This window comes from Mesoplodon bidens (assembly GCF_964165515.1).
Source record: "Mesoplodon bidens genome assembly, chromosome: 6".
Lineage (NCBI taxonomy): Eukaryota > Metazoa > Chordata > Mammalia > Artiodactyla > Ziphiidae > Mesoplodon > Mesoplodon bidens.
The window spans coordinates 75,331,768-75,620,125 of NC_138162.1; the positions used below are offsets into that span (position 1 = coordinate 75,331,768).

The 288,358-nt window shown below is 41.9% G+C and overlaps 1 protein-coding gene across 14 annotated transcripts; it reads right to left on the bottom strand.

The window, feature by feature from the left end:
• Nucleotides 1-14,112: 14,112 nt before the first annotated feature.
• SMARCA2 (SWI/SNF related BAF chromatin remodeling complex subunit ATPase 2) lies at nucleotides 14,113-236,686 on the bottom strand. Of its 14 annotated transcripts, none has more exons than XM_081237554.1 (35): nucleotides 236,601-236,686; nucleotides 230,631-230,743; nucleotides 220,039-220,162; nucleotides 179,296-179,425; nucleotides 172,870-173,262; nucleotides 165,396-165,651; nucleotides 158,822-158,948; nucleotides 156,665-156,838; nucleotides 155,375-155,548; nucleotides 152,382-152,552; nucleotides 144,301-144,354; nucleotides 138,620-138,750; nucleotides 138,328-138,385; nucleotides 136,101-136,201; nucleotides 134,541-134,688; nucleotides 130,775-130,938; nucleotides 129,346-129,412; nucleotides 128,577-128,687; nucleotides 125,228-125,470; nucleotides 123,757-123,870; nucleotides 114,830-114,937; nucleotides 113,905-113,991; nucleotides 110,658-110,704; nucleotides 108,188-108,354; nucleotides 101,592-101,755; nucleotides 96,406-96,633; nucleotides 92,382-92,459; nucleotides 79,895-80,113; nucleotides 47,717-47,934; nucleotides 39,608-39,661; nucleotides 29,881-29,986; nucleotides 29,290-29,391; nucleotides 26,489-26,621; nucleotides 16,275-16,417; nucleotides 14,113-14,663 (listed from the first exon to the last, which is right to left on the bottom strand). In XM_081237554.1, exons 3-35 carry the CDS (start codon nucleotides 220,135-220,137, stop codon nucleotides 14,628-14,630), a joined length of 4,605 nt encoding a protein of 1,534 aa, XP_081093680.1. In that variant the 5' UTR covers nucleotides 220,138-220,162; nucleotides 230,631-230,743; nucleotides 236,601-236,686; the 3' UTR covers nucleotides 14,113-14,627. The 14 variants fall into 14 exon arrangements, with proteins under 14 accessions (XP_081093680.1, XP_081093681.1, XP_081093691.1 ...); XM_081237555.1 differs by having other exon boundaries at nucleotides 230,631-230,740; nucleotides 236,601-236,676; XM_081237565.1 differs by lacking the exons at nucleotides 220,039-220,162; nucleotides 230,631-230,743; nucleotides 236,601-236,686 and adding exons at nucleotides 183,084-183,344; nucleotides 196,754-196,875.
• Between the last annotated feature and the right edge of the window lie 51,672 nt (nucleotides 236,687-288,358).

Genomic DNA, 288,358 nt, shown 5'->3' on the forward strand with positions numbered 1-288,358 from the left:
TTAAAATTAAAATTTTTAATTTGCTTTTTTGTTGTTGCTGCCTCTAGAATTAGGAAGAAAGCTAAGATTCCATTGCAGCCATCTAGGAGAAAATCAAAGGTTGGGCAATATTATTTTAAAGCTGTTCTAGCTGTTTTATGTCTTTGTTCATTCATTTGGTCAACTAATATTTATTGAACACCAACCATGCACCAGTCCGATACTGGATTAGGCACTGTGGATACAGTGGTGAATAAGAAAGAAATTGTTCCCTTCTCTCAAGAAATTCGTAGAATGATGAGCAAGACAGGTAAGCTAGTGGAAAATTACAGTAGTGTCTGATAGCTTTGATGGGAGAAGCAAGGCTTCTATGAGAACACCCCGAAGAGGCACTTATACTCAGTCATGGGGAGAGCGGAGCAGGCTTTCTGGAGAGAGTAGCATCTCAGCTGAGGCCTGAAGGGTAAGGGGGAGTTAGCCAGGTTGGCGTGGTGGTGTTGGTAAGAATGTTCCAGACAGAGAGAACCACATGTACAAAGTCACAGAGGCAAGAGAGAGCTAGATGTATTTAGGTACTGGGAAGAATTTGGGAGGTCAGGGTTTGGAGACACCAACCCAGTTACAACGGGTGCCTCAGTGTTGTAAAAAGAGTGAAGTGGGCCTTCAAGACCTTTCCAGAGAGGGCCCTTGTGATTGGGCTTCTGCTGCTTATTGCCAGGCAGAAATACGGCCCTACATTATTATATTTATACATTTTTCAACAGAAGCATGGAGTCTAGCTTTTTATGCGAAATCTAGCTATTTTTAAATGTTGGTAATTACTTAATTAAAAAAAAACACTATGTGGTCCAAATGACATGGTCTTGCAGCTGGATGCAACCTGTGGCCACCAGTTTATAATCTCTGATCTAGAATAGTGGTTCTCTCAAAGTGTGGTCCAGAGGCCAGCATCAGCATCGCCTGTGAACTTGCCAGAATTGCAAATTCTCAGGCCCACCCCAGATTTAATGAATCAAAAACTGGGGGCAGAGCCAGTAAGCTGTGATTTAACAAGCCCTCCAGGTGATTCTGATGCAGCTAAAGTTTGAGAACTATAGTTTAGAGCTGCGCCATAAGATACGGTAGCCACATGTGACCAGCGAGCACTTGAAATGTGGCTAGCCTACACTGAAATGTGCTGTATGTAAAAATGCATACTGCTTTTCAAAGGTTTTGTATAAAAAAGTGAAATATCTCAAGTTTTTATATTGATTATATGTTGAAATAGTATTTTGTAGCATATTGGGTTAAGTCAAATGTCTCATGAAAATTAAATTCATCTGTCTCTCTTCACAGTTTAAAATACGGCAACTAGAATATTTAGTACCCATGTGTTATTTCCATTGCTCACTGCTAGTCTAGAGTATGGTTTCTGGGCCAGGGAGTGTGGGTTAGTGAGGCTGAAGCAGTGATGTGGAGATGAGCCTTACTGGACTTTGTCAGCTATGTTAAAGACTATGCTTTGCCCTTAGGAAACCTTGAAATGATCTAAGCTAATGAGAAGTATGATCAGATTGATGTTTCGGATGGACACTGACTGGAGAGTGACTTGTGCAGTAGAGGGTGCTGCCCTGTGCACACAGAGAGTGAATGGAGCAAGCCAGGGGGGAATTCTGGTCTGGCATGGACATTATATGCATTGTATTTAATATATTTATTCAGTGCCTATTGCTTAGCTGGGTGGAGGAGAAGGGCTCACCCAAAGATGAATAGCATCATCCGTGTCCTCTAAGGAGCGTACAGCCCAGTCCAGAGAAGAGCCACTGAGAGGCAGGTTGAGGTTCTAGTTGGAGTCCTAGTAAGGAGCAAGGACGGTGGGAGCTGGTTGGCCTGGAGATTGGATCCCAGCTCCACTACTTACTCGATGAGTCATCCTGGTCGGTCACCTCTCTAAGACTCTTTTCTAATTTGTAAAATAGGAATAATAATAGTGCCGACTTCATAAAATTGTTGTGAAGATTTAAATGAGCCTCCCTCTCTGCTTCCTTCCTTCCTATTCCTTCTTTCTGTCTGTCTGTCTGTCTATCTATCTATCTATCTAGGAGCTTACAGCAGTGCACTTTGTAAGCAGCTGCAATTGCTTTCACTGCTCAAGGGGGACTGGAATGGGGAAGAAGGAGCTGAGTTACGGAGTGAGGCAGCCTCCATTTGGAACTGGAATGCAGGTGTTAGGGTACTAATTTCAAATCCTGGTATTCTGAAGACTGAATACAGCAGAATAGGCTGGATAAAATGTTTTAAGCTTGGGGCCACTTTGATTTCACTTTCCTTGTTAGTTTCTTTCACCCTGGTCTACATTCTGGAGCATTCATGCTTTCACTTATCTCTAGGAACCCACTGCATGTTTCTCAGTCTTATCTAAATCATCATCATCATCAAATAGTTAAAGACCTTCAATATCTCCTCTTGCAGATCTATTTCCATGGGCCCTATGTCAGCCTGAAGAAGGCAATGAGTAATGACTATTTCCAATGTCCTTTTGAGACAGTGAAATGGGCATTAAACTTTGATCACTGAGTGAGCTCTGGGCAAGTAAAAGAAGCTCCAGGGCAGACATTTCTTGTAAATTGTTTGAAATCTGCACATTTTAGCACACTTCCAATGGAAGATGGTGAGTGGCTTTTCCACGGTGTACCCAGATTAAAATGCCAGGAGCAGTTTGACCTGTCCTGTGTCTCACCCTCCGTTCAGTCTCAAACCTGATTTCACATCCTCTACAAAACCTTCAAGTTTTCTCCATAGCGCTTGGCTCTCAGCCTTCTCATAGCATTCATTATTTTTGGCAACAATGAATAAACACAGACTAGAAACCACCAGAATGTTCCATTAATATGGAACTGCTTAGATAAGTTACGATAACAACATAATGGAATACGTGCAGTGGTTAGGAAGAATGAGGCAGCTCTTTATGCCCTGATATGAATGTTCCTCAAGATAAATTAAGTGAAAAACATGTAGAAGACTTTATATCACTTTGCTACATACAATGCGTGTTAAGAAAAAAATACACAATATTTGAATGACTCTAAGACACCATCCATTGTACATGTATTATTTTATTTATCATTAAGAAAAATTGTTGCCAATCAAAATTATGACAGCGTAGATTAAAAGACATTGTGTCTTTCAAAGATGAAAAAAATGTACGTTTTAGAATTGATAAAATATGACATATTTGTATTGACTTTGCATGTACATGGAATATCTCTCGTTATTATCACATCCTATAGAATTTTGGGGACTGGAGCTGCTCTGCTCAGTGGGCTCCTCTCTATCTAGGCTGTGTTGACCCTAGAACTTTGGATACATGCCCGTGAGCCACTGAAGGAGGCCATAGAGTGGTGTGTTCATGTGCTGGTATCTTTACCTGCTGTGTTGATTTACTTGTCTCTTTATCTGGTATACCTCCTTTGCACTGATTGCTTGCTGGTTTGGGAGTAAGCAGTGAAACAACTTAGAACCAAGTCCAAGGGTGGAAACAAGAAGAGATACTGTTTTTCACTTGCTCAGCCTTATTAAAAAGGCCAAAGAGTTTGGCACTCAGTGGGTGGTGAGACACCACTTGCTGGAGTGTTCAGCTGGATTGTCTCCTTTTAATAAGATCCCCTGGCGATGGAGGAAGGAGTAGGGGTGGTGGAGTGGACAGAGAAGGTGCCTGGTTCTAGGGCGGATGCAAACAGGTACTGGGCTTTACTCTCCTTGGTATTTTCCCTTGAAGTAAGCATACGACCCGGTGTGGAATACCCTCAGTATGTTGTGTATAAAATAAAATCATCAAAGGAGAGTTACAGGCTGAAAAGTGGGAATAGACTGAAAGCAATGGAAACTGGCGTTTGACTCCAGGGAAACTCTCCCTATTTTTGGCTGCTTATTAAGGACTCAGATCCTTAGGAAATGTTCCTAGGAAGTCTGGAGAAATTCTGTAGGGTCATATGGGATGATTGAAACTGAAGGAAACTGTGTTCAGAATTAGACATCTCAAGTACACCATGCCCTGCAAATATGGTACAATCCCTTGTGCCTTCTGATGTTCTACTAGGCTAGTCCTTTTCTGGAAGTACACATTTTCCTCAGCTTGCAATGGGGTTATGTCCTGATAAACCCATTGTAAGCTGAAAATATCATAAGTCGAAAATGCATTTAATACACCTATCCTACTGCACGTCATAGCTTAGCTTAGCCTACCTTAAATGTGCTCAGAACCCTTACATTAGCCTATAGTTAGGCAAAATCATCTAACTAAAGCCTATTTTATAATAAAGTGTTGAATAGCTCATGTAATCTATTAAGTACTATACCGAAGGTGGAAAAGAGACTGCTTGTATGGGTACAGAATAATTGTAAGTGTATCAGTTTTTTTGTTTTGTTTTGTTTTTTAGGGTTTTTTTTTAGTGTATCAGTTTTTACTCTCATGATCTCATGGCTGGCTGGGAGCTATGCTCGCTGCCACTGCCCAGCATCACGAGAGAATCATACCATTTATCACTAGCCTGGGAAAAGATCAAAATTCAAAATTCGAAGTATGGTTTTTACTGAATGCTGTAAAGATGAAAAATGTTTAAGTCGAACCATCCTAAGTTGGGACCATCTGTAGTATTTATTTATATATGGGGCCCATGCTTGAATCAGTGTGGTATTGAAAGCTCTTAAATGGAGTTCTATTGTTTCTCCAAATAAGCCAGCCTTAAAAATGCTAGAATAAATACAAATTCTCTGGAATTATTTAAATGTGAGTTATTACTATCAAGGTGTCCCTTTCTGGTGGCTTTTACCCTTGGGGTCACACTCACTCCCAGTGTTCCACATGACAAACCTGATCAACAAGAGTGAAACTGTGGTTTTTCTATTAAACCTCAGTAAACAATCAACTCATAACCTCATCACAGAGAGGCAGTTTATAGCTAGTATCACCTTTATGAGCCAACTTCCACAAGAGCTACCAGGCTTAGAAAATTCTTTAGGAGCCTGGGGTGGAGGATAGTCTTGTGTTGAGATTCTTGCCAGCTTAGGGCAAAGAACTAGGTCTCAGGGCCCTGCAATTCCCAAACTTTGCCTTCTTGGAACATCAAGAGCAATCCTGACTGTATTACAAAGTTCAGTGACAGGGAGAAATATGGGTACTTGGTTTTCTGAAGAAGCCCTTTTCACATGCAATTAAATTAAGGAGCATAAGCATCTCCTTTAAATTCAGAATCTCCTTTAAAAAGGGCTCAAGGGAAAAAAAGGGCAAGATAAAGTAATTTTGTAGGGCCCCCCCCTTTTTTTTTCGCTGTACGCGGGCCTCTCACCGTTGTGGCCTCTCCCGTTGCGGAGCACAGGCTCCGGACGCGCAGGCTCAGCGGCCATGGCTCACGGGCCCAGCCGCTCCGCGGCATGTGGGATCCTCCCGGACCGGGGCACGAACCCGTGTCCCCTGCATCGGCAGGCAGACTCTCAACCACTGTGCCACCAGGGAAGCCCTGCAGTGTTACGAAAATAAGTGCCTAGAAGGCTTAACTGATCAAGCATAAATATGACTGAGAAAGAAAAGCAATCACCTTGAGTTTTTTTAAATTAAAATCCAATATAAATGGAAGGGAAATGTTTTTAGCCGTGACGTAAAGGTAACTCTGCTAATTTGTTTTTAAAAACAGACAAAAAGTGTAAAGTGGGTTTAATGACTTTCTAGAATTATTTATAATGGCATAAAAATCCCAACTGGTATCAACTCAAATATCCATTAGAAGAGCAAATGCAATCTAAATTATGACACACACATACATGGAAACATCATATAGTTACTGGGACGAAGTGAGAGAGTGGCATGGACATATATACACTACCAAATGTAAAATAGCTAGCTAGTGGGAAGCAGCCGCATAGCACAGGGAGATCAGCTCTGGTGCTTTGTGACCACCTAGAGGGGTGGGATAGGGAGGGAGGGTGGGAGGGAGACGCAAGAGGGAGGGGATATGGGGATGTATGTATATGTATAGCTGATTCCCTTGGTTATACAGCAGAAACTAACACACCATTGTAAAGCAATTATACTCCAATAAAGATGGTAAAAAAAAAATGAGTTTCAAAGTGATTATACCATTTTGAATTCCCCCCAGCAAGGTGTGAGTTCTGGTTGCTCCATATCCTTGTTAACACTTCCCATTGTCAATTTTATAAAATTTTAGCTATTCTAGTGGGTGTGTAGTGGTATTTCATTGTAGTTTTATTTTGCTTTTCTTTGATGATGAAGAAAATTGAGCACTTTTCATGTGCTTATTGGCCATATATTTTCTTTTGTGGAGAGCCTGTTCAAATCTTTTGCCTAGTTTTTTATTGGACAGTGTCCTTTTAGTGAATTGCAAGAGATCTTTATATATATACTGGGAACAAGCTCTTTTTCAGATACCTGCTTGCAAATATTTTCTCCTACTCTGTGGCTTGCCTTGTCATTTTCTTAACTATGTTTTTCAAAGAGCAAAGGTTTTTAATTTTAAAGAAATCCATTTTATCAATATTTTCTTTTATGGTTCATGCTTTTTGTGCCCTAAGAAATCTTTGTCTAACCCAAGATCATAAAGATTTTCTCCTATGTTTTCTTTTAGAAATATATTTTAAGTTTGAGATCCATTTTGATTCATTTTGAGTTAACTTTTGTGTATGATATGAGGCAAGGGGTGAGGTTCTTTTTTTTCCTCACAAAGATATCCAGTTGCTATTATTTTCTAAAGTTAAATCCTTACCATATAACCCAGCAATTTCATTCCTCAATATTCAACTAAGAGGACTGAAAGCATATTCACACAAATTTGTACATCAGTGTTTATAGCAGGCTTATTTATAATACCCAAGAACTAAACAACTCAAATGTCCATCAATTAGTGAACAGATAAATAAACTGTGGGATAGCCATATTATGGACTACTACTCAGTAATGAAAAGTCACAGACTACATATGCAACATGAATAAACCTCAAAAATATTATAGTACTTGAAAGCAAGCAAACACAAAAGGCTACATAATGTATAATTCCATTTATATGAGATTCTAACAAAGGCAACACGATAGGGACAGAAAGCAGATCAATGGTTGTCCTGAAGCTGGCAGTCAGAGTAAGAAACTGACCGAAAAAGGGTGTGAGAAAACTGTTTAGGGTAAGGAAAATGCTCTATGTCTTGACTGTGGAGTTGTCTACATTACTGTATATAATTGCCAAAACTCTGTTTAAAGTGGGAAAATGTTACCGTGTGTTAATCAATCTATGAACAGGAGAAAATGGAAAGGAAGTAAGTTAAAATCTTAAGAGTGATTCTCTCTGGAGAATTGATATTTTTAGCATTCTGTAATGACCTTCTTTAAAAATATCACCTCAGATGCACAGTTCATTGAGCTGTATGACCCTGTTATTTACTGTACAGGAGACATTGATGTGGTGGTGAGCTCTTGGGGCAGGGGAACTGTTCTGCAGTCCTGTGATTTGGTTGCAGTGTTTTAGTGAGCCCCTGGGGCTATGACCTTCACGAGTGCTTCTCAGATTTGTTTTTTCCCCCCTTAGGAGAGACAGGAAGGCTAGTGGGTACTGGAGTTGGGTATTGCCCTTCTTCCACGTTGGGAAAATAGTTTCTATTAAGGGCAGGCCTTGTTAAGAAGGCATATTTAGGGGGCTTCCCTGGTGGCGCAGTGGTTGAGAGTCCGCCTGCCAATGCAGGGGACATGGGTTCGTGCCCCAGTCCCACATGCCGCGGGCCCGTGAGCCATGGCCTCTGAGCCTGTGTGTCCGGAGCCTGTGCTCTGCAATGGGGGAGGTCACGGCAGTGGGAGGCCCGCATATCGCAAAAAAAAAAAAAAGGCATATTTAAATATGACTACTTTTCCACTCCCTCCTCTCAAAAAGTGAGGGGGAATTTTTCTCCTGTCTGTACAGTGAGAACGTAATAGGGTTCCCGGAGGGAAATCTCATGAAAGTGTGGAGGCCCTCCTAAGACTGGACGCCTCTGGCATTTTTAATTCACAAACTTGTCCACACCGAGGCCTCTAGCAATTCGTTAATTGCAGACTAGGTTTTCCTAGCCTGGTGATGGTTACCAAGAGTTTTTTGCTGCTGGCCTTCTGCTCCAGTAGGTCGTGATTCTCTATATCTGCCTGCCTGTCTCTTCAGTTTGGGGGCAGCAGTTTACCCTGTGACCTCAGGTCTCTGGTGGATCTAGGAAGAGTTGTTCATTTTCAGTTTGTTCAGCTTTTTTCTTGTTGTGTTAATGGGAGAGCTGACTTCCAAGCTCCTTAAATGCTAGACAAGACATTGGAAATCTCAAGCGCTTCTTTCTGCGTGGTGATAGTATCAGTGGTTTTTTGTTTTTTGTTTTTTCTTTCTCTGTACTTTTTGTACCTTTGTACTTTTCTTACTTTCCACATTTTCTACAATGTGCCTATGTTCATTTTGTAAGAAAAATGAAAATAAATGTTCTCCTAACAGAAAAAAATTTAAATGAGTTTAATCTCTGTTGCCTTGGAGGAAAATAAGGCAAGTTGCAGAGAACAGTACAGTACTTAGAAAAGAAAAAAAAACAAACTTTCAACCCCTACACAGCTTACTATCTATTGTACGTTAACATGACTTTTCAATGCCATTGGCATCATTAGCACAACTTAAATATTACAGGAGAGTCTTGCCCAGGCAAATAACTATTTTTCATTACATGAGCTTCCTGTTCAGACACATCAGCTCTTCCATAGAAAGCAACACAATTGATAGTTATGCCCTAAGACTCTGATTTCCCCCTCAAAATCCTTTCCTTACTCCTTTCCTAAACTATTATATCATGATCATTACCCTGTCCTAATCAAATTCCCACACTGAAAGACACTTTAAATCTAATTTCAATAAAATCCAACCTTGACTTTCCCTCTCAAATAAACTACCAAAGCTCCATCAAGGTGGTGGTGGTCCCCCTTACCACAGTAAGCAATAAATTCAGCTTCATCTTATTACCAGGTTACACTGGGGGTAGCTGGGGAACTGACATTTGACAGTGTATATCATTCTATGTGAACAGGAAGAAACAGGCAGAAGTAACCACACCAGGCTTTTAAAGCCGATTGCCTGGTAGGGGTGAATTCTAAACTAATTTTTTGTGTGTTATTTCACTGGTTGTGGTGAATACATGTCTATTTTATAATCTTGGAAGAGGAATTTAATTAAGTTTTTACAAGAGAATTAAAAAATGCATATATATGCTGGGGGGACTATGAGTCCATTCTCTTTAAGGTTTATAATCCCACAGGGAGCCTTGCTTCATAACAGTTCTTGGGTTCACAAAGAGGCCTCTTTCAAATGGATAAACAACAGGTCCTACTGTATAGCACAGGGAACTATATTCACTATCCTGTGATAAACCATAATGGAAAAGGATTTGAAAAAGAATATGTGTGTGTGTGTGTGTGTGTGTGTGTATTACTGTACAGTAGAAACTAACACTACATTGTAAATCAACTATACTTCAATAAAATAAATTAAAACTAAAAAGACAAAGAGACCTCTTTCTCGTTTATATGTTAAAAAAGAAATCAGTGTTTATAAACAGGAAAGTGGTTTTCCCTTAGTCTTGACTTAGTTGTCTTGCTTTATTCAACTTGGAAAATCCTTACTGAAAATGATGCAGAATACAGATACTTTTTTTTTTTTAAAGAAGATGTTGGGGGTAGGAGTTTATTAACTTATTTATTTTTGCTGTGTTGGGTCTTCGTTTCTGTGCCAGGGCTTTCTCTAGTTGTGGCAAGTGGGGGCCACTCTTCATCGCGGTGCGCGGGCCTCTCACTATCGCGGCCTCTCGTTTGCGGAGCACAGGCTCCAAATGCACAAGCTCAGTAGTTGTGGCTCACAGGCCTAGCTGCTCCGTGGCATGTGGGATCCTCCCAGACCAGGGCTCGAACCCATGTCCCGTGCATTAGCAGGCAGATTCTCAACCACTGCGCCACCAGGGAAGCCCCTACAGATACCTTTTGCATAAAGGGCTTAGTCATTTTGAACATATCACTTCCACCCTCTATGAAGCTCAATGTCCTAAACCACACCAATGATGAATACAGCTCACCTGGACATAGATCTAGCAATTCTAGACCTATCGGTCACTGTTTCTCACCCTGCGCCTCATCATTTTTGCTGACCTCTCCCTAAGTACAACAGAGATTGAAACCCTGAGATTTGTAGGACAGTATAAATGAATAAGGACAGAAAATTTACTTTATCTGGTTTGACACAGCTCTTATTTAGTAAATTTTAAGAAGGGGAATATACTTGGCCATTCCTCCAAGATAGCTGTATAGTGAGATTGACTGTTACTATAAAATTTTCATGGGAACTACGTTTATTCATAAGGGGAGAATATGTCTCTACCCTTCTGCTAAGGAGACCAAAAATATTTCCCCCAACTATTATATACTTATCAGTCTGAATGAAGTTCAAGTTAAGCACAACTGAAGCTTCCTTCCTGGTAACATATATGACAGAAAAGCTGTCTCAGAGAGAAAAAATATTCATCCTTTTCAGTTATCCCCGTTTATGTTGGTTTCACTAGAGTGACAATTGTGTGATGGATGTATTTGCCTGTACCAGTGATCTAAATCAGGATTAGGATCACCATGGCCTCATACTGTTCCCCAGGAGTGAAATAATGGGGATTAAGAGTCTGATGGGTTTAGCAGGGCTCCTTCAATTTGATCACACATCAGAATCACCTGGAGGGCATTAGTGCTATTCAAGTCAGCTGGATCTCAGTAGCCTTTAGGGTCCAATGGCAGCTGAATATAAAGACAAGGTCTTGGTCTTTGTGGAGTGGCTTGTCACCAAGAAGAAAGAAGCAGGGTAGTGGAGGAGCCCAGCCAAGAAAACTGGGTCTTAAAGTTCCATTCTCAGCCCCAGAAACCAGAGACCTAAGCCAAGACTCGCTTGTAAGCCTGGCTGGGTCAGCAAGTGCCAAGCAAATGGGTGCCTGGGACTTATCAATAAGATCAGTTCCAGGCCTCACTCACTGGGGAGGTAGGGAGGCTGCATGGAATATGTTTTTTTTGTATATACGTATGTATGTATGTATGTATTTATGGCTGTGTTGGGTCTTCGTTGCTGCATGTGGGCTTTCTCTAGTTGCGGCGAGTGGGGGCTGCTCTTTGTTGAGGTGCGTGGGCTTCTCGTTGCGGTGGCTTCTCTTGTTGCAAGGCACGGGCTCTAGGCAAGCAGGCTCTAGAGCACAGGCTCCGTAGTTGTGGCTCACGGACTTAGCTGCTCCGTGGCATGTGGGATCTTCCCGGACCAGGGCTCGAACCCATGTCCCCTGAACTGGCAGGCGGATTTTTAACCACTGCGCCCAAGGGAAGCCCCAGAATATGGGTTTTAGAGGCAAAGAAATCTTACTTTCAAATTCTGCTTTGGTACACTGGCCACAGCTATTCAGTCTCTCATTTGCATCATCCTTATTTGTAAAAAGGGAATAAGAACTATACCTTCTTCCCAGGTTTCTTGTAATTAAATATCAGTACATCACCTGATACTCATAGCTTCCTTCCTCCGTTCCTAGAAAACTGTTGCTCTTGGAAAGGACTAAGCCTACCAGTGGGCTCAGCTACTGGAAATGGACAAGGCAGCTGCCATGACCAGGTTAAAAATAGGCAGATGTGCAGACGCAGGATGGCCTGCTTCTTGCTCACACATGATCACGCTCCCTGCCAGCTCACCACTGTTGTGCAAGCCACCTTCCTGCCTTTCCTTTCTACTAAGGCCAGGGAGAACAACATACCAAAGACAGAGGAAGAGAAATTAGAGAACATCCTTCACACAATAGACATCCTACACCATAAGGACAATGGTTTGGATGGCTTTAGAACAGCAATACCTCTAAGGCTGAGAAGAGATTCCAAGGAGTACATAAAGTATATACAAAATATACAAAAGTAAATACAAAATACAAAAATGGAAGCAGTGAAATAAGACTGTTTCTTTGAACTGATAGCAAGTTATCTCAGTAAGAAAAACTAATGTGGTTTATTCTTCATGGGAATCTAGAATCCTACTGTGGTCAGCAAACTGTAAACAAACAAGAAGGGAAACTCAACACATTCTGTAATGCTCAGACTAACTGGAAACTCAGACCTGAATTTTTAGGACAAAAGTTTCTCAGGAGGATTGCACACAAAAATTTGTATGGGTCAAATTTCCTTCAAGACTCAAAGAAAGATACATTGGCAATTCCTCTTATTATGAAAGTAAGAATCCCAGAGTTGTCCTTAGACAATTCTAAGAAATGAAGTTTTCACCAATCCATTAGAGATGAGTGAATACTCTTGCATTTTGGTCCATGTCGGCGTCGGGTCCATAAGAAAGAATGTGCCAAGCTTTGGCTAGGCTTCTTTGTAAACTTTTAAAAACAAATGCAAGACAATTTGGGGACAACTGAGGAAATGTGACTATGGATCGTACGTGAGATGCTAGGGAACTATTGTTAATTCCCTTTGGTATGAAAGTAGGACTGTGGTTAGCCAGGAGATGCGTTTATTCTTAGGAGATTTGTGCTGAAGTATTTAGGGGTAAAGCGTTAGGATGGTTGTGACTTACTTTCAGATGGTTTAGTTAAGAAACAAGCGGTGGTGCTTTGTGACCACCTAGAGGGGTGGGATAGGGAGGGTGGGAGGGAGAGAGACGCAAGAGGGAAGGGATATGGGAACAGATGTATATGTATAACTGACTCACTGTGTTATAAAGCAGAAACTGACACACCATTGGAAAGCAATTATACTCCAATAAAGATGTTAAAAAAGTGGGTGGGGTGGGAGGTAGGGAGATTAGTCGTTGTGAATCTTAGTAGGAGGGTATATGGGTATTTACGGAACCAGTCTTTCAACTGAGCACTTTTCAGATCTTTCTAAATCGATATGAACATAGATTTATTCCATGCTAAACAACAGTATAAATCTATATTACCATACATAGGCATACCTCATCTTACTGCGCTTTGCTTTACTGTGCTACTTTGTAGTTACTGTATTTTTCACAAATTGAAGGTCTGTGGCAACCCTGACTCCAGCAAGTATATTGGTGCCATTTTCCAATAGCAGTGGCTCACTTCATGCTTATCATGTTTTGGGTGATGACTGTGATACTTTTTCATTATTATATTTGTTTTGGTGATCTGTGATCTTTGATATTACTACCATGACTCACTGAAGGCTCAGACGATGGTCAGCATTTTTAGTGATAAGGTATATTTTAATGAAGGTATGTACATTGTTTTTTCAGACATAATGCTATTGCACATTTAATAGACTACAGTAGAGTGCAAACCTAACAACTTTACATGCACCGAGAAGCCAAAAAACTCGTGTGACTCACTCTGTTGTGACATTCACTTTGCGGGGCTAGAACTGACCCTGCAATATCTCTGAGGTATACCTGGAGATTTTCTGGCAAGTAAATAGAATTTAAGCCACTAGAAAAGGTTGAGCAGGGGCTTAGTGTGACTCGGTCCATGGCAGCATCTCTCCTGTTGTATAAGTTTAAAAGTCACAAAAGCAATAGACTCCTCTCCCTTGCGACACACCTGGTTCATCCCAGGGGATTCTCTCTGAGTCTTCTTAAATTTTTTTCCTACCACGTGCGCTGCAGCAAGAGCTTGCCCGGCTCTCGGCAGGAGACTGTGACTCAGGCACCAGGGTTTCAGTCCCTTAGAACTCAAAAACCAGAGGCAGTGTTTGTTGAGCTCAGCTGTTATCTCTTTATTAGGAAAGCACCAGCACCACATTCTTGGAAATTACTGGAATTTTATTTGCCTCAGGCTTATGACTTGCAACCAAAGACATTGTGCAAAGAAAGCAAAGATTAAGTACACTTGAGGGAGAAGGAGACAATACACATGGGTAACGCAGGAGATCAGGTTGACAAAGGAAGCCATCCATTACACTATATAGATTGCAATATTCAATAGCGATTTCAACAAAACTTTTCTTTTAAATCAATCAAGAGCAAAAAATTAAGCAATGTTTACAGTAGACATAAATCTTATACAATTCAAAAAGCGTTTTTTTTCAGATCATAGAGCATAAAATGGAAAAATGTCTATGTAGGTGAAGTCTAACTACTGTACATTTATCGCCTATTAAAGTTGCTTATATGTACCACAGTGTAAAAAAAAAAAAAACAATACCGAACAAATAAAAACCTTGAAAATTGCCTGATGAAAAATAAAATAACCAGTGGCTTTTAATGGCTTCTCCTGGTTATCAGTGCTACAAAAAGACAAAAATCTTCTCATCTGAACAGGTGATAAAACCAGGCACAATCAAACCGTTACCAAGACCCACCCATAGAAATATACTATCCACCCACATATTTTCCATCAAAAGCTTTTTTGTTTGTTTTAATCTTTGAGGCCCATTTGGTCACAATATGTTACAAAGATTTGTGTATGAGTGTGTGTTTCTTTACACCATGATATCATATGTTTGTCTGGCACTATCCTAAAGCTAGCTTATAGATGATAATGATATAGAAACAACCCAGTGCCCATATGACAAATGAACTCACTGAGTGGAGACGAGAGAGGGGAGAAGGAGTTCAGTTCTACCAAGAAAAAAATGTCCATACTGATCACTCATCATCAGTCCCACTTGCTTCTGACTGTTCCTAAAAGTAGAAAGATAAAAAAGACAATAAGCCATCAAGAGGTAATGTAGAAAAGAAATGACATTTTGGAAACAGTTAACCCTCCCAGTAAAGAGGCATCAACAGCCTCGATGCTGAAAAGGGGAGCTCCTACTTGGAAATCCCAAAGCCGTGCCCACTGTCTGTGCCAGTGTTTTGCTCTATTGCACTTGGGCGTGGAAAGTTCATGGCTATTGATTTCTAATTTTAGCACTACGTTTTTAGAAAATTCATGGGAGAAAAAAATTCCATGCATTTGCTGTCTACTTAAAGAAAACATAGGATTTTATTTTATTTATTTATTTTAGATGTTGGGGGGTAGGAGTTTGTTAATTAATTTATTTTGCTGTGTTGGGTCTTCGTTTCTGTGCAAGGGCTTTCTCTAGTTGTGGCAAGCGGGGACCACTCTTCATCGTGGTGCGCGGGCCTCTCACACTATCGCGGCCTCTCTTGTTGCAAAGCACAGGCTCCAGACGTGCAGGCTCAGTAGTTGTGGCTCACGGGCCTAGTTGCTCCGCGGCATGTGGGATCTTCCCAGACCAGGGTTCGAACCCGTGTCCCCTGCATTAGCAGGCAGATTCTCAACCACTGCGCCACCAGGGAAGCCCAAAACATAGGATTTTAAATGTATTTGAAGATGCTTGTGTCGAGGGTTAAAGGCTGGGTGGGATAAGAATGCTCAACCTTTTCAACAGACCCAGATAGCAGTATGTTGAAGGAAAATCAAAGTAGCATAAATGCTAACATGGAAAATTAACCTTCCAGAAAGAAAAAAGAAAGGGGTGTGTGGTAGGGAACCTGAGGTCCTCTAGAAAGTGAAAGAAATAGAGGGCCCTTTAAAAGGCACTGTATTAGAAGCTTGTGCCAGCACTGCTACCTTGTGGACCACAGAGTCAGGGACAGTGCACCAGACTGAGTTAATGCTCTCTGGGTCTGAATTCAGCCTCTGCTATTTACTTCCATGACCTGCAGCAAAACACACGTAACCTAAGCACTGATTTCTGTAATATGTTGAGAGTGACGTCTGTCTTAGGATGCTAATAGTAATAGGCACTGAACAGGGTACCATCTGGAAAGGTCCTTATGTCAGGGCCTGGCTCCATCAGGGCTCCCTGAATTTTTCAAATATTAAAAATAACACCTCTAAGTACTTAAAGATGCATCTGGGTTTTCCACACGGCACCTGAAATAGCAACTCAAACCCCAAACTAACTGACATCATCCCACTTTTTGTCAGTCTCCCATGGAATCATTATTTCCTCTATATATTGCTGTACCCTAGGCACTGTGCTGGGTGTTATGGATATAAAATATTAAGCAGCCATGGAGAAAACTCCACTGGGAAGGTAAGAAAGGGGAAAAGGAAACTTGATTGAGTAGTTTTTCACTTTTGGAGACTATTAAAAAGGCAATAAACAAAACCCCAAATTCTTTGTTTTAAATCATGCAGCTCAGTTCACATCCCTCAACACCAAATCTTTACATTTTCATTTCTGGGTAATAAAGCAGAGAGTTTGGAACGGACCTGGGAGTATGAGAGGGAAACGGAAGTGGGGAGAGCTTCCCGACTTCAGGCAAGGCAGCTGCACTTACATTTTCATCCTGCTCTTCATCACTGTCAAAATCGCTCACCACAGGTTTGGCTTTTCCTCGATTTGGCCTTTTCTTGCCTTTTCCTTTGTCCCGGCCTTTCTCATCTTTTTTATTGAGCTTGATTTTCACCTTAACAGATTTTGCTACAACAAAACCAAAACACACAGCCATGAGGAATCACAGGGAAATCTTTTTACAGGTAGGAAAATGATCACCTACCTGCAGACGACAAACCCAACATCCCGGAGTACCCAGAACATTCTCCACTGATTCAAGCCTGTTCTCCATTGTCCCATCTAGTTATAGGTAGCACCCCTTTCACTTGCAAACATGTCTAACTTTGCACGATAAGCTACACAGTCACCCTAAATGGGCAACAAGAAGGAATGAGGTCCCAGAGAGAAGCTGGGCTGGGTCCTTTCCGGGTCTCCTAATGGATGAACAGGGATCTTCCTAACCAGGACAGTGAGGGCAGCCTTACCTACTGCGTGGAGGGGTGTGGGCATTTAAAAATTTTCACTAAAAGAATATCTTTTTATAATTAATTTTTATTGGAATACAGTTGCTTTACAGTGTTATGTTAGTTTCTACTGTGCAAAGTGAATCAGCTATATGTATACATACACCACCTCTTTTCTGGATTTCCTTCCCATTTAGGTCACCACAGAGCACTGAGTAGAGTTCTCTGAGCTATACAGTATATACTTTATACATAGTATCAATAGTGTATATATGTATCAATCCCAATCTCCCAGTTCATCCCAGCCCCCCCTTCCCCACCTTGGTGTCCATACGTTTGTTCTCTACATCTGTGTCTCTATTTCTGTTTTGCAAATAGGATCATCTATACCATTTTTCTAGATTCCATATATGTGTTAATATATGATATTTGTTTTTCTCTTTCTGACTTACTTCACTCTGTATGACAGTCTCTAGGTCCATCCACATCTCTGCAAATGACCCAATTTCATTCCTTTTTATGACTGAGTAATATTCCATTGAATGGCCATCATTTAAAACATCTACAAACAATAAATCCTGGAGAGCATGTGGAGAAAAGGGAACCCTCTTGCACTGTTGGTGGGAATGTAAATTGATACAGCCACTATGGAGAACAGTATGGAGGTTCCTTCAAAAACTAAAAATAGAACTACCATATGACCCAGCAGTCCCACTGCTGGGCATATACCCAGAGAAAACCATAATTCCAAAAGACACATGCACCCCAATGTTCACTGCAGCACTATTTACAATAGCCAGGTCACAGAAGCAATGTAAATGTCCATCAACAGAGGAATGGGCATTTTTTTAAACAGAACTTTGACATTAAAAAGTATACGTAAGTGTAAAAGGTTTAAAAAAAAAGCCAATGATTTTACTGTGTAAATAACTTCAGTTGACTTGAAAATTCATAGGTGAATATTTTTAACAGTACAGAAAGGTACAAAATGGAAAGTAAAAACAAAACAAATGAATTTGAAAGGTTTCTTTCCCCATCTCTAGTCTCTCACCCTACTGTTCTCTTTCTGGTGATTATTTCCAGAAAAAGAAGTATACCTCCATATTTGAAAATATATGCATCCCTGTGTGTGTATGATTCTCTATTAATAGATGACATAAAATTCCATATATTTCTGTATAGAGAGACATAAAGAATTCAAGTATATACACATACAGAAAGATGGCACCCACTTCCACTCTCACAGGGCTATTCTGAGGATAGAAATAAAAACACATGGAAGAAAAAAGTCAAAGTGTTATACCATAGTTATAGGTGCACATCCCAAGGTTCACAGAAAATCTGTTCCCTGGCATTGTTCTGGGACAGGTGTCCACAGAACAGCATTTTTAGGGATGGATGATGAAGTGACTGAGAATGAAAGTCTCTCATTCCAACCAGTTTTGTTAGAATATTATGTTTGGTGGGTCTCAAGGAACCTAGAAATAGATATTGTCATGGAGAGAATCAGCTCCAGAAGGAATCTTAGAGATTAGAGATTTCCAGACTTCTTTTGTGAAGGGGAAGGACCCACAAAACGTTTCCAGAAATGAAGTCTTCCATGGAAGTACAGGCTAACAAAAAAGATGAGAGCAGAGATGTTCTGAACTGAAGTGCAGGGGGCAGCATATGCCCTTCCCCCATCCCAAACAGGGCAAAAGGCTGGCAAATCCTAGTGCTCCAAACAGTATTCCTAGTCCAGGCTTCCATATGTCATACCCAAATGTCTACTGCTTAATAAGCTATAAGGTGGGGACTTGGAGAAAAGACTGGGGATGCAAAAGTCTACCTATTAATGGAAATGCATGAAGGTGTGAAAACTTTAAAAATTTAAAAAGTAATTTGGAAAGAAAAAGTGAAATATCTTTATCTACACAGGTGTGGCTCTTCCTGACACGGGAGTACAGGAAATCCATGGGAGGTGCGAAAGGGCAGAAGGCTGTCAGTAAAGGTAAGAAAATACATCCTCAAGAACATAATCTAAATACTCACTGGAGTGTGAGACGCTCAAAAGCTATCAGGCTTTGTGAGTCAGTGGATATGTCCCTCCAAAAAACCCACCTGAAAGGCTGCCATGGGCAACTAGGCTAATAAACTGGACCATCAGATGGGCCCTTTAAACAGCATCCTAAGGCTTTATGACACCATTACACAGACCTTTGACAAGTTCCAGTTAACCAGGGTGGCAGGCAGAATAGTGATGGCACCCAGAGAAGTCCATGTCCTAATCCCCAGAACTTGTGAAAATGTTACTTTGCATGGCAAAAGGGATTCCACTGACCTTGAGATGGGGAGATTATCCTAGACTAACCAGGTAGGCTAGGCCCAATCTCATCACACGAGTCCTTCAAAGTGGAAGAAGATGAGGTTCTGATTTAAGAAGGTGACACAAGAAGACCCTGAACTTACCTCTTCCCACGGACACACCGAATCTAAGGTATGTATGGAACAACCTCTGAAAAAGACCTAAAAACTAGCTCAGTGACACCTACACATTGGACAAATGTGGAAAAACCCACACTGAAGCAAGTAAGAAAGGCAGAAAGGCTGATACATAATCTCATGATAAATGCCATCCTTGGTGCAGTGACCCACAACTGGAAAGGAACTGAAAACCGGAAGCTTTCTCTAGAAGGACTGAAGGTTTGAACCCCACATCAGGCACCCCAACTTTTAAGACTTGCACCTGAGGGATGCCCCCAAAACATCTAGCTTTGAAAACTAACAGGGCTTGTGTCCACAAGACCCACAGGGCTACAGCCAGTTCAGAAATGGCTCGTAAAACTCTCATGCGCAGGCTCTCCTGCCCCAGGACCCAGCTCAAAGTCAGCTGATTGAGAGGCACCCAGACTTTACATAAAAGAGGCTTATTTGCTTATCTTAAAGCATCGGCCTGGGCATCTAATTTAACCCATATCTAAGGGCTGACCGTCATCCCTTCCAGAGAACTTGGCAGAGGGGGGATGCTATCTTTGCACTCTCCCTCTGCCATACTCCAGAGCACTAGTGTCTCTTGGAGGGGAGCTTTTACACACGCCCGGTGCCCTGGTTTGTGCAAGGGCTGCCCAGGGGATACCTTCAGATTGCCTGGTTCTGGTGGTCAGTGGGACTTAGGCCTGTGGTCCCACTGGACTGTATATTTGCATACTTTAAAAAGCTGCTGCCTGAGGATCTGGCTTCCCATCAGCCTGAATTTAGGTGTTGAGATCCTCCCTTCTAAGACATGGACTGACAGGTCTTGGTACACCCTCAACTATTGGGAGCCACTCAATGTAGGCTGCTTGGACAATCACAAAGGTGTGAGAGACAAGGAAGAGTTAGGGTGTAGGTTGAATGATAAAGTTTTTGTCTCCTACCTGAGGCCACTCCTTCAAGACTGGGAGAGATGGCTGTTTTATCAAATGAGAGAGTCAAGGAAAATAAAGAGAGGAATATGTTCCAAATGAAAGAACAAGATAAAACCTCAGAAAAAAAGTCTTTAATAAGACCAAGATGAATGGCTTAGCTGATGGATAGAATTAAAAATAATGGTCATAAAGATGCTCACTGAACTTGGGAGAAGAATGAATGAAAACACTGAGAACTTCAAAGAGAAAACACAATTAACCCTTGAACAACATGGGGGTTAGGGGCGCCAACCCTCTGTGCAGTCAAAAATCTGTGTGTAACTTTACAGTTGGCCTTCCGTATCTGGGGTTCTGCATCCACAGATTCAACCAACTGCAGATTGTATAGTACTGCTGTATGTATTTATTGAAAAACAACCTTCCTCCAAGTGGACCCATGCAGTTCAAACCTGTGGTGTTCAATGGCCAACTTTATAAGCAAGTACCAAATAGAAGTCACAGAGCTGAAGAATATGATAACTGAACTGAAAAGTACACTAGAGGGGTACAACAACAGACAAGAGGAAGCAGAAGAAAGATCAGTAAAATCAAAGACAGGGCAGTGAAACTCATCCAATCAGAGCAGCAAAAGAAGGGACTTATGGGACGACATAAAGTGGATCAATATTCACACCGTAGGGCTCCCAGAGAGAGAGAAAGGGGCATAAGACTTATTTGAAGAAATAATGGCTGAAAACTTCCCTCATCTGCAGAAGGAAATACATCCAGATCCAGGAAGAGTCCCAAATAAGAGGGACCCAAAGAGACCCACACTTAGACATACTACAATTAAAATGTCAAAACTTAAGACACAAGAAGAGAACTGTAAAATCAGCAAAAGAAAAACAAACAACTTGTCACATACAAGGGCAACCCCCCAGAAGACTAGGGGTAGATTTTAAAGCAGAGACTTTGCAGTCCAGAAGTGAGTGGCACAAAACAGTCAAAATACTGAAAGAAGAAAACTTCCAACCAAGAATATTCTACCTGGCAAACATATCATTCAGAATTGAAGGAGACATAGAGAGTTTTCCAGATAACTAAAAGCTAAAGGAGTTCATCAAGAACTCCTGAATTTACAAGAAATGTTAAAGGGACTTACTTCAGTTAAAAAGAAAGGGTACTGATTAGCCGCAAGAAAACACATAAAAGTATAAACCTCACTGGTAAAGTAAATATATATCTAGTGGATTAGTCACTTCTAGAGCCAGACATAAGTAATATAGTTCTTTTTACTACTTTTATCTTTTACTTTAATAATTAGTTAGAGGATACACAAGTATATTCACAAGATAAAAAAATGTAAAATGTGTCATCAAAAACATAAAACAGAGGGAAGGAGTACCAACAAACATAGAGCTTTAGAATACATTCAAACTTAAGTTGTTATCAACTTGAAATAGACTCTTCTAAATATAAGTTATAACATGTAAGCCTCGTGGTAACCACAAACCTATAGTAGATACACAAAAAGAAGGGAGTCGAAGTAAACTACTAAAAGAAGGTCATCAAATGACGAAGATAACAAAAGAAGAAAAACAACTACAAAACAGCCAGAAAACAATGAACAAAATGGCAATAAGTACATATCTATCAATTATTACTTTAAATGTAAATGGACTGAATTCTCCAGTCAACAGACAAAGTGGCTGAATGGTTAAAAAAACAAGACTTATCTATATGCTGCCTACAAGAGACTCATTTCAGCTTTAAAGACACACACACTGCAAGCGAGCAGATGCAAAAAGGCAGTCCATGCAAACGGAAACCAAAAGAAAGCTGGGGCAGCTATACTTGCATCAGACAAAAGAGACTTTAAAGACTGTAATAAGAGACAAGGGCATTACATAATAGCAAAGAGTCAATACAAAAAGAGGACCTAACATTTATTAACAACATAGAGGGAGAAATAGACAGCAATACAATAATATTAGGGGACTTTAATACCTTTCTTTCATTAATGGACAGATCATCTAGACAGAAAATCCATATGAAAACACTGGCCTTAAATGACACACTAGACCAGAAGAACTTCATAGTTATATATGGAAGGTTCCATTCAAAAGCAACAGAATACACATTCTTCTCAAGTGCACATGAAACATTCTCCAGGATAGATCATATGTGATGCCTCAAAACCAGGCTTGATAAATTTAAGCAGATTGAACTATCAATAAGCCTTCTCAACCACAATGACATGAAACTAATCAATTACAGGAGGAAAACTGGAAAATTCACACTTAACGTGGAGATTAAACAACGTGCTACTGACCCACCAATGACTCAACAAGGAAACCAAAAGAGTAAATTAAAAGATACCTTCAGACAAATGAAAATGGAAATCAAACATGCCAAAATTTACAGGATGCAGAAAAGTAACCCTAGAAGTGAAGTTCAGTGATAAATGCCTACATCAAGAAACAAAAATCTCCAATAAAACACCCTAACTTTATACTTCAAGGAACTACAAAAAGAAGAACAAATGAAGTCCAAACTTAGTAGATGGAAGGAAACAGCAAAGATCAAACTGGAAACAAACACGCAACAACCACAAAAAAAAAGAGAGTAAAAAGACAATAGAAAAGATCAATGAAACTAAGGGCCGGTTCTTTGAAAATTTTAAAAAGTGGACAAATCTTTAGCTACACTCACCAAGAAGAAAAGAGAGGGGACTCAAATAAAATCACTAATGATAGAGGGGATGTTACAACTGTTATCAGAGAAATGCAAAGAATCACGAGAGACTACTATGAACGATTATGTGCCAACAAATCATACAACCTAGAAAAAAACGGATAAATTTGTAGAACCAGTCAACCTACCAGGACTGCATCACAAAGAAAATAGAAAAAGACCAATTACTAGTAAGGAAATTGAGTCCACAGTCAAAAACCTCCCATTAAACAAAAGTCCAAGACCAGATGGCATCACTGGTGAATTCTGCCAAACATTTAAAGATGAATTAGAATGAATACCTATCCTTTTCAAATTTTTGCCAAAAAAACCCCAAAACCAAACAAAACTGAAGAGGAGGGGACACTTCCAAACTCATTTTACGAGGCTAGCATTATGCTGGTACCAAAACTAGACCAGAAGGCTGCAAGCAAAGAAAATTATAGGCCAATATCCCTGATGAACGTAGATGCAAAAATCCGCAACAAAATATTAGCAAACTGAATCCAACAATACATTAAAAGAATCATATACCATGATTAAGTGGGATTTCTTCCAGGGATGCAAGTTGGTTCAACATCAATATATCAATCAATATGATACAACACATTAACAGAATGAAGGCTAAAACTTATAATGATCATCTAAAATGGAACATATGAACTTATTTACAAAACAGAAATAGAGTCACAGATGTAGAAAACAAACTTATGGTTACCAGCGGGGAAAGGGGGTGGAGGGATAAACTGGGAGACTGGGATTGACATATACATGCCATATGATCCAGCAATCCCACTCCTGGGCACATATCTGGAGAAAACCGTAATTATTTGAAAATACACATGTACCCCAATGTTCACTGCAGCACTATTTACAGTAGCCAGGACATGGAAGCAACCTAAATGTCCATCCACAGAGGAATGGATAAAGAAGATGGGGTACATATACACAATGGAATATTACTCAGCCATAAGAAGAACAGAATAATGCCATTTGCAGTGACATGGATGGACCTAGAGATTATCATACTAAGTGAAGTAAGTCAGACAAAGACAAATATCATGATATCGCTTATATGTGGAATCTAAAAAAGGGATACAAATGAACTTATTTACAAAACAGAAACAGACCCACAGACTTAGAAGACAAACTTACAGATACCAAAGAAGAAAAGTGGCAGGGCCGGGGGGGTGGGGGCAGTGGGTGGGAAATTAGGAGTTTGGGATTAACACATACACACTACTGTATATAAAACAGATAATCAACAAGGACCTACTGTACAGCACAGGCAGCTCTACTCAGTATTCTGTAATAACCTATATGGGAAAAGAATCTAAAACAATGGATACACTTATAACTGAATCACTTCACTTTACGCATGAAACGAACACAACACTGTAAATCGACTATACTCCAATACAAAATAAACATTTTTAAAAATTAAAAAAAGGACATTTGCGACAACGTGGATGGACCATGAGGGCTTTTATGCTAAGTGAAATAAGTCAGTGAAAGACAGATACTGTATGATCTCACTTATATGTGAAATTAAAAAAGAAAACCACTGAACTCACAGATACAGAAAACAGATAGGGTGGCTGCCAGAGGTGGGGTGGGAAATGGGTGCAGGGAATCCAAAGGTATAAATATCCAGTTATAAAATAAATAAGTCGTGGGGTTTAAGGTACAGCACGGTGAGTATAATTAATAACGCTGTAGTGCATATTTGAAAGTTGCCAAGAGAGTAGATCTTCAAAGTTCCCGTCACAGGAAAAAATTTTTTTCTGTGTGTGGTGATGGGTGTTAAGTAGATTGAGGTGTGATCATTTCACAATATAGACATATATCGCATCATTATGCTGTATAACCTAGTATATTATTATATGTCAATTATACCTCAACAACAGCAAAAAAATGTGGATGAAGTGGAGGCCGAAGAGAGGGTCAATGAGATGCAACATGAGAAAGAGACACAAGGAAATGGATTCTCCCCTGGAGCCCCGACAAAGGAAGGCAGGCTGGTGACACCTTGGTTTTGGCCCAGAGAGACCCACAGTAAACCCGTGACCTACAGGGCTGTGAGATAATAAATGTAAGTTGTATTGAGGCACTAAGTTTGTGGTAATTTGTTAGAGCGGCTACAGAAAGTTAACATACCAAGTCTCAGGAGAGATTAGAGCAAACGTATCTCAACCGATAGCTGGGATAAGAAGGTAGCTATTTGAAAACAGATTCGAAATCTCGCTCTAAACCAAGGCAACGTTTAGCTAAAATTGTTTTGTAGACTTAAACATCAAATGCTATGATATTAAAACTAGGGAGTAACCATATGAAACTGAAAAAGGTTAAATTAATACTTAAAAGGCAGAATCACTAAAAAGAATAATACTGAGAACAGATGAGGGTATGGGGAAACAGACACGTACGTACACCGCTGACAAAGAAATCAACTCCATTCTGTGCAGCAGTATGTATGCGTCAGATTTACAGTGTGTGCAGCAGTGGTTTATGGGTTAGAATTTTCAGGAGAGCATTATTTGGGCTGAGATTACTATGTTTTGGTACACTCATTTAATGGATGTTAATATATGTATTGCTGTATAGAAACAGTCATTGCTATGGGAAAATATTTGTAATAGAAGAACCACGCTACAAAACAGTGTGCTATACTTTTATAAACAAAATATTTATGTATATAAAAAGACTGGAAAACAACTGGAGTTAAATGTATATTGGGTGATGGAATTATACAATTTTCCTTTCTTAAAAATATTTTCCAAGCTGTCTGTACTAAGTATGTAATTAGAAACAAATCTAATAAAAAATGTTAAAGCATATCTAAACTGTTTTACATAAAAGACTACAAACTACTAGGATTTATTACTTTACGAGGAGGTATGGGGTGAAAACTTAATTAGGTAAGAAGAAATTTTAGACTTTTCAAGGCAGCCGTAACCTTTGATATGATACTTGCCTTGGGTGCAAAGTTTAAGAGGGCACCAAAACTCGGTAATCAAGATAAATACTATTCAGTGCAATGTTTTAAAAACTCAAAACTCACACCAAACAGAGCCATAATGAATAAAATACCAAGATAAAGACAGGATCAGTATCTGATCCATGATGGACAAAATGGACCACAGTTTGACAATTATCTTCCAAAGCAGTGATTCTCAAAGTGTGGGCCCGGGTCCAGTCACATCAGCATCCCCTGTGAACCTGTTAGAGAGGCTGACTCTCAGACCCTTCCGCAGGCTACTGAATCAGAAACTCAGTGGCGGAGGCCAGCAATCACCCAGGTTAGAGAACCACTGTGCTAGGTTAACAGATAGGTGGTATCAACAGCCATGCTGGTAGAAAATGTGTATTACACTGATTTCCAAAGGCAACGTTCCATATTTGCTGTGAGCCTGGCCATGTGCTAAGTAAGCTCTTCGCATGACTGGGGGCACATTTAGTACTTCAGTTTCACAGAGGAGGAGACTGAGCTCAAGCGGGGTTAAGTATATGACCTGGGGTTGCCCAGCTAGGACACGGAACACTGCAAGACCTGGAGTCCAGATGTGCCTGACTCCAACGTCTGCTCTGTTGGCATCTATGGAAACAGCGATGCAGGTGGCCAGGGCCAAACCAGTGGAGAAACCACATAGACTCACCCTCTGACTCTGACTCGTCTTCCTCTTCCTCTTCCTCCTCTTCGTTGCTCTCGTCCTCACTCTCTTCTTCTTTGGCGATTTTCTGCCGAGCACTCTTGAACACTGACTGTAAGACGATGGAGTCTTCGTAGATCTAAAGGGTCAAAGTGGCACCTATTAAAAAACCTCAAGCTGAGGGCCCGAGACTCACCGTCGCAGCATGCTCTTTTCTTCCCTGTGCCACACGCCAGCATTATCTTACATGAATGTTAGTAGAAACATCAACGTTATTGTCTATGCCTGCAGGAAAACACCAAACTCAAATCTACAGACATAGTCTTACAGGAAAAGTCCACATGCAGTTGAAATAATTTCAGAGACTGTGTGTGTGTGTGTTGTGTGTGCGCATGCTTGGGAGGGAAGGGAGGGCTTCAATACGATGCCCTCTCATTTTTGACAGCAAGACCGGTATTTAAAAAAACTATTTCTTATTTAAGTTGCTCCATCAAACAAACACTGTGGTAAAGCAACCTTTTTTAAAAAATGCAATTCTCCTAACAAAATGGAGGCTATTATTTGTTACTGAGTTTATCAGTACCAGCCACTACTTATTGCAATCAGTGCTTTCTCGCTAGTGTATGCACCTATCTGAGCATAGCCCTGTGTAGTCGCTGAGAGAGATAAAGTTAAAAAATGGTCCGTTTTCTCAAAACACTAAAAATAGAAGTACCACATGATCCAGCAATGCCAATTCTAGATATATACCCAAAGGAACTGAAAGCAGGGTCTTGAAGAGATACATGCACACCCATGTGTACAGCAGCGCTATTCACAGTAGCCAAGAGGTAGAAGCACACCCAGTGTCCATCGATAGAGGGATGAAGAAACAAAACGAGGTCTATCCAAACCATGAAGTATTATTCAGCCTTAAAAAGGAAAGAAATCCTGTCGCAGCCTACACTACATGGATGAAATTTGAGGACATGATGCTAGGTGAAATGATAAGCCATTCACAAAAAGACAAACACTGAGTGATTTGCTTCTGTGAGCTATCTAGGAGTCAAATTCGTACAAACAGAACGTAGAATGGTGTCTGGCAGAATGAGTACAGAGTTTTAGTTTTACAGGATGAAAGTGTTGTGGAGATCTGTTGCAGAATAATGAAAATATACTTCACACTACTGAGCTGTACACTTAAAAATGGTGAAGATGATACACTGGGACGAGGCCACTGGGGCAGAATCTGCCAGGGACACTAGAGTTGAGCTGGATCTTTAGGGTGAGGGGGATCGCACCAGGGATCATGAGAAAGGAGACGGCCTTTTTAGAAAAGGAGAGGAGGAGAAAGGTAGGGAGGCAAAAGTAAGAAAGATGCATCCGGGATGGTGCCATTGCCAATTTCCTGGTTATGACACGGGACGACGATGTTACTATCGTGTGACGACGTCAAGGCTCCCTCTGTATTCATGTTCTTTCCTACAACTCTATGTGTATCTGGGGAAGCCGGTGTTCATGGACCAAGAACCGTTACTGGACCATGAACTGTTTGGGTTGAGGAACAGCAAGAAATGAGGCCAAATAGTTAGTATATGACTTTAGAAAGCAAACTACAGTGACTAAGTTCATTCTAGAATTTAACAGTACATGGGGAAGCTCGAAGCTTGGTGGGCAGTAGATGGACAGGATAAAAAGGTGGTTACACACGCGCCAAAAAAAAAAAAAAAAAAGGTGGTTACAGAAAGATAGGCCAGCATCCAGGAGGGCCTTGGAGGGAAGCCAGTCAAGAGGCCATTTGTCACCCCAGTTCAGGGGTGTCGGCAGACAGGGAGGCTGTCTGGGACGGGGTGTATATCACAATGTTGCCACAGTCCTATAAAGAACCCCCAAATCTATCCACAAACTGTAAGTGGTCATTCATAAAAGACTTCCTTGTTGACGCTTATATTTACTCTCTGCATCCTAGTTTTCATCTTAAATTTCTTTGAAAAAGGCTTCTTTCACGACCTATTGTGTTTTGGTCAAAATAATATTTCTATTAACTCCCATTAACTGGAAAGGTATGGTCTGTTCAAGGCACATTCTGAGGAGTCCCATATTCTCCAATTTAGTGACTGGAATTGACATGAAGATAAAAACAAGTCCGATCCGGAAAGAGGCTTGACTCTGCACTGGCTGGGGGACACACTGACCTCTCTTCTTGTTCTTTCTGCCTCAGGGGTATGAGAGCATAGATAGATAGGAAAAGGGGAGTCCTACAAAAGGTGAGTGGAATTGACGTGTAATTAAAGTGAAATTGTCCTCTGCCAACTTAGTTATTTTAATAGTGTCACTTACTTAGACTCTTACACTTGTTAACTACAGAGGAGCAAAGAGAATTGCAATTGACCTGATGAAAAGCATTTTTGTAACAATTAGAGGCGATGGTTATTTCTTCTATATGTTTTTGGTTTTAAAACAAAACAGCAGTTTCGGTGCAAAGTTTACAATCAGAAAACCCAAGGTAAATAGAACCAAATACACCATCTCTGTAAAGGCAAAAACTGTACCCCTAGCTTTTAAGCATTACATTAAGTTATTAACTTAAATTCCTCCTCTGATTAAAAGCCAAGCCTTTAAGGGAAGCACAAGTAGGAACTAGCATAGCTATGGTACAAAGGAGCTGGCATTAATTTGAAAATACCAAAGCCTCAACTGCTTTACACAGGTAGCATGGAAATACAGGCTTTTATTTTTCCTTTTCTTCTGCAGGATAGTAGCGACGGTAGCAAATGAAAAAATTTACTTAAAAGAACAAAGCATGTTTAAGGTTAAACATGTCTCACCTGGGATCCTTCCAAGTTGTACGTCTGAGCATTGTGACAGAGAAGCATGACATCTTTCTCCAGGTCACCCAGGCTTCGGTACTTATGATTACGGATTCTTTCCTGATGCACATTTTGGATAAAACAGAGCAAAGTGGGGGAGGGTGGTGGTGGAAATACAACAATCATTACTTGGTTAACAAAGCCTGATTTTCCATGTGTCTTCCCAGTAGACAGTCCTGCCAGTGAGGTGGGACTACACAACTCCAGGGGGTGTCATAAACAGTGACCACCCTCCCACGCGTATTCCTTCTTTTAAGGGGGAGTAAGGAGCGTATGATGGGAACCAGGAAGAGCAGTGGGGTCGAGGAAGGAGTCTGAAACATTTCAAATAAAATGCAATACAATCAATACGAGCTCTCAGTATATTGATTTCATAACATACATTTAAAGGCACAAGAACATCCCGACCTTTTTAGTGCCAAGCCCTGGATGGGTGTCAGTGGCAGTCAGATAGGTTACCACTGTCAAGTCCTAACTGTAATCATTTCAGTGAATTTACACTTCTACTTTATTTACTTAAAAAATAAAGTTCGTAAACAAAAGATCTACCTTTATTTTTTTGAAATCCACCGGTTTCCTAATTAATTCATAGTATTCTGGTAATTCTTTTCTTGAAGGTAACTGAATGAAGACTTCACTGAGCTGTCGCCCTGAACTGTAGGGGGGCAGGGAAGAAACGAACAAAAACATAACAGATCATGCACTACAGAGAAGAACTTGTATTTTATTTCAGAAAAATGTCAAAAACGCAAATGACATCCCATGCATATAAACATGGGGCTCTTCAAATCAAAGAAAATCCTACAACTGTATGGGAGATTAATGCCCCCAGTGCTAACTTCAAAATGACATTAGAATACCAGTAGATCTCCACTTCTGTCATACATATGGGAAGGCCACTGTGGATTTCTCTTTCAGAGTGAACCTCTCTTCAGTTTGATACAAATGTTTAAAGTGTCCCATTCCACCCAAAATTCCATTTCTAAATGAGTAGTAATTGAGTTGGTTAAAAATATATACTGACTTTATTTCCATATCCCTTTGTTTTCAAATCCACTTTATATTCAGAAAATAACGTTAGAATATACTCTGGAAACTCAAATGAAAAGCTTTCGTATGTACCAGGGACTGTCTATCTTTTCAGTCTTACTCCTCTTGGGGCATTTTTCCACACTGTGAACTACACAAACCTTTATGATTATTTGCCAGTGGAACCCCTTCATCTTGCCTAACTTCATTTTGTGTGTATGGAGTCATTTGTGCTGAAAAGAACAAACGTATTTAGCAAGTGTGGCTGCCTCACGTTTCTGGGGTCAGTGCTATACCCTCCCCGCAAATTCATGGTAGCTTTACTTGAAAGCACATTTAACAGCAACGAACGCTTAGCATTTTGTAACCTTGAGAAACAGACTATAAAGCAATGTAAGCATTTAACATCACTTAATGTTAGAAGCAGACATGGTCAAAGGAACCAGATATTCATAATTTAGGTTCAGGACCCTAATATCTGACTCAGCCTATCCAGATCAATAAACAGCTCGGGAGATACAGTACAGTCATTTTTCACAAAAATCTCCTTCCCCTTATGATGTCACCTCTACTTCCTTTGTGAAGGCAGAAATATTAAAAACAAAACAAAACAAACCCCCCCCCATAAATCGCTGCCAGGTAAATTCTGGAAGGTGATTCTAGGAGTGTGTGAGAATGCTAGAAGCAGCGGCAGAGGATGAGTGACAATATGCTGTTTTAATCTGCAGTCCCAGTCATATAATTAAAAAATAATCATAATGACACTTATCATAAAAAAGGCATGCGCAGTAACTCAAATGGTTGCCTAGCAACCAGTGGGGAAAATGCTGAAGTGCAAAGGGGCCTGCATAAATTAACCGAAAACCCTGTCAAAGGGATGGGCCAGTTTTTCTGTGATGCTGGGTCAGTGTTTTGTTTTATTTTATTTTTTAATGCATATATGGGCCTCATGAATACTAAAACCAGGGGCCAACACAAGAGGCATAAGAAGACTGCAGTTTAATAGGAAACTGGATTTTAAGATTATCATGGCAAGAACCAAGGTGTTCTCTTACCCTCTGCCACCCCTACCCCCCCCACCCCTTCCAGGTTGAGAAATGCATTTATACTGCCATAAACTCTACCACACAGTAATGACAAAAACTGTTTCATCTGCTATCACCTTCAACATAGGGCCACAATCTCTGGTCTGTTTTTCTTTCTCCCATTCTGAGACTTAAATACACAAACATTTCACCAGTCTGTAAATGAATCTCTGAAAGGCCATAAGAGGAATTTATAGACATTCATTTTTCTATTTGTATCAGTGACTTCTTTATAATTAGCATTCTTTATACCCTAGCAACAGAGTCAGACCTCTTTGTGATTCTGGATTTAACACCTGACCCTCAATGACATCTTCAGTGTCATTTTCTGCATTGCCAACAGATGGTGTCATTTTTCTATTGACGGATCACAAGTACATCTTTGCTTTGTACACCTGTGATGGACCTACTCTTCATTTCATCTGTGCTACTGGTGAAATAAGAAATAAGCAGTTTGCACTGAGAATGTGATAGAGCTCTTTCCAACAGGGGCAAAATGGCTGAAACAGTCTTGGTCTGATGTCCTGTTCTTAGGACGTAGAAATTCTAGACCCTATAAGGAGACAAGTCCAGAGTTATCTGTGCTCACATAGGAGAGAGCTGAATGTTCTGAGACTCAGGGCCAATACTGTAAAATGACATAAATTTATTCGGTTTTAAAAATAAAGGCTCTGTGGCTTCATATTCCCATCTCACTTCCTTTATTCCCCCTGCTAAGAACCAATGGCCTGAGCTGAAGGAGGACTTGGATGCCACGTAAGGAAGTCTTCTCGTGGTTCCACTGGAACCATCTCCATTCAAACACCTCGGTCTGGATTTCGAAGCCTTCCTTGGCTCCTCCTCTCTAAACCCTGACTGTACTGCTGACTTGACTCTTCTGGTCGGAATAGTCTCTCGCCTGTGTACCCCCAAGTACCATGGCCAATCCCCCCTTTATCACAAATTCCAAGTCTCCAGGCTTGACCCACCTCTCACTCCACGGTTAGAATGTTCTCTATACTTTTCTCCCTTCAAATATTCCATTATCCACTCAGGATCAAGAACCCTTCCTCCAAAAAAAAAAAAAAAAAAAAAAAAAATGGAAGAAGTTTTCCTCAATATTAAACCAACTTTCCTCAATATTAAACAACTCCTGGTACCTGGCTGCTCAGAACTTAACTCTATGCATGCTGTTTTTTTTTTCTCTCCTCCACAGAGTGTGGGAACACTTTACATGCAGTCAAAACCCCTCCCCCATCTCTGTTAGAGGGGATAGTTCTGATACCCTGGGCAGGAAAAGTCAGGTGGTCCTGGAGGACATCCAGCTTTTATATAAGCTACAGAATGCGCTGAGGTAGCGGGACCACTTGCTAATGTTGCTACAGTAACTTATTTTTTCCCTAAATTAAAGGTTAAAAAAAAAAAGGTAAATAAGAAAAAGGAAGTGAAGCAGCCTGACAGAGATTTGAATTCTTGGCATTTCTTTCTCAAACTTAAGCTACACAAATGCTTTTTCATTATACCTTTTCAAATACTTGTTTTTCACTGCCAGGAAGTTTTTTTTTTTTTTTTTTTTTTTAAGTACAGAACAATGGACTAATTGTACAATGGTTTGCCAAAGGTGTTCCGTTTCTGTTGAAATGCTTATCCTTACCCCCAAGGTATTTTCCATTATGTCATTTTACACATTTAAGGCCTAAGTATAAATTGTTATTTCAAAGTGTGCTGTCTGCCATGACAAAAGTGATACCTGTCCCCCTCCTCCAAAATGGTCTGATTTCAGACCTATTTCATACAATGATCTATCACAATGAGAAACGTGACCCTGATAAGATGTAGGGTGTTGGGGCCTAGGAGAATAACCTACAATACAAATATACAGGAACCCACTGCACTTAATAGAGTTTACAGGTGCTGGTGGGCAAACACATTTCCTCTCCACAGAGACGAAAGGGCAAAGGGACACCTGGCTATGCTGTCATGGTGTATGTGATGGAAAAGCCCTACATGCCACTACGTTAATGGTGGTTTGCAAACCCTGCATGTAGAGCTTACACACACACACACACACACACACACACACACACACACACACACACACACACACACACACACACACACACACACACACACACACACGAAACCTGCTTTGCTATGCTTCATCTGGGAACCAATTTTTCTCCCATTACCTCCACAAACCGAATGGCAAGAATTTCACATCTATACTACTGTGACTTTAAACTGATGACTACAGACATTATAAATATCACATAAGTATCAGCTCTACCTTTGATTACAGTTCAGGTAAAGCTGGAAGAGTGCATAAAACTGTAATAGTAGCTTAGAAACCTATTCCTTTAAAATGCTGGCCAGTATGTCTTTCATAATATTGGTTGAGAGTCCTTTTTGTTTGTTTGTTTTTTGGCTGCTTTATGATTTGTCTTTTTTACCTGCCAAAGCTGATCTGTTGACAAGAACTCCTAATGGATACTCCTGGAAAAGTGATCTTAACTAAAGCTGACATGGGTTTTGTTTATGTTAGTTAATGAATATAAAAATGTGGTTATCTTGCCTCCTTAAGGAAATGACGTCATGATTTAGAACACCCATTTGTAGTTGGAAACGTTTTACAGAAAATTATTACAGTCCTAAAGGAATCAAACATAGGAAATCATTTTGGGAAAAAACCCCATAAAAATTGGGTCAGCACTGGAGGGCAGTAGGTGAATACGTGTCTTTTTTTCAGGGTCAGATTCCTATAGGGTTTAAAAAATACCATTTCAAAATGCACTTAGACCTGAGTAGCACCCTGCATATCTAGAAAGCCCCCAGAAACCTGAGCCAGTCACAGAATAGGTATCAGAGTACCCGCACTCTGCATTCTCTACTGAGGTCTCTCATCTGAGTCTTACTGAGTATTGACTGACAATACTGACAACTCCTAACAAGCTTGGAAATCTGACTTCCCAACTTCTTGAAGCATATAGGATGTAATAGCAAAACAGAATGGGATGTGGGTTGACTTGCTTTTGATATGGGATGGATAGCTGTAAAAATCACCCCAAGGGTTGTGTTAAGGACTAGGTATCTAATGTGCCTGAGTTATCAACCAAAATGAGGTTACATCAGGTTTATGCAAGGTAAATGCCCCCACGTTAGGAGGCTTAAAGGGCTTGCTCAGCTCAATAAGAAAAGCAGCAAGGCTTTAACAACAGTCTTGAATGTAATCACACTCTGATGTATGGTTTTGCTGTTGGTAATCTACTCTAGGCTGGAATATGGATAAAGATATATATATATATTTTATATGGACATGTAAAGATGTTCATCACAGCATTATTTAAAATAATTTAAGGCAGCCAAAATGTTAAACAATTGGGGGAAGAAAATAAGTAATGGAAGGCTAGAATCTAAAATTATGTATTTTTAAAGTATGTGCCTTAAAAAACAGAAAAAATGCTCATTATGACATTCAATGGGGGAAAAAAACCCCCCGCAGGATATCAAATTGTAAATGCAATACACATTCAACTAGGTTTTTAAAAGGGCAAGAACTAAGGACCAGGAGGAGAAATGCCAGAGAATAAACATTAATAATAAGGTACTCTTGTTCAACAAAATGAAGATTTACAATCTAATGTAATTTGGAACCATACTGTCATCCATAAATAAAGTAGGCCTCAAACACTCTTATGGGTTACCTTCTTTGAAAACATGCTATAAGTAAAAAATCTAATTTGATTTTTCCCAGAAAAATGTCGTCTGAGGGGCATATGACCGACCTTTATTTACATCACCATAAACAGCACAGTTCATCAACTGGCACCTTTTAACTCTCCCATATAAAGCCAAATAAATAGAATAATAGAACAATAATTCCACAAATTTTTTGTTTACTATATTACAACCAACAGAATCTACTGTATGAAGTTCCTATTTATTCCTTCAGAATTCTCTCACTGAACTTATGACTGCAAATCAGAGGTGATCACCTGGACATGAGATTCAGAGAGTACTGTTATTTACTTGTTTATTTAGACAAGCATTTTGAGGAGACGACTGAGAAGACATCACCTATCACCTGACTGTTTAGAAATACTGACTCGGGAAACCTAGATTCTTCTCTTTTTCTCACTCGACACTTCATCATAGCAGGTAGAGGTACAGAATCCTAACTGTCCACCTGTCTCAATGTGATAGACACATTGGTCACGCCGTTTCATCAGCTTTTGTCACCTCATCTTGGAGACCCGGAAGTGACTCAGAGGATGCCTTCCTTTCAAAAGGTAAGGACACACCTTCCCTTCCACTGAATGTTCTGTCCTTTGGTCTTTCCCTGGGTCTCTAACGTCGTAATGTTAAAAAAAGGCTTCAGAGCTTTTGGCTGAATCGTGATCAAACTCAAAATCACAAAGCTTTTGCAGGTAAACAAAATCAAATGTCTCTCCACCTGAGCTGCAAATCCCAAATGCCACTCTGTCAAAGGGGTGTGTGTGTCGTAGCAGGCACCCTGAGTGCTGCTTTTTCCTATAATGGCCGTTTTAGGAAATTCTTAAGGAAGACATATGAGGTGTGATTCTAAAGGAACAAGGCAGATATTTTCCCCATGAATACACAAGAACATTTATGCCCAAATAACTGCCCTCTTTCAGAGCAATCCATTTCTAAATCAAAAGACAGAGAGGTTATGAAGAGTTTTTATCAGCCCTGTAAGAAAATCAGTTTTGCTGTTTCCAGCTGGGACTGTTTCCCCTCCCTCAGAGAGAGGTCATTTATGCTGCTTGTCCTGAAGCTTTGAGAGGCAGAGACCTTGGGCTCCTGGGCCAGGCTGATGCTGGAAGCCTCGGGGAGGCTTTCTGGGCCTCAGAAAGCAGATGGACCACATTTATTTGTGGGCTGCCCACCTGCTGTATGTGGGTAAAATTGGCTGAGCATCATTAGTGTCAAGTCACTAGGAGTCAAAGCAGCTTATTCCAGTACACATCTGAAAGTATCAATACTTTTAAGAAGGACAAAATAAAGTTCTAGAATCCACACTTCCCTGAGCTGATTCTCTCTGGACTAAGTGCAACTTCTGAGCTCTAAGTCAGCATTTCCCAATATGTGCTCCAGGAAACATGAGCTTAATGGATTTTTTAATTAATAGTGTTCCCTGAAAAGGGGGCTTCACTGGTCAGATGAGTTTGGGGAATGCTGGGTTAGACGAAGTTCAGCAAGCTACTTTACACAAAACTTCCCAGAGCCTCTAACCACGCTGGGAATTCTCCAAGAAGCTCCAGGACGAGAGTTTGAGGACCACACTCTGGGGAAGCGTCACCCTGGACATCAATTGAGGTTCTGACTTCCCCACGCTGCTAGTACACAAGACAGACTGCCAACCCTGTCGCTGAGCCCTAAGTATCCAAACAGAATCAATGAAGAAAGGCTCTTCGCCTAGAACTAAGATTCTCTAAGTGTATCCACTTGGTCACACTTGTATTTCATGGCAATTTCTCTGTAATCTAATTAAATGGAAAGGGGCTTGAGCCTGAGATCTGGTCACGGCCTCCCTCCTCCACTTAAAGAAATGCCGATTGGGGGCTTCCCTGGTGGCGCAGTGGTTGAGAGTCTGCCTGCCGATGCAGGAGACACGGGTTCGTGCCCTGGTCCGGGAAGATCCCACATGCCGCAGAGCGGCTGGGCCCGTGAGCCATGGCCGCTGAGCCTGCGCGTCCGGAGCCTGTGCTCCGCAGCAGGAGAGGCCACAACAGTGAGAGGCCCACGTACCTCAAAAAAAAAAAAAAAAAAAAAGAAATGCCGAATGTCTGGTGCCGATGTTGCTAAAACTAAATTTTGACTATAAGAGCTTCTTAGCCGGTCCTGAAGGGACAGTCAATACTAACAACATAATCATGACATTAAGGGCTGTTAATAGCCATGGAGGGAATTTAGATTTCCTGGGATGGAGTATGTAGGGCTGGGTACCACATGCCCTTTCTTTTCAGCCATATTTCTGTAAATGTAAATTTCACTTACCACTCAGGACAGAGAACCAGGAGTTATCCTTCAAAAGTTCTCCTCCATCTCTCACATCTGGTCTGCCCTAAGTCCTGTCAGTCATACCTCTCTCTGAGTACGTGTTCTCTTGCCTTCACCCCCATCGCCATGTCCGATGCTATGCCCCTCTTCCCTTGCACCTGAGGACCCAGTCATACTGAGAGACGTGTGGTCTCTAGAAGGGGTGCTGCTTTTCCATACCTCCTCCCTGGCCGCCTACACACATGGGTCTCAGCACCTTGGCTGCCTCCGCCCACCCCCCCAGCTGCTTGGGGGATTTCTACTCCTCCCACAAGCCACCGACTGACTTTACTTTCCCCCTTCCTACCCTCCCACCTGGCACGTGCACTTGATTCATACCATAGATGCGCGTTATTGCTTTATGTAACTCTTTCCAACTACGCTTTAAGGCATGTTCCATTTTACTCATCCCCCCCACCCGCCCCCCATTCTCAATACTTACACAGAGACTGACACATAGAAAATCTCAGTGCTTTTGAACATATGGAGGGATTTTTTTTAAAGAATGTTTAAAAATTAATCATAAGGCAGGCTCTGAACAACGTGTCTTAAACTCGGGTTTCTGGGGAGAAGAAGCATATGTGACAGTATGGGACCAGACAGACTCCGCAGAGTCCTGAGGAAGCAAACATCAAGCCCCTTCTATGCCTCTGGAAATTGCAGTTTAAATGTGTCTTCGGTAAAAGGATTTATCTGGATCCTAACTACATATGGTCATATCGTCTCCTCAGAAAGCCGAGGCATGACACTGGGGGCTCTTAACACCCTTTAAAGTTATTAATCCACTTTTCATGGTCACATGATTATTTTGATGGAAGAGGGGATATGGGGTGAAGGAGCTTGTCCTTGTTCACTGCACTGGGCGTTTAGCCTGTATCATGCCTTTTAGACCATAAAGCCTCCTTTCTACATGGTTGAGTTGGAAAGATTTACCCTGTTAGTTCATTATTTCAAGCCCCCAAAAGTTAAGTGTTTCTTGTTTCAGTTCCGAAATTCGAATCCAGACTGAGTTCTTTCTTGTAATGGCAAAAACAGAACACCATTCCTGATGACTCTTAGTACACAGCATGGTTTGTGTGTCTGGCTTCCAGGATTGCTCACTGTTTACAATAAGAAATACCCAAAACTGACAGTCCTGCCCACCAGTTTCACCTCTGCACAGATAAGGGTGGGTACAAATCACCCCACGTTTAATCTCCCTATATAAAAGGGAAGGCCACAACTGGTGATGGTATTTATTCTGAAATACAGGACACAGCTTCAATTCTTTTGCCTCCTGGCCCTAGATTGGATCCTATACTAGTGGGGAAAGAAGTGCCATAAAGGACGTCATTAAGTCAATTGACAAAAGTGGAATATGGATGGCAAAGTACTGTATCGATATTTTTTTTAAAGTACAGGCTGACCAGAAGGGGGAAAGAAATGTTATTCTCAGTATACTAATAACAACGCCTAACCCTGACAAAGCACGCACATCCCTCTTTCCGTCTCAACTATCATCATCTCAGTGTCGCAAAATCTCTAGGAAAAAAACACTTCTGCTTCCCACTCGACAGAAGCAGAGGCACACAAAGGTTAAACAAGCTGCCCGAGGATGCTTAAGACTGTACAGGACAGGTAAGCCCAGAAGTCATGCCTTGAACCCCACCTGGTGCGCAGACCCTCCGCACCTGTGACTGACTCCACAACGTCAGACAGGGCAGGCACGCGCACGCGGCACCCCAGGTGCTTCTCAGTAAGCTTCAGAACCAAGACAGCACGGAGTTAAGTGGCCCGTGGGACGTAAGACAGAAGCTGCGCTGGAAGTGGCGGGGGAAAGCAACAGAAACCCATGGCTGAGTGATGCTGGGGGTACCGTCCTGCTCAGTGGCGGCTCCTGATGCCTTTGTAAGGAGTGCAGTTACAGGATGGACACGCCCAAATTAAAACACAGCACAAAAAACTTCAAAAGCCACGAGACAGGGGTTTGAGAATATCTGTGCCTCCATCTCCCACTCCAAGGAGGGGTGGTCAGGAGGCCACTGGAGAAGTTTGCTTCCAAAGGCCGAGTCTTTAGGAATCACTCTGTTTGGTGGACCAAGGGATACCTGTATTTAGAGACCCGGGAATACAAGACAGATCCTGACCTGTTTCCTTCTATTTCCAACTGAGAATTACTGGGCACCTTCTCCACGTTACACCTGTGGTAGAGTAGAAAGAACACTAGAGTCAGAAGACCTGGGTCCTCGTCCCAGCCCGGCTCCTTCCTCTTAGGCTGGTGACCTCGGGTAATTCATCTCACGCTCCAAGCTTCAAGTCTCCTCACCTACCTGCCTTGCCAACCTCGGGGGATTGTTGGGAAGATTACTGGGGACGTTTCCTGCTTCTCCTGAATGCGTAAATACCTGTTACTCTGGTCTCATTTCCCTCCACACGTTTCCACCCGTTGTTCTAGAAGCAGTGGAGGACAGGCAGCGTTTGCTTGCCGGGGGTAGGGGTTGACCTTAGGAATGGAGTAGCTTCAGCCTATGCGAGTCTAGCTTCTCACTTGTGAAATGGGAAAAGTGGTCCCATTCTGAGATGATACTTACCTCGGAAAATGGCTGTGAACCCTAAATGGGATACTGTACTTGGTTACAGCAGCCAGCACACAGAGGGTGCACCGAACCACAGCCTAACTTGGTTTCTGCACACCATCTAGGTAGTCAGCTCTCCTTCCCAGACCTCCATTCTTTTCCAACACATCACCAAGTTAATGATCTTCAACTGGAAATGACAACCGCCACGTGAGGTCTCTGGCCCTTCCTTCTCCAGGCCTCTAGGGAAGCCTCTTCCATTGAGGATTCTGCAACTGCACCGCTGGCGTTCCTTTGCGTGGTGGCAGAGAAGCGGTTGAGACGGGTGTCGCGCCCTGGGAAATCCCTCCACCCCCTCTAGGTCTTACTCCAGGCAAAGACGGTGCCATTGGCATACACAGCCCACGTCTGGCCACTTACACATTCCCCCTCAGAGACCTTACCCACTGTGCCCTGGGAGAGCGGGAGACACTACAGAAGGCGCAAAGCGTAAATCCAGGAGTGGCGAGGTGAAAAGTACAGGCGATATTGGAAAAGCAGAGAATCGGGTGGAACGTCTGACATACAAGGGAGAGTTGCACGTTGGAAGATGAAGTTGGGAAGGTTCTAGGGCCAGGTTGTGGAAGACTATCTTTCCCACGGTAAGAAGTCTGGTCGCTATCGGGTAGGCAATAAGAAGCTACTGAAAGTTCTTAAGCAACCACTGACAAGAGGGGATCCATGAATCAGAGGCAGGAGGAGGAGCAGACAGCATGCAGCCGTCCAAGCATGGCCGGCGATGATGGTAAAGGACCTGACGCAGACAGTAGGTGAGGACACTGAAGCGGTGGGGGGCCGGGGAGAAATGCTGAGGGAAACTCTGTATGTAAGGGTGTGTTAGGAATAAGGCACAGAATTGGGACCACTTTTCTCCCAACACACTGGGGACCCTGAGTTGATGACGGTGTTAACCAAAGGGATACCATAGCTGAAATAGACCGTGTTGTCTCAGAATGTGTAATTGTGAAGACCATTCTGTAGACACGTTACGGGACATACTGCAAATACTTTGGAGAGAGAGGTGGGCATGGTTCTATGATCTGACACTAACAGGGATTACACCTCATCGGGGAAGGAAGGCTCTGATCAAAGGAAATTCCGACAGAATGCTTTCCAACGATTCTGATAAGGAGTACGTGGGGACAGACCTACATGGGTCAGCAATCTGACTGAAAAAAAAAGTACAAACACAACAAAAAAGCATATTAAAGGATGGTATGGATTTGGCTTTCAAAACGTATGTTACTACAAATCAATTTTAAAAAGACAGTGTGAACACTGGTGTGATTAGTCCATCTTGGATGGAAGACTCAGGATGATGATAACTGAGGGAAAGCCTTCGACATCACAAATACCTAAATACGCTTCAGATACAGCACTTTGGGGAGATAATATTGGAATAAGAAAAGGCAGCTTTTTAAAGTAACAGCCCATCCCTTCTGGAATATGGGTTGACTATATGTGGGCCTTTAAGACAGTACCTCAGCCTTACTCGAAACGAGGGGAATGCTACAAATGACTTTCCATCTGTATATAGGAATTTGTGTACACGAATTAAACAAGTACACTTAGTGCTTAGGTTTGCAGTATTCCCAAGTCCTTAGAAAGGTACTATAATGTAACGGGGTAAAATGCCGGCTCACTTTTCCCAGGTAAATGCAGTGATAGTGATATATATATATATCGTATATATATAAATATATATATAAATATATCTATCATATATATAAATATATAATAAATAAATAAATAAATAAATATAGATTCCCCCCCCAAAAGAGACCATAAACTCAAGATAATGTTATTATATTCTTATATAAGGGGCTCAGGTGACCCCGCCTTCCCTGAATCTCCCAGGCCACCTGCCTGTTCAGTACTATCCGCGCTATCTCCTCTACCACGCGGCGAGCTAGTGGAGGTAAGTACCGTGAGTCTTTTTTTACCCTCTGGCCCTCAGGGCTGGAAAGAAGGGGGGAATCATGCAGTGAATATTTCCAGGATCAATGAATGATTTTCTACAATGTGGGGAGAGCTAAGATGCAGAAGAAGCTGAGACCTTCCAGCATTCCTAGGGAAGTCATCAGTGTCTCTTAAAATGAGGGGCAAGAAGAAGACAGTCTAGCCTCCGGGAAGACAGCAGAGCCTGCAAGGCATCAGGTATCAGGGAGGGAGGAGCCGTCTGGCCACCCCGGCCGCCCCACTGTGTGCCAGGGTCAGGCAGGTATCTCCCGCCTCCCCGCTGCTTCCCTTGTCCATCCTCAGAGCTGCACCTGAAGTCCAGACCCTCTGCAGACAGCGGGGCCCATCCGCGCAGGACACTCCTGCTGGTCTTCACACAGCTATCAGAGGGGGAGGAGGTGACGATAACCTCCTCATATTCTGTTTCCAGACACTTCGGGAACATGAACAGACGCTCAGATTTGAAAAGCAAGGCATAATAAATGTTGAACAAAAGCTACTGATAGGAGAGTCGATAGAGCATATCAAGAAGCTTCAGATGAGTTCAAGGGTCCAGTCGCAAACTAATTACATCCTGAAAGAGTGTGTAGATTGCTTTTGCTGATGATGTTTTAAGAAATCACAGAGAATAGAAATGGAATCAGAAGACTAAATGTCCCACTTTCAAAAGGAGAAGGGAAACTCGAGACGGCTGTGCTTGATGTGGACCCTTGGTCAAAATTTAGAGGCAATTATTCAGATGCCACAGGGCTACAGAGAGAAGATAAATAACACCATTAAGTACCGGTAGGGGGTCCCTTAGAAAAAGCCATGGCAAGCTAACCTCATTTCATCCTTTCGGCAGGGTTTCTAGGTTGATGGATGAGAGAGGCCACAAACACGGTATATCTTGGTTTTAGCTTTTTTTGATAACCTTGAGAAAGGATAGATGAATGTGGGTGACATGATACCATGGTCGTGTGAGTTCACAGACGGTTCACAACTTTAAAGATTACTGATTAATAAATGCACGTCAACCTTAAGTGATTTTCGGGGGCATGTTAGAGAAGACCTGTCCTTTGCCCTTTAGAAGTTTCTTTGCAATAGCTTATAGAAAATCTTCAGGTGACAACAACTTAGGAAAACAAGTAAACGTGGTTTCGTTTCGTCTTTTAAAAAAAGGCATAAAGTAATCAGTGTTACATCAATAGGCTAGAATGGTGGTACAAAAATCAGTAAGATGAAACTATGTAAGAGTAAGTCGATACAGGATAAAAAGAAATCAGAGGTTTAGCTGAAGGCTAACCTTGGCAGCATTCACGTGAGAAAAGAACTGTGTGTATGTTTTGCGGGAGAGGGAGTTCTTCAAGAAGTCGTGTTTTCTACGTGGGTTAACTCTGAGTCAAGGTTGGTGAAAAAAGTTAACACGCTCCTGAGTTATGGTAACAGAATTTTGGTGTCCAGAACAGGAGGCTAACCGTCCTGCAATCAGCCGCCATCAGAATACCTCTGGAGTTCTGGGTGCTATGTTTTCAGTGGGACACTAAGAAAGTAAAATGTGTCTAAGGGCGGGGCGGGGTTGGGGGGGACCGGGATGGCTGGAAGTCCAGGCATCACTCAGATAGCAAAGTGAGGTGTTACAACCCGAAGGAGAATGTCTTGAGGCAGATACGTTTATGAATATTTTAAAGGACATTTCTCGGAATGAGAACAGATTGACTCTGAAGTTCCAAGCAGAACAAAAGCTAGAAGTCAGAGGGCTGAGTCTGTTTTCATATAGGAAATGCCTGTCGTGTTTAGAGCTGTCCTTTGGTGTCACGAACAGCTTCCTGACACGGTGAGCTAACGCTGGGCATGTTCGCACAAGGTTACATGATGGTCTGCTAGAGGCGATGCAGGGGGACACATCTGGGAAGCTGGACCAGGTGGAGCTAAAACCCCTTCTAACACGAAGAATTCCCGCTAGGAATCTCCCTCCTTATCCAAGTAACTATATATAAGCCATGTCTCTAGACTTGGAATAGCTCCACCAAACCCAGACCCTGCTTTTTCACCATCACCATCTCTTCACAGGGGCAATTTTAAAGGGTACAGATGCAAATTAGGATGAATCCCTTTTCCAAGAAAAAAAAGATCTTAGGTTAAATATTATATAAAGGGAGAATATAATTTTAAAAGCCTTCTACATAAGCATGCTTAACAAATCAAAACAAAGCCTTCCAATAATACTTCACATCAAGTTTTCTATTTGGAGAAATAAAATGGTGGGAACAGTAACGACAGATCAGTGCTACCTCTAGTAGAGATGACCGCAGAAAAATTTTACATTTGTGAATCACACAGAATTATTGCCTCTAGGAGGGGAGAGGGGGTCACATTTTTTAAAAGCATCCCCCTAAAAAAAATTGAGACTGGCACTGAAAACAAAGGCAATAAATAGACACAAATTATCCTAGTTCTTTTTAAACAATAAAAATACATCTGTCCCAGAATCATGCAAGAACTTTGAGAAAAAAATAAAAACTGTCTCATAAGAGCTAATTAATTCTTATGTATCAGTTAAATATAGATGGCAGTTCTTATTTAATACACTGCTAATGTACATGACTGCCAGAGCTGTAACATTTGACTGAGGTGATGGGAAGGAGGTTAGTCCAGGTGGTACTTCTTTCACAGGTAGGTTGAGTTACTATATTAGTCACTGACTTTACTGGTGCAAAAATCTCAACACATGGCGAAGTACATTTCTCAGCAGCGATTTCTAAAACCAACCAAAAATATGATGTATCTAAATTAAGGCCCTCCTAATTTGAGTACCTCCTACTTGAGCACCAAATTTGGTAAGAGACATAAAAAACATAAACTGAGTAAGTGCTTTTTTTCTAGAGGATCACTAACACGAAATATACATGAAACATGTAGCAGTGGAGAATTCAGAACATACTTCCCAGAAGTACCTAAACGTGGGCAGTAATAGAATGGGCCTTACCAGGGTACTTTCAGGAAAAGTAAAACAAATAAATAAAACCAGAGAAAGGGGGAAAACAAACAAACGATTCAGTGTCTGCAGGTTGAAATATTTAAATAGCCTCTCCCTACAGTACAAGCAAAGACATGCTCAGTCATCATTCCCAGGGAAGCTGTGTTTTCTGGTTTTGGAAATAACAGTATGAAAGCCGTATGAGCAAGGACATTTTCTTTACAGTGCTCAGAGCTCCATTCACCTACCTGATTTGCTATAAATTGTCTGAAAGGCTGATTATTAATAATTAAACTGTTCAAAGAGCTGTATTAACTCATCAAATCTTCCTAACGCCTCTAGAGGCAGGTACAGTAATCATTCCATTCTGCGGACTAGGAAAACTGAGGATCAGGGAGTTTAAGTAAATTGCCCAGCTGCTCCACAGGTAGTAAATGGTAGAGATAGGATTCAAATGCAGGTAGTTAAACCAAGACAAGAGCTTCAACTACTGTGCTATGCTTAGCTGAGGTTAAAGAGACCTAACTTCATACTACTCTGTATTGGGGGGTGGGTTCTGGAAAAGTCATCAGCCCATAGCCCTGTGCGTCAGGAAATCACAAACCTAAAAGGCTACGGAGCCAGCAGGTGATATAAAGGAGTGAAGTGGGCCAGGTGCGAAAAACACAATGATAAATGGCAACTGACACTCCATATTGGAGGGACGGTAGTGAGCGATGGGGATGGTGGCCGCCTAGAGCAGACAGTCTGCAACGGGTTGGGGTGTGGGTTCCACTCCTACTGTTACTTTAGGGAAGGCTAGGTAGAGTGCTGCCAGATTTTTAGGCTTTTCCAAAAAAGGGGGAAGGGGGGAAACCCTGACGTTTTTATAAGAACTCTCTCCAGCTTTGATGTTTGCTTAAAAAAAAAAAAAAAAGGAAAAAAGAAAGAGAAACATGAAATAAAACCATCTGTTGGCAGTACGTGGTCCACTGGCTGGTGACTTCTTTTACACCATTAAAGGAGGAGACAGCCATCACCTGGCATAAAAGGCCTCGCTTCCAAATCTCCAAGGACTTTCTTGGCTCTTCTCAATGTTAACAGCAGCCCTAGGCCCACTCAGCAGGTAATGAACACAATGCCTGTTAGATATCAAGGCACACCTGGTCAAAGCCACAGGCATTTTCACTCTCCTGGGACAAAGGCAAAAAGTTAGAGGTATGTGCAGAGTGATACTCTCTGCTTATTTTTCTCTACACCAGGGGCTGATAAAATAAGGTGTTAACTGTCCAACCTGGCTTCCTGGAAACTACTCCTTCTTCCAGCCAATCTACCAGTACAGCTGGGGAGGAACAGAAACGTGACAGAGAGAATTACTGACTCCGGGTTTACAAGGAAGTTTGCGTGTTCACCTGGGCAAAGAATGATCTCGTGGCCAAATTTTCCTTCCTAGATTACTATCATTCCCCTGTGCCAATGAACAGCTTATCCAAACCTAATGTAATGGGGCTGCCCTTTGTGGCCACTATAGAATGCTCAAAAAGAATGACTTAAAAAAAAAAAAAGGAAAATAATAGTGAAAATAGTAAGCAGGGAACCTGAGAGACCTGGTAGGTAGAGAGGAGCAAGAAATTCTGACCCTTCCACACGCATCTGCTCCTATGTCCCTTTCACCATTTCTGAAAAGTCTTTATAGTTTCTCTAAGGAGCTATCAGTAAAACCCCATTAAAATTTTCTTGCTTTTTATACTACTTAATCTTCATGATGAGGTTTTCTTCCTCGTATGAAGACATGCAACTAAAATTACCATGGAGAACTAAAAGCACAACTTATCTGTAGTAAACAATTCCAGTTATATAGAGCAACACCAGTTAACGTCAAGAATTTTTGGTAACGAAAAATTGATTCATGCCACTATGTAACTTAGAGGAAAAAAAATTTCAATTTTTCAACTGAAATGAGATGTCATCTTCCTATTAAAACTGCATCACATGATTACTGAGTAGAATTCAAGTCAACCGACCAAAATGTAGCCTAACTAGTTTATCAACTATATAGGGCTGCCTGACACCCTAGAACATCTTTACTTTGGTTTTCAAATAATTGTGTATTGTTTAAAAATGGCCTGGGGATAGTGTCCAGTACAGATTTCTCAAAGTTCACATTGAAAAGTTCCATGAAAAAGAGGGAAATCCGCTGAAAAACCATCCTGTCTAGGTAGGGTTATGAGAAAGAGGGAGATGGCTCCAACAAGTGCTCAGAAATTCAAGTGTCTTGGAAGGAAAGAAGGAACGGTATTTTTGATGGAAGCATCGGTTTGGCTTAAAACAAAGTCCTAGCATGAACATTTACCTTAAATATGTGATACGACTCTTTTTCTCCTCTAACACCTCAGTCCAAAGGCATAATTTCACTCTCTTTCCAATCCTTCCACATCAGTGATGGTATTTTGGAAATCCTTAAGAACCCTTCTCCAGCTTAGGTTTTTTTTTTCTTTAATTTTGTCATCTAAATGCCTATTTCCAAATACCTTAAATAACACCTGGTAAAATATCACACAAAATATCAAGAGCAGCCTCTCTGAATAGAGTACAAGTTTACTGATACCTCTGGAGCAAAACCCATCAAACAGGAGGTAGAAAGGGCCCGGAACCCAGTGTACACCTTAATAATTCTTGCTCTGCCGGCAGCGTTACCTGTGGTCTTGATGAAGATGATGGAGGTGAAGGAATGAAACGCTCACCTGTCTTTGTAGTTTATCACAGTATCAATGATAGCGTTCATCTGCTTTGTCAGTTTAGGGGGATTTGGTGACAGTTTCTCAGCTGGAGGGCGACCTCTCCTCTTCTTGGCCTTTTCCACATCTTCTTTTGCAGGATCTTTATCCACATTTCTTCGTCTTTTTCGCTTCTTAAGCCGTACTTCCTCTTCCATTTCTTCCAAATTGCCGTCTTCAATGGCCTGTTAATAGGGAACGAAGGAGAAAAATTCAAGACAAGAGACTACGGAAAAGAAAACAATTTACATAAGTAGAATAAAATGAAACTAACAACAACAACAAAAAAGTAAAAGTTAACAGTAATCAGTGAAGTAAGAATTAAAAATAGAAGACCACCATATTGGATAAAGGCATCTTTAACCCAAGTCTGTTTCATGAGCAAAATATGTGAAGGCCCGAAACACTAATAGCAAAGAATGTGACAAATATGAAAAGATCTATATATTTAAGTGTTTGAAGATAACTAAAACCAAATGACATTTCAGCTCAATATAAGAAAAAGACCTTTATTGTCTCATTACTGTAGAAGGTAAAAGGTAAACCAAAAAAAGGGGAGTGAAGAAGAAATTTCCCTAAGACTACATCCTTACAACCATATAAGCTTTGATCTTCTCTTCTTTGAGGTTTAACATCAATTTATTTGTGATTCACAACATAAAATCAAAATTCCATCCAGATTTTCTTCTAAGGTAGCAATTAGTAAACAAGGAAACAGGAAGTACAAAGCCACATTCCTGGGTAAACGCACTTAAATCATCCAGATCAAGAACACACACACAAACAAAAAACACTTTTTTCCAATTACCTGCAAACGCTTGCTTTAAACCAGAGCCAGCAGCACTAATGCAGAGAGATAATAAAATAGCTATAAAAACAACCAGGTATAAAAGGAAACCTGTTCACAAATGGCTAAAAGATCCATGTGACAGACCCAGAAGTTTAAACTTTTTTCCCCCTAGTAAATCTCAAAACTTAAGAAGAATAAAGGGAAAAAAACCCAAAAACAAAAACTGCAAAGAAAAAAACAACAATAGATAAGAGAAAATTTGACCATGGAAAGGAAGATTTTTAAAAAGACCTTGAAATCACATTTTGAGATTGGTTTCTTACACAAAATAACTGATGTTATTTCTTCCTCCTGCCCCTCAATATTGCCTCCAGTCTGTCTCGTGGCTGAAAAGAGCTCTAATCATCAGGCAATTACCTTCATTTCTCCACAGCACCAAACATGGCTAATATTTATGATCATGTGAGTATAACAATCAATATAAAGAGTGATTACAGCTCAGACATAATTTCTTTCACTTAGGTACAATGCCTTCTGAAAAAGAAAGGTTTTGTGAAGAAAACCTGGTGCAGAACACAAAACAACCTGGCATGTTAAAAATGCCAGTGGGATTAAAAAAAAAAAAAAAAAAAAAAAAAAAAAGGTTTTCTATGCATCTTCCAACGTGCAACCCCAGAGAAGCAACATGCACACAGACAGAATCCTAAAGGGACAGTCTGAGCCTAGGCCTTAATAATCAAAAGACAATTTCCATCACGATCCTACAGTGTTCAGATGATAACCACTATGAAGGAGGCAAGGTCTGATGGGTTATGAGGCAAAAGAAAAAAGAAAAAGGAAAAAAAAAAGCTCCACGTTATTTCATTAATATTCATTTGCCTAAAAGCAGGACACCCACTATACAGCTAAACACACTGCAGCTAAAACGAAAATCAAGAAAAGGAAATTGTCCCGCAAATCTTGGAGGCTGAACATGCTAATAATAAATACAGCATGCAAGGCTGTCAACAGTTAATGGTACTGCTCTCCTCAAGCACCCAGTTACACACAGAAATACGGAGAACACCGGCTTTTGATGTGTTACACACCTACACATGCCTGGGATGTAGTTCTACTGAATCTTCAAGACGGCAACGAAAAAGGATATTTACCTTACCACTATCAGCAGGCCGGCTATCGGAAATCACAGTTAGTGGGGATAAAATTAACAAGCCAGCAAAGCAGCGAGCTGCTAGTCTCTTCATCAGCTGATCAGGAAAAAAAAGAGAGCTGGGGAAAGGCTATGTTTTCATATACAAGTAATTTTATTTTACTGAAAATTTAATACTGAAAGGATTGTGGATACTCAAATCTGCTGTTTCATTCTACCCACTACAAGGCCCGAAGCCTTCCTCCTTCAGCCTGTTTTAATATTGACAACTACTTATCATATTTTTTTCCCCCTTATTATTCCAGGCAGCAGAATTAGAGATTTCAGCTCAGGTGGTTTCGGATTCTTACTTGCATTTGAACAATTAAGCCAATAAGAAAACACAAATTAATATTCAAATTTATTTTTAAAAAATTTAAACCAGGTATGCTTTTATTTATTTTTTATTTTTGTATTTTAAGGCTCATTTTAGTGCCTCGAAAAAATAGGCTGCATGGTTTTGGAGCAGTCTAAGATGCATTTTTTTTTTTTTTTCTTGGATAAAAGACTTTTTCATTAAATGCATGTAAGTAAAAGCAATGTGCATGTTCTCAAATAGTTTAATACAGTATGTTATTCTCTTTAAAGAAAATCCCGAACAACTGTGACACTTCACTTTCAGTTTCATGCTGTAAAATTTCTCATTGTTTTTCTTTTCTGTGGGATAAATGATGAGGGGGAAGTTGTGAAAAGAATATTTCTACTTTACCTCCTCCCCCCCTTAATTTTGCAAAAAAGGAACAAAGCATAAGCTTGTGATATTTGGACTTTTCAATCTCTAAATCTGGGAGTAGCTAAGAAGCAAAAACAAATTAAACTGCAAAAAGAACCAGTGAAACGATTTTTATTACAATTGCTAATACGTGCAGATTCTTAGTAAATTTAGGTTTTGGAATCATAAGGAAACACACAAAGTACTGACCATTATTCCCCTTAAATTAAGGTTTTATGCAGGAATGCAGAGAACTACAAAACATCTTCCCTCCTCCCCAAAGACCCCAAACACATCCATATGCAGTGCTTTATGTTCAGGGATTTCTAAGGGTCTTTTTCTTATGGAAATCAATTCACTAAATATTTCCCCGTGCTTTTCGCACTTCGAGTGAAGTAAGATTACTCCTGCCTGTAAGTAAAATTATGCATGGAAAATTTTAAACTATTCTCCTCTTTAAAAAATTATTTATTCAACTGGCTTCACTGACACCACTCAGGGCTAGGGGCGAGTGACACACACACAAAACTTGCTACACAATGCTCAAGTACTACCCCACAAAGAATTCCCTTCCAAACCTTTTACCAGCACAATATTGAAATAAATCACAGAAGCAAACCCCCAGTTTCCGACTGGTGACGTGTTGCGCAAGAGTGCGAGCCCTAATTCAACATACAGACGGCTCCCATGCTGAACTGCCTCTAGATTTAATGAAGTGAATAGGAAGGAAGTCGGGGGGAAAAAAAGTGTACAAATAAGAAATTAACACTTTCCTTCCCTACCCAAACGGTGAGACACAACTACAGCGAAGTTTGGTGAGGCACTTCTTCCCTTAAAGGCACATGGCACCCATTTGGCTCCCGATGCCACTAAGGAAAAAACCCTTCTGGTGATAAAAATCCCCAGCCAAGTTAAAATAGTTAAGCATATTTCAGCCTGCGTTTTTTCCTGAATGAAGCTGGGAATTACTCCTTCTTCCACTGGATGGCAACCTTCTCCACCCCCACCCCCCTTTTTCTCTTTCTCTTTCATTTTTTTTTTTTTTTTTAAAGAATACATGATCATGACACAGGATGTGCAAGGATGAGATACAGAGTGGCTCTTTCCCCAATGAGTTAAGAAAGCAGCGTGTGTGTGTGTGTGTGTGTGTATAGGTTCTGATAACAAAATGCAGGAGACGGTCGTGCAGGATTAGCTGTTTTAAAGGAAACACTTTGCAGCTCACAGAGCACACAGCAGACCCGGGAATCAGCTGCACGTGGGTCCAGCCGTGCCCCTCTGTCATCCTGACACACACTACATCTTTTAGTGAAAGATGAACAGTCCAGAAAGTGTGCATTATCTTTGCTCTTCTCAACCTGTGGTATAGTGGGGTGCTATTGTATGTAACTCCACAATACCAGGCAGCAGCAGAACGGATCCATGACTATGAATAGGTAAACAGGGACAAGCAAACAAAAGCCACAAGCCAACTCCGGGCGCATTGTTTCACTGTGGTTGTCTTTTCCACTCAGCATCTCCAAATCCACCAAGCAGTGCGGCACAGCCTTTACAGTGGAACAGATCATCTTAAGAAAAAATGAAAGGAGCAATTCGAGAGCAATTCTAGACAATGCATGGGGTATCTCTTGGATATGAAGTGGGAAATTTAGTATTCTAAATTTAAATATCTGCCCCCCCCCCCCCCGACAAGGTCTCTCTTTCCCTCTCACCTCCCCCCGCCCCTCTGGGGGTCCTCCTCCCTTAGGACTCTAATTGGATTCCAGAAGAAGACTAGGATGCTGCTGGGGGTGAGGGTTACAGAACTGAGGGCTAAGCAGTAAAGACAGGATTGTTGCTAATTACATGTCAATTCCAGTGCTTCCTGCGGACCACTAAACTTGATTTCAGTATTCAGGGAGATTAAACCTCCCTCAAGCCCTGCTAAGACCTGGAAGCAAATAATACAGGTAATGAACCTCCAAACAATCAGGGCAATAGCAGCAGCAACAACAACCAATAAGTGGAATTTTTAAGAAAAATTTAAGATTTCTTGTATGAGAAACTTTCTTATAATAGGAATATTTAACAACAACAAAAAATTGAACGTGGAGCTCTTGATCAAAACGCCACATTATTTTAGTCACTCGGTTTAATAAAGACTGTAGCACTTCCGGGTGCAGAATTTCAGACCCACAGCTGAAACTGGACAATTGTTAAGTTTTTGATTATCATGTGAAAATAAAGGGAAGCCTCATGAAAATGGAGTCAGGAGGCCACAAGGGGGAGCCCTCACAAAGCCCCACTCCACAGTCAATTACAGGAAGAACTGTCAATTACAGAGCCCAAGAGAAGAATCATCAACAGGACAGAATCACCAGTTACAGGACCCAACCAGAACAGATGTATGGTTGACCCTTGAACAACATATGGGTTTGAACTGCACGGGTCCACTTACACACTGATTGTTTTCAATAGTAAATATTGTACTACAGCACTACATGATTTGCAGCTGGTTGAATCCCAAGTTGGGTGTAGAGGACCTGCAGGTGCAGAGGGCCGACTATAAATTATACACAGATTTTTTTTTTTTTTTGCGGTACGCGGGCCTCTCACCGCTGTGGCCTCTCCCGTTGCGGAGCACAGGCTCCGGACGCGCAGGCCCAGCGGCCATGGCTCACGGGCCCAGCTGCTCCGCGGCATGTGGGATCCTCCCAGACCGGGGCACGAACCCGCGTCCCCTGCATCAGCAGGCGAACTCTCAACCACTGCGCCACCAGGGAAGCCCTATACACAGATTTTTGACTGCTGGTATGGTCAGTGCTCCTAACCCCGGCGTTGCTCAAGGGTCAACTGTACATTGCATCTCCTATAAGGAATCTACTAACCCAGCAACACAGCCAGTGAGAAAACATTATCACTCTGAACTTTCCCTTTTCTCCATTGGAATTTTATTCAAAACAACCCCTCGCAACTTCCTCCTTTTTCTCCATAAAATAACGTTCCTCTCCTTTGTTTGTTGGACTTGCCTATGGTTTTCGGTACAGCATGCTTGTCCTGGATAACAATTCTCTGCTATTCCCGAACAAGCTCATTTTTGCTGGTAAAATAATTGTTTTATTTTTGAGGTCAACAATGATCACCCCTCAAAGCAATCTGTTAAACAAGTATGCATAAAATCAAATTTCCAGAGGTGAAATAAGCAGGACACAAAAAGACAAATATTGTACAATTCCACTTACATGAGAAAGGAGAACAGTGGTCCCCAGGGAACAAGTGAATAGGGGTACAAGGGAGTGGCTGATTTATGAGTACAGAACTTCAGTTTGAGATGATGAAAAAGTTCTGGAGTGGAGAATGGTGATGGGTGCACAACAATGAGCTTAAATATAAACTTAGAATGGTTAAAATAGTAAATTTTACGTTATGTGTTTTTTACCCCAATAAAAGAGTCCCCGAAAAAGAAACCAAATTCAATATTAAGGAAAAATCCCCAACAACTGCAGGTTCATACACATCCTAACACCTGAACACACAATGCTAGTGAAATCTTGCTAGCTTTCCTTCCAAACTCAAACCTTACAGTATTTCAACAAGAAGCACGTTTGGTCTTGTCCTGGCCAATAACTAGAAGCCTTTTCAAAAATCCTCAATTATTCACTCATTCAATGTTATTAACGAAATATCCATGATGTAAGGAAATACCTGTACACAGACTTTGTTGTTAACAAATGCCTCAAATACTCAAGAAATGAAACAGCTTAATCTGAAGGCTAAGGATTTTAGCATAGTTAAAAAAATTTTTTTTTTCTTCTGGGGTGCAATTAACTGATGATCATTTGAAAGACCCTCATTTCTTGTTTCACTCATTTGTCAGGCAACTGGGATACCAGCTCTCCCTGAGTTGGGGACTGAAATGTACGACGCTGGTCATTAAGGGAAAGCAGATGGAGCCTCAGTTTTACTGAATTTCTGGTACTGAGAGCTTTTCAGTTTCTTGTTTGACAACTTTAGATACTTTTGCAAAAATGACCCAAGGCTCTTTCTTTCCCCACTAATGACATAAGGAAGCCACATAAGGACACCTGGAGGAGGAGGGGAAAAGGGGAACCACACTTTATACAGATGAGACAAAGTAGATTAGCACATATTTCAGGTAAAAGAAATTTGGGGTTGGGAAGAGGAAAAAGTATAGGGACTATAAAAACTATTTCAGCCACAAGACCAACTATGGACCTTTGGGGCAGTATTAAACATAATACTCTATCCAGAGAATGACTTAGATTTAGTGGAGGGAGGCCCCCCAAAACCTTTGGTCCCGTAGACCCTACCACATTACAAACCTAACGTATTAACACCTTTGTTCTTGCGAGTTAGGCACGTGCTATGCTCCAGCCCCCTTGGTGGAATCAACCACAGAACCCAAGAGAGAACTTGGGAGCCTGCAAGAGGTTTAGAGCAACAATGGAGAATTAAAAGAAATACACTTCTGCTTTCTTACCCTGAGACCATACATCCAGTTACTATCAAGTCCTAAGAGCCAGAACTCCACCTGCTTGTTTCTAGATCAGGGCTTCTCTGGGGGGCCTGGGCCACCTGTGTACTTTGAGGTCCTCAGGATACTAAAAAAATGAAGACATGCCAAAAGAAGGTAACAGATTGCGGTATAATGTGAATGCTTACAAACAATAACTTAATGCTTCTGAGACAGATAGGTAAAACACAATGATTAGGAGTATAACCTCATTTAGAGATGATGACAAATGCCGAAGCACAAGTCCTGGAGCCAAATAAACAGTGCTCTTCTGGGCTTCCCCGTGACAGGCCGTCCAGGAGGAATGGAGCCCTCACCCAGGCTTACAGGCCACCAGCACAAGACCAATTCTCTCATCTGTAAACCCACCATGGTTAAAGCATTAAATTCAAATGAGACAGGGGTTAAGAGTAGGGTGCTTGTTCTGCTCGAGGCAGATGTCAAGAAGGCCTCCAAGAGCCAGGTTACAAGGGAGGAGGCCACGTAAGTAAAGCAACACAAGAAATCAAGAGCACAGTAGTTTGAGGCCATTTCGTAGAGGAAGGAAAGCACATCAATTTCAATACATGTTAAGATACATGGCATCCTGAATCCTTCTACTATTACCACCATCACCACTGACAGCAAGAGTAGCAGCTAGCACACTGTTCACCGCGTTGCCAGGCACTCCGTGCTCTATACACATTTGCTCATTCGATCCTCACAACACTATGAGATCCTGTTATCCTCCTCATTTTACAGAGGAGGAAACTGAGGCACAGAGAGACCAAGCGTACAGGATTCAGAGATACAAACTACTCTGTATAAAATAGGTAAGCAACAAGGATACACTACATACCACAGGGAATTACAGCCATTATCTTGTAGTAACTTTTAGTGGCGTACAATCTGTAAAAATACCGAATCACTATGCCGTACACCTGAAATTAATGTAAGATTGTAAATCAACTATACTTCAAATAAAAAATTAAATCAGTCACAGACCCAGGACGTGAAATCTGGAAGTTTGGCTGCATAAACCACTCTAACTTGGAGGTTATTCTACTTTACAGCACAAAGGATGACTCTGAATCATCAGGAAAAGGCTACATTATGCTTAGGCTTAGGTGAATAACACAAATAAAAACATAACATGGCACATCTCAGGAAGACTTCCAGCAAAGACAGACAGACACACATAACACGCACATGTGCGTGCACACACACACACACACACGTATGCAGTCCTTGTTTTGTGTGGAAGTGAGGGACCATACAAATGACCATGCAAGTAGAAACCCAACAAAGTCATTCCGATAATCAATGGGAAAATTATGATCATTCCATGACACTGACAAACTTGTATCAAAGCATTGAGAACTCTTGCTGTGGGTTATGCATGTACAGGGAAATGAAAAACAGTAAAATGAGTATTTAGAACACTAATTCAAAACATTAGAAATATGACAGTAAAATGGTAGAAAATGTATCAAGAATATCTGGATAGCACTTGGCTTCTTTTTCTTCTCATCAAATAGCTTAGGATACAGAGCAAGTCTTTTCTAAGCCTTGGCAAATTGCCAGGGATCAACTTTCACCATTTTATCCTTTGCCCTTTCAATGTCTTGAAATCTCTCAGGTTCCCATAATGTGAAGTTCTCTCTTTTTTTTGGCTGGTGTCACTTCCTCTGGGACATCTTCATCTTTTTCATCACAACCATTTTCTTCATTATGTCGGTAAGTTCGCCTTCACTAAGTTCTTCTGGCTGAATATCTAGATTCCACTCCAAAGGCCACTTTGTGATCCTACATCTTTCTTCACTTAAGCTCTTGATATGGCTGTCTTCCAAAAAGGATCTGTCTCATCAGCAGTAAACATTTGTGATCATCACAACCTCCTGCCTTAACTCATCTTTGGAACCTGGGTGCAGATTTCACAGTCATGCCCTTATGTGCCCTGGCAGCACCACCAAGCCCACTCAACAATCATCAATTCATGCCCATTTCTGAAATGATGAAACCAGCCTTTACCAGCAGTAGTATGTTCTTCTCCAGTTTCCTTGTAATTACCATTTTCTTTCAATGTGGCAACTAAATTCAACACTTCGGCCTGAGCACTAAGCAAACTGATAGGATTCTTTTATTATTATTGTTATAGTCTTCAATCCAAAGTAAATACTCAAATTCAACCATAAGTGGCTTCATGTTCCTAGTGCAATTTACACTAAAATACGTTAAGGTGACTTTAGCTTGCTTTTTATATTCATGGGGCTTTTCCAGTATGATTTGTATTGTAGTTTCATGAGGACTCCTATGTTCAGCTTGATGTTGCCCTTTTCAAATCTTCTACACACATCCAATTTCACTTCCTGTGTTGTTACTTTGTCTCTTTGCTCCACTTCCACATCTGGTGATCAGTTTCCTCTCCTGATTATTTTTGTGGGTTTATCACTGGGACATGAGGAGCCACCACAACCGCATGCTGTGCTGTCTGTAAATGGACTGAACAACAGATGCTCAGTGACCAATCACCAGCACGCTTTGGAAAAAGTGATGTGATTGGTCACTGAGCATGATATGCATCTGTTATTTATACAGTGATTTGTGGACTGAAGAGCTAGCAGCAAAGCTTATCATTTACACAGTTAGTATTCCACGGTGTTAGGGGCTGAACTGTGTCCCCCTGCAAAATTCTTATGTTGAGGTCCTAATCCCAAGTACCTCAGAATGTGACTGTATTTGCAGATGGGGCCTTTAAAGAGGTTAACTAAGGTAAAATGAAGTCATTAGGGCAGACCCTAATCCATTCTGACCGGTGTTCTTCTAAGAGGAGTTTAGGACACAGACACACAACCCTGACAATACCTTGATCTCAGACTTACTGCCTCCAGAACTACGAGAAGAGCAATTTCTGTTGTTTAAGCCAACCAGTCTGCGGTCCTCTGTTATGGTAGCCCAAGCAAACTAATACATATGATAACCGAAATTTGTTGTTGGGGGACTGATTTTCTTAACTCTATCACAGTAATGGAAATTTGTACGTGTTGCAATGGGGCAAAGAAAAGACTGCTTGTATGTATATAAAACATCCCTTTGAATAACTGATGGCAGCCTTTATCTTTCATGCCATCCTAGAGTGTAAGGGAAACTATCCTGCCCTCGGCACCTCCTGCCTGGCATTTACGTTCCAAATTAGGTAACTCCTCCCTGCCCTGGTCTCACCCTGTGGGACTGGGAATGGGCCCCTGTTCTCAGGATGGGCTGTCTTTAGGCTTGTGCAGGGCCTGGCTTGAGGGTCTCTGCATAAATGCAAGTGAGAGTGACTGGCTGAGTTAGTTCACTTCCCTTAGGAATTTGAACTACAAATGTGGAACAGCATTCCACATTGGTGTGAGAGTTGAAGCTGAATGAAGGTCATGAGGTAGCATGTAGGCCTGAGATGTTATTACTATAAACCATGAACAAACAGGAAACAAAAAAAGATAACAGGAAACAAACAGGATATGCAAAGAGTATACTGTGTGAAGGAGAAAGAGTAGCTGGTCCCAAAGAGGCCACAATTCCATAAACACAACATACACAAGTATCTGGTTAGGCTATATAGATACATGCATATGAACACACATACAGATATGTACACACACATACACATGCACACACACACACATTATGAGAGTGTCAGTAGAGGAATGTCTGGTTCCAGTTAAAGTTGAGAAGCCAACTGGGAGATGTACAATAATTTCAGATTTAGATTTGCTCACGTTGTATCTGTATGGTACTTCTAAGTATACACAAGGCTATTTGTCAAATATGACTGTCCTGCTTTGTTTAATGCCAAGTCAATAAAGCTAAAAATAAAGCTAAAACAGAATTTTGAGACCCAGTTAGCTAAGCAATATACATATGTTGCAAACACAATTGGCAATGCAATAAGCTTGAAAATGAATCTCTAGTTTTAAAGCACAAACAAACAAGGTCAGAGGTAAATATGACCAGGGTTTACTAGTAAGCACACTTAGCACTATTCTGGCCTTGCGCTGTTTCCATACCTTTGTGGTATCCTAAGCCAGGACTAGCAGTTTTGCTGGGAATCCCCAGCTGAAATCAACATGGGCACAATCAGAGATCCTGACAACAAACACATGGTCAGCAATTTCCATGGGGCAGACAAACACAGGGACGGGTTCTAATGCGCAGTGGCATTCCTATGTAAAAGACATGCCCTAAAATGCATTCCAGAAATAAAGCATCTAGAGAAATTTTACAGGGTGCACACCTGAGTAAATCTGAGGGAAGGGACTTCCCTGGTGGCACAGTGGTTAAGAATCCGCCTGCTAATGCAGGGGACAGGGGTTCGAGCCCTGGTCCGGGAAGATCCCACATGCCGTGGAGCAACTAAGCCCGTGTGCCACAACTACTGAGCTTGCGCTCTAGAGCCCGCGAGCCACAGCTCCTGAAGACCATGCGCCTACAGCCCGTGCTCTGCAACAGAGAAGCCACCGCAATGAGAAGCCCGCGCACCGCAATGAAGAGCAGCCCCCACTCGCTGCAACTAGAGAAAGCCGGCAAGCAGCAACGAAGACCCAACGCCGTCAAAAATAAATAAATAATTGTATAATTATATGTAACTACAATTTAAAAAAAAAGAAAATCTGGGCTTCCCAGGTGGCGCAGTGGTTGGGAGTCCGCCTGCCGATGCAGGGGATACGTGCCCCGGTCTCGGAGGATCCCACGTGCCGCGGAGCGGCTGGGCCCGTGAACCATGGCCACTGAGCCTGCGCGTCCGGAGCGCTCCGCGGCGGGAGAGGCCGCGGCGGTGAGAGGCCCGCGTACCGCAAAAAAACAGCAACAACAACAAAAACAGAAAATCTGAGGGAAGCCAGAAGGCCCCCTCAATGGACCTCCACTCAAGACTCTACCCACAGCATGGACCTCTGCTCTCTCCACCTGCCTCTGTACCAACACCCAACTGTGTTGCCCAGCATCTTGGTGCCAGTTATGCTTGTTATTGGAACTACATAATTCAATTAGATGTTACATAAAATTAAATATAGTTGTGAAAAGAAATAGGGTTCTTATTTCTATAAACAGTGAGTACAATCGAAGATATAAAAGACCAGTTGCTTAAAAACAAATCAAAATACTGCGGAATGTGGCAAGGACTAGACTCCTATAATTTGGGAAGAGCCTGCCCTCAGTTTGCTTTGTTAGTCCTCGGATTCTCCCTCAGGTGAAGGATGGGTTAATTAACTAAACGAGGGGCATCCTTCCACAATGCAAACATGTATCTAATCAGCACAACGTATAACTGACATCTTACAGTTTTGTCATGTATACTGCAATAAAGCTAAAAGTTCTTTTTTTAAAGATTCTCACTCTTGGGCTTCCCTGGTGGCGCAGTGGTTGAGAGTCCGCCTGCCGATACAGGGGACACGGGTTCATGCCCCGCTCCGGGAAGATCCCACATGCCGCGGAGCGGCTGGGCCCGTGAGCCATGGCCGCTGAGCCTGCGCGTCCGGAGCCTGTGCTCCGCAACAGGAGAGGCCACAACAGTGAGAGGTCCGCGTACCGCAAAAAAAAAAAAAAAAAAAAGATTCTCACTCTTAAAAACAGCAATACTGGAAATCCTAAGTGATACGTAATGCGTGGCACTTATGCAAGATAGACCACCGTATTCTAGTAAGCAGGCTCAGAGGAAACCCCAGCCTTACATAAAAAATGTGGCAAACAGATATACCTTACGTTTTTCATTAAAGTTTTCATCTACATACAAGTGATGTGTCATTTTCTCACCTTAACCAATATTTTCATTGACAGACCGGCTACTGGTTCCGATTATTTCAGTCAAGGCAGCTTCTGCTGTTTTTTTTTCCTTTTTGGAATACGGGTCACAAGGAATGTCCTATTAGCTTGCTTGTTCTTTTTCTGGTCATCCAGTCCTTTTCTCCCCTGCACTGAGACGCCACAGCTCCGTTCTGAGTACTTCCTACGTCGTTATGGGCTACACCCCATTGGTCAGATCTTAAATACCCCTTACATCACGTGACCGCCCTATTGGCGTTCTTAAGTTTTCCTCAGTGAATCAATTCAAGTCTCATGCCTAGAGCCTTGGGATCACCAGGCCCTGATCTTCCCCCTGCTGACCTGCCTTCTTTCCTGGTATGGGAACACACGCAGAACAAGGATCACAAGCCCGGTCCCTCCCCAGAGCATGCTACGCTTCTTCCCGTCTTTGTGATTTCTCACGCTCCGCACCTGGAGTGTCTTTCCCAAACCCTCGTATTCATGATTGTGGTCCCTGCTTCAGTGATCCACTCTCTACTCAGATCTTCTCCAGCTGTGAAAGGTCTTTTTTTTTTTCCCCCTTAGAGACTATGACTTATTTTTCTCAGTTCCTCTACAGTACTGGGAAGGAAAATTTAGGGAGTATAAGTACAGTCGAACACAAACTCAGTGTTTAGACAGGGTTCCCTGGGAAAACTGCTCCTAGGTATCTACCAGCTTAGTGAATACTACGATTGAGTTCAAGTGTTATTTGTTCTAGATGTTTCTCTGTTAACCCTCAAATACAAAGTTATCAACTCTAGCATCAAACCCTATCTTCCCTACATCCCTCTCTAGTCCTCATCCCACTTCTCACCTTCCCTTTACTATCAACTTCTACAGTCGTCGATACTGACGACTCTCCTTCCTGACCACACAGTAAAATTCCTTTGGCAACCAGGACACTGATATTTTTCAAAAGTTGCCCAAAGTTTCCTGCATTCCATATCCATTAATCTCCTCTAAAGCCTATTTTATTTCTCTTCCATTGCTCCTTACTTAAAATTAAAATCTCTTTTTCCTTTAAACGCTCCGGTCTTGGGATTTCCTACCTTTTTTCACCACATTTTCCTTCCCTTAAGTAAAGATTCCCCAAGTTTTCCTCAGGCCCTCTTTTTTTTTTTTTCATTCTCACTGATTGTAAATAGGCAGTCAGCTGTGGTCAGTCGCCCCTTCTGAGTACACAGCAGGCATCACTAATAGGTCTGATGTCCTCATCAGCAACAGGTGAGATGTCTCTTAACGAGCCTGGGAGGACTTGCTGCTGGGGAACTTCCAAACCGCTCTCCTAGAGGGGCTCTGAGACACACCCCGTGAAGGCTCCTAGACGGGGGTGCCTTCTGCCGAGCAGGCTGGACACAGACTCACAATTCTCCGTGTGCCGGGTGCTCTCTGAGCAGCCCCTCACTATTGATGGCCGGTACCTGTGAGGAGGCCAATCCCGTATTCTGGACGTAGAATCTTCCGTGGAGATCCAAACTGCCCCTGGCTTCGAGTGGGACCTCAAGGCACTCAGTTTCAAAAATTCTCTCTCTAGCCTGGCCTTCTCTTTGGAGTAGCCAGCCAGGATTTCCAATATCCTACCCAAAGTCCCAAATTAAATCCGTCACTTTTCTTCCAACAGAACGAATGTTTCATTTCTGGATCCTTCTATTTCATTGAAGAGCAGCAGCATTCCCTACCCCCACCCCCAATTATCCTGAATTTCTATTTAAAATCTTTAAAATCATCAGTTTCCCTTCTTATAGGCCACGTCCTGTCAGTCACCACAGTTACCTCTAAAATAGTTCATCAACAGTCATCTCCTTGCCCTTGGTCTCGTCTTCCCTTCACAGGGTCAAATATTGTATAACGGCCTCCCTTAAGGGATCTTCCTCATCCTCTCCCTTGGGCCCTTTAAATTCATCCTTTATAATGCAAATGGTTATCTGTTCTCCATTTAAATGGAGGGACACATCACTCATTCTCAGATTTCAGAAATGTTCAGGCTTGCCATCCTTTCTGTGGAAGACAATAAAGCCCAGATTCTTTGGTCATGCAGAGCCTCCACCCTAGTTTTTCTTTTCCACTCCAGTCTCTATAAAAACTCTCAGCTCCCGGGCTTCCCTGGTGGTGCAGTGGTTGAGAGTCCGCCTGCCGATGCAGGGGACACGGGCTCGTGCCCCGGTCCGGGAAGATCCCACATGCCGCGGAGCGGCTGGGCCCGTGAGCCATGGCCGCTGAGCCTGCGCATCCGGAGCCTGTGCTCCGCAATGGGAGAGGCCGCAGCGGTGAGAGGCCCGCGTACCGCAAACAAAAAACTCTCAGCTCCCAACACAGGGGCACAGTAGCATGAGTCACATTTCCATGTCTCTTTGCGGCTCCCTTAGCCTGGCACCCTGACCCTCCTGACCTCTCATTCCTATCCAAATCTTGCTCATCTCTTTTCAGAAATGGCTAAAATGCCATTTCATTCATAATACTGTACTTGATCTCTTTCCCCTGTAATTTCACAGTATATTACAGGTACTTTTATTCACTATTTATTTAAATCTGCTTGGTATGAGTTTTGGCTTTGTCTTAAAATATGTCTGAATCTCCTATCGGTCTGAAATCTCTTTTGGAATTTTTTAAAAAGTCATTTAAATAAAAATAGCCTCCCAAGGCATTTAGATTGACGCCTTGCTTACCAGTGGGACCCCAAAATCTTGCTGAAATAAAATTAAGTCTTTACTGTTTACTCTTTTTCCTTCTCAAAATGACAGGGTTTACCAGGGAAGTACATTCTAAGGTCTGGCTTAAAAGATCACCGTTCAGGGAAAGGCTACAGGATTATACAGCGAATTAAACTAAGCCAGATAAATGGGGCAAAATGAAGATTTTTGCGTTTTGTTTGCCCTGCTGCAGCTCACCTCTTTAAACTGCCTCTATTTTAACTGGTAATTATACAATCTTCTGCCTTGATCCAGCTTTGGGTGTTAAATGGTTTAAATAAGATATCCAACCCCACTGGCAGAAAGGACCCTCTAAGCGGGACAAGCCACGAAGATCAACACAACTCACTTAGCTCAGAGGCAGAGCTGTGTGGGCAACTCAAGTGAACAGGTAAAGAAGAGAAAGGGAGGGGCCCTGGGCCCCCTAGAAAAAGGCAACAAGAAGGGTAGAGAAACTGACCTGAGTCCCCAAAAGCCCCGAGCCCGCTGCTGGGTAGAAGGAAGCCCACAAAGGAGGCCTTTTCTCGAGGAGCGGTGGGGCTAACAGCCTTCACGAGGTGCATCTTACCTCCCGTCCTGGAGGCTGTCTCAACATTCTCCAGCAGCGGGCCCTCCCAGGGTCATCAAGAGATTCACCTGTTGCTGATCTGACTTGAGCTCCTGCACCTTTTCAAGCAGCGGCCGAAATAGCAGGCCAGGAGGAGGTAGATTGAGTGGGTAAAAGGGGCTGTGAACTGGGATGTGATTTGTCTTTTACCAAGCCCCATACTCCCACAGACTTGCCCTGATGTGCATTTTCAAAATCTAAAAGGCAATACATTCAACATTCAATATTTAAAAACAAACTAAATGCTAAATCCCAAAACCATCTTCCAGGCCTATGAGGCTTAGTGCCTCACCTGTAAAATGGGAGAAATAATACCCAGTCCAAGTCTGTAAGGGTATTAAGGTGCGATGTGTATTTACAGCACTCAGCCTAGCACTGTCTGGTACAGAGAAGGGAGAGGATGTACAGGAGCTGAGAGAGAAAGGGTCTGATTTGGCTCAAGAAAAGTCCTGAAAATTCTATGGGAATAAACTTGGATTAAGAACTCAGTCCTAGGGAGGGGTATGGTGTGATGTGAACTGACTTAATGACAGTAAAAAAAACAAAACAAAACAAAACACCAACTGTGTAACAGGAGAGAGGTGAAAAGTTATCTTTATTTCTTAAAAATTTTTTTTATTGAGGTACAGTTGACATATAACATTATATAGGTTTCAGGTGTACAACATGATGATCCAGCATCTTTATACCTTGCAAAAGGATCACCGCCAATAAGTCCCGTTACCATCCATCACCACACAATGTGAACTTTTAGGGTTTACTCTCTTGGCAACTTTCGAGTGTGCTCTACAGTATTACTGACTATAAGTCACCGTGCTGTATATTCCATCCCCATGACTTAGTTATTTTATAACTGGAAGTTTGTACCTCTTGACTCCCTTCACCCATTTTCACCTACTCCCTAACCTTCCTCCCCTCTGGCAAACATCATTCTGTTCTCGTTTGTTCATTTGTTTTGTTTTTAATTTCCACATATAAATGAAATCTATGGTATGTCTTTCTCTGTATGACTTCTTTCACTTAGCGTAATCCCCTCAAGGTCCATCCATGTTGCTGAAAATGGCAAGATTTCTTTGTTCTTTTTTACAGCTGAGTAGAATTCCATTGCATATACACACCACATTTTCTTTATCCATTCATCCACTGATGGACACTTGGGTTGTTCCCGTATCTTGTCTATTGTAAGTAATGCTGCAGTGAACATGGGGGTGCATATTATCTTTTCAAGGCAGTGATTTTGCTTCCTTTGGATAAATACCCAGAAGTGGAGTGGCTAGGTCATATGGTAGTTTTATTTTGAATTTCCTGAGGAACCTCCATACTGTTTTCCATAGTGGCTGCACCAGTTAACGTTCCCACCAGCAGGAAGGTCCCCTCTTCTCCAAATCCTTACCAACACTTGTTATTTCTTGTCTTTTTGAGAATAGCCATTCTAACAGGTAGAAGTGATGTCACTGTGGTTTTGATTTGCATTTCCTTTATGATGAGACATCTTTTCATATGCCTGTTGGCAATCTGTATGTCTTTTTTGGAAAAATGTCTATTCAGATCGTCTGCCCATTTCTTAATCAGATTTTCTTTTGCTATTTTTATAAGTTCTTTATATATTTTGGATATTGACCCCCTGTTGGGTATATAATTTGCAAATATTTTCTCCTATTTAGTAGGTCATCTTTTCATTCTGTTGATGGTTTCCTTTGCTGTGCAGAAGCTTCTTAGTTCGATGTAGTCCCACTTGTTTATTTTTGTTTTTACTGACTTTTCTTTTGGAGTCAGATACAAAATTCATCACCGATACTGATGTCAGGTAGCTTACTGCCTACGGTTTTTTCTAGGAGTTTTATTGTTTCAGATCTTACATTCAAGTCTTTGATCCATTTGGAGTTAATTTTTTGTGTATGGTATAAGACAGTGGTCTTGTTTTATCCTTCTGCTGTCCAGTTTTCACAACACCATTTATTGAAGAGACCTTCCTTTCTCCATTGTATATTCTTGCCTCCATAGTCATAAATTAATTGGCCATATATACATGGGTTTACTTCTGGACTCTTTATTCTGTTTCACCGATCTGTGTATCTGTTTTTATGCCAATACCATAACATTTTGATTACTACAGCTTTGTGATACAGTTTGAAATTAGGGAGAGTGATGCCTCCAGATTTGTTCTTCTTTCTCAAGATTACTTTGGCTATTCAGGGTCTTTTATGGTTCCATAAATATTTTAGGATCGTTTGTTCTATTTCTGTGAAAAATGTCATTGGGGGACTTCCCTGGCAGTCCAGTGGTTACGACTCCACGCTTCCAATGCTGGGGGTGCAGGTTCAATCCCTGGTCGGGGAACTAAGATCCCACATGTCGTGTGGCACAGCCAAAAAATAAACAACAACAATGTGATTAAACCAGCCAAGATAACTAAATATAATACCACAAAAACTCAAAAAAAAAGTCATTGGAATTAATAAGGATTGCACTGAATCTATATATTGCTTTCGGTAATATGGACATTTTAACATGACTAACTCTTCCAATCCATGAGCATGACATAGAAATTTCCATTTCTTTGTGTCTTCTTCAATTTATTTCACCAGTGACACAGTTTTCAGTGTACAGGTCTTTTACCTCTTTGGTTAAATTTATTCCTATGTATTTTATCATTTTTGATACAATTCTAAGGGGGACTGTTTTCTTAATTTTTCTCTCTGATAATTTGTTGTTGGTGTATAGAAACACAACTGACTTTTGCATACTGTTTTTTTGGTACCCTGTCACTTTACTGAATTCATTTATTACTGAGTTCTCACAGTTTTTTGGTGGAATCGGAAAGCTGTCTTTAAAAGAGAGGGGAAAACAGCCTGTGAAACTTGAAGTGGAGACATAAAAGCCCTGTTTATAAGAAGCAAAAATCGCTATTCTAGTGTGGGAAGGCAAGCCCCCACATGTGCTTTAATGGTCCTACAAAAAAAGTCAGTCCCTTGGCAGTGGGTGCCCAGGAAAACAGGGTGTTCTTAAGACCGAATGGAAGGACATGCAAATACTACCAACAACAGGCTGGGGCCTGATGGTCATCATGGCTTGGGATTTATTGAAACTCTACAGAAGAGCCAAGCCTCATAACAGGTTAAAAATAATCCTGAACGTAAGGGCACCAAAGTAATCCCTGTCTGTGATTTTACTTGGCTCCTTTTCCAACCTGGGTGTGAAGGTCAATGAGATCACAGGTGATTCTGTTTTCTTTCCCTCCATCTTCCATATTTCTCATTATGCTTTTATGATGGAGAAAATCCCTTCAAATAAACTTTATTTTAAACTTTACTTTTCTTAAAAAATATTATGCTCCAGGTGTTCTGGGTGCTGACTATAAAAACGCAGAAAGATACAATTCATAAAACTACTAATAAACAGTCATTCATTAGATTTATGTAACACGATAAAATGGTGGCAAATAAAACCCCTAAACTGGGTTTGTTAATTCTTTTGCAAAAACACATGTTCATGCCAGGGATTCCCGTGGAATGTTAACAGTGTAATCTGTTAGACGCCATAATATCCTTCCCAGACCTTCCAATAATGTCCCATGACATTAGTGTATTTTTTTTTAATTAAAGTAAACGCAAACAGATTTGGTCTTGATACTTGGGCGAGGAGAGTTGATGTGTTTCAATGAACAAAACAGATCCATTTTTAGCAGCTGTTTTGTACTCTGCTTGGTACAAGGGATTAAAAAAAAAGGCAAGGTGGGTAGTTTCTTACTGATGGCAAAGAACTAGAAAATTCTTGGTCTTGGTCTGTACAGAATTGCTGAAGCCCCCAGCTACCTGAGTAGAGAAAGCAGCCCCCGCTGGCAGGTAGGTATTCCCTTCACTGGCTCTACCACGCTGGTATCCTGTCCATCATATACTGTCAGCACACAGGACTCAGCTCAACTATCCAAACGTTACCAACAACCAGTTAGTCCTGTACACTAGATCAGGTACTGAGTCCACCAACATGCTACAGAACCCCTTGTCAGGCTGCATTTTTGAGAGAAAGCCTGGCTAAGAACAAGGAGAAAAATCTCACCCACACCCCTCTGAGTTTTAGTTCCTGGCAGTCGAGTGTCAGTTGGATCCAGACCAGGGCAAACCCACAGAGTCCTTTCTAGGGCCATCAAAGACAAAGCCAAAGGAAAGAAGGGCAGGCAGGAGAGACGGGCTGTGCTCTCTTCCTCACCCCCATCTCTTACTTCATGACTCCAATGTATTGACAAGAAAACAGGCCCAGGGAGGTGAACTGACTTATCCAAGATGTCACACAACCAAACAATAATACATCTGGAACCAGAGCCCTGATATCCTGATGCCCTGAGGCCTGGCATTCCACTAAGTTAGGAGAGGCAAACTATGGAAGAGAACAGAACCACTGGCAGCCTCGGTAGAGCTGAAGTTTTGAGGATATCATTTTAAATAATCTTTGGAAAATATTCTACAAGGCCCAAGGGAAAGATATTTTTAAAAAACGTTGTCGTGCATTAGGAATATACTTTTTACAATGGACTACGACCATAGAGATCTTAAATATTGGATTTCAGTAGGAGTGGCAGAACAAGAATCCAGCTTTGCCTGCAGCAAAGTTTCATGGTCCTGTCTACAATTTCTCATGATTCCGACAGTTCAACATTCTTTAATAGAAAATAAGAAAGGAAGCCACATAAAAGGTACATGGTCTTATACTTAAAATCAGCATTCTCCGTTGGAGGCTCTCTTGTACAAAAATAGAAATGAAAACCCAATTAATTTAGTACTTTCTTTTTCGCCTTTTCATTTTGAGTTAGATTAGATATATTAATCTGGTTTTTGTTGAAAAAGAAATGAGGGTTTAAGCTGGAAGACAGCTGTTGTAAAATCTAGGAGAATTTCCAAGGAATAGCTGGGTTGAAGCAATGGTTGTATTTTTTATGCGTACTTAAACGATCTTCATCAGTGTGTTCTGAAATTAGAACAGAGCCTTCAAACTCTTGAAAAGCTCAAGAGCACTTATGTCAAAACTGCATGCCTTTAGCATTCTTTTAGGTAGGAAATCTTTACATGAAGACACAGATTGTGAATCTAATGGGAAAGAATGCCAGTAATTTCTACCTTGATCCACACTGGTAAACAACAACAACACAGGATTCTACTGACTTAACCAAAAGGACATGGAGTGTAACCAAACCTTCTCTCCTAGCCCTCGTCTCTGGCTGGTACATTCACTTATTCACAACTATTTATGGAGTGCTTACTATGCATGAGGTACTGTCCCAGTGCTGGGATATGGCAGTGGACTAGACAGGAGAGGTCCCTGGCTTTCCTGGAGCTTAGTACCGATGGAAGAAGCCAATGAGATAACCTTTAGATGGTGGCGAGGGCGATAAAGAAATTAACATAGGTTATGTGACACTTACGGGCAGGGCCTGGCTCTTTCAGCTAGGGTAGTCAGGGAGGGTCTGTCTGGAAAGCGACCATTAGGACAAGGAGACAACCATGGACAATCTGGGAAGGAGCCTTCCTGGAAGCGCACAGGATCAGAAAGACAGCCCAGTGTGGCAGCCACCCAGAGAGCAAGAGAAGATGAGATTCGAGGGCCAGGCAGAGGCCAGATGGCCATGGCCTTGGAGACCGTGTTAAAGTGCTTGGATTCAGTTATACTTGAGGGAGGCTGCCGGAGGGGTTGATGTGGGGAGCGGTGCTGGGGGTAGGGGGTCATCAGAGATGCTCTGTGCTTTGGAAAGTGTCCTCTGACCTCTCTGAATAGCCACCTGAACTGTCCTGAACAAAGAGGAAAGTTATTCTCTAAAACACCAGCAATCTGCAAATGTCACATGCTTCATTCAACTCATTGTTTTGGTACCTAAATCCCCCAATCCCTTTTTCTTTTGTCAAGGTGGATGGGGGATACACTATGCCGTATTTCTCCTCCACTGGAGGCCAAGCAGGGTGGCGAGAAAGCCCGAGGAGTACACGTGTGGCTGTTAGGGAGGCTTGGGTCTCCCAGAAATAGCCAGGAGATGAACGCCATTGCCGACCGTGTTTGGAGGCCACACCATGTGCCAAAGAGCAGCAGCCCTTCCGTCCTCCAGAGTCTGAGGGTGGGAGGAGGGAAACTCATCAATAACATCCCTGGAGACGTGACACTAAAAGTCTAACATGAAGGAGGATGCATGTTGTTTAAACTCTGCTGATTCCTGAACAGTTAAAAGCCCTACCAAAGTTAGTTCATCTCACAATCTTTTAATCTCTATTAACTCCCATCTGCGTACACCTAGAGACCTGCTCTTGACAAGCTCTTTAAGGTGGCTAAGTGTGCCATGTTATCTCTAATAGCATTTCTCAAATCTGGCTCTTAATCGCACTAATAAGGCAGGCCAGCCACGGTGAGGAACACGAGCTTGACAACTAACACCACTCTCCCCACGCATGCACCGCAATGTTCAATAAATGGGCGTTGAATGGAATGTGCTTTTTAACAGCCTCCATCAATGGACCCACTGATCAGAAAGCAGGGGATGATCATTACTAAAAGCACAGTAAGAAGGAAAAAGAAACCAGCTTCATGTGATTTCAGAGGTTGTCTTTAGGTAGGTGGAGGAGACCCAGCACGTTAAAGAGAATGCACCTGCACCCCGGATCAAGAGGCCTGACTAAGATCACACACCTAGCTGGCAGAAGGGCAGGGACCCACATACCAGCTTCATGACCGCTAGCCCTGTGCTCTTCCGGCAGCCACGGAGGAGTAGAAAACCAGAATGCAAGGAGTTTATAGCTGAGTGAGTACAGGTTGGAGGGCTTGAGGTGAATAAGCCTGTGGGCATGTTCCATAACATACTCAGCAAAGAAACGTGTCACCCTCCTTAATCCCACTTATGAATGAGGATGGGGGCCTCTTTCTCCACCCCTTTTACTTTTCTTCTGTTGCCCCAAACCTTGCATTTGAGACACACAACAGAACTGTTTTATTTCTTCTTTTCTTATCACCTAGGTTTTTCTCTGAAATAATACTTTTCCCTTACTAGCTATTTTTTGGGTAATCTTTATATACCCAGTTCTGTGTTACACATTTAAACTTCAGAAAATTCTACGAGGAATGAGCTAGTATTTTCCCCATTCTACAAGGAAGCTACGAGAGGTTACACTAGGTACCCAAGGTCACAGGGCAAAATAGGTGGAGCTGGGATTTGAACCCTGGTTCATCAGATTCTAAGGTTTTAATCTCTTATCCACAATCCTAAACTCCCTTGAGAGATAGACATCAAAGACATAGTTCTGACACCCACCCAGACATGAGCACAGTAACAGTAAAGTCCCCTGCCCTGTCTCTAACTTCTTTAAAAAACTGTACATTCCCCAAGCCTCACTGGGAGAATGAAGTCATTTCACAGTGTAGACCTATATCATAACATCACATGATACACCTTATGTACATACACCTTTTATTTGTCAAAAATAAATAAATTTAAAAAAAAGATTTAATAGCTTTATTGATTAAAAAAAAAAATGGGCTTCTCTGGTGGCACAGTGGTTGAGAGTCCACCTGCCGATGCAGGGGACATGGGTTCGTGCCCCGGTCCGGGAGGATCCCACATGCCGTGGAGCAGCTGGGACCATGAGCCATGGCCGCTGAGCCTGTGCGTCTGGAGCCTGTGCTCCGCAACGGGAGAGGCCACAACAGTGAGAGGCCCGCGTACAGCAAAAAAAAAAAAAAAAAAGTAAAAAAGTAAAAAAGAACAGAACAGAAAACAAATCTTGATTCAGAAAAGAAGCCACATATATTTCTAAAACCATCTATTTCTATGCAGTGGTTAAAGATAACGTGAACTTATTTGGGCTCCTTAGAATCTGTAAGCCAGATCCATGGTTACTTTAAATGTCTGAGTTAGATTTCAGAGCTGAACCCCAATTTCAAATGGTTAAAAATTTGAGACTAGAATTTCCAGGCATCACTGTTTTAAAAATCAATTGAAACAGGTCTCTCTCCCTTCTCGCCTTTAATATATTTAGTATTTTAGTTGGCCCTCTGAGGATACTTTCTTCTATTCAACTGACCCTACTGAATTTTGACCAAAGGGAACATATCAGGTCCAATCACTGTGAAAACAATCTAGCCAATGGACTTAAGAATAAAATAAAAATTATAGAAAGTTATCAAAATTCTTCTACTACCATCAAATGTTTTTCCCCCAGACAATTCACAACTCTGACCACCGTTAATTAGTTCAATACTTCCTTCCTGAAGTGCTGAAGGACCTTGAATTTGGCAAAACCCAAATCCATTTTCTAGGGCCTTAGCTCTCCCTTGTGTATAAAAACGGAAATGCAGCTTGCTAGCCATTTTGCCCCAGTAAATCTGATGACCCAGGGTGAAAAGCTAAAAAATGCCATTTGGTAAAAGAAAAAGAAAATGAATTTTTATGTCTTTTAACAAAAAGCAAGGAAAGATGATATAAAGTGACAAAGCAAAATACTAAAGGTATTATGCACATTATACTTTAGATAAAGGATCCCCCAAACCCTTGCCCATATAAAGTGAGGTCTTTTGGGAGAAAAGGACATCTCGAAGAATCACTGATGCTCTCAGCTGTGATTACGGCTAGGAGATTCCAGCCCCTGTCTGGTTTCAGGCTGGATCATATCGTACTTAATCCAGCCCAAACAGAGGAGACATTATCCCGTTTCAAAGATTTCTAGAGAGAGAAAAATCCTCTTCGTATAGATGAGGAAATATTTTGTTATTTCTCATTGTGCATTTCAACAGAATTTCAAATATTTTGTTTGAAATCCCAACTTCTTTAAACTTTCTCGGTACTTTTTCCAGTTCTTTGTGACTACCTTTCCTTGGATTTCTCTGCCTTTTTCCCTGCGTAGGTTTTAGCACAGGCTGGTGGTAGTGGAAAGCTGACGACGGGACCTCATCCTGTATTTCCAACCTGGTATTAGGTAGCTTTTCAAGACACACAGGTAAACTCCTGCCTGTTACTCCTGTTACATGTTACTTTACTGATTCCCTCTATTATTATATGGTTCAGGAGTCTCTTACTCTGTTCTCTCCACTTTGAGCTGTGGGAAGGGGAAACCCCAAAAATCCGTTTAGGGGTCAGTAGACCTAACTATGGAGATGTCATTCAGGCACCGAGATTGTGGAAAACTCAGGCTCTTATCTGGTGACAGACTGGTTGAAGGGAAAAACGATGTTCTGTGCTGCCTTTCCTCAAGGTCCCTCTGGAAATCCTGGGGCTTCTAAAACTAGCTGTGTCTATCATGAGATTTAAAGATCTGAGGAAGTGAGTCTTACCCCCATCATTTACGTAACATGGTTTGGGACCCAACAGTACAGGGCACTGTAGAAACAGAGCTTATACCATCACCAGGGGCTTATAAAGTATACGAAAAGAAGCATCCTCACACTCATACATAAGGACCGCAGTGAGAGACACCAGCAAACAAGAACCTTTCCAAATTACAGTTCTGAGACATCAGATCGACTCTGAAACAAAAGCATATTCCAAAGTTGGTTCCCTCCGTCAGGCTGGCAGTTAAATATTGTACAGAGCACATAATTTAGATTGCATTCCAATTATCTTCAAGTGCTGAAGGGCACGAATCAATCACTTGGCAATTAAATGCTGGGATGTCACTACATGTTTAGGAAGGGAAGGATTCTGAAGTTGGCAGAAGGACCAAGGACAGGAAGAACAGAAAAACCAGGCATTCCGGAATTCACCCTCCCACTGTTTAGCCTTACAGACGCCCCAGTTTTCCAGAGCTCCTGCCCCAATCATGACTACAATACTAGCAACATCACAGCACACCTGGCTGAAGTTAAACCAAAAACACCTGACCCCTTGGGCTCATCAGATGCCTGCCAATTTAGCTCTACTAATGCTTGCCCTCACACATAAATAAAGATGTTTTTCCAAGAAATTATCAACATGAGCCAATTACTGGTTATGTGCAAATGCGCGCGCACACACACACACACACAATACGTAACAGAGCACTGTTACGACCTTGGGTATCCCATGGGAAAGCTATAAAATGGTAATGGACATAATACTTTTAAAACCACATTAGTATTCTCTTCCACACTTTCTAAAGGGACCATTCCCTGTTCAGGGGAGTCACCTATTGCCTTGAGGAGGATGAAGATAAAGTGGTAAACAAAGACGACCCCAAAAAGACAAAATGACAACACTGACTTCCAAAAGAGGATTTGCGAGTCTACCGTCAGACAGCAGTCTAAATCAGGCTTCCTTGATGGAGAGGAGTTCCCTCAATTCCAAAGGCTCCTTGGAATCAGGAGGTAAGCCAGGTGGACAGGGATCCCCAGAACTGCTCTAGAAGCCACAGTGAAGAGCACCATGGCTGGGCCACGTGTGTATGGGAAGTTGTTATAAGACAGGAAGGTGAGATAGAGAGCCTTCTGCCCTGGGAGAAAAGGCGTTGAGAGGGAGAGCGGTGAGAGATCAGCCCTGAGGATATTGCTACCTGCAGTATTTGTCAGCCATTGAGCCAGCCCCTCCCATGCAGATGAGACCCCAGTAATAACTCTGCTCAGTGGAGCTTCCTGGTTGGTGAGCAAACTGATGTGCCCGGGGGCAGGGTGCCCCCCAATTCCATGAGGAGATGGCAGGGAAACTGTGTCCCCTCCCAGAGATCATCCTATGTCCCTCTTCATTTGGCTGGTCCTCCTGATTTGTATCTTTCATAATAAAACTGTAACCACCAGCAGTGCTTTCCTGACCTTGTGATTCACTGTAGCAAATTCCTGAACCTGAGAGGGTCATGAGAACCCCTGAATTTAGAGCCCGTCAATCAGCAGTGCAGGTGGTGCAGGGACGCCCAAAGTGTGGCTGGCATCGGAAGTGAGCCCAGTCTTGTTGGGGAAACTGAGCCCTTTAACTTGTGGGGTCTAACTCTGGGTAGTTCATGCCAGGACTGAATTGCAGTACACCTAGCTGGGGCTGAAATGAATACTCACCCTTCAGGCTCCAAGTCTGGTATATTTGCGGGGGTTGGTGCAGGGAGCAAGAGGTATGAGGCTCTAAAAATATCCAGAGGCACATTTACTATGAAGGCATTAATGAAACATGAGCTTTAGGACTCTCACTTTACAAGCCCCTCCCGAGGCTCTGGGAGGGTCCCTCACTGTGCATTCATATGGTCAGATACTTTGACAGAACTTGCAAAAGTAAGATGTTTCTGTATTGCTTGTTTTAAAGAGCTCCCTGACCCATCCAACCATCAGATTCTAGAGGCTTCGGGCTTGACAACCCCCTGCTGGTGAGGCAGCGATTTTTGCAAAAAGGGGCTGAACTCTCTTGCCTATTCTAGCACAGTGGGTAGAAAGCAACCAAGAGTTTGAAGATTCCCAATGAGGGCACAAAAGAGCTGAGAGCGCTACAAGACCGGAGAGGCTGAGAGTCTTCATGGGACTTCAGACTGCAGGAAAGCTGACCACTAGGGACTCGGGCTGGGACCCCAGACCTTAACAGCACATGTCATCAAAGACGCCGAAAGAATAAGGTGGGACCAGCTGCACGTCAAGACCTCCAGGGACAGAACAGACCAGTAGTCCTGCATTGAGCCCATCAGAGATCCACAGGACAGGATGCCTGCCCCAATGCCATGATGAAACCCTAGCTTCTCCCTCTATCCATATGCCACCTTGGGGAGGAAGATGGGAAGGAGCTCCAAGGAGAGGAGAGAAGAAGCGCATACAAGGCATGGATGTTGAACTGACTATTCCCAAAAGATGAAGTTCAGGGCTTCCCTGGTGGCGCAGTGGTTGAGAGTCCACCTGCCGATGCAGGGGACACGGGTTCGTGCCCCGGTCCGGGAAGATCCCACATGCTGCGGAGCGGCTGGGCCCGTGAGCCATGGCCGCTGAGCCTGCGTGTCCGGAGCCTGTGCTCCGTAATGGGAGAGGCCACAACAGTGAGAGGCCCGCGTACCGCAAAAAAAAAAAAAAAAAAAAAAAAAGACGAAGTTCACTTGAGACTGGCGAACACCAAAGCAATTTAGGTTTCCTCAATGGAAACTGGGATTTCAAAACAATTTTTTAAAACCTTAAACAAACAAACAAACTGAGCTGTGTTTGAAATTGTGATCCTCTTCATTTAAAATAACATGAATACAGAACAATTTTTTAAAATCTTCCAACTAAACTGATTGTCTAAAGGACACTGTGGGAATTTTTAGCATACTATGATTATATAATAAAACCTGTTTGTGATGAAACCATAATAAAATTTTCACAGAAAGTGGCCATAGCACTTCAATTCAAGCTAAGTGTTCTGAGGCAGAGACTGCAGCCTCATCACCAAAATCTTACCTTCCTGGGCCCACAGACCACATCTCTCACTCCCCCTTATAGCTAATGTGGCCACATGCCTGAGCTCTAGCCAATGGGATGCGAGCGGAAGTGACAGCGATCCAGGCAGGCCTGGTCCTTAGAACTCAACACGCACCACTCCATGCTGTGCTCCCCACTTCCAGCTCACAGGCACAGGGATGACTAAGCTGGACAGAGACTCTTCAGCCTGGATCCCTGAATGGCCACGTGGAGAACAGTTGCCCCCGCCAACCAGAAACACCCACCTTGGACTTCTATGTGCGAAACAGAATTCTACTTTTTTGGACAGGCCCACGAATAGGGCGTGTTTAGGTCCATCTGTTGCAGAAGTGAACATTATCTGAGGCTATACTCTTATACATCAATCCAGGGCTATTTCAATCTGGCAGTCGATGGGCACTGACTATTTGCACACAGAAGTCCTAACAAGATCCAGCGTATCAACGCATCAGGAAAGCAAGTATGTCGGCAACTACCAAGAATGCTAGGAAGTTGGATTTGAGCTGCGACAGAAGAACAGGCCAAGAAATTCAAGAGCCCGGGGAAAATGCAATTAGTATTTACTTGTGAAGGCATCACAGAAGTGGGAGCATTTGAGTTGGGCCCTGAAGGATGAGGTGAGTTCCAAAGAAAGAGGAGGGGAGGGGACTTCATTTGAACTGCAAATGAGTCCTCGAACGTTTTATCCAGTGGGAGGTGACGCTAAAGACAGACAAAATATTGTTCTGTTCACCCCAGGGAACAGGATCAGGACCAGCGAGAAGCAGCTACCAGGAAAGAGGATTTGTTCACAGGGAGGAAGAACTAACAGCTGGGGCTGACCATGGAGGGGTCAAAATGCAGACAAAATGCAGTGTCTCCTCTACTGATGGCCAGCCTCTTGGCAGGGGTGCTGCAGAGAATGTGATCTAAGCACGGGGTGGGGAGCTGTTCCATTCAGCTGCCTCCAGCTCTGGGGTTCTATGGGTCTGCGATGCCTCTACCAAGCCAGCTTGGTACAACACTGCCAGGAGAAAGGAGAGAGACTGCAGCCCTGCTACAGCATTTCTCACAGAAGAGTCCGGGCCAACTTCCCTTTCAAGGCTGCATTGCCTAGGTTCACCCACTGTGTTCAGTCATCGGCCGGTGGAGACTATCTCTGCACATCCAGGCCCATGAGAAACCCTTGAATAAAATTTTATTACCACAAAAAGCTTAACAGGCTAGTATTAAACAGGATTTCTGCTGGTGAACAAGAAAGCAAACGACTGCAAGCATCTATTTTGAATGCTTAGGCCAGGAGCCATTCTGCATTAATTGCATGGCCTGGTTAACAGCAAGTTACCAGCTCATACCAAATATGGATGCACATTTTCCGGAAGATTGGATTACAAAAAGCTGTATTACAGTAAAGCTGTACTGAGAACAGTTTCGTCCTTCTTGGGTGACCTGGTATCTTGCAAGGCACCTTAAGGTGAAAACTATGAACATCAATTTCATGGTGTAGTTTTGTAAAACAAACTAGTTTTCCATTTTGATGTGCATGTTATAGACAAAAGGATGTGAATCCAGTGAAGAAACACCACATAGAAAAGAAAGGAAGTCTACTAGATGCACAGATACTATCCTAACATGACTGGTAAATTAGAAACTTTCCACTTTCCTCTTATATGGTTATCATTTCATCTTCACAAGCATTCACTGAGTTTCTACTGTGTGTTAGCCTGGTGCTAATCATCAGTGATATAAACTGAATGAAGAAGAGAAAAAATGAGGTATTCTAATCTTGAAAACTTCCGAAGATTCAAAACGTTATTTTTTGAAGAGCATTTGCCACTGATTATTGAAAAAATGATAAATTCAGCTACCTTCTTGCCCAATAAGCGAGATTATTTTGCTTGTAGTGTCTGGAGATTATACTTATATAAAGACTGACTTTAGAACGTTGGCCTAGGTTGTTGTCTCATCTCCTGTAATATTCCAGGTACTCAAATTACTGCTTACATAAAAGAGAAAGGGAAAAGAATTTTCCCAAGCTCATAAATGAATATTAAAGTAAATCTGTTCCCATTACAGAATGGATCTTAACGATACAACTACAACCGCACAACAGTGAAACAAAAGAAATCCATAAAACCAGATTCTGAGGCCACTGGAATATTTGGATGCGACAATAAAACAGTCACACAAAAGTTACATTTCATATTCCATTGCTCAACCGTAAGCATGAACAATGCTTTCTTAGTCTCTTTCTTTTCAGGATACCACAGGCTTCAATCTTTTCGAAATTTAGGTCATGCCTCTCTCATCATACAACATCCTGAGTAAGTCACATCTCAAATGGTGCCAAGACCTGTCCACCTTTGATATCCAATCTCAGGATACTTCCCCCATCGCTTTTTGACCCACCTACCTACTTACAGTCCAGGTCCTAAAATCCATGTTTTACAAAGCTTGCGAACTATATTCCCTTCCAATAAAATGAACAACTCACAAAAACAGCTTCTATTTTGTTTGGTTTTCACCCAACCACGCTTATTATTTCCAGCACGCATTTACCGGCGCTGCCTGGAGCGCACATCCCTGATTGTTCTGTCTATCTTGGTACTAAGTCTGCTCCCAATAACGGAAATTACGGCTAAACCTTCAAAGGGAAGATTCACACTGGCCTCAGCACTCACACACATGGCTCCTAGGAGCATTTTGATATTTCTGTGCTCGAACAGTAGGAGATAACATTCCTCAGTCAAAATGAGAAACTGACATTTTCCAAAGCAGAGAAAACAAAAAACAAAACCCCCAAACTACAGAACACTGTTTCCAAGTGTCAGTAATCCGAGTCCCAGGCCCTAGTCTGCGCTGGCGATGGTCAGATCAGATTGAGCTGACATCGAGCCCCCAAATGCATCAGCGCTCACCGATTCTGTTATTTCTAGCCAGCTGTGTGATCCTGCGGAATCACCTAACCTCTTGGGGCCTCGACTGCTTCGTCTGTAAAACCAAGAGAGTACAAGGGCACCTTCCAGCGCTAATGTTCTTCGGGTCTAGGAAATAACGCAGGTAGAAGAGGCCGCTGTCCTGAATGCTCTCTCTGCGAGACTTGCAAAAGTGAAATTCCGATTACAGACCATGAAATGAGGGGGGGCAATTCAAAAGTCCTCTAAGGCCCTCTTCCACATTTTGATTCTAACTCCGAGAGAGTGAGGCATGGCAAGGCAATCGGTCATAAAACATTAGTGGGTCTCATAGCTCTCATAACCCTGTGTTTCCAAAGGCCAATTCTGCTCTGGCAAAACAATTCTTCATTATCCTCCAAGGCCCTGCCTGGAAATGCAGAATGACTCCACTGCAAGAGCAGAATGACTTTATCTATGTTCAAGAGGCCCTTCCCCTTCTATGGGCAACTGGTCCCTCTCAAAGAGTTCCAGCCTCAGGCCCCTGATTTCTCTGAGCCAACAACACTCCACGTAGCAAGAATTTGAGAAAGCCACACCTACCCTCAGCCACTGCTTCTCTGTGAGGGCGTCGCTGTAGTCCACGTCCCGGCGCTGGCGAGACCCCCTCCCGAAGATCTTCTCCTCCTCTTCTTCACACGTCAGCCGTTCCACCTCGGCGTCATCTTTAATAATCCAGGAGGGCAGCTCATCTTCCTCCATCAAGCGGGGCTTGCGTTTTGGGTTCCGGGCATCCTCCCTCCGCCGGTCCATGTCCATGCGCTGGAGGGATGAACAGAAGTGTCACCAAAGGGAAAGGGGATTCGGTACAGTGTAGACTTGCAGCACATAAGTCTTCACAAGTCACCTCCTATGGCTGCAGGGTCCCTTCAGCTTCTCCCATGGAGCCTCTGTATCCTGGATGACTTGTTCTAGCTCATCCCTAAGGCCCAAATCTCTTCCCTTCCCCTGTACCCATCTTTGAAATTTACTTATGCATTTAAAAAAATACTCTTTAAAAAATTCCTTTTCTTAGTCTTATGTGCGTGCAAAAGCTTCCCCTTAAGTAATAGTGAGAAAATTCAAATTGGGAATGTATTTTAAAAATGATTACAGCAGGGCTTCCCTGGTGGCGCAGTGGTTGAGAGTCCGCCTGCCGATGCAGGGGACACTGGTTCGTGCCCCAGTTCGGGAAGATCCCACATGCCGCAGAGCGGCTGGGCCCGTGAGCCATGGCCACTGAGACTGCGCGTCCGGAGCCTGTGCTCCGCAATGGGAGAGGCCACAACAGTGAGAGGCCTGCGTACAGCAAAAATAAATAAATAAATAAATAAATAAATAAATAAATAAATAAATAAATAAATAAATAAATAAAAAAAAATAAAAATGATTACAGCAGAAATTGATAGAACACTGTAAATCAACTGTACCGCAATGAAAAAAAAATGAGTTAAAAAAAATGAGCCCTGGTGATACAACTCATTGCTGCACTGGCGTAGTATTCTTCAAGCATATAAAAGAGAAAGTTCATTAAGAAAATTTCCTGGGCTTCCCTGGTGGTGCAGTGGTTGAGAGTCCGCCTGCCGATGCAGGGGACATGGGATCGTGCCCCGGTCTGGGAAGATCCCACATGCCGTGGAGCGGCTGGGCCCGTGAGCCATGGCTGCTGAGCCTGCACGTCTGGAGCCTGTGCTCCGCAACGGGAGAGGCCACAACAGTGTGAGGCCCATGTACCGCAAAAAAAAAAAAAAAAAAAGAAAATTTCCTTTACCTCAATAGGGTTCATGCTTTTAATTAAAGAGCCAGGAAAAAAAAATCAGCCACCCATTGTCACTATAAAATAGCCACCCTCGGGTGGACTCAAGACATGTGGGCACATAACTGGTTTATTAATCAGTTGGCCATGAATGCAGTGAATTTTTAGTGCACCCTGGTCTCTGGGAGAGGAATGTCCCTCAATTCTTTAGCTTTCAAAAAGCTTAGCTCTTATGAAAGTATCATGCCACAGAGTGACAGACCTCAAAGGTAATCTCATCTCAACTGATATAAGTGAAATGGCTTCCTCTCAACAGCCTTCAAAGTGCCTATTTCCCCACCTCCTGCTTTCTTTTTTTTAAAATCCAGTGCGCTAGTAAATAAATTAAGTGCCACATATTTGCCTTTAACCTATAACTGAACAATTTGATGGTTAAAGAAAAACAAATAAAACCTCCACTGAATTGTTATATACATTAGTTATATGTATATATCACTGGCTAGACCATTTCTACAAGCGAAGGGACCATTAACCATCAAATGATTTACCTTTTCCCTCTTTCTTCCTTCAGTTCTACCGTACTGAAACAGGGATTCAACATTAATTTTTTCTTAAGAGCTGAGAGTGGTAACAAAATGTCAATGAAATTTCTATTTAAATCCAAATTCGACCTCTAGAATCTATTTAAAGTTCAAAGTTACTTAAACTATGCTTCAACATTTTTGGAAATCATTGTATTCCCAAGATGGGGTAGGCTTGGAGCATGGTGGAGTCCTATTGGTAGATAAATGTGGCCGCTCTGTTCTGTCATATGCTATAGTTAGCTGGAGAGGCTGCTCTTAATCTTGTCTTCTAATGCTCTGGATTCAGAAATGGGATCCACAAAACCGTCGTAATTAGCTCACAGAGGATGCCTTGTTAACAGCACAACCTAAAGAGGGGCTTCTCAAGGTAACCTCCTAATAGTTATTAGATAGCTATCAAGAAAAATCATTTTTTTGTTACGGCACTACACAGAGATGACAAAATATTGCCACTTCAATTTTTGGTTATACGATTACCATTTCCTATTCCGAGGACTTGTAAAATAACTTATGCCATGCATTAGTCCACAATTGAGAAAATAAATCTCTTCTAATACAAAAGAAAATAAATTGCACTTGCTTTTTGTTTTTTCTTTTAGAAAAGACCCCCCCAATTTTTTTGATGCAATTTTTAATAAGCTTAAAGTTCTCATGACTGTATCTCTTCCCAGAGATTGCTGCTTGCAGAAGACCAGTACAAAATTTGAAGTTGATATTCAACTAAGCCTAATTAATTATTCAGATACTACATGAATATGCTTGTCTTAAGACCCAATAACCTTATGCTAACAAGTACAATTACTTTTAAAAGTACTTGTTGCCTTTGTAGGGAGCAGAGCAGCTTGAAAGCTTCACGTTTGTACGTCAGCAAAATGTTTCAGGTATGTATCCTGACCTGTCAAAGACCTCTTTTAGGTAGAATTCATAGGTAATCAGTATCAGAGATAACTTTCTGAAGTCATTTTTTTTTTTTTTTTTTGTGGCATGCGGGCCTCTCACTGTTGTGGCCTCTCCCGTTGCGGAGCACAGGCTCCGGACGCGCAGGCCCAGTGGCCATGGCTCACGGGCCCAGCCGCTCCGCGGCATGTGGGATCCTCCCGGACCGGGGCACGAACCCGTGTCCCCCGCATGGGCAGGCAGACCCTCAACCACTGTGCCACCAGGGAAGCCCTGAAGTCACATTTTTTAAAAGGAGAAAACATGAAAAATGTTCGAAAGAAAGGTTTTATTTTAAAGAGACTATCTGCTTAATGTGTGTTATTTAACTACAGTGCCTATGATATAAAATCAAATAATACGTCTGTATTAATTTTATATAGGGAGCTAACTTTTTGTTTTTATAACAGTGGATAGAGAGTTTAAATGTTCAAACTCCAAATCTAGCCCACATTCCATTCTTGTTTCTCACTACAGTTTTTAATCTGAGTGAACTGGCAAGGATTCAATTTGATTTCCTGCCCCCTGGTGGAGGTGCTAATGAATAGTGAATTGGCCAAAGGCAGCCGGCTGATTAGAAGATTTTAAACAACTGACACAAAGCAAACCAAACCAAAGTGAACTGAAAATCTGTATTATCCAGAAATGAGAAGCCAACCTTTAAGAAACAAGCACAACACTCACAAAATCAAAACGCCTACAGAGAAGTATTCCCTAACCAGCTTCACCTGTTCCAAGCCTGATATTCCCAAATTAAAAGAAGGCTGTGCCTTGGCCAGACATCCAATTTTTTTCCCTGAGGCTTTCAATTTCTACAAATACCCAGCCGGAAAGGCAGAAAGGAGAAGTACTCTTTTTCTCTTATTTCAGGACTGCTGATGGAAATCTCCATCTCTGGGCCTAATCTAATTTGTATAATGGCAGACAGCTTATCCCTTCCAAGGGCCTCAAGAGTATCTGAGGCTACAGCAGTGCTGAATTCTTGCCAATCAGTGATCAGCCAAGGAAGCTGAGGGCCTCTTGCCTCGGTGTTCCCTAGTAATCTACATTTTAATAAGTTCCTCAAAGAGAGAAAAGATGTCTATTTCCTACATGTATCTCTAATCTCCCCAAACAGAGAATAATCTATAAAGGTGGTGACGGCGGTATGAGTTAAGAAATTTAGGTTTTATGAACACTCTATGTTGAACATGCTGGTAAAGTTGTTTTTCTGTCATTTCTCTTCAAAATGGCCTTAGCTGGGTAGGATGGTTCATTTAGGAGGGGAAAAAAGTGCACATCCCAGGGTAGGACTTATTCCCATGGCTACCTAAAAGTTTCCAGAGAAAGAATTAAATGTCCTTTATCTTGAATCACTGTGTGTGAGCACAATCATCGTTCCCAAAAGTCATAAAACCACAAAAATAACGTCAGCCTCCATGCAGCTGGGGTTCCCTTCTCAGACTGCCTAGGCTAAAGAGGTGGAAAATGCAAACCCTGTGGGTCCTATTTGGCCCAAAGTCGTATTTTATTTGGCTTGAAGTGTTAAATACTAATAAAAAACTGAATTTAGTTGCAAACATTTTGAAATCCGGAGACTGAATATAAAAACCTCACTTTCTAGCTTCTCTTGAAAATTTGGAATTTCTGGCTACATGGGGCTTGCAGCTCTGTCCCCCCCGAGACAAAGCAACTCCCATTCACCGTTCACCACCATCCACTCACCCCTGTCCACTTGCTTCGCTCGTGCAAATCACCTGTCTGAGTGAGACCTGGGGGCTTCAAATTTGGGACCTCTGATTTGGGGGCTCTGCAGCATTCGACCACCAGAGTTACAGTTCACATTTATTTACTCACACCACGGTCAGGCTAAATGTTCGAAAGATCAAAATGACTGAAGGTACTGGGGGGAGCCTTGCAACTTTATACATCCTGACCTATGCTGACATCCTCACAAGGCCCGAAATTTTGCAAATGCCACCATTCGTTCAATAAATATTTATTAAGCAACTACTACGTACCAGAAACTGTTCTGAGTGCTGCGCATACAGAGATAAATAAATAGCTATAGCAAATGCCTTAAGAACACAGTCAAATGTGACTTCTGAGGGCCTCCCTCACCAGCCAAGGGGGTTGCTCCCTTCCCTACTGACCTTGCGGCAGGCCACACACATAATCAAATTGGGGTTTCAGCAAAATTGCAGATGACTACGTATCTTGGAACGTCAAGGTAGAAACCATGGATGTTCAACGGTCAAATGTCAAGGTTTGGAGACTTCCGGGGAAGATGGCGGAAGAGTAAGACGCGGAGATCACCTTCCTCCCCACAGATACACCAGAAATACAGCTACACGTGGAACAACTCCTACAGAACACCCACTGAACGCTGGCAGAAAACCTCAGACCTCCCAAAAGACAAGAAACTCCCCACGTACCTGGGTAGGGCAAAAGAAAAAAGAATAAACAGAGACAAAAAGATAGGGACAGGACCTGCACCAGTGGGAGGGAACCGTGAAGGAGGAAATGTTTTCACACACTAGAAGCCCCTTCGCGGGCGGAGACTGCGGGTGGCGGATGGGGGGAAAGCTTCCGAGTCGCAGAGGAGAGCACAGCAACAGGGGTGCGGAGGGCAAAGCGGAGAGATTCCCGCACAGAGGATCGGTGCCGACCAACACTCACCAGGCCAAGAGGCTTGTCTGCTCGGCCCCTGGGGCGGGCGGGGCTGGCAGCTGAGGCTCGGGCTTCGGTCGAAGCGCAGTGAGAGGACTGGGGATGGCGGCGTGAACACAGCCTGAAGGGGCTAATGCGCCACAGCTAGCCGGAAGGGACTCCGGGAAAAAGTCTGGACCTGCCGAAGAGGCAAGAGACTTTTTCTTCCCTCTTTGTTTCCTGGTGCGCGAGGAGAGGGGATTAAGAACGCTGCTTAAAGGACCTCCGGAGATGGGCGCGAGTCGCGGCTGAAAGCGCGGACCCCAGAGACAGGCGTGGGACGCTGGGGCTGCTGCTGCCGCCACCAAGAAGCCTGTGTGCGAGCACAGGTCACTCTCCACACCTCCCCTCCCGGGAGCCTGTGCAGCCCGCCACTGCCGGGGTCCCGGGATCCAGGGATGGCTTCCCTGGGAGAACGCACAGCGCGCCTCAGGCTGGTGCAACGTCACGACGCCCTCTGCCGCCGCAGGCTCGCCCCGCACTCCGTGCCCCTCCCTCCACCCCGGCCTGAGTGAGCCAGAGTCCCCGAAGAGGCTGCTCCTTTAACCCTGTCCTGTCCGAGCGAAGAACAGACGCCCTCCGGCGACCTACACGCAGAGGCGGGGCCAAATCCGAAGCTGAGACCCGGGAACTGTAAGAACAAAGAAGAGAAAGGGAAACCTCTCCCAGCAGCCTCAGAAGCAGCGGATTAAAGCTCCACAATCAACTTGATGTACCCTGCATCTGTGGAATACATGAATAGACAACGAATCATCCCAAATTGAGGAGACGTGTGGATGAAAGGTTCTTGGTGCTGCAGCCAGGAGTCAGTGCTGTGCCTCTGAGGTGGGAGAGCCAACTTCAGGACACTGGTCCACAAGAGACCTCCCACCTCCACATAATATCAAACGGCAAAAATCTTCCAGAGATCTCCATCTCAACACCAGCACCCAGCTTCACTCAACGACCAGCAAGCTACAGTGCTGGACACCCTATGCCAAACAACTAGCAAGACAGGAACACAACACCGCCCATTAGCAGAGAGGCTGCCTAAAATCATAAAAAGTCCACAGACACCACAAAACACACCACCAGACGTGGACCTGCCCACAAGAAAGACAAGATCCAGCCACATCCACCAGAACCAGGCACTAGTCCCCTCCACCAGGAAGCCTACACAACCCACTGAACCAACCTTAAGCCACTGGGGACAGACACCCAAAACAACGGGAACTACGAACCTGCAGCCTGCAAAAAGGAGACCCCAAACACAGTAACATAAGCAAAATGAGAAGACAGAAAAACACACAGCAGGAGAAGGAGCAAGATAAAAACCCACCAGACCTAACAAATGAAGAGGAAATAGGCAGTCTACCTGAAAAAGAATTCAGAATAATGACAGTAAACATGATCCAAAATCTTGGAAATAGAATAGACAAAACGCAAGAAACAGTTAACAAGGACCTAGAAGAACGAAAGATGAATCAAGCAACGATTAGAAACACAATAAATGAAATTAAAAATACTCTAGATGGGATCAATAGCAGAATAACTGAGGCAGAAGAACGGATAAGTGACGTGGAAGATAAAATAGTGGAAATAACTACTGCAGAGCAGAAGAAAGAAAAAAGAATGAAAAGAACTGAGGACAGTCTCAGAGACCTCTGGGACAACATTAAACGCACCAACATTCAAATTACAGGGGCTCCAGAAGAAGCAGAGAAAAAGAAAGGGACTGAGAAAATATTTGAAGAGATTATAGTTGAAAACTTCCCTAATATGGGAAAGGAAATAGTTAAACAAGTCCAGGAGACACAGAGAGTCCCATACAGCATAAATCCAAGGAGAAATACACCAAGACACATATTAATCAAACTGTCAAAAATTAAATAGAAAACATATTAAAAGCAGCAAGGGAAAAACAACAAATAACACACAAGGGAATCCCCATAAGGTTGACAGCTGATCTTTCAGCAGAAACTCTGCAAGCCAGAAGGGACTGGCAGGACAAAATTAAAGTGATGAAGGAGAAAAACCTGCAACCAAGATTACTCTACCCAGCAAGGATCTCATTCAGATTTGATGGAGAAATTAAAACGTTTACAGACAAGCAAAAGCTGAGAGAGTTCAGCACCACCAAACCAGCTTTACAACAAATGCTAAAGGAACTTCTCTAGGCAAGAAACACAACAGAAGGAAAAGACCTACAATAACGAACCCAAAACAATTAAGAAAATGGGAATAGGAACATACATATCAATACTTACCTTAAATGTAAATGGACTAAATGCTCCCACCAAAAGACACAGATTGGCTGAATGGATACAAAAACAAGACCCATATATATGCTGTCTACAAGAGACCCACTTCAGACCTAGAGACACATACAGACGGAAAGTAAGGGGATGGAAAAAGATACTCCATGCAAACGGAAACCAAAAGAAAGCTGGAGTAGCAATTCTCATATCAGACAAAACAGACTTTAAAATAAAGACTACTAGAAGAGACAAAGAAGGACACTACATAATGATCAAGGGATCAATCCAAGAAGAAGATATAACAATTGTAAATATTTATGCACCCAACATAGGAGCACCTCAATACATAAGGCAAATACTAACAGCCATAAAAGGGGAAATCGACAGTAACACATTCATAGTAGGGGACTTTAACACCCCACTTTCACCAATGGACAGATCATCCAAAATGAAAATAAATAAGGAAACACAAGCTTTAAATGATACATTAAACAAGATGGACTTAATTGATACTTATAGGACATTCCATCCAAAAACAACAGAATACACATTTTTCTCAAGTGCTCATGGAACATTCTCCAGGATAGATCATATCTTGGGTCACAAATCAAGCCTTGATAAATTTAAGAGAATTGAAATTGTATCAAGTATCTTTTCCAACCACAATGCTATGAGACTAGATATCAATTACAGGAAAAGATCTGTAAAAAATACAAACACATGGAGGCTAAACAATACAGTACTTAATAACGAAGTGATCACTGAAGAAATCAAAGAGGAAATCAAAAAATACCTAGAAACAAATGACAATGGAGACACGACGACCCAAAACCTATGGGATGTAGCAAAAGCAGTTCTAAGAGGGAAGTTTATAGCAATACAATCCCACCTTAAGAAACAGGAAACATCTCGAATAAACAACCTAACCTTGCACCTAAAGCAATTAGAGAAAGAAGAACAAAAACACCCCAAAGTTAGCAGAAGGAAAGAAATCATAAAAATCAGATCAGGAATAAATGAAAAAGAAATGAAGGAAACAATAGCAAAGATCAATAAAACTAAAAGCTGGTTCTTTGAGAAGATAAACAAAATTGATAAACCATTAGCCAGACTCATCAAGAAAAAAAGGGAGAAGACTCAAATCAATAGAATTAGAAATGAAAAAGGAGAAGTAACAACTGACACTGCAGAAATACAAAGGATCATGAGAGATTACTACAAGCAACTCTATGCCAATAAAATGGACAACCTGGAAGAAATGGACAAATTCTTAGAAATGCACAACCTGCCAAGACTGAATCAGGAAGAAATAGAAAATATGAACAGACCAATCACAAGCACTGAAATTGAAACTGTGATAAAAAATCTTCCAACAAACAAAAGTGCAGGACCAGATAGCTTCACAGGCGAATTCTATCAAACATTTAGAGAACAGCTAACACCTATCCTTCTCAAACTCTTCCAAAATATAGCAGAGGGAGGAACACTCCCAAACTCATTCTACGAGGCCACCATCACCTTGATACCAAAACCAGACAAGGATGTGACAAAGAAAGAAAACTACAGGCCAATATCACTGATGAACATAGATGCAAAAATCCCCAACAAAATACTAGCAAACAGAATCCAACAGCACATTAGAAGGATCATACACCATGATCAAGTGGGGTTTCTTCCAGGAATGCAAGGATTCTTCAATATAAGCAAATCAATCAACGTGATACACCATATTAACAAATGAAGGAGAAAAACCATATGATCATCTCAATAGATGCAGAGAAAGCTTTTGACAAAATTCAACACCCATCTATGATAAAAACCCTGCAGGAAGTAGGCATAGAGGGAACTTCCCTCAACATAATAAAGGCCATATATGACAAACCCACAGCCAGCATCGTCCTCAATGGTGAAAAATTGAAACCATTTCCACTAAGATCAGGAACAAGACAAGGTTGCCCACTCTAGCCACTCTTATTCAACATAGTTTTGGAAGTTTTAGCCACAGCAATCAGAGAAGAAAAGGAAATAAAAGGAATCCAAATTGGAAAAGAAGAAGTAAAGCTGTCACTGTTTGCAGATGACATGATACTATACATAGAGAATCCTAAAGATGCTACCAGAAAACTACTAAAGCTAATCAATGAATTTGGTAAAGTAGCAGGATACAAAATTAATGCACAGAAATCTCTGGCATTCCTATACACTAATGATGAAAAATCTGAAAGTGAAATCAAGAAAATACTCTCATTTACCATTGCAACAAAAAGAATAAAATATCTAGGAATAAACCTACCTAAGGAGACAAAAGACCTGTATGCAGAAAACTATAAGACACTGATGAAAGAAATTAAAGATGATACAAATAGATGGAGAGATATACCATGTTTTTGGACTGGAAGAATCAACATTGTGAAAATGACTCTACTACCCAAAGCAATCTACAGATTCAATGCAATCCCTATCAAAGTACCACTGGCATTTTTCACAGAACTAGAACAAAAAATTTCACAATTTGTATGGAAACACAAAAGACCCCGAATAGCCAAAGCAATCTTGAGAACAAAAAATGGAGCTGGAGGAATCAGGCTCCCTGACTTCAGACTATACTACAAAGCTACAGTAATCAAGACAGCATGGTACTGGCACAAAAACAGAAAGATAGATCAATGGAACAGGATAGAAAGCCCAGAGTTAAACCCACGCACATATGGTCACCTTATCTTTGATAAAGGAGGCAGGAATGTACAGTGGAGAAAGGACAGCCTCTTCAATAAGTGGTGCTGGGAAAACTGGATAGGGACATGTAAAAGTATGAGATTAGATCACTCCCTAACACCATACACAAAAATAAGCTCAAAATGGATTAAAGACCTAAATGTAAGGACAGACACTATCAAACTCTTAGAGGAAAACATAGGCAGAACACTCTATGACATAAATCACAGCAAGATCCTTTTTGACCCACCTCCTAGAGAAATGGAAATAAAGACAAAAATAAACACATGGGACCTAATGAAACTTAAAAGCTTTTGCACAGCAAAGGAAACCATAAACACGACCAAAAGACAACCCTCAGAATGGGAGAAAATATTTGCAAATGAAGCAACTGACAAAGGATTAATCTCCAAAATTTATAAGCAGCTCATGCAGCTCAATAACAAAAAAACAAACAACCCAATCCAAAAATGGGCAGAAGACCTAAATAGACATTTCTCCACAGAAGATATACAGACTGCCAACAAACACATGAAAGAATGCTCAACATCTTTAATCATTAGAGAAATGCAAATCAAAAGTACAATGAGATATCATCTCACACCAGTCAGAATGGCCATCATCAAAAAATCTAGAAACAATAAATGCTGGAGAGGGTGTGGAAAAAAGGGAACACTCTTGCACTGCTGGTGGGAATGTGAATTGGTACAGCCAGTATGGAGAACAGTATGGAGGTTCCTTAAAAAACTACAAATAGAACTACCATATGACCCAGCAATCCCACTACTAGGCATATACCCTGAGAAAACCATAATTCAAAAAGAGTCATGTACCAAAATGTTCATTGCAGTCCTATTTACAATAGCCCAGAGATGGAAACAAGCTAAGTGTTCATCATTGGATGAATGGATAAAGAAGATGTGGCACATATATACAATGGAATATTACTCAGCCATAAAAAGAAACGAAATTGAGCTATTTTTAATGAGGTGGATAGACCTAGAGTCTGTCATACAGAGTGAAGTAAGTCAGAAAGAGAAAGACAAATACCGTATGCTAACACATATATATGGAATTTAAGAAGAAAAAAAAATGTCATGAAGAACCTAGGGGTAAAACAGGAATAAAGACACAGACCTACTTGAGAATGGACTTGAGGATATGGGGAGAGGGAAGGGTAAGCTGTGACAAAGCGAAAGAGGGGCATGGACATATATACACTACCAAACATAAGGTAGATAGCTAGTGGGAAGCAGCCACATAGCACAGGGAGAACAGCTCGGTGCTTTGTGACCACCTGGAGGGGTGGGATAGGGAGGGTGGGAGGGAGACGCAAGAGGGAGGGGATATGGGGATATAGGTATATGTATAGCTGATTCGCTTTGTTATACGGCAGACACTAACACACCATTGTAAAGCAATTATACTGCAATAAAGATGTAAAAAAAAAAAATGTAAAGGTTCTTTTGCATCTGCTTTGTACCAGTGAAATGCAACCAGTTTTGATCTTTCAGTGAAGTCTACAGCTTGATGCACATCTGGAAGGTTGCTTAAGCAGGCTCTCTTCAACAATAACAAAGGCAGGACTATGCCATTTTAGTTGCTCTCCGCTCCCCTGCCGCGCCCCCAGGGAGCATATTTGTTTTGATCCCTAAGGAGACAGCTAGGGAATAGCTGTGAACTCTACCTGGAGGAGCAGGGCAGGTTTCCTGAAGGATGCTGGCCAGGATCAGAAATGAGCTGGAAGTGGGGGGGGGGGAGGTGTCTGTGGTAGGCTGTAGACCACATGGTCTGTCCTGAGGACGCAGCTGCTGCAAAGCCCTAGCCAAACGCTTCCATAGAGAGATGTGGGCCTGCTATTACTGCCCATGTTCAGTTTTCACGAGAAGCCAGAAATCAGGATTCTTTTTGCGTTGGCAACAGATTCGAAATTTTTAAAAAAAGACATGGCATGGGCCAAACAAAATATGTCTGCAGGCTAAAGCCAGGCAATTTGCAGGCTCTGAACTGAAGGAAAGGCCCAGGCTTCACAAATGAAATTTGGCCAGGGCACACAGGCCCCAGACATCTTGTGTTCAACAGAAAAAGAGGGAGAGGAATGAGGCATTTGTTTCCACGATTTTCTGTAACGTTACCATAAAAAGATCAAATTCCTCCTCTCGTCGAGCGATCATTTGGTTCAGAGTCTCATCGTCGGGTACTTCATCTTCTTCCTGGGGTTAAGACCAGAACAGAACAATTTAACAGGCTTCCGGAGAGAGGCTGGACAACTGGGCTGAGGTACTGATAAGTAAGGTGAATCAGTCCTCCAGACCAGTGGGACCCCATTTCTCAAGCCAGAAAGAAAACAGAAGGGTCACTGGGTATAGTACTTGCCATTATTATTTTGCAAGTGATTCAAACCATCTTCCCAGAGCAAAATCTGTTTAGGGAGGAAAGGTGGTGCACTCTCTTAAGACATACTGGTTCTCTCGGGGCAGGGGTGTATCTTGATTCCCTTTTAGAACAAGTTACTTAATGTCTCCCCACCTCAATGACCTCATCTGTAAACTAGGCGTGACATTTCCTTCACAGGGAAGATGTAGGATTTAAATAAGGAAATCCCCATGAGAAAGGGCCTAATATTAATTCTTTTAATTCTGTTAACCTTATCCCCAACATAAATGCTTATTTTCAAAGCTTTACAAAGGACATGACTATATGAAACTTAGTGACAAGGCACAGAGCAAGACCATAAAAATCATATATATATATATGTGTGTGTGTGTGTCAAATACATAACCTTTAAAATATGTTTAATATGTATTTCAGTGGGCACTGTTACGCTAATGTTACAGCTGTGGTCATGACAACTCAAAAGGTAGCCATAACAAAACCTCCACAAAACTCTTCTTAATGAAAATAATTTAAATGAGGTAGAGAAAGCAACTACCTAAGGCCTCACATTTTCATTTGACAGTATGTTAGACCAAGGCACCTTATGGCTCTGAAAATTCCTCAGAAACCAACAGTTCGCAAATTTTTTAGAAATGTTATGCTATGATTTTCACACTTTAAAAAAAAGATTCTAAAAGTTGGGCAGATACTACAGAACTTGCCGCCCAAAATTATTTTTATCATATGTTGAGTGAGCTTGTTAAAAATCAAATGGGGAGTTTCAATGTATCAGCAGAGGGACGAAAGGGAAACCCAGAACTTCAAACATCCAATTTCCCAAATCATACGTTCAAAACAAGGCAACCTGTTCTAGAAAGAGTACAAATGGCCTAGCAGCTTAAATGAGATGACTCTGTCTGTTCTCAAGATAATGTCTTGCACACTGTGTCAGAAATTAATGCAATTCAATAAAGTAAAAATTGATGACTCAAGATAATAATTACCTGTGAAAAACTTTCTATGCTAGTTCATCTCTAGATGGAAGGCAATTTGTCTAAACACATTATTACATTTCATCTGACAAAGAAATAGACCAGCTCGGGGTGGGCTGAGACTTCAAGGTACAAAGAATTCGGTTAATGTATCCACTGGTGAAAAGATGTCCTGCTTTTACCCACCCTACTCCTAGGGCCACGTTATCCCCTCACCACCTATACAGTGTGGGGCTGGACTTCCCCCAAGCCCAAGATGAAAAGATGCTCTTGTAAACTGGCAAGAAGCCTGTCTACAGTGGCTTGGCCTTCACAGAGAACAAGTGGGCAATAAATCTTCCTGGATTCCTTGTGCCCGAGTGCTCCATGGTCCGTCAACCATGGTTATGGCTGCCGCTGATATTCAGGACCAGAGCCCTTGACTGCAGGCTATCAGTGACCCCAAACATTTTCACATCAGGACACATGCCATCCAGAAAATGATAACATTTGTCTGACACACGGATAGCCTGGAAGGGGTGTGGAGCCCCAGCCAGGCAGCTCACAGCTAGAAGCAACCGGCGCTGGACTGCACTGCAGGCCCCACCTGGTGGCCCGCAAGGTTAGCAGACATTCAGTCCTGTCCAAAATGTCCATAAGACATTTGGTTCACGCCGAAAGGTTCTTGAAATTTGGTCCCATCCAAAACATCCATGAGTATATTTGGTCCCTGACAAGTGGTTTTGGACAGGATCAAATATCGAGGACCCTTTGGTCTGGACCAAATGTCTTATGGATGCTTTGGACAGGACCAAATGTCCTGCAAGGGCCCTAAGGCCTGGGAGGGATCAACATCTCCCTGAGGCTTAGGAAGGTTGGAAAGCTTCAGGCAACCCTACACTCCACCTAAACCAGGTTGGGGACTATCTTCACAAGGCCTACACAAAACAAAATAAGCAAAAACATCGTGGAGACTCCTGGCTGAGTATCAGCTCTGCCCACACCTGCTTGGTGACAGTATATACCACTCACCCTAGTATTTTATTTTTTAAATTTCCATGTGTGTAAACCAACAAAAAAATCACCTGAAAATCTGATTCTAAATTTGTATCAAGTATTTCAATTTTGAGAATCATATCTGTATCAAATATTCAACTTCCAGAATCAGACGTGGTAAATTATTTGAGATCAAAATTTAAAAAATATGCGTGAATGTATGTGCATATGCATTTTTCATCATTTTAGTGAAATCTAATAACTAATCAAACATATAAGACTGACAAGTGAAGAGGTGTAACAGAAAAGTGCTCTTCAATTTGCAAAAAGATTCATTTCAGGATTACTTTAAATATCAAGAACTACTTCACATTTCCACTTATTTCAGAAAAAAAAACTACATGAGATTTTTGAAAGAATTTGGTTTATAATTTATAGAAGATTTCAAAAACATCCTACTTGAGGCAAAATCAAACTACAGTTGACACTTGAACATCTGGGGTTAATCCATGTATATCTTACATGTAAATCGTAAATCGGCCGTCCAATTCCACAGTTCCTCTGCACCCATGGACTCAACCAACTCTGGACCCATGTAGTGCTGTAGTACTTATTATAGAAAAGCATCCACATGAAAGTGGACCCACACAGTTCAAACTGTATTGTTTAAGGGTCAACTGTATATCTAATACATGCAATGAAAATAGTATTCCACATGACTAGATAAGACAAACCCATTCTTCCACTTATGAACATGGGCACACCAAACCAAATTTGTCCATCCCAAGCCAATTTTATGGTAAGGACTGGCACTGGTATTTTGTACAGTTTCTAGACTACATAAGAACTATGTCTTTTAATCTATTTCAAATCCATCTGGGGATGAAAATTTAGTATAGAATTACTAAGACTGGCAATCTAAAAAAATACAGCTACCCAAAGATCCCCTGAGAGAAACATAATCAATGCATTCTTCGAACAATGTTGGCAAGTAAAAAGAGATTTTGCTTTTTAGCCAATGATTTTCTCAGCCGTTGGTCAGCTCTTACAGGAGCATTTGGAGTGGAGGTTAAGGTCACTCTTTTCCAGTAAAAGTATGACTCAAAGAGCTAAAGACAGCTGTGAGGGCTTATCCTACAAACATACTGAAGTGCTGTGATCCCTGATAAAAAGGCAATAGAGACAAAGGGCTCTGAAGGATGGAGAAAGAAAAGGCAAGGAGTGACCCTTCCAGCTTTGTGCTGTCTCATCTAGCAATTTTGTTCCTGCAAGTGGCCTCTCTGCGGTTCTGCACCTGCCCTACAGAGGGCAGCACTTACAGTACAGTCAACCATGCAGGCTGCACCTCCCGGCAGAAACCAGGGAAGCATTGGATGGCCAAGCCTTCAGGTCCCTCTAGCAACTGCTTTTTAGACACTCGTTTGGATGTTTCACAGGCTTTTTGTGCTTGCGGTGTAACAAAGCAGCTAATTCATTCATTTTAATTCACGCCACCCCAAGAAATTCTTTTTTTTTTTTTTTTTTTTTTTTTTTTGCGGTAGGCGGGCCTCTCACTGCTGTGGCCTCTCCCCCTGCAGAGCACAGGCTCCGGATGCGCAGGCTCAGCAGCCATGGCTCACGGGCCCAGCCACTCTGCGGCATGTGGGATCTTCCCAGACCGGGGCACGAACCCGTGTCCCCTGCATCGGCAGGCGGACTCTCAACCACTGCGCCACCAGGGAAGCCCCCAAGAAATTCTTTAAAGAACAAAGAGGTTCTTCTCAATCTTTGCAAGACACAAGATCACTGATTTCACGGACTTCGCTTTCTGGGATACCTCATTTTCCTCTTCGTGCTCCAGTATGGCTTGCAGGAATGCCCTCCGCTCGTGGCTTGAAGACTTCTGATCAAACATGCCTGCCTGGATCACTTTCTGATCCACATTCAGCTTGTACTTTGCGGCTGCGAGGATCTTTTCCTCCACGCTGTTCACGGTGCAGAGTCTCAGCACGCGGACCTCGTTCTGCTGGCCGATGCGGTGAGCGCGGTCCTGTGCTTGCAGGTCCTGTTTGAGAAAACCACGTGTTTGAGGGCCACTGTGCCTGGATTAGCCTAGCAGACAGGTCACCCACCCAAGAGGGAACTATGGAAGCGTTATTTAACCCACCTTTACTAATGCAAGATTCTGCTTACATTTTCAAAATATACAAGCTACCTTCTTCGGAAAAATTCAAGGTCATTCCTACTTGAGGGAAACTGGGTTCAAATTAGCCAACTGAAATACATCTCAGGTTTTGAAATCCAGGTCTCAAGATGTGTTTGTGTGTGTGTGTTTAATCTGCCCCTAGATTCACCATCAGATTTGTCCCTAACTAAAAAAAAAAATTAAATAAATAAAAATAAATTTGGTGTCAGAATTATGACTTGGATATTAGCTAAAACTAACCCTAAGTTGCAAGGTTAAAGGAAGGTGTTAAAGATGATTTTTAAGACATCGCTGAATTATACACACATACATTATACACATAAACACACACTGTTCATACAATGATTACCCATGTAGCAAATTTCCTGGGATCTAATTCCATCAAAGACTCAATCTTTCATTTGGGGAATGAAAAGGATTGCTAGCAGAGTAGTAAACTGGACAACTTTGGGGGGATAGAAATTTAGCACTATGTATCAAAAGTGTTGAAACTGGGTATGGCCCCTGACTCAGAAATTTTGCTTCTTGGGAAGGTATCCTACGGGAATAATCATGGATATGCACAAAGACTTACAGTAAGGATGCACCTCTCAGCATTATATATCATTTATAATGGTTTTTAAAAAAGCAGAGTTAAGTAAACATTCAACAATAACAGATTGGTTAAATAAATTACAGTTTTTTACTCTATGTATATACAACATAGTACATTAAAAATTATACTCTCATTTAGAAAACTTAATGATACATCATAAGGCTATAATAAGTGAAAACTACAAGTTATATATGAGTATGTACATTATGATCTTATGTGCATAAATTTATCTATACCAAGAAAAGGCAGGAAGCACAAATACCAAGAAGCTAATAATGTTTATATCTTCAGGTATTAAGATTATAGGTGTTATTAAATTTTCTTCAGTTTACTTTCATGTGGTTTGGCAATTTTTTTCTGCTTTGAATGTATATTACTCTTATAATAAAAAAATAAGGTTTTAATGAAATCTTTAAATAAAAACCGTCATAAAGCTATGAAGCAGAGTTACCTAATCTTAAGACTATGCCATAAAAACTTCTTGGTACATCACTTTTGTTCATTCTGGTCCAGGTGATGATCTCTCCAATGCGAATTAGCTGTTTCCATGTGTCCCCCATTAGACCTGTGTACATCTTTAGGGCAAAGGTCTGTCCCCTGCATCCTGCATCCCTGGCACCCTCTTTTGCACAGAGCTGATACCTTGCTACAGCTGTAAGCCCATCGTCTTGACCAGATGAGTTTCTTGGTCACCTAGACAGCACAAGGAGACAACAGGCCGAAGTCTGCCCAGGAGACCTGTCTTTGCTGCAGGGACCTTTACAATTAAATGACAAATTAGGCAAAAGGTTTTCCTCAGAAGATATTTGAAGAAGTGACTATAAATATGGGAGAGCTGAACCATGAATACAGCTGGGACTCATCCAAATTAGATTATTTTCCAAAGAGGAGAAAGTGAGGTGGATCATTAAAATCCAAAAGGGGGGGGGCGGGGGCCGCATGGAAACCCTAAACTTCATTTTCTGTTCGAGCCCTGAGCTCAGTCATCTCTCTCCACACATCTTCCCCAGAATGGCTGAGCAGCAGCCACGCTGGCAAGTTCTGTGTCATCAACCTCCTGATTATTTCCTAGAAAAGGGGTCACACACTGCTTCCAGAATGGGCCCAGTGGTAAATAGTCCAGGCTATCTTGGCCAAGAGCAAACAGTGAGCAACTGTTCTCACCAAGAGGCTGATAATCATTTTTCTTTCTTTTTCAATTTACATTTTTATACTTTTAAATGTGAGAACCATTCTTTGCTTGTAGGTGGTCCAAACTCAGCTTGCGTGCCAGACTCAGCCCTGGGTGGCAGTTTGCTGACCCCTGTCCTAGAAGATGCTGATAACCCACAAAACACTAAGGTACAGGTGGCGGCAGAATATGCTAGGTGAGGAAGTAGACGGCATGGACCATCTACCAACAGGGTAACAAGTTCTTGAACCCTTGGGTGCTTACAGCAATTAGTTTTTTTGGGTTTTTTTGGTGGTGGTGGCAGCAGTGGTGTTTTTTTGGTATGTTTAAGATGATCTATCTAGGGACTTCTCTGGTGGTCCAGTGGTAAAGAGTCTGCCTTCCAATGCAGGGGACGCGGGTTCAATCCCTGGTTGGGAAAATAAGATCCCACGTGCCGCAGGGCAACTAAGCCTGCACACCACAACTACTGAGTTCGTGCGCCTCAATGAGAGAGCCTGCGTGCTGCAAACTACAGAGCCCGCGTGCTCTGGACCCCACGTGCCACAACTAGAGGGAGAAAACCTGCACGCCACAACTAGAGAGAAGCCCGTGACGGGCCACAACGAAAGATCTCGCATGCCTCAACAAAGGATCCCGCGGGCCGCAACTAAGACCCGACACGGCCAAAATAAACAAACAAGCAAACCCAAAAAACAAAACAAAAAGACCTTAATGTAGGATGATCTATCTATTTGAAAAATAGCAAAAATGACAATTTCTAGGCTGAAGAAGCTTACGCAAGGTAAGACTGTGGGCCCCTAAGCCAAAAATGGGGGGGAGGGATTACGACAAAGAAAGAAGCATTGTAATCACTGAATGGATTATTCACCAATTCTGAGGTCTCAGTGGTCTGAAAGCCCATCATACTGATTTAGGTGTGATTATAGCTGAAGACAAGGACACAGCCTGAGAAAAGGGCCTCCAAAGTAACTGTGTGGTTGACCATTCTGTGGTAACAACACAGCCCCAGCTTCATGGGTTAAAATGAATAAAATAAAGTGCCAACCCATGTTTCTCATAGCAGTTTGGGAATGAGCGTCCTGATAATCCTGAGGGGTTTTAGTGCTAATTCTACATTCGCATGTTCTATCTTTGACTTTAGCAGCGACCTCCAGTTAGCAACTTTAAGGCTTGCATCTTCAATCTGTCAACCTATGTCAAATAAACCCTATTTCATCCATGTGTGTTAATTTTGATTCAACATAATAAAGAATAATTACAGAAAAAGAAACTTTCAATGCATGCTGAAGCCAAGATGGTAAAAAGAACTCTACAACTTTTACTTGGGGGCAACATTTATGCAGGAGTACAGGGTAGAAAGAGCCCAAAGCCAGGGTTCAAACCCAAACCCAGACAGACATGGCTGTGAATCCTCGCTGTGTTTCTGGGTAAGTTAATACTGACGGGTTTCCTTATGTGTAAAATACTTTGAGGATTACCTGAAATGAGGTACGCAAAGTGCCTCATGGTATCTGGTAGAGTCGTCGCTTAATAAAAGTTAGTTCTCCTACCTTTTAAATGAAAAATCAGTGTTCATCTTTATCAGTCTAAGATCACTTATTTCCAAAAATGAAAAAAAAATTTGCCTAAACTAATGGCCACGTTTAAGTGACAGGCATGAAAAAATCTGGTCAGTCTAGTTGACCGTATCAGGTGGAAGTGAATCCACCTATGGCAGATATGTATATACCTGCAGAAATATATGGCCCAGTGTGAGGAATTTATGCTAAATTAGACCAGAGGAAATGTGGGGTTCAGAGTTTTATTGCCTAAATTTTAGGTAACATGCAGTGAAAAGTGAACTGTTGGGTATGCATGTAATTAACTTTGATTCTAGAGTTCTGCTTTCACCTACTGGTCATGGAAGTGTATGTGTATGAGAGAAAGAGAGACAGACAGAGAGACAGACAGAGACAGGGAAGCAGAGAGAGACAGAGAGAGACGCATAGATGTCCCAGCATCCTTTCTCATGGTAAACTAGCATTTCCAGAAGCAGCGGTTTCCTTGGTCTCTTAGCATTAGCACTGTACCAATGAAGGTGAACAACTGAGACACCACAGAAATGTTTACCTCAGAAGATAAAATCTAGTGAACTCACCATTCACCTATACACAGGTTACTGTTTCTCAGTGAAGATTTAGGCAGCAGCAAGGAGGGTAATCTAAACATCCAACCACACTGAGCATCCCGGAAGGAGGGGAATCACACATTCCTCCCCTAGATATCCAGCCTAGCTCAAGGCCTGTGGCATAACAACCCCTCAGTAAATGTTTGTTGAACAGACACTGAATCACCATGGCAAAAGGAAAACTGCAGGTCTCTCATAGGAATATGAATTCTACCTGGGCTTTGGAATGCAATGCGGGACATAAAAATATATAAGGTATGGGGCTTCCCTGGTGGCGCAGTGGTTGGGAGTCCGCCTGCCGATGCAGGGGACACGGGTTCGTGCCCTGGTCCGGGAGGATCCCACATGCCGCGGAGCGGCTGGGCCCGTGAGCCATGGCTGCTGAGCCTGTGCGTCCGGAGCCTGTGCTCCGCAACGGGAGAGGCCACAACAGTGAGAGGCCCGCGTAATGCAAAAAAAAAAAAAGAGGCTGGCATAGAGTGAGGATCTAATAAATGTTAGCTGTTTTTTGTTGTTTTTATCTTGGAACATTTTTGATTTATCCTTAACCAAATATGCTTTGCTCGGCAGCAAGCCCGAGAGATGGGGTAGGGGGGTGGGGGGATGGTTTAAAACTAGGCAGAAACTTGAGTCTTTGTCCCCCAAACTTGAACTCTTCAAAGGTCCACCAAAGGCGTGTGTAAGAGATCTCAATATCTATGTTCCAAGGGAGATAAGAAAACAGCCGTAATAATGTGCTGGGCTATTTTCCCTTGGAGGAAATGGTCCACTCGTTCAGAAATGTGCTCTGCCCCATAAATGTACGTGAGGGAGGGAACTGCTAGTGTTTCAGTTCCTCTCCAGAAGGAAGGCCTGGGCACCCAAGTCAGAGACATGCACACCTGATGAGGATTCCAGTCGCTGTCAAAGATGACCACGGTATCAGCTGCCTGGAGATTTAAGCCCAGGCCTCCAGCTCTTGTGCTCAGCAAGAAAATGAAATACTGGGACCCAGGTTCGTTGAATTTCTTCAGCAAAGCAGCACGATCTTCAGACTTGGTGGTGCCTGAGGGGATAAGAAAAATAAATTTGACAATTAACTCCTGTCTGAAAATGTCACAGAGCTAGACAAAAAGGCCTGCTTCCTTGAGAAACAGACTCAGATTCCTCTTAGTATTGGTGAGGAAATCCCCTAAGGTTTTTGCCCTTTTGAAAGGAACTTTGAACATCTTGCAATTAAAAAAAAAAAGAGAGAGATAGTAAGAGACTTTTCTCTAATTAAGAAGGAATACTCTTGTCTACTACTCATTGTTCCAAAATGTTGAAAAGAGTTGAAACATTCTGACTGGGCATCTGTGAAACTTACATATCCTATAACATTCTTATGTTAACCTAAAACTTGGTGGAAACATTTTCTGAATTTTTTTTTTTTTTTTTGTGGTACGCGGGCGTCTCACTGTTGTGGCCTCTCCCGCTGCGGAGCACAGGCTCCGGACGCGCAGGCTCAGCGGCCACGGCTCACGGGCCCAGCCGCTCCGCGGCATGTGGGATCCTCCCGGACCAGGGCACGAACCCGTGTCCCCTGCATCGGCAGGCGGACCCTCAACCACCGCGCCACCAGGGAAGCCCCCTCTGAATTTATTTTTATGCTTGAGAACACCAAATAATTTAACACACACACACACACACACACACACACACGTGCCTAAAAGATTGATTATAATGTCTTGAAACTACTTTGCCAATAGGCTTTAGAGTGAGGACTTGTTCATGCCCAAGAGAACAGAAACAAAAGTAAATCTATTTCTACTATATTTTACCATTCAGATGGCTACTGAGCATGATCCGGCTGGTAAAAACATAAAATGTGAATGGAATATTTTTATCCTTGTTAGCAAGACTTGAAGCCAAAATAAAATAACTCAAAAAAAAAAAAAAAGGAATCTCTCAGTTGGTTTCTCATGTTGACATTCTGCTCTGCTGAGTTATAAACTATAACCATACAAAGCAGCATGTAATACACCTGGCAATGGCTCACCCCATGGTGTCTGATGAGTCTCCAAAATAGTGAATAAGCAGAGAGTATGGAACCCCAGAGAATGGTACTCACTTTTAAGGCACCAAGTACCCAGACTTGCATCCCAAATCAGCCCCTCAATCACATACAATGTATTTGTAATGTATTTACCTGGCCATTTCATGAACTGCATTGTGGAAAGGAAAAAAAACCTACCATATTCCATCTGAATATATTTCACCAGAAAAGTGTAGCTGCAGAGTTCTGAAAAAGGTCTTAGGCTGTTGGGACATGTGTATGTATGTTACATGATAGTCCCTAACCATCTGCTGTACAAATATTATTTCTACATGGCGTTCTTTTTTTAACGATGAAAATATACTGGCAATTTATTTCAGAGGATTAAAACACCTAAGTGACTCCAGCTAATGGAATCGAGTTACTGTGGAGGTTCAAGTTCCCAAACATGGGGAGATCTGTTTTTCATATTAATAAAAATCGTAAGTACCCTCCTGAGGAGAGAAAAAGAACATTCCTGAATACAGCAAACGGGGATTAGAAACAAGGGGCTTTGGGAGTCCCCATTCAATGAAGCAATGTTCTTTAGAGCTCATTCTACTTTCCAAATCAGATTTCAAGTTTTGCAACCTGGTCACATCCTGCAATGATGAATTGTAAGAATTTAGATTTGGGGGGAGGAACATGAAATGTGTTTTGTTAAATGAGGTTTCAAACACATGGTGCCCTTTTTTCTCTTATTTTCAGAATTGGCTTTCTGAGATCACGATGAACTATCTCTGTTCATGATGCTAATGGAAGACGTGTCTGGTCTATCATGAAACCATTTTGCTACATCATCTGCCCAGGTGCAATGATTTTTTAAAAAAATTATTCACATAGATGACTGGTTCACATATTTACCCTCTGCCTTAAAGTGAAGGAAAAGCCAAAGAAACAAACAAAAAAAAGCAAACACTTCCAAAATGGGGAAAGAAGGAGTTCCCAGAGATAATGGTATAGTTGTCCCTTTGTACCTATGGATTGTGCATCATCCAGGGATTCAACCAACAGTGGATCAAAAGTATTCCAAATTAAAAAAATTTGAATCAAAAGTACTCCAAATTCCAGAAAGTTCCAAAAAAGCATAATTTGAATTTGCCAAGCACCAGCAACTATTTACATAGCCTTTACATTGTATTAGGTATCATAAGTAATCTAGAGATGATTTAAAGTATATGGGAAGGGGGCTTCCCTGGTGGCGCAGTGGTTGGGAGTCTGCCTGCTGATGCAGGGGACACGGGTCCGTGCCCTGGTCCGGGAAGATCCCACATGCTGCGGAGCGGCTGGGCCCATGAGCCATGGCCACTGGGCCTGCACATCCGGAGCCTGTGCTCCGCAACGGGAGAGGCCGCAGCAGTGAGAGGCCCGCGTACCGCAAAAAAAACCCAAAAAACAAAAAACAAGTATATGGGAGGATGTGCATAGATTGATTATATGCAAATACTACACTGTTTTTTTTGCTTGTTTGTTTGTTTGTTTTTTTAATTTTTGGCCATACTGCATGGCATGTGGAATCTTAGTTCCCCGACCAGGGATCAAACCTGCGCCCCCTGCATTGGAAGGCAGAGCCTTAATTACGGGACCGCCGGAGAAGTCCCACTACACTGTTTTATATTAGGGGCTTGAGCATCTGGAGATTCTGGTATTTGTGGGGTTCCTGGAACCAAGTCCCCACCTTGGATACTGAGGGATGAGGGACCAACTATCTATTTTCTGACATCAGGGTACAGAAACTGAGCATCTATATACTATGAGGGTAGAAGTTCACTTTTGATCCACTGAACTGAAAAATAATCAGTTAACAATTACATGCATTAAGATATAAATAAAACTAATTAGTGCATATGCCTACTTGGGATGAAATAACCCTAAATGAAAAACAAAGCACTGAAAAACAAAAGGGATATCAAAATTATCTGGTCAAAAGAGTTTTTAGGCCCTATGCCAGACACCTCAAGCAAACAGATGGACCATATTATCTGGTGTGTATTAAAATTGTATACGTAGCTTGGAACTTGACAAATTATAAAGCCAGGAAAAAATAGGATTGAATCACTTTTCATGCAAAGCTATGGCATTTCTTATTACAAGGTTCAGTGTTTGCTGGGTTACCATTTCCATTAGTCAAAGGTTCTCCAAGCCAAGATCTCTGCTGTTCATCAGCAATCATTGGGACACTGCTCAAGGAGAGTCAAACTACCATGTCAGGGTTTAGCCCCAGCCAAAGAAATGCTGTTTGTAGGTGGGTACAGGATTTAAAGTGTATCAAGTCCACGTTCTTATAGGCTTTAATGTAGAACATAACCAAGCATACAATTAATAATAAGGGAAACTGTGATGAAAACTGCAGATTTTGCCAGAAGGAACACACTGCCTGGCTTTCATGATTACTCACTTTAACTTAGTTTCAGCTGCTTTTGGAAAATGTTGTCCTCTGGGATGTAACTTCATCACTTGCTCTCACTCAAAAATCATTTCCAGTGAAAACAAAGACTATAATGGAATCGTAGTTAAATCTATTCATGCAACCATAATCTCTGCAGAAAAAAAATCTACTTAACTGTCATCAAATTTTTTTTCCCCCTGAGGTCAAAAATCTGGGACATCAAATTCAGCAATGAAAATCTGAAGTCATTTTAACAACTGGGTTAAGGGGGTGTAGTCAGAGGGTGGTACAGCTGGCAGTGTGTGTACCAATTTATCCATGTGTATGTCGACTGTTTGCCATCAATTCTCTCCAACCTCAGAACAAATGGCTGCTGTTTCTTCCAGGTAGAAGCCCATGCAGCCTTCTCAATGACATCTTTAACACTTAATGGAACTTGCTTACTTGCCTCCTCCAACCTAACGGTAAGGCCTTTGATGGTAGGATCAGTGAGTAGCACATTCTCTTGAAATGGCCTGGTCATTTTCAATCAACCAACTTACAGTTTTTGAATTCAGTTCAAAATCAGTCTTCAAATGTCTCTAGGAAAGCAACATTTTCAGAGATGGAATAAATCTTGCTGGATTTGCTAAAACTGATTCTAAACGAATTTTGAATCAGAGACATCTAAGTTAGAACTTGATTTCACCATTTGCTTCATGTGTAACCTATGGCAAGTTAACTCATCTCTCTAAACCTCTGTTTTCGCATCTGTTAAATGGGATCGTATTCGTACCTGGTAAGAAGGGGATAACAGAAGCTTGTTTGTTGAGAAAATTAAATTAATAATGCATATGAAGTGCTTAGCCTGGCATCCCACGTGTAGTAGGTCTTCCATAAATATTAGCTTTTATGACTATTATGATTAATAACAATAAGGACAGCAACCAGCAGAATATTAAAGATACTCTCTCGGGACTTCCCTGGTGGCACAGTGGTTAAGAATCAGCCCGCCAATGCAGGGGACACAGGGTCGAGCCCTGCTCCGGGAAGATCCCACATGCCTCGGAGCAACCAAGCCCGTGTACCACAACTACTGAGCCTGCGCTCTAGAGCCCACGAACCACAACTACTGAAGCCCAGGCGCCTAGAGTCTGAGCTCGGCAACAAGAGAAGCCACCGTAATGAGAGGCCCGTGCACCGCAACGAAGAGTAGTCCCCGCTCACCGCAACTACAGGAAGCCCGCGCACAGCAACGGAGACTCAACGCAGCCAAAACATTTTTAAAAATTAAATAAAAATAGACACTCTCTCAAGCTGGCAAGAACACATTAGAGGGATCTGTTTCAAGGAAATCACTTCTTGCCAGTTTCCCAGACTCGAACATTCCAAGGTCACAGTCCCAAGAGAGCTGAGATTCCAAACGAAATGCCACAGAGTAGTAAACAACAGTTCTACAGGACACCTGTGGGGGGCTGTACATCCAGGGAAAATAGAGCTGGCTGCTGCCCCCCTCACTCAAGCAGCAGTGAAGGAGGGCTTGCCTTTCAAAGGAAGAATGCTGACGGAAGGCTGAACTTACCCCTCACAGAGAGGGAGGAACCAATGCATCAGGTCAGAAGATGAGACACAAGGCAGATTTGCCAAAAGACAGACTGTGGTTGATGTAACTGTGTCATGAACTTAGAATTAACATTGACTTAACCATTCCTCTGTTTACAGTGACTTTAAGGAGGAGAGGCAAAAAGACTTAAAAAAAATCAAGTCTGTCAGAGGTATAATTAATTTAAAAGTTAAAAAGGCCCTAAGAGGTACACCATATAGAGAATTCACTTGAAAACTTAAGTCAGAGGGCTTCCCTGGTGGCACAGTGGTTGAGAGTCCACCTGCCAATGCAGGGGACGCGGGTTCGTGCCCAGGTCCGGGAAGATCCCACATGCCACGGAGTGGCTAGGCCCGTAAGCCATGGCCGCTGAGCCTGCGTGTCCAGAACCTGTGCTCTGCAACGGGAGAGGCCACAGCAGTGAGACCCCCGTGTACCGCAAAAAAACAAAAAAACCCCCAAAAAACCAAAAAAAACACCAAACCTCAAGTAAGAGAACATATGGCAGGTCCGAGGTTGGTAAATATCCAGTTATATCTAATTCATAACAAAAGGGGGAGAAAATGTTGGACTGAAAATAAAACAACACCTTTTAATGGAACATAAACTTTAAATTTCCCATTTGACAATAACCTGAATATTGCATTGGATAAAAGTTGGTATTAGTAACACCATGCAGGAATTCAACACCAGCCTGGCTGTAAATCAGCTCCTATCCCTACTTACTACTCTTTGAAAATGTTACTCCCTGCCATAGTATGAAAATTTTGATATCTTTAATCTCTGAAATGCTAGAGCTGCCACCCAAATCATATAGCAGTTTAGGAAGTATCACTAAATTCGTACTTTCTTCCATTCATATTTTCTGACTAATTTTTTAAGGACGTGGTATTTAAATTTCACTCTTAAAATCAGGCCAATATTCTACATAGTTTGTAAAATCCAGGAAACAGTGAAGCCCTATCTCTTAACGTAGCATGTAGATATGTTCTATTTAGAAAAAGAGAGAAGCTTTAACAATAGATATAATCTTAAATGAACTACAACAGTGTCACTGAAGAAAGGAGTCATAGCCTTTATCCCCTTAAAATATGCCTTCACAGAGAAAGCTAAAGGCTTATCAAAATATTCTGTATGGTGCACAGGTAACAGACAAGCAGAGTGTTTAAATTTTAGTTTAGTTTGGTTTATTTTAATTGTGGTACTTATAAGTGATTCTAAGTCCATTTGTATTGGTTTGGATGTGGGATAAACAGCAGCACAAATAATTTCAGCTTATTTTAAGCTGGAGCATATAAAGACTGCTGTCTAGAGAAGCTGCACCCCACCCTGCTAGTTAATTCTTCAAGAATTTTACCCCTCCTTTTGGCTGAGATGGGAATTGGATCTGAGTGCTCATTATCCCTGCACTCTGGGTTGTGTGGCTTCAGAGCCTCATTCCTTACACACTTACCATCAAGGCGCAGGTAAAGGAAGTTCCGAAAAGCAAAGTAATCCTCCATGATGGTCATGAGAGACGTCATCTGGCAGAAAAGCAGCACGCGGTGATTAGTCGCTCTCAATTTTGGCAGAATACGATCAAGTAGCTCAAACTTTCCTGAGGCCCGATACAGCTCAGCCCTGAACCCAAAAATGCAAAACAAGAAGACAGTATTACTGCTGTCTTCTTGAAGGATCCAGTAGAGCTTTGCTTTTCATATAGTGCCTTGTGCATAGTAAACATTTAATAAATAACTACAGAATGAATGAATGGATGAATGAATGAGGGAATGAGTATCCACTCCAAAGCAACTGAGACTACTGCATGGAAAAAATAAAATATATTTCTAGAAAACCCATAAAAAGTATATTATATACTCTAGGTATGATGACAGTTTCTAGAAAGAAAAGGAAACCTAATACTTTGACTCTCTCAACTCTCTCTCCCTCTGTCTTTCCTACACATGCATATATGTATATGTTGTCATTTCCTTAAATCCCTACTTATTAAGTATATAAAATTACTAATTTAGGGCACTTAAGATTCATTGAAATACTTAGTGAGCACCTACTATGTGCGAAGCATACTGCTGGGCATGTGTATAAGCAAAATAGAATCCCTGCCTTCCAAATGGGTAATTAACAACTTCTGGTAAGTCCTAAAAAGAAAAATAGCAAGTTGCTATGAGCGCTCATAGCAACATGTGATATCTTCTTTACATTAGAACAGTGCTTGGACAAACATCAGCCCCTGGACTGCTGTCTGTTTCTGTAAATAAAGTTTTATTGGAACACAGCCAGGCTCACTCATTTCTGTTTGCCTATGGAGTGCTTTCAAGCTACCATGGCAAAGCTGAGCAGGTGCAACAGAGACATTTTGGCCAGCAAAGGTGCAAACATTTGAGATTTGGCCCTTTGCAGAAAAGAATTTGGCAGCCACTGGTTTAGAGCATCAAAGGTGACCCGCTAAAGAGCTAACAGTTTAGCTAAAACCTGAAATAAAGAGCAAAAGGCAGCCAGGTGAAAAAGGTGGGCTTAGGAGTGGAGAGGAGGAGACTCCCGGAAGCGGAAAGAGTATGTGCAAAGGCCCTGAGGAGTAAAAGAGCCTGGTGAGTCTAAAGAATTGAAAAAATGGTGTGTGTGGCTTAAGCTTAAGTCGGGGGGCAGAGGGGGATGCTGGGAGATGAGAGCAGAGATGAAGAGGGTGGGAGGGGGGACAGATTCTGTAGGGCTCTATTAGTTTTAGTTTTAAGTGCAACAGAAAGCCAATGATGGGTTTTAAACAGGGGGGTGACGAGATATGACATCTTTTTAAAAGATCACCATGTACACTGTGAAGAATGGATTGGGGAGGGGACACAATCCTGGCTTACATAGAAATTCACGATGATAGAGTGCTGTCAGATAGAGAAGAATGTTAGTGAGTTAAAGTAGAGTTTTTCTCCTCCACAAGAAACCACTCTCCTCTTTATCAACAGGGATGTGTCATATTATTAAAACTTAGTTGTAGGGGTGATGTTGGTGGGAAAACTCCCCAGTGCATGTGCAGTCTAGTCTATAATACTGAAACGTATCATTGGTAGTTGATTTTATGACACACAGAACAGACATTTTCAAGTGTAAGTCTTCCCAACATCCATCCCCTTCTCTGAGACTGTCCTCCAAACACCCCCTGAGGCCATGTTTTCAATATGCAACCCTGGCCAACCTGATGGCACCAGGAGTGAACAAAGGACCAAGAGAAAAGGAGAAAAGGAGAAAAGGAAAGATAAAGGAGAGCCTGGTGGCATTGGTTTGGATGGCTTCCAATTCCTGGATCTTAGTCCAGCAACACAGACTGCACTTGGGATCCAAGAATTGACCCCTTTATCCTAATAATAAAAATTTCCCTGGTACCACACAAGCAAAACAGAGACTTTCTATTAATGCAACATTCTGTTTTGTTGTGTTGCAGGCATGCATCTCTTCAATGTCCACTGCGAATGAAAAATTATTTCTTATACAGACCATAGGCTAACAAATTACTGTCAAGGTGTATATATGCATAGCAGATGAGACATTTTCCTCTCATATACGTTCATGTTAAATATCGACTTGAGACTTCATATGGTAAATTTGCTTTGAGCTAAAGCTACACTATTGGTTATAAGAACCCTTTGAAGCTCTGACAACGTTTTTAGAACACTAGGGCACTGTTAAGTCTATTAAAGGAGATCTATGTCCTTTGAATAGCCACTTGCTCAAGGCATGTAGTAATTCATGCCAGTAAAGTAAAAGGGAATGCTGATATCATTTTGGTTAACAACTTCTGTACCCTCTGCTGAGGAGAGAGGAGGGCTGAGGAGGCTGGCAGTACGTATTTGCGTGATAGGAAACACTTCAGAGAGAAAAGTTAGGGAGGACCAACAAACTATGTTTTGGAAGAAAAAAAAATTAAGATTTACCCATTGATGACCCCATTTGAATAGCCCAGGTGTTCAGCAAATGATTCCTTTAAAAGAGAGAGAAGAAAATGATTCTAAAAAACGGATCTGTAATTATTAACTTAATGAGTATCCTATTAGTGAGGTCATTCTATCTATTTCTAGAGCACAGTTAAATAAAATAATGAATAAGTAAGAAAACACTTGTTATACAATGAACCAGAAACCCAAAGTCTTGGAATTCAGACTATAGTTCTGCCAGAAATATATCCCGTAAGTCTGCAAGTCTCTAGACTCTCATACTGAGATGACAGGGCTAGTTCACTCATCAAACAGTGATTAAGTGTTGACTGGCCCAGGGCTGTGGTAGGCAGGTACTGGGAATCTGGAAAAAAATGAAGTAGCTACCCCAAGGAGCTTAGAGCCTAGACTAGAGGAAGAGCTTCCTACAAGCAAATCAAGATTAATATATACACATAAATACACTGTTGGAAATATTTAACAGTAAAAGTAATGATTATTTATGTACTACATACTGTAAACCTTAGTTTGGTGGAATCCTAACATCCCTTCCATACTGTGTTTTTCTGTATTATAAATAAGGCTCTAAACGTATACCACCCCTCAGGTGACCGGCTTCCACTTTTAAAACACAAAACTTAATTACAGAATTCCCTCCTCACTGACTCCGTGGAAGAAATAAGTTGCTGCTCTCCATGTGATTTTCGCATTCCTTCTTTGTGGGAAGGGAGACCATCTGTGGGGAGGAGAGCACGTCACACCTTCACATCAACCACCAGCTGTCTCCCTTCTCTGCTCCCCTTCCTTCCCAGCTCACTGAAGCTTTCCTCCAAGGGGACCAGATCTTCCCTTTGGGCTTTGCTCCCATACATAATCATTTATGGTAGGCCCAGCCCCTCTGGATGCTGCCCTGCCGGCAAAGTTAACGCCAATGGACCTCAGCTAAAAACCCTACCCTGACTCCAAGCCTACCCTTTCGTCTCTACAGGTGCCACTCCTGACTAGAGATTTAGGCCTCATCCGTCTCTCAGATGGTATGTGTTGATAGATGGTGATAAAGTCAGGTAACAGCAGCATTTTAAAAACACTGCTTTCATTTCTCTGGTTTGAAGATCCCCAGGGAGGCAGTGAGCCCAATCCAGAGACCAGGTTTCTAGTATGAAGTAGTATGAACAAAGGGTGTGTAAGCAAACAAAATGAAGACAAAAGCAAAATGCACACACCATCTCTGGTTCACAACTGTGATACCTTTGTAAATAACTGTGGGTCTCATTTCCAGGAATGGGCTCCTGAAAGTTTTTTTTTTTTTTTTGCAGTACGCGGGCCTCTCACTGTTGTGGCCTCTCCCGTTGCGGAGCACAGGCTCCAGATGCGCAGGCTCAGCGGTCATGGCACACGGGCCCAGCCGCTCCGCGGCACGTGGGATCTTCCTGGACTGGGGCACGAACCCGTGTCCCCTGCATCGGCAGGCGGACTCTCAACCACTGCGCCACCAGGGAAGCCCACTGAAAGTTTTTTACATTAAAAAAATTGCAAATCAAAGTCTGTCTTTCTACTGACTGCTACTTAACATGTCAATGTGCAGGCAAAGGAGGACATGTTACTTAGACTTAGCTTCTTTGATTGCCCCCCCCTCCCCTCCCCAGGTGCTCCAGACAGAAGCTTGACATCCTCTCCCTTCCTGACATGGCCCAGTGTGTCTCAAAGGTTCATTTTGGTACGATAACCAAAATGAAGTTCAGATTGACATCTAATTTTCATAATTTCTAAGTCCTCAAACTCCTCTATACTTTTACACAGTAAATATCTTAAAATTATTTTTAGGAAAAATAAGATGGTGACTAACTCATGGATACCTTACAGCCCATTTATCACATTAGTGGTTTACCAGACACTTCATATGCTATTTTTTTTTAAGTTTATCCTCCTGCCAGTCCTATAATCTGTTACCATCTGATGACAAGTCAAGTAGCTATGAGTGACTTACACCAAGTCACGGTTAAAAGTGACCTGGGGTATAGACTTATTACCACACAGTGGATTCTCCTACTATGCGTCTAAATAGGCTTGTTGATGGGACCTTCCCCCCCCTCCCTCCCTCCCTTTCTTCCTTCTTTCTTTTCTTCCTTCCTTCCTTACATCCATCCTTCCTTCCTTTTACTGTTGTTGCTGTTGTCATTTTGCTTATATCGAGGACTTTTTACTCTATAAAGGAAGGGTTGCCTGTCCCTAAGGCAACAACAGTGTCAGGAGTTTTTCTAACTTCCCACCACAGGTGGGATAGGACTCCAGGACAGGGACAGAGGTGCAATATATACTGCTGCCTAACAAGCGCAATTACCAAAAACAAGGAAGAAAAAAATAATCTTCAAAGTCAAGAATATTTCAGTCTCATTTCCAGGAATATGCTCCTGAAAGTTAAATTCCTAGAACCTTCTATTTATTTATTTGTTAATAAGCTGGTGCCGACACGGAGCCTGCAGTGACTTGCCCCATGCCTCCTGCTCATCTGTAGTGGAAAGTAAGCAGTGCCCTGGCAAATAATTGCCGCCAGGACCATATACATTTGCGGCCACATTGAAAAGTGGAGGCTACAATTGTGGCTCCTTTTCCTTCCTGCTCAAGTCAATGGCTCCTACTGGGGTGAAATTGTCAATTTAGGAAACTCATTCACATGTAGCGAACAGGGCAGAATATGTCCTCTCCCCTAAAAATAGCTTCCTAGAGACCAGAGCCTCAGGATAAAAGCCTTTATCTACACTGTCATGCAAGAGGCCAGAAAGGAAAAAATACAAATCTAAGTAACAGACTAAAAAGTCAGTGACTTTTACAGAGAACATCTTTCTGTTCAATGAGTATAAATACATTATTTTAATATTTTTTCACAGAATCCTTCTGAGGAAGCTGGAGGTATTTATCATTATCTTCCATTTCGGAGCCCCCACTAGAACAAGGCAATTCACAGCACCTACCCAAACCCACGTAATGAGCCATAGCTTACAGCATTTTCTCACTACTTGAAACTCCTGGTTATAAAATTCCAGATGCTCAAGGGTCTGGTGCCAATGAGAATCCATAACCAGAAAATTCACGTTTGTTAATTCTGCTCTTCAAGCTATCAGACCGTGCTGTTTCAACTTCCAGGCGTTTTAACCCTCTTTTATTTTTTATTAAAAAAATTGTCTGTGTAGTATTAGTAGGAATAGCACAGGAAGGATCAGGGTCACGACAGAGAACGTAGGCTTACCTCAATGTGCTGAAACATATATGGGTGATTGCAGATTTTTCTCAACTGCATGATAGTGTTCATAAGTGTCTTAGCGCCTCCTTTCCCCTAAGAAAAGAGTAGAGAAGAGTGAAAATAGAAGTTATTAATTGATCAGGTATTTCCCATTAAAAAAAAAATAGGCTTGGGCTTCCCTGGTGGCGCAGTGGTTGAGAGTCCACCTGCCGATGCAGGGGACGCGGGTTCGTGCCCTGGTCTGGGAAGATCCCACATGCCGCGGAGCGGCTGGGCCCGTGAGCCATGGCCGCTGAGCCTGTGTGTCCGGAGCCTGTGCTCCGCAACGGGAGAGGCCATGGCAGTGAGAGGCCTGCGTACCACAAAAAAAAAAATAGGCTTCTATAGAAACAGCAAAGGGCCATAGGTCTTCTCGGTAACCTTCACCGCTTGTGGTCCAAAGTTCCTGTTACTATTACATAGTTGTTTCTGAATTAGATATAACATCTTCCTTGTGACTAACTTATCCTAGAGGAGGGAATTATGCCCCGTGGATGGCTTTGAGAAATAACTGTCTATTCACTAGGATTCACAGCTGTCTATTCCTTAGAAACATGGAACAGATGCCCAGGAAATGAAACTGGATTGTGAAACCTTCTATAATGCCACCACACCCTTAGGCAGATATATTCTGTGCAGAACTGACATGAGCATAGCTAACTATTTTGGTGATATGAACACCAAGATGGTGTTCGTTTCTGACTGCTCCTATGCAGTTTGCAGGTAAGAGGCTAAGAGATTTTCTTTGGCAGCAACAATAGCTCCAAAAAAAGCCCAGTAATTTGCTTCGACAAATCAGCATTAGCAGGGATGTTTCCTAGGAGTATCCAGTGTCACAGACCCAAGACGATACATGACAGCACCTTGAGTTGTAACATCTTCCCCAACGTACCTTCTTATCTTTCTCTGAACCGTCTGTGAGGAGGATCCCTTTGGCTTGCATATGGCGATACAGAATCTTCTGCAGAGCTGACATGTCACACTTGATCACATATTCAACCTGGGGAAAAAAGAACAGTAAGTAGAGCAGGAGAGAGAAGGTGCCTGTTCTAAGAAGATCGTTGAGACATGGCTGTTGGTGGCACTCCTGGAACCACAAAGGTATCTCTCTTCCCCCACTCTTGGATTCATGGAGGAGGTGGGGTGGGGTGGTGGTAGTGATGGAGAGGACCACAGTCGTCACTACTAAAGGTACCATTATACTGTAGGGACCTTCAAAAGGCTGTATGTCATTGACCATTGACACTAGGGTCATGTTTTTGGAAATTTCTTGACTTGTTCCATATTTGAGAGAGAGAGAGAGAGAGAGAGAGAGAGAGAGAGAGAGGCTGGCGAACTGTTCAAATTCAAAGATGTTCCACACAGAGTATTTTCTTTTCTTTTTTTTAATAGTATTTCCTCTGCTTCCCACCTATACCTCCTTTCCTATGAACAGAACAGTTTTAGGAAAAACAGTGCTTGGCCAATAACCTCACATTTTGTTTGGAAAACATTTTTAAATGGTCCTAGGTGGCTACCCCTAATACTGATCTGAAAAGGAGATTCATAAGAGCCCTAGGTTGACTATATGTAATTACCCTCTGCTTTGAAGGATGAAAGGATACTACCCTAGTGAGGATAACAAGCAAAGGAGAGAAATTAATCCACAATTGGATGCAACTTTAGGACCATATTCTTTAGAGGCAAGGCCGCATGCACTTCCATTTTGAAATAACAGAAAAATCCAATTTAAAACAGTGAAAGGGAATTCATGTGCTGGTGGTTTCATACACACCTGCAATACTTCTCGCACACTCCTAATGCACACAATCCGCCTTGGTTATTTCCTATTATTGTTTTTCTTTATTAAAAAAAATCCCCAGAATATAAATGTTAAATTTTCATAATAAACATCAGATTAATGCCTAGAAATCTGCAGAATGTGATTAAAAGCAAATCAGCAAGCTGCCTAATGTTTAACAAACTGATTAAAAATGATCAGGTTATTTTCAGCTCTGAGGGCCAGGGCTAAGAGGTCACAGATGAAGAGAAGGTGAATATTCATTCGATTGTTGCTTTAGAAGGAACCTGTCAGGCCAGCCAGAACCGCAATTAATAGCCTTTTGCTACTGGTTTTGATGCACCAAATCAGATTAGAGAAAGGTGGATTCTTCTGCAGAAAAGTTAAGAAAAGCAAGTGACCTGCCATCAACTTGTTTTAGTTTTTAATGACTTTCTTGGCCAGGGTGGAAAAAACATCTCCAAGCTTAATAAATAAGGATGCACTATTAGTACAGGCTTTGTGTTCCACAGACTTGATCCTGCATGTTTTTAAAGCACTTCGACTTGGTTTCAAGAGCTGTTAACTCTCCAGGATACTTGATCACGGTGTAGAGAAATGTTAAACAACTTCAGACTTTTAACAAGCATAATGATAAAAATGACACCAAGGGCTAGCATTATTGAGTTCTTTCTACGGACCAGGCCCCGTGCGAAAATGCTTTATTTATGTGCCTTCTCCCATTTCACTACACAAGAGCTGTAGGAGAGTTACATTTAGTGGTGTTTGAGTTTTATAGATAAGGAACCTGAGCATCAGAAAGGTTAAGTGACTGGGTTGAAACGATCCAGCTATTTAATGGTGCAGTTAGGATCGAACCAGACTCAACTTCCTTAAGCTCTATGCTAAGGATGACCACGGAGACTTTTAGGTTTCCCAGTTGTGCCCTGATGTTCCTCTTCACCTGGGCCTCCCTGCCAGCCAGCTTGTGCACACTTTCCTGAATGTGGAAAGGAGGGCCGAGGCTTGCTTGTAAGCGCGTTAGGAGATGGAAGAACAAGAATGAGGGACTGGACCCTCAACCTCCTTCCCGTCAGTTAGCTGCGGCTAAGAGCTGGAGGGGAGGGAGTTTGGGAAGCAGGGGACATGCAAGATGATGCCATGCAGACAGGGATGTCAAACACCCCCAGAGGGGCCAAGTCAGCAGAGAAGCGAGCTCAACCCTAGAACCTGACGGCTGCTGTAGGAAGGCGATGTTTCCCGCAACCCTCCTCCCAAGCACCATTAGGGGGTACCAGAAGCTAGTTTGATACACATCATCAAAATCACCATCCTAGGGCTTCCCTGGTGGCGCAGTGGTTGAGAGTCCGCCTGCCGATGCAGGGGACACGGGTTCGTGCCCCAGTCCGGGAGGATCCCACATGCCGTGGAGCAGCTGGGCCCGTGAGCCATGGCCGCTGAGCCTGCGCGTCTGGAGCCTGTGCTCCGCAACGGGAGAGGCCACAACAGTGAGAGGCTCTCGTGCCGCAAAAAAAAAAAAAAAAAAGAATCACCATCCTAAGTTTCATGACTATATTTTATGTTTGCTCCCTGTAACCTCCCAAACAAGCCCAAGCTATTTTGTTTGTCTTTGTACTTTCCCCCAGGCCTGGGGTGAGGGTCCTTAGTTTTAGGGCTTCCTTTCCAAATTTTACTCTCCCCAAGGGCTCTTTGGAAGATCTTCCCCAATCATATCTATCAGCCAAAGTCAATCTTCCTTTTCATTTCCCGCAAAGAAGTGGTCATTAAACTTTTTTGATGGCAGTTCCTTACCAGGAAGACACGCTAAAGCGCCTCTTCCCAATACATGCCCATATATTTAACTATGAATTATATGCACGCGTGGACATTAATGTCTCAAAACACAAGTTACCTTTAGGACAGGGGTCAGTGTTAAAGGCAGTTGATTTATATCTACATTTCAAGAGGCCAATTTGACGACATCTAAATTTTGGGTTATAATGGGGCTGGTGAAAACCCACACTAGGAACAGGAGAGGTGGCAGGTCTGCCCTTTTCCTACCGTCCATCTGTGCTTACGTTATCCATCTTGTTTTCAACCTGCAATCCTTTGCAGAATCTTCTAAAGCCCTTCATTCATTCTGAGGGCCAGGGGTGTCAGTTTAGTTAAAATGAGATCATCCTAAAATCCTTTTATCTGGATACACGGAAACCCGCAATGCTCCCAGTAGGCAGAAGGCGCAGGAACCAGACTATGAGCGTGAGCGGATATCTGATGCCCCAGGTGGAGGTGCTCCCCATCACACTCCCTCCTGGGATAACCGATACAGTCTAAGCAAGGTATCTTGACTTTCTGATGTGCATACATACCACACGGGTACCAGCGTCCATCTGTATGTTAAATTAATAAAGCTTATTTATTTATTTTTTTTGCGGTACGTGGGCTTCTCACTGTTGTGGCCTCTCCCACCGTGGAGCACAGGCTCCAGACGTGCAGGCGCAGCGGCCATGGCTCACGGGCCCAGCCGCTCTGCGGCATGTGGGATCTTCCCGGGCCCGGGCACGAACCCACGTCCCCTGCATCGGCAGGCAGACTCTCAACCACTGCGCCACCAGGGAAGCCCAATTTTTTTTTTTATTTTTAAGAGAAAAAGTAATATAAATGGAAGCTCTAAAATCTTCTTCCCACACCTCAATGGATTACTAGTAAGCACCCCCCCACATACTCACATGCACCCCCCGTGTGCTCTGGGGACCCCTGTCCTAAAGCACTTGAATGCCTGGATCCTTCCTCCTGATGGCGTGGATGATGCTGCCTTTCATTGTCATGCCATTGGTTCAGTGACATCTCACACCAGGCCTCCAATTTCTGGTACAGCTCCTGCACCTTCCAGCCCCGCCCGAGGGCAGTACAGCGCACAGAGCAAGCCATCAGAGCTACGCATTGAGAAAAGGGCAGACTGAAGAATTCTAAAGTAGACATGCAGCCTGACAGTGGCAAGGCGAGGAAAGTCTCTGTAATCATCACGCCATCTCAAACTCTGTTGGGTCTGGGTCACCTCCAAAAAACATGATGGTCCCTGATTAGAACATGAATTTGAAAGTTCCTCAAAATATGCTGGTGTTGCAGGAAATAAAATCTATGACTCTTTAACAGGGATGATTCTCCCAACAAGTTAGGCTTATGAGAGCCACTGGGACTATTATTTTCAAATTATATGTAAAATTGGAGTGTCAGCCTCAGGGACATGACAGTTATCTCCTAAGACTCCTTATGTTAGTAATGATCAAATTGGTCCCTTCGGGGAGCTAAATTGGGTGGTTATATTGGCCCAGACTCTCCTCCCATAAAACCCTGTAAAAGTTTTCAACCTTTATCCATAGTTTCTCCCTAAACACTATTCCTCACTTATCACTTCCCTTCCAAAAGGAGGTATTATTAGATCAATAAATCCAGACTACTGTGTGTGATATATTACCACTTTGTGAACTGAGATTTCCAAGATTAAATTTATGAAAGTCCCAGGTTTTAGAGTCTATGGCAAGAGAGGAACAAAGTGATGATTAATTACATCAAGCATTCTAAATTTTTATATAATGAATATAAAAGCTGCCCATCTAAACAATGCTTTTTTGTGGTTTTATACAGATTATATCAAAATCAGGGTCGATTTTAGGTAGGTCAACCTCTAGTTAATCTCAGACATTGTACACATATTTTAGCATATTTAGACCCAGACACACACACACACACACACACACACACACACACACATACAGCCAATAGCAAGTACAGCTGGTTCTTGATTATACAAAGGGGAAAGTCAGCGCAGACAACCTCAAATGGGAGCTAAATCGAAAAATCAATTTTTCTTTAGCTTAAGTTAGGTTTTATGTAATCCCTTTTCCATGAATTGCCCTTCTTCCGTGAGTATAAGGAATGGATCTTATGCCAGCAGCTTGGTGGTGGTGTTGGGAGGGGCCTGGAGACAGTATATTCTCTTGCTCATTAGGTGTTTCATTAGACTCATTAAGTCATTAAATACTCGTTGATTAAAACTAATTTTTATTAAATACTCATTCATTAAAACTAATTTTTCTGTGAAGTAGAACCACATTTATCAAACTGTGGCCCTTATATGCCTGCTTTGGTTTCATCTGAGGACATACAGACTCCTGAGGTCACTCCCACTATACGAAACAGAATTACTGGGGCTAGGGCTGGTACTTTGTATTTTTAAGAGTTTTTCTATCTGAAAACTCAACAATAAGAAAAGAAATAATTGGGAAAAAATAGGCAAAAGATTTAAGCACCACTTCATCAAAGAAGACACATGAATGCCAAATGAGCACATGAAGACGAGTCACAAGATATCAGCACACAATTATTGAAACAGCCAACAGTGTTAAAAACTGAAAATATCAAGTATTGAGGAGAATGTGGAGGAACTGGAATGCTCATACATTGCTGGTGGGACTAAAAAATGGTTCAGACTCCACAGAAAACCATTTGGAAGTTTCTTATAAAGTTATGTGTACACTTACCATATGACCAAGCAAGCCCACTCCTAGATATTTACTAAAATGAAATGAAAACCTATGTTCACACAAAAACCTATACACAAATGTTCATAGCAGACTTATTCATAACCATCAAAAACTAGAAACAACCCAAATTTCCTTCGGTTAAATGGATAAACAAACTCTGGTGCATCAATATAATAGAATATTATTCAACAATAAAAATGAACCAATTAATGATACATCCAACACCTTGGATGTATCTCAAATTTATTACACTAAATGAAAAACCAGATGCAAAAGGTCTGATGAGACACATTGTCTGATTCCTTTCATACAACATTCTGGAACAGGCAAAACTACAGGGATGGAGAACAAATTAGTGGTTGCATGAGGCTAAGGGTAGAGGGAGAGTTTGTCTAAAAAGTGAGAGCACTAGGAAATTTTTGGTCGGGGGGACTGGGAGACAGAATTGTTCTGTATTTTGACTGTGGGTAGAGTTAACATAGCTGTGTATTTGTCAAAACTCAGAACTATACACCAAAAAGAGTGAATTTTATTATACATAAATTAAAAAATAAAATGGAAATCCACTTCCCTGATTCTTTTTCATGAAAACATTTGAGCATCACTTCTATAAAATATTTAGCCTTTTCCTGCCATCAGCCACAATTCCTTTCTAGATTCCTTATACAGCCTGAGAAAGACATATATGTTGTTTGTGGCTACAAGCAGATGGTGGCAGAAGAAAGCTCCTTACCCCCAAGGATGACACTTAAATGGCCAATTTTCCCCAGATTAAAAAAATCCTAACAAGGTAGAAAGAGCAAAGAGTGAAAACTGGCCAAACCACACCAATAACAGCTACATACACATGCCAAGTCATTAGTTCCCCTACTCACCATGAAAAGGTTATGGGGACAGAGATGGGGCAGGAACACAGAAAGTGCCAGGACCAGAGAACAGTGAGAAAGAACTTGAAGTGAATAGGGAAGCAGAACCAGAAGTCAGCAATAGAAACGGCAGTGTGAGTAGAAAGTAAGGACTCTGGTGGTAGCAGTTGTCACCAGTTGAGCCCTTACCACGTGCCAGGCATAGTGTTATGAGTACTGCATCCATTCAATCCTCTTCTGTGAAGCAGGTATTGTCTATTTTCCAGTTCATTGATGAGAACACTGACACCCACTGGGTTAAGAGACTTGCCCAAGCTCACATAGCTAGTATGAGACGGAGAATGCAGTGGGGACCCAGGTCCACTCTGACGGGCAGAGCCCATGACTTCCAGTCCACCAAGTTGCCTCCAGGTAAAGGTAGCTTATCCACAGATAATTCAGTCATACCTCGGAGACAGTGCGGGTTCAGTTCCAGACCAGCAAAAGAAAGGGAATATGGTAATAAAGCTAGTCACAAGAATTTTTTGGTTTCCTAGCACATGTAAGTTATGTTTACACCATACTATAGTCTATTAAGTGTGCAAAGCACTATCTAAAAAAATTGGACATACCTTAATCAAAAATACTTTATTGCTAAAAAATGCTAACTATCATCTGAGCCTTCAGTGAGTCATAATCTTTTTGCAATGGTACATCAAAGATCACTGATCACAGATCACCATAACACATAAAACAATCATGAAAAGGCTTGAAATATTGCGAGAATTACCAAAACGTGACACAGAGACATGAAATTAGCATATGCCGAAAAATGGTGTTGACAGACTTGCTCAACGCAGGGTTGCCACAAACCTTCAATTTGGGGGAAAAAAACATGGTATCTATGAAGGGCAATGAAGCAAAGTGCAATAAAATGAGGTATGCCTGTGTATCACACACAGGGTGTTTAACATACCTCCAATATAAAAATCTGGATATTAAACAGTACGTGTGTACTTTATGTCGAAACATATGAGCTTGAAAATCTAATCTTAGTTTTTTTAAATTTATCAATACTCAGGAAGTTTTCTTGTGAAAAGAGCTGTGAAATAAATATTTTAGTAAAGCAAAGAATCCCTCTGTGATATAACCAATCACCCCATAATCCTTATGCTGCAAAAGTTTGGATTTTAATACAATGGATTTTCTTAAAACAGGGCATACTTTCAACTTGTAATGTGTTTTTTAACTATCTATCTATATTAGCCATTCAGGACTGGCTAATACAGAGTAATGAGTAACAAGATTAAGAAGTTTTAGGGAATGAATAAATGAAGAACTTCAGTTAATTGCCTTTTATTTTATAGCTCTTCTAAAGAAACAAAAGGAAGTATGGGACAAATTAAAATCTTTAACATTCCATCTCTATAACTTGCAGGATCTCAGTAATATTCAAGGCAGCCACATGACCACTGTACCCATTCCCCAGCTTATTCTGTAACTAAAGTCCATACTGAATAGAAAGGGGGTTACCCAAAGATGCCAAGACCACACGAAGTCAAAGAAATATCAACAGCATTCAATCCCCAAGATGCATTCACCAAAATAAAATACTTAGATATTTAGGTTTTTGCTGGGATAAGCATGGTATAAGAACCATGTTAATATTTAATTTTTTTCCAACTGCTAATGAATAGGGCCTTAGGGATCAAAATTCTCTCTTAGCAAAGTGATCAACTTTGGATACTATCTTGCCAATCCCACTTAAAACTGAGCAGGATGAACCAATCTGTTCAAAAAATAGAGTCATTACACAGAAAAACACAATGATGCAAAACACACATTTCACAACTGGCTCCCCTAAAGAGAAAACTCACATCAAGCTATCTCATGCAACAAACAGTGCACACTGCCAAACAATCTATCTTTAAGAGAATGAAACGTAGAACTCCAGTGTGTGCGGTTCCAAAACATGATCAAAAACGTATTAAACCAATACCCAAATCCAACCCCAAAATGTGGAGCTAAGGGCTTAAAAGACATCCTAAAGCACTGAAAAATCAGTGTCCAAAAAGTAATCTGAAAAATATTTCTTAAAATGCTCACAGGAACTTAAATTAGATGATGCGTCTGTAATTTGCAGGAACCCTATTTTTCACTTACTATCAGAACCGTGACATCCCAAGCATCCAATATTAAACACATTACTGGGAAACCTGGCAAATGCTTACCAGGTCCCTTGATAATGATACAAGCCCCAAACTCAAAGGCTTAGTTGGCTCAAAGCAGAACATTTCTACAGCACCCGCAAGAGCAAACTCGACGAGGTCAGTAAAAAGAAAAAATCTAAAGTTAAAACAGAATGTTAATTCATGTAATGTTAAGTGAATGTAAGTTAAAGCTAAAATGTAATGAGACTCAATGAATTTGGTTATTTTTTTAAATCTGCCCCCAAACTTTTGGAAACCAAGATGAAATGCTAAAATTTCCCTTCTCTCTCTACACTAAATCCCCTAGCTTCCATCTAACAAAAAAAATCCTTTAAGATATTTCCCAGTTACCTGGAACTAAAATACAAGCCTGCTGTTTCCGAAACACAATTTCAGGGGCAGGTACTCCAGATATATTGGCAGAGGAAGAAACCACAACTTCTGAATTTGCAACATACTTTTTCTGGAAGCTGGGATTCAACTTCTTTCTTCAGTCTCCTCAGTAAAAATGGTCTCAACACCTTATGCAGACGCCTGATGATCAATATAGTTTCTTCTTCATTTAAGTCCACCTATAAGAGAAACTTAGATGAATTTGATCTTTTTTTTTTTAAAAAAAAGATCTTTCATGCAATGACTCTTTGTTCCATTTATTATTGGTTTCAATATATGATTGAAATTTTATGTGCATTAAGGCTAGGTTTATATCCATCATGTACACCTCAGAATGCTGTTCCCATCTTCCTACCAGGTGGTAACAGAACAGCCTCTGAATGGGTATCTTGGTCTGAATGCTGAGTTTTGTAGAAAACGGCCCAGAGCCATCAGTTTTAGATCAGGAGTGTTAACAGCTCAGAATTTTATGGGATATGATTGCAGTAAAGGCTGACTAAAGGCTGAGGTAGAACACGAGTAAAAGGGCAATAGTTAATGTGTTCTTCCTTCAAACTGAAGCATTAAGTTAGGCTCTTAACTTTGATTGTCCCAGATGCAGAAACATACCAAGGGAACAGGGCCTGAACCTGAAAAGAAGAACAAGAGTGGATCCCGATTACGTCGGTCGGTGGGTTTCTAAGCCCCTCTACCTGCATCCTCCTTTGCTCAGCTCTGATCTTGTTCAAGTTCAGTCCTGTTTATATATAAATCCTTCGCTTTCTATTTCACCTTCCTCTATTCACCTCTAGGGGGCAGAGCTGATTGACGTTACCTTCTCCCAATGGGCAAGCCAATGAATTCCTAACAAAAGGTTATAATGTACCTGTAACATCTCAAAATTAAAGGGCCAAATAGTTCCAACATAAATTTCCCTAAAGCATTTTAAGTGGCTTTTCATTCCTATAGTGGAAGGAATGATAATAAGAAATTTGAAAATGGCTACTCCAGGGTTTGAGGAGTATTTATATACACACAAGACTGAGGCTTACACTAAAACCTGAAAACAATGTGTAAAGAAAATTAGTATAAACCAGTTCGGTTTTACATACAAACTCTTAATGTGGAAATGGTTTAAAGGGAAGCCCAAGTTTATGACAAGGAAATATTTCTTTTTAAGGTTTATATTCGGTTGGTTGAGTTGTGGTTCAATAGATTGAACAAATATCTCTGCATTTATCCTCCTTGTGGCCTGTAGCAGTTAAGCATTCCACCAGCCATGAACACCCTCTGTTGGCCGGGTTAACACACTGGCAAAAGACAATGGGATTAGGACACCCTAGATCCTAGATCTTACATCCATTATTAGATCCATTTTCTTTGGATGGAAAAATATCCCTGGAGTGAGAACATATACATCCACTGATTGGCTTCCTGATACTTTAGAACACTGTAAACCACCCTATGGGTTTTCTGTGGCTCTAGTGTTCTCAGCTTTAGGTCTTTTCATTTCATTTCATTGTCATGCAGTGGGAAAAATAAAAGTTAGGCCAGTACCCTTTCTCCAGTCATGGCAAACGGAGCATTAAACCACTGCTCAAATGTGCTGCAGCTCTTAAAAATTGTGGGAAGGAGGAAGTTGAGGAGGGCCCAGAGTTCCGGGAGCTTATTCTGCAGGGGGGTCCCGGTCAAGAGGATCCTTCTGGGGGCCACGTAGTGAGTGTTCAGGACCTGAGTCAGCTTGCAGTGGTGATTCTTCATTCGGTGGCCTTCGTCCACTATCATATATTTCCACCGAATCTATAACACAAGAGGAAGGACCAACATGCGGTGAACAAGGGAAAACACAACTACTTCCAAGAGGCAACTGGTGATGTGGAAAACCAAAGAACTCATGCTTGGTAAAAGCTATGACATGAGATTCCTTAGCAGAAAAGAATCTTAACAGTCTATTTCCCATACCTGACAGATCATCGTGTACTATGTAGTAATGGAATGGAATAACGGAATGTGATTCCAAATTACCCTTTCACAAAGACAGAAACTTGGGCCCAGAATGAAATGATTGGGCCAGGATTAGCTCCTGTGTCTCCCCATCCAATACTCCTTCTATTAATGTTATGTCATGACAGCTATGCCAGATTTAATGGCTCTGTTACCTCTGCTCATAGTAAGTACAGAATACAGCTCCTCAACTGAAGCAGAGGTTAATGACTGATTTCTCCAAGATGGCGTCAGCAGGCACCTGCAGAGGAAGTACTCTGGCTTCATGCCCTTTTTCTATTGCCTTGGCTGACTACTACCTTCAGAGTTTGGCTCATGTTTTTTTTTTTAATTTTTTTTTAATTTGAATTTACTTGCTAACATTTAAAAGTTGGAACATTTCACATAAAAATCTGGACATCCAGCTTCTTTTAAAACGTTAGAAGATCTGGCAACCCGGACTCTCTTAGTTCATACATACTCCTTACCTGCCAGGTCTAGGACCCCGATTTTCAAGATGTCTAAAATGAAAGGATAGACTTACTGGCAGAGAGGGCAGTGCTAAAATAGCATTCCTCTGTTTATGCCAAAACTTCAGAATTAAACACAATATATTCCACCAGCATAACTATCACTTCAAAAGTAAAAAATGTGACCATATGACACCATCTTCCTTCCTAAGTCTACACACAGTCCCCTTCCCCTCTCACAGTTGACCCTTCAGCCCTCTCCAAGGTCATTGTTTCTCAAAGTGAGAACAATGAGGAATATCCCACTAAGCCTATCCATTCCCCACAAAACAGTGGCAATGGCCAAGAAAAGCATCTGGTGCTCAGATGTCCCTGGATCCCGCTGCAAAGCTCTTAGAGAGGAGGGAGACGGCAAAGTGTTCTATAAAGTCCTTGCCTTCCTCATTAGAAGCACCAGTAAAGGAATAAAATCATCCGTCAGGCTGGGATGTTCGGGTAAAAGAAACTCCCAGAGTTTTTTTATTTTTATCCTTCCTCTGCTACCTCTAAGAAAACTGCTTAAGAATGATTAAAGTTGTACGATCAATTGTCCCAAAGTTACCAATAGCGTGAAAAGAGGCCAGGAGATAAAAATGTATTTGAATCAATATTCTAAATCTACTTCCCTGCCTAATTTAGCTTATGAAATAATAAACAAGGAATCAGAGGCCTATGATTTTGCTATCGGGTCTACTACTAATTAGGTCTTCCACTCAGAAGAAAAATTACTACCCCTTTCTAGAGCTTCATTTCTCCAGTGACAAACAAAAGCAATACACCTCGTTACCAGGTGTCTCCGATGAATTTTGAAATACATATGCAGAAGACATGATATGATTTTTCTTTAAAGGATCTCAAATGTACAAACACATTCCCACAGTTATGTTGAAAACAGGTCATTCCTGACACTGCCAAATTCATCTTGGAGGATGAGGAAGAGGAACACAGCATTGTGGCTGGTGCCATCTCAATGATTAAACAAACCTCCCCTGGGAGCCCATTTCCTTTATGTTATTTCCTAGGATGCCATGAACGGAACTCTCTGTTCCCAGAGCAAAGGTTTAATGCAGAGATAGAACAGACCCCAGAAATAGTGATTCTGTTCAATTCTGGCCATAACTTAGTTTCAGATTATAGTGCTTTCAAAACACCACAGGGTAAAAGAAATTACTAAAGCAAAAAAAATTAAGTTTTCATGCTTCCTCTATGACAGAAACTACTCCCATCATTCTACATGAATATATTAGGAGACAAGATGATATAAATGGAAAAAGAAATTCTATTTTTTGGCTAAAGGACAACTTAGGACATACAAATTAGCAGACATGTAGGTCACAGGTAGAAAACGACTCTTTCCCAGCTCCAAATAAATAGTCACAGAAAGAGCCCAGAGTAATTCAAACAATGATAGCCCATTATTTCACCAGGAAAAACATAAAACAGGAATAGCACAAAAACTGCAGCTTGGATAAACGCTCATATGGAGAAGACCATATGGAGAAATGCCTACTCATCTCTGCAGAGACAAAGACACAAGAGAAATGAAGTTACGCTGCTGACAATATCCCAGGGCAACAAAAACAATTATTTCTTCCATAAGCACGACGTTCAGGGCTGTTGGAGAGAAAAAAAGAGTTGAAGGAACCCAGGTGAATTCTTTTTTTTTTTTTTTTTTTTGCAGTACGCGGGCCTCTCACTGTTGTGGTCTCTCCCGTTGCGGAGCACAGGCTCCGGACGCGCGGGCTCAGCGGCCATGGCTCACGGGCCCAGCCGCTCCACGGCATGTGGGATCTTCCCGGACCGAGGCACGAATCCGTGTCCCCTGCATCGGCAGGCGGACCCTCAACCGCTGCGCCACCAGGGAAGCCCCCATGTGAATTCTTTTAAGAGATGTAAGCCCATAAACTATGATAGAATAGGGTAGGTAAGAGTCCCAGGATCAGTGACATACAACAACAACTAAAATAAAACACAAAAACCCCTAGCATACATAAAATGAAAAACGCATGATCAAAGTATATCTGACTGAAAAAGAGAGAGAGACCAGCCATCTAACGAGCAAATTATACTAGTGAGTATAATTTGGGGAATACTTTACACTCCAGTTGTGATGGTCCATAATTAGAAATAAGAGAATTTTTTTAAAATTTATTTTTATTATTTATTTATTTTTTTTATTAGTTTCTGCTTTATAACAAAGTGAATCAGTCATACATATACATCTGTTCCCACATCCCTTCCCTCCTGCGTCTCCCTCCCTCCCACCCTCCCCATCCCACCCCTCCAGGCGGTCACAAAGCACCGAGCTGATCTCCCTGTGCTCTGCGGCTGCTTCCCACTAGCTAGCTATTTTACGTTTGGTAGTATATATATGTCCATGCCTCTCAGAAATAAGAGAATTTTTTTAAACATACCTTTGCAAGAATGTGCTTGTCTTTTATAATGTACTCATAAGTAGTCAGGAGGACATTGAATTTGCCACTCCGTAACTGGGGGACGAGGGAGCGACGCATGGCAGGGGTGCCCTGAATGGGAAGAAAATACAGATGTATATTACCCGATGGAAGGAGGTGTGCGTTGTCTCTCACTACTCATAGCTTAATGGAGCCCAGGCACGTGACTAAGGACTGCACATACACGCAATTATCATATACAGATCCATTATCCAGGAAGAAAGTGCTTGGCAAAATTGCTCACACGTCTGGACACTTTTCAGACCTTTATGGAGAAGCTTTCCCACTGCAGACCGAGGGAAGGGGTGGGGGAAAGAAAAGGAAATTATGGTGACCCCAAGGTAGCAGAGAACCCGCTGCTCCGCTGAAAGGCTCCATTTCTACAGGAGCATCCAGCAGGCGCCTGGGCGCCCGGGTAATTGCCTAACTTTGCAGGAACAGTGGGCATGGCAGCAGCGCGCGGGATGCGTGGTATTTGTCATTTGTATTACTCGCATCAGAAACCTCGCAATATGATAATTAACAATTTTCTTCTGCATTTCACTATCTGAAAGTAATTATGGTGTATTACAGTAATCTTCTTGGGATGATTAACTCTCACTGTTTAGTACATGATGTACATGACAAAACTTTACAACCAGATACAGTTCACAGATGTGCATAGGGAATGAAGAAAACAGGGTCTATATATAAATGTGGAAAAGCAGAAAATAAATACAGGATTCCAAACCTTGTAAGAAATTTTCACCACGGAAGGAGCCCATTTGTCAAATTCATACGTCCAGTTAGAGAGAGTCCTACAGAACAAAAGAAAACAAAATACAGAGAGACATTTGTATAAAACTCTGTGATTAAAAAAATGTTCTTACTCACTTTTAGGCCTCACCTTGAAAAGGGCTAGAGAATATAAAATTTCTCAACTGCATATTCATTTTAAAGGTGTGGAAATAAGAGATAAGTTAGAAATAAGCTGCCACAAAGCATGACAAGTTTGTTGGTGGGTTCACACGAAATCTCATAAGAGAAAAAAAATTAAAGAATGCATGAACATAGAGGGCAAAAAACATCTTAATTTTAATACTGAAAAACAGCAATTACCAGAGTGATTTGGGGACTCTAGAAACAGCCATATAAAGTTCAGAGAAAAGCTGAGTCAGGAAAAAGAAATGACAAAAGCACATGAAAATACTAAATAAATCTGTCAAGAGGGGGCAGGGGAGAAATATTAAATGCCTTCAAAGGCAAAATCCCTGAAAGCATCAGTGTAATATATGAGTCAGAACATGCAAAACATAGATAAAAACCAAAATATATGTTCAAGATGTAGATAATACGGAAAGGGTGTCTAAGTTCCATGGATTCAAATAATATGGATTAAAGAGGTCTGCAAATAACTCTCATTTAAACAAAATTTGAAGGAAATACTAAAACAGAATATTTTTTCTCAAGGCCCAAGTCTGTAATTAGCACCGAGATCTAGAAAAGGATCTCAGTGAACAGAACTGCAACCTCCCACCCCCAGTCAGAGACACACTCCCATCCAAGGAGGGCGGTTTTGAACAGGTATCCCTTCCCTCAGGGGTATCCGCTAAAGACCCACAAGGAGCCATGCAGTGGGCGAGGCGCTGGGAATTTAACGGAGAACAGTGAAGACCCATCCTTACAAAGCGACAAAGTCACTGCAGATAAACTGCGAGTACTGAGGGCGGTTTAATGCAAAATTCATAGTTATGATTTTGATTTAGATTCTGCTTTAAGAGGGACACTAAAGGAAGATTTAAGAATATATAATTTTTGAATATATATAACCTTTTGGAAATGGAAAAAGAAAAAAATCAAAGAAATCTTAAAAAAAATCAAACCCTTTCAGCCTCATGAGCCACTTTAGGCGTGATGAAGAATGAGACCCACTGCACAGTGTGCAGGCTGTGTAGACCACAATGCTAAGGGCTGAAAAAAATCACTTCATCCTGTGCTTATGTAGCCAATCAAAGGGAGGGAAGTGGGGTGGGAAAAGAAAACCTAAATCTGGATTATATGCTCTTGATAATCCCACTACAGGCTACAATTCTGCCTTAAGGGAAAAACCAGGACAAACTATGAATAGGGCAAGCTCCAACATAAAGAAAGATAACTGCAGAATAAATGGCTTTACTTACGAAAGGGGAACAATGATGAGATAGGGGCCATTGAGTCTTTTGTGCTCCATCAGGTAAGTGATGAGTGCAATGGTCTGTATGGTCTTTCCCAGCCCCATTTCATCAGCTAAGATTCCGTTCAAATTGTTATTATACAGAGAAACCATCCACTCCAGGCCCTGGAGCTGAAATGAAGAGTAATTGCTTCAATTATCCAAGGTCTGCACAGGTAATTAATACTAATACAACGCAAGTGAGGCTGCGACTTCTTAACTCCTTGGTGCTGTACGTTGGATTTCCCACAGTAGGAAAGTAGGGGAAGCACCAACACAAAGAGAATTTCATATATGAGCCTGTAATCACCCCTGGAGCTTGGCAGGTGCTGAGTGCTAATCAGATTTAGAAATGATGGGCTGGAGCATACTGGGGGTACTTTAAGCAGCTTTGCTGTTCATCCCTACTTAGCATTTCGCAGTACATGACATTCTAGAATTATTATAAATGAAGAAAACCCAAACGAAAATCCATTCCAACCACTCCAAGAACAAAAAGCCACCATGAGGATTAAAGAAAAACAAACCAGAAGGCAGGTTTGGCACGAAGATCACGGGTCATTAGAAACAGCCTTCTCGGTGTTGGAGAGCCTCCCGGCCCCCCGGGGTGGGATCCCCTCAAGCGAGGAAGCAGAGTGACCAGGGAGCCAGGGGCACCTGCTGGGCCCACAGGAGGGCACTTCCTGGTGGAGAAAGCTCCCAGGCATCACATGGAAACTTTGCAATGTAAGGGCTCCCCAAGGGCAGCTGACTGCCTGGAAACATGTTCAACATATTTTTAAAGTACAAAAGCACAGCACCAGAGACACAGCTTTGGATTTCCATGTTAAACACAAGAAAGTCTGGGTGAAAATACAACATTGTTCAACTTCTCTCTCCAACCACTAATTCCCTTCCACCACCATATCACAGATTCTGGTTTAAGTGATAGGATCATCTCTCTCTCTCTCTCTCTCTCTCTCTCTCTCTCTCTATATATATATATATATATATATATATATATATATATACACATACACATGTTTACTATCTATCTATCTATTTATCTATATGTATATAATTGCTAAAGTCAATTTAGCTTGCTAATGAAGTTATGCTTAGGGAAATGTTCATTTTAATTTGGTTTATGTAAAAACAAAGCAAGTGATTCTTTTACTTTCAATATTTGTTAAATGGACCATGCAAGGAGCTATAGCAGATGGAAACCTAGGTATGTAATATGCATGCCTCCCTTCAGAAGCTTGCGGTCAAAGAGGAGCCGATAAGCCATTCACGCAAGATGTGGTTGGCAGTGCCAATGTCATACATATAAGATTGTATGGGCCAGAATTTTTCTTGGGAAGAGTACTGCAATGGTTTGAAGAAATACTTGGATAAGCCACTTAGGGTGCCTCATACCACGCAAGACTCCGAATCATCCTAAAGGTTTTTGCAAAAGAGCAGCAACACCAAGAAATGAGTGGAACAGAAAGAGGTCCCATGGGGATGCACAAAAGACATAGGGGCAAAAGGGGAATGCCAGGAACTCTTAGTGGCGGGTGGGAGGAGATGCACACCTGCAACATGATCCCGAGAGCACCAGACCTTTAGGAATAGTCAACTAAGTGCCAGAAACATCTGGACACTCAGTGGTAGTGGATTTTTTTTTTTTTTAATGAAAATCGGCAAAGGGGCTGAATTTTGCATCTGTCTTAATCCCAGATAAAACAGAAGCAGACACTGGCAGCAGAGGGGACTAGAAATTCACAAAAATAGTGGGACGTGATTTGGACTTTCCTAGACCGTGGAATTGGAGGGGTTGCGTACTGAGCCAAGCTTACGTGGCTTTCCAGGAAGCAGCAGGAAGGCCTCAGCTATGTCAAGGTTAAGTAACTATTTTCAATACAAAAACTTGTCAAGGAGCAAGACGATAGAAAGCTTACTCATGGATAGAGTGATCCAGGAAGGCTTTGAGCCACAATTTCAGTTGGTCTGTGAGAAATAAAAAAGATTTCATCAGATATGGATGGTCAGAGACCAGGAAGAAGAAACTCGGTGAAGCAAAAACCCGGAGGCGGGCAGAGTAAGGTATGTTCAGGAAACCTACAGCAGCCCAGTAGAGGAAGAAGGCCATACAATTCACATATGGAAGTAGGAGGAGGTAGGTTTGAGAAGACAGTGGTAAAGAATGCTTTCAAAGGTGCTGGATGGCAGGAGGAAATCAGTGTAGCGCTAAAAGGTATTCACGAATAATCTAACGATGCACCTGCCATATACAGACATACAAGAGTTCATTAGAACCAACTACAAGTTAACATCTATGTCAGGTAGGCCAAATCAGATGAAAACAACTTTTAACTTCATGAAAGTAGCATGGTCTTTGGAGAAAACATGACCTTACTACAGCCAGAGCAATGGTCCTCAAAGTGTGCTCCAGGGACTCCTGATCACCTTTTCAGGTGATCCACAAGGTCAAAATGATTTTCTTATTAACACTAAGGTATTATGTGCCTTTTATATTGTGTTGACATTTGCACGGATGATGCAAAAGCAGTAGTGGGTGTAAACTGCTGGCACTTTAACACAAATCAAGGCAGTACTGTAGTAGTAGCCTCTGTATCCTTCACCCTGATACAATGGCAGCCAACATAGTGTCACGTTTTAGGAGTTTAGTGGATCCAAGTTCAAAGAATTTGAGAACTGTTGGCCTAAAGCATATACTTCCTAAAGTATATTCCAAAGGTCCCTAATTTCACAGGATGTGAACAGGCATATGATATATGAAAAGAAAGTTTGGTAGTCAGAAATTTGGGAAATACAAAGGTAAAGATATTTCACTGCAGGATGCTGATATACAGTTATAGTTTACACATTTATTTTTGCAGAGCCCATGCGTGTGTTGACGCACACCATGGATTACCAAGAAGGGTCATTGCTAGAGTGCCCAGATGTCTGGTTGGCTCGGGAAGTCCTGGGTAACACCTATGATCAGTAATAAGGGCCACTGTTCGTTCTCATAAGTATACAAGTTTGGAATAGTAAATTATACCTTAATCCAAGTTCTAGCTGATAGTATTTCCCATATTTATTTAACCACAGAACCTATTTTTCCCTTTCTTTTGGAGGTCTGTCTCATGGGAGAAATGTTCCAAGGAATACACTTTGGGAAACACTGTGAAGTAGAAGGAGGTAAAAGACAGGAGCTGACCTCATTCCAGACAGGTCAAATGAAACACACGTTATGCTTAGTTTTCATCAAAGCAGGGATGCTCACCACTCTATTGTGTCTTAAAAAAAAAAAACACGTAAATGTAGTAGATAGCGACTCCTAGGTAGCTGAATCCATAGTGTTAAACTACAGACACCACTGACATTTTTAAAGAAATACATACTTCTTTGACTTCAAAACAGAGGCACAGATGTTCCCTACACTCATAGAATGTGGCTGGGTTTTCCATTCTGAAGAGATCCATGGTAAAGGGGTTCCAAAAGTTAACCCAGGATTTCTGAAAACACAATCCATCCCAAAGCCATAGAGGAGAAAACGGGTACGCTCTACAGAAGATGGTAAAATGGAACACTCTAAAACAAGAATTACGGGCACAGTGGAGAGAATCGCCGTATTAGAAGCAATGCGACCCCAAATGTTTGCCATGGTCAACTCTCTGCAGCAATGGGCATGCGCACAACGTACTCTAATCAAAATTAGGTAACAGACTGAGACCTGCCAAGAAAACACACACCATGCCAGTTACCTGATAATGCTTCAGGGTCCCATTGATGAGGAGGGCCGACTGCTTCTCCACCCTCTCCGAGATAGCGTGGGCCACCGTGTAGTAAGACTGGGAACCCCTGGCACTGTACTGCATGCTGTACTCATCGTCCACGTCTTGCTTGGCTGTCCTGGGCCAGAGAAAGTGGAGAGTCACACACAGAGAAGTTGGTGCATGAATGGAGAGCCGAAAACAGCTGCAGGAAGTAGAGCTTTATTCATCACCTACTTCATGCCTGGCAGCTAAAACATACTATCTGTAATCCTCGTGAAAAGCAAGCAGGGTAGATGTTGTTGTTACCATCCCCACTTCATGCCTGCGGAGAACTTCAGGTTGAGAGAGGTTCACGAATTTGCCCAGGTCACATGAAAGGTGGTGGCATCAGGATCTGAACGCAGGCCCGCTCGACCTCAAGTGACTGCTATGAGCATGAATCCTACACCTGCAGGTTCACACTTTGCCAGTGAAGCTGTCCTAGGCCCTTGAAGTACAAAGATAAATCCTATCCACAGAACACTGCCTAAAACTTGGAAGACAGGTGAGAGGGGGGCCAAAGGTGACATTAAAGAGACAGGAAAGAGGAGAGGTCGTCTTCCATTTTCTATGCCTTGTTAACCGACTACTGAGTTATTCTACAGGCAGTGAGGGGCCATTGAGGGGGGTCTGGAAAATCTTCAGTGAAGAAACTGGGGCAGATGAATAAAAGAAAGGTTCCTGAAGTGGGCACACAGCCCTGGAATAAAAGGAGAAAATATTAGAATGTCTATTTCTGCTTTTTTAAAAAAAATCTCATCACTTTAAAATGTTCTATTTTGCATAGTGTTTTGCCACAGTTTTCTTGTAACACTAGAGCTACACAGGCAAAGAGCTGGGTAGGGCTTCCCTGCTGGCGCAGTGGTTGAGAATCCGCCTGCCAATGCAGGGGACACGGGTTCGAGCCCTGGTCTGGGAAGATCCCACATGTCGCGGAGCAACTAGGCCCGTGAGCCACAACTACTGAGCCTGCGTGTCTGGAGCCTGTGCTCCGCAACAAGAGAGGCCGTGACAGTGAGAGGCCCGCGCACCGCGATGAAGAGTGGCCCCCGCTCGCCGCAACTAGAGAAAGCCCTTGCACAGAAACGAAGACCCAGCACAGTCAAAATAAATAAATTAATTAATTAATAAAAAGAAAAGAGCTGGGTAGGGGAGTCAGTAGCTGAGCAGCTACTGCAACGAGGGCGTTTCTCACTTGGGGTTCTGGGCGGGTGTTGGCGCCATTAAGGAAGGCGGGAAAGGCAGCCAGCTGGAGGGGCAGGTTCCACGACGGACGGAAGCGCGTGACACACCAAGAGCCCAGGAGCGAGGAAGTCATGAAGTGGGGGAGGGTGCAAGGGGGAAGCTGAGCAGTGGGACAGTCTGGTGGCCTCTGACGGCGGCGTTTCGGGTGGAGCACGGGCGTGAGGTCGGCTTCCTTCCTTAGACAAACTTCTCTAAAAGAAAATCCATAAAGCGCAACCCTCACGAAATGCATCTGCAAGAGACAAAACTCTGAGAGACACATACTCGATGATCTGCTTAGCGTCCTTCTCGGAAACCTCTTCGCTGTTTGGATCCAGAAGTATCTTCTCTTCAGTTTCCTGCCTACTGGACTCTTCCTCTTCATCCTGGGGAAGGAACGAAGATATGGGGGTGATTCCGTTTTAACGAGGGAATCCCTAGGCTTGGCGATTTCTGAGAAGAGAGTGAAGAGTATTCTACTTCACAAGTGAGGTGCACGCAACTGAGGGGGGACGTAAACTTAACCCTTACTTGCACCAGGCAATACCTACCTCTCCATCACTGTTTACACCACTGAATGAAAGAACACAAGGAACCCTCTGAGGATCCCCTGGAACCGTTGCTCCCAAGAATAAATGTGTAAAAATCATGCCGGAAAGATGGATATTTATCATTATTTGGTCATCGGAGAGTCCTGTAGACCGTATCTGCTCTGGCTAACTCAGTGACCTATACCCTTCCCTCCAAAGCCAACTGAAGGGATCTTAGTATTGTCCTTTTCTCTGATGATGCCAGCGGGCCTTGGATGGTCCCACATGTCTTCACAGTGGAGAGACTGGAGCTTGTAAGCACATGGCCTTCTGTGTGTGCTTTCTGTGGCCACTTCACAGCCCACAGTTCTGGCTATTTAGATGAAAACTGTCAATAACATGGCAAAGGATTCATCACCTCCCCACCTCTCCACTGTGTACTCCATTCTGCTGGCCTGTTGAAAAGCTTCACTAAATATTCATAATGCCCACTACTACCCACTGGTGTTGAAGGCTGAATCTTTCCAGATAATCCAGGAGAATTTCCTTTAAAACGAGGCTTGAAGAGAACCATGCTTTTCCATCAGGCTTGAATGAAACAATACAAACTGACATGATAGTAATGTTGACAGTCAGACCTATGACCGCAGATCACTGAGCCACAAGGGGTAAACCGAGGAGCTGGCACAGCTCTTTCACATCCAGGTGAGCACCGAGAGGGGGCATGACTCGCCATGAGATGGGGACCTGGTCTCCGGACCCCCAGGTCAGAGTTCACTCTAGTCCCAGCTCTCTGGAGCTGTCTGCAGTTGCCAGTCTCAGGAGGGCACCTGTGGGTTGAGCAGCCTTCTTTACCTCATCTCTGTCCCTCCCTGGCTCTCAGACTCAATGAGAAGATTCTTCCAACGGATCATTTATGGGCCCATTCATCCGAGTAAACAAGAGACATTTTAAAAATTGATTTTTTAAGTTTCAAGTAAGTCAGAGAAAGAGTAGCCTATTAAAAAAAAAAGAAAAAAAAAGCATGCCTCCAAAAGTATTTGCTTGTTAACAGCATACTTTTTTTCTAAAAAAAAAAAAAAAAAAGTTACTTCTATTATCTTTCCTCTTTGCAAAAGCAGTAAGTGTCCATGGTAGATTAATTTAGAAAACACAGGTCCACAAAACAGAAGAAAATAACAACGGTCTTAAAATTCTGGTGAGCTGCTATGGGTAAGGCTGCTCTGCCCTGGCCATGGCATTCTTTGAACCAAGATTCCCCTACGCTGGTAAACACCAGATTTAATGACTATACACTAACAATGCTCTAATAAAGGAGATAAACATCTTTTAATCCTTCTATTTGTAACTGTTAAGGATTTTAAAGTTGATCTGAAAGATACCTTTATTATTCCTTAATTTCTATTAAAAGTACCCAAGATTACCATTCTAGGTTCTGGATATATTGAGTATTCCTTCCAAAAGACTGAGAAATGTGGCTAACAAGTATATCCAAAGAATTCAAGCAAGAATCACGTTTAAAGAAAAAACCCAAGAGGATCAATAAACCCATTAAACCAAGTGCATGTTGCCCTTTTGGTCTAAGTTTCCAGACTTACAGCTTCAAACAGGCCCAAGGACTAAAGAACTTCAGACATTTTTAGGCTGTTAACCCTCAGCGTAAATGACTTAGAAGCATGGAATTGGCTTTCCCAAAGTAATCCATCTCCAATTTTCCTCAGAAGACCTTTCTACCATCTCCAATTTAATGCTAGCTTCTCTCTTCTTGGTTTCAAATGAATTTAGAATTCACCAAGCTTCCACATTCTCCAGGAGCCCCCGAGAAGTCACTGTGCTACTAGGCATGCACCAGCAAAGCTCTGTCAAACCCTCAGCCCCAGCTGTCACCCGATGGCCAAAACTGGAGGACGAAGACATGGAAGGACACAGGTGCTTCCCCGTGAACTTTCCAGCCGATGAACTCCAAACAGAGATATACGTACCTCCTCCTCATAATCAGAATCACTCTCTTCACTGTCCGATCTAGGGGCAACTTCGTAACTAAAAGAAAAGGAGTGGGGAGGAAGAGGAGGCTTAGCTTTTTAAATCATAAAACTGTGTGTGTGCGTGTGTGTGTGTTTATACACAAATATATGGCACATTCTATGTACAAATGCAGGTAATAACTTTAAGCAGTTCAGCAAAGGTCATGCTATTTTAGTTCCCAGATTCTACAAGGACCACGGAAACCTAAAAGAGTCAAAGAACACCAATAATTCTGCTTTAGTGCCATACCCAGGATTCATTTCCAACCAGGCATCCAGCTGACTTGCTTTGGGTGCTTCTGGGCCAAACAGGACCTTGCCGGTTTCTGTGTGAGTCACTTTGACAGGGAGGTCACTCATCTGGCTGCTCTCATCTATGGGCTAGAAAGGAGAAAAGACATAACACCGCTTCGTGTTAAGACATTCTCCCAATTCTGTGCTGGATGTTTCTCGGCCTTTTGGATGCCCAGCATTTGAAACCCTTTCCCGCGATTAGAAATTTCATCACCTGATGAGTCCTGGTGGGAAGTGGGAGGTCACCTCCTACCAAAGAAACTGAAAACACCGGCCTCCCTTGCAGCAAAGGAACTGGCACAAGACCTAAGCTCCACCAGCTGGGTGCATTCACCAAGGCTCTGAATTAGGACCTAGAAGGAAGCGGGGGCCAACAGGCACACTGGTAGGAGGGCAGACAACAGTGGCAGCAGTGCCAGTGCAGTGGTATTGGCTGTGCCCACCCCCGAGGCCGGCCATGTCCTCACTAAGCAGCTGTAGGGTACACTACGGTAACATATCACTGAAATAACAGTGCAGTCCTCAGTCAGCTTCTCCAGGCTTCCAGAGTTCCGATGACTCACCCGATATCCTATTAATATGTTCCCTTCTTACTTAAATCAGGCAGAGTTGATTTTTGTCATTTGCAGCTAAGAACCCCCAACCCCCAAATAATCCCCCCCAGATAAGGACTACTGCGAAGTCATGGTTTCAGAGAGAATAATGGAAAAAAGGAAAAAGTACTGTAACTTGTATCATCTCATTATGGCTGGTTTGGCTTCTGCAGAAACAACGTCATTTATCCAAAACCAAACCACCAGGTACCAAGCCCAACCATGGGGACCTGTGATAAAGCAAAAGGCTCTGCTCATTGGAAATCTGGCAAATTGACCAAGTCTGAGCTGAAGTTCGTTATTAGACTCTCAACGAAATATGGCTTGCTCAGAAAATTAAGAGAATAAGTGAAACTGCAGAGGCTGTGCTTAACCTACTTCAGAGAATGGTTTTAAAAAGGCCTAAAAATGGAGTAATCCTATGCAAATGAATGTTACTGATTCCAGGGTGACTGTACTTCTAGGAGCAGGCCCCCAGGTGAGACGTTTAGGCAACCCATTAATTCCAAAGAATTTTTTCTAAATTATTCTCATTTGGAGTTAAATTAAAATGATAGGAAAAGCAGTATACTGTAGGTTATCTTCTAATATCTTATAGGAAATGACCACCTCCTTCCCCCAAAATATTGGTTCTTTCCCCCTTCTCCCTTAACAAAGCACTGTCAGAATAAAAAACAATATATTAGCAATTATCCACAAAAACAACCTTAAAAAAAAGAATGCTTACTCCAGACATTTTTTCCTTTTATGTGTGCTGAAGCAATGGTTGTGAACACCGTTATGTTGCATGTCAAGACAACGCTTCTTCCTTATTAACGTAGAAGGTCATCTACATGCTCACGTGATAAAGTAGGAAATCTACCATTCACTACCATCTCCCTTGGAAAAATCATATCCCATTATCTTGAACTATTATAATACAGCTTGTTTTATTGTTTGTGTCATGCCTCAAAGAAAACTGGAAATCACTGTAGCTGGAATTAGAACTTTGGCAAAAACACTGAATGAGCACAGCAGAATGTAATCAGAACATTATTTCAAAACAAACCAGGTAAGACATCTACTTTGCCCACTTCAGCAAACAGAAAACACATGTGTTAAGATTAAAAAAAAAAAGTGTATGTCACAGGCCCAAGATCAGGAGCTTATTTCCCAGGAGATAATATGAGATAAGAGAGCTATCACACTAACACGTTAAATCTCTCCCTGTGTGCTTGTTAGTTACAGACTGATGTGAGGCATGCTTAAGTAAGGGTGGGTTTTTACAAATTAGCGTTGTTTCTAAGTGCTCTAATATATAGTATTCTTCCCCCATAACAGCCCACTGAATGTTTCTTACACGTTAGACATTTATCCTGATCTCTTCTTTCCTTGTGATGAATTATAGTGGTTAAGTAACATTTATTTTTCAAGAGATTTCTGCACAGAATAGTGCTTTCAACCTTTTTCCTGCCACCAGGCTGTTCACATTCATAATACTTCTCGTGTGCACTGCGATTCCAGAAGGGGAAGAGGCAACCCTCCACCCACCCCAATCCTCCAGGCAGATTAATCAGAATCTGTGAAAGGAGAAGGAAGTTTGAAACAAACGCCCTTCCCATCCCTCTCCGGGGGGGATGCCTGCTCGTGTGAACCACTGGCAGAGAACTTCTGAGTTTTCAGAGAAAAAAACATCCAATAAATCAATCATTGCATTCTTGTGATTCAGAATATTGGAAATACTAGGAAATATAATTTAGAAATACGCCGATGAATCTACAAAGAGAAGCTATAGGGTAAGCCTACAGAAAATGGCAAAAAATAAGCTACCAAATACACAAATTGTTTGGCTTACAGAGTTATGAAATTTCAAAGTAAATGAAGGAAACTGGGTCATATTTTCTGCTTCTGTATCATCGACGGGGAAAATGTAATTATAGAATCACTTAAGATTTTTACACATTCTGTATATTCATAAACACATGCTTATATGTGCACAGACAATTTCTGGAGTGGTACATAAGAAACTTAGTATCAGTTGATTGCCAGTCTGAGATGGAAGATTACTTTTCAGTGTACCCTTTCATACTATTCTAATTTTCTACCATGCTAATATACTACTATTTTTACTTAAAAATGAATAGCAGAGAGAAACCATATGATCATCTCAATAGATGCAGAAAAAGCTTTTGACAAAATTCAACACCCATTTATGATAAAAAACCTCCTGAAAGTAGGCATAGAGGGAACTTTCCTCAACATAATAAAGGCCATATATGACAAACCCACAGCCAACATCGTTCTCATTGGTGAGCAACTGAAACCATTTCCCCTAAGATCAGGAACAAGACAAGGTTGTCCACTCTCACCACTATTACTCAACATAGTTTTAGAAGTTTTAGCCACAGCAATCAGAGAAGAAAAAGAAATGAAAGGAATCCAAATCGGAAAAGAAGAGGTAAAGTTGTCACTGTTTGCACATAACATGATACTATACATAAAGAATCCTAAAGATGCTACCAGAAAACTACTAGAGCTAATCAATGAATTTGGTAAAGTAGCAGGATACAAAATTAATGCACAGAAATCTTTTGCATTCCTATACATTAATGATGAAAAATCTGAAAGAGAAATTAAGGAAACACTCCCACTCACCACTGAAACAAAAAGAATAAAACACTTAGGAATAAACCTACCTAAGGAGACAAAAGACCTGTATGCAGAAAACTATCAGACACTGATGAAAGAAATTAAAGATGATACAAACAGATGGAGAGATGTACCACATTCCTGGATTGGAAGAATCAACATTGTGAAAATGACTATACTTCCCAAAGCAATCTACAGATTCAATGCAATCCCTACCAAACTACCAATGGCATTTTTCACAGAACTAGAACAAAATATTTCACAATTTGTATGGAAACACAAAAGACCCCGAATAGCCAAAGCAATCTTGAGAAAGAAAAACAGAGCTGGAGGAATCAGGCTCCCTGACTTCAGACTATACTACAAAGCTACAGTAATCAAGACAGTATGGTACTGGCACAAAAACAGAAATATAGTCAATGGAACAGGATAGAAAGCCCAGAGATAAACCCATGCACATGTGGTCACCTTATTTTTGATAAAGGAGGCAAGAATATACAACGGAGAAAAGACAGCCTCTTCACTAAGTGGTGCTGGGAAAACTGGACAGCTACATATAAAAGAATGAAATTAGAATGCTCCCTAACACCATACACAAAAATAAGCTCAAAATGGATTAAAGACCTAAATGTAAGGTCAGACACTATCAAACTCTTAGAGGAAAACATAGGCAGAACACTCTATGACATAAATCACACCAAGATCCTTTTCGACCCACCTCCTAGAGAAATTGGAAATAAAACCAAAAATAAACAAATGGGACCTAATGAAACTGAAAAGCTTTTGCACAGCTAAGGAAACCATAAACAAGACCAAAAGACAACCCTCAGAATGGGAGAAAATAGTTGCAAATGAAGCAACTGACAAAGGATTAATCTCCAAAATTTACAAGCAGCTCATGCAGCTCAATATCAAAAAAACAAACAACCTAATCCAAAAATGGGCAGAAGACCTAAATAGACATTTCTCCAAAGAAGACAGACAGATGGCCAACAAACACATGAAAGAATGCTTAACATCACTAATCATTAGAGAAATGTAAATCAAAACTACAATGAGGTATCACCTCACACCGGTCAGAATGGTCATCATCAAAAAATCTACAAACGATAAATGCTGGAGAGGGTGTGGAGAAAAGGGAACCCTCTTGCACTGTTGGTGGGAATGTAAATTGATACAGCCACTATGGAGAACAGTATGGAGGTTACTTAAAAAACTACAAATAGAACTACCATACGACCCAGCAATCCCACTACTGGGCATATACCCTGAGGGAACCATAATTCAAAAAGAGTCATGTACCACAATGTTCACTGCAGCTCTATTTACAATAGCCAGGACATGGAAGCAACCTAAGTGTCCATCAACAGATGAATGGATAAAGAAGATGTGGCACATATATACAATGGAATATTACTCAGCCATAAAAAGAAATGAAATTGAGTTATTTGTAGTGAGGTGGATGGACCTAGAATCTGTCATACAGAGTGAAGTCATCAGAAAGAGATAAAGAAATACCGTATGCTAACACATATATATGCAATCTAAGAAAAAAAAATGGTCATGAAGAACCTAGGGGCAAGACACAGATCTACTCGAGAATGGACTTGAGGATATGGGGAGGGGGAAGGGTAAGCTGGGACAAAGTGAGAGAGTGGCATGGACATATATACGCTACCAAACGTAAAATAGATAGCTAGTGGGAAGCAGCCGCATAGCACAGGGAGATCAGCTCGGTACTTTGTGACCACCTAGAGGGGTGGGATAGGGAGGGTGGGAGGGAGGGGGATGAAGAGGGAAGATATATGGGAACATATGTATATGTATAACTGATTCACTTTGTTATAAAGCAGAAACTTACACACTATAGTAAAGCAATTATACTCCAATAAAGATGTTAAAAAAAAGAAAGAGATAAATACCGTATGCTAACAGATATATATGGAATAAAAAAAAAATGGTTCTGAAGAACCTAGGGGCAGGACAGGAATAAAGACGCAGATGTAGAGAATGGACCTGAGGACACGGGGAAGGGTAAGCTGGGACGAAGTGAGAGAGTGGCATGGACATATATACACTACCAAATGTAAAATAGATAGCTAGTGGGAAGCACCTGCAAAGCACAGGGAGATCAGCTCGGTGCTTTGTGACCACCTAGAGGGGTGGGATAGGGAGGGTGGGAGGGAGATGCAAGAGGGAGGAGATATGGGGATATTATGTATATGTATAGCTGATTCACTTTGTTGTAAAGCAGAAACTAATACACCATTGTAAAGCAATTATACTCCAATAAAGATGTTAAAAAAATGAATAGCAGAGTACAAAATAAAAGCAGTATACACAGAGAATGGTGCAGCAAGGTATGGCAGGGTATCATTCAACAGAACACAGCAGAAATGGATGCAAAATCCCTTACCTCTCCATCTGGTCCCAGGGCAGACTCCTCCCCCTCCGCATTCTCTTCAGCCTTCTGCAAAACAATGTCAAATGTTACGTGTAAACCAAGAAAGTGGGTACAGGAGGGACCTCATGGCTACCTGGTGGTATAAAACAGTAATTCATTACTGCTTATCATCATCCAACAAAGCTTAGGAATTAATGCCTTTTCTTTGTGTTTCTCTTCACTCTCTGAGACAACACAAACTGTGTACTTTATTGGCCACTTGCAGCGAGGCAGTGAAAGCCAGGTGTGACTCAGGCCTGGCCCACTAGAGATGGGTGGACGGGGTCTTCCCGGACCCCAACAGCTTACGATGCGGCAGCATCGGGACAGAGGTCAGAATCCCAAATGTCCTTGTGTCTGGCACTATGAAGACAAATCCTGACGTAATCAGCTCAAGTTTCCCATTCCCTTAGCAAGTTTTCTAAAAATGTCCCCTCAAGAATGAATTCTGAACCGTTCCTGGGTTATAAAAATACAAAATCATACAAAATTCTGAGAGTTCTCTGAATTTTTATCATTCTACCTAATTGGCTTTCATAATATACAGTATTTCCACAGTGGGTATATGGGGAAATTTGATGCAGATACTGTGATCTCATGAAAAATTCTGTCATCTTCCATTTCTTAAATATTCCAATATCTTAGCCCATTAACCTTTATGTGCCTCAAAGGCAGCCTAAATGAAAAGCTAGGATTATGTCACATTTTGTACATACCCGAGAGAGACAGAGAGAGCCTCATCTGCAAGACAAAATCGTCTAAAATCTCTCACATTTATAACGACCTCTTCGACAAGTGAAATCCTTAACATCACCTTTACAGAATCCTTATTTTAAAGGTATTCTGTGTGGTGTCATTAGAAGAAAAACAAACAAACTTTAGTCATTTCCTTTATCGAGACATTTAAGAAAATGAGCTTTCCTCCCCTGGGCTCTTTAGTTAATTAAAAATATACATAATGATACAGAATCAATATTAACTCCACTTTGTTTACTTAAGGCATTGACTGTGTAATACATTTTTGCTTCCCATGAAAACAACTCAGTTGTCTGTTGACAAAACAGCTTTTACAGAAAATGTTTAGTGGTGAAAATCCAGCCTTTTGTCCATACTGAGGAAGGGCAGTTCCCGTAAATGTCTGAAATTTTAAAGTTGCTTGATAATTTTCTTGCAAAAAATACACGTATATAAGTATGCCAAAGCACAAGGCATAAAAAAATGTAGCACTTCTACCAAAGAGTAGGAAATGAAATGCTCTCCTTGGTTATGATTTCCCAAGAATTTAATTTTCTATTTATGCCACCCCAAACTGAAAATATTTACAAGCTCAAAAGAAATGACCATCATGGAAAAGCATCCCTATGTCTGGGCTAGGGATCCAGAGAACAATGGCAGAAAGGCTCAGAAAAGGGACCATCCCTGCTACCAGCCTCCCTGAAGATCTCATTTTTGGAATTCTCAGGCGCTATATTCAGGCAACTCTTTTAATTAATGGGAGAAAGTCAATTAATCCCACCATTCTTTCCATACAAATCAGAAATTAGCTACAAATTTGGCCAACAAAGAAAATCAGATGAGACCATGAATAAGCCAATTTCCAATATCTAGCTAGTGGAACTGGATCACTGTTTCAATGAATAGTACATTAAAAAGCTTGAAGGACCATAAATAACAGAATCAAAACTATTCTAAAGAATACTCTTCTGTGAATATGCTGTAGACTAGATAGGGTGCTATCTAAAAACTGCCTCATAATCAGGCCTTTCCATTACTTAAATTCCTCTAAACTAATTTTTAAATTTCTATCTGGTATCAAATTTGAGAAGCAATGTACTATCAGACTTAAGAAAGTTGGCTCTGGAATTAGATGAACTGCGTTTAAGAGTACTTAGTTGTGTGATCTCGAGCAAGTCTCTGTGTCTTGGTTCCCTCTTCTGTAAAATAGGGACAGTAGTGGTCCCTACCTCATAGGGCTGCTGCAGGACTGGATCACTATTTCAATATGTACAATCCAATGTTACATGTAATATCCACTGAGAGTGTCAATTTCCACAATGTAAAAGAATCAATGATAGTCCGAGGGCTATTCTTTTATGTCTATATAAAACTGGCTATAGCACTGTCTGAAAACTGCTTCATAAGGTTACGAAGTCAGGGATTTCTGTCTGTTTTGTTCACTCATGTATTCCCAAATCTACAAGGGGTCCTGGCACTTAAAAGGCACTAAATAAATATTTGAAGGATGAATGAATGAATGCACCAAGATCAACACTTTCCACTTAGCATACATGCAATCAATTAACATTATTTTAATTAGGTGACAATATATGTGCAAGTCATAAAAGAGTTAAGTGCGCACACACACGTTCCTCACTGAACTGGTGCTCTATGAGACTTCCCTTGCGTGCCCTGTACTTATACCCAGTTCGGCTATGTTATTCTAGGAGGTGGAAGCCAGATGGCAGTCTACTCTACAGCAAGAGGTGTCAAGTTCTCCCATCATGCTTTGAATTCCTCCAGTTTGGGGACAATCTCTGGTTGGTATGCTTTCAGAAATCCATATTCTCACATCAAACTAGTGCTTAACCCTCAATTCTCTTCCCCTGCCAAAATTCCCTTTGTGTGCTGCTCAAGATCAACTCCAAACAGGCTGTGACCGGTACTACGATATTGGAGTAGCCTGGGACAGACTCTGAGCACCTGGTGGGATGGCCTGCAGCTGATGTGGCCACGGCTGCCTGAGAGAGTTTCATATACAGTGAATCTGTAGCACGTGACTGCAAACACATCCTATCAATGTTGCCGGCTGATGCCTGAGCTTATTTCCACTGATTAAAACAAACACAAAAAAACAAAACCGACTGCAGTTCATCCACTAATCAGGAATAAGGAACTCTGTACTGGCTTCTTCCTATCCACAAAAAGTTGAGAACTAATTACCCTCGTGGGGGGGAGGGAGGGAGGAATGTAATTATGGAATCGGATGTGAAGCAAATTACTTCTAACGAAAGACAATTTGGCTTCCCAGTTAAGGCCAACGTCAATTCATATCCTTCCTTTTGGAATGTTCATGAACAAAGCTATGTGCACAGCTATCCATTTTCCTTGCAGAGGCTGTATAAAATAATCAACAACACGGTGAGGAGGAAAAGGAACCCCCAAACATGAAAACACTGTGGAAGCTGAATTCAAGAAAATGGGCCTCACTGGGGTACTTTATGCAGAATACCACAACATAGGACACAAACAGCCTCACTCTGTAAAGAAAACAGCTTTGTACCAAATATTTTACAATCTATATGATAAAGTGAACACAGTTTATCCCCCAGCAGGTGTTGTCATAATATGCTGAAACTTCATTCAAATATGTTGGCATCTTAAAGACTCACTCTGCTTTGAGGGAAACCTAAGATTTTCAGAAACCACTTGGGTTATTTTTACTGTCACTTAAGAGGACCTGTGAGCATTAAGATAGGTGATCAGGCAATAAAAAAATACCCAAGAATATCAAATTAACAGGCAATTGCACATTACTTAAGTTGTGCCTTGCAGAGAAAACCAATTCCAACATTTTGACTCAGGTAACTGGTAAATCCAGTTAAGCTGGACTTTGATCCAAATTTCTGGTTTCACCCATTTTGACACTGAACTTATCAAATAAATCTAACCATCATGGCATTGTGCTCACCTACCTTTACAATAGTCACTACACTCAAATGCCCAGAATTGCCTTAGAACCTTTCTTTCACCTACAAAAATCTCCTTGTGGAGGAAAACTGCAATACGCTAATCATCTTTGGGGAAAAGAGATAAAAGAATTGAGAAGGACTGGAGAGTAACTCAAATTTAAAATAAATGCCTCAGTAACATTACTACTTTGCATTTGATGCTCTTTTCACTGAAAATTATACCAAGGGGATTTTCTCTAATTGTTGGCGATCTAAAAGAAAAAGAAAAACATATTTCCTATCACTATATTGATCAATACACTATGCCAGAAAGGTCCCCCCTCCAAAGCGTCACAGATTCACGAATAACAGTGCTTGATGAGACAAAAAGAGAATAGAGTAAGTTTCAGAAAGAAAGACCATGATGAAAAAGACATTTGACACAGCACTCCCCCATGGATGGATTCTCTATGTTCTCATTAGCATCATGGGTTTCCAAGAAATGTCACAATAAATACCAAGGGTGTAGTTCTGTTGGTATACACCCCAGTGAAAGATTTGGGGGAAGGGGATTAAATACTTTATACTTTATTTTTTGCCTGAAGTCAATAGCTGGGGAAGCTGAACCTCTTAAATGACCAGACTTTTCAGCAGTAGGTGTGTGGGCTAGGGGGCTGGCATGGGCTCCCAACCACAGCTTAAGGAAAGACATACCCTAAAACTCTGTAAGAAATACCTTATTGTTTGGATATTACAGGCCAAATAATTAGAAAATTCTCTTTGTAGGATCTGAGGAGGAAGAGGGAAGCAGAGTCTGCCAAAAGTAAGAAATCCTCATTTCCCACTGCAGGCCTCCACAGCCAAGGAGCCTGTCGTTGTCCTAAAAGACATTCTACCTGATAATATCTAATGGATCCTCACCTAGAAAAAAATGGTGGCCATTTATTTTCTCAACACCACAGAGAACATACAGTAAGGGGAAAAAGAAGATTTTACTTTCAGAAAAACCTATAACCACATTTCAACAATCATGATCCTACATCTATACCACAGAATTGATTGAGAAAATAACTAATATTTACTGAGCACTTACTATGTCCCAGGGAGCGTTCTAAGTGCTTTAGATAAACTTTCCTATGTGATTCTCACAACAAATCTAGGCTACAGGTCCTGTTCCTATCACCTTCTTACAGATCAAGAGACTGAAGCACTGGGTAATAGATCTCTTAATGAAATATCCTACAAGGGAATAACAGCAAATTAGTGTTCTATGTTTTCTTATGCAGTTATGAATGTAAGAGATTGCGTACCAATGTGCTTTAGACAGTAGTCCAATTTCGTAAGTTAGCACGTTCAATCCTATTTGTATACAATGCCATTTCAACCTGGAGTCCCCCAGTAGATATAAGAGAGCTCGCATGGCAGAGGACGGAGACCTCCAGGTCATGCTAAGTGCCCGTAACAGTGTATTCGCCTTGTCACACTGCAGGGACTGCCGTCACCTAATCAGATATTTCAATACTTGAAAAATTATTCCTCCTCTAACACTTAAGTAGATACATAGAGCTTATTTCTTTTTCTTCCACTTCAAGGACATTAATGGGAGGCCAGGTAGAGATCGAGAAGTTTCAGAATGATTTATAAATGTATACTTCATAGAAGCGGCTCTAATGGTGAGAGGAGAAAAACTAAGCAAGGTCCTGAGAGGTTAAAGGAAACCCACTCTATTATTCACTAACACCAAGTAAACCTGATCAACTCCCCAAGAAAGAAAAAGGCCTTCTCTGTTACACCACGGCAATTCCTTAAAAAAATGATACACTAGTTTAACACTGAGTAAAAAAGTAGCCCTTTTCCAATTAAACTGCAAGGTCCACCATACTTATCTTTGACGGCACAGTTCCTGAAGTTCCTTGTATCTTGTCCTACAAGTGTTGCCACCAGTTCAATGGTATTAGTTCACTGAGTAAAGAAGCTTTCTCAAAACAAAGATTTAGGAGTGCCTTACTTAATTAGAAAAAAAAGCAAAACAAAACGTGCAGATAGGTACAGCGTGATATTCACTTCTATGGGAAATGCTGAAACGGACAGCACAGAATTTTTCAGTGTCCACATGCAGGTTCCCTCCCTGACAGAGAAGCTGGAACAAACAATTCTCAATCATTCACTCTAATGGAGGGAAGAAGAACTCCAGGTAATCCAGAGTGTCAAATAATCAGCTTTTGAAAGCATCCATTTTCTTTGCACTTGAATTAAGGTACATCTAAAATTGGGTAACTCACTCTGAACTAAGTCCTAAAACCCCGTGAGACAGTTTTCAGGAAGGTCTAGGAAAGAGCCCAGTTTCTTTTTGTCCTTTCTTTATCCAAGGTCTCCCAGCAAGATGGCCCAGGAAGGAAATATGGCCTGATCTCCTTGGTCCTGCTGAGGGCAGGGGGAGCTCAGATGCGAGGCATCCTGAGAGCATGCCAGGGAAGAGGGAGAGGGCTGCTAATAAACGAATAATTCTGCACATGCCATCATGTGAGCTCATCAGAGGAAGATGCCCAGAGACAGCCACCAGGCAGACTGGAGTCGCTTGGGTACCTGTTATTCGTTTGCCAGGAAACCAGGCCCCAGTTTTACTCCCCGCCTTCCTTCACAGCATTCATTACAGTTTATAATTATATACCTGGGTGCACATTTGATTAATGTCTGTCTCTCTCTCTAATTAATTAAGAGGGCAAGAGTGCTTTTCCTCACCACTTGCACTCTCTCTCCCCCAGCATCTAGCATCCTGCCTAGATCATAGTAAGTGTTCAGTTAATATTTGCAGAGCAAATACATGAAACAGAAAGAATAAGTGCTATTAGCAAACCTGAAAGCAGGAGTTTGGAGGTAGAGAGTCAACCTACAGATGATGCAGTGTTGGCAGCATCATGAGAAATACTGACAGGTTCCTGCTCTGTACAGATTAACATAAAAACAAAGGCATAATCATTACAACTCAATTATGTATCTTTCTTTGCCTGTGATGATATAACAATCTAATACTATTGCAGCAGTCCATTAATTAAAAGCCAGAAGCTCATATCTGAGCCATTAGCTTTTAATCACAAAGAAACACAGACTACGAACGGTAGTACTAAAAACACTAACAGTGACCTTTTTGTGACAGTCTCTGCAAAATATGCCTCAGGATCGGGAAAAACTAAAATGGCCGTTTCATGGGGTCCACCTATGGAATATGACAATTGTTATCTGCTTGCCGTGTGCCAACTTTAAGTCAGAAATTGGGAGCTGGAATTTTGCAAAGTCTATAACGCGACCTTGACAAGAAAATGAGGTATTCCTCACCAAAGAAATGTCGAAATGCAAGCCCTGACTCATCCCTTGTTCACCTTCACAATTAAGGGAAGCTATCTTATACTAAAGAAATCAGGTGCAGAAGGCGCCTTTTCAATCACTTATTCCTCCTCCTTAATTATGAAACAGGTATGAGAATTCAGGAGCCATGAAATTAATTATTTTTTGAAAAACATTTTGTTCAATTATTCAGTGCAGAAAAGAAATGATTAAATGCTACCAATCCTCAATCTTCACAATTCTAACGAAGACTTCCTGTTGATGTTTATACCTCGGCCAATCAGAATTGACCGTGAAAACAAAATATCCACCAAGAACTATATTAGCAGACTACTTAAGCTTCAAAGAGGCTCTATATTTACAGGTCTTCAAAGGGAAGCAGGTTACCCTTGAATTGAGATATAGTATCTGCAGAGTAGAGATTCTAAATCTTATCCTTCGTTTCTCATGATAAATTGGATTATTTTACATAAGACTATCTACTGTTTTCTGTAATGACCGAAAACCCTGACTTGCACATTTACCTTAGTGTAAAACCGGGGCAGCTGAACTGAGCCAACAATCTTGGCATCGCTGTCTGTCCAAAGAAACAGGCTGAAATATGTTCTAAAAGTATCCCAAAGCTATCTCTGCCATCTTCCTCTGGCTCCTTTCAATCTGAACACAGCATTTTCGCCTTCATTTTCACTCCAGTTTCTTAACTCAGCAGTCCCCTGCCTCGCTGGCATGGCACTTGAGCAAACATTTCTTTGTGTCCATGGTTTTCCTTTTTCTACCGACCGTGTGTACTTAGTTTCCGAATGCTGTGTGAAACAGCGGAAATACGAACCAAATATACATCCTGTCCCTCGTGCCGCCATCTCCAAAATGTTGCCTAGTACACCTAGTACATCAACCCATGTATATCAGCAACGTTTGCAATATAATCATCTAAGTCTCCCACTAGTGTAGTAGGAAGTATTCATTAAAGGGCAAGATGTGCCTAAAACTGGTCGGCGACCACACGTTCCCCAGCTCAGCCACAGCCACTCAGGTGCTCACCTTCCTCTTCCTCCTCCTCTTCTTCTTCTCTTTGGCCGCCTGGGCTTGCTTGTGCTCCCACACCAGGTTAGTCAAGTTGGCCACATACTCATCGGTCTGCTGCAAAAGGTACGCTAAACGCCTATCTTTCTTTTGATCGATCAGTTTTCTATAGCCCTCTTCATCTTCAGCCTATTAAGGAAAGAAGAGCGTGATCAGAACATAATAAAAGTTTGCAGATGACACCTTTTCCCCTCCCCTTGGTGGTCTGAACTTCGGTGGTCCGCGCAGCAAACTGAATGATTCCAGCCGCCCGAGTTCTCGCACCCTGTCTGGGACTGGGGAACACACGGAGGTACGATGCCTACGTCCCGGGACACCAGAGTTCACGGCAAGGTCAACACACATAACTATTTATGTGGTGTGATCAAGCACTCTGATCCAACTTTTCATTCTTTTGTGTTTCTTTAACTACGCAAAAAGTGTTAAAATTTGAGGATTCACCATCTGAAACTTATTCTTAACTTTATATTTTGGAAAGTGTCAAATATAATCAAAAGTAGAGAAGGTAGTATAATCTCTCATATAACCAACACCAAGCAATAAAAATTAACTCCCCATGACTCCCGTTTGTTTCGCTGCAGCCCTTCCCCCACCTCCTCCCTGCAATCCCAAACTGGATTGTCCTGAAGCAAATTCCAGACGTAATTGCTTTTCATTCACAAATATTTCAATAAGTACTTCTAGAGGCAAGGAACTGAATTAGGTTTTGAACAAATAACTTCTATTTCTTTTTTTTTTCAAATAACTTCTTATACTTAAAAGCATTACAAGGACTTCCCTGGTGGCGCAGTGGTTAAGAATCCACCTGCCACCGCAGGGGACACTGGTTCGAGCCCTGGTCTGGGAAGATCCCACATGCCGCGGAGCAACTTAGCCCGTGTGCCTCAACTACTGAAGCCCCCGCGCCTAGAGCCCGTGCTCCACAACAAGAGAAGCCACCGCAATGAGAAGCCCGGGCACCGCAACGAAGAGTAGCCCCCACTCACCGCAACTAGAGAAAGCCCGCGCTCAGCCACGAAGACCCAATGCAGCCAAAAATAAATAAATAAATGAACTTATAAAAAATGTGGTTGATTGGGAGGGATTTTGGTCACAGGTCAGCACTGCATCATGGGCCCAGATGACTGGAGACAAGTCATTAGCACCTGAAGCCTGACAGGGCTGAGCCATAAAACAGACACAGTACTTCCCACTTCTACCTCCTGTTAAGCAATATTAGGAGGTTAAATGGAATAAAAACTGGTGCACTCTGGGTCATTTCCAGAGAAATCTTTTTATACATCCCAATAAAAGGACATCTCAAAAATATCTTCCTCACATGATGCAGGATAAAAGGAACACGCTGCAAAATCTTTAAGAGGCAGCTCCTTACAGAGAAGCTTAGGTTTTTCAGTCCAGGGGTGTCCCTCCAGCATTTGCCCGAGTAACAGCAGCCTCATCACTCCGTCTGGCTGCTGTCTTGCCCCATGGATGAGCATGAACCTCAAATGCTATTATAACTGTAATTGCTTTTGGTTATGGTTGATCTCACTTGAAGAAAGCATGATAAAAAAAAAAACTTCAGTGTCTCTGTTATCTGTATATTCCATCATTTAATTGCGAAAATTAATGATTTGCAAATGCCTAATCATTAGTGTCAAGCCAATCTGTTACTGAAGTTCTAATATAGTTTCACTTCAGTTGAATCAGACAAATTTGACTGCTCCCTGCTCAAATACTATAAAATGGTCTCCCCAGCTAGTTAGCCATCTCTTGGTCCCCTCCCTCCCAAAAAACGAGAGGGAGGCAGGAGAAGGTGGTAAGATTTAGTAGACCCCGGACACAGAGCCTTTTAAAATATGGTGTTCACTCTCCGAAATCCAAAAAAATTAATGACAAAAAAACGCAGACTGTAATACCAGCCAGGAAGACTATGTCACTTGGAATTTTCCAGGGACATAATTATGGGTTGAGGCTAATGATTTTATCTTCATCCAATACCCAGGCATTACATCCCAGATAGAATTTGCAGGTCTCCTATCAGTATACGTTACACACGCTTCTCTAAAATCCACGGTGTGCTCTGAGGTCCGATTCCAAAAGTAAATGGCCAATAAACTCAAATACGCAGGCCAGTGATATAAACCAATTCCTTCTGTGTTTATATATCCACTAAAAAGTAACAGTGGAAATGACCCATGAATAGCCTTTGACAATAACACGGCTATAATCAAAAAAGCAACATTTCAAAATTAACCTAAAAACCACTTTTTAAACTGCTAGAGAAAAATTTCTGCCAGAATTTTGAAGCACCAGCAGCTTCAAAAAAAGAGAATTTCTTAGATTCCAAGACACAACTTCATGAGATATTCATTCAAAACGACTTGTGTCATTAGTCTCAAAGAGGCAATGCTTTAAAAAGAACTGCCGTTTCCATCCTTCCAGGTCTGGTGATCAAAACTCCTGCAAAATATAGTACCTGCCTTTATGTAAAAAGCTATCATCTGGGGCTTCCCTGGTGGCGCAGTGGTTGAGAGTCCACCTGCCGATGCAGGGGACACGGGTCCGTGCCCCGGTCCGGGAAGATCCCACATGCCGCGCAGCGGCTGGGCCTGTGAGCCATGGCCGCTGGGCCTGCGCGTCCGGAGCCTGTGCTCCGCAGCGCGAGAGGCCATAACAGTGAGAGGCCCGCGCGCGCGCAAAAAAAAAAAAAAAGCTATCATCTGAATAACAGTCCCACCCTAGGACATGGAAACACTATACTCATCAGTGGTAGCCCTAGATTTGTGGCACTGCACTGTCTAGGAAAGGGACAATATTTTTACTCCATCCCTGTGAAGTTCAAAGGAATGGATTAGTATATTTGATAAGCAGCTTTTACTCTCTCCTTCTACCACAGCATGTTTAACATTCTCAGCGCAGATGGCTGTGAGGGGAGCATGTTCCTGGGTTCCTGTAGGCAGGCCCCTTACCATCAATCTCCGCATTCTCTCCTTTTCGATCCGCTCGGTCTCCTTCTTCTGCTCCCTTTCAGTGTTGGCGTGCCAAGTGGCCACTGCTTTGGAAAGCTTCTGGATCTTCCCGGCCACAGACCGATGGTACTCCTTAAAATCTTTTGCATGTTGCAAAATACTGTTCAGGTATTCCTAAGGGATCCAAAGCGGGGAGAAGAGAAGGCTTAAAATTCAGTTCCCAACGTCATTTGAGGTTTCATCATAGTCCAGGGAAACTCTGTGTATTGAACAGCCATGGGGGACTAGAACCTATTTTAGGACAGGTGCCCTGGTGTGTCTCCATAGCTGAGGTGTGGGCTATGCGGTGGTGGGAAAGATGACCTCTCAAAGTTTGTTTTGGTGCCAGCCGGTGGAAGAGAAGCCTCCCCGGCCTGGAGGGTGTGGCCACATGAAAATGGAAAGATCAAAGGTTGAGAGAGACCTACAAAACAGTGATGATAAAATTTAAAGCAAATCACTCCCAGATAAACCTCAGGGAGATGGGTGTTTCCACTGAGAAGCGTGTTACAAAAGTAGTGTTTCTTCTGCTCTCACTTAAATACCTTAGAATTGTCCCTCAAAAAAAGTTTTATAGGAAGCTAAAATTGCCATACATCTTTTGTATCCACTTTTTAAATAAAGAAGGGGAAACTTAGAACCTTATTTACACTTAAGTCCAACACTTTTCAAAACAAGACTTAATCAAGGCACTAAATTAAGCATAGAAAAACAAATAAAATTCACAGGATTACACAACACGAGATCAAATCCTACATCGAAATATTTCCAAATCCCTAGAAAGGAATGTTTTAAAATATCTGCCCCTGTGAAACCTTCAACTGGGCCCTTGAAAAGCCCAGGATACCATATTTATATCTGTGATAAAAATAACTGTTTGCCCTCTTCTTTCCAAGTTCCCTCTTCCCCAGGACTTTGTTCTAGGAAACCCGCCTGTGCCTACCCAGTCAGCAGCATCCCATGGGGTTATGAATAGGACACCTGATTGGAATTCAGGAAGCAGGGTCCCCCCCACCCCCTTATCCTGTACTGACCGTTCGCGTGTCCTTGCGGAGGTCACCTACCACTCTGGCTGGGCCTAGGCTTCCTCATCTATGAAATGGTGTGGTTGGACTACGTAAGCTCCCAGGATCCTTTCTGTGATGTCCCCACTGCCCGCAGTTGTCCATTTTTCAGTGGTTCTGACTCCGCCCAGTTTCTTGGTTAGCACCTCTGTCAACGGCGGGGCACCCAGAGCCCAGGCCCAAGTACCTGGTGCTTCTGCCGACGCTTCCTCTCCTGCTCGATCTTCTGCTGCTTCTCCAGCTTCTCCGTCATGCGGGCTTCCCTCAGGGTCTGGCGCTTGCTCCGTTTGTATGCTTTGGAGTTGAGGGCCGTCTCCAGGGTCGTGTCCCGTCGCATGCAGGCCACTACCTCCTGTCTCAGCTGTCAAGAGGGGAGCAGTTAGAACAACTCCCCAGACGGAGGCCAGACCCCCGTCGTCCCCTGCCCTCCATTTAGTGGAGCCGAATGGTGACTCCCTGAGTTTCTCCATCACAGCTGGCCTTTTAGTAAACAAAGGGACTACATCATGCTGAATGTGCATGGTATTTTCAAAGATGCTCTAAGTTTTCTTTCCAAAAAATTCAGAGAGGAAGCAAGTACGGCACTGTTAACAGTAAAGAAAATAAATAGGTGAGTAGAGGATGTCTTGGCTTTTAAATAAATTGATTCACTCTATTTAATTATCCTAATGATATTAATTAGTTAATAAGCTTTTTACATTTTTTTACTTCATTTTAAGTGCCATGCTAACTTTCTCTTTGCGCTTAAGGATTAACGTGAACAATGCTGGGCAAAGAAGAATAGAAGAATTACTTCCTGCTCATGTGAAGTAGCTGCAGATATGCAAACAGTGCTAATTCATCATCTCATGTAAAAGACAGGAAATACTAGTTTGGGCTTCCTCCCACTCCTAATAATGATATTCTTTGCAAGATACTTAATTTTTTTCTTTTACTGTATTATGGACTTCTTTTAGATCAGAAATACAGTATTTCATTCATATTGTATGTTACGTGGTGGTAAAAGGTGGGGGGTGGAAACATGCACTGAAATAGCAATTCGACTGAATCTGAAATCAGCATCTATTACAGCTGATTTTATTGGAAAACTTCACAGATAACAGATTTTTCAATAATATGAAGCAAAAATCAGAAACCAATCAGAATCCAGCATAGTGAAGCTAATTTGAATCTAATCTTATTCCCGAAAATACTCATTTAACAAAATTTTATTAAACAGCTTATCAAGGCATTTTATGAAGTTACCTGTAAGAAAGAAGCAAATGGAGCAAAGAAAGTTTTTTCTTTTTTTTCTCTTTCCTTTCCTTTTTTGTTTTTAATTTAAGCTCTAATCTACTCTCACAAACCTACGGTCAAGTAGCTGCCAGCCACCACGATGCCCCTCTTGTGATATTATAACCAACAAGGCAAAACGTATTTCCAAGTTCATATGACAATAGCAAGAGGGTTGGCCTTGTGATTTTACTCACATCCTCCAACAGACCAAGTCATGTAATTCAGTACTTCCAAACTACTTTCAGTCATTAATTATTCATCCTGCATGCCCCGAGACCTTCACCAAACAAGCCCGTCTGACTGGCGAGGAAGCATTCCTTTTCCCCTTTGGCTAAATGCCGCTGTGTGACGACCAGGAGACCTGAAGCTTTGGGGTCCAGAAGGCAAAACTCGCCAAAGTAAAAATTAGCTCTACTTCATTCCACTAGTCTCCGACTGACTTAGCAATTATAAAAGAGATTGGTATGCTAGCCTTTCTTAGGCAGTGACGACTAAGACCATAGCAAGAACAATAGATACTAATTCACTGGTAAGTCAAATATGGGGGTCTGACGTGGTGAAATGCTCCAAAAGTACGTGTTGACGAATAATCCACAGTTACACACCAGTTTTATGGATTTCTATAAACAATGAGCTATTGATTTAGTTGAGTGGCTTTCGTGTTTGTTAAAATGATTTTCATGGTCACGGCTAGGATTTTACACTTCTCTTTACAAAGAAGCTCTGATCTATCACCTTCCTGTTTTTCTCGGAAACCATAAAGGCAAACATGAGCTATCCCATCTCTTCTCAAGGTTTCATCTACAGTAACAAAATGCCGTAACTCTGACTTTGGAAACCATAATATGGAAGAAAAAAATGTCTCTGATGTACAGAAGAGAAAACTAGAATAAGAAGCAGTTAGTCTTCATTACTTTTAGCTCTGTGCTGCTGGTCGAAAAGATACAGTCTTTTACTAAGTTTATATCTTTATAACAATATTGCACGACTTAAGGAAACACACAGATCACACTCTGGAACAATTTTATTTATTTCCTGCACCTCAGATGTGCTGGGGAAAAGGTATTACCTGACGCTGGAAATTGAGTAGCCGAAGTGCTTTCAGTTCCACGGTTGCTTTGGTTCGTAAATCTGGTGGCAAAGAGCCAGGGAGATTTTCCAGTTCCTGTATCCTATGGGCTATGCGAGCCTGAAGTCTAGCGGAGATGATAAAATGGGGGAGGGGGAAAGTGGAAATATACATTACAGTCTGGTCTTAAATGATAGACAACAACCTTAGGTTTAAGTTCACCTTCCAGGTACTGACGGCCGATTTCTGATACCCAACTAGATTATCTGATGTTAAACAGAGAAAAGCTACCTTTGCATTAATGCAGACAGGTGCTATATTACTTAACACTTTGGCCTTCTTCACAGCCTCTCTCTAACAGCCAGGAAGGAAGGCTCAGAATACATCTAGGAGGAAAGTCAAGCCCCATGGCTCCCTCCAAAGAGAGAGAGAAAATGAGACGGGAAAATTTGACTTGCTCCCGAACGCCTGGCCAGCCAGAGTGCAGAGCTGAGACAACGGAGTTCTCTTTCTAACTTCTAGTTCTGTCCTAAGGCAACGGGGCCATTTGCCCTCCTTGCCAAGATGCTGACGATGACAGCCAGTAAAGCTGAGTGAACAAGAGCAGTTTTAGGTGCTGAGGTCACAGAAACCAGCCAACCCAAAACATTCAGAGAGAGAGAGAGAGCGTGCTACTGGCCACAACCATTTCCTCTGCAAGCAGTGCTTGCTTGAGAAAAGAAAAGGCAAATTAGGCATTTTTAAAAATCAGGTTTGGAGCAGCAGTAGATAGTAAACAGCTTTTAAAAACTAAAAGTTTCCAGAAAAGGACTGTCAGGGAGTCTCATTCTGGGCATCATCAAAAAATAGAACTATAGGTACTTCCTCACAATAGTGGCAGAATAGAAAATAAAAGACTTGCTACTTTATTCATTTGGGATACTATTACTGTTAGTCATAGAAACTGGTTTTAGGGTTCACCTGGATCCTACTCTTACAAATAATTACATGCCATCTAAATCTATTTTTAGAATGACCTCCCCCGAATTCGGGGCAAAACTATCTTGGAATAGATTTCGACGAAGAAAGAACAGTAAAAGGTAGTAAGTTAAACTAAACTAATAGTAACTACACTAAGTTAGGTGCATTTAAAGCACAATTTAATTGTCTCTCTCTCTCTCTCTCTCACACACACACACACACACACTCACACACACACACACACACACACACACACACACACCCCTCTACAAGGTAAATGCACCATTTTATTGAAGAGAAAACTGAAGTTCAGACATATTAAGAAACATGTGGACTTCACAGAGCCAGTAAAGGAGAGAGACGAGGCTGGAACCCTCACTGGCCTGACACAAACACCACTGCAACGATACTGCAGATAATTAAAATATACTTCCTAACTGCAAACTCCCTTGGAACTCAACTATAAAAATTGATAAAGATTCTGTTAAAAATTAATATTATGCTTTTTTCAACCTTTATGATGCTGTCTGTTGATATGAAAAAGTAAAACCGTCTGCAATTCAGATGCTGCAAAATATCTTAATAGTTCATATAGCCCAAATATCAAAATGAGGGCGTTTTAAAAAACTTAAGAGTAGTTTGCTTTGGTAGAGAAATAAAATATCATCTTTTTCAAAACTTTAAAAATGATAGGGTAATGCATCATTTTTCATTGACTTCATTGACAATAATATTCTGATAGATTCCTCTTTTATTTGGTATATACGTGTTATGAATTCTGACTTACTAAATGATTTATCGTCATAATGTGTTATTACTAATATTATTGTTATTGTGTGTTATTTCAACTATGCATACCAACACAAACAATAGTACTTTTAAATGGTTTAACCATGCAACAGACTAAAAATGTGTTAGTGCAAGCAACAACAATAAACTTTCATCAATTTATTCTCTTGATCAAATTGTTCAGACTCTCCCAACTTTTTTCCACATTCCTTTTACTATTGATACTCATGGGATTCTCATCGCAGTTTAAAATTTTTCTTTGTATGAAACAAACCTTTACTTTCTTTATCCAATTCAATTTCTTAAAATACGCACATAACCAAAAATTCCCAAATACAGCAACAGGTGATGGATCTTAACAATTAGGATATTAAGAGAAAAATCTATTACAGATTCTTCTCAAATACATAATTTAAAGGGAAAAAACTAAACCAAAATAATTTTACTTGTGTAGCGTTAAGGCCATACTAAAGGAAATTTAGATACTACAGCAGGGTGAGATGGTTATTCTGCTTCCTTGGTTCTAGATTTATTGCAGACCCTTTTCATTTGACTATCCCAGAACTCAAACTATCCCTTGGTATTGTGTTTTACTCTGTTTGACAAAGTGGGTCAGGTGCTACATTAGAAAAATGGCTGCTTTTTCCTTAATCATCTAAAGGACTATGGAACTAGGCCTAAATAAATAATCTTAGGACAACCGGGCTGACCGTGTAGAGCCTAAATCACACTGAACCAGGAGGGGGGGAGTTGGAGAGCGGAGAGGAGAAGTAGGGAGGTGGGGAGGTGCGGAGTGGGGTAGATGGAGCCTTGGCTGACTTGGGCATGGGAGGGGGTGAGGGGTTGGGAGGGGTGCACTTCTTCCTGAAATGACTGCTTCCCCAGAGGGCCTAGTAATTTGTCAGTGAATTTCAGATTCCCCAGCACAAAAGAATCTTTCTTTTATGAAAGGGAGGCAAGAAGTTCAAAGTGCAAACGTGCAAACTATAGGAGAATAGGAAGGGTAGATTTCAAAGTAAAATTGTATGCATTCGATTCAGCACACGGTGTGTGTGTGTGTGGGGAGGAGCAAAGGTACAGGAGGGGCTTCTTTTTACATAGAGAATGTTATGTGTGTGTGTGGTGGTTAATAGAAATCTTCGTTTTAAATAATGTGCCTCTCCAGACAATTTCATCTTCCCATCAGTGGGATTCAGCAGGTAGCCCGATAAGGAGATTCAGGATTCTAAACTTCCCGAAACAACAACAGATGTAATACTGCATAACTGCGGGAGACTCATTTAGGGTCCTCACGGGTACAGAAAATTGAAGCAGAATTAGGTCGCTCAGGTTTTTCATACAGATTGAACAGTAAATCAAGAGGGCTTACTGTTCTGACAAGAAAAAGAGTTCCATTAAAGGCGACAGATATTTGTTCAGGTCCAGAGGAGAAGTTTATGATTCCTGTAGGAGAGTTATTTGAACAGAAAATGACACTGGTACATTTTGTTCCTTCCAGGAGCTGAGTGACACTTTTTAAAAAAGCGAGAGAGGGAGACTGACTTTTGGCAACTCTGCTGATGAAGTGGCTCTTGGTGATTTCTAAGAAGGAATTCTCAGGGCTGTAATGGAGACCAGGGCAGGACAAAAAACACGGTAAGGGACTATGCTGGCTTCCTGAGGCAAGGAGGCTATACTACTGTTTTCATACTAAATTCTGACTTGATACCAAAGAGGGCTCACATAATTCAAAGATGCTCTTCTGATATAAACTCCTTTCAAGGTGAAATATATTTCTTTCTCATGCAAACATCTGCGTAATTTACATGCTAACATGATAATTTGTGGAGCACTTCTGACCAACCCTCTGATCCTAGATGGAAGAACTGAAGTTAGGCACATTGACAGGGCCAAAAAAGCATGCCAAAACACCAAAAAAAAAAAAAAAAAAAAAAAAGTCACTGACACTTACTACAGAGAAAAGCAGTACAGTTCCATCATGAGAAAAAGATGGTCTAAAAGAAAGGATCCAATTTAAATGAGAACAAAATGTTTTTAACTGAAGAACTTGTATAGATCTGAGGCAAAGTGTTCATATGCAGAAACTTATTTATGCTATTACTGAAAAAAGAAGATCAATTTGTCAAAATTCTGATTTTACGAGGAACAAGAAAAAGCAGCCAAGTGACTTAAAAGTAAAAAAAATTAAGATTCTGACAATTTACTTTCAATTTTCATAGACAAGGTAAGTGATATTACAACAGTCAAAGAAACGAACATCTGTTAAAGAATTTCTGACAGGTGATTTTTGCTGAAACCAAGTTTATGAAATTATAAAAGAGACTTTTTTAAAGACCTTGCTCAAATCCTCAATCAGGAGACAAAGATACACTGGACTCTTCCTATCAGTGCTAAATGGAAGTAAGCCGTTCCCTCAAAGAGGGGCAGGAGGAAAAGAGTTTTTTAGCTGTCTTTTACAAGTGCCTAAGGGACTTAATCTAACCCTTTTTAAGGGATAAATATAACTAATCTCTGCAGCTGGACAATTTATCTTCATATAGGCAGAAGCCAGCTACTGCTCTATAACTGAAGAAGACAAAAGATGCCCCTACAAAACCCTGCCAGTGTAAACCTTAGCTTCTTCTCAGGATGGCCACGGGAAACTTCAGGCCAAAAGACCCACCAACTTTTTGAACCCAGGCTTGGGTTCAAAAGCCAGGCGGCTTAACAAAAGAGGAGACATTTATCAAGTAATAATAATAAAATGAAAAATAGCCATTCCACCACCTTCTGCAATGCTTATAATTTAAAAGATACTGATAGATACTTTTTTTTTAATTGACACAGGTGTGGAGGACAAAAGCTTTCCACACACTGGAATAGGCTAAATAGTACCAATTAATACTGAATACTTTGGGAGACCATCCATTAAGATCATTTTCAAAAAAAGTGCTAAACTGAGCTCATTACAAGAAAGGCCTGCAAATACAATTCTGGTAAAAATGAAAAAAGAAGGTTTAGGAGTCAGTAAGCATGTACACGCACGCACACACACACACACACACACACACACACAACATAGGATGAATAAGGGGGAAAAAATCCGGATGTATTTCTAGGTATAGTGTCTGTGTTATGAGGGTAGTTCACGTGATATAACAAAGGGACTGGTAGCTCTGTACCTGCAAGGTGGGAAAAAAAATTAGCTCTTAGGAAGTCAGAATTTCAGAGTAACCAAACGATACCCCTCTATCTCATTTACTGTCTTAAAAAAAAAAGACTTTTGACTTTTTTATTCAATAGCAACATAAAGGACTGCATATGAATACAGTTTTTCTGCCCCAGATGAGTACACAGTGCTAGTATTTGACTTTTATACCACACTGCGATTATTCACCCAACAGAATCTGCCTATCAACACTGAAATATCAATTGATGATGGGTATCTAGCTCTCTAGGGATACGTGAAAAGCTGAAAACAGAAACATAAAAGCTCTTAATTGAGGATTAGTAATAGCAGTGAGAATAAAGTTATACTCTTCATCCAAAAAGGTACACACAGTTAATGGCAAGTTACTGTGATTTCTTTCAAAATAACTCTTAAAGCTGGTAACTTAGTATTTTAATATAATAACAGATAAGTCACGTGTTTTCCAATAAAGAGTAAGGTAATGTTTTTAAAGGGCTCCTAGACATTATTTACTACCGTTCCCTATAATTTTTAAACCCTAATTGTCTTTTACCTTAAATCATACTTGGGAAATAATAATAATAGCTAATATGTATAGAAAGTCCTTGTATCATTTTATCTTCTCCCTACAAAAGATACTATAATACCCTCTTTTAACACAGGAGGAAACTGAGTCACAGAAAAACGATGTAACTTGAGGAAGGCAACACAGCTAGTTAGTGGCAGAGCATGCTTTCTGGCTAACTCCCAAAACCGTGATCTTCGTTTCATCTTGCCTTGACTCAGTACTTACTGGACTCTCTTTTTGGTTGACATTAACCATGTACATCAAGGATCTGCTAACTACAGCCTGTGAGCCAAACCCTGCCCATAGCCTGTTCTCGTAAATCAAGGTTTACTGGAACACAGCCAACACGGCTGCTTTCACACCATCGGGGCAGAGCTGAGTAGTTATGACAGAAACTCTAGGGCCCTTTACAGAAAAGGTTTGCCAATCCCCGATTTAGATAAATGTGCCAAATCAGGTGAAAATGAAGTTTTTGGAGTAAGAGTTTAAATAAGGACCCCATGTGAAGACACTTACATAGGGCCTAGCCCCAAAGCTAGCCCAAGCCACAGACCAACAAATGCATGAACTCAATCAAAGAAGACATGATATCGTGCTACTGAAGTACCGCTTTAGTATCACTAGATGTGTCATTAACCTGAAGGTTAGGCCAACAGAACACTCAACATCTAAGGCACTTACAGTCACCATTCAAGGACAGACTGACAAACCAGAAGGAAACTGCATAATCTAAGTGTGGGCTGACGGCCTTCTTGGACCTTTAGGAACTCTGGGCTGGACTTTTGATCTTGGCATGTCATAGGGGTGCATAAAAGTTTTCTCACTGAATGAGTGAAAAGCACAGTCCTGGGAACCTAGAACCCCCGGAAGAGGGTCCTCACCCCCACCCCAGTGGCAAAGAAAACTCTTCTCTTGAGACTTTGTTCTAAAATCATTCTCAAGCCTGAGTCTTGGCCTCTGCAATTTCCCTTAGGCCTTTCCCTGGTCCCACAGAAAAGAATGACCACAACACCAGGAGACACCGGACCCCCTAGGCTGGGTGGTACCTGCCAGAACACAGCATCTTACCCCCGGGGCAGGTGCATTACCTGTACTCCCGCTCCTGCAGAATCTCCACGGGGTCCAGGCCCTGTGGTTTCTGGATGGGGCTGATCCGGCTCTGCTTCTGCTGCAGCTGCAGGATGGGCGAGGGCTGCCCCGGGGTTGGCTGTGGCACTGAGGGCCCGGGCACGGCGGCCGCGGGCGGCGGCGCTGCTGCAGGGGGTGCGGGCGAGGGCCGGCCGCTGGGCGCGGGCACCGGCAGCTTCTGTGGGGGGCTCGGGCCGCTCAGCTCCGGCCCCGGGCCTGCGGGACAAGAGCGACATGGGCAGCTCGGGAGGAAAGGCACCCCGTGCCCATACCCGGCCTGCCCGCTGCCCCCTGGGAGCCCGGCGATGGGGACAAGTAAAGGTCTCATGAGAAGAAAGCAGGAGGGAAGGGAGGAAAATGAGGAAGGCGGGAGGGGAAAGGAAAGGGGAAAAAGAAAGGAAAAAGAAGCTGGTATCTATCCCAAAGGGAAATGGCCCAAAAATGACTCTTAGGTAATAAACTGATTAAGGAAGGGACAGCCAGCTTTTAGTGTAGGTCTACAGCGGGTTTTTAAAAATAATTCCAGGTGCATTCAGGGTTCTGAAAAAGCAAGGGAGTCACCCACCAGTCGGATGCAATTTGGGTGTGGTCCCAAAATCACGTTTCACAAACTACACCACAAGCCCCATCCATCCCAGTGTGGAAGAGCCCTGCTGTTAGAACCCATGCTTTACAAGTACAGGCAGCAGCTCGCCAGTCCTCTGACGTGAACTAAAAGGGGCACGCATTTTCCCTAAATGACCTATAAACTGTATTTCAGGCTTCATCAGTGCATCTAGGGAACTTTAATTTTTTACTACATATTAGAAGATATTTCTGAAAACATTCAGTGAAGGGGGAAAAAAGAATCTGCTCATTCCACGTAAGAAAACTTAGCAAATATTAAGATTCAAGAGAGCATTTTTCTCATGTTATCAGAATAAAGGGATACATAATCATTAAGCTTATCAAAATGCACTTAAGTTAATTTAAAGCAATTTCCCACATTAAACTTCAGGAGTTTAAATTGATTGCTAGGTCTGGACCTAAAATAAGAAGTGTTCCATCTTTCCTCTTAGGTGAATTTTTACTTACTTCAAAGTTATAAATAAAATTAGTGATGCTACCAGAGGGGTTAGTAAATTAAAAAAAAAAAATCTCAGTAAGCAGATGTTAAAACCTCTCATGGGCATTCTTCCAAGTGTTTTCTATATCTTTCCGGAGAAATATTAAAATTATTAAACGGTAACAAAACTAATCATCTCTATACTTCAGAGCGACTTAATAATTCACCATACAAAGACATACATTATGAAAAAGTAGACACATTTATTCAATTTCCAGCAAACACTAGTTAGAAGTGGGCTTAAATGACAATGCAAGGATAGCAAACATTCTGACAGGAGGAATCGGAAGAGTTAGAAGAAAGTGCTTAGGAAACTACAGTGTGTGTGAGTGTGAGTATATGTGTCTGTGTGCATGTGTGTGTGTAGTGTTGTTGGTCTTTTGTTCACTTCCTTCTGAAATTAGGTAAAACTTTCCCAAAGACCTAGGGCTAGTTAAGACTTCTTGAGGTAATCTGTAGCCCTTGTTCTAGGACTGATGAAAAGTTCTGGAGGGAAAAATGCATTTCTGTTTTTTTTGTTTTACGCCCTGTAGATATACTATTATAATAAAGAGATTCTTTTCAGCTAAGTACCTTCTGATTTTTTTTCTGAATGGGAGGTCTTTTACATAATGCATAGCTTTTCATAATATTTCAGATTTAGTTTCTTTCATCCATATGTAAGAAACCAATTTCTAAACATTAAATCTTAAGGTTGTTAAGCATTGGAATGAGATATGGAGAGACATTTTTTATTATATTTTCCCTCGAGGCCTTTAAAACAGGCTAGATATTTTTAATCTGGGTTGCTTGAGCCAAAAGAGAGGAGATAGAGATTTCTAACAATTACTTTAATTCTCTGTGATTCTATGAATTTCCCTAATAAGCTCAAGAAGCTGGGAGTTAAAAATATTTGAAGAATTTGTATGAGCATACCAAATAATAGATTTAATACACTGAAGCCCTTTAATAAAAAGAAAATCCGGGTCTTACTGATAAGATTAATATCATACTAATTACCCTAAATTCAGTTCTCAAAGCGTTTTTCCTCCTTTCAAAGTTTAAATAAGTCATCAATAAAAGCCATACCCGTGCAATAGTGTACACATTTCACTTACTCTGGGCATTTTCTTCTTTAGCATTATGGCTTGTAAATACTTATGCAGAAGTGTATGCCAACTCCTCAAGGTATATTCACGTATTTTTTTTTTTTTTTTTTTGTGGTACGCAGGCCTCTCACTGTTGTGGCCTCTCCCGTTGCGGAGCACAGGCTCTGGATGCACAGGCCCAGCGGCCATGGCTCACGGGCCCAGCCGCTCTGCGGCACGTGGGATCTTCCCGGACCGGGGTGCGAACCCGTGTCCCCTGCATTGGCAGGCGGACTTTCAACCACTGCGCCACCAGGGAAGCCCTCAAGTCATTATTTTTAAAACCATACGATCAAAGGCACATATCCAGAGCATGTCTGATATCCCTGGTTCCAAATCTAGCCATTTTCGGCCCATCACTGTGAACTAGATCTGATGCATACACATAGCTAGGCTTCTTTAATCCATTAATACAGAGACATCCTTATGTGGTTGAAGGACCCTTAAAATTGAGAAGCCAGAGAGACCCAAACGTGGACTTGGATATTCAAATCTCCAATTCCAAAAGGACTACAACTCCAAAAGATACAAAGTGCACCTTGTCTCTTTCCAAAATAACTTATAAGTTTCACCTCCGGGTTGTGTGAGCCTCAGCAAGTTACTTAGCCCCTGGTGCCTCAGTCTCCTCGTCAGTAGAATGGGGATAATAACAGTACAGTACTCACCTCACAGGGTGGTAGTGAGGATTCAGTGAGACAGTGTGGCTCTGTGCCCAACCCTCAGCTCTGGTCATTTTTACTGCCACCAAGGACACCAAGGTAAAGAAGCCTAGTTTAATCACTCAGCTTTTCAGAAAAGCTCCACAGCAAAAGAAAGGCTTTCAAGGAAATTTGGTGCTGTATTAGCCGGCAGATTTGGAAGTGCACTCTTCTAGAGCAAACTTCAAAATGTTTCCACAGTTTAATACAACTCAGCACAAACACTCAGATAAGTCGGTTTGCCATGTGCTTCCTGCTAATCCCCCATCAGTCACAAGCAAACTCCTTCCTAACTAAAAATTGCAAGTTCATTTACTGCCTGGGTCTATTTTATCCTCCCTCCAACAGATTATATAAAAACTTCTCTTTACAGAGGCTAGGGGACTGAATGCAGCTTGCTGCAATTAGACGTGCCCAGAACACAACTACCTAACCATGCGGTGTTCTGCCTGTCCTTCAGGGAGCCGAGTTGCCTGAATGGATTTTCTCTGTATCAACAGAAAGCATCTCGACAACAGACACTCATGGTCTGCAGAATGATAAGAACTCATGCCCTGATATCTTCAGATGGAGGACAAATTACATTCTTTAGCTTATCTCCTATTCCCTCACCAATATAAACAAGTTAGGCTTAATTGTCAGAGGTACAAAATGTGTCTGTTTTCCCATCAGTCCTCACTTTAGAAGTCAAGGTAGGTATACGCCCTGACTCTCCTGAGGGGTGTCCCACTGCAGCTAAGTGTTGGGGGGAGGGATCTTTATTAGATGCCTGAATTTAAGAAACAGGTAAACAAACTTATTAAATTACCTAAGTCTCACATGTACAGAATTTCTGTACAGAGTTCCCACTTTACCTTCTGCACAGAAGGATGTTCATGCAAATAACAGTCTGTGCCTTAGACAAGGATTTAAATGGTTTCCAGAGGTTGAAAAAAATAAATGTAATAATGATGCTTAAATGAAGCATACGAAGAAATTTTAGATAACTAAAAAAAGGAGAGGGGGAAGTAGGAGAGGGACAAGCACTGAAAAAAATTAGCAATAAATCTCTCACTTTCTACCATGAAGGCTTCCCTACCCACTGCAAAAAAACCCCAAAACTTTTCAGTTCCTATTTTGAATTTTGCTTTAGTCTCTAAAAAGAAAAATGAATCAAAATTAAAAGAAAAACGCTGGGTTTGATTTGAGTGGAGCCCATAGCAGGCAAGGACCAGAGTTATTTATTTGTTCAGTGCACACTTCCGCCAGTCAAACTGTAATTCTCTGGTGGTGGCACTTTTGGTGAATGATAACTTTGGAGTAGGTTTGAGGAAGATCACCCCAGCCAAAAAGATTCTCTTCACACATGAATGACACTGGCAAATGGGACAAAAGAAAAATGGAATCACAGCTACCACCAGAGAAGCTGACATACTTAAATTGATTTTTTCCTGAAATATTAGCAGAGGCATTTATTTAAGAAAAGGAGGGTGATAAACAATTAATACAAGTAATATTAACTTAAAAAACCTTTTTTTTGGGGTCTTACTTGAACTTGTCCGAAATACCAATGCAAAAAAAAAAGTGTCTTTGTCAAGTAAGGTCATCATCTCCCTGTGAAATCTGAGATTTGGGGACAAGATCAGCAATGTAACCTCCCCCTCCCAGTGGCAGGAATGAGTCTGCTCTATTTGAAGAAAGTATCCTCTTTCCTCCTTTATCCACAGCCTCTTTGCCCACTCTGGCACTATCTGCCCCAATATTTTCATTTCTAATGAAGCCTGACTGCTAGAAATACAAAAGACAAGAGCAGTGAGTAACAAAAAACAAGTTCCCCCTAATGACAGGACCCTGGCGAGGGAAGATGTACACATTGGGTAAAAAAAAAAAAAAAAAAAAAAGGAGCCCTCTTCTCTGGAAATGATCCAGAAAATGCACCCAGGATTGTGTTGGTTAGGATGTGAAGTATTGGTTATATACAAGTGTCCGGATAACTGAAAATCCATCCTTTAAGTTTTACTACGTCATCTGATCTCACTATGGTGACTTTGGCTGAAAGGGTTTCTCAAACGAATCACTTAGCTTGCTGCTTTCTTGAACAATACCCTGGAAACTTTTCCTATTGTGCGTAGGTCATTTTTTTTTTTTGCTGTACGCGGGCCTCTCACTGTTGTGGCCTCTCCCGCTGAGGAGCACAGGCTCCGGACGCGCAGGCTCAGCGGCCATGGCTCACGGGCCCAGCCGCTCCACGGCATGCGGGATCTTCCCGAACCCGCGTCCCCTGCATTGGCAGGCGGACTCCCAACCACTGCGCCACCAGGGAAGCCCCGTAGGTCAGTTTTAAAAATAACAAGGCTTGCTGAGGTCCATGATGAGGGGATACCCCAGGACAAGCTGCGATGCATGTGGAAGTGTGCCTGTGTGACACAGTCCCTCACAGTTACCTTTTGGGAGGCACAGATTTCGCTCCTTCCACCTTAAACTACCAACAATCTGACTGTGACCATTCAGCCTCTACTGGGAACTCCTTTAGTTAATGCTCCTCATATACTGAGATGCAGGATATCAAGGTCACCAATGTTGCTGACACCGTGTCTAGAGTATGAAGAAAAAGGCTCTCTGGAAGGAGCAGAGATCCTTTTCCTTCCTATGCACAGGAGTGAAATGCCCGCACTTGGTACACAGAGCTTGGGAAAGAGCCTTTCCCTTGTCATGAGCCTACTGGTCATGAAGGAGCCAGGATGGGGAAGGGGGTAAGGCCATGGGCTCTCCAGTCAGACTTCAGGCGTTGAATCCTGACTCACCATACCCCAGATGGGCCACACGTGCCAGGTACTTATTACTGAGCGTGGAGTACAAGGTAAGCTAGCAGGCACTCAGTAAGCACAAGCTACACACGTGCGTAGACATACATACATTTTTGCTTCTCTCTGGCTGCATTCCTGAGAGCTAGTTTTTGCAGTTTTAAAGCCTCTGAACACACTTGAGTGTTCAAACTACCATTTCATGCATGGTTTTCCTGTACAACATTTTCCATCTCTGATTTTGGGTCCCATGGGATCCTCCACCTACCAGAGCACTGTGGTTAACACACCGAAACCTAGAGATGCTGCGATACTATCTTGCTCTTTAAAAAACCATGCCTAAGGCTCCACCTACAATTAACAAGATGAGTTTATCCTTCTAGTAGGCAACTCCTAAGAGTTTCCTCTACCAGAAAAGAAACATTTACAAACTCAGAAGGTAGAATAATAATAATAAAAAAATAATCTGAACTCTTTCCCTTTGTCTAAGTCCCAAAACCTAAGAAGAAGACCAATATCCCAAACTAGTTGCAATGATCAGCTGTCAGGGCCTGCCCAAATGAGAGGGAACCATTCACAGGAAAGGGTGTCAATGACAAGGAAGCACCCTGGAATTCAAATTCCCTAAGATTCAAATTCTCTGGAATGCAAAGCTGTTGCAGAATAGAACCATAAACTCTGTGCTTATCTAGTTGCTAACCAAAACCTTCCCAGAGAAAACAACATTCATGGAAGATCATCCTAGAGCCCCTTGGAGCTCTGAATTCTATCAGTGGGATCAAGCCAGACCACCAGAAGGTCGTACAAAGGACTACCTCATCTCAACCCATTATATAATGTCATAGCTTCAGATCTGATGCCAGGGCACATGGGAAATAGGCCATGTGGATTCTGTTACTCTCTTTGTTATGAACAAATGTTACCAATGCCTCTACCATGCAGTGCCCCTTACAATAATAATAACAATAATTTTAAAAAAAGTTCCCACCTGGGAAAGCTACTTTATACTCTCATGCTAGAAAAGACTCTGTGTCCACTGAGAAACTGGTAAGCAACTTCCTTCCGAGTGGTGAATATCAGGCACCTGACCCTGTCTCCTTTCCTGACTGCCAGGAAACTCGAGTCACCTTGGAAGCTCAAATGCAGCAGCCATGAGAGCTCCTGTAGGCCCCCACATTGCCAACCTCCCTAACCTTGATTTCTACTTCCCTTTGTCTCTGATTTTCTACTTGGTAATTCCTTTACCGCAGGTATGCTTCTTTGGAAGCCTCCCCAGATGCTTTTCACAAAAAGGGATAGACGTAAATAAATAAATAAATAAACAGACACGAAATAGCCCAAGGAGAGCAGATTCGAGACGTGCGTGTTGGCAACGGAACGCACGGGGTGTAGGGGTTCCTAACCTGGGGTGTGTGTAGACGGGCTTCCGACAAACCTCGCACCGCTTGAAAGAGAATGCGAAATCACGGGGCTTTTTGCTTATAGCCACAGCTTGTGCCAGAGTCTGCAAAGTTCAAGAAGCACTGCTCTAGGACGTAGGCAGAGGAGACCAAGAAGCGTGGCCAACTAAGTGAAGCAGAGACAAGGGAGCCAGGGAGGTGCAACAGAAGGCTACGTCAGCCCTGGGCTGATACCACCAGCCTAGCACTTCTGTGCAGTTAGCAGTCCTTCTCGTCCGAGTTGGACCATCACGTTATTCATCTGGTTACCTATGAACCTACCAGATGGCCTGCTGTAGTTGACAAGGGCCTGCTGCTGCGGCGGTGGTGGCGGCTGCGGCTGTGGTGGCGGCTGGGGCTGAGGCACCGCCTGCTGCTGCTGCTGCATGCCCGGCAACGTCCTTTTCCCCTGGACCGCGAGCTGCAGCGTTTCCGGGAGGGGCTGGCCCCGGGCCAGCATTTTGTAAGCTAAAATCTGAGCCCGCAGCTGATGCAGCTGGACGGGACTGAAAGGCGAGGGCCCCCTGTTGGGCTGGCTCATCGCCTGCGGGTCGCCTGGGATGAGGGTCCCTGGCTGGCTTGGTGGCATCTGCGGTGCGGTTGGGCCACTTCCCGATATAGGGCTGGAGACGTGCTCGGGGGCTCCCAGCGGAGACGGGTGCGGCGACATGTAGCCTAGAATGAAACACAAGAGGAGAGGTCACAGGCCGCCCCCCGCGATCCTGAAGGAGAAGCATTCCCGAACGTTTTGATAATTTTCTAGAACAGCACTGATGGACAGACATCAAAAGCATAGGTAACTTAATAATTATGGGCTTTTATATAACTTAAACTTATATATATCAAATGTATATATAATTTAAAGAAACAGGCAAAAGTAATTTTAATAATATATAATTTAAATCGACATACCCTAAATATCATCATTTCAAAGTATAACAATTATTAAAGAGAGATTTTACGTTCTTTTCTTCCTATTCAGTTACGACGCTGTCTCCACTGGGACTAACCACATCTCAAGTGATGGACAGCCATATGTGTCCTAGAAAGTAAACTGGTAGTGGCTGTTGTACAGCTAAAGGAAGGGCACCAGGGGACAGTATTACACGTTAAAAGTAGTCCGACCTGGAGAACAGAACCTGAAGGTGTCTGCTCTGTCGTAGTGGGGAATGAGTCTCTCATGGGGATATTACTTGGTTTATTATAATGCACTTTATGAATAATTTGCCATGATTGAGGGCCTCCACTGTTGTAGGCACTAAGCAAGGCATTGTACATACTATTTTCGCTGAGTTCTCCCTGGAAACAGAGACTGATGGAAGGATTGAGTGGAGCTGATTTATCTGGAAGGCACAGGGGCACTGGCAGGGTTGTGGAAAGGTGCTACGTGGAAGGGATGGTAGCCAGTAATGGGTGCATGATTAAGCCGGTTGCTGTAGTGGGTACCTGGAGATTAATCTCATGCACAAGTTCTGGGATCAAAGGCACATAACTAAAATTATGCCTCCAAATTATCCCAGGGAAGGAGCTGGGGTATTTACACTCCATCACTGGTCACTGGTTCTGACGCTGGGGATCATTAGTCCCCGGGGACTTTGCCATGTGTGAGTAAGGTGGACTCAAGTAGACTGAAGGTGAGATGGTAGCCTGGCCAGTGGATATGAGGCTGGTGGGAGCACAGAAATGGTAAGAAGAATTGGAGGGAAGCGGGTGGAGTGTACATGTTTCCTATAGTCCTCAGCACACCCCCAGAAGATAGGTCACCTCAGTTTTTAAAGCGAGGAAAGGGGGTCTCAAGCGAGTTAGCGAGTCACCCCAGGTCACACAATCAGATCTTGGTAGCTCCACGATTCACACCAAGGTTTGTTTGATTCCAAGGCGTATGCTCTTTCCATGGTCTAATGTTAATTTGGTTTTATAAAAATAAATTAAAGGCTTGAACGTTTCAAAAATCTTCTAGAACCATTTACAATACAATATAAAAATGAGCGTAATCTGCTTCGGTTACAAGAGATCTACATGGGAAATTTAAGAATACTTTACTTAAGAAAGAAAAGTCAAAATGCACAAAAATTTCAAGGAACTTATTTCAAGAGATGAACTGTACAGCCTGGACAAAGAATCCCTAGAAAAACACACGACTGAGCATTGCTGAAGGGAAAGCCAAGAGAGGACCGAGTGGCCTACTGTAATCCAAAAGGTTATCTTCAATTCAAACTGAGTGCTAATTCATCAACTCAAAGGTGTCCTAAGACCCAAGGAAAATATTAAAGGTCTTTGCCTTTAATAAATGCACCTGCATCACACTTATTTCAAAGGTCATCACATAGGAGTTTATTAGGCATCTGCTGTGTGTTTGAACCCTTGTCAAATGTGAGCCAAGACAGCTCTATGCATCTATGTGGAATCACAGCGGCCCAGGAATATCTGACCCACGTTGCCTGGGGACTCATCATCATCATCCACGAGACTAGAGAAAATAAAGGATACAGTTACTTTTCCCTCAAATTGCCATTTGGAGAGGAAAACAAATTTAGCCTGATCCTCTAAGACAAGAGTAGGTTTTGTTCTATCAATTGGTGAGTTGTAGAACTCCATTCAGAGTAATCCTGCCCTGAAGAGGAATGGAAAAACTGCTAACTCATTCCCCAAATCCCTACTCTATAAGGGAGCACAAAAATCACGCAGCCATTAGGATTCTAGTTGGTCATAAAAGTTAGCCAAGAAAAATGCCCCTGAAATCAGCCTGCAAGACAAGCAGAAATTTAAATCCCAGGATGTTGTTATTTATAACAATAAACATTTAGAGAATAGCGATAACATACACTTAACTTCCTCATTAACACTCTTCCTTCTTAATGAGGCTAACATTCACCTCCTATTTGTAATGCTGGTGCAAAATGGTAGTTTGTTCATTAGGAAAGCACCTTCCTAACACCTTTTTGACCAACCCTGCATCTACCACTGGAGGAAAAACTTCCTACTACAGTTACTGACATTTTCATGGTAGAAGGGATACAACCAGGTGTTAAAATGGGTCATGTCTCCTGCCTTCTGGTCCATCCTCCTTCCTGAGGGCATCATCAATTATAGTTTACCCATGATAAATCACAGGATGCCTAATACAACAGACCAGAACATTAGAAGATCCAATCTAAATGCAACTGTGGAACGCTGTTCATCAAATCGCTCTTTTCAGCTATGAACTCCTGGCAAGGCAAAGTTACGAAGATGAGACACTTACATTAAGTAAAATAGTTCATTTTACCTCACATTTGCTAAGAAACTAAGAGTGGAATAAAAACCATTTTCCAGAATTAATCAATACAACAAAATTCTCCCTCAAATGTGGAAAGAAGAAGAAACTGGGGGTGGGAAAATGTGTTGCCTAGAATTTATAGGGGATGTTAATAGAATCATTCTATCACAGTATGACATTAAAAATGTGACAGTGTTTCAGCTAAAGAGAGAGAGATTTCTTTTTTTTAATGACATGACTTGCATTCCATAAAACTTCAGGAAAATCAGAATCTAAATGATACAACATAACGTACTTTCATAATTATCTTTAGTTGAGATAACAGTGAAGAAATTGCCTGAGAGTGAAATACCTTTGTCTGTAGGATGACTGTGTTGATGCAGAATCTGCTCTTTTTTGAAATCTGGTTTGATTTGCTCATTTAAAAAAAAAGTCGTCAAAAACTGGCAGTTTTCCTTCCCTCATCTTCAAGGGCCATTATCTCCCTAGTTTCACCTTGCCTCAGAGAGAGGCAATCACCTCTCTCCTTTTAATAAACTTGAATTTTTAAGTGCCAATTTTATATGAATTTTCTCTTCACACACACACATACAAACATTAAATATTATATACTTGCCTTTAAAGGCTTTTTCTAGCCAATGGACTAAAAATAAACAACGTTATCATTGGGACCATAAGGTACACAATTCAGTATTTATTGAAGGAAATGATTTTGCTTCTCAACCAATACCTTAAAATAACCTAATATGTTGCTAGGTAGTTAAAGCTGGCAGTTTTCCGATCAATACCACACCTCTCTGTACCTGTGTGTTTATAAATAGTTTCCTACGATGGGGTTTTTCAAGATATATGCTATTATGGAGTCTGAATTCTTTTTACATAATTATATAGAATAAGACTGCATTATACCAATACTACTTTATTCAAAGACATATTTTAAATAACTAATTCCCCAGCTTACAAGGCACTTTACTATTATAGCAAAAAATATTCCGTGCTAGTTCTGATTCCATTTAACTTAATGCAGACTTCTGCATCCCAAAGTAACTATAACTTACAGAAATTATATAAAAATTAAGATCTATTAAAAAGCATTGACTTTTGAATACATAAATTCACTTCTCTACCTACTTGAACAAAATTTACTAAATTTCCAATTATGTGCTAGACATTGTGCCAAGTATTGGAGATTCCAGGAAAAATCATCATTCTAGAAGTTGAAGAAAGGAACTGAGCTACGGAAGAAATTTTAAGATATGTAAAAGTAAAAATGCTCACTTATAATTCACGCATTTCAAGTGTTTCTCTTTGGAGTCTTCCTAGGGCCCCACTACTAGAGGTACTGCAAAGCCGGGAGCAGACAGAGACACCACTAGCTCTGAGAATCACTGAATATAACTCATCTATACCTCCCAGGTATTAAAATGAGATCTACATTAGCTCTATGAACACACCTGGCTCTTTAGAATTTAAATGACAGGTGGGCTTCCCTGGTGGCGCAGTGGTTGAGAGTCCGCCTGCCGATGCACGGGACACGGGTTCATGCCCCGGCCCGGGAAGATCCCACATGCCACGGAGCGGCTGGGCCCGTGAGCCATGGCCGCTGAGCCTGTGTGTCCAGAGCCTGTGTTCCGCAATGGGAGAGGCCACAACAGTGAGAGGCCCGCCTACCGCAAAAAAAAAAAAGAAAAAAAAAACAAAACTGTCCGAATATTAGTAAAGATGCACTCCTATGCCTCCATGACTTGCTTTTGTATAAATATATATATATATGTATTTAAAAGCAAATACATTTCTCTAAACCCTCACAGTCAAAAATCTTCCCTTGGGTTGATGGATGTCTGATCATGGATGGAGAAAAAAACTCACATACATTAAATTACAAAAAAGTATATACAACAACACATAAAGCATAAACTTGGAATTAAAATATCAACACATTAATTAGTGCTGGACTAATCATGCCCTTGGCATGTTGAAATGTCCATATAATGATTCTGAAAAGAGGTTACATTGCATCCAAAAGACTTCGAGGTATCTTTATTATTTTATTGATTGATTGATTGATTGATTTGGCTGCATTGGGTCTCCGTTGCTGCTTGCGGGCTTTGTCTAGTTGTGGCGAGCAGGAGCTACCCTTCATTGCGGTACCCGGGCTTCTCATTGCAGTGGCTTCTCTTGGTGCGGAGCACGGGCTCATGGCGTGTGGGCTCATTAGTCGTGGCTCGCGGGCTCAGTAGTTGTGGCTCACGGGCTCAGTAGTTGTGGCTCACGGGCTTAGTTGCTCCGCGGCATGTGGGATCCTCTAGGACCAGAGCTCGAACCCGTGTCCCCTGCATTGGCCAGGCGTATTCTTAACCACTGCACTACCAGGGAAGCCCCTGAGATATCTTTAATATGCCTTCAATAATGAGGAGAAAAGGCACCCAGGAGAAGAGAAGTCTACCATATATCGATTTGGCCATTATTGTGGGTTGAACTGTGTCCTCTACAAAGAAATGTTGAAACCCTAACCCCTGGTACCTGTGAATGTGACCTTATTTGGAAACAGGATCTTTGCAGATGTAATCAAGTGAAGATGAGGTCACACTGGATTAGGGTAGACTCTAATCCAATGACTGATGTCCTTATAGGAAGAGGGAACTCTGGACAGACACACAGGCAAAATGTCATGTGGAGAGCAAGACAGAGATTGGAATGACAGATCTACAAGCCAAGGAATGTCAAATATTGCTGGCAACCACCAGAAGCTAGAAAGAGGCAAAGAAGGATTCTTCCTTAAAAACTTCAGAGAGACCACAGCCCTGCTAATACCTTGATTTCAGACTTCTGGCCGCCGGAACTTTGAGAGAATACATTTCTATTGTTTTAAGCTACCCAGCTTGTGGTAATTTGTTACGGCAGCCCTAAGAGACTAAGAGAGCCAACCACCAGCAATGACAGGTTATTCCACGGCCAGAAAAAGCCACCTTACAAAGTAGGAGTGTACAATTCAAGGGACACGGGTGGCTCATCTTACCTTCACATCTATGCTGTTGTTAGGAGGCAGACCTGGAGTCTCCTTCTGGCCCTGTCACTTACCGGATGTGCAAACTTAAGAAAACAAAGTAAATTCTCTGAGCTTTAGCCTCTCCATCTATAAAACTGGGGTAATATAATTTATCTCACAAGATCAGGGTAAAGATTCTGCATGGAGTACACAAAGCACTTTGCAGAGTGCTTGGACACATGGTGGCCAGTAAAACTACTAGGATTTTGCAAAGAGAATTGCCCACATCAACCATAAAGTTGCGCTGGTGGGGATAAGGGGAGATTTCTACAGGGAAAAGAAGCCAGCTGGATTCCACCCTCCTTCAACACGTCCTCTGGAAGTCATAATTAAAATAACCAATAGGAAAGATGAAAGACTGTGGTATAGAGCCAAAATCAGGTATGTAGCAGACACAAACCTTGGCTGTGTTGGTCCATCGGACTCTGGGGAGGGCCCATTCCTGGGTGAGGAGGTCGCATCGCGGTGCCCTTCATGGATCCACAATGGATATCTTCCACAACCCCCTTGTCGTGCATACCATCAATGGGCTGAAACATTTACAGAATATCAGTCAGATGTCTCTTTAAGGCATAGTATTTCTATCCGGTGTTTTAAGACCCCTTCCTAAAAAGTCTTCAACATTGTGGCGCAATCATCTATTACCCATATGATAGTCATATATTTTGACATTTATTTTACGTATATTACTATTTACATAGATTTCATAGATGGGACAAAAAATAAAATAAAAAAGACTACACCAATAGGATCAGCAAAACTACCTGTGAAGTCAAAAGTTAAGGCTTTAAACAGTTGAAATTTTTTTGGTCATGCCAAAACCTGCAAATAAAAATGAAGTTCTGTTCACAAGGTAGACAAATATAAACTATTCTTCCATACCCTCTTACGTAAGTCCTGAAACCTGCCGTAGGTTGAAGCTAGTCCAAAGTCTGAATGAAGGAAGGAAGACTCTTTGAAACGTCTGTGATGATCTATTTTTTGGTAACTTTTTTTCATCAGAGGGGAAGGAACCATGGAAAGTTTAAAAGTTGAAATCAGAAAGTTCCAAGGCAGTTGGGAAAAGAGGGACAGACAGGGTACAGCGGTGAATGGGGGTAAATACTGAACGGGAAAGAGGGTGAAACAGATGAAGCTATACTACAGAGGGAGGAAGACAGAAAAAGGTTAAAGGCAGAGTTTGGAAAAAAATAAAGAACACAGGGGCCGGAAACAGGACTTGAGGTCTTGTACACAACAGACACACAATAAATAGCCATTGAATTGACACTAATCCAATCCAGAATTGGGCAATGGAGCATGTGTTTGAGAAAGGAAAAGTCTATTCCTCCCCAAACTGGAATAGCAATTTTCAAAGCAGCCTGAAAGGAATATTTCCAGGAGTTTATAGAAACCAAATGACTTCAAGCAAGAAAGTATGAGTGTTTGCAGTTTTGGAGAAAGGAAAGTTAATTTCTGCAGAGTCAAAAGCATGCACTTGAAAAGAGGAGAAATTTACCATAAAGAGGATGTTCAGAAGAAAAATGGGAAGAATGTGGTATAAAGAGTGTCTCTGAGTCTGTTAAATAGTAATAATAGAGAGGAAATCAAAGCAACACAGCAGATGTATTTAGGCCACTTGTTTATTTATTTCCAGTAATGTTGAAAAGCAAAAAGCTGAAGCTCAGAGGGAGACGGAGGAGAAAGACAAGGAATAAAGCTGCCTATAAAAAGATTCTCAGAAAGTGAAGGCATCTGGTCAGCAGGTGTGAACTCCAGGCACTTCACCATGTCCTCACCCAGGGAATTATCTGAGGGACTGCAGGCTGAGGAAAAGCAGGATGAGAAAATGCAAAACTTGCAGAATGAGAGCAAAACAAAACAAAAAAGAGCATTGATGGGGGCAGAGAATAGGAGAAAATGTGACAGAGATGCTAGATAACGAAACAGAAGGGATCAGAAGATACACTTATACATAAAAACAACCCAGGGCAAAAACATAACATTAAGCCAATACACTCATGCATACCTTTAACTTTTAAATGCTTAAGTAATAATAGAGGTGAGCTAAATATTTTCCTTCAAATCTTTCATTTTGGACGTGAAACATCCTTAAACCCTTCTGAAATTATTTAACCCCCTTGGACTAAGGTTAACAAGTGACAGATCTGGTCTATAATATACTTCCCAAATTAAAATGAACACAAGATGATTTAGTGACTTCGATATGTCTATATGTTCAATATGTCTCCTAAAGAATGTGATATGGAACACAAGCAACTTTATTTCTTTACATACCTGACAAGCTAAAAATGTGCTTAAAAGAAATCAGAAAAGCAGGGAGAGAACTTGGGGATATTATAGGGCTATCCATGATATGTTGTTAAATGAAAAAGATGTTGTTTCAGAGTAATTAACAGTGATGATATGATGCTATTATGGTAAAAGGAAAAAATTTTAAATCATACCTGAATATGCATACCTGTGCTTAGATGGTATTTTTACTGAAGATGGAGAAAAGTAAGGTGTAAAAAGCATATATAATAAGCTGTTACCGGGGGTGAACCACTTCTTTTATTTATGTCAATATGGTTTTACTTTTCAAAATAAGCATATATTAATTTTCTGATTTGAAAATCATCAAATAACATAACTTGCAAAACATGAATCTTCCCTTCTGGGCTGCAATGCCTTACCTTAAAACTGACCTCCAGGGACTTCCCTGGTGGTGCAGTGGTTAAGAATCCGCCTGCCAATGCAGGGGACACAGTTCGAGCCCTGGTCTGGGAAGATCCCACATGCCGCGGAGCAACTAAGCCCATGCGCTACAACTACTGAGCCTGTGCCTAGAGCCCGCGAGCCACAGCTACTAAGCCCATGTGCCACAGCTACTGAAGCCCACGCACCTAGAGCCCGTGCTCCACAACAAGAGAAGCTGCTGCAACGAGAAGCCCGCGCATCGCAACGAAGAGTAGCCCCCACTCACCGCAACCAGAGAAAGCCCGTGTGCAGCAACGAAGACCCAATGCAGCCAAAAATTTAAAAAAACAAAAACAAAAACAACCAAACTGACCTCCAGTCCTACACAATTAAAGGGAAGACTTGCTCTTTTCTGCAGTAACCTTTCTGTTTCAAACCAGTATCTCCCACAGCTTGCCTGCTTAACATCAGGAGGCATCTCCACCACCCTGTCCACCTGTGATGTCACCCGGAAAAGATGTAAAACCTCTACACATCTCTTCAGGCCTGACCTTCAGGTAATACACAATGGTCCCATAGATTTTCTTTGGCTACCGCTACCTCTCAAAGCAAATTGTCACAGAGGATCTTGTTTGCTTTCTCAAAAGGCCATTCTCTCTTCTTTGCATCTCCTGCAAAGGCATAATGCCCACGTCATACTGTTATGCTTATCCCAACAGCAACAACCCGAATCTCATAAATGGAAGATTATTATAACCTTCGTCCAGAAACAAACAACTGGCCATGAGCTCTGCAAAATCAGAGCCCTCTTCCAAAACCAGAATAAAGCCACTTTACAGACAGAGAGCAAAGTGCATTTTTAGGAATTCCCTAAAAACTACTTTATTCCAATCAAACCTTTTTTGAAAAAATCCTTTAGGAAAGGACTCATTTTCCTTTTACTCTTTGGGACCTACGGGATCTTTTTAGGGACGAATAATTTTCAATACGTTCATTCATGGATGATATACGGTACTTAACATACATAGTTGGAAAAAAAAGCAAGACTTATTCACTAATATACTTATTTGCCAAGCCAAAATACCTGCAACCCACAATTCATAGGATCTGTCAGAACTGCATATTGTAGGACTTCCCTGGTGGTCCAGTGGTTAAGACACCATGCTTCCAATAATGCAGAGGGCATGGGTTTGATCTCTGGTCAGGGAAATTCCACATGCCACATGGCGTGGCTCAAAAATAAAAATAAAAAAAGAGAGAGAGGGAGAGAGAGCTGCATATTGTAGCTAACACTTCTTAAAAAGCCAAGATCAGATCTTCCTGACTGGTGCAACATCTGTAACAATAAAAGAGCCTTAGAATGTATGTTTTCAATAATGTACAAGATAAGAGAAAGACCTAGCTTGATTCTCTTGTAAACAATAGTAGAAAAAAGAGAGGGGGGTTATCAGTGATTACTAGCCATCCGTGACTCAGAAGACAAGACTGGATGGGAGAATGAACTCTTACCTTATGCATTTGATGCATGCCTTCCTGCGGGAAGTCAGCAGACCCCATCGACGGCATAGGGTGTGAGACACTTGGAGGCCCAGGACTTGGCCCCATCATACTGTGGACGGAACCTGGGGATGGTCCAGGTCCTGGACTGGGCCCAAGAATTGGTCCAGGAGAGGGTCCCGGCCCTGGCGAAGGCCCTGGGTGGGGCATCGCACCAGGGTCTGTGGGCGTGGACATCTACTTCTCCTGACTCTGCCAGTCAGTACAGTGATACTGAGTTGGAAAGAAGAGAAAGGAATGTTTTAAACATGATGTTAAGATCAGAATAAAACAGTTGTTAGTATTAGATGGTGCCATTTCTGTAACAAACATCAAACAGAACTGCCCTGTCTAGCCCGGATGTTTGAGAGAGTGTGATATATATCCATCTGCCCTAGTCTTTATGAAGACCACTTATTTAAAATGATTCCCCGGAAAGATATAAATCATCTGAGATCCAAAAAAAGGCTCACTGGAGAAACTCAAATTTAAGACATAAGGAGAATTCTAAACAAGCTTAAAATTTATTACTGAAGTCAACAGATGCTCTCCATTACTTGGGCACCTTACAAGTTGTTAACCCCCCAAAGCCATTAAAATATAAACCTCCTAAAGAAATACCCAACCAAGACCCATTTGCATAAGTCAATCAGCATTCAAACTTCACAGAATTCTAGAGAGTTAAAAGGGGGAGAAAGTACAATTTCATAAATTGAGGATGAAAGGGAATTGCCAATCACGGGAAAAGAAGAGGTTAATGGCAGTCAGACAAATATGGGTTCACACAGCCGCATATGCAATGACGCACAGAGACTAAAATGCGATGGTACGTGTAAAACCCTAGCTCTGTGCCTGGCACAACAAGCAGCCTCTCTTACTGAGCATTACTCCCTGGCCCCGCCACCTCCACTCCAGCAGAAACGAACAGAAGGGCAGGTTAAGATGTGGTCCTACCACCAGGTAATTAATTAAAGACCACGTGGACAGTGGAGGGCAGGGATTCATCCCAGGCCTCTCTGGGGTCCAAGACTCACAAGAGACATCCACCATGACTCCTGGATCGGGGCCCACCAGAGACGTGGTATGAAAATTCCGGTTCTCCAGCAAAGCGGTATTCTATCACCCATGTGCCAAGACTTCTTGGCAACCCCACCGGGGAACTGCCTCATGGGGTGGGTACGAATGAATCTTGGATATCAACCAAAATGAGTAAATAAGCTGTTTTCTGAATTTTGATGGAGACGAATGATCCCAGAGTAGTCATGGTGATATATTATGTCATCTGGGGGCACACACCTGTACACACAAAACCTCTTCTGATGCCGATCTCACAGAATCCTAAGTGGACCTGCTTACCCACTGATTAGTGGCAGGGAAGAAATTAGACCCTAGGGGCCCGGTCACCCACAGCAGGGCTCTTTCCATAGTGAAATGAGAGGTTAGAGGGAAAATTAAATGAAAAAACCAAAAACCCCACGTTACTTCCATTCTTAGCTAACTACCGTCACCTCTCGAGGAATCTCTAGAATGTGAGGGCCATGAGGGTGAGGTCTTGCTCTTCCTCGCTCCTGTATCCCCAGCGCCTCCAACCAGCATGGAGTAAGTGCTCAGAAAAGATCTGAATGAAGTGTAGACAAAGTTGCAAGGGCAAACTATTAATAGAGTCAATTATTAAAAAATAAAAAAAATTAAGAGAGCAATCAGGATTTGAGGTATGTTCAAACAAAGAAATCTGAAAAGTGGAGGCAAGAATTTGGCCAATCTGAAAAATAAACTAGGGCTAAAACAGGAAGGGATGAAAGGCTGCTTTGGAATGATTAGAAGCAAGGGATCACTCAAACTGCTTTGCTGATACAAGATGGAACTAAGAGAACACAGTTCAAGTGATTTCTAAAACAACAGGGAAGCTTGGACAGTAAGTTATAGCCTGAATTCACTAGAGGGCCAAATGTTATTATTTATTCTTTGTGATTAACAAAGCAGGCGGAAGTAACCTTTTTTTTTTTTTTTTTTTTTTTTTGCATTCCACCCCCTCACATATACACACACCCACCCATGTTCAGTCAGCATTTTAAATTTAGGACGCTGACGTCAATTCAGGGGTACTACAAGTTAAAATGTTCTTTCATGTATATCAGCAAACTAATAAACCCCTTTATTTTTTAGTGAATAAAAGGAAATTGCTTACTTCCTGTTATGATTTACCTTGAAATTGGCTTCAATGGCTATGATGGCAAGATACCACAAGTTTGAACAATGAAGATACAAATGCTCAGTCTGCCTGGTAGTCCTACTTTTCATGTTTTATATTTTAATGTCTATTATCCCAAAATACCAACGACTTTCTGTGCATATAATGACTTTCATCTGGGAGTCTCGTAGAATGCTGTAATTAATTGTATGCAGTCCCACAGAAACGCTCATCGTTTTTTCTTATAGGAAACTACTAAAAACTTCTTAGGGGGAAAACATATGAGACAGGAAATGGAAGAATATGGCCATAAAGAGGAATGTTAATATAGGAATGTGTTATATAGGAAACTTTTTCGAAAGAAGAGACCCTTTAGGAGCATGCACTTAATGAATGTGTCCGTGAAACAGCAGAGATGAACAAACAAGAAGCCAGCTCAGAGAAACAGCACAGTTTAACAAAGGAGCAAACTTGCCCCATCCCGCACAGCTAAGGGATCTGGACTACCGCACAACTTGAATGGGACCCTCTGGCTTCTGACTGGGAGCCCAGAGACTTTGGGTTCTACCCACCTCAAGGCTGCCACCAAGCCCGGGGTTCCCGGGCAAAGCGTGTTTTTTTTCTGGGGTTTCTCAGCTTCCTCTGGGCTTGGAATCGAAGCATCTCAAGGTTTCCTGCCTCTGCCTATCCAGGACTTGCAGCATCTCCCGATTCCTCCAACCTAATGTGTGGGCGTGCTCATCAGTGAACCTCCAGGGCAGGACCCGGGCTGTCCCAGGATTCACGCCACGGCACCATCACCCAAGCGTATCAAAGAGGAGCACCTCTCAGAGACGAGGCCACAGTCCTGGCCTCCTATTCCTTCCTCTTCATTTCTGGTGGCAACTTCACGGTGCAGCTCCAAGACACAATTAAACTTTCCCACAGCGTAAAGCAGTTCGGGGGTGTAAATTACAAAGAGGTGCGAGTCTCAAGCAGAGGTGCAGGTCATTATTAAGTCCCTGTGGTTAAGGGTGAAAGTCCAGTATTGGCCAACTCAGCTTCCCCTCACCCACCCTCCCGGTCTCCCTAGGAATCCAAACCCCTTTCTTTTTTCTTCCAGGCACCAATTAAGTGATACAGATGGGGTGGGGACAGTGGGGACAGGCACAGGGCGGATGGGGGAGAGGCGATGGCTCCAGTAACCTTGAGAGGGCAGGAGTGCCAGGTCTCTCCACAAGATAACACTCAAAATCTATTTTTATTTTGTGTTGGGGGGCGGGGCGGGGTGGGGAAGTTTTACATTGTCACCAAAAAGAACGGCCTGTTCCATAATTACATGGCCAATATAAGGAAGAAAACGTGTCTGTGTGTAAGGAGGTTAAGCACACAGACCTCCCCGTACCCCGGCACTGCCAGGCCCCTCTCCTCCCCTCAACGCTTCCCTCCACCTCACACCAGCACTCCCTGAGGGCCAGGCCGCTGTGTTCTTAGCCAAGAATTTTTCAGCAGTACACCCTGTCTTTTTTTGTCCTGACCCTGCCTTTACAACCGGGGAGTGTGCGCTTTTTAAAAATAAAAGTCGTTGGAGCTTCCCACAACTCCAACCACTGTAGACATCCTCCCTCAGCCCGAATTCCCTTCCTCTCCCCTTTGCAGAAAGCCCCAGCACACCCATCTGCATATTAAAAGGAGTTCAACTTCATGGAATTTTAAGGGTCACCAGTCCAACCATGACAACCAGGACAGAACGTCTACCGTCCTGTCTCGCTCCAATCAGCTGAAAGATCCCCACACTTGCGGTAATACTTCAACACAACCCCATGTGCTTCAGAATCATTTCAGGGGCTTGACTTGAGGACACATTTGGTCACGTCCCCATTTAAAAGAGGAGGGCAGGAAGGGACCACAGAGCTCGCCCAAAGTCACATCTGTGAGTAGAGCTTTTTATCTCTTGACTCCCGGCCCAATACCGAGTCACGGCACCATCAGGCAAGCCAGGCCGTCCACCAGTGTGGAGAGCTGTCACTCCGGCTGAGCAATGATGCACAGGAGTGCGAAGCGGAGGATGCAGAAGCAAAGATGGAAACAATGGGAGATGTCGCGAGGATTGGGATTTGGCTGTGATCCTGTGTGAATGTACGAAGGGACAGAGAAGTGAAGAAAAGCCCTCGAGAGAATATGAGGCAGAGACAATGTTATGAGCTTAAGAGGTCGGCGATGTTTAATCAAAGATCCAGAGGACCTGCTTTACGCATCTGTTCCCAACTGTCCTGGCTCTCCCCTGGGCACAAGGCATGGAGGATGTACAAAAATGACCAGAGGGCTTACCCAGGGCTCTGCAAGTCTGACAGGGAAACAGGACTTATCCATAAATAGCAGTGAGAAAAAAAGAAAAGAACATGCAAGTTCCTGCAAGACCAGAAGGCGTATAGCTAGAGTGTCCACTGTAGACACGGGCAGGAGAGGGGACTTAGAGCTTGGAGGGCGGGGGCAAGAAAAGGGAATTAAGGGAGGCTTCCTAGAGAAGGGGGCATTTCTGCTAGGCCTTGCAGGAAAAATAGATAATAAATAAATGTTTCCTAGCAACTTTGGTTTTCCAGTCACAGAAAGAGTTTGGGGGGAAGCACAACCACCTGCACTAGACAACACCTCTTAAATAAATCTGCACGAAACGTAATAAGGAAGCGTGGGGGTGATCTCGGATCTCCAGCAGACCTTTATCTCTTCTGCATTTACAGAAAGACTTTGGGGTACAGGTCGAAGGTGGAATATGAGAAATAAAAGTTAGGCCCAGTTCACATCCCTAAGAAGAACTGTTGTTTTAAAGTTTTCTGGCTGTTATGGAGAACGATTAAGGCTCAGGAGATAGTTAAGATAAGAGTTCTTTTTATGTCTGTTTGCTGATTCAGACTGTCTGCCGTGACCCTGAAGGTTTTCTCTGTAGCTTTCTCTATAAATGAGTTGGGAATTCCCCCCACAAGAAGTGGCAACATCTCTAGAACTGGAACACAAGGGCTGCTGTTCTTGATGGGGGAGTAGAGAGTAGGTAAGAACAGCAAGGAAGATAAAAGAAATAAATCTACCAGAAGTTTCTTTCTCAGAGGCCAAGGTTGTCTGGATAGGTGGTGAAATATACCCAAAGCCCTCATGCTTCTTGGTCTGAGACGTGCAACTTTAAACAGTGCGCGAAATGATTTGTGCCACAGATAAAAACCACACTGTACTTAGAGTGAACATTCTACGTGGCTGGCCTGAAACTCGAGAAAAGCATGGAAAACATCTTTCTCGTTGTCATTCCTGGCAGTTTACCATTCAAAGTCGAGGTTGTTTTAAAAAGTGGTTGGATGAAAAGTGTGCTGTGTTTGCTGGGCTTCTGAGAACTCCGCATCACTGAGTCAAGGAAAGGCATTAGGATGCAAGCTGCTGCCCTCACTTGGAATAAAAAGCCTTGGGACCATCCCTGCCCAGAGTCAGAGCTGGCAGGGGCTCCAAGGCAGATCAGTGCAGGACAATAGAGAAAACAAACTTCAGGGGCCAATTACAGCCCCGTGAGCCCCAGGCACTGCCTTAACAGGAACCTGGCTCTTGACATTATCACCCTAGACATACCATGAGCTGCCTTCTCAGAAGAGTCTACCTGTGATGCAATTCCATGACCTCTTTGGTAAGGACAGTCAATGTTTCCACAAAGGAAAAATTCTTTTAAGCAGGGTGTTTATGAGAAAACCCGAAGTACTAGAAGCTCCTCAACAAAAAGGCACTCCGGCAGAGCATCCCTCTAACCCAAAATCCATGTCCACTGGTAGTTACAAAGGTAATCACGGACAACCATCACTTCTTAAATTCAGTTGAACCCAAACTGCTAGGTGATTGGTCAAAACCAAACCAGACAAACCAACAAAAACTAGTAGCAAAGCGTGACACCCTGAAATTCATTCCTGTGTATTTACACATACACCCATCCTTCCTAGGTTCTGTTAGGCCCCTTTGCAAGGCAACCTCATTTGGAATGCTGATAAGAATCAATGAGGGCCACTTTCGTCTCTGTCTGCTAAGATAATTTTATTTATACACTAAACATGTAAGAGTCTGAAATACATACTGTAAGAACTTTTTCTGGCTGAGATGGCACACGTTGACTTAGCAGTAAAACTGGACCATTATATGCTGAATGAACCCCAGCAGACCAGTGAGATGCCCCACTTTCTCCGACTTGCAGCAACAAAAATTCAAGCATGAACCCTTCAAGTTCACTGCAATTAAAATGAATAATGGCCATTTACAGTGTTAATCTGCCATTAAAAAATAAATCACCACGTAGTTTATTTGACCTCTGAATTTCAAGTTCTCTTTTACAAAACAGGCATAATAGTAGTCAGCTACCTCAATTTTGATATGAAGCAAATAAAGTATTACATATGAAAACACCTTGTGAGCTATCGTATAAAAATGTATGTTATCACGAGGATCCTTCTAAAGCCTTCAATTCCCACCCTGGACTTGAATTCACAATCTGCTAGACTAATCTAACATACTTTTTGTTCATGAATTCCCTTGCTCCAAACTTCTGAGAGAAACCTCCAACACACGTTGGATAAAACATTCATGCTTTAGCCTGGAAATCAAGTCTTTCTACCTTCTCCAACTTTTATCTTTTGAAAATTCTTCCCAACTGGAACCTCTTGCCCTGGGCAACCAGGTCAAAATTGGTCCACTGGTCTTCTCACAGTTTCTTTAGGCTCAGGCCCTGTGATCTCAGGACTTTCTCCTGATCTCATACGATCAGCACCCACCACCCCACCCCTGCCCTCCTCTGGCCACAATCGTCCTCCATCTCGAAGACTTTATCTACCCCATGCACTCAAGAGAGCCCATCCTGATCTCTCCCTGTATCAAGTGGTCTGTGAGGTGTACAATTTGCTATTCATACGTGTTCAGGCATGTTCTTTATAAGACATAAATTCTCGACTGCAGATCATTCATTTTTTTACGTATTTATAGACTTTGCTTAATAGCATTTTAGTGCATGTTAAGGATCCAGCACAACAGCAAACAGCAAAAGAGTTGCAAATATTTGCAAAGCTATTACATGCCCAGCTTTCCTCACCAACATTCAATTTCCAAGTTCAATGACTTAACTCCCAGTAGGATGGTAAAAACTGGACAATACAACCTCAAGCAGGTAAAGAAATACAGTCGTTCTAAACAAGAAAACACAATCCTAACACAAACTGATAGAGAACTTCCCTTGGACTTCTGTTAACCTGTAAGATAACATATCCCAAGGCTTTTTGGTCAAAGATTTTTTTGCTGTTTTTACGTAACTTTAATTCCACAATTTTGAATTCAGTTTAAACAAACAAACAAACAAAAAGAGAGGGGGGGAGTTATATTTAATGGGTTTTAAACTTGAAATTTATTTCAATTTCTATGAATTCCATTCATCAATTTACAAAAGGGTCAGCCCATATTTCAATTAGGTCAGTTTCTAAAAAGTTTCTAAAATATTAGTGCTTGCAGAGAGGTAGATGATATATTGGCAGAAGACTGATGCTTAATATATGTGGAACCTAGAAAAATGGTACAGATGAACCGGTTTGCAGGGCAGAAATTGAGACATAGATGTAGAGAACAAACGTGTGGACACCAAGGGGGGAAAGCGGCGGGGGGTAGTGGTGGTGTGATGAATTGGGAGATTGGGATTGACATGTATACACTGATGTGTATAAAATGGATGACTAATAAGAACCTGCTGTGTAAAAATATAAATAAAATTCAAAAAAAAACGAAGACTGATGCTTATACACCACCTAAAATTACATAGAATTCTGTCATCTTTTCAAAAGTATAAAATTATACAGGCATATTCCCTGATGGTAACTGAATGTTCTGAAAGCCTTATATCTAATAAAACATTACAATTCATAGTCGGCTTCAGTTACATAATAATGTATCATGAAGTCCAGAAAGGCACCACTTATGTAAATATTTCAGTCAAAAATCCTGTATTTCATATCTAAAGCAGCATTCTAAATGAGTGAATTACTTACTTATTCTCTCATAATTAAAATTAAATAATGTTTATATCCAACATTCAAAAGATTCAACTATTTAGCTCCTGAATTTCATCAGCTGTGTTATATGTTTTGCTAAAGTATAATTATTCAAGTATCTTTGACTGTATCTTTAAAATCTCTAATATATCTAAAACACTTTCAAAAAAAGTGCTATATTAATATGAGGGGAAAAAGTAATAATAAACAGTAATAAAGTTGTGAAGTTTTCCAAACCCAGGTTGCAGGATCCCATTTAACTTGGTGATAAATATCTTAGGCAAATAAATATGTTATGTTTCATAATGACTCTGGCAGAACTAAGTTTTAGAGTTCTATATTCCCTGGAAAATATAGTCATGACTTTCTATGTAGAAAAAATAAACACCCCAGGGTTTCCTAAATACTCTACCAAATAACCTACCACCACCTGTATTTTCTATTCCCAACTACTTATAGAATGATCCATGACTTTATTAACTGGCTAGAGATTAAAGTTCCATAAACAAATGCTTCCAAAGATGACAGAAAATTCAGCATCCTCTATTGTTCAAAAACAAACTACAGGACACATGTAAGAAAAAGGAGCAATTGAGATGATCATTCTTTTATAGAAAAAAGTGACCAAAAAAAAAAAATCAGAAGCAGCTCCCCAAAACGGCTTTTCACATCAGGGAAATTTTCTCATCCATTCACCAGAAATACTGCAGAAGAAAAATGTGGCTCATTCACGTAGAGTTTTCTAAGGTCACTCATGGTCAGCAACAAATTGTCCATGACTTCCCTTAAAATCATCTTGACCAGAAACAGTGTGAATCAAAACTTCTGGTGGCTAAATCAGGTCTGATCAACCCAGCCTCAATATGCTAGTGCTGGGAAACACTCCTTAGCATTATATTTGTGACAGTTCAGTTGTTCTCATGGCACCATGTCAATATGTCATAAATAGTGACTTAGTATTTCTCTGGAGTATCGAAAAGCTGCTGACCTAGGAGAGTTTGACAAAGGCCTTGTTTACAAAGGAAGACTGCTAAAGGGGAAAAAAAGCCAACATGAAAACACTAGAGGATGGTACCACTTTTATAATATATGAAAGTCTTCTCTTCTATGGTCTTGTTCCAATACATAATAAGACCTCAAACTGAAATGTCAAAATATTACCGGAATATAAGGGGTATCACGATGATCTCCTAGAAGTGCATGGTATGTGCTTTCATGCTCGCCTGTAAAATAACTTATCTTAAACTTAATCAAAGAAAAAAGGTTTCAATAATTATTTCTTCGCCAAAGTGGTACTTTCTGGTTATAGTGTCAGAAATATTTTAAACAGAACCCAAACATTAACAATATGACAAGTGCAGAGGCACTTTTTTTTTTTTTTGGTCAATTCCAAGCCTCAGGTGTTGGTCAAAGCACTTTTTAAGAAACTTGACGAGAAATGCTCAAAAACCACTTTAAAAAAACGAACAAAAGAAAAGATCTAAGGCTGCTTTGAACACACTCTGGCGGTGAATATTTTCTGTGAAACCCCACAGTGCAGCCAGTCCCCGAGCTGGGATGTAACTGATGTCACTCAGGAGAGAAAAGCTGCATGTAAGGAAGCACCCCCTCACCTCTGACAATTCTTCAAGGGTTCTGATACCCCAAACTCCTGATTTATTTTACAGTGTTCTTCAACAATATGGCTTCTCTCTTTAATGCCCCCAACAAGGTAGAGGGGCAGCTGTCTAGAGGTTTGGTTTTTTATTTCAGGTCACATCCATAAATATCTTTTGTACCTAATAGGCATCTCCAAATCCCCTCTTTCCAGCAGCAAACATTCCAGTTGTCAGGGAGCTTAAAAAAAAAAAGTCCAGGAGAATAAAAGGGCAATTAGATTCCTAAAAGAGAAAGTGTGTTCTATTTGCATAACAATGCACCAATTTGGATTCAAACCTGCCACACCTCTTAACACTTCACCAGTGAGCTAGAAGTAGGCTAGAAGCCTAGCAAGTCTAGTGTAGGCAAACAAGACTGGGGTAGTGGTCCCCCAAAAAACTGGTGGAAAATATCACGGAAACATTTGAATGTGCATATAAGTCTACACGCACATATAACACAGGACATGGCTTTTATTTCAGTACAGCTCTCAGAGGTTTCTGAGTCTTACTTACATGGTTAGACAGGAATTTTCTTCCACTCAGTACTCAAGCAACAATCTTTCTGTTCCTACAAGCATTCTCTTCCAACAGCCAGGTGTAAATTAAAAAGTCTTTTGAAATGGAAGTTTAAATTTGAACTTTGCTATTGGTAACGCATAGACGTTAAAAATAACCACTCAGTGCGGTAGACAAACGTGTATCCTTAATGTCTTCCTTATGCTCTAACATCACACATAGTTAGGAACACAGCCTACCTAATAACCAGGAGATAAGGATGACACCTCTCCATAAAATACCGACCCGGGTCGCTTTGCTTTTTCAAAAGCACCAACTTCTGTCAGGTTAAGGAGGAGACAAGAAAGAAAGAAAGAAAAGGGACAACCTTGCAAAACTCTCCAAAAAGTTATATAAACAAAGGAGGGGGGAAGCCCAGTATGGGCTTTGCACCCATGTGCTACTAAAGTTACATAACACCCGCTGCAGACATTAAAGGAATGGATTCGGCACAACAGCCCCACTTCCCTCGACTCCCCAGCCTGTCTCCTGCTCTTAAAAAATCCAAACGCCTGGCAGGACCAAGTGGACGACTCTGAATATTTATTTTATTGTTGGAGTAAATACTGCGAGAGTTGGAGGCACGTTTAGGCCCTAAGTTTGCATGTGCAATGGCCCCACGGCGCAGCGACTCCACTCCCCAGACCCTGAGAAGAATTGACAAGGGACAGCAGCCAGCAAGGCCTTCTTCTTCCCCTCGCGGTGCCTCCCGCTGGAAAGTTTTCCACGCGATCGATCGGAGGGTCGGGAGCCGGCTTCCCCGCCTGCCTGACTTTGCAGGCGCGGCGAGCCGGGAGACCGGAGGGGGCCGGCAGGGAAAGAGCTGGAAAGCTCTACACAGGGCGGGCGGCGGCGACGGCGCAGAATCCTTACCTGGGGGACACGGAACAAAAACAGGCGCGGGGCTCGCCGAGCCTGCAGTGGCAGCGCGGCCGGCGGCCCGGAGCGAGTCTTCCCCGCCCGAGCCCTAGGCCGGCGCCGGAGTCCGCAGCCCGGCCCCGGCCGCCGCTGCCGCTTCCTCCCTCGCGCGCGTCATGTCACGGCGATCAAACATGTCTGTGTGCGCTTCGCTGCTGTGACTTCCTGATTCTCTGCCGCTCGCGCGCGCACACTCACACTCACAGCCAGCCACACGCACACGCCACCCCCCCACCCCGCCCCAGCCCCCGCCACCAAATCTCGCCTTGTCCTCCCCCGGCTCCCGGGCAGGGCGCGGGCAGGACCGGCTGCCCGCGCCGCTGCTCGCGACGCACCGGCCCCGGCGCGCACTCACGCACTCACACTCCCGCGCAGCCACACTAGCGCCGGCCCCGAGGGCGCCGAGACGCGAGCTGCGGGAGCTCGCCGCCCCCTCCCACCCTCCCTCCCTACTTAGCCTCCCAGCCAAACTTTTTTTTTCTGCCTGATCCACGTCCAACTTCCCTCCGCCCCCCCCCCACCTCCACCCCCCCAGCAGTCCGGCCAGCCCCTTGCTCACCAGGATCCGCTGCAAACTGCAACCCGGATAAAAATAATAATGCAATCCAGGCGGCGGAGGCGGGGGCGAGCGCGCAGACACTGGCGGGAGGCGATTTCCCCGCGTGTACCGGAAACCGGCCGAGCGCCGGGACGCGGGAGCGGGTGTCCCCCCGGAGCCGCACCGCTGCGCCCCGCCCCGCGCGGTGCAACTGCGCCCAGGCTGCGAGGCCTCGGTGTGCGCCCGCAAACGGAGGGCGACTAGGGGCTGGCGCGCCGGACTGGTTATTTGGGGAAGTGCATCGCGACACCTTTGCAGATGGCATGGCCGTGTTTTGCAAAACAAACGGGGGAAGGGAAGACGGCTAGATGGAGGGGGGAAGCAGAGGAAGGAGTAAACCAGGTTGGGATGGGAATAAAGCAAACTCGAAAGCAAGGAGTGAGAAGGAAGAGGTGCGTGTCATCGTTGGGGGGAGTCTCCCTCCCGGTCACCCCGCCTCCCGCCCTCGCCAGCCTCCCCATTCCCCCACCCCCCACCCCGCAGCCCTTCCCCTTCTCCGGCGAACGCCACGGCCGCTGCCCGGGTGCGCGCGGGTCCTGTTTGTGACAGTCAGGCAGAGAGGATTATCCGGATCATGGCCTCCCCGGCCCGCAGCCACGGTGGCTCCCCTAGCACCCGGATGATCGCGGGCGACCCACGCCCGCGGTTTCCGCAGCTCGAGCTAGGGGAAGACGCAAAGCAAAAGAAAACAAACCCGGGAAGGGGGAGGGCAGGGTAACTGAGCCCGGCAGGCACCTCCGACCTCCTTCTTCGGGACCTCCTCCCTCCCTCCCAGCAGTGCGGCCCGGGCCGGACACCCCGAACTTCAACACCCGAGCCCGCGCGGCCGTCAGGTACCATGGGCAGGGACGTCCGCAGTGCCCCGGGCGCAGCAGCACACCTCCCCCGGAGCCCCTTTGCCTAAAGGCCTGCCTACCGGTCAGCGCCCCCATCCCGGCCCGAGGGAACGCGCGAAGTGGAGGTGACACCTCCGACGCCGCACGCACCGGCCCCGCGGCGTCGGCTGCCGCCGCTTCGGCGCGCCAGCTTCGGCTTCTCCCGCCGCGATCGGCTTGCGTCTCCGCAGCCGGAGCCCTTTAAACAAGTCCCAGGGAAGCGGGTGGCAGCCGCGTTCGTTGGCGCCCCGCCGCCAGCCCGGGCTCCTCGCCCTCCTCTCCCGCTCGCCTTCCAACTCTTCCGGGGAAGACTGCTCTGGAAGAACTGTCGCGTTTCCATCCTCCTTCCCGGTCCTCCTGCCAACCCCCCACCACCCTAGCTTTTATGGGAATGGGGGGATTGCAACCTTACCGAGTGTGTGTGTGTTGAAACCTGGAGTTGGCAGCGCATCGCTGAGTGCCTACCTACGGTCAAGGCTGTGGTTTGTTGGGATGTTCCTCCCCTTGCCTCCTTGAAGTAGTCTTTATTACTGTTATTATTAGAACAGCAAGGTTCGGCTGAAACTTTCCGGTTTCTCCCACCGCCTCGCGGGAGCTGCTGTTAGAGCATTCCACCTGAGGCCCGCAGGGAGGAGGCGGGCTTTTTTTTGTTGTAGCGATTGGCCCGCCTGTTTGTTTTGGTCTCCGTGCATGCACAATAAATAATAATTAGGATAATAATGAATAATCCCCGGCGAAAGCGGCGCGGTGCCGGAGGGGTTTGTGCCGCGGCTGCAGCCCGGAGGCCGGAGGGAGGGGAAAGAGGAGAAAGGAGTTGTAAGTTATATTTACCTTGTTCGCGAGGAGTGTGCTGGCTGAATCTCTTCCCTCTGTGAGTCACCCAGAGTACAGAAACAGAGGGAGAGAGGACTAGATTATGAATATGACTTCATTGATGACAGCCATCCCCTCCTCTTCCTAAACTCCGGCTCCGCCCCGCGTCCCACCCTAACCGCCTCCACCGGCGCCGGAAGGCGCGCCGCAGTTGGCCCCGTGCGCCGCTCTTCCCTGCCCGCCTGGGCGCGGGTTGGCGGGACGTGCCTGTCACTCGCCCCGCTCAGCGACTCCCGAAGCTCGGAGGGGAGGAGGGGGCGGTGTGCAAGAATGTGGATCGAGACAGCTCTACTGTATGCGTGGATCCGTGTGTGTCTGCAAGGCGCCGGCTCTCTGGCCGTGTTTGTGCGTGGAACAGAGAAACTGCGCAGGACGCAGAAAGCCCGGAGACCTGATGGAGTTGGGCGCCCGTTATCCCTTCCCGGCGGTCTTCCAGGGCCGCTGCCGGGCTCCTCTCGGGAGGCTGGGAAGAGGAGGAGGCAAAGCGAAAGGGAGGGCAGCCGTAGTAATAGCGCGTAGTAGTTTGGGGTTATGTGAAGAAGATGCTGGAATTTAACTGCGCCTCCGCCTGCCAGAGCGAGCCTGCAGAGGGAAAGGGAGGGGACGAGGGGAGGGCTCCGAGTGGCACCAAAGCTGTTTGTGGCACAGCGTTGACCATGAGAAAAAACAGGCATTGACGTGCTACCCGAAACTTTTTCTCCCCTACCCCGCCCCACCCCCCAAGGCTGTAATTATAAATCTCCCCTTCTCCCCCCGTAAAAAAGAAGGCGGGCACAAAGAACATTCCTGCCAAATCTGTCTCTTTTCTAAAGAACTGCAAGCTTCCAAATGCCAGTGAGGGAGAAACAGCTGGGAGGCTGAACGCCTTATAAATAAATAAACCCGCCCTAACCCCTTGTGGACTAGACACAGCACTTTAACCTTACCTCACCTGTCATCTTCGTGTAAAATATATACAAAAAATAGGGGAAAACAACCTCGTGGGGGCGGGGAGGGAGGGTCAGGGGGCAGTTGAAGCATGGAATCTGCTTTTGATTTAAGAAGGGTAATAAATCTCTTTTTCTCTCCTGTCCGAAGTCTCTTCGCCTCCACCCCACATTTAAGACCAGTTAAGGCTACAAAGAGCCAACTGCTGGCACTTGGCGGTTTTGAGACCTCTTGTTCCCATTTTCCTTGAAATACAGTACTTCGGCTGGACGAATAGGTCAGTGTTTGCAGAGACAGTTTTATTTTTAGTTTTACGAAGTGTGAAAGAATGTTAGGAGATTTTAAATCAGGGGCCTATGATTTTAGCCTCAGATGAATGTAGGTGCTTGACTCTTAAAATTAAAACTGTTCCTATATGGTAGTGTTATGAAAAGTATGATTTATCCCTTATTTTGTAATGTAATGGCTTAAATTAGTCATGCAAAGTGCACTGTGACTATTTGGTTGAGGAGTTTTCCCCCCTAGAGTAAAATCCTATTTTAACACCATTTTACTGTTGCAAAATTGCCTCTATTTGAGCAACTGGGTCTGAAATACAGTTCTAGGACGCTTAAAAAAACTATGCAGTGGATACACTGAAGACAAGAAGCTGTGGAAAGAACACTGCTGCAACGTGCTGCATGTGGTCATTAAGTGGCAATAATTGTTTATGTTGCTGGTCCATTGCTGGTGGAAGAAGAGTCTGCAAGGGCACCATTTTCAGGTGGCTGGGAGTGTCAAGGGTCATGCACCCTGCAGTTTTCTAAGGCTTTGCTACTTGCTTGTTAACCTGAGCTTCATAATTTTCTGTCTATCCCAAAGTGAACCTCAAGACAACAAAAGATTACACATCTAAAAGAAGTAGAATATAGTATGCCCTGAAGAATCTATTGTAATAACTTGTTTTTCTGCCTGAGGATATGCCAGTATAACTATTAATTAGGTGAGAAATCTTAAACAAAATGAGTAATGTAGTAAAAAGTATAACTTCCAACTGCCTAATAAATTACAACTAATAATATAGCCAGATAACCTAGTTGTCTATAAAAGGGCTTTAACTAATGGTGATGCTTAATACTTTAGGTAATATAAGGTTTTAATTTGGGCGAGGGGGGGGTTTAATCTGTTTCCCTGCACGCCAACCTCATATGCCAATTTTCAGAAACTGATGACTTCATCTTTATTCCCTTGTGAATAAGTGCCCTTTATCCCTTTAAGATTCCACCTTCACCTGCCATAACAAATTTCAAAAAGAGGACGATCATCTTAGTGAGACACTAGAGGAAGAGACTAGCCATTCCTTCTGGCATTTTGTCAGATGGAAAGTAAAGAAGAAAACACTCCCTTTGTTACATGTGTATATTCTTCAGTTCATACAAAATTTTGATGCAGTACTTGGATTGGTATCCATGCATTATATGCACAACTGTGGGTATGGAAAAATAAAATCCTTCACTGGGAGCAGAGATTAAATATAGATATTACATCTCCCTTTCCCTTCACACTGGTCTAAGAAAGCACCACCTTCTCCCTTCAGGTCTTTTCTCTGAAGAATCGTCTTGTTTGTAGCTTGCACCACAGCAAGTAGGAATTTTATAAAATAAAGCCTACGTTCAGGAGAAATGAAAAGGCAGTGCCATTCACTCAGTACAAAAAGAAGATTGTAGAACATATAGTGTGAGTTTCATCTCCGAAGGAAAGGAAAATTTAACAATAGCTATTAAGGAGGAAAATAAATAATAGGATTCTTTTGTTTTGCAGAAAATCACACAAAAGCAAATAGGGTTGGAGTCGAGAAGGACTCCAGGAAGCTGCACAGGATGCTAGGTTCACATGAAGCTTTTCCTTTTGGACTTTGATGAGTCATAATGTGTTCTCTGAACTTGCTTTTCTCTTTCTAGTTTGGCATTAAGGGAGAGAAGTCATTTTTTCATGTCTGTATGGCCGCGTTCACTTGTTATGTAAGTCGGCCGTGGTTGATGTCTTGTATAGAGTAGATTTGGGGTTTGAAAATTGACATCTAGCTACAATACCCCCCCACCCCAAATTCCATGCACAAAGCCAGGAGACTTCTAGTTTCACTCGGCAAGTTGTTCGTGCTGGCTGAAATGTGGCCTAGCTTCAAACAGGAGCAAGTACGACCATTTAAGGAATGAGGACTTGATCTACGGTAATGAGAACTAAACTTTGACAAAGTGAAGCAACCGACATTTAATTTAGTGAAGAGTTTAGAATTAGCAAGTCGATTTATTACTGAAATAAACACTCCTCTCTCTCCTTTTTTCTAATCATCAGTCAATAAATTTAGTTTCTCCACAACCAGTCCTCCAAAACACCACCCCACTTCTCTTTGGAATCATATCATTCTCTAGGTTAAAAGCCTCTGTCTGTTCCCAATCCATTCTATGATAAATTTCAGACCTCTTAGCGTATCAGCCAAGGCTGTGCATGGACAGCTCTCTGCCAGCCTTATGGATCTTATGGATCCAAATGCTTGAGCTCAGGAAACCTGGTTTACCTGCTGGCTCCTAAAGGGCCATATTGGATACATTACTTCCCTCTCAGTGAAATGCAAGTTCCCAACCCACATCCTCCAAAGCTCAGCTTATAGCCCAGGTACCTTCCAGTGGTCCTCCTTGCCCTCTCTGCCCTCCCCAGGCAAAGGAAACCACTAGACCCCCTCTGCTCCTTTAGCAACCGGTGTGTACCAAATAGCACTTGTTACTTTGATGCAATTATTTGTTTGGTATCCTCCACTAGATGGTTCGTGCCTGGACGGTGTCGAGCAAGTTTAGTTCATCTTTGAAACCTCAGCAATTAGCCAGATGCCTAGAACATTGTATGTTGTTTAAAAAAATTATTTGTTGTTGAATGAAAGAATGAGAGATATATATTAAAATGATCTAGAATTTAGCAGGTAATTAGCTAAGTTCTTAGCTATTGGTAATTATGCTACTGAACAAGATTACTAAGTGTTCAGAATCTTTTTCTTTCTTTTTTTTTTTTGCGGTACGTGAGCCTCTCACTGTTGTGGCCTCTCCCATTGCAGAGCACAGGCTCCGGACGCGCTAGGCCCAGCGGCCATGGCTCACGGGCCCAGCCGCTCCGCGGCATGTGGGATCTTCCTGGACCAGGGCACGAACCCGTGTCCGCTGCATCGGCAGGCGGACTCCCAACCACTGCGCCACCAGGGAAGCCCCAAGAGTTCAGAATCTTTATTTTTCTAAGCTGAAAAGGCTGATATGTTTTTGGTGTTAGTTTTGTTTTGTTTTGTTTTGTTTTGGGGGTGAGGGGGTAGGTGGGAGGTAAGGAGAAGCTACAGCTCTTGCTATCATATAAAGATCATTGAGAGGAGGTTTTGTTTGGTTTTTAAATTAGGCTAGGTATCACATGAGTACATACGTGGCAACTGTGAAATAGAGTAGTAATAATCATAATAGCAGCTCCCTTTTATTTCTCCTTAAATCATACACTAGTATCTGCTGGTATAGATACTTTTACATATGCCATTTAATCAATTTAAACCTATGAGATATGTGGTATTATCCCTATTTTACAGATGAAGAAACTGAGAGGCAGTAAGTAATTTGCCTAAGGCAGGCCTCTCCCAAGTGGAGTGAGCAAGGTGATTCATTGTGATTTGCAAAGAATGTTAGAAATTTTATTTCTTTTTCCTTTAATGATTTCTTTTAATGATCTTTTTCCTTTAATGATTAAAAAAATGTAATGTCCAAAAAAGAAAAAAAGAGCTTTGTAAATGTTTATTATACTCATTTACCCTAGCACCTTTACATGGTCCCAAGTAAACTGGTCACATACCAAATATTGTATCTGAGGATACTTAACAGAAGAGAAGGGCCACAGGCAGAGGGTAACGGTGGCGCCCCCCTCTGGTTCTTTCTCTTTCAAGGCCTTGACATTGCCTGAAGTTTACAGTTTCCACAGATTATGTTATTTGGTTTTAACCAGTCAACCCTCATATTTGAGAAACAAGTGGCTTTAAAAGATTCCTTCAAAGAGGGCTTCCCTGGTGGCACAGTGGTTGAGAGTCCACCTGCCGATGCGGGGGACATAGGTTCGTGCCCTGTCCGGGAAGATCCCACATGCCGCGCAGCGGCTGGGCCCGTGAGCCATGGCCGCTGAGCCTGCACGTCTGGAGCCTGTGCTCCGCAACGGGAGAGGCCACAACAGTGAGAGGCCCGAGTACCGCAAAAAAAAAAAAAAAAAAAAAAAAAAAGATTCCTTCAAAGAAATTGAAGACTGAGATAAATCCGATAATGCAAGGATCAAATCAGAATCAAATCTGCCACTCTAACCTCTAAGAGCTCTTTGCCAGCCACACTGAGAAGTGAAAACAGTGACGGTCTAGGTACATCTGACAAGAAATAGGTCAAAACATTCACAGTTATACAAGAGTACTTGAAATTTAGATATATGTTAACCATCAATAATGATGAATTCTGACCTAAGCATATATTTTGCCTTGAGATATTAGCTAGTGACTCTATGACAGAATCATGATTAGCAAGATATTTAAATGTTTTCTATCATTTCACTCTCATTCTTTTATAGCTTCTGTTTTGTGTGTTTTTTAATGCACTTGATATATTAATACTGAACACGTGTATTATGAATAAATATACATAACTCCCGCTCTATCTATTGTTTTTTCCCCCCTTTTTTAACTGCAAGAAGAATGTGATCAGACAACTTGGAGATGACTAAATGATGAAGTCAGAATTTTTAACCCAACTTGATAAAACTCCAGACTTAGATCTACATTGCTCATGTAAAAACTGCCCAATAACTTGTCATAAATGCAAAGTTCTAACCCATTATGGGGCAGGAGGAGGGTGGAATATAAATGATCTTTAGAGCATTTGAGAATCCCTTGAAAACTGTGTTTGAAATTTCGTGCTCATGCTAATGTGCACTTTCTACGGAGAGAGTCCATACATTTCATCAGATTCTCAAAGGGATTTTTCTCAAAGGGGGTAAGAATTACTGATACAGAGGCGTCAGCAGCATCAATGGCCTAGAATACTTTTCTGGTAAGAAATTAATCTTTCTCATAACTTTTATAAAACTAAGTGTGTACATTTCATATGTTCAAACATGTCTGTCCTTAAAAAAACTTTATAGAACTCAATATTTCTCTACATAATTCAAATGCATCCTAACTGCCCAAAGGCAGGATAATTTCATTCTGAAGGATTTTCTCAATAATACTCCATTATATATTGTTGACTCGACAAGAAAGGATTTTATAAATGTTGTCATCAACATGTCTTTGAGGCTTTGACACATCTCTGGGCAGTTGTACATTAGGAATCAGAACATGAAATCATGGTCTAAAATTTTGTTATTGTCATAAATTGTTCGAATATTTTAACTTTTGTTTCGCAGGCCACTGTCCTTACTTCCCTTTGATGGGTACTGTGTTTCTCTGAGTGATAATGTGCTTGTGTACCAATGTGACACTGTATCTCATCTCCAAGCCCCTCAACCAAATGCCGCGGTAGCAGAATATGTTGTATCCATCTCACATGCTGTTTTATTAGATTTTATTGCAGCCTTTTACTTTTAGACCACCTTCAGCTGCTACAGGCCTTATCTTTTCAGTTACCATTCACTGCCTTTTATTTGTGTGCAACCGTTTTCCAGCTTGACCTGCATTACGTCACCCACCAGATTCTTACTTCAAGTTCAGTACACAGAAGCACAATCTTCTGTTTTCTTATTTCAGTCACTTTCCTATATTTGAAGTTCTATATAAATTCAAGACAGGAGTAGAAAATAAGCCAGGAACATATAAAAACAGAAATAATGACTAAAATTACCTTAGATGACTCTTTAAAGAATTTGAGATAAATAATCTGCTTTGAGGGGGAAAAAAAGTTGATCTCTCCACAGGTAGGGATAAAATAGATCCCACACAATATGGCTTTATTTTAGTTTTCAATGATATTACCAGCCAGAAAGTGATGAATATATAAAACAAGTATAAAGAGTTTAGTGAAAGGGTTGTAAGCATCTGGATTTTGCATGGGGCAAGGTTTAATGCTGGGCAGGAAGCTTTTATCTTCCCTTCAGATAAACTCAGATGAACAGTCAGTGACTTCAATGAGGGTTGGACATAAAGGGAACACATTTGGTCTGGGGTCATGTATATTCATTTGCTTATCTTATCAGAGACATTGTGATGTCTGCTGGAATGTTACTATTTTGAAGACTATTAGTGGCCTTTTGGTAATAGACTTTCCTTAAATATGGGAGAAAATAAGGGATTTGCTGATAAAAAAACATCATAACATACAACATTTTTTGTCTGTTTAATACTTAGGACTTAGGGTTTGGGGATATGTCTGACTGTTAAAGAAGTTGACACTTCACACTTTTCCTATATTTTGTCGAACTACTTAAAAAATATATCTATCTGTCAGGGCCTTTTGCCTTTAAGTGACACCTCATTTTATGCTGTGATTTATTTACTGACAATAATGACTGTAACCACCATTCCCTGATATTCTGCAGGTCCATAGCCCCTATCAATGCTGATTATTTTCCTAAGAACTTGAGACCAGAAGGCTGAGCTACTATTTCTAATACTAACATAATAATTACTCATCAACTGAGGAAAATAAATAGTGAGAACATAATTTAATGATAATAATAATCTAGATAATCATTAATAATTAACCATTATTTAATATTAATTAAATATTAATTAATCAACAATTCATTAATGTTAATCATTCGATAAGTAATGACTAATCTTTCAAACAGCCTACAAACACTAATATCACTGGTCACATGAGCTGTCACAAACTATATACCAATGTCTGACTTCGGATGCTAACACTATAACTTCTTACAGTAGTCCCTGGTTTAAAAAATACATACCAATCTCAGAACCTCTGGTTCCATGCACAAAGTAAGCATAATATACTAGAACACATGACTGAATGGCCTGCTCATGGCCACCCACAAAGATTAGAATCTTGGTCTCCTCACTCCCAGTCAGGGTACCTTCTACTATACTACATTGTTTCCCTCTTTAAAAGAAAAAAAAGTCTCCTAGTTCATGTTCTTGAGATCAGTAATAGCCATCAAAACCCAACTGTAGAAATAAGCCTGGCACAACCCGGCATGCTGTCAAATTTATTTTCCTAGACTGTGGCTTTCCAACTGTTTTAACAACTACTCTCAGTATGAAATGTATTATATATCATGACCCAATATACACATACTTAGGTACATAGTGAATTGTATCAGTCAGGGTCCAACTAGGAAAACCGAGGAATTTAATTCAGGAAATTGGTACACAGGTAATGGAAGAGCTGAGAAGTCAAATAATGAATTGAGAGTAGCAACAGTAAGAAGTCACTATTACCCCTAAACTGGGGGAGACAAGGGATGAGGCAGAATTAACAGAGCCCAGAGACCAGGGTGTTCTTATAAAATCTGAAACCATCATGGCTCTCAGTAGGGCCCTGGTGAAGAGACAGCTGTTGCTAGAGATGTAGGCAGAAGCATCTATGGCTCACAAAACAGTGTCAAGTGTTGACCGCTCCCCCAAATTTCTATCCCGTATCTCCAGCTGCCCCAAAGCCATCGGAGTGGTTTCCCTTTCTCTTACTAAGTCTAAAGCATAAGTCATCATTTCATCTAAAATTACTATCCTCTTCAAGCACCTCTTTTTCTTTCAATTTTTTAAATTTAGTGCAGCTTTTGTAATGACAAACTATGATCACATTAGCAAAATTTTGATTAAAGAAAAAAAACCCAGAATTCCACCAGCTGGACCCAATCTCTTAGAATTAAGTTGCCAGTCTTCCTAGTCTTTCCTATTGCATATGTTTTTGTACCCTTGTAATCACAGTCTGTAATTCTAGTAGTATCTTGCTTACAATTCGAATTATTCCATAGGATTTTTCTTGTTGAAAAAGTTTTGCAATAGATTATTGTTTTACTGTTATCTCTGTTTCCAGTAATTTTCTCCACCAGTTCATTCTACACACGTGGCTAACTTTAATCTTATTCATGGCACTACTTTACCCATCTTTTGTATGCTTAAGAACCTTGGGTGATTCCTCATTGTTCAAAAAATGAAGTCCAGGCTCCTTAGTCAAGCTCAAAGGCCCTTCCTTAAGCAGGGAATCCATGTTTAAGGATTAATCCATCCTTTCCAGCCTCATCATCTATTATAGAACCTTTCCTTAGGCCAAATGGTACCACTTATTATTCCACACGGAAATGTAATTTTCTCAGTGCCTTCCTTCAAACCATTCTTCCTGCCTATAATACCCATGTTCCCTTTGACGCTTCCTTTAGCCCAGGTGCTATTTCCTCCCCGCAAAAGGGTTCTCCAGCTGACCCACCCACTGTGGTTACTCTCTTCTCTCTTTTTAACAATTTGTACTTGTTACTTGAGCCACCTGTTGGACAAGCTCTAGGACCATATCTTCTACCTCTCTGTGTCCTCAGAGCTCAGCACAAAGGGCATACTCAATAAATATTTATTAATGATGATGATGAGACCACTGTCAGCACAGCTGTTCTGCTTTCTAAGATAATGAGGAAAGCAGTACAGGAGCATTAGTGAGAAAATGCACTGTGGTCCTCCTTAAATGCTGCCAAAAGTCCTAAGAGATTTACAAAAGTTCTACTCCAATTGCAAAGACATAAACTTTGGAAGGAAGAAAGGAGGGAGGGAGGGAGGGAGGGAGGAAGGAAGAGAGGGAGGGAGGGGATAATCAAGGACTATTTTGCATTTTCACATAATCTGTTTCATTTACGATACAGCCGAGATAAATGTGAAACATTCTTAGATTGTAACATCTCTATTAGAAACTGTCTTGAGACTCAAGACGGCTTAAACAGTAGATCATAGAAGATTCCAAATTAGAGCCCTAGGCTTTGTAAATCCAGCCTATGCATTTTAGTCCTATCATAAGCAGTTTGGTACGATGGTTAAAGTTTGGGCTCCCAAGTGGTGCAACTACTAGTTGCATGACCATGGAAAATTTACCTTTTTTTTTTTTTTTTTTTTTTTTTTCTTTTTGCGGTATGCGGGCCTCTCACTGTTGTGGCCTTTCCCGTTGCGGAGCACAGGCTCCGGACGCGCAGGCCCAGCGGCCATGGCTCACGGGCCCAGCCGCTCCGCGGCATATGGGATCCTCCCAGACCGGGGCACGAACCCGCATCCCCTGCATCGGCAGGCGGACTCTCAACCACTGCGCCACCAGGGAGGCCCTGGAAAATTTACCTTTTTTTTGGGCCCAGTTTTCCCAGCTGTGAAAGAAGGACAATAGCAGTAGTACTCTAGAAAATGTTGAAAAACTCACTCTCCCCTCAAAAGCCCTGATTTGTAATATATGTCGATTTCCAAGGTATAAATATTCCCACAATGGATGATTTCAAGCTGCTAATAGGCTCACAAGATTCCTGAAAATTCAACAATGGACTCTTTCAGGGTACCTTCCTTACAGGGTTGTTGTGAAGATTATGAGTTAATACATAAAAGCACTTAAAACTGGCCCTGGTATATCATATGCTTAGTTTGATGAATATTAGCTTTTTTTTTATATTAGCTATTTTTATCATACCATTTTAGTTTGCCTTCTTCCATGGAAATGGAGGATAGAAATAGCAAGTACTATTGAAAAAAGCAGTTGCCATGATTTTAGTTCATTTCATCCTCTTCCTAATCACATGTTTTATGTTCACTACTGCCAAGCAGCCCCATTGACTTATTTGAATTTCTTTCCTTTTCCTTAATTCATCTTTTTTTTTTTGGAGCATTCTAAGAATCAGAGGACTGGCTAAAAGCCACATACCAGGAAAGAAAAGTGTTATAAAAAGTAAGGATAATCCCAGCTGAATAATTTCCCCTGAATAATAATCATTTTAAGAAAGGCTTAAGTAACTACTCAAACAACTAGATATGAAAGTTTATTCAGATACAATTACTTATTGCCCATTTTTGGGGGGGATATGAATTGTACTTCACCTAGCCTCTTTTCAAAATAATTTTATCCCCTGGTGTTCTTCCTGACACAAAACAAATAAGAATTTTTTATTAAAAAGAATCCCAAAATATATGACTCTGAACGGTAAGACTTTCTGCTTTTTTATTTCCATCAGTACTCCCATGACTTCTACTTATAAAATATCTGCTTACAAATATTGTAATTTTCAGGGTGTTTCATCAGAACTACTACTCAGGCAATAAATATTTGCTACCTATAGAAAACAGGGTGTTTTTCCATCTTTAAACCAAAAATTGACTAGCCAACTACTCAGTTCCTCAGCTGGAACCCCCAGGTCCCAGCATTTTTCTCTAGAATGTTTTCCTTTCTTGCTCAGCTGTTCTGTCACTCCTTGTTTTTTTTTGGCTGTGCCATGCGGGATCTTAGTTCCCTGACCAGGGATCGAACCCATGTCACTTGCAGTGGAAGCACAGAGTCCTTACCACTGGACCACCAGGGAAATCCCTGTCACCCCTCTCTTTTACAAATTCTGAATTCTTCATTTTCTTCTCCCACTCAGGAAATGGTTTCTAATTTTACTTTTGCAAATTTTATTCCCTTTTCAGTTATTTTCTCCGTTGTTCCTTTCCTCCTGTTGCTATTATTTTGTTACTTCTTTCCTGAATGCCACACCTAAAGTCCTCTTCAACCGTTAGGGGATTTTCAGATTATGAAGAGCCTCCTTTTGCTGTCGGAGGAACACAGGAGACCACGAAACACTGAGGCTACAATCCCATGTGAATGGCTGCTTGAATTCTCCCTATTTTGAGAAAATGGAAGTCTCTCCCCATCTTTTTCCTACCCTTTCTCCTCTTTCCCTGCCCTGGCTCTGGCAACTGCCCTTCTACTTTTGGCCGCTTTGAAGGGGACTGCTCTTATCAGGTGGAATCATACAATATTTGTCTTTGATGAATGGCTGATTTCACTTAGCATAATGTCCTCAAGATTCATCCATGTTGAATCATTTAACAGGATTTCCTTCCTTTTCAAAGCTGAATGATATTCCATTGTATGTACATACCACATTTTGTTTATTTGTTCATCCATTGATGGACACTTGGGTTGCTTCTGCTTTTGGGCTTCCAAATAATTCTATGAAAATTGGTGTGCAAATGTCTGTTCCAGTTCCTGATTTCAACTCTTCTGGATTAGCAGTGGAATTGCTGGATCATATGGTGATTCTAATTTTAATTTATTTTAGGAACCACAATACTGTTTTCCATAACAGTATGCTTTTCTTTGTACACCATTTTACCTTCCCACTAGCAGTGCACAAGGATTCCAACTTCTCCACATCCTTACTAGCACTTGTTAGTTTCTGGGGTTTTAAGTTTTTGATAGTAGTCATCCTATCTTCATTAAAAGCATGTATGCTATTAAACAAAAAGCTAAGAATAATTTCTGTCATACACCACCTTGATCCCATGTTCATAATTTTCAAAATCCCTTGAATTCCGGTTGTTGCTATTAATCTCATTTTTGCTCTAAAATATAGGACTTTGTTTCCAGGATGAGACCAGAGACTGCAGAATCTGCTTAAACTCTGCAGCATCCTTGTTAATAGGTCTCTCTTTCTCTCCACATTTTTCACAGTGAAAGCTATCTTGCAGGACCTCCAAGCTTGGTAAATCCCTCTCTCCAGCTTGAAGTCAGTAGCCCATTTCTCCCTGAACTACAATTAACCTACTTATGGCTGACATTTCCGTTTCCTTCTTGTCAGCTTTATTAAGATGTAACGTACACTTAAGTGTAAAATTCAATGAGTTTTGACAAACCTCTACAGTATTGAAACCACCACAACAATCATAATATAGAACATTTTTAAGGGTTTCTATTTGACCTCTCTGCATTAATTAAACAAATAGAAAACTGGAGTGTGTATGAACAACCGTTAGCTCTATTGGTTATGAACAATACTACTCCCACATTCGTATCCTTACTTACAATCTTTGTCTCCTTTCTTACTACTGCTAAAAGATCCTTTAGTATACAAAAGGGAGATAGGAAAGCTGTGGAGAGAAGAGGAAAGGAGAAGACAAGAAAGGAGAGGAAACGGTATGTTTACTCTAAGTTGACATATTTCAATAAGCTTAATCCTAGACTATTAGCACATGATTACTGGGCTTTCTTCCACCTGTAGTAAATGGCTATATCTCTGTGATGTGAATAATTGTTTTCCACTGAATACTTTTGGCCCCTATTCTGTGTCTATAGGCTTGTAAGTTTCCTCCCTCCCTTCCTTCCTTCCTTCCCTCCCTCTTCCTTTCCTTTCCTTTTGTTTCTTTTCAGAAATGCTACTCTCTGAAATGTAGTTACTTACTTCTTCCTTATCAGTAATCTATGTTGAAATTTCATTTCTTAATGACTTTACATTTATATTGGTCCCATCACATTCACTTTTTTTTCCTGGATTTTGATTTTGTGTTCAACAAACACATTGTTCAGCACTTATTCTGGGCAGGGTATTCATTTGTTCTTCTAGAAACTTCATTTCACGTCCAACAAACTCTTTACTGAGCATTTACTGTGTATAGGGCAAGTTTTCATCTTATATTTCTTTGGGTTCAACTAGAAACTAAGTTTTTCCTTTTCCTATTATCTGGGATGGCTTTCCCTGTATCCAGTTCACAACTGTTTGTAGCATTTGTTAACATTTCCCCCTACACAAATAACATTGTGTTCTTTAATCCAGGCACTGCTTGGCATTTGTCAGATTTTTCCCCAGCTTTTCTAAAAGCATATTAATAGCCTTCATGCACTTGAAATTTTGCTTTAAGTATTTTATTTAGAGGTCCTTTAAGTTACCTTGGTTTATATATTTAAAGACTTTTATTTTAAATCTGTCAGTCTAATTATAAATAAATTCCATCCTGGCACTCCTGAAGCTTAGATTTGGGACCCAACCCGAACACTAAAATAATGCCTTTAAGTAAAGTCCATTCTAATAATTGGGTCTGTAATATCTAGTTGCCCCTGAAATCCCAGCAGTTCTTTGCATCCAGTAGGTGAGGTGGTGGTTGATAATATTTGGAATTACAGAATTTTAGAATGCAAAAGAACTGTAGGGAAATAAAGCACAGGGCTAAATTATTTTATGACTTTGAATTTGGCAGTGATTTCTTAGATATGACATGAAAAGCATAAGAAACAAAACCAAGAAATGGACAAACTCAAACTCATCAAGACTTAAAACTTTGTACTTCAAAGGCACTATCAAGAAAGTAAAAAGACAGTTGAAGAATAGGAGAAAATACCTGCAAATCATATATCTGATAAGGTCTAGTATCCTGGATACATAAAGAACTCTTACAACCCAACAACAAAAAGACAAACAACCCAATCAAAAAACGGGCAAAGGCCTTGAATAGACATTTCTCCAAGGAAGATATATGTGACCAACAAGGACATGAAAAGATACTCAACATCATTAGCCATTAGGGAAATGCAAATCAAAGTCACACTGAGATACCACTTCACACTGACCAGGATGGCTATAATAGTAATTTAAAAAATTTAAATAACAGAAAATAATAATAAAAACACAATAATCAAAAACAAAACAAAAAATGAGGATGTGGAAAAATAATTGGAACCCTCATATGTTGCTGATAGGAATGTAGAATGGTGCAACCTCTGTGGAAAACCATTTGGCAGTTCTTCAATATGCTGAACATACAGTTATATGACCCAGCAATTACATTCCTAAGTATATACACAAAAGAATTGAAAGCAGGTATTCAAATAGAAACTTGTACATGAAAGTTTGTAGCAGCACTATTCACAATAGTGAAAAGGTAGAAGCAATCCAAATGTCTATCAACAGATGAATGGATAAAGAAAATGTGATATATCTACACAAAGGGATATTATTCAGCCATAAAAATGAAGTACTGATCCATGTTATCACATGGGTAAACCTTGAAAACATATGCTAAGTGAAAGAGGCCAAACACAAAAGGCCACATACGATGTCATTCCATTTATTTGAACTGTCCAGTATAGGAAAATCTATAGAGACAGAAGGCAGATTCATGATTTCCAGGGGCTGGGGACAGGGGAGAGTGGGGAGTGACTGCTTAATGGATATGGGGTTTCCTTTGGGGGTGATGAAATGCTCTGAAACTAGGTAGTGATGATGACTGCACAGCATGGCGAATGTAATAAATACCACTGAATTATACACTTTAAAATGGTTAAAATGGTGCCTTCCACGTTATGTGAATTTTATCTCAATTCAGAAAAACTTATTGATGAATGTGTTATTCACTACCCACGTGTTAGGTGTAGTAGATGTAGGGTTGATTAAGATACGGCTTCACTTTCTGGCCTTTGAGGTCCTCAAGGGACTGTCAAGTAAAGTAATACAGAACGAAGGTGTGGGCTCTAACACATACAGAGGCTGCTAGGGGACCAGGTGATGACAGTGATACCAGTGGTAGGGCTTTCCACACGAAGGCAGAGAGTCTTGGAGGACTGACTGATTGATTCAAAGTGTGTGAGTGTCCCCTTTGTGCCTGCTCCTATACTAGGCTGGGTGTTCAATGATGGACAACAACAGAGCCCATCCATCCCTCCTGGAACTTGCACTTGGGGCAAAGGCAGATATAAATTATAAACCCCTGCTGACTGAGGTAGGTGCTACAAAGAAAAGGAACAGTCTTCTATGAAAGTGCAGAATAAAAACTTGACCTAGACCAGAGATGAGGGAAGGCCTTCTTCTGAAAGTAACCCTTAAGCTGGGATCTGTGGAATGAGTAGGAAAGGGGAGCAAGAGAGACCAGCATGGGGAGTTAGGTTAGGACTCAGTGCTTTCATTGCTGAGGGCCTGGGTTCAATCCCTGGTCGGGGAGCTAACATCCCGCAAGTGGTGCGGCGTGGCCAAAAGAGAGAGAGAGAGAGAGAGAGAGAGAGACCAGCATGTGCAAAACCTATGGCAACGGCAGGAGGAAACAGGACGTTAAAGGGCATGAAAGAAGGTTGCTGTGGTTGGAATAAGCTGCCTAAGTGGGAGGTGAGACTGGAGAGACAAGGAGGGTCTGGGAGGGCTTCCTATACAGGCCCTGACAAAGATTATGTTCTTTATCCTAAGCGTGATAGGAAGGGGGCAGAGAGGGTATGGGGTATGGTTACCTCCATCCTGGCAGTCAAGAATGGACCGGAGGCGGGAAGAATAGATGTGGAGTGGAGACTAGTTAGGAAGCTACTGTGATTGTCCAGGGACGAGATGATGGGGCTTGCAGTTTGGAGACAGATACAGAAAAGCAGAGCTAGCCCTACAGAACAGGGGTGGAGTTAGGAAGGGAAAGGGGAAGACTGGCTCAGGCCCAATGACACCATGCACTAAGGCGTGGAGGCACTAAAGCGTGAAGCAGAAGCTGTATGTGGCGTACCAGAGGAGGTCACTATGGCAGAATCCATGGAAAGGTGTAGGTGCAAGGGTTTTTTTTTTTTTTTCTTTTTTTTTTTTGCGGTACGCGGGCCTCTCACTGTCGTGGCCTCTCCCGTTGCAGAGCACAGGCTCCAGACGCGCAAGCTCATGGATGTGAGCCTGTTTCTGAGATCAGATCAATTGATAATCAGTCATGACCCGTGGCACATACACAACCCCAGTGTCTTCTCCCATACGGTCTCACGGATGCTTGCCAGTTTAAGGGCCATGGCATGAAACAAATGAAAAGATGCCACAGGAGTGGAGTCTCTGACAACATTTTGCTTTCAAAATTTACCCCCCATTTTGATGTGATATTGTCACCCAACTAAACTATAAGTTCTTTAAGAAGAGGGGTCACAACCTTACCTGCTGTTTCATGTCCTTTTTGCTCTACTTGCCGCAAAGGGTCTTAATAAATAGTTGAATAAATCAGTACATAAATTAGAAAGGCTTATTTCTCAGCACACCTGCCACACTACTAACATTAAGAGGAAAAATACACACACATGAAGGAATTATGGAACTCTGAAGCCCTCACTGGTGAATGTGCTGGTGTCCCAGCTACCTTTTTTCTTTTTCTTTTTTTTTTTTTTGTGGTACGCGGGCCTCACTGTTGTAGCCTCTCCCGTTGCGGAGCACAGGCTCTGGACGTGCAGGCTCAGCAGCCATGGCTCACCGGCCCAGCCGCTCCGCGGCATGTGGGATCTTCCCGGACTGGGGCACGAACCCGTGTCCCCTGCATCGGCAGGCGGACTCTCAACCACTGCACCACCAGGGAAGCCCCCAGCTACCTTATGAGAAAAAATGTTGTCCTTATTCTGCTCATACTGCATAAGAACATGTCATCTTTCTCACCAAGGTGTGCTGGTCTTGATCAGTGTTCCACTGTCAAATGTGTTGTATGTGCAAGGTGGGGTAGACTAGTATGTGATTTATATGTCTGAAAAATACTACCTCAGGCTCAAAACACCTATGAAGAGACTATTACAGCACCATCCGAATGACAGGGATGCAAAAGATTTCCTTGAACTTTTCATTCAAATTGTGTCAACTGCATCTCGAGTGTTTTGCAACAAAATGAAGGATTTCCTTTTTTTCTCCCAGTGGACTTGGCTCGTCTGAAATGAATTCAATTCATCAGACCTCTTATCTTCAAGGACATAAGCAGATCCCACTGGAAGATCTGGTTCTGAGACCCTTTGCTCAGAAAAACTTTAGGCTCAGAAAACTTTAGTTAAGATGTAAGTCCCAAAAGGCAAGACTTTGAACATATTGGAGTTAGGGAGAAAGCAATTAGACTAGTAATTCAGAGCTTAGGACTTGCATTACCAGTGTTTAAAGATTAATAAAGGCTTTAACAAAGAATGATTAGATAGGGGCTTCCCTGGTGGTGCCGTGGTTAAGAATCTGCCTGCTGATGCAGGGGGCAGGGGTTCAAGCCCTGGTCCGGGAAGATCCCACATGCCGCAGAGCAACTAAGCCTGTGCGCCACAACTACTGAGCCTGCACTCTAGAGCCCGCGAGCCACAACTACTGAAGCCCACGTGCCACAACTACTGAAACCCGTGCGCCTAGAGCCCATGCTCCACAACAAGAGAAGCCACCACAACAAGAAGCCCACGCACAGCAACAAAGACCCAACGCAGCCAAAAAGAAAATAAATAAATAAATAAATACATTTTTAAAAAAAGAACAATTAGATAAAGTCTTAGAAGGAAATCAGAGAAAAGTTAATTAGATATGTGAAGATTAAATAGCCTCTAAGTATGTGTGTGTGTGTGTGTGTGTGTGTATTTATGTACACTTCTTAGCAGGTTTGGTGTTCTAATTATGACACAAAAATATAGAAGAAAGGTCGCACAATTTCTTTTAGAATTAGTTGGTGCCATCTAAGAGACAAACTCTAATCTCTTCCCGTGGCAAAATCTAGTAGAGCTATAGCATTATTATTTCCCTCCTTAGACTATTTTGAAGCTAGCTGTCCATCCTGTTACTGATTTAGTAGATGAAAATGGGAGCACACGCTGGGGATAAGCAAGAGGGGAGTAAGAAGGAAAAACAAGGCTCAAAGAACACATGGGGTTGCATGGAGCACTGTCACGCTGGAATTCTCCATCTGCCTCAGATCCATTCTCTACTCTTCTGTGCCTTGCTCTGTGCCCCAAAGGAGGATGATGTTCCTGGACTGTATTAGTAAGCTCACTTGTCTTCTGTCTTCCAACTGATACCAGAGGGAACTCAGCCATCAGCAGGGATTCTGGGGGTGAGGGATAGTGAGGTCGGGGTGTCCGTTCCCTTGTTGAACATCTGATTGGCTGCATGCCTCCACCTCAGGCCACAGTTATTTTGGGTGCGTGTGTGTGTGGGGGGGTGAAGGGTGAGGGGGCAATGGGAGGCGTCATCTTCTGTGGCTACTTTCCTGGGTTCTGAGATCTGCTCTCAGGTCTACATGTACTAATGGTCCTCTACTACTGCTGACCCGGGATGCTTCACTAGACTCTGTTGATTCCCCTGAGCCCTGCCCATACCTTTGTAAGGGTCCCTCCATTAACAGGCCCCAGGTTCCATCTGCATGTACCGTCAGCTTCTCACTGGAAACCTTGACTGATACAATTGTCTCCTATGCAAATGAAGCACTAAACTCTGACAAGATGATCCTGGAAAATCCCAAGGAGATAGGGTAACAATTTTCACTGACATTTTTCTTTGGCCTGTGTAGTGAAAAACTGAATGGATGTAATGTAATCTGTAGCTAATTATTGACGGGATAATGCTCCCTTAGGGCTCACTCTCCTCTGGTAGACCCAGCTCCCCAATAACTGTAAACAAAACTATGAAACTACTTTGTGAATTAAGTTGTGAACATCTTAAGTTTGAGATGCCTGAGGGGATAGCCTAGTGGCAATACTTTCTGGAAACAGTGAGTTCCACATAGTAGGAGGTATTTAAGCAGAAGCTGGAAAAGCACTGGATTGGTGGTTGACCTTTATGATTTTAAGGTCTTTTCCAATGTGTACTTTTACGATTCTTGGATTTATGCTATAATGGTCTGTCACCACAAATTTATTATGAAAATGTTGACTACTAAGATGGGTACTTTAATATAATGATACATGAACAGTATATACAAAGATAGACTTTTAAGCACAAAAAGCTTAAAGAAAATTCCTCTTCAGCATGACATGGTGAAAATCCTGGTATCTGGAGACCGATAAACCTCTATTTCAATCCTTGCTCTCAATGAAAAGCCATGTGTCCTATGGAAGCTACCTAACATTTCAGTTTCTCACACCTTTCTCAATAGAGCAATGATAGGAATTCACTGAGATAACGCCTAGGACAAATTTAGGTACTCAATAAGTGTTAGTTCTCTTTGCCTCACTATCACCATTAAACTGTTCTTCCTATTACACCAATTTATGGTGCTAAGGTAAATAAGAATGCATTTAAGATTTCTTTTTTTAAGGAATGAAATAGTGCCATTTGCAGCAACATGAGGGACCAAAAGATGATCATACTAAGTAAGTCAGATAGAGAAAGACAAATATCACTTATATGTGGAATCTAAAAAAAAAATGATACAAATGAATTTATTTACAAAACAGAATCAGACTCACAGACGTAAACAAACTTATGGTTACTAAAGGGGAAAGGGTGCGGAAGGGATAAATTAGGAGTTTGGGATTAGCAGATACAAACCACGATACGTAAAATAAACATCAAGGTCCTACTGCATAGCACAGGGAACTATATTCAGTATCTTATAATAATTTATGATGGAAAAGAATCTGAAAAAAGTATATATATATATATATATATATATATATATATATATATATATATATATATATATATATATAAAACACTGAATCACTTTGCTTTACACCTGAAACTAACACAACATTGTAAATCAACTATACTTCCATTAAAAAATGTTTCAAAAGTAAGCATGCAACCTAACAAAAAATAAAATTGAAAATAAAAAAAAAATTTTTAAATAAAAAAAAAGAATTTGGTTTTTAGTTGAAAACCACAATCAAAGTAATGACCAAGACCTCCACTTTAACATCTCCCAACTCTGAGGGCACAGTGTTCCATGCTACAGAGAATACATTGTATAAGAAAGTCTTCCCCAAAAGAGCTGGTATTTAAATATACTAGTAAACAAATTCTATTGATACACTGCTTTCCACCTCTAGCCATTTTGCTTGGAGACTCACAACAACCTTATAAGCGAGGCATTATTATCTTCACTTATAAAGAGACTAATTTACAAAGGGCAGAAAATCACTCATCATCCTAGAGGAAGTGGTCTTTTCACTGACTCATTTAGACATTTCACCAGGTTGGGGATTTTGATTAAAAAATCAAAAAATTTTTAAACTGTAAAAAGTAAACAACACACAGGAGCATAGATGAGCGATATGAGTGGAGCCAAATCATCTCTAAATACAGTCAGGAATTTCTAGAGCAAGAACACCTCCCTGGCCTGGGGTAGTGAGGCCATGAGAGAAGCAGGTAGCTGAGAGGTTAAGAGCACAGGCTCAGGAAACTCAATCAAATCCTGCTACTTTCCCATTTAACTTGTGTCACTTTGGACAAGCTATTCAGCCTTTCCATGCTTCAGTTTCCTTACCTGCAAAATGGAGGTAACACTAGAACCTACACATGGGGGTTTTGTGAAGTTTAAATGAGATCATCCAGTTAAAGTACGTGGTATAACCCCTACTTCAGAGAAAGTGTTTCATAAATACAGCTATTACTATTGCAAGACAAAGCAACGGCGTCCCAGTGGAGAGCTGATTTGCCTAGAGCCACAGAGCTGCTTAGTGACAAAGCAGGAACTTGAGCCCAGATCCTGTCCAGGGTCCTTTTGTTATAACTGCACCACAGCTTAATTAGCTTTTGAAACATGGGTGATAAGAATTTCAGCTAAAAGAGAGAATAAGAGCTAGACGGCCTGCTATCTGAAATCGATGTTGATTTTCCAGGAAACAGACACATCACAAGCATCTATGCAGAAAAACATAAATAAATCAAATTCCTTCAGAATGTTCTTGTCTTCTTCCTGTGCATGGGACTGCCTCACAGTTGAGCCCCTTATAACACGGTTCTTTGGTGATTTGAGTGACCAAATCTCCTTACGTATCAAAAGGCACAGGCTTACAACACACTTGGCTCTTCCTGTGACTAATGCTGCAGTGAGGCCCCAGCGTAGACAGTTCTGGCAGGCCAGAAATGGATGCGGAGATTAAAGAACTAAAGTAAAGCCTGCAATCATCTCTGAGACTACCTATGCCTGGTTTTATACACATGCCTTAGCTATTTTGAGTCACTAGGGAGATATCACTCCCAGCCTCAATTCAGAAAGCCTTCTGTTGGTCACATGTTGTAACCAGGAGAGCAGCAGCCCTACTACCAGCTACTATAATGTCCTTGGCTAATAAGCACAGGCTCCATCACAATGCAGTAAGGCTGAATGAATTTGGGCAATCAAGACTTAAATCATAATGAAACTTTAAACAAAATTGAGCTTAACATGATTCTTTAGGCTTTTCCCCACTCAGACTGCTTCTGCTAGAAGCATTTGTTGTTCTTTGCTTCTTAAAGTCATTTCGTGTAATCCCAGTCAATTCCAGCAAGCACAAGTTGACCCCCAATTTTTTTTTTTTTTTTTTAGCGGTACGCGGGCCTCTCACTGTTGTGGCCTCTCCCGTTGCGGAGCACAGGCTCCAGACGTGCAGGCTCAGTGGCCATGGCTCACGGGCCCAGCCGCTCTGCGGCATGTGGGATCTTCCCAGACCAGGGCACGAACCCGTGTCCCCTGCATTGGCATGCGGACTCTCAACCACTGCGCCACCAGGGAAGCCCGACCCCAGATCTTTATTGGGCTCTTGCAGCACCATTTTCCTGACTTTTCTTGGAATAAAAGTAGGGCCTCCCTAGGTTTAGAAAGTGCTTTTCTGGTTAATGAGAACTGCACAGTTTTATTCCTAATTACGATAGTCCCTCTTGTAGTGTCATGATTCTAGGAGAGATTGGAAAGTTTGCATCCTTAAATGCCACGCCAGCTAAACAGTGGTAGTGTATATTAAAATCCGAGGAGTTACAATAATATCCTATTGAATTCTTTAAGACCAGTAGAGAGATTCCCACACAGGTTGTCTGCAGATTCTCAGAGAGTAATAGATGAGGATATTTCAATCCAACGTGTCTGAGCTGGGACAGAGTGGCCAGGGCTGCAGGTGGGGAAATCATGTATTAGAGAACCAGGGAGATGCCTGTCTCAGCCCTACCAGTTTGAGAAATCTATTCATTCTTCTCTTAAAGAGTATGGTGACATCTCCCTGCTTCTCTGTTAAGCATGAAGAATTTATTTATTTTTATTATTTTTTTAATTAGTTTCTGCTTTATAACAAAGTGAATCAGTCATACATATACATCTGTTCCCACATCCTAAGCATGAAGAATTTAAAACTAACTCATTTAGAGGGCCTTGCTTAGATCAGATGTCTGGATTTTAGCCTATTTGTATGGTGTTGATAAGGATGTTTTCAAGTATGTAACCCAGCAACACTACTGTGCTGATTTTTGAGTCCTTTTGGGGAAGTTCTGCATATTTAGCTTGTATCCCTCTAGTTGGTTCCTCTCTGTTTTGATTTCATCCCAGTTACTTAACTTCACCCTTAAAACCAGGAGGAATTTGGAAACGACTTTTGTCTTTTAGGAAATGTGTACCTGCCATATCATCAACAGTGACAAAAGATTGAAGGTAAAATTGAGAGTCTCAAAAGATTGAGAGTCCCTTCCCCTACCTTAGGTTGCCTTCCATGCTCATTCAGGCAAGACATTTTTAGGAAGAGGTCAGCGTGTAGGACAGATTCTAGCTTGATTCCCAGGATTGCCGCATGCATCACCTTTGAGTCTCAACTTCCACATCTGTAAAATAGGGCAATATAGTCAATCCTTGGGTCTCTCTGAGAATCTTGAGGTAACACATACAGGGCACTGAGCTGGGTACACCAGGAAGTGTTTGTTATGTAATAGCTGCCTTTCCCTTTTCCTCCAAGATGATCAGATGAAACGCAAGCCAGCTGAGGAAAGGAAATTTGCAAGAGAAACCTCAAAAATTGTTATTCAGCAAACATGTTCTTCTTGGGTAAGGAACTGGAGAAAATTGGAGAAATTTCTAAATATGAAACTTCTTTCATGTCATTAACCTTAGACCTCTCAAGACGAGAGGCACCAAGACCATTCTACATAAGGAATATATAATCAAGCAGGAGATTAGCATTTGCCTACTTACCACCAGGGGACAATATCAGGCTGTAATTATTGTGCAGTGCTGCTACGAAATGCTGGGCTGGGTGACGGCAGACCCAAAAAGAGGTATGTGACAGTTCCTTCCAAGAGGGGGTGTAATGTAATGGAAATAACACTGCTCCTTGACTCCACGTTTGGTTACCTACTAACTAATCAAACATCTCTAACTCCTAGTTTTCTTTGATTTATTTTATCTGTAAAAATAGGCAATGATATTTTCTATTTCTTCACAGGACTATTTAGAGTAGAGCTCCTCAAACTTCCAAGTGTGTAAAAAACACCCGGGGGTCTTGGTAAAATGCATAGTCTGATTCAGTAGGCTGGAGGCACAGCATGGGATTCTACATTTCTAGCAACTTCTGGGAGATGCTGCTGCTCCTGGGCTGTGGACCACACTTGCAGAAGCAAGGCTTTTAGAGGACTGTATGACATGTTATACCCGTAAAAGGACATGTAAACCCTTGGGTACAGCGGGTGGACGGTGGTGCCATTAGCAGCAGCATTATTCATACACTCTACTGCGAAATCTGACTTTCACATCTTTCCATTCTACGTTGTTTTTTTCAGTGTTTCTAGCAGCACCTATAGTCAGAATTAATTTTTTTAGTGTGATTAAGGACACATGGGAATGAGCCATGCCTGGCACAACATAGGTCCTAAAGGAAGAAAAGGAGAGATGAAGGGAGAAAGTCTAGAAGTACATTGTGTTTTAGGGGTACAAGTGGTTGTCTCCTTTTGTGATAGAAAGAACGTAAGCAGCTGGCTGGCATTTTGCATGAAGTATTTAGGGATAGCAGTAAGTGAAGACAGATTAGTCAAATGTGTTTACATTGATGACAGAGACATTTAGGGATGCCACTGTGGATAGATGTGACTTGATAAATTTCTAGAAACTACTTGTGATGCTTCATCTGTCTATATGGCTGTATCTACTCATAGGCCTCTGGAGGAGAGACAAAAACAGAGAATTTTTTAAATTTTTTTATACAGCAGGTTCTTTTTTGTGAAATAAATGTATTATTTATTTATTTATTTATTTTTGGCTGTGATGGGTCTTCGTTGCTGTGCACAAGCTTTCTTTAGTTGTGGCGAGTGGGGGCTACTCTTTGTTGCGGTGCGTGGGCTTCTCATTGTCGTGGCCTCTCGTTGTGGAGCACGGGCTCTAGGCGCGCAGGTTTCAGTAGTTGTGGCACGTGGGCTCAGTAGTTGTGGCTTGCGGGCTCTAGAGCTCAGGCTCAGTAGTTGTAGCACACGGGCTTAGTTGCTCCACGGCATGTGGGATCTTCCCAGGCCAGGGCTCGAACCCAAGTGCCTTGCATGGGCAGTCAGATTCTTAACCACTATACAGCAGGTTCTTATTAGTTATCTATTTTATACATATTAGTGTATATATGTCAATCCCAATCTCCCACTTCATCCCCCCACCCCACCCCCACCACCACCCCCCCTTCCACTTTCCCCCTTGGTGTCCTTACGTTTGTTCTCTACATCTGTGTCTCTATTTCTGCCCTGCAAACTGATTCATCTGTACCATTTTTCTAGGTTCCACATATATGCATTAATATACGATATTTGTTTTTCTCTTTCTGACTTACTTCACTCTGTATCACAGTCTCTAGATCCATCCACGTCTCTACAAATCTCCCAATTTCGTTCCTTTTTATGGCTGAGCAATATTCCATTGTATATATGTACCTCATCTTCTTTATCCATTCATCTGTCAATGGGCATTTCGGTTGCTTCCATGACCTGGCTATTGTAAATAGTGGTGCAATGAACACTGGGGTGCATGTGTCTTTTTGAATTGTGGCTTTCTCAGGTTATATGCCTAGGACTGGGATTGCTGGGTCATATGGTAATTCTGTTTTTAGTTTTTTAAGGAACCTCCATACTGTTCCCCATAGTGGCTGTATCAATTTACATTCCCGCCAACAGTTCAACAGGGTTCCCTTTTCTCCACACCCTCTCCAGGATTTGTTGTTTGTAGATTTTCTGATGACGCCCATTCTAACTGGTGTGAGGTGATACCTCACTGTAGTTTTGATTTGCATTTCTCTAGTAATTAGTGATATTGAGCAGCTTTTCATGTGCTTCTTGGCCATCTGTATGTCTTCTTTGGAGAAATGTCTATTTAGGTCTTCTGCCCATTTTTGGATTGGGTTGTCTGTTTTTTTAATATTAAGCTGCATGAGCTGTTTATATATTTTGGAGATAAATCCTTTGTCCATTGATCCATTTGCAAATATTTTCTCCCATTCTCAGGGTTGCCTTTTCGTCTTGTTTGTAGTCTCCTTTGCTTTGCAAAAGCTTTTAAGTTTCATTAGGTCCCATTTGTTTATTTTTGGTTTTATTTCCATTACTCTAGGAGACGGATCAAAAAGATCTTGCTGTGATTTATGTCAAAGAGTGTTCTTCCTATATTTTCCTCTAAGAGTTTTATAGTGTCCAGTCTTACATTTAGGTCTCTAATCCATTTTGAGTTTATTTTTGTGTATGGTGTTAGAGAGTGTTCTAAGTTCATTCTTTTACATGTAGCTGTCCAGTTTTCCCAGCACCACTTATTGAAGAGGCTGTCTTTTCTCCACTGTGTATTCTTGCCTCCTTTGTCATAGATTAGTTGACCATAGGTGTGTGGGTTTATCTCTGGGCTTTCTATCCTGTTCCATTGATCTATATTTCTGTTTTTGTGCCAGTACCATATTGTCTTGATTATTGTAGCTTTGTAGTATAATCTGAAGTCAGGGAATCTGATTCCTCCAGCTCCATTTTTTTCCCGCAAGACTGTTTTGGTTATTTGGGGCCTTTCGTGTTTCCATATAAATTTTAAGATATTTTGTTCTAGTTCTGTAAAAAATGCCACTGGTAATTTGATAGGGATTGTATTGAATCTGTAGATTGCTTTGTGTGGTATAGTCATGTTCACAATATTGATTCTTCCAATCCAAGAACATGGTTTATCTCTCCATCTGTTTGTGTCATCTTTGATTTCTTTCATCAGTGTCTTATAGTTTTCTGAGTACAGGTCTTTTACCTCCTTACGTAGGTTTATTCCTAGGTATTTTATTCTTTTTGTTACAATGGTGAATGGGATTGTTTCCTTAATTTTTCTTTCTGATTTTTGTTGTTAGTGTATAGGAATGCAAGAGACTTCTGTGCATTAATTTTGTATCCTGCAACTTTACCATATTCATTGATTAGCTCTAGTAGTTTTCTGGTAGCATCTTTAGGATTCTCTATGTATAATATCATGTCATCTGCAAACAGTGACAGTTTTACTTCTTCTTTTCTAATTTGTATTCCTTTTATTTCTTTTCCTTCTCTGATTGCCATGGCTAGGACTTCCAAAGCTATGTTGAATAATAGTGGCAAGAGTGTGCATCCTTGTCTTGTTCCTGATCTTAGAGGAAATGCTTTCAGTTTTTCACCATTGGGAATGATGTTTGCTGTGGCTTTGTCATATATGGCCCTTATTATGTTGAGGTAGGTTCCCTCTATGTCCACTTTCTGGAGAGTTTTTAATCATAAATAGGTGTTGAATTTTGTCAAAAGCTTCTTCTGCATCTATTGAAATGATCATATGGTTTTTCTTCTTCAATTTGTTAATATGGTGTATCACATTGATTGACTTGCATATATTGAAGAATCCTTGCATCCCTGGGATAAATCTCACTTGATCATGGTGTATGATCCTTTTCATGTGCTGTTGGATTCTGTTTGCTAGTATTTTGTTGAGGATTTTTTGCATCTATATTCTTCAGTGATATTGGTCTGTAATTTCCTTTTTTTGTAGTATCTTTGTCTGGTTTTGGTATCAGGGTGATGGTGGCCACATAGAATGAGTTTGGGAGTGTTCCTTCCTCTGCAATTTTTTGGAAGAGATTGAGAAGGATGGGTGTTAGCTCTTCTTTAAATGTTTGATAGAATTCACCTGTGAAGCCATCTGGTCCTGGACTTTTTTTTGTTGGAGGATTTTAAATCACAGTTTCAATTTCATTACTTGTGATTGGTCTGTTCATACTTTCTATTTCTTCCTGGTTCAGTCTGGGAACGTTATACCTTTCTAAGAATTTGTCCATTTCTTCCAGGTTATCCATTTTATTGGCATAGAGTTGCTTGTGGTAGTCTCTTATGATGCTTTATATTTCTGTGCTGTCCATTGTAACTTCCCCTTTTTCATTTCTAATTTTATTGATATTAGTCCTCTCCCTCTTTTTCTTGATGAGTCAGGCTAAAGGTTTATCAATTTTGCTTATCTTCTCAAAGAACCAGCTTTTAGTTATATTGATCTTTGCTACTGTTTTCTTTGTTTCTATTTCATTTATTTCTGCTCTGATCTTTATGATTCCTTTCCTTCTACTAACTTTGGGTTTTGTTTGTTCTTATTTCTCTAGTTCCTTTAGGTGTAAGGTTAGATTGTTTATTTGAGATTTTTCTTGTTTCTTGAGGTAGGATTGTATTACTATAAACTTCCCTCTTAGAACTGCTTCTGCTGCATCCCACAGGTTTTGGATAGTCGTGTTTTTGTTGTCATTTGTCTCTAGGTATTTTCTGATTTCCTCTTTGATTTCTTCAGTGATCTCTTGGTTATTTAGTAATGTATTTTTTAGCCTCCATGTGTTTGTGTCTTTTATGTTTTTTTCTCTGTAATTGATTTCTAATCTCATAGCGTTGTGGTCAGAAAAGATGCTTGATATGATTTCAATTTTCTTAAATTTACCGAGGGTTGAGTTGTGACCCCAGATGTGATCTATCCTGGAGAATGTTCCATGTGCACTTGAGAAGAAAGTGTAATGTGCTGGTTTTGGATGGAATGTCCTATAAATATCAAGTACATCTATCTGGTCTACTGTGTCATTTAAAGCTTGTGTTTCTTTATTAATTTTCTGCCTGGATGATCTGTCCATTGGTGTAAGTGAGATGTTAAAGTCCCCCACTGTTACTGTGTTACTGTCAATTTCCTCTGTTATAGCTGTTAGCAGTTGCCTTATGTATTGAAGTGTTCCTATGTTGGGTGCATACATATTTATAATAGTTATATCTTCTTCTTGGACTGATCCCTTGATCATTATGTAGTGTCCTTCCTTGTCTCTTGTAACATTCTTTATTTTAAAGTCTATTTTATCTGATATGAGTATTGCTACTCCAGCCTTTTTTTTGATTTCCATTTGCATGGAATATCTTTTTCCATTCCTTTACTTTCAGTCTGTATGTGTCCCTATGTCTGAAATGGGTGTCTTGTAGACAGCATATATATGGGTCTTGCTTTTGTATACATTCAGCGGGCCTGTGTCTTTTGGTTGGAGCATTTAATCCATTCACGTTTAAGGTAATTATTGATATGTATGTTCCTATTACCATTTTCTTGATTGTTATGGGTTTGTTTTTGTAGGTCCTTTTCTTCTCTTGTGTTTCCCACTTAGAGAAGTTCCTTTAGCATTTGTTGTAAAGCTGGTTCGGTGGTGCTGAATTCTCTTAGCTTTTGCTTGTCTGTAAAACTTTTGATTTCTCTGTCAAATCTGAATGAGATCCTTGCCGGGTAGAGTAATCTTGGTTGTAGGTTCTTCCCTTTCATCACTTTAAATATATCATGCCACCCCATTCTGGCTTGTAGAGTTTCTGCTGAGAAATCAGCTGTTAACCTTATGGGAGTTCCCTTGTATGTTATTTGTTGTTTTTCCCTTGTTGCTTTCCATAATTTTTCTTTGTCTTTAATTTTTGTCAATTTGATTACTATGTGTCTTGGCATATTTCTCCTTGGGTTTATCCTGCCTGGGACTCTCTGTGTTTCCTGGACTTGGGTGGCTATTTCCTTTCCTACGTTAGGGAAGTTTTTGACTACAATCTCTTCAAATATTTTCTCGGGTCCTTTCTCTCTCTCTTCTCCTTCTGGGACCCCTATAATGCGAATATTGGTGCATTTAATGTTGTCCCAGAGGTCTCTTAGGCTGTCTTCATTTCTTTTCATTGTTTTTTCTTTATTCTGTTCCATGGCAGTGAATTCCACCATTCTATTTTCCAGGTCACTTATCTATTCTTCTGCCTCAGTTATTCTGCTATTGATTCCTTCTAGTGTAGTTTTCATTTCAGTTATTGTATTGTTCATCTCTGTTTGTTTGTTCTTTAATTCTTCTAGGTCTTTGTTAAACATTTCTTGCTTCTTCTCAATCTTTGACTTCCATTATTTTTCTGAGGTCCTGAGTCATCTTCACTATCGTTATTCTGAATTCTTTTTCTGGAAGGTTGCCTATCTCCACTTTATTTAGTTGTTTTTCTGGGGTTTTATCTTGTTCCTTCATCTGGTACAAAGTCCTCTGCCTTTTCATTTTGTGTATCTTTCTGTGAATGTGGTTTTTGTTCCACAGGCTTCAGAATTGTAGTTCTTCTTGCTTCTGCTGTCTGCCTTCGACAGATTTTTTTTTGGTCAAACAACATTACCTTTACGTCTCATCTAAGACCACAGATCTTATGTGTAAGTGAACAGCATGCAGTGTGTACAGAACATGAGCTTGAAGGTTTTCTTACTTATTTTGTTATCCTATGTGTTCACCACTCAGACGCAAGCTAACTGAGGGGACTTTTGTCTGCTTTGTTCACTACTGAATTCCAGCAAATGGAATTACGTCTGCATGGAGCAGGTGTGCAGCAAGTACTGGTTGAAGGAATGACAAAATAGTGAGGATGTGAGTAGACAAATTCTTTTCCTGATGAACTTTAGAGAAGAGACTGCCATTTTAAACTTATAGAGGACATCTCTAGATTTCTAAGAACCACATCTAATGTCTCATTATTTAACTCCTTTTCTTCCAAATAAATAACTTTCTCTTTCTTACTAAAGATGGCACCCAAAATAATACACTGTCCAAGATTTAAGGAATATTTATTGAACAGTGAACATAAAAGGACACCTTGGGGCTTCCCTGGTGGTGCAGTGGTTGAGAATCTGCCTGCTAATGCAGGGGACATGGGTTCGAGCCCTGGTCTGGGAAGATCCCACATGCCGCAGAGCAACTAGGCCCCTGAGCCACAACTACTGAGCGTGCGCATCTGGATCCTGTGTTCTGCAACAAGAGAGGCCGCGATAGTGAGAGGCCCGTGCACCGCGATGAAGAGTGGCCCCTGCTTGCCACAGCTAGAGAAAGCCCTCGCACAGAAACAAAGACCCAACACAGCCCTAAATAAATAAATAAATTTTAAAAAATAATGAAAAAAAGGACACCTTTTTTCTGTATCCTTCCAAAAAGAGGGTCCTCACGGAGCTGTCCAGAGGTTTCCTGGAGAATTACCTGTATCAGAGCTTCCTGGAGTATAGAAAGTAATTTCTGAGTCACTCAGGGACCTCTTTCTCCTAGTCTTGGTGACTAGGAAGCCACAGAAACAGAATTGGGGAAAGCAGCTAGTTGTTCTGCAGGTAATCAGGAGAATAACTTTGATGGATCCTAATCTGTCTTTCACAAACCTTCTGGACCAAGGTGGGGACTTACAGCACCTCCTGAGGCAGAGAGATGTGGCAGGAAATGCCAGTACCTAACCTGAGGTTCCCTAGGGCTGTGCTCATTGGGTCCCAGTAAAGGCCCAATTGAAAGAATGCTTCTCTCCTATCCTATGGACCAGCTATTCTGGGATGCCTTAGAGTTGGGGCCTTTAGATTGGGAGCTACTGAGATGACCACGTTTTACTGCCTTAACCCTTCAAAGGTGGCACTGACAGTATCTAACAGAGCACAGTGTCATGGTGATCTGAGCTTGGAAGTGGGTTAGTGAGAGCTGAGCTCCAGCTTGTGAATCCTATTTTCAATCTTCATGCAGTTTTAAGATTTAGCCCAATTTCCAGACTATCCCCTACCCAGGCTTGAAAATGGCTTTATTTCACACTTTGCGGCAGGAGGTAAGTGGGTTTCTGTGTGAAAGTGATGGTGCCAAAGACATTTACGAACATTAAAAAATGTCTGAACGTGGCTTCAAGCCACTCAGCCTGTTTCTCATCCCGCACTGTGCCTTGCAGAGCGTATGCAAGTTCAGAGCTCCCTTTGAAATCAGTGGCGGTTATGAGCTTGGAGCAACTCTGTGGGGCTCTGAGCAATATAATAAATGAGGCCCTTTGAAGACTAACCATTGTACTTGGGCTCTTTTTGTGCTTCTGACACTGCTTTCTCAGGGATGGTCTGTAATGGTGGGAGTAGCCCACCAACACACGCCCTCTGGTTTTCAGCTTTTGGCCTGAAAGAGGGAAGGGGGACAAGGACCTGGGTCCTAGTATTTCCTTAAAGAACCAGCCTAAACCCTTTTGCTATCCTTTTACTATCAACACCTGGGATAAGGCATCCCACACCCATATCCCCTGAGTGAAAACAAAACAAAAGCTATTTTTCATCTGCAAGTACTTACTGGTCCATGCAACAACAAAAACAGCAACAAGAACACTAAGAAAAATAAAACAAAAACAAAAACAAATCTATTAGCAGGCAGGAGATAAAGTAGACTTATTTGTACATCGGGGGTTTCACAGATTACATTTAGCCGAAAGCAGAGAATTAAATCTGGGATAGTTTCTACGTTTCCCTGATGACATTATAGGCTAAATTGATATTCTGACACCAAGATGAAATTTCTTAAATATCCTTAAAAGATAAGTAAAGCTTTCTGTTTTGACTTATGACTAAATATTCCTAAAAGGCTAGTATACGTATTTCAAATGCTTATGTTCAGTAAGAAAAATACATTCAGGTTACCTTTAAACATATTTAAGAAGAATTATTGAATTCTTTGGTCCAATTTTTCAGGTACAAGTTTGAATGGCTATTTGAATGTCACTTCTTGTGCTAGATACAGAATCAACTAATTTTTGTTGAGCACCTTTTTGATTTCTCACAACCACACTGTGAGACCAATACTGTAAACTCTACTTAGCAGATGAAAGAACCAAGGCCAGAGTTCCAATGGCAAAAAGAGCTAGTAAGTAGCAGAGCTGTATCCAAAGTCAGTTCCTTTGACTCCCAAGTCCAGCCCTCATCCTCTCCAAAACTGTAACCGCTTCTCAAACTACAGTAATCCGCCCCCTCTGCAAATAAAATAATATGTTGTTTATTTATAATGAGAAGTATTTGAGCTAATATTGAATTAGGGTGAAGTCCCTGTAGGGGCCAATCAAGAATGGTTCTAAAAAAGTAAATATCAGGTGAAATGGACTCCAAGAAAACTTGCATTTCTGAATGCAAATGTGGGATAAGAAAGTTCCAAGTCCCTTTTCTCATCTTTGCAACTTTTCCTAAAACATGGACCAAAACAGATAGAATTATAGTTATTGACTGGTGTAAGACCTCCTTGAATTCACTTTCTTATGTTCTGCCTCATTCTAAAACTGTGATAGGTGGATATCAGAGAAGAAATAAGTGAAGTATGGGTAAAGAAAAATAGGGAAAAAATAATATTAAGTGGAGACCGGAGGTAAATTAATACATGCAAATGCATGCCACACTGAGAATGAAGACAAAACACAGAACCAAAACCAAAAAAGAGCAGTTGGAAGATAATAATCATAACAACAACAAAGCTGGCTAATACGAAGTGAGTACTTTTATGATTTGCCAGACACAGTGTTAAACACTTTTACATTGATTGTTTCGCTTCATTCTCACTGCAGCCTTATGAAGTAGGTATGAATATTTCGTTATTTTACAGATAAGGAAATTGAGGCACAGAGAAGTTAAAAGGCTCAAGGTCAACCATCTAACAGATGATGGATTCTAGATGTGAACCCAAGCATTCTGATGTCAAGACCAGGCTCTTGACCATTCCTAGCTTTATACCAAGTGAACACATTGTTGTTACTCGTGAAAACCCAACTGTCTCCTGGCATCTGGGTTTAGAGGAAATGACTCTTTGTGTCCTCCTGAGTGGAACATGAATGGGTTTGAGGCTGCTCTTTCTCAGCATCCCCTGGGGTGCTAACAACGCAGGTAGGCCTATGGCTGTTTGTCATTGAGTCCCCCCAAGGAAGCTGAGGCCCGAAGTCAAAATGCAATTCAGTAAAAGCAAATAAGAGGGGCCAGAGAATATGGTTCAACTATTTAATTTGGATGGTTTACCTTTATCTTGAGGTATAATTCCAAACCACCTGGAGAGATGGATGGACTTCATGTCCTTCAGGCAAACCCCTCGGAGCCTCCTCAGCTGTAAACATTTCTTGAGCACTGCTCTGCTGGAGGAAGAAGAAAAATCACAACCATATAGAACAGAGGCCATAAATCTGGAGTAAAACTAATCTCGGTTGTTCCCACAATGTTTCTCAGCAGTCCTATTACATGTGCTTCTCCCGTTTCCCTGGGCTGCGATTCGAAACCTTCACCACTCTTCAAAGCTTTCAATTGTCTCTCTTTGGGATGACCTTGTTTCTAAGCTAGGGACTAGCAGCTACCAAGAGTGGCTTTTTTTCATTTTTCCACCCATTTTCCCATGAGCCAACCTGCATCTGCATCCATCCCTTCCTTGTCCTCATCTCTAGCAAAAAAACAGTTTTCTTATCAAAGGCAACTCCATCCACTGGTGCAGTGGATATCATTCCACCCTGCCTTCCTAGGAAATTTGATTTATCGATAATGTCTTTTTCTTACCTTCAATGCTCTATTGGTTGTTCCCTTTAGCATAAAAATATGGTCATCCCTCTCATTTAGAAAACAAACAAATAACAAAAAACCATTTAATGGCCATTTGTTAAAGCATCCTCATGCTTCTCTCTTTGATGGCTATTCTTTTACAAAGTGCAACCTAGATTTATTCTCTCTGAATTCACAGCACTCTGTATCTTTGGTCCACTCTAACCTGGCTCTCCCCCATATCCTTGCACTGAGACAGTCCTGTGCACTTACTCGCCCAATGGAATAAGCATGGTTAGTTCTCATCTTACATGGCTTGTCCTGCTGACTATTCTCATGTTCTTGGAAGTTCTGGCTTTGCCTCCCATGACATCTCTCTCTCTCTCTCTCTCCTCATTTACCTCTGCACTGCTGACTCCTTTGTTTTGGTGCCTTGATTGGTTTCTACTTCTCCACCCCTTCTTAAAAATAAGTATTTTCTTTTCTCACTTTAGTCACTTTTGGGAGGATCTCGTCCCTACCACAGTTGATTCTGAGCCCTAGTCCCATGTCTCCAAACTGTTTTCAAAATCATTCCACCTGGACATTCCACAGGCACTGCAAACTCAGTACGCCCAGAACTAAACTAAACTAAACGTCCTCTCTGCTTTCATGCTCATCCCTAGTCACTCCACAAAACCTGCACTCTGCCCTATATGTTGTATATTAATGAATTATAGACCCTTTCTCCAGTTTCCCAAGCCTATAGTCTGGAAGGCTTTGACTTCCTTCTCACATTCCAAACAATGTATTTTATTTATTCTTCTCTTTGCGTATCTCTCATCACTAATGGGACCACCAGTCTATTTGAGTAGGTCCATCAACTCCCTTAACCACTGCAATACAACTCTTGACATTTGCTCAGTTTCCAGAAATTCCCATTTTCAATCCCCCTTCTGTCGTAGCCCCAGAGTTCAAATACAAACATTTGATTATGTTACTCCCTTGCTTACAATTGATCATCGGCCTCTCATGACTCACAACATATACTTTAAAATCGTCTGTCTACCCGGAAAATACTTATTCATGTTTCTTCTTCCTCTGGGAGGTTTTCCAGGACAGAGTTAAATGCATTATCTTAATCTGCCATTCAACTTTGTGGATCACCCAGTTTAGCAAATCTCATTGTACTTGCTTGTTTGCAAGTCTGATTCTTCATTTGTTTAAATGCCTTGAGAGCAGGACCTTGCTTTCTCAACTTTGTATGCATAGCATGTAGTATACTAGTAGGCGCTCAATAAACATTTAGTGAATGAAGGAAATGTATATATTTTTGAAAGGTATATCATTCAAAGAATGGGAAAAAATTTGCCTGTGGAATCTCAAAGCATGCCCTGCCAAAATTAAAATTAGGAATACCCACTTCGTTACACATACAACTTGAGACAGACTGGAATGCATTCTGACCACAATTTATGCTATAATAAGACTGTGTTTGCCAAACACTACTAGAACATGTATACATTTTTCAGATCTCTAGATCATGGTTGTGAATATCCTTGACCAGGAGGGTCTAACTACTTCAATGAATTAGCTGAAGTAGGTGTTGGGAAAGGGATTGGATGAGGCCTGTGCATATGCTCTGCTGAGACACTCTCCTTCAAGAAGATGGGTTTCAGTGGATACAACCTAAATGTCCATGGACAGATGAATGGATAAAGAAGATGTGGTATATATATACGATGGAATACTACTTAGCCATAAAAAAGAACAAAATAATGCCATTTGCAGCAACATGGATACAACTAGAGATTATCATACTAAGTGAAGTCAGTCAGAAAGAGAAAGACAAATACCATATGATATCACTTATATGTGGAATCTAAGATATGGCACAAATGAACCTATCTACAAAACAGAAACAGACTCACAGACATAGAGATCAGATTTGTGGTTGCCAAGAGGGAGGGAGGGAGGGAGAGGGAGGGACTGGGAATTTGGGGTTGGTAGATGCAAACTATTACATTTAGAATGAATAAACAACAGGTCCTACTGTATAGCACAGGGAACTATATCCAAACTCTGGGGATAAACCATAATGGAAAAGAATATTTAAAAGAATGTCTATATGTATAAAACTGAGTCACTTTGCTGTACAACAGAGATTGGCATAACACTGTAAATCAACTATACTTCAATAAAAAAAAAGAAAAAGATAGGTTTCAGTATTTCTGATAATAGATCCCTCAGCTCTCATGGACTCTTCAGACCCTCATCTGAGATTCATCATATGACAAGGCCAAGGATACATGGGCCTCTTTAAACTATTACAGTCTTCTCCCCCTGGCCTCAGCATATATGAACAAGGAATATTTTGTGGAGTATTGTTTTTCAAGGTGATTTGTCACATTTCTTCTATGAACTTTCTTTTTCATTTCTCTCACCCCCAATAAGAGACCAATAGTCAGTCACTTCCGTATAATAATTGTCTCTTCCTCTCATGGGGAATATATATACAGAAAATATTATATATTGAGCAATCAAAAATTGTTAAGATTTTGTTATATTTATTTGTTTTCTTTTTTAGATTACACATATAAGTGAAAACAAACAGTATTTGTCTTTCTCTGTATGGCTTATTTCACTAAGCATAAGCATAGCCTCCAGGTCCATCCATGTTGTTGCAATTGGCAAATTTTATTCTTTTTTTTCCCTGACTGAGTAATGTTCCATTGCATATATTTACCATATCTTCTTTATCCATTCATCTGTTAATGGACATTTAGGTTGCTTCCATACCCTGACTGTAACAAAACAGAAACAGACTCATAGTTACAGAGAGCCAACAAGTAACCAGTAGGGAGAGGGGTGAGGGGAAGGACAAGATAGGGGTGGGGGATTAAAAGGTACAGACTACTAGGTATAAAATAAATAAGATTCAAGGATGTAATGTACAGCACAGGGAGTATAGCCAATATTTTATAATAACCTTAAATGGAGTATAATCTATAAAATTATCAAATTATCATGTTGTATACCTGAAACTAACATAACATTGTAAGTCAACTGTACTTAAACAAACAAACAAACTGTTGTTTTGAACCCGCACGCTGAATGCAGATGTCTGGGCACTGACACCCATTTACAAAATGGGAAACCGGAGGCCAATCTCCTCCCCGTCTCTCATCCTTTGTATCCTATTTGACTCTGAGGTTTATATTTCAGGAAAAAAGAACCTCTAACCTAATCTGGCTATGTAGGGTCTTTTAGCTTAATCCTATGGAAACACAGCTCTCACATAGTTTGTCACTTTAATCAATATACAATTAACACTATTAGAGGATTATTGGCTGATATCTTCATCTTTGCCACATTCTTTTAAATTGATTTAATGGCGGATTAAGCTAGGCCTAGAGCATGATTTATTTATTTGACCTTTGTTCTGGCCTACATTAAAATTTATATTTTCATGGCCAGCCTGTATTTTAATCATTAAACTAATTTCCTTTCTTTTTAACCCTTGAAAGAAAAGAAAATTATTCCTTTTGAATCAAGAGAATCATAAAAAAAAAAAGAGAGAGAGAGAGAGAGTCATGGGATAAAAGGATGTAAGCAGCAGGAAAAGAGGAAAGAAAGCAGATTGTCAATGGTTCAAAGTGAGAATTGTGCGTTATGGCAACTAGTGCTCATGGGTTGAGACTAAAATTTTTTTTTTTTTTTTTTTGCGGTACGCGGGCCTCTCACTGTTGTGACCTCTCCCGCTGCGGAGCACATGCTCCGGACGCGCAGGCCCAGTGGCCATGGCTCACGGGCCCAGCCGTTCCGCGGCATGTGGGATCCTCCCGGACCGGGGCACGAACCCGTGTCCCCTGCATCGGCAGGCGGACTCTCAACCACTGCACCACCAGGGAAGCCCTAAAATTTTTTTTTTAAGTTTTAAAAAGATGCTAACCTTTCTGGCTAATTAGTGCTATGAAGAATCAGTACTACAACTGGCAAGACCAAATAAGGTATGCCTTTTCACCTGCTTTACAAGGTCGTTGTAAAAATTAAATGTGGTAACATATATGAAAGCAATTTGCCAATTATAAAGTTCTCCATGAACATGTAGTATTACCTGAGCAGCCATTTCTTAGGGACCATCAACCTTTGGGTCACTAATTTCCATTGTGGCTACATGGGCTTTCAGCCAATGACTTTCAGGGAGCACTAGCCTTGATGGCACTTCAGAGTTTGCTCCCATAAGAATACCACCTGCAGAGTATTTTATTTGCTTTAAAGGCCAAGGATCTTTTTCTTATTTAAAAAAATGCAAAAGACTTTCTGTTTTTGAAACAATAAGTGGCACTGACATCTCTCAAGATTGAAAGCTCTATTGTCTCATTTTAAGCACCCCTTATTATTAGGAAAGGATGTTGTTGGCAAGAATGAATAATTAGGTAACTCTTTGTGGGCACATGTTATTCAGGTCCCAAGGGGAATGTGCAATTGTAACATCTCCTTGGATTATTTCACAAACATATGGCAAATGCAGCACCTGAGCCAGATGTATGAGCATATTATACTAGGTCTGTTTTAACTTAAAACTGTGAAACACATCAGATGGTGAAGTTATTTTGGTCATGAACATCCATCATGGAAATAGTATAGAGGCATCTTTTTTTTATTGTCCCTTTTACTTGGACTGGAAATAATCAAGAACAAAATAGCTTGGAAATCATCTCCTGCAGTGGAAGATTCCAGGTAAAGTTCAAGACCTAATGAAGTATATGGTCTGGATTTAAATGGGTCTCAGACATCTCCATATAGTTTAGTAATGCCTATTACAAATATTCACTGCTGGCCGATCTGGAATCTAAACTCAACAATGATTATTTTCAATTCTCTTTTTCTCATCTTGTGTTTTCACTCCTCTGGAGATGCATATGGGAAGATTAATATGGAATTTTAAAAAATAACGAGAATACATTCTCTACCGATTCAGTAGGGAGTTTTTGTGTTTTTCTTTTAGCCTATTTTATTATAACAACACTGGCTGTTTATTTTACTAAAGAGTCATCATCTGGTACTGGCTTCTTGGAATCATAGTTATCTAAGCAGAAATGCCCATCCCATTTGCTGATGGGAACACCACATTTCAGAATGAATAATTTTTAATCTGAGTTACTTATGTTTCAGAATTAAAAGATATAGATGCCATTGGACTCCCAAATGTACAGTGTTGTGCTTGGTCTGATGGGAAAATAAAGAATACATAGGCATGGGCAACTATATTTTCCCTTCAGTACATACATGCAAATTCCATTAACATTAATGAGCGCTCTGCATGTATACTGAAGAGGATGTGAACCAAGTCACAATGGAATCTATTTTTTTTTTAAGACTTGCATCATATTCCTGAGCTTTTCCTGAGAAAGGGAAATACACAGTGCTGAGACAATGTAAACAGTATGGTGACAGTGGCACCAGAGAAAAAGTACTTACTTTTTATAGCCAGTACAGCATAGAGCAGAGATTTTGAGGTTGAATTACCACAGCTGGCAAATGTTGAAGCTGACAATAGAGGTCCACAGAGTCTTGGATATTCTGCCTTTGTGTTGCATCAAAATAAGGAGACAAAATATTTATGAACTTAATTCTGCCTCTCAATTCTTTCCCCCTTTGAAATGGCAATTCTCTGCGTGAAAATACGTAGAGAGATGCAGTTCAGATGTGTTCCTAGCCAATGTGATATTCCATAAATGTGGTGCACCTGTGTTTTCTTGGCCACCCTGCTGCTACTGGGGTACCTTAAAGCATTCTCTCTCAAATAAGTAAGAGGCAGGGGTGGCAGTGTGGGGAGAGGGGTTATGGTCTCCCCTCTCCTCTTTTTTTCTAATTTCTTCTCATTTCAAAAGCCTTGGAACCTATGTTTAATTTCAGGTTAAGATGTCAGGTTTATCCCAGTCCAGAGATGTTGACAAATCCCCATATGGGCCTGCGGTGGCTCTGTATGCCCTCATATTCTACCTATCTCACAGGGATGCAGCTATATTTATAATACACACTTCTAATATTGCAGAACTGCTAGGGTCAAGGCATTCTGAGCCTCACGTATCAGCCAAACAGCCCCACAAAACTGAGCTTCACGCAGAGGCCCCCTTCGTAAAGTTGCTAACCCAACACCCTCTCTCAAGGACCAAGAGGGACCCTAGTGTATGAATGACCCTCCGCCTAGCAAGCCCAACACTCTGATTAGTCTGAGAAATGGACTTTTAGTGCTGGGAGAAACCACAACAAGCAAAACAAGATGACTGGCCATGAAGACAGACAACCAACCAGAAATACTGATTCTGTGCCCTTACCTTCCTTTCCCCCACTGAAGATTTAGACTTGTGACAGTAAAAGCAATAATATTCTGACCTTAAAGGGCTGAGGTTGTGTTGGCACTGGCTGTTGAAAGAATCATTCCTCAGCAGCAGCGGGACTACTGGCCCCAGAGGCAGCCGCAGGGGCGGCAACCACAAACACTGGAGTTCAGTCATACTGGCATCGGATTCTGGAAAGGGGAGGGCAGGGAAGGAGGGAGTCTATTGGCCTAAAAAGCTGAAACATCTGCTGGAGTTATTAACAGCTTTTTGGCTGAGTTCAGCAGCAGGGCACCTTGTGGTTGATAGATTCTTCTCTCAGCAATTCAAAACAATGCAGTTAAAGCAAATTTCTCATTTTCAGAGTGCAGCTTAATGAGGCATACAGTATTTTAAAAATAGTCACACTTAAAATGGTCAAGAGCGGTGACTGCAATCAGTGGTTACCATCGGTCCTCCGTGGCGTTGTTAACTTTGCCAGGGTGATGGCGTAACATGGATTTTTCCAAAGACCACGTCGCTCATGGTTAACTCACTTTGGAGGAATTTACATTATTGATGAAGTTTATGCAGATTATCCTACAGTGTAAATATTGGCAAACTGGATCAAAATCACTTAGAGGGCTTGTGGCTCTCCCTTCCCAAAAGTGTGCATTAAACCTTTTTAGGCTCAGAAGTCCAATTCCAGGAAAGGTTCTGAGGGGCCAGATTTTGAAGCTGAAGTAAAACTGAAGATGTGGAAACAGCTTGGGCTGGAAGAGCCCTGGGCTGGAAGGCAGGGGCCGAGGGTTCTAGCCCTAGTCCTTGTTCTAAGTGGCTGTGTGAGTCATGGGGGGGTCATTTCATCTTTATGCCCCCATTTCTTCCTGAACAAAAGGATGGAGTCTATTAAGCCTATTTGTATGTCTCCAAATGTTTCCATCCAGTTCTGCCATCCTGGGAACGGTGGCATTCAAATGTAATTTGAAAGTGTTCCTCTTATGAAATTCCTGAATTGTAACGAAGTTGAGACTGTTTGCTAATGCCTTTTTGCATTAGCACATGACACTCTGTGCGGTATTTGGGTCAGGGCATCAGGCAAACAAACTGTAACATTAAATATAGCTCTGGGCTTCCCTAGTGGCGCAGTGGTTGAGGGTCCGCCTACCGATGCAGGGGACACGGGTTCGTGCCCCAGTCTGGGAAGATCCCACATGCCACGGAGCGGCTGGGCTCGTGAGCCATGGCCGCTGAGCCTGCGCGTCCAGAGCCTGTGCTCCCGCAATGGGAGAGGCCACGACACTGAGAGGCCTGCGTACCTCAAAAAAAAAAAAAAAAAAAAAAAATATATATATATATATAGCTCCATCAGTCGCTTCAAGTGAAGGCACCATACGTTGTAACAGATGCGGGCAAAGTACAACCAAGCCCAGCTGGATTTCCTAGCCTGTTTGCTTATCTGGCCAGGTGACAGTGTCCAGCCCAAGGAAGGGTCACGCACAACTCTGGGTCCTACTCACCCAGCCTGCTAACTTCGGCAGAAGGAAGGGGGCGATGAGGGAGAGACAAGGCTGACCACTGGTGGGCCAGCAACTGTGATGATGCTGAAGTCTGCCCTATCCCTCTTTCATCATTTGCCCCTGTGCCCAGCACACGATAGGAGAGAGAAATTGGCCAAGTCTCTGTTTCCTTAAGCATACTGATGATCTGACCCTTCATTGCAGAGGGGAATGAAGAAAGGACTGCACCCACACCGCCCCCCCCACCGCCCCTTCCTGCATTCTGATCCAGGAATCTCTAGGGACAGAGACAGTATTTTTATCCATGCAACAATTATCCTGGGGCTTCCCTGGTGGCACAGTGGTTGAGGGTCCACCTGCCGATGCAGGGGACACGGGTTCGTGCCCCAGTCCGAGAAGATCCCACATGCCGCAGAGCGGCTGGGCTCATGAGCCATGGCCGCTGAGCCTGCGCGTCCGGAGCCTGTGCTCCGCAATGGGAGAGGCCACGACACTGAGAGGCCCACGTACCGCAAAAAAAAAAGAATTATCCTGGTTGGTTCTAAGATACATATACACCCTGACAGGCAAGGGTCTCATGAACGTGCGGGTGCTTCTAGCCTCTGTAACCAGCTTCTGTCATTGAGGCTGAGGGTACATGGTCCAACCCTAATAGGTCTGTCTGGTCCACAACCTCAGGTTGCACCCAAGCCTGCTGAGAGCATGGTCCAAGTAAAGTGAGTGAAAACGAACAGAAGCCTTTCCACACTGCCCAGAAGGGTTCACATGGCGAGGTCCTTGGTTCCTGACTAAACTTAAAGGAAAACCTTCCCAGTGTCCAGGGCCCTGTGTCCTGCAGATGAAGGAGAAGAGGACCCTCAAGTTCTCTGCTGCAGAACCCACTCGGGCAGTACCAGCCTTGACTTTTAGGTGGAACAGTGTACCTATCAAAGGAAACCTCATACCTCTGCAGAGAGAAAGGATAGCTGGGAGATGTTTCTGATGGCAACTTGGGGCCTTTGTTGCCATTGAAAACCCAGCTGATGTCAAGCCTCATTCCTGGGGGGACCAGCCGACGTGCTTTTCTGAGGCTGGCTATTGCTGGAGGAGGCTTGCCCATTGATAACCACCAACACCTAGAACCTTGTGTGGCCAGCTCCAAGCACCTTGCTGAGAGCCTCTGTTTTGGGGGATAGCAATCCCAGGTCAGACCCTTAGACTCTCACAGGGGCATCTTACGTGCCCCGTGGCTCTGTGGCACAGGTGCCCCACAGTGTTCCTGTGTCACATGGACCCTGTCACCTTGTGCAATACTAAGGGGGCTACCTGTGGGTCTGATGCAGGGGATGCTGGCCCAGGCAGTCCTGTGTGAGCAGAGCATATTTCCCCAAGCTCCGGTGTGAAGCTTGGAGAGTTCATACCTGAACACTTCTATTGAGAGACAGATGAGATGGGGAAGGAAGATCCAGCCACTGCTGAAAAGACAGTGACCAAGGTTTCGGGGTAAATGGGATGCCCAGCTCCTGAATCCAGTGCTAGTGAACTTGGGGGTTACAGACTCTCTGAAGGTCCACACATCCCATGCGGCTTGTTCAGCAGTTCCCTACTAAAGCCTGGGGACTTGGGTTGGGACAGGAGACTGTCTGCAGCTCCCACCCAACGGGCTGTCAAATGGGTTCCCACAGCTACAGGGTGGCCTTACGCTGGCCTTCAACAGACTCTTAAAGAGAACAATGAAATAAGGTTGATGGGAAATAAATATCAGTGGATTACTCCCCTCCCCCACATACCAGCAGATCTATGCAAAGGCAAGTGTAGACATGCCCTCATATCTCGTATCACCTAGAGCATGGTTGTTGATTGGCTGGAAAATATGTGTGTGTGTGTGTGTTTTAAGCACAGTATCACCTGTCATGTCAGGGCATGCTATAAAAAAATAGCAAATATTTTTTGTACTGCTGAATAAAAAGTGGTAGTATCCTACTTGAACCCTGCCACACTTGACAATTGTCATATTAAAACAATTCTAATTCAGACTCAAAGGGCATGTGTATTGTTTAGTAAAATTAAGAAATAGAAATTAGGAAATCCATGGGCTGTGTTTATTTTGGCCTCTAAGCCAATAGTTAATTTTGAGTAAGTTGCACAACCTGTACATAATAATTTGCCTTTTCCCAAAATAAAGTCAGACTAAGTATCGTTATCACTTACTGGTAAAATATAAGGCATCGTTCTTTTACAGAATGTGGAAATTTAGGGGTTTAATAATAATTGAATTACAACCTAATATCTTACAATTGGTAGAATTGTTCTTCTATAATCTGAAATAAATCTCGTAATAATTTGTTACTTAAATGAAGGGTGTTTCTTTTAGTGGTGCTACACAGATGAAAGATAAAGGAGATAATGCAATCTCAGTATTCCACAGCAAAGCAACTATACCCTCATAGCATCCAAAGGACAATAGGGGTCATCAGGTCTAATCTCAGTGTTAAATGAAGAGAGAGGCTTAGAGAGGTTGAGCACTTGTCCATGGCTACACAGGGAAGTTTCTTTACAGCATACTCCATTTCTCAGTATAGCTGTAATGACAAAACCAAACTCCCTTACAAGATACATTATCAAAGATAGAGTAAGTAATCTAAGATAGGACTCTAATCACATTCTCTTTCTCTTTCACATATTCCCAATACCTTTCTTTTACAGAAGAGTATCTACTCTATGGTCCAAAAGGAGTGAAAAATTTTGCCCCTAAAATCCTCCAGTGGAAAGTCTGTATTGATATCTAAGACTGACCTTTATCAATTCACCAGTGAATAAATAAGTATTTTGATGTACTGAAATACATAAGAATATAAGTTAGCACCAACTGTAAGGAAGGGATTCTGGGGAAGAGATACCAATATTGGTGAGTACTCTTTATGTTCCAGACACCTTGCTATGAGGATTTTAAAGTATTTGATTTATTTTAATATCTTCACCCTGTAAAGTAGGTACTCTTACAGATAAAGACACTGGGGCCCAGAGAGGGGAAGAACATTCCCTAATGTTACTTACATGGTAAAGGCAGGATTTAATTTCAGGCTACCCTAACTTGACCTCTTTATTTACCCATATGTGCAACATATATGCAGATGGATATACAAAGGAACACACATAGTAAGTGATGGGCATTACAGATAATACGCATCATGACACTTCAGAGGAGAGATCATTGATACCCCCCAGAATGAATCAATGATGAATCCTGTCGATTAGAGTGGTCAGGAAACTGGCTGCACTGAGAGTGGGATGAACTATGTCTTGAGGAATGGGCAGGTTTTGATAGGTAGATATGACAGGGCAAGACATTTTATTTTGGGAAAATAGATCCTAGCAGGGGATGCATAGTAAAGAGGCATGAGTAGATCATCTTGGCTTAAAAGGAAGGTTTCTTTTGATAAGTCATGAAACAAGATCAGAAGAAGCTTGGGTTTGGACTCTTCAAAAATTCAATGCTAGGGTAAAGGGTTTGGATTTAATACTTTTGGTAAGAGTCGACTGAAAAAAAAAAAGTTACTTCTAGATAGATTAGAGAACCAGAGGAAGGAGACAGGGAGAGTTTTTCAGATTTCACTATGATTGTCCAGGTGGTGGTAATGCTGATGGTAGTGATATAATGAAAATAGACGAAAAGGAACTTACAAGATAAAGTAAGCACTGTTCCAAGGAGATGTGGTGACTGACTGTAAATCATTTCAGATATTATTGCAGGTGGAAGGACCTGGAATAATAAAGGTTGTCCAATTTGTTTTGCTTAAGATTCACTTGCTGACTGCTCAGTTGTCAAAAGCTTGCTGTACACTTGCTTCTGTTCTGTTCTCTGGAGATATAACAAGTGAACCAGATAGCTATACACTGTACTGCTAGGGGACTTGCCTTCTAGTGGATGATCCGAGGGCTGTGGCTTAGGTTGACAGGAGTTGGAGGTGGGGGGAACCTCACAAGGGAGAATCAGTTTTGTTAAGAAGATAATTAGTTGGAGGTGAGATTAAGGTAGCCCAGGTTAAAATGTAGATGAGGCAGGTGATAATAAAGAAATATCTTAGTAGGGAGATCAGAGTTAGAAAGAGAAATTAGAAAGCCCTATGGGAGAAGTAATCAGGTATCAAATCATTTCCAAATTATGAACTGCTCTCTTCACAATGACCATATACATGCCCTCTGACTCTGCTGTTATCATTAGTTTTATCCCATCTTCTGAACCCACATTTCTTTCGTGCACTTTTTGGTGTCACTAAATTTTTGCCTATCAAGGAAATGTAAGATTTGAATAATTCTGTTCGTTTGTAGCACAGGAAGATATCCAACTATGTTTGACTGCTTTAGGAGAGTTATGAAATATTTTTATTCCATGAAATTCTTTACGGCAGTGATTCTCAAAATTTAATGTGCACATAAATCACCTTTGGATCATGTTAAAATGCAGCTTCAGATTCTGTATATCTGGGATGGGGCCTGCAGTTCTGTAGTTCTAAATTCCTAGGTGCTGCTGCTACTGGTTGTCCTCAGATCTAACCTTGAAGGCCTGGCATCATTGTTTTATTAAATCTCACATTGCCCTCTGCCATTGATGATATTGAAACCTACCGTTCGCATCTTGTAGGTATAAACATATTAGGACAAAGATGATAAAAACATAGGAACTTAAACTTTGTGGGAGAAAAGGCATGTACAAATTTTGCTATATAGCCAAGAATAAGAGATCAATGACCAAAAAGAAGGGCAGACATGTTACAGGAAGTGACTTCCAAATTGGCTGGTCCAAGAAAGTTTCACAGAAAAGAATGCTTTTGAGCAGTTCAGGATTATGGAGGAATAGAAGGAGAGGAAAAAAATAATCAGAGTTAGAAGATAACATCAGTGTCATATTATTTTGATTATTATAGGTTTGTAACACATTTTGATATCTTAATGCAAAGCCACCCCTCATTATTCTGATCTCTCAAAATATTTTGTTTGTTGTTTTGTTTTGATTTTATGTGAGCCTAAGATCATCATTAAGTTTCAAGAAAAAATGTATTGAGAACGATCGAATTTCATTAAGTTTAAGGATTATTTGAGGAGGTATTGCCATTTCTCTAATGTTAAGTCTTTCTGTTGTTATGTTTCTCCATTTATTATAGTCATTATGCTCTTCAGTAGAAGTTTACAGTTTTCTGGAAATAGTTTCCTTTTTGAGCAGATTTTTTCTTAGCTATTATATGTATTTTTTGCTTATTGTTATTAATGATTTGGAGACTCTTACTTTTGCATGCCTAGTATTACCTTTGCTTTTGGGAAAAATACCCCTCTAGTTAGGAACTATCTTTTCTTCAACTTGTATATCCAAGCATTATAACTACTACAGTTTATTTCCCTATTACAGGGAATCAGTGATTTCTGATACATAGGAAAAACTCCTGGAGTTTGTATACTTAACATATACATTTATTTCATATATAATAAGCTTACTAAGCTTTATTACTTTCAAAAGATTTTTTTGAGCTTTTCACATAAATAATGACATCTTAAGATTGCCATAATAAATTTCTCATTCATACTTCATTTATTTTTCTTACCTAACTGCATTGGCTAGAACTGCATATAATGCTTAATCAAAATATTAATGTGAATAACTTTGTCTTCTGTTTTGTTTTGTCTTCTGTCGTTTTATATCTACATCAATGTTAATAAGTCATTATTTTATCTTCTCTATCAAGTTAGCTTCATATTTGTGTTCAATTTTGATTAAAAAAACAATAATTCTGGATCACATTGGTCCTTAATGACTCAACTTTTCGAGTCCTGAGTTCTAGTTTTGCTTCTTCTCTTGAATTTTTCAGGACAAACATATGGGTGGCATTTTAATTTTAGCCCTCAGATTTCTGAGATTTTTATATACACATTAAAAAACATGTTAAGGTATAAAATTATTGGGTCTCAACTTTTCTTATAAAGAATCTTTAAATAGTTGCTCCACTGATGCTGCCCTTTACAGCAGTATGAGGCTGGGATGAGTTTGTTTCTTTGTAGAATAATCATTTTCCCCCTACCTGAATGGCAGAGAGATTTAGTGCCATCTCTCTCTGGTCTCAAATCAAAAGATGTCCAGAAAAGGACACATTAGCTAAGCTGCAGTTAGGTCCTCAGGCCTGGGCACTTCCATGGAACTTGGTGTGATGATACATTGCATTATCCAGGTAGCTCCTGCTTTCCCCAAGCATGCTTGGGTATTGGTATGTTTATAGAAACAGATAGGGACCTAAAAGTCTGCCTGGTGGTGGGTAAGATAAAGGGAAGAGGCACAATCTGAGCTATACCTTGAGATATGATAAGTTTCCCAGGCCAAGGAATGGTAGATGGAAACAATTCACTTAAAGAAACAGCATGAGTGCATAGCACAGAGATGGAAAAGCAGGCCGTTTCATATAAGTAATCCAGAGGGTACATGGAGGGAATAGCTGGAGCTGAGGCTGGCAAGTAGGATGGGCCAGTTGCAGCAATACCTTAAGAAAAATGGGTGTTATTCTGGGGAAACCAAACCAAATGAGGAATCATTAAAACTGAAAAAATATCATCAGACCTGTGCTTCAGATTTATTACACTGGTGGTCCACAAAGAATTTGAGGGCAGGCCATTTGGAAGCCTAGATGAGAAATGAAGATCTGGAGTTGGGCAATGGAAATGGATCAGGGACAAATGAAGAACATGGTTTGGTGTCTGAATTGACAAGAGATGTAAGAAATGTGGAGGCTGAGTGAGACAGAGGAACCAAGATGACTCCTGTTTTTCAGGAGTATACAGAAGCTTTCCAGGAGACAGTTGTAAATAGGAAGTCTCCAGGTTAGGAGAAAACTCTGGGCTGGTGAAATAGAACTGGGCACGTGTAAATGGGAGACAGTGAGGTTATTCAGAGAGATTATGAAAGGTGGAGCAAGAAGCGAAAGTTGAGGCCAAACGCCACAAAGAAATTGGATGAGTCAAGGGCTGAAAACATGCTTAGGATTTGCAAGATAAGAAATTATTAGCAGCCACTGTTTGCAGACTTTCAGTTCAGTTGCAGTAGAAGCCAAGTAAGAAGGATTTTGGGAGAAATTAGGAAAGAGGCCTTGTGTTCTTCTAGAAGCCAGAGGCAAAGGGAAAAGAGAAGTGTGTAGGTAGCTGATGTAGAGTTAAGAATTTTGTTTACTTGACTTTTAAGGATGGAACTGAGGAAGCAAGTCCTCAAATTAAGTTGGGCTTATCCTGAATCTCCAAGTTATTTTTTATTGTATTTCCTTAACTGAACCATAGGATCTGCCTACATTTCTACTAATTTATCTTTTCTTCTTTATTTATCTTTTATCTTCTAAATATCTACATTTTATCAAGAAAGTTGTTCAATTGTATTTTAACACTTTCCATCTTACTGATCCTACTTGATAGGGAAAACCAGAATTTCACTGAAATCTGTAACCTAGAATTGGAAGACATCTTGGATCAATTTGTCTAAACTACTCTCCCAAGGTTGTAATTCCCTTTCAGCATCCTTAACATATTTCTAGTGATAGTAAACTGCTACTTCAAAGGGAAGCCAATCACTTTGGTTGGACATACCATATCTAACAGCATGTCTGTGTAAATTCAGCTGGGATATGCTTAGCTGCAAGCAATAGATGATTCTAGTTCAAAACTGTTTCAACAAAGATGAAAATATATTATTTCATCTAATAGGAAGTTCTCAAGTAGGCAAGTTTCAGAGTTTGTAAAATCAGTGCTTCAACACAGTATCAAAACCCCGGATTTTTCCATCTTTTTATTCTTGTATCCTTAGTGTATCAGCTTAGCCCCCCTCATCATCACAAGATAGCTACCAGTACTCTGGGCATCACATGCAATCATTAGATGTCTAGCAGAATGAAACAGCACATACCCTGTTTAATATTTTTTTGTTGTTATTGAGGATACCTTTTTCAAAAGCCCTCAGGAGACTTCCACCTCAGCATCACATAATAGCAAAGAATGTGGACAATGAGCTACATGGCCTGGGTTTGTATTCTAGTTCTTATTTCCTACTTCCTTAGGCAAGTACTTTTAGCCTCTCTAGCTCTCAGTTTTCTGAGCTGCAAAAATTACTCACAAAACCTACCTCGTAGGGTTGTTGTTGGAAATAGCATTAATATATATAAAGTACTTGGAAAAGTGCCTGGTGTGCAATAAGTGCTCAGTAAGTGTTCATTATTATGCATTCAACAATCCTAATTGAGCTACATGCCCATCTCTTAATTAGTCACTGGAAAAGGAATGGGGTTACTATGATTGGCTTTGAAAGCTTAATATTTATCCTTGAAATGTGGGCTAAAGATGTGCATCTATATACAGATACATGAATAAAACTTGGGCTCTATTGACAGGGAAAGGAGAAGACGGCTCTTGGGGAGGCAACCAGTAGTGTTGACCACACAATGCACAACTTGCTATTTGTTTTCATTCTATTCATTATCAGTTTGCAGACTTTGGTAACGTTGGGGAAAGGAATTGGAGGGAAAGACAATATCATGCTGAATATATATTAGTGATATACTGAAATACATTCTAAGTAGATTCATGCTTGAATCCTACTAAGTGAAACCTGAAAATATATATTTAAAATACCTAACGATTAGTTACAACATCATCCCAAACAGCAGTTTAAAAGAACTTATATTTCTACATCAATTTGCAAAGCTGTATTTACCTACCTTTTCTCATTTAATTCTCACAGCAACTAGGTGATATATGAAGGATCGGTACAATTACCATCTTGCGGACGATGAAACTGAGGCTCTTTGAAATCTACTGGGGGACTTCCCTGGTGGCACAGTGGTTAAGACTCCCTGTTCCCAACGCAGGAGGCCTGGGTTCTGTCCCTGGTCAGGGAACTAGATCCCACATGTACGCTGCGACTAAAAGTTCGCGTGCCACAGCTAAGGAGTCCATGTGCTGCAGCTAAGGAGACTGTGAGCCACAATTAAGGAGTCGGCAAGCTGCAACTAAAGAACCCATGAGCCACAACTAAGGAGCCTGCCTGCTGCAACTAAGACCTGTCATTGCGGTGGCTTCTCTTGTTGTGGAGCACGGGCCTCTAGGTGTGCGGGCTTCAGTAGTTGCGGCTTGCGGGCTCTAGAGCGCAGGCTCAGTAGTTGTGGCACACGGGCTTAGTCGCTCTGCGGCACGTGGGATCTTCCCGGACAAGGGCTTGAACCCGTGTCCCCTGCATTGGCAGGCGGATTCTTAACCACTGTGCCACCAGTGAAGTCACAGTGGGAACTTTGGATACAGAGGTAAGAAGTAGCAGAATTCACACTTAAATTCCGATCACCCATGTCCTAGTAAGAAGTCTTTCTCCTCTATCAGTCAGTGCCTTTCTTATACAATAAAGACATTGTAAAATGCTTTCTTCAGTCACAATTAGCAGTGGCTCACTCCAATCTTTCAGCCAAAAATTAAATATAATATGCCAAGTATATGCCAGAATATGTGAGCACAGAGCTGGCCATGACACTTTTAGCACCATTTATTCTCAGAGACGTGAACACACACATTTACGTGTCACTATTCTATGGAGGGTTATCTGGAATCTTTTATTATTATGAACATTCTTTCTTCAAGTGCTCCGTGTTACTTGCTAACTTCTAATTTTTTAAAAAACCAAAATTGGCACTGGGCTGTTTGGAAATCTGATTTCAGAGAATATGATCTATGAGAAAGCTTTTCACAAAAAGAACTGATCACCTAAGAAAACAGTTTCATCCCAGAAAGGTAAAATTTGGATAAACCTTCATTTAAAGCCATGTAAAATTGCCAGTCACTTACATCTCTTCTTTAAAAAAAAAAAACTTCATAATCAATGGAATGGGGTGGTTAGTGACCTTTCAAAAATTTTAATTATGATTTTATTAGAAAGTGTTGTATGTTTTATAAGACTGCCGTAATCATTGTTACTGACATCATGATATGCTCAATGTTTCTGCCAGAGACTCCAGCTGGGGCCCCTGCCCCCTGGACACCTGGTTAAATGCTTCTGCACCCCATTTCCATGGTTTGTGACAGCCCAGAGGGCTCCTTGTGATTTCTAGATATTTCTAGAACTCACCCTTTTATGATTTTCTTTGCCTCTATGCTCCAAGATCCAACATTATTGAGGGTCTGCTCCAAATGAATCAGGTATGAGGGCCCAGGCTCTTCACTGGTTTCTAAAACAACAAAAAGAAAAATAAAACCCAAATCATTCACTCTTAACATTTCATGAATTAAATAACCCTGCTGAGGATTTGGGCATTCACAGGGTCAGGCTACACTGAGAATCATGCAGACTCCCACTGTCAATTCCCGTCTGGAAAAAGTGGAATATTATTCCTCCCTTCCCAGACACACCAGATCTCACCAGATCTCACCCCCAAGATCCCACATTCTCACTTTTTATTTCTGGGCACTGGTCAGGGTATTTTCTCTTACTCTTCTCTTTCTAGGAGGAAATCAGGTATCAACGGCTAGTATCAAACAGTATTTTCCCCATTTCTTTACATTTGTAATTCACCTTGTCTAGTATCTGAACCATAGCTTAAAGTATAAACATATTATTAAAAGTTTACTTGGCCCAAATTTTCTCCCATTCTTTTCCCAGGTGAAACCGTTCATTAGACCAGAGGTTGGCAAACTTTGGCCTGAGGGTCAAATCTGGCCACACCCATTTGTTACCATTTTTTTTTTGGCTTCCTTTTTAAAAAAATTCTATTTTATATTGGAGTATAGTTGATTAACAGTGTTGTGTTAGCTTCAAGTGTACAGCAAAGTGATTCAGTTATACATATATCTATTCCTTTTCAAATTCTTTCCCCATATAGATTATTACAAAATACTGAGTAGAGTTCCCTGTGCTATACAGGAGGTCCTTGCTGATTATTTTATATACAGTGTGTACATGTTAATCCCAACCTCCTAATTTATCCCTCCCCCCCACCTTTCCCCTTTGGTAACCATAAGTTTGTTTTCTATGTCTGTGCATCTGTTTCTGTTTTGTAAATAAGTTCATTTATATCATTTTTCTAAATTCCACATATATGAGACATCATATGATATTTGTCTTTGTCTGTCTGACTTACTTCTCTTAGTATGATAATCTCTAGGTCCCTCTAAGGCTGGTTTCACACTCATTAAAACTGTCGAGTTGAATAGTTGCGACAGAGACCCTGAAGTCCACTAAGCTGAAAATATTTATGATCTGGCCCTTTACAGAAGAAGTTTGCCTTAGTTGATTTAGGCAAGTCTGTTAGCGGTACTCTACCTGTACCTAAGGCTTTACTGTTCACAAAATTTTCATACACTATTTATCTTGATCCTCTAGCACCTCTGGAGGAGATGCTATTCTCCTCATTTTACAATGAGAAAATTGGAAAGTGCTTAGCCCATGATCACACAGGAAGTATGTGAAAGAGTTGGGATTAGTACAAATTCATCTGTTCATACCCTCCAAAGGTTGCCCTGTGGCAAGTAGGGGAACCAATCTGCCATCGAAAGAGGAGAGACCCACTTATCTTTCAGCTCCCGTGGTTGAAGAGGGGTCATTTTTGTTTGGCCCTACTCCATTTGCTCCTGAATTCTTGAGGTAAACTTGCTGGCTCAGTCCCCCTCCCCTGATCTATTAGTTGGGTAGGAGAATCTAAAATGGAGATGAAACAACTGCAGATTATTTCTTTTTAACTCTGCACCCATCTGGAGCAGGATTAGAAGGCATGGAAATGCCCCAGAGTCCAAGAGCTAGACGTGGATGCAGAGGTACCTCAGAGCCCAGCTGCTGCTTTGGCTTGGTTCTGCCCCTGGTTGAGACTGTTGGCTTGGCCTTCTCACTCTGAATTCAGTGCTCTTTCCACTATATTAAGCATACTGCTGAGTAATGATGGCACAAATGAATGATGATAATTTCATTAGGAAAACACAAAAGGAAGAGATGAAATTTTGGTTTCCCAAAGTGGCCATTATCAATTCCTTCCCTCTTTGTAGTTGCGTGATGCTCCTCACATCAAGTGGGTGACACAGTCTAATTCTTTTCCGCTTGAATATGGGGACAGGTTTGAAGTGGAAGTGCCATGCTGGGACTTCTGACACTAGGGTATAAGAGGTTGGCAGCCTCTGCTTGGGTCTCTTGGAAGGCTCACTCTGAGATACTCTCTCTCAGGAACTAGCTGTCATGCTGTTAGAAATGAAAGCCACATAAGAGAGGCTGTGGACAGGTGTTCTAGTCCAAGTCCCCAGCTCATCTCTCAACCAACAGCCAGCATCAATGTCCAGCCATGTTGAGAGCTCCATCTTGGAGAGTCAATCCACTGGAGGCTTCGGATGACTGCCTGAGACATCTCGAGCAGGAGGTACCCAGACAACCCATAAAATTGTGGAAGTTAACACATTATTGTTTCAAGCCACCACATTTTTCACAGTCCTTTGCAGCTATAGATAACCAAAAAATGTTTAGGAATAAAAAGATAATTTAGTCATATATAAGAAAAATGAACATATTTTATGAAATCAGTCAAATCAACCAAGGAATCCATTGTCCAACTACAATCAGAAAAAAAAATCCCCTAAAGTTAATGTGACAAAACAAGGTTTCAGATTCCTTTTGCCTCTTTTACTCCTTTGGGGGAAGGGTTGGGGATGTGAGTACAGGTGAGGAAGGAGAGGTCTGCAGGAGGGAAGAGGTTCTTTTAGAATAATATTGTCTCAAGGTCATGTTCATTGTTAGCAAGAGAAAGTTTTCTCTTGTAGAGACTTCAGGCATCAGAATCTTATCTTACTCCTCAGGAAAATTAAAGAGGTATAGAACAAAAATTTCAAAACACCTCCCCAGGACAGAACCAAGAATGAGGATCTCTAAAACTTTGACTTAGAGAAGTAGGTCCTTGCTTGGGGGAAGGACTAAGGGGTAGAGGAGAGAAGAGGAATTTTGGAGAGACTCCAGGAACTCGAGCTCGTGGGTTTCCATCTGAGGCTGGCTGTGTATGCCCTGAAAGGCTGTCTTACAGGAAGAGAGAAGAAATATTTTGTTCTATCTGCTGTTCTTCATGTATACTCCCAACTGGCTAATAAAAATAAGACTGTCTATGCACCTCACAGTGAATTGGGTCCACACTATGATCTCATTAGTGTCTGGATTTGAATGAACTTGTTTTCCTCACAGAAAGAAGGGTGTCCATCTTGTGGAATGAGGGGCCACTGAAAATGTCTTCCTTCGACTTTAGAAGAAACAAGGAAGTCCCAACACTGTTTACTGAGTTTTGAAAATGATGTGTGTGTGTGTGTGTGCGTGTGCAAGAACAAAGTCAATCCTCTGGAAAGATAAGTTTCAGCCTTTCTTTCTTCAACATTTCCCACCCTCACCACAAGCTTGTTGCTTTTACTTTCTCTTTCTCCCTCCCTCTTCATGCTCGGTACGCGATTCACCCATCCAAATGTAGTCTGCACTTTCTACCCAACTCTGCACAGGAAAGCTGATTTACAAGAACTTTATCAATGGACTCCCCTGCCCTCCAGCTCTGGTTGAGACCAGCCAATGGGGAGCCCTGGAAACAGACTGAAGGGAGGGGAAAAAGTGAGATCAGGGTATTTATTCCCCTTTCTCTCTGCAGAGTCACCTTGGGCCAATGATGTCCCTTGTCTAAAGCTCTGAGCTCCCCTCATGACAGCCCTCAATGTATGATTCTCTCATTTTGGGTCCCAGGAAGCACTCCCTACCCTCCTTTCTTGGATCTAGGTCTGATAACAGTTGTGCTTTCATCATCCCAGAGTGCTGCACTAACCCTTGTGGCTTCCCCACAACTCTGTAAATAGTCTCTTCATTAAATTTCATGAAATGATCCTAATTTGAGCACGCCATCTATTCCCTACTGAGAACCTGACAGATTTCTACACTATTGGTTATTTACATTTTAATATAAATTTGCTCAAGGTTTTTCTCTACACTGTTTTTGATTTTAAGTCCAACCATAGCACACGAGAAGAGCTTTGGTGCCTAGGAATTTCAAGGATAAACAATCAGATGGAGTTTGCTTTGGTGGGAGAGGAAAGGGCAAGAAAATTTAAATCTGACCCTCATGAATCACACCCAAAAGGAGTCTTCCACTTCGAACACTAATTTCATATAGTACCCTGCCCCTTACTTCCGTTAAAGCATTAGGTTAGGTGAGGGTGGACAGCTAGTTCCCTTTTTCCTGTTGCACTTGAGATGGAAGATGAATACATGGAGATGCAGGGGCTGGAGGAGGGATGGAGGTGGATTGGGTAGGGCACACACCAAGACAAACCTTTTCTCTTCTGTGATTGTGCTAAGATCAGCTAGCTATTACTCTAACACACAGCATCTAGAGGTGGAAAATACAGGCTTACAATGTGATTTCTGCCTTCTCTGTCATAATTCTTTTAAACAATTTTTAAAATTTAAGTATAGTTAATTTACAATGTTGTGTTAGTGTCAGGTGTACAGCAAAGTGATTCAATATACATGTGTAGATATATACAGATATATCTATTCTTCTGTTGTAACTCTGTTTGTTTTTTTGTTTGTTTTTTTTTGCGCTATGCGGGCCTCTCACTGTTGTGGCCTCTCCCGTCGCAGAGCACAGGCTCCGGACGCGCAGGCTCAGCGGCCATGGCTCACAGGCCTAGCCGCTCCGTGGCATGTGGGATCTTCCCGGACCGGGGCACGAACCCGTGTCCCCTGCATCGGCAGGCGGACTCTCAACCACTGCGCCACCAGGGAAGCCCCATAACTCTGTTAGTTTTAAAAGCACTGTGTTCTCACAAAATTTGGGTGATGTTGGTGATGCTGTTAAAGCTTATCCTGAATAATTTCTGAGTTTTTCAGTTGAAGACCACCTCAGCAGTTAACAGGAAAGACAGATATTTGATCACATTGGTCACTGTTCTTCCAAAGTCTCCAGTGGCCCTCTATTGCTTCAGGTGCAACGTCGAACCTTAGCCTGGCATTCAAATTCCCATCATCTGGATCTAGGCTTTCTTGTCAGCCTTATTCCTATTCCTAGCCCCTCTTCCATCTCTTGTCCCATTATTCTTCCATGGAGATTAATCTTTAGCCAAATCAAGCAACTCCATCGTTTCCAAGCGTGCTGCAAAGTTCCCACCTTGTACGTGGTCCACCTCAGGGCTTTTGCTGAGCTTTTCTGCCAGCTCAGTCCGTTCCTTTACACACCCAGCCCTCCCACTGGCTAGTAAGCTCTTGGAGGAAAGGGCGCTTGATTTTTTCATTTTGTGCCTCTCTCCTGCACAGCACGTGTACCTTGCACATTCTAAGTATCCTGAAAAGAGCTTGTGGAGTACATTAAAGTAGCTGATCCAAATGGCAACTTTTCAGGAACTGTTTCTGATTTTCTTTGTTTGAGAAGAACAGGCAAAGTGAAGGCTCAGAAATGAGAGACATACGCAGCAAGGGTTCTGTATTGTAGGACAATCCTTAACTCTTCTCTCTCAGAGCAACATCTATTTGTCTATCAAGAGATTCATCTCCATCTCTCTGGGAGACCACATTCATGCACACCTCTAAGGATAGGGATTCAGTCTAGATGAAAAAGAAATCTTCAGTATTGCCATTTGCTGGCGGTAAGTGCTCATTAAATGCAGACTCCACTGAAGATTGATAATGTGTAAGCTTTCAAGGTGTTGTCAGGCGGAGGACACTTTCTTTCATAGTTTCCCCATATTTACCTAGGTAAAGAAGTAAGACAGTTGGATCCAGGAGAAAGCCAGAAAACGGAGAGATAGAATTGAAAGTTTAAACCATTTTCTTTTTCTGATTGAAAAATGTACTCTTCTGGTGTTTGATGTTCCAAAGAGATTCCTTCAGCAAGGAGTTAAGGTTAGATGTGGCCCAGTGCCTAGCAAGGTCCAGTGGGAGGCCAAAGGAAGGCAGTGGATGAAGCAGTGCGGAAAATGTTAGTTCCAAACTTTAGTCGTTCCCCAGGATGGGCCCCAGCTCTAGCATTTACCCTGTGCCTTATAATAGCATTTGGGGAATCATTAAAAGCTTTTGGTATCACTGTTTTAATTAAGAGTGAAAGTCCTACATGGGCCAGACACACTGAGACTCTGTTACGAGTGGTCACTAGGGAGAAATGGAATGCCAAGTAAATGCAGGCTCTTGGCTGCAGAGTCCTAGAACCCCTTATTTAAAGCATGTTTGGAAAGATTACTTCATCTAGCCAGGACAGTGAACTTGGTACACTAAAATGAGAGGTGGGATGTTCTCTGGAAATCTGTATCTGTATCCATATCTGTAACATTTCTGTCCATTGAAATACTGGAAAACATAGTCACATGATAAAAGAGTTTACATTTCTTGATAAAGATTGCAAAAGTGTGCTGACATTGGATATGTGAAAAGCTAGACTTAAATCTTAGAATATGACTTAGGACAGCATGTGCCACATTTGGAGCCTTAATTTTTTTTTTTTTTTTTTTTTTTGCGGTATGTGGGCCTCTCACTGTTGTGGCCTCTCCCGTTGCAGAGCACAGGCTCCGGACGCGCAGGCTCAACGGCCATGCCGAGCCTTAATTTTTAAGCTTCCTCCTCAGATCCCTTGCTTATGTAATATACGTGAAATGCCGATATCTTCTTTCAGGATTGTGCAACTGATTGCTTTATTGACAAACGGTACTTTGAAAGTATACTTACTTCAGGTTATTCTACCTCTCCTCACCTTTTATGATAAACAAAGCAACACTTTTTTCAAATCCCTCCCCTCATTCATTATAATATACAATTGCTGAATGACCAGATTCTGTAGCCCAACTCCACTCTTTCAGCTTTGGAGGGGATCCAGGGATATTTACTTTAAGTACAGTGGAATCTGACTATAATAAAATACTGTATGTGAAACATTTCCCAATAACTGCTTACACTAGGATGCTATGTACTTAGCCATTACCAATCTACCCAGGGTACACTATATCAGAGAAAACACTAAACTTTAACTGTTTCCTCCTTTGGGAATCTGAGAGATCACTTTGCACAGATTAATGTGTTATATATTCTATGCTCTGTAAAAATGGCACTTGAATACAGATTTTAGTATGCTTGCCCGTTGTCGATAGCTATGCCACAAAGACAGGGATACAAACACAAACATGTGATTGTTCTACATATATTAAGAGAACACATTGGCATGCTAAAAAAAAAAAAAGTAATTTACGTACAACTTTGCACGGCCCAGCAGTACCACGTTCAGGAAATACCTCCAGAGCTGCAGACACTAGTGTGTTAATGCCTTTGATTACTTTCATATGGTACACTTGGAACTGTTAAAACACAGCTGCCACACATCAGAAGGTACTAGAAACAATCTGTTGGACAATACAACAAAATGGCAGTAAATGAATTTCAGAAATACCCCATGCTAGTTACTAGGGGATGATTTACATAAAAAAGGAAAAAAAGCAAAAATTTAAAAAGTGCCAAACACATCAGGAAATGTCCCCAAAAGTCAGTGGTCTTTTTGGTCTTAAATATCTCTTAAAGATATCCCTCTGCTATATGCTTAGTGGAAAAAAAATATGTATAAACAACCCCCAATATTGGTTAATATACTCTTTTTCCCCTCAAGATTATTTCATTTGTTAATAGCAAAACTTGACAGTTTTGGAGGACCAATTATTATCCAAAGGTAGAAAAATCACCTTGCTCGGACAAATCTCAGGGGCTGCACTGGTTTCTATCCCCAGCTTCTAGGTGTTGTGACAGCTAATCTAATGTACGCAGTTACCTATTCTATTCTTAAAATTTTCCAATGAAGATGATTCAGCAGCGTGTCTTAGAAGCTCATCTGGTGTCAAACTAACCACCTAAAAGGACTTGGAAAATATTAGACAGCAAGCCCAGTGGGTATACAAAGTTGCTAAAACACAAGACAGGAACTTGAATTCTGCCTGAAACGGAGTCTCCTGTTACAAATATCTTTAAAGCAGGCACAGTTTTGATGATCAGAGTTTCCTCAAAGTATACAGACGGCTTTAGTGCTCTTATAGAGTAGAAGGTTATCCTACGCACTGCTGATAGACCACAAATTCTCATTAGTGATGTGTCATTTTTTTTTTTTTTTTTTGCGGTACGCGGGCCTCTCACTGTTGTGGTCTCTCCCGTTGCGGAGCACAGGCTCCGGACGTGCAGGCTCAGCGCCCATGGCTCACGGGCCCAGCCACTCCACGGCATGTGGGATCCTCCCAGACCGGGGCACAAACCCGTGTCCCCTGAATCGGCAGGCGGACTCTCAACCACTGCGCCACCAGGGAAGCCCGTGATGTGTCATTTTAACAGCACTGGGTTAGCACTGGCAAATTCCAAACAGTAGAGACATCTGATGCTCTAGCAAGTATTGATGTGTGGAAAGTGTTAGTGTACAAAGATGTTAGAGGCATGAATTTGAAAATGATCTGTCAACGCATATAAGCAAATTATATACTAAGTTTGAAGCAGAAGTTTTCCTGGTTCTCATTTACCTAGAAAATGAGTAAGATAAAGAGTCTAGAGATACTGTTTTTCATGTTGACCTGTAGTGAGTAAGTTCCAATCCCCACCATTGCAGAGAAATTGCCAATGAATGTTTAAAATTAATTGATTCAACAATTCTTAAGCAGTACTTACTATATGCTAGGGAATGCACCTGGGAATAAGACAGACAAATGTCTTGAACTTTGGGGTACCTACATTTTGTTGGAGAGAGACAGGCAATAGACAAGTAACTAAAAAAAAAACAAAAAACAAACAAGATAATTTCAGCTAATGGTAAGTGTCAGGGAAGAGATATGGGAACGTATGTATATGTATAACTGATTCATTTTGTTATAAAGCAGAAACTAACACACCATTGTAAAGCTATTATACTCCAATAAAGATGTAAAAAAAAACCCAAAAACAAAAAACATAAAACTACGTAATGTGAGAATGTGTCTACGGGTAGAGAGAAAGCCTCTCTGAGGAAGAGGAATTTAAGCTGAGATCTGAATGACAAGAAGAAGCCAACTTTGCAAAGCCTTGAGGGAGAACTTTCCAGAGAGAGGAAACAGCAAATGCAAACACCCTCAGGTAGAGCACGCTTGGCATGTTCAGGGGACAAATAAGGCCAGTGAGGAGTGAGGCCTGTTCATGACGGGAATGATTCATCTTTATTTAAGCGGTCTGCATATTTTTGGATTTTAGAGTTTGAGCTCAAAAAGGTAATAAACCGTTTTTAGATACTGGAAACCATTTCTGATGATGGACATAATAGGTTTTGCCTCTTCTCCCAATTGTCAGAGAATACATGTGTTTTCTCAGAAGTAAGATCTATTATCCCCTGGGTTTTGCTGGCTCTTGCTGTGGCCTGTGAATGCTGGATGCCAGGCTTTTACGAAGTCTCCACCTTCCTGTGCAGTCATCTCTGGAGGTCCAAGGTCACATATGCTCACAAATAAACCCGTCCCTTACCATGAGGCTCTGTGATCACCTTCTCCTACAGTCGTGGCTGCTTCTATGGGTACTGCCCCATCTGCTGGCCCTACTGAGCCCCTAGGCCTGAGGTCACCTCTGCTGGGTATGGCTCCTTCACTGCCTTGGGACAGCACCAGCACCTTCAAAAGGCACCAAAGACCTGCACGTCCACAACCCCCTGGAATGCCTTAAATGCCAGGGATTTCTACAAAGTAGGGAGGAATGCCCCCTTTTGTGACACTGCCCTGGTTAGGGGCTCACAAACACGGCTACTTGTGACCACTGTCTTACAGTTCAGTGACAGTCCTTTCAAGTCCTACTGACAATGCCACCAGTTTCCGGTCCCCCTACCACCAGCTTCAGACTCCTACACCTGTGCATGGGGTTCTAGCCAGGAGAGCAAATGCAATGGGGATCAGCACTCTGCTCTCAGAACTATTCCTCTCCCCTAACTGTAGATGCTTGGTGTCCAGCTCCCTGTTCCCCTATATTCATCTCTATCTTTGGAGTCATTCAAATATGAGTTTCATAAGCCCATTCTTTCCAATTCCCCCATATGCCAGACATGCCAGAGCCCCAGTAGTAGACATAACTTTGTCTCAGTTTGCTACCCTCCGCCCCTCCCTGTGTATCCATGTTATCTCTGTCCAAGTCTCTCTCTCCCCTGGGTTCAACTGCCAGGGTCGCTCTCACGGTGGAACCCAGCAATGCACGAGCTTGCCCTTTGCTTAGATCCCTGGAGCAGCTTATGGCAGCCAGGATACCTGAGGATCTTTTAGCCTCTCCTGTGAGGAGATGACCTCCATCAATTTCAGGATCTTTTCTGGGCCTGCAATAATGTTTTTCAGTCACGGATATGACATTTTCTGGTTCTAAAAAGTTATTTTCTGGGCCTTTTGTGTCCTTTACGACTGGCAGCTGTTTGGGGCTGCAAAACAGTGCTATGCATATACTGTTGGGCCAGATGGAAGGGCTAATTCCCCAGGCTATTGCTCCAGCCACACATTCTTTATGCTTCAGTTCAAGCGAAGCCTCTGGCTCAGACCTCCAAAAGCACATCCTTCCAGATTTATTCCTGGTACTTAACACGAGGTACATTCCATGAACTCCCCCTCACAGCGTGTCAGGTCCTGGTGGGCTGGGCCATAGGGTGGTGCATTTTGTGCAATGCACAAATGCATGGAGGGGTGGGCAGCTGGTCCCTGCCTGGCAAGCTGTGTCCCGGTGAGGGGCTGTCAGCCTGAAAAAGGTGTGTCTCCTTGCCAATCAGCTACTCAGAGAGGCTGCCATTTTTTGTAATTTGCACAAAGACACTGTGCTGCCCTGACAGGTGTTGGTAGGCGTGGTTTATTTCTGCATCCTAATTGTATCATCTGGGAGCTGGCCTAGAGTTTCCATTGTCTTTGTTCTCCCAACAGTTCTCGCTAATTCCCAGAGATGACACAGACCATCCCCATGTGTCTTAAAAGAGCTTATCATCCAAGGAGCCGGGGTGGCTCCTACTTCAAGTACCCAGGATGGTATCCGAATTCTCCAATGCAAGAGATCTTCATGCTGGCACCTCAGCCCAAGAAGTGGGCACTCTTGTGGTCCCACAACTAGAATGGGGAGCATTTTCACATGCCCTTCAGAAACTCTATTGAAATGATCAGGATGTCTTTTTTTTTTTTTTTTTTTTTTTTTTTTTTTTGCGGTACGCGGGCTTCTCACTGTTGCGGCCTCTCCCGTTGCGGAGCACAGGCTCTGGACGCGCAGGCTCAGTGGCCATGGCTCACGGGCCTAGCCGCTCCGCGGCATGTGGGATCCTCCCGGACCGGGGCACGAACCCGTGTCCCCTGCATTGGCAGGCGGACTCTCAACCACTGCGCCACCAGAGAAGCCCCCACAATGACTTTTCTTTGAGGAAGTAACCCAATGACCGGCACAATCCATGAACATTGATATGCACCTCCATGGCATCAACCGCCTAGCAGCTTGATGAGAAAGTGCTCTTGGCTTGGTGTGAGTTATATCTGCGTCAGGAATCTTCTAACAAGACAGGAAAAGATGCAACTCTTTTTGATAAGCTCGTGCACCCACTAAGGCAAAATTCTAGCAAGTTCTTCCCTTGCCCCCAAAGTTTTCAGAATCTTAGGTAGTATATCCAATGAATTCAGAAGTCAGTCAAGTTAGTTACCATGCTTCACCTTTGTTTTTGTTCTTCTGATACGACTCTCTAGGTCCTGCACTTGGTGTGTGGACCACGTCTGATCTCTACCACTACCTCTTCCACTAGATATGCATACATTTCTGCCCAGACCAATTGCCTTACCAGGGGAACCGTGGCCTCTGATGGGCCCAACTGCCGCTGCTTTGGCAGGCTACCACCTCCATGGTTCCTCCTCCACCACTGCTCAAGTACCCATGAGATGCCACAGCTGTACAGAATCCCCTTGTGAAATGTGGGGGAACTGGTGTTTTTCTTTTTCTTAGACTTCTGTTACACTAGAGGGTCCCCAAAGCAATAACACATGTGCTCTAACATCTTAGAATGGATTTCCTGAGCAGCCCTATCATTTTCACTTATATTATCCCAACTCGCCTCAGGACTCAGACATAGAGTAGAGGACTAGGCCAGGAGCTAATCCAAGTGACAGATGCTCTGATGTATTCATAATCACCCCTCCCTGGCTCTGTTCCTGACTGAGCTTGTGTTTGGTTCTCTGTTCCATTCGGATGAGGTCTGCCTAGGAAGCTCCTTAGCTCATCATACAAATCAACTTACGGCAGGCCCACCTTGCCTGTTTGCCATACTCACAAACCTTCCCCCTCCCTGAGTCCCAAGTACATATATTTTCCAATAGTGATTAGGTCATATATGTGTATGTGTGTGTATATATATATATATATATATATATATATATATATTTATTTTCTTTTGCCATCACTCTGTTCAGTTGTTTTGTAAGAGAATTTGAAACATTAAACCACTTTGGCAATTTCTTAAGTGGCAAAATATATTAACGAAATATTCCATCAGTAAGCCTCTTCCACATCCTATTAATGTAGTAATGTCTCAAAAGGTTATAATTAGGATTAATTTACTTGACGGTTAATGAGGTCATCATGAATCAAAAATGTGGAGTAAAACGTTAGTATACTTCATTTGTATTCCAGAATATGTATAGTGGATGAGACAGTAAAACATCTCAATTTAAACGTAAGTTGTAATTGTTTCAAGAAACTTAAACTCTATTATCATTTTTTTTTTTTTTTGCGGTATGTGGGCCTCTCACTGTTGTGGCCTCTCCCATTGCGGAGCACAGGCTCCGGACGCACAGGCCCAGCGGCCATGGCTCACGGGCCCAGCCGCTCCGCGGCATGTGGGATCTTCCCAGACCGGGGCACGAACCCGTTTCCCCTGCATCGGCAGACGGACTCTCAACCACTGCGCCACCAGGGAAGCCCTATCATTTATTGATAGTGGTGAATGTACCATGGTTCTCACTTGGACATTTTGTACAGGTGCATATGTGTGGGTTTCTGTGTCTAAGCTTCAGAGAACTTTAACCACACCCTTCAAAAAAATAAAGCATTCTGAGGTTTTCTATGTTATAGAAGGGCTGTTAAATGAGAGAGGTGATCTAGAAAGGCTTCAGTGCTTGTGTTATTGGAGAAAACGTTTAATGGATTGATAGATAGGTGACTGGGTTAGAGCAATGGTTCCCAACGTTTTTTAAAAGTATTCTTTGTCCGACTCCAAGATTGCTGCCAATTTGAGCACATATAAAAGTTTTCCTTTCAATGTGTAAAACAGATACCCAGTGATGTGGTGGAAAATGTTTAACAACTGGCTCTCCAGGAAGGAGGCATGGTGGGGAGGGGCAGATTTGTAGTGTGTGTGTGTGTGTGTGTGTGTGTGTGTGTGTCTATTTACATGGTGTAAATATTCCCATCATCTGGGATTTCAAGCTGCCAGCATGATGTCTCTGCACATGGAGCTGAAAGAGATTTGCAGGAGGATGCAATTATACAGTCTTTTAACCTCACAGGTACAAGGGGCATCACAAACCTCAAAAGCAGAGGTAAGAGATAATGTAATAAACTAATAAGAAAGTGATGAGTTTTGAATATTAACTACCTATGCTTTTAATATAAGTGATTTAATTATGAGTTGATTTAACGGAATTTGAACAAGGGCTGTGTTTAACAAGCAGCTCACAAAATGCTTGAAAGTTTAACAACCAACTCCTGACAACTGGTCCTAGATGACTTCGGCACACCACCACGTATACCCGATCGCTCAGGACTTCTAAGACCCGACTTTAGAAACAGGAAGGGCACAGGCAATGTACCGTGCCACTTTGTACCACTAACACTGGCAAATAGAGGTACTCCATCATTTGTGGAATGTGCCAGAGTGGCCTTTTGTTAATAAAATCTCAATTAATTAGAATCCTTTAAGAAACCTCTCAGTTAACTAGGTTTTCCTTTCATTTTTTAGAAAGAGAAATGAGTTGTAATGTTGATTTAGTGCCTGCTCAAAAAGCTTTCTAAGTCAATATATCAATTAATTTTTAAAAAATATTTATCTCAAAGAAGGCTTAGACGTTGACATTCCTATGTACCAGGAAAAAATAAACAAACAAACAAAATAAAACAAAAGATAAAAGTGCAAACCTCAGTCAGGGAAGTTGTCTGGACAGCATGTTCTGAATCAGCAGCTCTGCCCTGTCCTGGCTGGACTGAGAATGGTCCCCTGTTCCAGGTGGCCTGTCTCCAGTTTGCCAGCAGACGAGTTGGGCCTGCCACGAAGGGCTCTTCCCAAACAGATGTGCAAGTGCTCGGCTGAGGCAACCACATCCCTTCCCTCAGGGATTTGAACTGCAGGAAAGAAAGAATTCGTCCAGTTAGTGATGAGAGGTGAAGTTAAAAAGAGGTCATGAGGCAACACCTGGGCCAGGTAACTTATAAGTAGAAATCATGAGTAAGCAGAGGACAAGAGTGCTGTGCTAAGTAACGAAGGAGACATTCTCTAAGAGGGAAAAATGATCAGCTTGTCCCCAATTAGCCTAAATCCTCATCAGCTGGCTAGTTCCAGACCATGTGCAATCCCTTTAATAAACCAGGCTAAAAATTGGGATACATAGTGCTCCCTGTATCATAGGTAGAATCATAACTGTACGTAAAAAGGCACTGAATTCAGTCCTAGTATTAAGTTTTTGCTGGTATTTATTGTGTAGATCCTTATTAATGCTGAGCAGAAGAATGGACAAATGTTTTCAATGGGAACTTCATAAATGAGGCAGAACATGCTTCACATGGCCATTTCTTAGATTAATTCTTAACTGTAATAGCCTTGTATTATTAAATAATTCAGAGAAGACATTTTACTGGGAACTAAGTATTCATGGTTCAGGTATGCAGCTTTTCGAGAATTCAACCTCAAATAAAAGTCAGAGAATCTTTGAGTCTCCTTCACATATGTTATCAAAGGCAACTGTGTGACAAAATTCGAAGTCAGATTTCCTATTTCTCACATCTTCTATAGCCTGAGCTAGGATTCAACACAATTATTGTTGTTTTTCTGGTGATAACACCTAAGCAAGGTACTACCTTAAAAGAAAATGTCAAAAACGTAATATTTCCGTAGATTCCTGTAACATGCAAGGTAATTTTGTTTACGGTCTCCCATCGGAGCCTCTAAACTTTAGGAGATAGGCAGGCATTATAATCCCCATTTGTCAAATGAGAACACTGAGGCTCAGAGAGAAGGTACCTTACTTTTTATTACACAGAATATGGGAGTTGGGACTTCAACCCTAGTAATGATAAGAATGATAGCTAAAATTTACTGAGCCATAACCATGTGTCAGGTACTGTGGTAAGCTTATTATTATTCCCATTTTATGGATGAGAAAACTGAGAGCTCTCTTAGCCCAAGTTGCTATCGAATGAAGAGGTAAAGTTTTAAAAATGCTGATCTTAAAATTTATACGTGTCTTGGGGAGCTTCGAGTGAGTCAGTAGTTGAAAGTTAGAGAGTTAGAGAATAAAGAAAGCTAGTTGCATAGGGCCTGGAGGCAGAACACCAAGGTGGGTTAGTTCAGGTAGGGACAGGGAGTCCCAGAGACACGTTATCTACCAGAGTCAGGCCACTTAGGAGTGACTGGAGAATGGGAACCTGCCATTTCTCCAGACTGAGAAAATACTTCCGAAAAAGGAGAACTGCTAAGGTTCCCTTAGGTACAGGGTACAGGGTGGTACAGGGTGGAACCCGGGGAAGAGAGATGCAGCAACCCGGACTTTAGGAAGCTATGTGTATGGTGCCTTTACCCCCAGATTGAGAGAATATCTCCTGGTTTTCCAGAATGCATAGGCTCTCCCCTAGGGCTGTTGAAAAGACTGAGTGAACCAGATACTCAGCCAAATAGAGGACAAGTAGGAAGAGCCAGTTACTGAATTAGACTGAGATATTGGAGTGTCAATGAATATTTTGTCTTTGCTATAAAACTATCCATCTGATTACAGCTTGGACCTTCAAGACTTGCTTACACTTCAAGAATTTAACCTCAGGCCCTACGTGACTACATGTTGCAGAAAATTCCCTTGACTAGTGGCAGTTAGAGTCACTAGCACTGAATTCTGCTAGTAACTATCAGTGTCTTCTGTTTTGGGATACCTGAACTGGCTTCATCATTCCCTAAAAAGAACACACAACAAGATGACTTTCTAAGGCATTTGGGTCAACCAAGCATTTGTTGTAATGAAAGACATCCTGGGGCTTCACAAACGTTAAGTTTGGAATCACCTCTATATCATTTCCAGAAACCTACCTATATCCTTTCACTCCCACGGCTACGATCTTTTAGACTGCGAGACCAGCATAGTCTTATACCTGAATTTCAGCAATCGTTTTGTGACACGTGGAGTTCCTCAGGCTTCCTGCCATCCCCCTCCTCATTGTCTCTCATGGATTTCCCCGTCTCAAGGCTTCAGTTACACGAAGGAACTACATCCCCATCTGCAGGCCCAGGTCTCTCACGGGATCTGACTTCACATCTGCCAATTGACCATGCTCCCTTACATAGCCCACTAGCATCTCAAACTCAATATGCTTAAGACGGGGCTATTATCTTCCTATTCCCTTTGCCTAAACCGACTGCTCAAACATGCAAGATTTGGGTCACTGCCTTTCTCTTGCACAAGCCAGAAGTCTTGGGTGTTACCTTCCAGTCTTCTCTCTCCCTCACTGGTATAATGACTTAGTATGACCGGACTTCATAGGTCCATGCCCACCTCTTCAGGCTAATGCACTCTCTAAATGGCAACAAGAAGGAGCTTTTTAACAATGCAGATCTGCTCACATCCTTCCTCCAGTATAAAAACTTCTTCATTGCTTCCTATGCTTTCAGGATAAAATAACAACTCCTTAGAGTGATAAGAGGTCCTTGTGCATGTGCTGCCTGCTATTGCTTTCCTCCCAGCCTAACTTCCCATCACCTCCATACCTTTAACTCTTTCTGTGTGCTGCTCAGCTCAGCTGCTTCTGAAAGCTGCTCCTTTCTGTGCCTGAGCCTTTGCTCTTGCCGTTTCCTTTGCTAGCACCTATCAGCATCACCTGTCACTTCTTTGACTCATATTATCTTTCAAGTCCCAGCTTAGATGTTGCCTCATCCAGAAACCCTTCCTTGATTCTACAGACTGGAGCAGGCATTCATTCTGTGAGCATACACCGTTAGTACTTACTATACAGGCCGCTGAGATTGAATCTTTTTCCTCCTTCACTGGGCTGTAAATACCTTAAGGCAGGTACTTGTTCATTCCCAATTGCAAAGCAGTGCTTAGTACAGTGTCTGACACAGGGTTGATATTCCCGTTGTTTATACTATGAACACTGTATCCAAAATACCTACCTATTGATTGAATAACGACATCAATATAAATTCAGTGAGTAAATGAAGCCTTATTTTAGGTTTCCCAAATGCATTCTACTAATATGAAGGGAGTTGAGAACTGTTGCATATCTTCTTGTAATCTTTTGTCCCAGAGGCATTTTAATGGAAATTTGAGTCATTCTTTTCAAATTCACTTCCATTTACTTTACAAAATGACTTCAGCACCTGTCTCATTCTCTCTTTCCATACCATTTTTAGAGGTTTTAACATTTCTGTTAATAACTTGGTTCAGACTCAGCCTCAGGCCTCAACCACACCAGCTGCCCATACCAGAGACAACAAAACTACGCAAAACTGTTGCACGTTTGAGATCTGAAATTCTGACCTTTTCCCTCGGAAACACCACCTCCGTTTCTTCCATTCTCTCACCACCAGAGTCAGCATGTCAAATGCCTTCTGGCTCCTTGAAGCTTTCCAGAGTGCGGAATCTAGATCACCTGTTGAATCACCTTGCTTCTCTGGGATGGACCTTGCAGCCAGCCATTTCAATGATATGTTTGCTATCAAATCCAAATCCCTCATTCTCCTTATACTGTTTCATTCATCCATTATGAATGACTTCCAAGAGGGCTTTGTCTTCTCACATCCTCAGACTGCTGCAAGCTGCTGCAGAAAATAATGAAAACATGCTGATTAGGTCAGTAAACATTTTGTGTAATCTCATCAGCTGGACCTTAACAGAACCAAGCACAATAAAAAAGAATCTCTCTGATTCATCGTGTTGTTTACACCCTATCGAACCCATCACAGCCGCTCCAAACCCTCTCCCCTCTTTAAGTCCCCAGCAGAGGACTTTCCTGACTTTGTTAGAGAACTTTGTCCACAAAGCCATTAGAATCATTGGGCTAGATTTCCACTTATCACCCTTCCTGGTCTAAAATCCTACCAATGGAAGAAGCCAAGCCGTTGGGAAGAGAGGTTACAGGAAAGAGATGGAAGCTGAACCTGACTGAGAGTAAGAGGACTCCTTTCCTGAAAATGAGAGAAAAGGACAGAGATAGAAAGGGAAAACATGGGGAAATATGGAAAGAATTTGATGTAGAAAAGAGTTGAGTTTAGATAGTAGACATCCAATGTCCTCACTTTCTCCAAAGAGATTTATTTGATAGAAAGATTCTTGGAGTGGCCATTGGACGACTTGCTACTGCATTTCATTTTGCCTCAATATCTCCCTCACCTAAACAAAAGAGTTGAACCTGGCCTCTAAGATGTCCTCTAGCACTAACATCCTAGGATTCAAGCAGAACTTCTGAGCATCACAAAGGTTCTCCAAAGAGGTGTGTAGGTAGGTGGTACAAAAGATGTTGGGAATGTGTAAGGGCATTTTGTGGTTATGCAATGACAGAGATGCCTCCTTGGCAATTAGTGAAAGGGAATTGACAATGTGCAGGATCTACTTCCACAAGAAAGCATTGTCCCCTCCCCTCAGAAATGCTGATGGAACCTCTTCACACTACTGCAATCACATTGTAGAAATTCCCAAGACAGGGATCATTCATTCCACTTTTTGAGATCTCCTGGCAGTGACTCTTTGGGACCAGCTGAGTTTGTACTAGGTGATCAATAAAGGCTTATGAAAAAAATTCCGTGTCCTTGCAAAGTTGTATATAATGTGAATTTTTGCAACTCTACTGATGATGTCCCATTGACATACATTTTAATTTCAGAGGCGCTTTATCTTTGCCTCTGATTGACTTTTAATTGGCAGTGAGTCCTAACACAGAGAGAGAGCTCAGTTATTAAAATGGAACCCTGCAGGGAATCCATTTGTAAAGCAATAAATCCTTTTATAGTGTGAATAATCACCCATTAATTGATCTGGTTTGTAAATTTGAATTTTCAGATGCTACATTTTTTTTCCCCTTAAATGTGGGCACAACTATGGTCTCCTCATTATAACCTTAGAGTTCAAGAAGGGTCCAACATGGATGACAGTTTTTCTATTTTACAACTGAGCCCTTTTTAGTGACTTCCAGGCTTTCCCTTCAGTTAATTCCTTTTATAGGAAATCGTGAACAATTCTATCTAAATAATGATTTGTTGCTTGTGAAACTATTGGTGTGCTCACTTTAAAAAAAAAAAATACATTAGAGAAACTATTTGTCTCCAGGGATCTCTAGGCAACTTGCAGATTTAAAAATCCTCTTCATTCCTAGAGGGTTTCCCTTAATATAGAAAGGTTCTACTCCACCTTTTACCATTTATGAAATGGAGTCACAGAATGGCCAGCAGAACACAACTACACAAGTGTCTGTGGCTGAGATGACAACAGAATTCAGATCACCTCACCTCTTATTAAAGAATGCATCGCGGGGCTTCCCTGGTGGCGCAGTGGTTAAGAATCCGCCTGCCGATGCAGGGGACACCGGTTCGTACCCCAGTCCGGGAAGATCCCACATGCCGTGGAGCGGCTGGGCCCGTGAGCCATGGCCGCTGGGCCTGTGCGTCCAGAGCCTGTGCTCCGCAACGGGAGAGGCCACAACAGTGAGAGGCCCGCGTACCGCAAAAAAAAAAAAAAAAAAAAGAATGCATCGCGACTACAGAATATTTTCTGAGTCCTGAGGAACTGTATTGAGGATGGCTTTCTGGGACTGACAGGATACTGTTCTGAGAAATGGTCACTTCAGTGAGTCACCTCGGAGTGGTCCAGGTGTCTGTCTGTATGGCTGATTCTAACAAATTCCATCCCTAGCCTATTTTCTAGAAATGAACTCCATTACATTATGTTTTCCATCGGTAAACCCAAGCTTGATAATATTCCGTCCTGCTGCTTTGGGTATTATAACAGTTCATGCAGAAAGTACTGGATTAGCCTCATCACAGATGATGATGGGGGACATAAATGTGCACAGAATATTATTACCAATAATTATAGAGGGAATACTTATCCTAGTGTTCAATCCATGATGCTCACAGTGTAGGTTATAACAAAAATGAAGATACCTGTTTCTGAAGTAATAGTACCATAGGGGTCTTGGGTAACATTAATTAACATTTAGCATAACTACAGGAGGGTTTTTTATTTAAGGTTGCTATGGTACACTTTTTTCCCTGTTTCTATTTCAGCTTTTTTTCTGCCCCTTTCAGATTGACACGGGCATCATTCTCTATAATATATTTTCCTTCTATTATTCTGTCCCTGACTTATTAATCCATCATTTTACTTGGATGGATTAAAGTTTCTCTAATGTATTTTTAAAAATGTTTTCAAATGTTAGATATGAGCTGTGATATTTCTCTTGGCTGGCAAAATAAATGGGATGTGCATATTCACTCAGAATGCATCTTTCTTATGTTCTTTTATGTCTCCAAGAGAAACCTGGGAGACATGCCTCCTTCTGACTTCATTCTCTGACTAACCCCCTCCCTATAGATAACATAGCATGATCCTGAAAGCTGGTTAATTATTTCCCCATCCAGATGGGAGGGGGAAGCAAGGAGGGAACATAGAGGTTTATCAGAAAAACAGAAGTGATGCTACATCAGCACAGAAGCCTCTCCACCCAAAGAGAGTGGATTACAAGCTAGAAAGAGACAATAACATTAAAAGCAATATTTCTGTCATGAGGCCTTCTCAGAGCTGTGAAACTAACCTGCTTGTATTTTTTTTTCCTACAGCCCATAAAAGGGATCACAGCCAGAAAATACAAATCCCATAGGCTGCTATTATGCTGATGACAGTGAAGAAAGGGGGAAAATTGTTTCATTGCTGAATTGCAGATATAATTATGATATTTTATATATTTTGCAGCCTGTACCAAAGAGTTGTATTAATATCTTCTATGCCCTATAGCGGGAGAGAAGTTAGCACCTTAATGCATGGCATTCAGGCTCTGATTTTGCTAAGACTGAATCCCTCTGGCTATTTAGTAATATGAATTTTGTAGTTAAAGGAAAATTCAGAAGCAGGTGATAATGGTTGCGTCTCTTGCAGGACCAGCTGATTCATACAAATCATTTGTACCAGCACAGGGAAGGATGCTAATTGCACTTGGACAATGTGTCTTTCACTGCCAAGATCTGCAGCCCAAGTCTAACTGCTTACTTGAGCCAAAGATAGATACAATGGGGCGTTGAGAAAAATTTAAATACGTAGCCGTAGTTCACAGGAGATATGTGTGCGAGTCAATTTGTGGGGCTTGCAAATGAATGCAATTATGACGAAGCAGTTGAAACTCCTGTTAGTGAGGTCATCTGACAGTCAAGTATTTGTGTGTTGGAAAAAGATGTAAAAAGGAAAACAAAAACAAAAACCATCTATCATTACTTTCAAATGTAGCTCAGACCACATGGCTGGGGTTGGTGATCCAGTCCATACCTTATATTAAGAATTAAGGGGCTTCCCTGGTGGCACAGTGGTTGAGAGTCCGCCTGCCGATGCAGGGGACACGGATTCGCGCCCCAGTCTGGGAAGATCCCACATGCCACGGAGCGGCTGGGCCCGTGAGCCATGGCCGCTGAGCCTGCGTGTCTGGAGCCTGTGGTCCGCAACGGGAGAGGCCGCAACAGTGAGAGGCCCGCATACCGCTAAAAAAAAAAAAAAAAAAAAGAATTAAGTATTCCTGGTGAACAGTGAGCCAATAAATAAACAACATTTTGGGAGATGCAGAATAGACCGGGAAATAAAATGTATAGTAATGAAATATTCATAACCTTGCATTTTATGGACCTCAAACACTAGTTCCATGATCTACACTATTTCTGTAGGCAGTAGTATGGTATCTGCTGAACAATAATAAAGATGGCATTAGAATGTTACTGCCTCAGTGTCATGGAGAAGGGAGGATTAATCAGTATTGTACAGAAGCTGTAAACTTGAGTAAGTAGAAGCACATACAGGTAGTTGTGCTACACTACACACTTCATGGCTGGCCCATGGAAATGGGGGAGATGAGAAATACAGTCATTATGAAAATGATGAGTGTCAGCACTCAGCTTCATGGAAATACCCATATTACTCTCCCAGTCTGTGGTTGCTCAGGGGCGCTGGTACTGACCAGCTGCTGCCAAGAAAACGTCATGGTTATGACTGCACATTAAGAGTCACCTGTCCAAAAGATCTCGGCCCACCTGACTCCTAAACTCAAAACGCTGTAGTATTCTGAGCTTGGTAGCCTCCTTACGTAGGAGACAGGAGGGTCTGTCTGCCTTTGCCCTTTGGCCCTTTTTGCCCTTTGCCTACTTGTCCTCCAGCTCCAGGCAGGAGGGACATGGAACTGCAGATGAAAACCTGGGGGCAATAGGCAAACAGCCAGACCATCTTGCTTCAAAGACTATTGTGAATATTCCTACTACATACCTGTCTCTCCATTAGAGAGCTGACCTCAAACCTCTGGTATTTATCTTGTCCCAGGTTTCAGGGGCACAACTTGTGTGGTCAACCCGGTCGGATCTTCTGCTCCCGAGTCCTCCTCAGCAGAGCCATTTGCTTCCATTTTTACTGAGGGATTAAATAAATACTCACTGGATGCTGAGTATGCCCTTTGCTGAGATGAAATTATAGTAACGAAACATGGCAATGCTCCCTGAAAACTACCAGGTTCTCTTTGCATTTTTCTCATGTCTTTCACACTTGGAAGAACCCCATTGGTCACTGGGACACTGTTCTCTAGCCTCTTCCTTTTTGAAATGAACAAAATTAATTAGCCTCAACATGCCTCTAAAGCATGAGCCCGATACTCAGAATATATCCACTAAATTTCCTATGGTGCAAACTAATGATTTTCATTAAAATTTTAGCATCTATATTTTGATATTTACCTTGTTATGGTAAGTCACCATTTCTCTCATTTGCCTTAATGAGACAACACCGGAAGCCAAATTTCCTTCAGTTATATATTGGGATTTTGATGAAAATGACTTAGCATGCTTGTATTTCTTTTTAGACTTATGGGATATACTTACTGTTTCGGGCCTGAAGGCGCACTTACAAAATTTTTTGAGTGAAGAAGTGATCTGTTCCAGAGAGAGGCAGAAGCTATACTCATATTGGTGATAAATATGCATAATTAACAAATTAACTATGAAGGTTGGGGACTAAATTGTTTTTACCCTTTGCTCAATCCTCTGTTTTCGTCGCTCAGAACTGGAAGGATAGGATGAGCAAAGAGTAACGAGGGTAGGTTCTCAGGAAATGCTGAAGAAATGAATCAATGAATTCCACAGTCCTGGTGAAACTTTCTTGCCCCTACAGGTGATGAAGTTGGCTGTCATCTTGTCACAGAGAAATTAGTTCAAGATGGGCTATATTGTTGTCATGAGTGACTTAGTAGGAATATTGAACTTATTTATTTATTTATTTATTTTTGCGGTACACGGGCCTCTCACTGTTGTGGCCTCTCCCATTGAGGAGCACAAGCTCCGGACACGCAGGCTCAGCGGCCATGGCTCACGGGCCCAGCCGATCCGCGGCATGTGGGATCTTCCCGGACCGGGGCACGAACCCGTGTCCCCTGCTTCGGCAGGTGGACCCTCAACCAATGCGCCACCAGGGAAGCCCTGAACTTAATTTAAATGCAGTGTTTTATTGGATCTCCTGGAAGGATACTTTCTTCCAGGACATCCCTCTTTTTCATCATCCTTGTGTCTGCCTCTTCTGTGTGCTGGAAGATTCTTTCACTTGGAATCTTCAAGCATATTCTCCTCTGTCACCTACTGAGGTGCACAGGTGGATGAGGAAGTCTTTGCTCAATTCCAGTGGTATTTTTTTAGAATTTTTTAGAATTTTTTTAGAATTTTTAGAATTTTCCTATCTTGTGTGTGTTTATCACATATATTGTATACACATGCATCTCATACAAAAGATTAAAAAGGTAATACAAAAGAATAACAAGGTAATAAACTAAAGTTCTGTGATGCCGTTGCCTGATTCAGAGCCTTTTAAAAGAAGAAAAGCTTAGGATATTCTGCACTTTTAGAATCATGCACTTTTAGATTCTAAAGTGCTTTGTAGACATTCACAATGCTCAAAGATTAAAAATGATGGAGGGTAAGTACATCATTGAAAGTAATGACAGAATCCATCGCCTACCTTGGGAAACAAATGAGATGAGTTATCTCATTACTCATGAAAAGCAACCATTGGTGAATCATGAGTATCGCATGAAACATGGAATCTTCCTTTGGGCTGTAGACTTGGTTCTGAACCCATCAAGCTGGACAGATGGTCCTAGCCACACAATCCTGCTAACCTGTTCATTCAGGCTTTTATACTCCCTGCAAATATTCCCTAAAACAGTCCTCAAAACGGGTGTACTGTATTCTAAAACCTAATAACAGTAGCTTCCCAAGTGAAATTTCAAAGATAGTAAGTTGCAAACTCTACCTTTCCCTTTGCTTTCCCCTCCTGCGGGCATCCTTGTAAATGTCTCACTCTATAAGATTTTGGTCTAAGTTGGATAAAACGTTCCTTCCCAGGGTTCTCTATTTGTTAATAGAAAAAGAGCTGAATTGTTGCCACTGAACTTGCTGTGAAGTGCTTTGACTTCAGGTGAGCTCACATTCAGCTTAGCACGGCAGTGCTGTGATTTGGGTCATAATTAAAAGATTTTACTACAGAAAATGACTGTGCTGTTTGTACATTCCTTTCATGTCCTTGAGGAAGAACAACATCAATCATTTATTTGCCTTTTATATGATTTTTTTAAAGGCAGCATAGTGAAATAGAAAAAAACCCAAAGCCAGAAGAGATAGACCTAGCTTCGAATCCTGGCTCTGGCAACTGGGAACTCTGTGACTTGGGCAGATGACTTAACATTGTTGAGCCTCAGTTTCTTCAATGGTGCAATGGGCCAGGCAGGGTCCCTACTGATTAAATTAAATAATATATGTGAAACATCTGATATTTTGTAGGCATTTATTTAATGCTGTATATCATTGTTATGCCCTCTATTCCTCCCTTCTCCATTTCTATATCCTTCAATATTGCATTCCTCTGTGAAATGGTGTGATTCTGCCAGACTCTAAACTACCTGCTAAGAAGTTATGAGAATGAATGACACCAGTGAGCTCAATTCCTTTTCAGTCATGGAATAGTGAAAGGATTCCCCAACCATGCAGCACTTTCCATTTGTCCACAAAAATGTCTCCTCTCTATGACCGATTCCAACACTTTGCTCCTATCCCTATTTGAGCCACAATTTAAGTAAATACTGTATCGCAGTCTGTGGATTAGATGACTCTGTCCAGCAGATTTGAAGCTCCTTGAGGGAGGCTCAGCTTTGTTTTTTTCCACAGACAATACCAGATATATTTATTGACTTTGATAGAGAATGCAATAAGGTGCTCTCATGGACTTGGAAGAGGAAAGAAAATTCATCCTAAATCACCCTCCAATTCTGCTTGGCAGGGGAACATTGTTCAATCCAAAGATATAATCTTCATCATGTCACTTTAAGAAAGAGAAAATGGTCCCCATCCTTCTGCTCACATTAGGAGGCACCTCAAGGAAATTCCCTGGGGTTCCCTACTTACCCACCTCCCTAAGGATGCTGGAGGGGATGTATTTTCCAATTCCTTTTTTCCCACCTGAAATACCACCTTCAGCAAAACCAGGAAAAAAAGAAAGGCAACTAGGGCTTCTATGTCTAATTACAGGTTTTATAAGATTTATACATGGCCTTTGAAGGGATGGTAAAGAAAAACAATTGCCATCACAAGCTGTGGTGAAGATATGATACAAGCAGACTGTGTTCTTTCAAAGACCTTTGTAAAGAGATCGTGGGGATGTGATCGTGCAGCCATGCTCTTTCTGTAGAGGAAGAGAATGATCGCAGTTTTTGCTTTTGGTGAAACTGGGAAATCAGGCTCTTACTAGTGAGGTTCCCCAATCTCTCTCCTTTTAGGTATAGTTTTACAGTTTCCTCATTTGTAGGGTAAGGAAAATGATAGAACCCACCTCATGGGTTGTTGTGAGGACTGAATGTGTTATTATAGGCAAAGCATTTCGATAAATGTCCTGGCACAGAGCAGAAACTCAAATACAGTTAGCTAAAAAGCAATAACAAAACCTTCTAAACCCATTTGTAGGTACCTCTGTGTGCCGGGTACATTTAGTTGGGTGGTGGGCATTAAAATGAATGGGAGGTTACTGGTCTTGAAACTCTCATTCTAGTAGGAAGAAAGATGTGTAAGCAAATAATTATGGTGGAGCATTTGCAAAGTGGTGCACAATCATTTCTGGTGGGATAGGAATTGGGGAGCAGTTTTCTAGAGAGGGTAATAACTGTGTGGGGCTTTGAAAGAGTAGTTAGTGTGTTCTAGGCAGAGAATGGGCAGGGGACAAGAGTGGTTCCTTGAAGAAGCAACAGCAGAGCAAACCTGGATAGATGAAGGGACATTGTATTCTGCAACAGCAGCTGCTCTGACATCACTTGAGTAGAGGCAGTGTCCTAACCGAATAGGACCCTATGGGGCCTTCTCAGAACAGGATGCCTCCCACCCCTGCTAAATGTCCTCCGCCTGCTTCTTGCCTGTAGAAAAACTTTAGCTTCCTAGGCCTTCCCTGAGTTCCAAAGAGTAAATTTAATCAGAGAAGTGAGAAAATGCAGAAAGAAAGGAAAACAGTCAAGCAAGACAAAATAATAATAGTTTAGCCATTAACAGAGTCAAGGACTTTTAGTTCCTCCTCAAGGGCTATAGATAATACTCTGAGCCATGTCCTTTGAGCTGTTTTGCAGTTATTGAAACCCCCACCAGGTGGAAGAAGTTAACCATATGCTGATCACAAGCATGTGGACCCCAGACTGGTTGGAACCAGAAGGTTGATGATGTTGGCTCCTGATTTCCTCATCACCAACCTATCAGAAGAATGTCCGTGACCTGATCACACACCCCATAACCCCCCTCCCTCATCCTGTCTTTAAAAACCTTTCCCTGAAGGCCTTCAGGGAGTTTGGGCCCTTTAAGCACTAGCTACCTGGACTCCTTGCTTGGTGCCCTGCAATAAACACTGCATTTTCCTTCACCACTACTGAGTGTCAGTAGATTGGCTTTACTGCACTAGGGCAAGTGGACCCAAGCTTGGTTCAGTAACAGTGTGGCTAGGGCAGGGGTGAAGGATGCAGAAAGTTTAGGCTGGAGATAGATAGGTGGCAATGCCTGCATCTTTCGTGCTAGACCTCATCAGTGGTGGGTTTCCCTAAGAGGCTTCCAAGACAGGAGGTGTCATGATCACATAATTAAGCACTCCTTATTGTATTCATGTTTCATTTAAACACTCAGGGAGAAACCATCATAGCTAAGAATTGTAACTAACATAGACGTGGGGGGTTTGTGGTCAAATTGCCCTGGTGCTACTAATAATTACCCCGTTGACTTGATCCTACAGCTTAGAATCTCTGAACCTCATTTTCGTCAGGGTTTTTGGGAGATCTGAATGAGATAATATATGCCAACACTTTGTGAAAGATAAAGGAACAGGGAAACATGCCATATGAATTGATAAGTCTACTTTAAATCCTTTAGGGATAAGGAAGGCACGAATTAAATTGAACATCAGGGTCCCTCTTACCATTCCAATGACAGAGGGCTGCATCCTTCAGAGAAATGATGGGGCCAATGTTTCATGCCTTCCTGCAAGAAAGGAGGTATGGCCAGGACAGGGAAAAGGCTGAAGGACTATAAAGCTGAATGGTCTTGCCTTCTGAGGATGTGGGATTTTCTCTAACCTCTATTTCTTCATCTTCCTTTAGAGATGACACCTACTGTGCAGGTGCTATTGATATTGCTAGGCCTGGAGGTGATCTACATGCCAGGCAGTGTGGGACCATGGCTAAGAGGGCTGTCTTAGAGTCAGACACGTAGGTTTGACTTCTAGCTTATTTGGTGAATATCCTTAATTTAGCTAATCTAAGTCTCACCTTGCCCATCTGTAAAATGGAGAAAATAGTAATACCTATTTCATTGGACTGTTGTCCAGATTAACTGTGGTCACATAGCACAGTGCCTGGTTCATAGTGAGCACCCAGTAAATTTGTCATTGAATATACAAATTAAAACAACTGAAATCTGAATTGTTCTTTAATGATATAACCCCAGTCCCCAATTAGTAAAAGGCACACTAGACTTGTAAACTTACATATATGCAGCTCCAAAGCTCCCATTGTTTTCTCCTATACGATGCTGCCTCTCCTGATATGTCATGGACCGCAACACAAAAGTGCAGCACTGGGAGAAAAATGAGGAACTCAAAGTGAGCAGAGGTGATATTTCTAGATTGTCTGTCAAGTTTAGCAAAATGTGTAAAAGTAAACAAGCAGTACTAAGACCTGACGCTGAGTTGCCTGTTTAAAATTCTTCCGTTTTAATACTCTAATCTGTTATTAGCAGCGGATAAGAAAACACTCATTTAAAAAACTGTGTAAGATTTTTTTTACCCTGATGCATTTCTTTTTTTACCTCTGATGCAACGTACATAGTATAAATAAGTAATGTAATCAAGTTTATCTTTGGAAGAAAAAGTTAATAATCTTACTGGAGAGTTGGAAATAAATGGTGCTCTTACTGCATTTATTTCAAATCACACAAATCAAACCACCTCAAACTGAAACTACGTATCAACTGAATATTTTGAATTCCTCTGTGACCCTTCTTACCTTCCCAGTTGCCCTGGACATGCAGAAGCACCTGGGAAGAGAAGCTGCATGGGATGGGTTCAAGAGCGAGTAGGAACCCTCACATCTGCTTTGGGACTTCAGAAGGCACCAGCATCCATGGACTTGCAGTGGTGGTTGGGGGCTGAGGACCCCAGGTGGTTGGCTTCAGCATCCAGGGGCCCAGAATGGATTATACCACTCAGGTCAGTGGTGACAAATGGTTGACAAACCACAACAACTGGATGATAAAAGGAAACTCACTGGGTTTGTGAGTCTGTAAAAAAGTGAGTGAATTGTGTATACGAGAGGAGAGAGGAGACAGTCAGAAACCAAGCAGAGAGGGGAAAGGGAGACATAATGGGCAAGAATAGAGAGGAAACAGAGGCAATGTGGGTCCCCGTGGGCCTCTGCTGGGTCCTACTACTGGGAGAGTTTCCAGAGGTCATGATCAGGTGCCTGTGACTCTGATGACACATCCACAGTCTTTATCCCCTAGATGAGTTTTTTTTTCCCCCCATATCCCAGATTCTGTGCCTCTTTTTCCACACTGGGAATCTACGATTACTAAACCAGAGGAAGCTGGAGGGGCCCCTTCAGCTCTGAGCTCTGTGTGCCTCATCATTTCTCATTCTGAATGAGGGCTCAGCTCTTCCCACAAGCTCTGAATCTCTTTTCCTCCTGCCTTCTCTTTCACCCACTGTCCCTCCCTCTAATACTTTCAATGTCTCTCTTTCTCTAGCAGCACTTTCTTCCCAGTCTTTAAAAACATGCAAGTCTCTCCAACAAAACAAACTCGAAAACACGTTACTTCAAGTCTACCCTACATACCCCACATGCCTCCACCCTTCCTTTGGGAAGTCTTCTGAGACACACATTTCCTGTCCCCTAAAGAAAGACCCCCTCCCCTTCAGCTGAGTTAAGGGTCCCTCCCTGTGTTCCCACAGCACTCTGTGCATCCCTGCATCATAGCATTTTCACATGGTATCATCATGGGCTGTCTTCTCTCCTCTCTCCCACGACTGGTCCATAAGTTAATTCAGGAACAGGGATGTATCTTTCAGCTCTGTATTCCTGTGCTTATCACTATGCCTAAGGCTTAGAAGATGCTAAGTGTACTAAAAGTTTTGTTGCATACTTGTTGTAATAGTCAGGATTCTTTGAGGAATGCAATTATGAAGACTGAGAATTTTCAAGACCTACAGTCAGCAAGCTGGAGACTCAGAAGAGCTGATGGAATAGTTCCAATCCAAGTCCAGGGGTTCTGAGAACCAGGAGAGCCAACAGTGTAAGTTCCAGTCTGAGTCTGAGTCCGACGGGTAGGAGAGGCCTGATGTTCCAGCTTGAAGACAGGCAGAGAGAGAGAATTCTCTCTTATTTGGCCTTTTTGTTCTATCCAGGCCTTCCAAGGATTGGATGAGGCCTGCCCACACTGGGGAGGGCAATCTCCTTTACTCGGTCTACTGATTCAAATGCTGAATTGGTAGAACCCGTCCCATAGACAAACCCAGAACAGTGTTTAACCTTGGGGTCCAGCCAAGTTGACATCAGGTGTGTCCACCATATTTTTCAATTCCCATGGCAGGTTCTATCTTCTTCAGGAAAACATTAGCATCACAGATTTCAGAAGTTCCTCCCTTCTCCAATTTCCTCCAGTGCATGTTATCTACACTGTATACTATAAGACCCGATGACAGCTCTCTTCTACTCTTCTGCGTTTCATGAGCAAGCAGAGTGCTTTATAAAATGGTAGCTCCTTGAAGGGAATTAATTACCATGTGACATACTTCTACCACGCTCTTCATAGTACTTGATTTGGAGCTGGAACAGAGGAGGCAATCCAAAAACAGTTATTCAACTGTATAAAATTGAAATGTAATATATATGATGAATGAGGTATCATGTATTGATGATATTGTATCAGACTGCTGGTTACCAATCCAAAATCCATTCTCCTCCTTTAATGAGAAATAGAACGTGTACAATTTTGGGGTGTAGCAATATGTCGGAGCCTCATACCAGGAACTGTAAAGGGTGCAGTGAAAGAGATGTGGTAATTACCGCAAGGAGCTTACAATTCTAGTAAAGAACTCTGCTTGCTCCTGGAACCAGAAAAATAGAAGAAGGCTATAGTTGGGTATTAGATCCTGTAGAGTAGACAAAAGCATTAGAGGAGCTTGGAGAAGGGAGAGACTGCTGCATGCTGTGGTGCTAATGTTTTCCCAGCTTCCTTTGAAGCTACAGGTGATCATGTGATTACATTCTGGCCATTGAGATGCAAGCAGACTACTGTATGAAATTGCCAAGGATGCCTCTTAAAGGGAGGTGACTCAGCTGGGTGCTGTATGGGTTTTCCTTTCCCTTTTCCTCCTTTGATTTCTGGGATCCCAGACAAGATGCTGGTGCACCTGCAGCTTGAGGATGGAAACTATGTGCTAAGAATGATAAAGCAGAAAGAGAAGAAGTCTTGAGTCCTGATATCTTTGTAGTGCTGTTCTACCAGCCCTGGACTGCTCAGTTCTGGCTGCCTTTTACATGAAAGGATAGGATTGTGGTTTCAAACCTCTTTTATTTTGGTTCTCTATTTTATGCAGTAGAACATAACCCTAGCTGAAACAGATAAAAATTAACACTTACAAAAGAAGTGAAGTACTGTCTGAAGTAAAGGCAAATATTCTTTCAGTTTTAAAAAAAGGCATTTTTACTAATATCCAAGGTATAAGTGAACTATTACCATCAAATATATTTGGTATTACTAATATAAAATATTATTCTATTTATTCCTTCCCCCTCCCCATAATGATGACTCCCTCAGTGATGTGGGCTGTAGCCTGTCATCCATGCAAGGACAATTTTCCTATAAATTAGAGAAAAAGGAAAAAAACCTTGTAAATCATCTCTCTCACTTAACTTGCCCATTGTCCTCTCTCTGCATGAAACCCATAGGTTGCCAAAGAAAATAGCTGGTAGAAATGCAGCAGGAAGAATAACGTGGTTTTGAAATGAGGCGAGAATAAGTGAAATTAGTGTAACAGCAGACCTTACTTTTTTTTTTGTCCTACTTCACAAACTTAAAATTGGGGAAATTGATGAGAGGAGTCTCTGTTTTAAATAAGAACAAGACAGGGACATAGCTTTCTGAGGATCACATTAAATGTGGTGGAAAGGGAAGGGGATGTGGATGATAAATAAAAAAATCCCCCCCTTCTGTCTATCTCCCCCAATATAACACATCAGGTCAACTTAAGGGGTCATTTTCTAGTCCTAGGGTGTGGCACTTTTAGAGAAAAGTCCAACTCTTTGGGTCTTTGATAATTTTAAAAAGGTGTTCAGAACACGGGCATTGAAGTAATGTCTTATAATTCTCAAGTTCTGCAATTTTACCTCAAGAAGGGCTGGGCTTAATTAACCAAACTGAATCTTTGGTGATGAGACAAATTCTAAAGCAAACACCAGTAGGATTCAGAAATCAAATAAACCTATTTTATAATAAAACAAAATAGCTCAGACCAAAGGTGGAGCTTATCATGAGCAGCCCGGGTGGAGCTAACAATAGTATGTTACCAATAGTATGTTACCAATAGTATGAAGAAAGGATGGCAACAAAATCTGAAGGATCCGCTTTCAGGGTTCCTCACTCACATGGCTGGCTAGTCAGCGCTGGCCATTGTCTGGAGGCTCAGCTCGACTGGAGGCTGGGAGCCTTGGTTCTCTCCACAGCCTGGTTGGGATTCTTCAGGACGGAGGGGCTGGGCTCCAGGAGTGGCGTTCCAAGAAAGCTGGGCGGCAGTGCATGGCGCTTTGATGCTCTAACCTCAGAGGTCACATAGCTCCACTTCTACAGTACTCTCTACTTAAGACAGTGACAAAGGTTCACCCAGACTCAAGGGGAGGGGACAGAGACCCTGCCACTCCATGGGAGAAATGTCAAGCCACACTGTAAGAAGGGCATGTGGATGGGAGATGTTGTTGGAGCCATCTTGGGAAAATACAGACTACCACGGTAGGAAAAGCAAGTTCACGGTAGGAAAAGGGGAACTGTTCCAATCACCTAATCAGCCTGAGACCAATCTACCAACTATTAGCTCTTATAATACCTGGGAAAGCCCCAGGAGGTGAACTTCTACCCTCGTGCCCATTAACATTATGAGCTGTCCAGAAGTCACTGGGTTCATAAAACTTTATGAAATCAAGAGTCAAGTACTAATTTCCAGGCACCACCACTTTCAATAAACACCTCATAGTCATTTCGCCTTTACTAAGAATGAGGTGGCCTTGGGAAAGTTGCTTTCTTCTCTACCCCATTCACCGAGAGGAAGAGCAATCCCAAACCCAGGTTGTCATGGCAGTGGGCTTCCACCTCAATACCTTCCTCCCACAGAACCTGGGGCCTGGCGAGGCACGCAGTGCATGCTGGGAGCTGGCCTTTGGACAGACATCACCTCTTCTATTGTCAGGGAGACATACGTTATTACTGTGGTAAATAACCGTAAGCCAAGTTGTCCTAGCCTGTGGGTGCCAATGAGGTCACATGAACAACAATAAATCAGATTTCATTGGTTAATGTCCTCACTCGGTGTCGGACCTCGGTGAGTATTTCGTGGGTTTGCGGGGGTTATCTCATCTGTGTTTACCAGTCGCCAATTGCCTGGTTACCTTTTGCTCCAGGCCCTCCTGGTTGATGTTTCCTGCCTGTGAAAGCATCCAAAAGTAGGCATCTCCTCACTGTTACTGGTGCCAGCAAGGGTCCTGGCATCTGTACTCAGGGCCAAGGCAGAAGTGGGGACTCAGCAGCCCTCGTGGAGCAAAGGACGTGCTGGGTTTGGGGCAGAGATGGAGAGAGGGTTTCCTGCCCCACCTCCACCCCACCAGCTCCCAGCTCCAGGCCTCACTTTGTTATCTGGGTACCTGAGTACCCACGTGAGCCCTGGTGTCTCACAGAGCCCCTTGTGACAACAGTCTCTTCAACCTTTGCAAACAACCTGTCTCGCCACAGGGCTCAGATGAAAATTCAGGGAAACCAACTCCTTAAAAAATAGATGCCAGTAGGCTGCCTGCCCCACCAAGTCATTTGACATTTCCAGACATGCCTGATTCCCAGCTGAGAAGACAAATTAGGTTCAAATTCGAATCCCTGCTATATTACTAATGCGCACAGAGCACCGCAGTGCTTTCTCCTGAATCGACTGAGAGGTAGGTAGGACAGACCTTATTATGGTTTCCATTTATCATAGGAAGAAATGAATTCTTTGTGGAAATAAACAAGGAGCCTGAAGTGAAACCATAATTAAGATTCAGATGGAGCCTAGGAATGGGGGTCTTTGAACAGCAAATCTGGAACTCTCCTTGGAGTCACTTCATGGTGACACGTCACTAAGCTTGGCCTGGGTGCTTGAGGCAGTTAGATGCATTTTCCTCTCTGTGCTCACAGCACATTGGTCTGTTGTTGCATTTGTCATGTTTTATGGCACCACTTTAAATGTCATTCTTCCTGGGCTTCCCTGGTGGTGCAGTGGCTAAGAATCTGCCCGCCAACGCAGGGGACACGGGTTCGATCCCTGGCCCAGGAAGATCCCACATGCCGTGGAGCAGCAAAGCCCATGTGCCACAACTACTGAGCCCTGTGCTCTAGAGCCCACGAGCCACAACTATTCATCCCGCGTGCCACAACTACTGAAGCCTGTGCACCTAGAGCCTGTGCTCCACAACGAGAGAAGCCACTGCTCGCAGCAACCAGAGAAAAGCCCACACGCAGCGACAGAGACCCAATGCAGCCAAAACTAAAATAAATAAGTTTATAAATGTCATTCTTCCCCACTAAATGCCTCTCTGCCAGCAGAGTGCCTGGCATGGAAAAGGCGCTTGATAAACATATAAGGTGGAATGCATATCAATTGCTTAATATTTCTGAAGTGGAGGTGACCCCCCTCCCACCCCAGAGAGGGGTTGGAAGTGTGGCACAGTTTTGGTTGTCACAATATTGGAGAGTGATGCTTCTAGCCTTGATCGACCAGGGCCAGGGCATATGGCACATTCTGCCTCCTGTCAGAGAGTCCTACACAGTCAGTAAGTACTCTGCCCCGCACGCCATGAGCCCCTCCTTTGAAAATAAGAACAAGGAAGTTCAAATGCAGGGATGTCCTGAGGCCTCTTATGGCTTCGGGCGTCACTGAGGAACACCTTGCGACCTTCTCTTTGAGTTTCAGAGTTGAACAGGGGCTGTGCTATATACCCATCTCATGTTGTGATTTAATGAGATAACATATGTCAAGAGCCTGATAGAGTGCTTGGCCTGTGGCAGGCAGACAAGTGATTTGAGCTCCTTTCCAGTGTGCTTCTGGGTAACAAGAACACTTACTTATATGTACTTCAACGTATTGGTCTGGCCTATGGCTTGACTCAACAGAAAGGGGTTTCGTAGGCAGGTCTTGTGTCCCAGAATCTGGTCTCGTGACATACAGAAAACACGGTGGGAAGCACATTGCTGAATTGGAATGGGGATTCACTGAAATAAATTTGTGAAGTTTTGAAAGATCAGTGCCTGGCACTTAGCAGTGTCTTGAGAAATGGTTGACTGGATGAGCAGACAGCAGAGGTCCAAGAATCAGTGCTCTTGCTTAGATATTAAGGCAGCATTGATCAAACCATATTCTCTCTCCTTAGCAAAATCGAGTGAGATTTCTTCCCCTTATCCTCTATTTCCTGCAAATTGAACAGATTTCCTACAGAGGAAACACTTCTTGACTTCCCTTTCCATTCCCACCACAGCAGGTAAGGGATGCTTGGGGCAAAAACACATATGATTCACCTGCTTCACTGAGTCCCTTTGTATTCTTCCATTTCCCACTGGTGAGTGTATTTACTTTCCACCTGCTTCTTATTAGAAAAAAAAATGTAATAGCAACATTAAAAAATGTTGATAAAAATAGAAAAACCATAATCCTACCCTATCACAACTCCTGTAAAAATTGCCTTCCAATGCTCTTCTGTAAGAATATTTTATAAAATTCCTATTCTAATGCACATACTGTTTTGATTTCTACTATGTCAATTTATATTATATATTTTCCATGTGTATATGTAAGCTGCATAATTATAATGTTTAATGACAGCAAAATTTTCCATAGCTTAATACACCATCCCATCCTATTGGATACTGAGGTTGTTCTCACCAGGCAGTATTGCACTAAGTACTTACAGTTTTTCAGTGTTGCTAAAATATTTCATAGAATAAATTCCTGGTATTTTAGATAGAGTCAAAATAGTGTCAACATTATGACTCTTGCTCTGTATTTCCTTATTACATTCCAAAAAAGTTGTACCAATTTATGATGCCTTTAGAAGTATATAAGAATCTAATTTCATTGCAGCCTTGGACTGTATCATTTAAAAAAAATTTAGTAGGTGTAAAATGATACTAATGATACTTGATTTGCTTTATTTGATTATTATCAAGTATGATTAATTTTCCATACTTTTTATTTTCTCTTTATATTTCCTCTTTTGTGACTATTCACATGACCAACCTTCCCCCAAACTCAGTCAAGTATAGCAAAATAAAAAGTATACTGGGTTAGCTGTGGAACTGCTAACTCCATGGTTTTTTAACTTAACTTCTTTCTGCCCAACACATCTCATCTTTCTCTGAAGGGGACTGGCTTATCTCTGATTCTTTCCAGCTCCAAATTTAAATGACTCTAAGCATTCTAAATGAAACAGACCAAACCCAACTCTGTATAGCATCACAAAGTGTTGTATCTGTAATTAGCATAGGTAAATACCTGGAATTGAACACTGGGTGTCTGGAATTCTTAAAAGATTCTAGGGAGGGACTTGCCTGGTGGCACAGTGGTTAAGAATCCACCTGCCGCTGCAGGGGACACGGTTTTGAGCCCTGGTCCGGGAAGATCCCACATGCCGCAGAGCAACTAAGCCCGTGCGCCACAGCTACTGAGCCCTGTGCTCTAGAGCCCACGAGCCACGACTATTGAGCCCGTGTGCCACAACTACTGAAGCCCGTGCACCTAGAGCCCGTGCTCTACAACAAGAGAAGCCACTGCAATGAGAAGCCCATGCACTGCAACGAAGAGTAGCCCCCGCTCGCTGCAACTAGAGAAAGCCCATGCACAGCAACAAAGACCCGGTGCAACCATAAATAAATAAATAAATAAAAAAGATTCCATGGAATCTCATAATTTCTGAGCAGCATGTGAAGATAAATAGGGGATTCTTCATTTATTCATTTACTCATTTATTCAACAGATGTTTAGAGAGGACCTGGAATACGCTAGGCTCCACAACAGATGCTTGGCAGATAAAGATGAAGAGGATGTAGTCCCAGGGGAGCTATGGTCAAGCGGAGGAGGGAATTACAATGATAAGGGCTGAAGAGGGTAGCATGGGGAGTGTCCATTTAAGAAGGCTTCACAGAAGACAGGACATTTGAGCCTGGACTTGAAAGGTGAACAGGATTTTACCAAAAGAGGGATGGAGAAATTGGGGTGGATAGGAAACCCTAGGCATAGAGGGAATAGGATGTAAAAGGCTTGAAGTTGAGCAATGATAACTGGACACTGAGAAGCTAAGTTTCTGGAATATATGGTGTGTTAGGCAGAAACAGAGCTGGGCAGATAAATTGGGGTTAGATTTTATGCCAAGCCAAGGAGTCTGTTTTTTATCTTCTGGGAAGCTTGCGTACAGAAGGGAGACAGGGGAGGTTTATAAGCAAGGGAGTGACATGACCAGAGCTGTTCTTCTTAATTTTTAAGATCACTTCTAGGAAATTCCCAAGAACCATTAATGTTTACTCATCTCAAAGTTAGGATTAATTGTGTGAACTTGGGGAGTCTATGTTTTGAGGCCTTAACCCTTTTGCAGTTAACACACAGTTGACGGCTCTCCCTCTACTTGCCTATGACTATCTGATATCTGAAAAGTTGGGAAGCACAGAATAAACTTGTTTTTAAACAGTATGTTAGCTGTATTTTTAAGGAATATGCATAATGTTTTCCTTCAAACTCCAGACATCTTTTCAGGTGGAGCACCTCTACATTTAAAGCAATGGGGGTTCAACTGTGGATTGGAAAAAAGTATAATAAATACAGTGTCCCAACTTGGATAATAAATGATATGGTCCCCTTTCCTAGTCTGGGGCATCACAGGTCTGTGGCAGAGGGAAAGAAAACATGGTGGAGCTGCAGGATGGCTCTTACAGCTTCTGCTCAGAGGCAGCACGTGTTACTTCTGCTCATATTTCATCAGTCAAAGCCAGCCACAAGCTTGCTGAGTCCTGACTTCAATATGCTTCCTCCTGAGAAAGACACTGAAAGTCACTCGGACAGCCACCTAAATATGGATAGACTGTACGCTGATGCAATGCATACATCGGTATCAGCATCTAGATATAGATCTCAATTATTAAGAAGGGTCTTAATTAGTTTTTGAACAATGAAATCAGGACCAGTCATTTTCCATTTGCTCTTGGCTACATCACATCAATTTGCTGGCCTTGCTCTGTATTTCAGAGTGCTGACCCTTGTAAAATATGTCCCTCGAGCTTCCTTGACTTTGTTTAGGTTTGTTCAGTAGTAGGGTCTGGCTGGAGACTGGAGGATGTGAGGAGAGGAGAAGCGAGGGTATTTCTCCCTTTTCTTTCTCTGCTTCTGGCAGCATTCTTGGCCACTGCTGTGTCCCCTCCGGAGCTCCAGCAACCACCAGGTCACTCTTCCTGTTGGTCCCAGCTGCCTATGAGCAGCCGCCACTTGTGGGCTCCCATCTTTGTCCATCCAACCCCCGGGATGAGAGTGGCTTCTTACAGTTCCCAATTTCCAGTTGCCTCACTCTTTGCTCCTTTGCCTTTTTAAACACCTTCTGTCATAGTAAACACCCTCTATTGAATGAACCCCCCACTGGCGTGGGTTCTATTTGCCCGATTGGACGCTGTATAATACAGGTTCCCTTTGGTTCTGCATATTATTTACCTTTCTCAAGCTTGTCTAGTAGGTAGAAACTTAAGTAATGTTGACTTTAAAAGTAAATTTAACAGGGCTAGCTGTAGATGTAGTTAATATGGTTAAACGCCTTTAAACCTCATATCCCAAGGCTAGACCCACAGTGGTTTTCTTTGGTTGTTGTTCTAGGCTCAACATCTGCAACAATATAGGTGTGTGTGGCACAAATGAATAGCTTAATATTTAAAAAATAAATAAATATTTAAAAATACTTACAGGTTATTATCCCCTTTAAAAACATAGTAGGGCATAACAAGGGCAGGGAATTCATCTGAGAGCAAACAAGCAAATGATTGGCCCAGGTTCCATCCCTCAAAAAACAAGATAAATCTGTGTGTGTGTGTGTGTGTGTGTGTGTGTGTGTGTG

Excerpts from the sequence above, each read along its gene's own strand:
- SMARCA2 (XM_081237559.1), bottom strand. The coding sequence starts at position 183,308 with ATGTCCACGCCCACAGACCCTGGTGCGATGCCCCACCCAGGGCCTTCG. Across the intron at positions 130,939-134,540 it reads GGACCCTGAAGCATTATCAG|CTCCAGGGCCTGGAGTGGAT; the intron begins GTAACTGGCATG and ends TCTTCATTTCAG. Across the intron at positions 29,392-29,880 it reads TGGATTTCAAAAAAATAAAG|GAAAGAATCCGTAATCATAA; the intron begins GTAGATCTTTTG and ends AATGTGCATCAG.